The following is a 266,001-nucleotide window of genomic DNA, read 5'->3' on the forward strand; positions in this document are numbered from 1 at the left end:
CCACGAGACCATAACACCGACTGCACCATCGAGTGGCACTAGTAGGCAGCCCCAATGTATACAATATCCCCATGAAGTGCCAGCTTTATTGTGCACACAGTGGTCAGTATTGTATTGTACACAAAGTAACCAGATTGTAGACATTATTGTACACATTATAACCAGATTGTGTACATTGTTGTACACATTAGTCACCAGATTGTACATTGTAAATGATATTGTAATTGTAAATAAAGGAGGGCAGATTGTATACAATTACAATTGTACAAAATAAACTGCACCCAGCCAGGATTGAACCCTTGACCTCCTGACACATGCTTACATAAGCACATGTGACATGCACACATCTAACTGAGCCATTTGTCCTTGTTTGTGTTTTAAACTCAATTTTATATAAGGCTATTGCCTCTACTAAAAATGTTATAGTGTTTTGTAAGAACTACTACATTCTACTTATTACTGATGATATAACCATCTACAAATATGTAGTTCATTTTTATTATATCTTTATTACAACATTATCACATTTTTAGTAGAGGCAATAGCCTTATATAGAATTGAGTTTAAAAGACAGATAGAAACCCGGGGGAGAAAGAGGTGCGTTCGGCTTATGTCGTCTCAACGTTGCCGTAAATTCGAGGTGGACTACTCTTCTGAGCTTTCATTGAAGCTATTAAGAGTTCCTGGAACATGTGTATTGCTAGGAACGATGCCATAGGGCAAAGACTACCTTTTCTACTACGCTGCCAATATGATTTCGTCGTGACCAGTTCTGCGGATAATGTTGATCATCGGCTACCACTCTGTTCCTCTCCATTCAGGATGCCGGGTTCAAACAGGCACAATATCTGCTGGGTGAATATTCAATTATTGCTTAAAGTAAGAGAAGGGAATGACACAAATGTCCAGGTCAGGAAGTGTTCCCTCACACTCAGTGGGATGATCTTTGACGATCAAGACATGTCCAGTGCCAGAATGACATGCACATTCCAATGAGGAATTGTCATCATCCAACATGTCTGCAGATAATAGCAAGTAATTCTAGGGCACGAATGATAGTCATGAGTACTAACCTCAACCCTGAGGGCTTCTCTCAGGTGCCGGTGGCTCGTCCAAACTACGAAGCTCAGGCTTCAAGTGCCAACTTGAAGATGACCCTTGTGAAAAGCCTCTGTGCTGCCAGGCTCCTAAAACTATCCGTCGTTATAGTGTTCTCGCTTCTTTATCCCAACATTATGTTTAAAAAAATCATGTGACATATGTTTTGTGAGACTTACCCTTTATATCAAAAATTACCGGATTAGGATGAGCATTAAGAGGAGGTGAACACTATAAGACGGCTGGCCAAACTCGTCATCCGAGAATACGTCGAGTGCGTGCAATCAGTGTTTCCCGCAGAAAATTGCAAGTAAACCCTAGAAGGGGTGTTGTTTTGCACAATGTGGGCAACCCAAATTCGGTATTCACAGTCATGCGCTCACCGTCTCGCATCGTCACAGAGATATAGAAGCAAACAGAATGTAATGTGGTTGTAGTATTGGGTTTAAAGGGTATGCTCTGGGTATACTACACTAAACCAAGCTCCATGTAACCCCGTTCACGTGCTTACCACATTGTTTGTTCCTCCTTCCTATTCTGTCTGTACTGTTTATACAATGTTCGACTTTGTTGCCTCTTCTTTACTCTCCCCCTTATGGCAATGAAGGTATGTACTTGCTATCAGCCTTGCACTGTAGTATTGACTCTCCCCCTTACAGCAACGAAGGTATAGCTTGCACCTGTTCCGTTTCGGTCTGATCTGAGTGAAGCGCACCCACAACTGGGCCCACTTACACTTTTTTTTGAACACTGCACACTCATTCCTTTCACCAACTGCCACGCCCCATCGGCTAGCTTATTCACACCTCGCCAAGCTGTCTGCACCACACTGCTCTCCTTCCGTACCTGATCCCTTAGGTACGTGCTCGAGATCGCGCCTCTCGTGCCTCATTGTACTGCCTCCCATGGACATCGAGTACAACGACAATTGGCATACTGCCTCTGCCCTGTCGTCTCCCACACTCACTCCACTTTCTGAGCTCTCGGACCTTCTAGCCGATGCTCTCGAAGAAGATCCTTCGCTGAGCATTCTGTCCCCTCACAAGTCACTGCAGGACCCTTCTGGTTCACAGTCTCACACACAACAACTGCCGAACCCCTTCAGTTCCCAACCTGACACTGATCTCATAACACCCTCCCTTGCCCCTGCCATTTTGAGTCCAACATCATCGGCCCCATGCTCAATGATCGATCATCAGTGTACCGAGTCTAACTCCTCTGACTCATCTGCAGATCTCCTCGCATACACCCACCCCATCCAATCCAAGATGGACTCCACGAAGACGGGCCACCTGATAGCATCTGTCATGCAGCACTCTATCAAGCAAGCCCCCACCGTCTCCACAGGAAAACTCACTCCCTCTGTCTTACTCCAATGGGAGTCCGCTTGCATCCAATATTTTAAGAAGAAGTCTGTTCCTGACGATGAAAAGGTTTCGCACGTTACAGGTGGGTTCATGGATGAGCTTGTCCACGACTGGTACCTTAGTGACAGTGACACCATCGACGCCCTCAAATGGCCCAATTTCGTTTCGCTCCTGCGAAAGCGTTGGCTCGACAAGAACTGGGAGGACGCCGCCCTCCACCAGCTCATACATCTCCGCCAATGTGACGATGAGCCTTTCAAAGATTGGATCGTCTCCTTGGAGAAACAGAACACTCTCCTCTGTGACAGTCCTCTTCGCATGGACACTGCCACCCTTCGCGCGCACATCTCTGCCAATGCGTGCGAGGAGATCCATCTCGAATGCAACAAACCTGTATACTGTTCCCTCTCTGACTTCAAAGACTGGAAGGATGCCATCACTGCCTTCGACAATGATCGCCTCATGGACCATGCTCGCCGTCTTCACGAACTCGATCATTACTTATGCTCCAACTGTTCTTCCGCTCCCTCCTCCTCCTCATTGGCCAACTGTCCTGCATTTGCATCCAAGACTGCCCCGCCCGGCACTGACTCAAAGCTACGTGCTGTCCTCCCCAAGCTCACCGATTCTGACCACGCCCTCTACGACAAATACGAGGGCTGCTACAAATGCCGCTGCTTCTTCGTCAAGTGCAAGAAGAACAACTGTCTGAACGACTTCCCCGATGCAGCCACCTACCAGCCTCTTACTGCGGCTGCTGGATTTGCTGCTTAGAAGGCCCACAACTCAGGTCGTTCTCATGTCGCTGTGGTCACTGATGGTGACAACATTGACAAACATCTCGTTACCACTGTCAACATTACTCCTGACTCGCCGCTTGCCGCCGCTTCCTGCATCCTCGGCACCAGTGATAATTGGGTCTCAGATGAGTACGTGCTCACTGACCTCACCGTACCCCACCGTGTTTGGTGAGCGATCATACACTCACCTTCTTCTTCCGCCCCTTCTATGCCCATTCCTATGCTAATCGACTGCGGTTCGCCCTCAGTTCTGATTAGAGATGACCTTGTCAAACACTGTCAATGCGTGCTCCATGGTCGATAAATGCTTAGATTGCAACATACTTGAGGAACCTTCTCCTCCTTCCCCCCCCTTGCACAGCATTCCCCCGCTGCCCGACGTCATGATGAGGATGAAGCTGCACACCTTAATGCCCAGTTTCATCTCTCTCAACACCAGGATCTCATGCAAGACCTTCTTCTCAATCACACTCCTCTGCCTGAAACAGCTTCGCCACATATGCTGTCGCCCACTGTTATTGCAGCAGTGCACTCCAAGGTCGAAGACCTCGCTTACCTCGAAACTCTTTCTCGCGAGAATGTCGACATGAAGACGCACTTCGCAGATCTTTTTCCAGATGACATTCCACATATCGACGAACTCCCAACTGATGTGTACTATCACTTCCGTCTCAAGGACCCTAACCTTGTAATAGCTTGACGACAATATGAATGCCCTAAAAAGTATCGTGAATCCTGGAAGATTCTCTTACAACTGCACCTCGACACCGGACATATGTGTCCATCCTCCTCCCCATACTCCTCTCCTTGCTTCCTCATTCCAAAGGCTGACCCTACCGCTCTCTCTCACTGGGTCAACGACTACCGTATCCTCAATGCCAATACCATCCCTGACGTCCATCCCCTCCCTAGCATCCAAGAAATCCTGTCTGACTGCGGCCGCGGAAAGATTTGGGGTAAGCTTGACATGACTAACTCTTTTTTCCAGACCCGCGTCCATCCGGATGATGTCCTGTACACTGCAGTAGTGACCCCATTTGGTCTCTATAAGTGGACGGTCATGCCCCAAGGTTGTCGGAATGCACCAGCAACACACCAATGTCGTATGTTCACTGCCCTTCGCCCTTATATCGGCTTGATTTGTCATGTGTATCTCGATGATATTATTATCTGGTCGAACTCTTTGGACGAACACCACTGCAATGTTAAAACTATCCTGTCCGTGTTGTGCTCACATCATCTCTACTTCTCACGGAAGAAGACTGACCTTTTCTGCCTAGAACTATGCTTTCTCGGTCACCACATCTCTCATGCTGGTGTGGAAGCGGATGACTCTAAAGTCGACAAAATCCTATCTTGGCCTGTTCCTTCTTCTGCTTCTGATGTCCGCTCCTTTCTGGGTCTCATCAAATACATCTCTAACTTCTTGCCTGCCCTCTCACAATTCACATGTATCCTTAACACGCTCACCACAAAGGAAGCCGAACACAACTTCCATTGGTCTTCGACACACCAAGATGCGTTCACCGCGATCAAGTCACTCGTCGTCAGCCGTGAACGCCTTATGGTCATTGACCATCAGAACATGGGTGACAACAAGATTTTTGTTTGCTCTGATGCGAGTGATTGGTGCACCGGTGCCATCCCCTCATTTGGCCCCACCCTGGAATCTGCTTGTCCTGTCGCCTTTGACTCCATGCAATTGAAAGGCCCCGAACTCAACTACCCTGTCCACGAGAAGGAGCTCCTCACCATCGTGCATGCTCTCAAGAAGTGGCATGTGAATTTGATTGGTGTGCCTTTCAGTGTATACACTGACCATCACACTCTCAAGAATTTTACCTTCCAGAAGAACCTATCTTGGCACCAGGCACGATGGCAGGAGTTCCTCACTCAATACAATTTCAACATCGTTTACCTCCACAGTGAAGATAACACAGTAGCTGACTCTCACTCCCGGCTCCCACCTCCCCTTGCCCCGCTTGCCCCTGAACTCACCCCGATTCACCCTGCGACAATTGCATCCCTCCCCCTCTTTTGGTGTGCTGCTCGTGGTCTGAGTTCCATCCAGGTGCCCCCACTCATCCCTCCTTGTGACATCTTCACACATGTGGCAACAACGCATCTATGTGTGGCAACTGACCCCGACTGGCTCACACGGATCCGTACTGGATATCGCGAGGATAAGTGGTGCTCACACCTGCTCCGTGACCTCGCACACACTGTTACAAAGCTCCTCTCTGAGGAACGCGCAGACGACTTCCACCTCTACCTTTACCGATCATATGACAATGACATCACAGTGCCTAGACTGACCATGTGATAATGACATCACTGACCACATGACCATGATGTCACCATGGTCATCACCCTTATCTATCCGGCACGGATCTACCTGATCATCTGACGATGTGCGCCTTGTGCGCAAGGCTTGGATCCTCTTCCTATCACACATACGACAAAGGCATGTTTGCCTCACCTTTGCCTTACTCTTACGATACAGATACCGAACCTCATGAGCATGGCCCTAGACCCTGATACATGCGCTAGATGCACGACAACCTCGCTGCTGCCTTGTCTTTGCAGCACGACCTTATTCCCATATGGACAGATTGTCTCTCATGCAGAGTCATCACTGACTCAGCATTCTCATGACCGTGGGACAGGCGTACGAACCCTGTGCCCTTGTATTGATACCAATGGACCAATCGTAGTTCTAGTATTACAGGTAGATGGACGCCTGTACTTGTATATAAGACCAACAGGACAAGCTGGAGTCCCCATCTTGTCCTGGTTACACATCAACCAGTTTTACCATCTACATCTGTGCGACAGATCGACCTTGGTCTGCAGACAGCGGCCAAGCATTCATAAGACTGCTCCACTGGGCCGACCTCTGGTCATCGCTATGACTGGAGGTTGGACCCCTCACAATTGACTTGAGCCCTTGCGAAGGCCTAGTCACTGGACAATGAACCAGATGTACAGTGGCACGACTGGCCCCCGTGACACACACTGACTCCATAGACTCCGCTGCTGAACTTTTCAATGCTGGCAAACTTGATGGTCTACGATCTGCTGGTATCGCAGTTAACAACTGCCTTCTATACGTAGGTGATTGCCTCATCATTCCTCGTGTCACTGACATCCGCAAGGGCCTTTTCCGCCTCGCACATGACTCCCTCGGACATTTCAGTTTTGACAAATCTTACGCTCATCTCCGCACTGCCTACTACTGGCCCAACATGCGTAAGGAACTCAAACACCTTTATGTCCCCGCCTGCGGTGAGTGTCAGCGTAATAAGTCACTGATGCGGAAGCCTGTCAGTCCTCTCCACCCTCTCCCTGTTCCAGACCATCATTGTGACAGTGTCACCATTGACTTCATCGGGCCCCTCCCGGAGGATGACAGCTTTAACTGCATCGTCACCATGATGGACCGCCTAGGTAGCGATATCCGTCTTGCGCCAACTTGAACAGATATTTCCGCTGAGGATTTCGCCATTCTCTTCTTTGAGAAGTGGTACTGCGAGAACGGCCTCCCTCTCGATATCATCTCTGACTGCGACCATCTTTTCATCAGCCCCTTCTGAAAGGCTCTACACAAACTATCCGGTATCAAGCTTTGCATGTCCACATCCTACCACCCAGAAACCGACAGTTCCAGTGAATGTTCCAACAAGGCCGTCATCCAGATGTTACGGTACCACGTTGCTCGGAATCAATGTGATTAGGTACGTGCACTACCTCTTGTCCATTTTCAGCTCGTTAATTCTGAAAACACTTCGACTGGTTTCACACCTTTCCACCTTAATCATGGCTGCATGGATGGAATTATTCCCCCCATCACTGACACTGCCGTCGAGACCATCTCCACAGATTTTGGACTTGACGCTGCCCATGCTGCGGACCTCCTCAACCACATGGAGCTGGATACTCTCGAAGCACGTGACAACCTCATTCTTGCAAAGTCCAACCAGACGCTCGCCGCGAATTCCTCATGCTCTCCCGAGATCGTCTACATCAGGAAAACCCAACTTTCTCTTATGGACTTATTTAGACTTTCAGGTCCGAGAACCCTTATTTAAGGCCATAAGTGTTCAAGTAAGTCAAATTTCAGACACTCAGGGAATATGCCTTGGGCCCTTTTTGTCCTTATATCCTTAAATAAGGACCATAAGTCCATTTAAGTTATTTAAGTGTCCTTTTAAGGAAAAGTGGGGTTTTCCTGATGTACTCTGTTGGCGACCGCATCCTTCTTTCCACTTTCCATCATCGGTGCGATTACATGCAACGTGGCGACAACTGTGTTGCCAAATTTATGGTTCATTACGACGGACCTTACACCATTACTGACTCCTACCCCGAGTTCTCCGCTTACACTCTTGATTTACCACCACACATGTCTATCTTTCCAACCTTCCACTCCTCTCTCTTGCGTCCTTTCCTTACTAACGATGCCGCCCTTTTCCCATCTCGCCAGCTCGCTCAACCTGGTCCCATCATCATGCCCGACGGCCAGGAAGAGTGGCTTGTTGATCACATACTTGAACGCTGCTGCCACAGTCGCAGCTGGTGTTACCTCGTACGATGGACTGGTTATGGACCCGAATCTGATACTTGGCTACCCGGCTCTGACGTTGCGGACCTCCAAGCACTCGACACGTTCCTTCAAGAACAAGACCTAATGACATAAGTCGCCTCCAAGTCCACTGGCGCTCAATATGCTCTGCTCAAGGACCTTCCCTTCCCGCTTGTTTCTACGACCCTCACTTTCAACATTCTTCTTTCCTTTCCTTCCTCCTACCTTACTTCCACTTCCTTCCCCATGCCAATTTTTTCGGGTTGGTGAGAGTGTAACCCCGTTCACATGCTTACCACATTGTTTGTTCCTCCTTCCTATTCTGTCCGTACTGTTTATACGATGTTCAACTTCATTGCCTCTTCTTTACTCTCCTCCTTATGGCAATGAAGGTATGTACTTGCTATCAGCCTTGCACTGTAGTATTGACTCTCCCCCTTACAGCAATGAAGGTATAGCTTGCACCTGTTCCGTTCCGGCCTGATCTGAGTGAAGCGCACCCACAACCGGGCTTGCTTACACTCCACCAGAAATGTAAAGGGCTGTGGATAATTACCTGCTCCTCAGTTCCTGCAAGAATCAGAGCACTCAGTGATTTGTGATTTAAAGCAGTGCTGTTTCTGTTGCTCAATCATCCTGCAACTGTGCAACAACGGCGAGCGCATGATGAGCACTACGCAAACACCGAATTCGGGTTGCCCACATTGTGCAAAACAACACCCACCCTAGGGTTTACTCACAATTTCCTGCGGGAAACACTGATTGCGCGCGCTCAGCGTGTTCTCGGATGACGAGTTTGGCCAGCCATCTTATAGCATTCACCTCCTCTTAATGCTCGTCCTAATCCGGTAATTTTCGATATAAAGGGTAAGTCTCACAAAACATATGTCACATGATTTTTTAAACATAATGTTGGGATAAAGGAGCGAGAACGCTATAACGACGGATGGTTTTAGGAGCCTGCTGTGCTGCCCGAAAACGCAGGAAGTAGCCGGTGGGCAATATATTAGCCGCGAAGGGAGGGAGTGGGTGGGCCTGTAAAGAGTAATAGTTGTAGTCTTTTGTATGAGGACTGCCTCCACTGAGTGGCAGTATATCTCACTATCTAGATTCTTTAAAATTGTGGTGTGGGTGTGGCTAATTGCAGCTCCGTTCCATCTCTTGACGTCATCGTATGGGAAGAGCTGTTGCAATAGTGCAATTCCAACATAGTGCAATTGCAATATATTTCGTAGTCTTGTTTGAAGTCGACAGTAAGAAAATCGCGGAGCGCGCAGCGCAGAGCGATTTACTTGTTATTATGAGATATTCGGAGTCCCGACCTACCTACCATGTGTCACTTGTGTTACCGTGACAGGCTTGACGTCCACGTGATTTGGGTAAGCGTCGCGCGGTACGCGTCTTCGTCTCGACGCTGGTCGTTCCTTCGAACCGCTGAGTGCTATAAGGTTTGACCCTATATCTGCTAAAGTGGCGACAAACCACTGTTACTGGCGTATACAAACGCATCTACTTCGCTGAAAAGTTTGTCGGAAGTGAAACTTGGGCTGGACCTCACGAAGGCTGGAAATTGCAACATCCAGTGTTGCTTCGTTAAAGCTACAGACGCGCCAACTTTTCCAGGCCGGAGTAGGCGAGCTCAGTGGACTGTACGTACTCCAGATAGTCCATATTTTGACATCTAAGAACATACAGATTCGGTGTTGCACACCTCACCCTCTAGTCAATTCTGAGGAATATTGGAAGAGAATGGATGCTCAGCGGCGCTCTCCTTCGCCTCATTCGCCTGGGCCATTACCTATCCGTCGTCTCCAAGAGTCCGTCATCAATCGTATAGCTGCAGGAGAAGTACGCGAGCAGACTGATTACTCGCTTTCTGGCAAGTTGATCTATAGGCCGAGTGCAGATCATACACAGGCCCGCGTCCGCGCTCAAGGAGCTCATTGAGAACAGCCTCGACGCAGGCTCCACCTCGATAAGAATCACTGTCAAAGATGGAGGGATGAAACTCTTGCAGATCCAGGACAATGGCTGTGGTATTCGTGTCGGTGTCTCTTCGCCCCTTTTACGTGTTGTGACGCTCACTTTTCTGGGATCTGCAGAAAGATGACCTCCCGTTATTGGCGGAACGCTTCACGACCTCGAAGCTGTCGTCGTTCGCGGATCTGTCCCACCTGACGACGTACGGCTTCCGTGGGGAGGCACTGGCTTCCATCTCTTATGTCTCCCACCTTAGCGTTATCACAAAAACCAAAGCCGACCCTTGCGCGTGGAAGTGAGTAATATCGTCTCTGCGATTCTCGTGCACTTTACATCGTTTATATCAGAGCACATTATGCCGATGGATCTCTGACACCGGCAAGGGCGGGAACCACGTTAGATCCCAAACCGTGCGCCGGCAATGACGGCACAGCCATCACCGTATGTCTTCTCCGTACAATTTTCATCTAGTTACGCAATGATTCGAGCATGCCTCAGGTAGAAGACCTATTCCACAACACTCCGACCCGCCTGTCAGCGCTGCGCAGCTCCTCGGAAGAGTACGCCCGCATTCTCGACGTCGTTACCAAGTACGCCGTACATAATCCGCACGTCTCCTTCACATGTAAAAAGGTAGGTTTCCTCAACAGAGAGCTGCAGCAGTAGAGTATGTGTTACTAAAGTCCTCCAGGCAGGATCGCCTACGCCCGAGGTGTCAACTCCGTCGGGATCGACGACGAAGCAAGCCATTCGCCTGCTCTATGGCCAGACCATCGCGAAAGACCTGCTGGATGTTACTGTATCTTCATCATCCGCTGCTGACGCCGCAGAAGAAACCTCTGATGCCAACGACAAAGAAGAACCGAGTGGGGGCTCTTGGTCCGCCGAAGCGCACTTCACAAATGCCCACTACCAGGCGAAGAAGACGGTACTCCTGCTCTTTATCAACCGTAAGCGCAGATTCCCTGTATCACCCTTACTACCACCCGGAGCTGATTGCACACAGATCGCCTCGTCGAGTCCTCGCGGATCAAGAAGGCGGTAGAAGCGGTGTACAATGGCGTTCTTCCAAAGGGTTCGTCTCCTTTCGTGTACCTGAGGTACGCTCGTGCGTGACTGTTTTGGTGTGGTTCGTAGCTGACCACGAGGACAGCTTACAGATCGACCCACGGGCGGTTGACGTCAACGTCCACCCAACGAAGCGCGAGGTACACTTCCTGGACGAGGATGCCATCATTGACCGCATTTCGGATGCGCTCCAGGGCGCGCTCGTCGGACAGAGTCAATCGCGCGTGTTCGAGTACCAGGTAGATCATTTGACGTCTTCTACTGACTTCGCTGATGGTAGGTTGCTGCAGACGTTACTGACGGGAGGCGTGGCTGAGCTTCCCAGGGGTAACGGCAAGGGCAAGGGCAAAGCACGGGAGATGGACATCGACGAAGAGCAAAGGGAACAGCCAAAGAGCGCAGACGAGGACGAGTCGTACTCCGGTCCAACGCGTAAGCCATGCATATACTCCGCCGCATCGGCTGATTTTCATTCTGAAAACCAGCCACCCAATTGAAGAAAAAGACTCTGTCCCAACACAAAGTTCGCACCTCAATGCAAGACCGCACGCTCGACTCGATGTTTCCCGTCCTCAACCAATCGCAGCAAGCCAACAGCCCTGCGGCGCCTTCCCCAGTTGCACAGACACCTAAAACTCGCGAGATCAAGGAGTCGCAGTGCTTCCTCGGATCGGTCAAGAGGCTACGGCAGGATCTGTTCAAGGGACAGCACCGCGGTGCGTCGCCTCACGACCCACAGTCACTTATCCACCTCACGCTCTGTGTTTGTGGCAGGCCTCACCGAGATCATCGAGAAACACACGTTCGTCGGTATAGTCGACCTGGACCGCTGTTTGTCGCTTATTCAGCACTCCACGAAGCTCTACCTCGTCAATCACGGCGCTCTCGCGTACGTCCCTTCCTTGCCCACGCACGAATCCTGACAACAGTGCAATGTAGGGAAGAACTTTTCTACCAGCTCGGGCTCCGCCAATTTGGCAACTACAGTCGCATCAGGCTCGACCCCCCACCAGATCTGCGGACACTTGTAGCACTTGCGGTTGACGTGGAAGAGGGCGTGAAGCACAGTACCCTGAGCAAATCGGAGATCGTCGACGTATGTCTTACACTCATTCTTCGACTGGCTTGACTTCGTAATTTCTCGGCTCTGTAGTGCATTGTTAATATCTTGACTGAGAAGCGCGAGATGCTCGAGGAGTACTTCTCGTTATCGATCAGCGACGAAGGGACGGTTAAGACCTTACCGATCTTGTTGCGCGACTACACACCCAATCTTGACAAGCTGCCCCTGTTCTTGATGCGACTGGCTCCACAGGTGAGTCCTCACTTGTCTGTCATGATATTGATCCTCACGTCCGTGAGCAGGTGAACTGGACGTCCGAAATGGAGTGCTTTGAGACATTCCTCCGAGAGCTGGCGTTTTTCTACGTACCCGAGCCGCTCGTGCCTGAAGCCGACGTGGAGCAAGAGGAGGAGGAAAAGACACAAGAGAAGGCGGTCAAGTGGCAGATTCAGCACGTTCTCTTCCCTGCCATGGCGCGCTACCTTGCGCCGCCCAAATCGTTGTTAGATCGGGATGTCGTCCAGGTCGCGAATTTGCCGGACCTGTATCGCGTCTTTGAGCGATGTTAGCACAGGCTACCGATACTCTATGGGGCTCTCATCATCGCGATTCAGCGTGGGTAGTCTCATACATTTGCTGTCTGTGGTGGCAGACATCGATGAAAACCATAATCCTCCGAACGATCATAAAGGCAGACAACGACGTGTAAGTCAAGAATCACGATGCTCACTACATTCTGAAAGAACAGTTTATGACCAGGACAATGTCATTCGTGCGACCTCCTGGAACAAGCAATCAGATCTCGTCGGGGCTCATCTACAATGTGGTTTGCGTGCATCATTGCAAAGGCGCGTACGATAAAAATGCTTACAGAAAGATCAGCTGCGACAGCAGGGGCGGTAGATCGGATTTGAGCACCGTAATCAATAATTTTTACGATGCTACAGTACCCCTTTAAAGCTTCACACGTCATGTAAGGGTAGCAAATATGCTCATTAGTCTCGGACGGTGTAGTTTTCTTGAGCAAAAACATAGGCAGCCCGAGTTACTAGTATGTGCACCTTCTACTGGGTGATAGCCAAAGCTGACGATTCTGGTACGCAAAGAGAATCCATCTTTGGCGCGATAGAGTTATGATGACCAACTATGATCGTACGGGCAGTGAAATTCCCATCCTATTGCAAGGCATCGGGCGAGTAGAGGGAAGGTGTCTGAGGAGAGATCATACCCCATTCAAGAATGTTGAAGCGATGCGCAAACCTTGCGGAACCTGGGGCTCTCGGCGTCCTGCGTCCGAAACGGCGGGCTGCTACTGTTTGACGTTCTTGTCCTCAGTAAGGCGAAAGTTTACTATCCATCACAACGACGTTCTTTGGCTGCTCAGTCGTTTGTCAGTAGTGATTAACATGGAACCATAGAGAGAAAAAGAACGTACGTGCAAAGGAGTGGCAGCGACTTCCTTGAATTCAACATTGGACACAGCTCTCGTCCATTGGACACGATCCAGTTGAACTCTGAGGGTTATCTCGACCTAGTCGAGACCACGGTGACTCCTACGACATGATAACACACGATGCCAACGGTACACCCCCCCGATGATTCACAAAAGGCTATCCGTGTCATGGAAGACATCTAGTACTTGGCGGAATAATAATAGTATCTATGCCCAATGCTACAGATATCAGTACATATGGCGAAGAACAGTACTCGCACAATTGAAGGAAGGAATCGAAAGCAAAGCATGTCATCAATGCTGTGAGTGGTTGGAATTATAGCGCGACAGATTGAGGGAGTCGAACTCAAATAAATCAGATTCGATATCACTGTTGTCAGAATCCTCCGAATCGTCAAAAGGTGTGAGATTTCCCATGTCAAACACGTCCACGAATGGCGTCTGCGGGATGTCCGCCATTGTATCTGTAGACTTGGCCAGGATAGCTGCGACACGAGCCTCCAGTTGTCGGGTAGGACCGGGCAGCGAACGTTCCTCCAGAAAGAAACTGCTGAGTTCATGCAGATTCTGCACCATGTCTCCCAGATCGTCCTCCATAGGGAGATTCGAGAGTGCCACAATGTCATCGGGTTGGAAATCGATACGGGACGGTCTTGGATTGGCCTTGTTCAGACCAAACACAGCGGCCACATTGGCTCGGCAAACGTCTCGAAGGTGACTGGACTGTGGCACGCACCATCCTGATTCCTGCGGAATGCCGAAGACTTCAGCAACGGATTCGACCTCCTTTGCATCAGCTCGGAGATGTGTATACAAACTCATGCGGAGGATATGCTTCGCAGCAGGACCTCCTGAGATCTGCATTGGCTCGTCGAGAACATCCAGAGCCTGCGACGCCAGATCCGTCTCCAACAGTCGGAGTAACGGCATAAGGAGTTCAGAGCCTAGCAAGGGATTCCTGATTTCTCGCTGCTGGAACAAGACCTTGAGGATCTGCATGGTGTGAATTCGCAGCCACCGCTCCTTGTTCAGAATCATGCCCATGAGGAGAGTGACGACTTCAGGCCAGTGATCAAGGCCATAATGTTCGCGTAGACTGGCAACCGACTGTCGTAAGAAATCTTCTTTCGTTCGGAATCGATTTTTAGCGAAGGACGTCATGATCCGTTCAATGCTAGGTCGTTCTTCCAGATTCGCGAGTCGCCCAACATCCAAAGCAAACTCCAGCAAGGACTGGCTCTTGTCATCGTTATTCATGGCATGCAAGCACCATGGGAGAGACAACGTGTACAGATCCCTGACTCTACCCTCAGAGAGATCAATGAGTCGGGGGTCATCCACTTTGGCGAGATACTGCAGCAACTTGAACGTGAGCGCATAGGTAGACGACGAACGCAGGCCTGTCAGCAAGCGAGGCTGCAGAGACGCTGGTCCGTCCCAATTCAACGGTTTGTGTGCAAGAAGTAGTTCGGCCGTTTGCGCATCGTCCAGGTCCATCCTTCTAAGCACAGTATCAAGCAACTTGAGAACATGGCAAAACTCGTCTTCAACGGTCGTGGACAGGCAAGCTATTGCACACCAGAATATCTGAGGTAGCAGCGACATATTTAAGTCTCTAGCCGACGCCCCAGAGATCAAACTGAGGATCAGTTCCACGTTGAACATCTGGATACTGGAGTCTCCATCCGCCACGGTCGCTGACAATCGCCCTATTAGAGCACCCAAGTGGTCCTTGTTCATCCTTGGTGCCAGAGCTCGGTACAGTTGCAGAGACTTGAAAGCAATAGGCCGTATAGAGCAAGCAGTGCCCCAAGCGGATGCCTGCTTGCCCCACCCTTCTCGTAGGTCTGGGTACAAAGGCTCCAGGAGCTTCAAGACTTCACCTGAGAACCATCTCATTTTCAATTCCACCTGCGTGTTAGAATCACTCTCCTCCCACAACTTGGTTTCTGCTTCTTGGGAAAGCGTAAGGATCACACCTCTGAGCTCAGAACGAGAGCGATACTGTAAGCGATCCGGGATCTCGTCATAGCCAGACATGCAGGAGCGTAGAAGCTGAAAGAGCATGTGCCGAGAGCGTTCCCGAATGTACTCAGAACGATGGTCAAGGTGCATGAACAACGCATGGAGTAGCGCAGGCAGGTGAAGATGCAGCTCCCAATATCGCTCCATTGCGGCCTCTGAAAGGAAAAGAAGGGAAAACTGGGCAACGCCCAGCGACAGCCTCGGTTGCTCGGAGAAGAGAACGTCGAGATCGGACCACAGCTCGATGTCCTCTGCGTCTGGATGCGCAAGTTTATGCTCAAGGTTGGGCAACATTCGTGCGGGCTCGATCAGACTGCACAAGTCCTCAAAGATCTGTCTTCCTACAGTGCTCTGTGACAGACAAGCCACGACCTTCGCAGCACAGGTAATAAATGCCGTACTTCCAACCTTGTTGGACTGCTCGAGCAGAAATCGAATAGATGCATGGCCGTTGGTCTGATGTGGGGCGTCGACGAGCCTAGTCCAAAGCTGCAGAATCTGTTCCGCGTGACTCTCCGCATAGCGCACAGTAAGAGCCATTAAGTGGTAGATGGCGGAACGGCCTTCTCGTGTGAGACTTGATTTATCATCAGCCATGAGATCGATGTTGGGGACCCAGTACTCCAAGCTTTGAAGAAGGAGAAGAGGACTTCTACCGGAGCGGTCATCAAACATACGGGTTATCCAACTACTGAGCTGAAAGAGTACACCGAAGGCTTGGCCTGGATGTTCTCCGGCAAGCACGTCCGAAATGAGCTTGTGCGCATGCAAATAGACACTGGGAGCAGAGCTACCAACCGCAGTCTCGTATTGCACCATTGAGATCAAACCGGATGCCTGCTCATGAGTGACTTCGAGCATATTGAAAGCGTGACGTCGGATCTCTAGGTGTGGATGGCAAAGATTGGACAGTCCCAAGCAAACTACTTGCCTAAAACTGAAGCCATGAGTGGGTGCGTTGCAAATGACCTCTGCCACCACTTCAAAGAAACGCGCGTTACTTGTGTCTAGCTCCTTCGTGGTAACGTAAGCTCTTTTCAGAACTTCATCCAAGAAATCACAGTCGGCACGAGGGTCAGACAGAAGCGACCTGAGAGCATATCTTCTCTTATCATCAGTAGAATTTTTACAACATCAGGCTAGAACTCACTTGGCATAATCACGCAGATGCTCATGAAACGACGCGAGAATGGCAGTAATACGGTCCAAAACGGAGGATACTTCGAGAGCCTTGTTGTAATTCTGGGAATACTTCTCCACCGGTGAAGTCGACGAGATATCGGGGGGAAAGAGTGCCTTTTGCTAGTCATCGAATCAGCTACGATAGTCTGTCACGGAGATGATACTCACACATAGAACCGCAATGGCACCAACAGCAGCATTAGATAACGCTCTAGTCTCAGTCTGGAAGCGAGTGATGAGCTCCGCCTGATCGGCAGGATCATTGAACGCTTTCACTGCCTGCGTTTGCATGAAGACCAGTCGTTTCTTGACGCTTTCGGACTGCTTTCCTAGCTGGCACCACTCCTCGCATAGCCTATATAAGGTGAGGTGCATATTGGGAGGAATGAATCGATCCGAGTCTTTGAGTGTAGCTAAGCCCTCGAAGAGACGTTCCACTGTACCACAGAAGTAACGCCGAAGTCGCTGTATCGAATAGAAATCGCGCTGCTCAGAGAGAGAGACTTGCATGTTGCGAACATACTTCAAGACGTGCGCCAAGGCAGTCTGCTTGCCAGATGACCGCTGATCCTGCAGCGAGCGTGCCGTCAGATAGTAAATCCGCGCCACGGCGGTGTCAAAGCGTTCCTGCCGGCGAGTCCGTCCGATTACATAAGGAGTGGAAGTCTTTGCCCTAGAATCGTCATAGATTTGGCGAGCGGCGAGGATGCTGAGATCTTCTAGGAGGTGTGAATAACCAAAAGGAGGAAACGAGCTGATGGAGCACACAGCTACATCGCGGAAAATAGTATGATCAGAATCAAGAAATTGACTGAGGTATTTGAAGAGGCCGCGAGTTGTACTCATTTGGTCTCTGTCGAAGATAACTTCGGACCGAGCACGAGAATGATCTCGCATAGGATGGGTCATGGTAGGTCTGACGTCTGATGTCTGAGCTGTAGCGCTGATGATCTTGACCCACATATGCCACTGTTGAATGAGGTGCTTGTGCTCATTCACCACCTTGGCAAGATCCTTCTCGCCCGTGGAGCCGGAGCGTTGGGGTAGATTTGGGACACTCCTTCCGTTAACCCCAGAAAGCTGTAGCATGAGAGGATGGTAACGAGTTGCTGCTGAAATCAATTTGTCGCGGAGGAGGTGAAGTGCCCTAGGAGATTGCTCCGTGCAGACTTGCAAAAATGCAGGGAAAACCTGTCTCCACAACTGCCGATCGACGACATGATCACTGTCAGCTAACCTGATAACCGCATCCACGTAGGTTGATTGCTTCCACTGTTCCAACCGAATCACCTCGGGAGGCTCGAGAACGTCATCATGCCCGTCGAGGCATGGTCCGGAAGGAATTTTTCCGTGGAGAGCGTCAACGATTCGAAAAACGTTGGCGGACGCGTCAAAATCGTGTAGCTGTGGCTCTGATTGCAAATGGCTTGCTAAAATTCGTAGCAAGCGAATAGCCTTGACTCCGACGGTATAGACGTTGCGTCTAAAATGAGCAAGTAAAAATAAGGAGCCCGCCTCTATTTCGTCCATTCTGAGAGAGATATCCATCAATTCATCATGAGTTAGAGAGTCTACCGGTCTTCGGATGATGTCGTGCATCCATTGGTCCACGAAGCGGAGCCAGAGATTTAACAGGCGAGGACATTCGATGTGCAACCTCAAACCAGAGCCTTCACCAGCGATGAGAGCGGGATCGAAGAGGAACATGTAGAAGCGCGAAAGGATCGCAGAAGCGTGAGCAGGCTCCGCCATAAATCGTTGCAAGGCTTGGGCCGCCGCCTCTCCAACCCCAGGCTCGATGTGGACAACACCTCGTAGGAGCATGTCAAGGGCATCGTCTATCGGAAACGATGGGTGGAGACAACGTGGCCAAGACCGGTAAATCGTTTGCAGCACAGTGATGTGAGGAATGTATTGGGTAGGGTATGCCACCGAGCCTTCAGGATGATGCCGCATGACAAAACTTGTTGCATCGTCATATGCGAGGTTGACACGGGAGGCAGCCCATTGGTCATCAATAGCCGACCATTTCCCGACATACTGGTAGCACGATATCGCAACGGCCTTCAAAACAGTGCTGAAACGATCGATGAATTCCTTCCATCCAGGCTTTGATAACAGGGCCGCAGGGATAGACTCTGAACATGACGGATAATCATCATTAGAAGGCATCCTGGAAAAATCTGTACTTGTCGGCCATGAGGGGGCCGATTCTTCCCTCTCTGCAACATGAAGGGAGAGGAGAACAGACTGAATAGCGATGATTATCCGTTCAGGAGCCAAAGTGTTCGATGTGTTTGCCGAATGGGCTGTGATGCTCCTTTCCTGTATAAGTTCCATGCAGAAATCGCTTCCAAAATCGAGATGGCGAGATAGAACGAAATGCACTATATAGATGAATGGCTCCAGTTGATCTTCTTGCGGTGATATCGAGAGACGGTTCGCAGGGAAGAAATGTTTGAGGATGGACTCCATCTTGCTTGTCGCCGTAGATGCGGACTCGTGGCACCGATAGAGGTAAGTCCAGATGAGACGCATTAACCCATTCAGCACGGGGGTTCGGTATGGTTTTTCCTATAATGACACGTCAGTACTGAGCTGAGGTAACCACAAAACACTGCATACTTTGATTTTGCTGAGGCCAGCCTCGAAGCAAAGGTTCCAATGGCGAAGGAAGAAATCATTCGGTGCCACACACAGAGCTGTGATAGCTAGCGGATATGCAACATGCCAATAGCGAGGTTTGCTCATCATATCCTTGGCCTTCGGATATATAACTTCGATTCCCTTCGCCCAATCAGGATGATTAACTTCGGCTTGCGCAGTCTGTAAATGTACTCCGTGTTCTATTTTCCTCGACCAAGTATCAGATGAATGTTCCACCTACCTTGGCGATCGGATGCAAGAGATGAACAAGAGTTTCCCCAAAAGTAGTTTTGAGACGATTCCCATGAGCGTTCTCGAAAGACTTTGAAAGTTTCGCCAAGAACTCTGCACCTTCTTCGAAATATTCAGGTGGCCACACCTTGCAATGACAAAACGGAAGTCAAGCGCAAACGTCTCCAAAATTGCACACAGTATTGAACGAACCTTGATTTGGACATGTTTCAGGCCTTTCACTAGGTTCTCATACTTGAAATCCGCGTCCTTCGGCACTTGACCTGCAGCTACGGGACCAAGTTCAACAAGAAACCGATCTGTGACGCTCTCAAACCTACGTAGTCCCTTCAGAACCGCTGATGAATAAGTTTAGAGAAGCCTTACCGAACGGTTGCAAGATTGCCCAATAGTGCCGCATACAAGTCGGCGTTGCTGCGATGATTCACTGACTGCGTAAGCATCTTGACGTCTGGCCGCCTGAACTGCTCGAACGTCAGCTCTTCCAAACTGTGTCCCATGGCCTCGCCAAGACCATCCTTTGAGATCGACTGGGTAGCAGCGATGAGTGCTCGGCACATGATGTAGATTGATGCCAAAGATCTCCGCTCATTCAGTATGAACGATACGTCTTGGGAGCGCAATCCACGCGCATTCGAAGAAGGTTGTGACAAGTGGTGCCGGACGAGGTCTGTGCTGACGCTGTCGTTCTGAGTCTTTCTCCAACGCATGACCGAATCAATCACAGGCTTGGCATGTTTGTGCGCGATTTTCCCTAACGATGCCAACAAGTCATCCAGCTTATCATCTACGCCAGGCCCCATGAAGTCAGTCAACCGAGGTTCCCGCTCCTGTTGAACACGGTCTATACCTCGTGCAAACTGAACACTTTGACGAACAAAGACTCACCAATGGCTGCTGGAGAACTTCGTCTATATGCAGCTCTGCGGAAGCTGCAAAGCGAATGAAGATGGCATGAAGCGCATAGTCAGAGGGCGTCCGGGGGTCCATGACAATCCTGTCTTCCAAATCGGAGAGAGACCGCTCGTCTGGCTGTGCCGGGTTACCAAAGACATCTGGTACAGGCGGAACTGGTGGCGGAGAGGAAGAAGTAAGATGTGGATACCCATGCCCATGATCACTACCTCCGTCAGAACTGTGAAATATAGAACCAGAGTGTGAGTGTTGGGATCTGGCATACGCATGTTGACTTTTCGACTTGGGTGTACCTCGTGCCCTTCCATCACCAGAGGCGGGCGTAGATGGGCGGAAGTGCGGCGGGCTAGCGTGCATCGAAGGATGCCGCCGGTCATTTGTGATGGACGGCAACTGTGCAAGGGAAGACGTGGAACGATTGAATGGGTTTTTCAACGCCGGATATGCTTGGGGGTCTAGAGAAGGAACGGGTGGTGGGGTAGTATCATTTGATTTTGAGCTCTTGAACGCGTTTCTCAGGGACGCGAACGAGGTTTTTTTCGTGAAAGGCGAAGTGCTCGTCGTCGCGATTGAAGATTGAGCCGAATGCACAAATGGAGATTTCACCTTGCGGGCACTAGATGGTATTGAGTGTCCAGAGTCCTCCGAAGCCACCGAGTCACCGCGCGCGTGGAAATAACTCTTGTCTGTGCGCTCTGGAATAGCTAACGGGGTAAGGATTGTCGGGGACTCTTGACCAGAGCTCGGGATTCCCCACAAGCCACCAGCTTGCGAACGACCGAAGATGGGTGTTGGACTATACTCATCGTCGTCGAAATCTGCGGGCACGCATCTGCTGTAAGTTTGTGAGCCAAAAAACTTGCAGACTCACGCACCCGGTATTGTGATCTGCATTCCTTCAGAACCCATACTTCTAGCAGCGTTCCCTAAAAAGCTAATGAAAGCCTCCTGATACACTGAGTAGAAGAACCACTGAAGACTTTAGGTGAGGAGTCTCGTGCGCGAATACTGCAGGCACTGTGACGCGTGACCCTCAGTTTGGCCAGAGTTCAGATATCACTGTGACTGGTGACAAATGGTCATAGTGGGCGCTTATCCGCTTCAGAAGGCGCGGGAAAGCGGTGAACTGACCTGATTCGGTTGCACGAGTCCTAAGTTCGGCTGCCCGACCAAAGACGCGACCTGTTCTCCGATGTGTATGTGGACTCAGCCGTTGCTGCGACCTCGATCTCCAGACCTGCATTTGCATCGGAAGCTATGCGGGATCATAGATTCGGTATTCCTCCCCTTCCGCCAGATACTTCTGCGATGTAGCGATCATAGCACGCGCAATCCGATCACGATCCAATAGCGCATGTTCCAAACCTCGATATCGTTACCTGATCTGCTTCGACCTGCCTGTCTTTGTAGAAGTGTAGCTGTGTGTTTTGCTTGACTTTTTGTGCTGATGTTCTTGAATGGATAAATGCCTTCCCATCTTCCAGTTCATCCTACCAACACTGCGGAAGTCAGGTCCTCTGTGGACAGGGCCTTCGATCTTTGGCTCCTTTGATTCTAGCACTGCACGAATCTCAGCAGTCAAGGATGCAGTGAGAATGTGATCGTGATGTTGATTCAAGTTACAGCTCGCTGCGTGGGGCCCTAAGCGTCAATGTGATTGGTCCATGCTGCACTGTTCAGGACCACTATCTCTAACATTGTAGGAAGCCGGATATATTGGCGATGCTATCTGAAGACTCTAGATTTCGGCCCCGTCCCCGCCCTCTATCCGAAAAAATCGAAGCTCATGGTCGCGCGTAGCCTTAGCCATAACCGCCAGTCTCCGAGAAGGACAATAATGAAAGCAGTGTCTGTATGAATCTATGATCTATCATGCGTATTCGCATTCTTGCCGCATGATTGTTCCTTCACATGGTCTCCATGAGGGTGCGTAGATGTTCTCTTTCAACCGAGAAGTTCGTATTCAAGTTTGATGCCATTTTATTCTATAGTGCGCTCGACCTCTATTTGCCCCGTAGGCATGGTTAGCTCTATGTGTAGAAATCAGGTTTGTTACCTTCATTTATTAGTTCTTGGACCACATTATCTGACTCATTATAACAGGATCACCGCATATCAGTAAAAGTTGCCTGTTGCTGTTGCCTAGCACTGAACTTCACTGCCGACTCTCTCTTCCAACTTGTTTGTCATTCGAAACAGCCCATAACAACATGGTAAGTATCTCTATGCTATGTTGATAGAGAGATGTATGATTCTTAGTCATCATCTTAAGTTTCTTCAGTGTGGTCCCTATAACCGTAGCTGAACCGCCTCTGTAGCCATACCATGGCTGACTCGGGCATCCCACTTGTCTCTTCCGACCTCGCTGCACTCTGCATAGGAAGTTTCCTCTATAGGATCTTATTTGTACTCTTCTGTGCATTCACGTATCTTATGGTGGAGCGCCACCACCAGCTGAATAGCATGGGGTGTTTAGTGGCCAGGCCACTCTGCAAGAGCCCTCTGTTTCTGGCTGGAATTATTCTCTTTGCTGCTAATACAGCTGTGAGTGCATCAGGAAAAAATGCCTTGACTACTTGGCCCGACGTAGCCTAGGTAGCAGTGGTAGCCCGGTAGACAAGTCCCCGGTTATATTGTACCAGTAGCTGCTGCAGCACCTCTGTAGTGCCCTGTAGCCCAGTAGGCATCCTACGTAGCTGTAAGTAATCCATTGTAATCGGCGGTAAAGTGGTAGCCCCCGGCCAAATTTCATAGCTAGAAGCCGAATAGCCGTCAAATCACACCAATGGACACAGTGCAAGAAATATATTCAGAATATACTAGATATATTACACTAAACCGGAGTGCTGAAGCAGGGAAGCACGAGCAGATCAGAGTGGCGGGAAACAACAAACAGTGCCTGGCCGTTCGTGTGTCGGCTGCCCGCGCGAACGAGGAGGTCGGAGGAAGGGGCGAAGGGCGAGGGGAGTGCAAAGCGGCGGTGTGAGGGCGGGGCCGTCGACCTCGCGCAGCCACATGGTGTCTCCTCGTGGTCCGCGTGTCGGCTCCTCGCGCGAACGAGAAGGCCGGAGGACAGAGGGGCAAAGGGCGAGGGGAGTGCGAGGCCATGGTGAGAGGGCGGGGCCGTCGACCTCGCACAGCCACGCGGTGTTGCCTGGCTGTCCGCATGTCGGCTCCTCGCGCGAACAAGGAGGGCAGAGGAGGATGGGGGACTGAGGTGGCAGGAGAGTGTGCATCAGGAAAACCCAACTTTTACTTATGGGACTTATTCCGACTTTTTGTCCTTTTTTGCCTTATTTAAGGCCCATAAGTTCCCAAAAGTCGACTTTTAAGTCTCTAAGGAAATATGACTTATGGACTTTTTGTCCTTTTTTACCTTATTTAAGGCCCATAAGTGCATTTAAGTCACATAAGGACACCTTTAAGTAAAAGTTGGGTTTTCCTGATGTGGGAGTGTGGGGCCAGAGCGGCGTCGTCACACCGCGGTGGCCGGTGCAATGACGAGGAAAAAGTTAGCACTGTATTGTAGAGATATGAAAAATCTTTTTTAAACTGACCTGGGGGTGCCCTTCGACCTCCGAAAACAAACGTGCCGCTGAACGTTTGCATTCGACGGCGTGAGGGAGCGTGAACTGGAGGTTGGAGGTGTCGCCAAAAGTCTGCATCATGCATCGTAAGCAGTGCTGAGTGTTCATCATCAGACATCGTGATATGGAGCACTCACCGGCTTTCGTCCTCTCCTCTGGGTGCATGATGCTGGGTGTCCCGCGATCTTCATGGTGCGGGCAGGAGGTCATGAGGAGCGCACTGCATGATGCTGGCATGTACATATGCTGTCTGGAGGACAGACTAGGGCATGTATATCTCAAAGGACAGGCTTTAAACTTCAAGATTTGTGCATAGGTAGCTGCATGAGGCTAGAAAGGCAGAAATGGCATAGATAAATTGAGAGGATGAGTAGCAGCGAGATGTGACACCACAGCCAACTGAATTTGATGAGAGACACCGGTGAGAGGTCAAGAGACAAGAAGAAAGACAGTGATGCCAACAGAGGATGCGCAAGAGTTGGGACGACCCACAAATTTTACCAAGTTCACGGAGCACGTGATTGATGGTGCCATCATAGTTCGTAACAACTGGCCAATGCTTCCCGCCCTTCCCGACCTGCTCTGGCAGTGACTGAAGCATGAGGTGAAGCAGGCTGCTATCGGTTCTGTAACTATATAGCTAGCAGATAAACACAGAAAATATGCCAACACTACATTCCATAGTTCATCTACTGTCTATTCACAGTCCCAAGTCACTGAAGAGCCAGCTTAGCCAAGATATCCCTTTGCAGATGCCCACATTTAGGCTTGCATGCACCGGGAATTGGGCACGTTTGAGATCTCAATGCACGGTAGCATACGAACCAACTCAATTTTTAAGATGCTTTAAAGCTCCACTTGATAGGCGTAACCTCTCCATGGTGCTATGGAAATGTGAGTGGTGGCTACACAGCCCTACAGAGGTGTACATTGAGCAACGCGCGGCTACATGCCCTACACGTGTCTACGTAATCATGGCGGCAGCTACCTCACTTGGGGCTTTTTCCTGATGTGACCTCTAGTTTAGTCGGGATATGGATTCAATGAATGCATTGAGATAGATCTGGATATTGATTGTGTATCGTGCATTCATGGCTTTTGTCCATTTTGACCATAGAATGTCTCCGGCTTCATTCTATGCTGACTTTGCTGAGGCATCTAAGCTGGTCAAACTCACGTTCATCTATGTTTCTCTGCTCATCAGGGATGCAGTTATAGTATGTCTCGAAATATATAAAGTTAGCTTGATGCTGACTGATCACCAATTCAGATCTATCATGTATGGGTTGTGTGGAATCACAACAAATACATGATGATTTTCCCATCATGTACCTTCCTGGCCTGTATTGGTATGTTATCCTACAGGCCTACACTTCGATCTTCAGGTTTATGCCAAGTGCTCATGTTCAATGATTAGCAAGTTTTGTGCCAATTATACATTCTTTATCAGGCAGCAAACCTCTCCTCAACCTTGATCTGAGTCGTGGAGTCACCTGCTATTTTGTCTTTACCCTCTGGTGTGTATTCTCATCTCATCTCTTGCTGTGTCACTGGAAAAAGGAAGGCTGAAAAAGTGAACCTCGGCATTCCTAGCACAAATCTGTTTTCATGCAGTAAGTATGTTCATGACTTTTGCGATGTAACGCATGTACACTAGTAATACCTTACTCATCTCTAGTTGTAATGGTGTGGCGACTATGGTGTGTCAGCTCTGCTGTGCAATCTTTTGGACAGCATAAGACTTGGGTATGTGGGCTGTGCCAGTAATTGTCACTGTCGCCTGACCAATATCGTCAGTGGATCCTCGCAATATGCATAGAAGGCACAGTTCTCAACGTGTAAGGCCCCGTTCGGTAGCCCGGTGTCCGGTTCGGTTTTCCTGCCAAAACGCGACACCGGGTTTTGAGACGGGTTCCGAACAGGTTCCGCGGGATTTGGACACCAACCGACCCGGCAGATGTGCCCTGGCGACCGGTTGAGCAGCATCACGCTGTGACTGATTTCGAAAGAGATCCAGACTCATTTTTGGATTGCCTAGACTGGGCCACCTTGGATCAGCCAATCAATAGGTCACCCTTGTCCTGGAATAGGGTTGTACGCTCGAGACCCAGTGGCTTTGTGTCACGTGTACTTTTCCATCATTGTGACTTCGGAGTGACATGTAAATGATGACTACGTTAAAAGGCCGCTTCCGTCCTATTCCAATTGATCCGACCCAGCCCAAACCGGGCCCGGTTCGCCCACACCGAGCACCCGAACGGGGCCTAAGTCTTCATGCATACTCATGTCCCCCTGAGTGACATTCTGATGCACTGTAGGACTGTTATGGTCATCTTCTTTGTGGTATATGAGGCTAGCTTGAACCTGCAAGCAATGATGATAGACATTTTGGCCCTGCTCTCTGGCATCTCATTCATGCTCATCAATTGTGGGCATGGAGTATGCACTGCACTCACAGAGCACATACGACGGGATTAGGCATATGCACTCACTGCCCCAAAATCCAGCACTCAGCTTGTTAAGTTCCTACTATATAGTCCTCTGTAGGCCACATAGCCTTGTGCAGTTTCTAGATGTTTCAGACATGTAAGTTCAATGTGCCAAGTCAATCCAACTTGTTCAATGTGCTGCCATGTTTCTCAGAATCTTCACTAATCATGTTGCCCTCATTGATTGAATAGCCCATCACCCCTTAGACTGCCAGAGGTATCCTCTGATATGACAGCCAGAGACGAATAAAAACAACCTTGATAAATTCTCTTTGGAGAGGGCATGTGAATATCACCTTCCAACTTCTAAAATGTCATGACCATAGGCTTGTCCAAGTTTGCAATAGCCGGTGTACGTTTCGTAGTACCTTCAGCCACCCAGAGGTCGAACTTGAAGACCTTCCTCTTTCGTATAGCTGTACCTTTTCTATTTTTGGTGCACGCTAATTGGTGCTCATGACCTCACTGGAGAGGCCCGACGGTCATGCTGGAACTGTGGCAAGAGTTTCAATACTGCAAGCTTTCCTCTGGGTTATCATGACTGACTTCATACGATTCCTTGTTTCTGGAGACAAAGCCCGGTTCAAAGATGGAGAATTAGACGTCGACTTGGGTGAGTGAGGCCGCCGCTTGCAGCTCTCCCGACGCTGATTCGCAGTGATCTGGAGATCTGGTATACATAACCGACAGATTAATCGTGATGGGATACCCAGCAGCTGGCATCGAAGGACTCTACCGCAACAGACGGGAGGATGCGAGAAAATTCTTGGAACATCGACATGGGAAGGATTTCTGGGTATTCAACTTCTGCCCGGTCAAGGAAAACTCGTATCCTTCTAGCGTATTCAACGGCCGAGTTAGCAGATATCCGTTTCCAGACCACCAGTAAGTCTTCTTTCCACGGCGGGACCTATGTAGCACGCAATGTGTAAGAGCTTCGTAAGAGCTTCGCACGTATTACCCGCCTTATCGCATTATGAGTGTAACCGGATTCAATAATCATCTTTAGTGCACCACCTCTGGCAATGCTTGCTCTGGTAGCGCGCGAGATGCATGCATGGCTCGATAGCTCCCCGGAGCGTGTTGCTGTCCTGCATTGCAAAGGTACGTATCAACTTAATAAAATTAACGCGAGTATTGCATTGTTCCTTGCAGCCGGCCAAGGCAGATCGGGGACCATGGCCTGCTCGTATCTCCTCACTCTCACGAATACCGCACAACTTGAAGCGCCCAAAGACAGCAACTTTAGCAAGGCACTTGCGACGACACGGGCCGAGGAAGTGATGAACGCGATGCCCGCGGACGAGCATCTGAGCGAAGACTGTCCTGTAGAGAGCATTATGATCGGCGAGGATCCAATCAAGAAAGAGCTGGTGAAAAGTTCAGCAGAGAACGCTCAATGCGCGAATGAGCCCGCCGCCAACCTTACTCAGGTGCTCAAGCTACATACATCCCGGCGCATGAAGCCGGACTCGTCGAAGAAGCCCAAACAGGGAGTAAGCATCCCCAGCCAGCGCCGATGGCTGTATTACTGGTCCCTCCTCCTCGCACGCGAAGGTCCACCAGGATTCTGGTCCGCCCACGGGTCCCCACAAACGCGGTTGGTGCCAAAGGTTCGCCTCACCCAAATCAAGCTGCGCATGAGCGAGCTCTCGGGAACGAAGGCGAACCTCATACGCGTTGCGAACGCGATCCTCGACCGCACTACCGCCACCGCACGCGGCGTGGGGATATCTGGTGGGAGACCGCGCGTGTGGGCCTCCCTCGCTCGGTACGATGACGAGTTCGTAGGGCATATAGAAGACTGGGAGAAATATACGCGGGACGATAGTGGGAATATGGGCACGCGCAGGATCGACACCGACTGCCGAGCTGCCGAGACGTTCGCCGACGCATTGAAGGAGAGGAAGTGGGACAACGCAAAGATGATCAAGAGCTTCGCGCGCCTCGGCACCGTCGGAAACGGCGTTGTCCAAAATGGGGAGGCTCAGACGGTGAGCTTTGCCAGGTATGAGACGCCCTATAGAAGATTGATGACAGTTCATCTGCATCAAGGACGGGAAGACCGTGACGCAGCTGTTGGAGCCTCTGACAAATGACAGTTGGGGCGTGTTGCGTGATGAGATCGAGGAGAGTCCTGGGAGCGCGCATACCGAGGGGAGTAAATTGGAGTCTGAGGAAACCTCGCTGTATGATGTCCCCTCATCGCCCCGAAGTGGTGGCGGCATCGTGCTGGACGCCCAGCGAGAAGTACGCGTTAAGCTGTTTATGGGTCAGGTAAGCCAGATCGTCGAGCTTTCGCCGAATCTATCCTGAATAAAACGGCCTTAGGTATTCATGGCGTGGTTCTGGTTCATACCTGCTTTCCACATGCCTCAGCCGCAGTCTGGCGGACAGGATGCGCGGATGCTGTTGAGTAAGAAAGAAATTGACTTCCCTCTCGGCATTGGTTCAAGTATAGTTGACGTGGAAGTCGCTATGGAGTGGTATCCAGAGATTGCAGAAGCAGTCACTCCCTCACTACTTCAGGGCAACGTTCGTTCGGTACATGGGAGAAGCGAGCCGTCAGGTATCACGGGAACAAGTACTGCGAGCACTCGCGGCGGGAGACATTGAAGAGCTCGCAGCTGCAAATCAGGTGGCGGATACTAGGCTGTGGGAGGTTACTCTTAGGCACTGATAGATAGCATCTACTGACTGCACTGTCGGGGCCACGATGAAACGCTGCGGTAGCTATTGCAAGGATGTCACCATGTTGTATTTTTAAACAGACGTAGCCGCGCAATCACGGTGTGGTCGCGGAATTACAGCGATGCTTGCTCCGGGTGGGAGTTTGGGTGCAAGTTGCTGGCCCTGCATAGCACACGTCAGTCTGTGTGATGATCCACAATTCCCGTGTGACAACGCATAAACAGCCCGTCGTGACTGAATACTGAACTGGTGAGAAGTTATTAGTGTCACCAGCTGGAGCTTGTCAATATGGATTCTGACGAAGCCTGGCCCAACTTGAATTGAAACACAGCTGCACAGACACGAAAGTTGAAAATCCGTACCTAACAGCGCTTGAGGATGTAGGAAACCGATTTTGCATTACTCTGAGGAGAGGCGAACAAAAGCCTGAAAGCCTGTATATACAAGAAGACTTGACCCGATGCTGAGACGAACGAGACGTAAATTTATGATGCGAGAGAGCTCAGTGTAAAATCGAGATACCTCTCTTGTAGAAAGCTTGACTACTTGCGTCGTCAGTCGGAGGACAACGCGCGAAGAGAATTCTTCTAACTTAACGTACATAGATAGATCGTCTTTGTCCAGTAATATCGCAACCGTGCTCTGGTAGAGTCTTCCAGAGCGACCAGATAGATATTCACGAGGACAGCCCCGATATTGGTGGGCGCGTGGTACCGAAAATTCGGACCCCAGAGCTTGTCTGTGATTTGCCTGTACTGAGTGAGGATAAATACTATTCGATCCTTCAAGTTAGGACTTTCGCCAGCTCGAGACGGGCCACTACGTAGGAGCAAATATTAAAACCGTATCGGAGCCTGTACCGTTCTGGCAGTTCCATGACGGAGCCTGTCTTCACATAACGGTCGCGTTGGCGACCAAATTGCGTGCGGAATATTGCGCTCGACACCGGAGCTGGCGGCAGGCCCAGCGGGCCGAATCTAGCAGCCGAATCTAGTGTTTAAGTTCCCTCAGATCGGCTGAACGGAAACAAATCGACTTGGCATTTAACGCGCACAGCAGGCTAACCATGTGAGGACTAGTTGACTGTACTATATAGATAGTTCTAAACTCACTCACCGTTGCAGTTGTTGTCGCCCGAGCTGGCTGGGATTGACCGTGGCCGTTCGAATTCCACCTCACTGGCAATCGCATGGCCGAAGATGCAAATGGCAGTTTTGCAAGATTCTAGACTGTCAGCGTCATGATGGATTTGGATTCCGCTTGATCACAGCATCGGAAGCACTGAACGCGGAGTGTGGCTCGCGGATCTTTCCTACCAAATTCGTGGCAGCCGTGGGTCTGCTCTGATCGAGCGATACCACGCCGCCTGATGTATTGACTCTCAATATTATCTATGCTTCTCCCCCTCGTCCCGGGGTGCACTCGCCTCTTCCGTGGTCCCTCCTTCTTATCGTCCCCCTCGACGACCACGGTCCGCGTTCGACCTGCGCCGCTGTTCCCTGCGGTGAGGACGACGCATGCTGCCATACGCTCTCAAGATTGCATGGTTCACGCTGTCTCTGGCCGGTAAGTCTCCTCCGCATCCTCTAGCTACCGGTGGGAATAACTGTTGAATAATTCGCAGGATTGCTGGCTAGCCTTCTCAGCATTCCGGCGGTCAGGAAAGTGGTAGATTGCTGCTGGATACCCCTCACGTACACCGTGATGAACATCGTCCTGCAAGGTGTATTCTGTCTCGGTGAGTGGTACTTCTCGTATGCACCAAATCCTTCCGAGTGCCGACTATTTCGCCGAAAGGGTTGATCTGGAGAATGAACCCCTTGCTGATGCCTAGAGCGTTCTGCATAAGTGAGTCACACGTCTTCCCATTCCTCTCCTCCGCTTGAATGAAGCAATCATTCCAGCGCAAGCGACTCTTATGACCACTGCCTGGTTCATCCTGACAGCCATGTGCGCATGCGTCACACTCGCAACGTCTATAGTCATATACCGTTCATACAACGCAACTCGCATTGTGACCGTGGCGGAGATGTAAGAGTTCAAATCTGTCAATAAATCTGACGATCTAATCTGACGAAATTAATTAGTCAAGGGGTTATCAAATGGCGTCCCGTCTTTCTCTCAATAATGGTCGGATATCCAGCAGTAGCCCTGCTGGCATACATCGTCGTCGCTCTGAAGCTGAGCGCAATACAGCCGAAGGATGACATGCATTGTGATACCACCAGCCCAGTCTGGTGCGAATTCTCATTTGAATGCTGTGATAGCTGAAATTTATCCGCATATGCAGGGTCCGCGTCCTGAGCTATGCAGGAGTTCCGCTCTTGTTTGCCGTCCCTTCGTTTCTCTTTTCTTGCACGTCTGTATTTCTTCTCTCCTGGAACCGACTCGAGCATCACAGCCAGGTAACGATGCCCATACCCGACAATCTGACCTTATTGCCAACTCGCCGAGCCTCTGTCCTCAAGTACCGACAGTCCATGCAACCGACGCAGAGCAGCCTCGCACTGCAGGCTCTCCCAGAAGCTAAGCAGGATCTGCTTCCGAACGAAGAGGCAACTTCGCCAAGGACAACCCCCACACTGAGCACGATCCTCTACGCCATTCCCTCCCCCCCGGCATCCCAACGGGCATCCCGCGCCAACTATCTCTCCGGCGGGCGGGCGCCAATATCCCCGCTGCTTGCGGAGCACGCGAAGCGTTATCATCTACCCTTCTCCTGGCGGGCGACAAGCTCCTCGAGCTCATCGCCCGAGGGCGCGGGTAATCCACAGGGTCGCCCAGGGAAGTCTCCATCGCCGCTCACGTTTGCCATGCCCTCCGCCGCGTCCAGCACAAGCGCGTCGCCGGTCGCTCCGCCGGTCCTCTCCGTGCCCGCTGAGGAGGGGAAGGAGGCGCTGCAACAGAATGTGGCGCATGCATTGACCGAATACGCGGACATGGAGGAGGATGCAGACGCGGACGACGTGGTGAGCGGCTCGATACGATGGGCGACGGACTCGGCGTCGTCGTCGTCGTGGTCCAAGTCCGAGATCGAGTTCGCGCCAATGGGGGAGAGCATCGCGGACGAGACCCAGGCACCACTCAGCAGATGTGCCGTGCAGCGTGAGTGGGTTCACAGTGTCGGCGCGCCTGGCTCATGCCCTTGTCCCATGCCTACAGGCCGAGTATGTGATTACGCGCTGCCTGACCGCTCTCCTGCGCATCTCAGCCCGCTCGTGTGGCGGATTCTTGCATTTCAGCTGCTAGTGTCCGTCACGCAGATACTCGCTGTGATCTCTTCTCTCGTGGACGTCTTTGCGGGACACAGCCCGCCTGCGGCGTTCGGCACGCAGCACGTTGCGCTACTCCTCGTAGCGTGGATGCCATCTGTCGTGTTTGGTATTGCTTCCCCCAGATGTGTCATGGATACCGTGACCCAGGCTTGGTCCTCCACTATACCGAGGAATCGATGATCCTCCGCTTTCGTGCTCTTCACAGCGCTTTCGGACTGGCTTGGTAGTGACCTCCCGCTCATTCAGCAACCCCCTGTACCACTGAACTCACTGTCGTTCCCACTAGCTCCCCGCCTTTGCGTCGGCCCTTCTGCCGCGCGTGCGAGTCCTGGCCAGATATCCAAGCTTACATTCTTATTACCGTAGGACTAATGTTGGTTATACTCACATGCGCGTTATTTTCGCTCCCTACCGATTCCGCTCCTAGTTCTTGCATACCCCTGTATTCTTAGTGTACGTCTTATATCTTGCACTTGGAATTTTGGCACGCTGCGATGGTTTGCAAGTTGAGATGCATTAGACATATCGGGCCTGAAGAGAATATCACCCTAAAATACAGCTGAGAGATACTAGATACAAGCAATCAACAACCACGACGAGAGACAAAGTTCTAACGGGGAGTTATATTACTGCAGGTGCTTCGAGAGGAAGCTAGGACTCGCCTCTAAATCCTGTAATGTTGCTACGGCAAAGACAAATTTGCGGTCCCAATCTGTGACTGGTACATGTTACTGTCAAATAACTGAACAGGTGAGGAGGCTACGCCAACATACCTAGTGCGAAGATGTTGTGTTGCAGGAACTGCTCGAGATCCGCGAGTGGCGTTGACGGCGTAATGAGGGTGTACGACTTTGCCTGCGAGCGGTCGAATTTCGTCATGTACTGTGAGACCTTGTCGCTCTGGTATTCCCAAACGCGTCAACTGCCGTCAACGGATACTGTGGCTAATGCAGAACGCGTAGACGTACAGGATCCGCGTTCCCAGCCTCCCACTTCGCCTTGAGCGCTGCAACTTCGACATACCCCAACGGCTTCCGGTTGCGGCCTAGAACTCTTCAGCAGAAGCGCGAAAAGGTGAGGATCGACTCGTAGGGTCCGCAGCGGTGAACTCACGGTATATGGGAGAAGTCGCGCTCGTACGCCAGTTCTATCGCGCGAGAGATGGCTTCGGTGGATGGGAGTGCGAACGCCGGCGGCAGTTGCAGGTCCTGTTTCCCATAGAAATATGAGCGGGGTCAGTATGTAGAATCGCGGATCCGAGTCGGAGCTGGGTCTGACTGACCTCGACAACTGCTCCGCGGTACTTGTCCGGGGTGGGGAGTGGGAAATTCTGCTGGACTTCAGACATGACGAAGGCTGCAGACATTGCGATGCTAAGAAGAGATTGCGAGGAGCAAGGAGGGAAATGAAGCTTAAGGTTTCGTCGACGGTGGAATCAGGTCATGTTCTAACTTCTGAGAATGCGGTCTGCTACAGGAATTACGGCATTTTGGCTGATAAGCATGCGTGTAACAGAACTTATCATGCGTAATCGCGCATTTCCCGTTGTGGAAATGCAGACGCGACGCGTAATGCACGCAAGCTGTCCTCCCTCCTCCCACTAACTTCCCGCATTAATTATGGCAGACCTATCCAAATTCGCCATCTCAGTCAAAGCAGACGACCCGAAGAAGAAAGACAAAGAGCCAGAGAAAGTTGGCGAGGGGAAGAAGAAGGAAGATGACAAGCAGGGCGACCTGGTCAGTGCATCACCTTCGTTTCGCGACATTTGTCTGACATCTCGAAGTCGGAAGAGGATATTCAGCTCCAGAATGAGCTGGAAATGCTCTTTGAACGTTTGAAGGTGCGTGCAGGCTCGAAGGTCCACCATCAGCGTGTACTGAACCCGTAGCAGGAGTCCGACACCGAATTGTACCGGTCTGCGTTGGAGACACTCCGGACATTAATCAGGACGTCAACGTCATCAATGACATCTGTGCCGAAGCCGCTCAAATTCCTTCACCCTCACTACCCTGAGCTGCAGAAGCTGTACGAGACATGGCTGCCCTCGGAGAACAAGGTACGATTACACGCGTGGTTTTGAAGCATTTCCGACTTATGAGCTTGAAGAGTCTCTTTGCCGATATACTATCCGTACTCGCCATGACATATTCTGACACGCAACCTCGAGGGACTCTGCGCTACCGTCTACTCTCCGCGTCGCTCCGTCCACCTTCGTCACCACTCGCCGACCCCGGCTCGTGGGGACATGAGTATGTCCGTCATCTTGCAGCAGAACTCGGCGATGAGTACCGCTCACGCACACTTGAAGAAGAAGAAGAGAAGCCGGACGTTGACAAGGAGACGGCGAAGGTAGAAATTGTCGGCACCGTGAATGACCTTTATGCGTTGGCTATGGAATGCGCAACGTTCCTGCTTCACCACAATGCAGAGCCAGACGCTGTTGACTTGCTGGAAGAACTCGAGATCGCGTACCGGATATCAGAGATCGTGGACGACAATACGTACGAACGGGTATGCCAGTACATGATTGCGTGCGCAACTATTACTCTGCTAGACAGCGTATGCCTATCCCTGACTCCGCCATTAGATGTGTGAACCTCCTGCCAGCCTCGGAAGTCGTTTCATTCCTGCGCACGGCACACCAGATCTACGTTCAACACCACAAATTCCCCCAAGCACTCACGCTGTCAATTCGTCTCGGCGATCCAGACCTGATCCGGAGCGACTTCGACGCGCCTGCGAACCCGCTCATGAAACGCCAACTGGCCTTCCTCCTCGCGCGTGCGCAGGTGCCAAAAGAATGGCTCGACCCGCCATCTACCCCCGACGCGGACGAGGAAGTGCCCGAGCTTCCCGAGGATCTCCTCGAATGCCTGAGCAACACCCGGTTGAGCGCGCACTTCCGCGATTTTGGCAAGGAGCTGGGCGTGCTGGAAGCCAAGAGCCTCGAAGACGTGTACAAGTCCCACTTGGAGAACACAAGTGAGTAAATAAATATGAATGTTCGCAAGGATCGTTTACACACATATTATATAGGGTCGACTACAGCGAATGTTGATTCTGCCAGGGCGAATTTGGCAGGAACGTTCGTGAACGCCTTTGTCAACGCCGGGTTTGGCAATGACAAGCTCATGGTCGAGGCCGAGGAAGGGAACAGTTGGATCTACAAGAACAAGGATCATGGTATGTATTGTTACCGTCCAGGATTGTATTGAGGTCTGATCGTAGATGGGTAGGCATGATGAGCGCTGCCGCGAGTCTCGGTCTCAGTCTGCTATGGGACACGGATGTCGGCTTGAGTCATGTGGACAAGTACACCTACTCTGCGGAAGAGCACATCAAGGTAAGCTACGTCGCCTAATTTGTGCGGTGTCTTAAGCTGATACCATAAATAGGCAGGGGCTCTCCTTGCGACAGGTATACTGAACACTGGTGTTCGAACTGAGGCAGACGCGGCACTGGCTCTCCTCGGCGAGTACGTTGAGAACAAGTCGGTACCACTGAAGACGAGTGCCATCGTCGGCCTTGGCCTTGCCTATGCCGGATCATACCGTGAAGACCTGCTGGCCGTGCTCACACCACACGTCGCGGACGATAGCGTGTCGATGGAGGTCGCGTCGTTGTCTGCCCTTGCCTTGGGTTTCATCTTTGCCGGGAGCGCGAACGGCGAGATCGCCAGCGTGATCCTGCAGACGCTGATGGAGCGCGACGAGAAGCAGCTTGAAGAAAAGTGGGCGCGGTTCATGGCGCTCGGTCTTGCTCTGCTCTACCTCGGTACGTCTCGTAGTTGCGCGTTTCGCGTTGAGTTCGCAGGCCAACGGTTTGTCGTCGCTGGTGAACAGGCACGCAAGAGCAGTCGGACGCGACTATCCAGACTTTGCGCGCTATTGACCATCAAGTCTCCAAGCAGGCGGAGATCCTTGTCGACATGTGTTCCTACGCTGGCACCGGTGAGGTACTGAAGGTTCAGGCATTGCTCCATCATTGTGATGAGCATATCGACAAGACACCGAAGGAGAAGGAGAAGGAGAAAGAGAAGCAGCCGGAAGGTACACCGGAAGAGCCCGTCAAGGACGACACGTTCCAGGCGTTCGCAGTCTTGGGCATTGCTTTGGTCGCGATGGGTGAAGAGATCGGCTCGGAGATGTCACTACGACAGTTCAACCATCTCGTACGTGCGCCAACTCTTATTGTACATTGTCGTTTCTTACTTTCTCTCTCAGATGCATTACGGAGAACCAGTCATCCGGAAAACCGTACCACTTGCGCTGGGCCTCGTGAGCGCATCAAATCCACAACTCCCCATCCTCGATACGCTCTCCAAGTACAGCCACGATAACGACCTGCAAGTTGCGCTCAACGCCATCTTCGCAATGGGCCTTGTCGGTGCAGGCACGAACAACGCGCGACTCGCGCAGATGCTGCGGCAGCTAGCAGGCTACTATCACAAAGAACCCGATTGTCTTTTCATGGTCCGCATAGCGCAGGGCCTTGTTCATATGGGCAAGGGCACAATCACGATCAACCCCTTCTTCTCGGATCGCAACATCATGAGCAAAACGGCTGTGGCTGGTCTTCTGGCGACACTGACCGCATTCACCGATGCGAAAGCATGTAAGCTTGCGTGGTTCTGTAGTCTCTCCCGGCCCATGCTGATGCTGTTGTTCTGACAGTCGTACTCGATAAGTATCACTGGATGCTGTACTTCCTCGTCACTGCGATGTATCCGAGGTTCTTGATCACGCTCGACGAGGAGCTGAACAGCCTCCCTGTGACTGTCCGTGTCGGTCAGGTGCGATGATACTCCTTCGTGTCACTTACTACTTGCTGATTCCGTTCTGTAGGCTGTTGACGTAGTGGGACAGGCCGGGAAGCCAAGAACGATCTCCGGCTTCCAGACGCATCAGACGCCCGTGCGGTTGGGCACGACAGAACGGGCAGAGTTGGCGACGGAGGAGTACATACCATTCGCGCACATCCTGGAAGGCTTCGTCGTCCTCCAGAAAAACCCGGGGTGGGAGAAAGAGGACAAGATGGAGTTGTAGTTTTGCAGATGTTCTGCACGAATCTAGTTGTTCTGCTGCACCTTCCGCGTCGTGGCCCGTCCTCTTTAGTCTCACGAAATTGTGTCAAAAGCTTCTGTCGGTAGACGGTTTACTGCGCAACACGACAGCCAGCCCATCCAGATTCCGCAGATGTGTTTGGAGACAAGCCATAACAGCTGCTAGTTTCGATACCTGGGAGGGTTTGCGCGTGGCTACGCCTACGAAGCACCAGAGTCCGAGCTTCAAATCCAAGTCCGTGCACCAAGTGCCGAGTTCGAGCCTCCATATTAGTTACTACCAGGAATCTTCACTGAGGGCATGCATATTCGTACAGTTCCCGGGGGCCGGGACGTAGGGGAAATAGGAGTAGGGAGTTTGAATTTTGCACGTGATATGTGGCTGAGCTGTGGCTGATAGCGCCGTCACGCTCTGGCCGCTGGGATAAAGCCCCCTACCTCCCCGGGAAGGATGGGCAGGAGCCTGACTGGTGTTGTGGCTACCTCTTGAAGCCTTACCACCGTTACATCTATCTCACACGCAGGTATTTTGCCGCGATGCACATATTTCCATCACATTTCATGCCGTTCATGCACGATTAGGCCGATATAGAGATGCAAGGTTGACAGGCGGTTCCGGTGAGCGGCCACTGCGAGCGGCCGACGTTACACGAGACAATTACGGCCCCTCCTGCCACCACTAGTACTTCCATTGCCTGTGCTTGCATCCCCTATCTGAGAGTCTGCGGCCTTCAGTTTTGTTTGTTCGCAGGAGATATCTTAGCGTGTAAGTACAAGGTTTTCACCTCCAAATCTCCTCAGACGCTATGCTGATTCTACCTTGGCTACCGACCTCACCAACCTGCACAATTCTACCAAGTTCTTGACAAGAATTACCCTACCCTTTGAGTGATTTGGATGGCATATTATCAATGGTATTGAGCGGCAGCCAGAGAATCTGAAGCTACTGGTACAAGCTCGCGTTACGTGTTGTGACGACGAATACCGTATTCACCGTAACGTAACGCAAGCGCGTCCAAATCGACCTTCCTAACCTCTTCCCATCATTTTACTCGCAAGCTTCAGACACTTGCCACGGATGCATCCCTCTCAAGGCCGGTCAAGGAGACAGCATGACAGTTTGGATGAAGGCGGGGCAGCTTCACCACTGTTGGTCCCACGAGGGGAAGAGTCTCGTTCTGAAGTGTTCTCTCACCCTCATATTTATTCTCATCAGTCTGAGGGCTACCGAACGCCACCCTCGTCAAGAACGGGCTACAACATGAATCGAGAAGCTTCTTCATCTCGCAGTCGTCGTGATGCTGAGGACTGGCGAACTGCGGACCCGTTGCACGACCGCTACGGTTATTCCAGCTCCACCAAAGACAATTATGGCAGTTCTAGTAGGGATGACCATGACACCTCAGACCAACGAGAGGCAGATTCTCGGGCTACTCGTGGTAGCTCTGACGTCCATGCTCCAGGTCGATCGTGGGATGGATACAGTCAAGACTATCCCCCACCATCCCATCCGGAGTCATCGTCATGGGCACCTTCCCGTTATGACAGATCCAACGGCTATGATCAATGGCCAGAAGGTAAATCTATGTCCGGGCACCACCGGGAGAGGGGTAGAAGTCGATATTCCGACGACAGGCAAAGTGAGGGATGGGTGAGGGATGACCGTAGGGAAGGTGGTGGCTGGCGACGTGATTCAGGTTGGGAACAACAACAAGCTGAGGACCAGCCTCGTCCATGGGAGGAATCCTCCAGGCCATTGTCAGGACCACTCTCAGAGAATTCCAGGCGCGAGGATCGCTCTTGGGAGCCAGCCGCCTCATGGCAATCAAATCCTCGCACTGGCACCCAAGGACAACGCAGCTACAACTATAACCGCAATCAGCATTCAAACAAAGGTTATTCCAAGGGTGGAAAAAAGCAGAATCACAAGCAGAAGCGTGACTGGCGTACGGATGATGGGCAATTGAACAAGTGCGTTCCTTGATATCCCAGTATGTCATCTTCTTGATGTCCATGGACAGTTGGACTCGAAGAGAGTCGCAAAACACCTCCCACAAAAATGGGAGGCCTGCAGCAAAACGACAACAGCGCCGCTCACCTTCACCCTCGTTGGCTCGATCCCGGTCCCCTGCTGATTCGTACCGTTCCCGACGGTCTTCCCGCGGTCGCTCGCACTCCTCAGATTCGCCTAGACGTCAACGGAGGGATCCGAGTCGCGTGGGCCGTGCTGGTGGTCGCAGTCGTAGTCCCACTGACAGGAGTCGCGGCGGCGACTGGAATAAACGGCCAAGGAGGTATTCCAGATCACCAACATCGTCACCCCCAAGTCCTCGCAGTACGGACAGTCGAGGGCGGAGACGTCCACGAAGCCTCTCTTCGGTTACTAGCACGAGCAGAAGTAGGAGCCGGAGCCCCAGTCGAAGCCCAAAGGAGCGGCCACGCACGGTGCATCGATTGCCTGTTGCCACGTCAATAAGCGATATTGCCCTATCACTTTCTAGGACCCCTCTACCTCGATCGACGGACGTATTACCCATTGCCAGGCAGAATGGGAAAGCTGATACTAACGGGAAGCGTGCTGAGGTGAGTGGCCTGTACTGCAGCATGACGATAGCATTCGCTCACTCTATTTACAGCGTATGCTCCCCTCATCACGAAGTGGGAGAAAACGTGCCGAACCAAACGACGATGTGTCTATGCCACCACCGTCAGATCTACCCAATCTTTCGCGGACGCCTTTACCCGCATCCCCTACGAGTTCTCCCACAGACGCGCGCCGCAGATCCTCTAGTACAGCTACGCAGCGTATCATCTCATCCAAGAGTGCGGGGTTCAGGCCTATTGGCCAGGCTAGTTCTGCCGTTAAGAGGTTCTTTCCAGGAGATGATGATGAGGAGCCTGAGACGAGCGCCGATCGTCAGCCATCCCGCATTTCTCCTCCTTCTACAACTCAGTCTCGACTTTCGACGTCTGTCTCCACTTCACAGTCAGCCACTGATGTTAAGCGGACACGCGTGGAGAAAGAAATTATACCTGCTCATCGCCAGCGGGGCGCGGAAATGTTCATTTCTGACGAACATAGGTCTTCTCTCCTTCCGAAGAACGAAGTTCGACCCTCGGGAATCTCTGGTCGCCGACAGGAGACGTCTTGCCATTCATCCCTTCTTGAAGACACGGGGATGTTTGTCGACAGCCAGCATGGGGAGGTTCGCTTTCAGGTGCAGGACGCCGGACCAGAGACCGATATGACGAGACCTATGACCCCTGTCAAAGACCCAAGGGATGAGCTATATGCCATCATCAGCCAGGTTGGTGAGGGTACATTTGGCAAGGTCTACAAGGCACGGAACACCAGTAATGGGAGGTTCGTTGCACTTAAGCGGATTCGCATGGAAGCAGAACGAGACGGCTTCCCCGTCACCGCTATGCGAGAAATCAAACTTCTTCAGTCTCTACGTCATGCCAACGTTGTCAGGTTGTACGAAATGCTGGTTTCTAACGGTGAGTACGAAACTCGTATTTTGCACATCATTTATTCTGATAATTTCCAGGTTCTGTCTATATGGTCTTTGAGTACATGGATCACGACTTAACCGGAGTGCTCTCTCAGACTCAATTTACTTTCTCTCCGGCCCATCTCAAATCGTTTTGCCGTCAAATGCTTGCAGGTCTAGCTTATCTTCATCACAAGGGAGTTATACACCGGGACATCAAGGGTTCCAACATCTTGATCAATAATCGGGGAGAGCTAAAGCTTGCAGACTTTGGCCTGGCGCGGTTCTATCAAAAACGTAGGAAGAGCGACTACACCAACCGTGTCATCACTCTTTGGTATCGACCTCCAGAACTGTTGTTCGGAAGCACAGTGTATGGTCCTGAAGTCGATATGTGGAGTGCTGGGTATGATACTTTTTGTTTCGTGACATTATTGTGCTCATATTGCCCAAGATGCATCATGCTCGAGCTGTTCACAAAGAAGCCCGTCTTTCAAGGTAATGACGAGATTCATCAGCTCGATGTCATCTACAAGATACTAGGAACTCCTACCGTTGAACGATGGCGGAATGTCACGAGTTTACCTTGGTACGAACTTGTTAAACCCAAGGAAATGATACCAAATCATTTTAGAAGCCTATTTGACAAGTGAGTATCCAAAACGTACATGGTATGGATGTTGCTCACCGATACTGGACAGATGGCTATCTAGCGCTGGCCTTGACTTGGCGGAGCGGCTATTGACATACGATCCCGCACAACGCATCACAGCATTGCAGGCCCTCGATGCCCCTTACTTCTGTCAAGAACTGCCTGAGCCCACGCCACCCGTCGGGTTTGTCCATAGACATGTGTTGCTAATGCATTGAACTAACGTTAACTCGTCACAGACTTTCTACACTGGAGGGAGAGTGGCACGAATTGGAGACTAAACGCGAACGTGCCAAGAAGCGCAGGAAGATTGAGGGGTAACGATTATGCTCACGCCGTCCGCACGCAATGTAGGGCTCGTACAGACCCATGGACTGTCATATCAAGTACTACTAGCCATCGTCACTCAGTCAGATCACGCTTGAGTCAACGTCACCAATCCTTTCTCCGTCAAGTGTTGTACAATCGATTCGACCTAAAAAGAGCGTGACCTGAGCGTAGTTCCGCATAAGATAAATCCATATAACATACGTTCGCCGCGGTCATGCGGATCTGCATGTCCCAACGTTTCGTGAATGGTGCTCCTGTGTCCTCTGCGACTTGCTCCACGTCTCCTAGTCCTCCTACCTTACCCTGCGCGTCATCCTCTTCCCCGGTGACTTCAAACCAGATAAGCTTTTCAACCTGGTCTATCGATCCTTTCAGGCGACCCTGCTCAATCATCTTCCTAGCCATCGTCTCTGCTGCACCAGGTGTGAGGTCGAGAAGAGCTCCGAGACCGCGAAAGGTGATATTATTGTAGATCTTCGAACTCGCTAGGAGGTTATGCTCCATAACGGCTCGGTCAAGAACTGTGGATGGGCCCGTGCGCTTGCTGGCGTTCGGGTCATCCACATCGTCGTCATCAGCAACCGCAGATGCCAGACGGTCGTTGGATGATAGTGAGATTTTTGCAAGTTGATGCGGTTTCAGTGTTCCCTCGAACTCCTGGATCTCGGCAGAACGTAGAATACGATCGTGGAACATCTTGAGCAGGATGTTGTAATTGGGGAGGTCTGTGGTCCGTTCGTCGCGACAAAGAGAAGCTAACACGCGAGATCGGTTGGGTCCAGCGGGTGCAAGGACAGCGCACGTAACCGCAGCGGATCTGCTGGATATCAGCGAGAGAAAACAAACAAGAATGAATCATCTTACAGCATATGCCGGCGCTCATCCTCGTCTATCTCAGCAAAGTAGCTCAGTTCATGATATCTGCTCGCAGCTTCCAAGAATTTTCGTGTGTAATCACTGATGCGAGCTTGACAAAGCTTAAACTGGAGGAGAGTCACCCTGTCTGTGGTCGAGTGAACGAGTAATGCAGCACGGTTGTAGTATGTTTCGGCTTGGACGGAATCCTCATCTTCGAGTAGAAGACGGACTATTCGTACGTATAAACGCAGTTTCGCATCATCGGGCATGGCTCTGACAAAGTAGGGATTCAGTTGGATCTTACGGGAAGACGTTCACTGCTCACCGCTGGCCCGAATCCGTAGAGATACCCATCAGAACGCGTGCAGCCTCGCTCCATTCTTCCTCCTGTTCTATAAGATCTGCCAGTTGGAATCGCAAAGAATTGACCTGGCGAAGTCTCTATGTCATGCCATGATCGAGACCCTGGCTACTCACCTGCTCTTCATAGCTCACGAGGCGCGGTTGGACAGTAGCAAGCGTATCCTCCACGACACGCTTTCTCAACTCATTGTTCTTCACAGCTCCTTCTGCCAGTGCCTTGACAAGTTCAGATAGGACTTGTCGACCAATTATCAGCCCAACATTGTCTTGCACCACGGTTTCCACGATCGTATGAATGTCTTTGGCAAGCTCCGCTTGATCCGGGCGAGATAGGACTTCAGCAAGTATGGATTGGTATGCTGAAGTCTTGTCCTTCTGGTTGAGCACAGTAATTTGGGCAAGTCTGCTTTCCATTGCCGTACGAAGCAGGTCGATGCCTGTGGCGTTGAGTAAGAGGGCGGCGGACGCGCGTCCAGTGGTCGAGATAAGATTAGATCGCGACGCGCGGTCCGAAGACTCAGCGGCGCCACTACTCAGAATTTTCGACATGTCCATTCTCCAAGTAACACGATTAAAATCCACTGCAGTCAACATGACTGCTGTACGATATAAGACAGAGAACGCGCATGGCCGGAGCAAGGAAAGCAGCCCTTCGAAACGGTCGACGAATAGCTCTCCGTATTTGGCAGTTATACCGTCGTCCACTCTCAGGCTCGTGGCACGGCCTGCTATGTCACGGTAAATGTCGCTGTGCACTACATTACTCAGCCACCCTTCTGTTGTCTGAGAGAACGAGTTTCGTGGACTGCAGCTGTTCCCGAACAGGTTGAGACCTTCCCAGGTTGTCTTGGGGATTTCGACTTACATACGTCTGTGCGTGACTGATATTGTGATCCATCAGTGTCCATCCACGGGCCATATATCTCAACAGTTGGCCAATCCTGCAGCGATTCTACTCCCTCACCTGTCCACGAAGGTCTTCCCATAAAGTTGCCAGTATCGTCGGTGTTCCTCCTACAGTTCTCTAATCTGCTACTGCTGCTAGTCAGCAAATATCATTCCATTCGTTCCGTCCTCGGCCGAGGTACTACCATGTCTCATTTACTCTACAACACCGGTCATAGACCATACACCTTCGAGCTTCCCGGTGCTATCCAACCCCTCACTCCGCCAGAAACTGACAATGACTACACCGGGCAAGCGCAGACACCGCTTCCTCGGAGTGCAACGGATTATGAAACGCACACTCCCCAGCCGTTTCCTACCTCAGCAGAGACCTCTACTCCCCTTGGCCGTAGAGGACCATCTGTTACCTACGTCCACTCTGGCCCTCGAGAGTCTCGCGAGCGAGTGGTTCAGAGGGGTCCCAAATGGCTTGTCGTTGTGATACCTCCCCCATCCTTTACGAGAGAGCATGGTCAACTTGGACATACCCTATCAAATGGTTCTCCCGACCGATTATCTCACGGACTTCTGATGCCGTTGTTCTACACAGTGAGTGCGGGATTGATAGTGATTGAGGCCGTACTGAGCATGGGGTACAGATGGGAGGGCAGTTGAGTGCCATAGCCCGTGAGTACGGCTTGCCGAGCTCTGTCGGTTTATGTCTATACTTGCGCACCAACCAAAGCGGACTCTCTCTGGCCCCGCGGATTTCAGACGAATCCTGGCAGTTACTTTGGGGACACTTGTTTGAGGCGCGATCTCCAACTGTTCCTGTCCAGCAGCTGCCGATCAGTGGTCAAATTGAGTTCGAGATAGACATGTCCAAGGCACGTTGGTATGATACTTGGCTTACTTCATATCGCAAGGACGTGGCAGATGTTCCCTATTCTGTGACACATTCCCGTCGGCAGTCTGTTTCGCACTGGCGTGGCGATAGCAGGACGACGTTTATCGAGGATGACCAATTAGACCAGTCCTCCCTCACGCAGCAGGCGAGGGCAGCGGCTCGCATTGCTCCAAAAAAGTTGTCTCTACTGGACCGCTTCGATACGTCGTCTGCAGCCAGAGCCGCTCCACATCTCTTACCGCCCCCGAGTCCGAATGGTGAATTAAACATCTTCCACGCTCTATCACCAATAGTACAGGAGGTCGAATCTCCCAATCCCAAGAACAGCATAGACAACCTCGTGAACTCATGGCGAGTTGGGGCGGCTCTTTCTCGAAGCCCGTTAGCCCCAACAGGGCAGACGAGCCTTGATCCTGCAAATATGCCCAATACCCTTAATGATCTACGCGATACCAGTACCAGTTATGACGCTGAGGCTGAACTAGATCTGGATGAGTATACCTGGTCCATATCGTCTGCCGGACCTCCCGATTATGATGAAAGTGCCTCTATAATGTCGTGGGTGTATCCACCTTCCGTTCATCTGGACAGGCGACTTGAGGGCTCGGTGTGCCTTACCCCATCCATCTGCACCTCATTCGGCCCTCCCGACGACGACTACCAATGGTCGGTTCCATCTACGCGTTTACCCACGCCCGATATTGCATGGCGTGCTCTGGAAGACGCTCCCCTTAGTCCCTCCGTCTGCACATCGCCTGGTCCTCCTGATGACGACGACTACCAATGGTCTGTACCGTCAACGCGGGTGCCTTCCCCCGATATCGCATGGCGTGCCTTGGAAGATGCACCTCTTACTCCTTCGACTTGCACATCGTTTGGCCCCCCAGATAATGATGACCATCACTGGTCAACGCCCTCGACGCGGCTGCCCTCTCCCGATATCGCGCTGCGAGTCCTAGAAGACGCTCCTTTATCGCCTCTTACCACAACGATCTCAGCGTCTCTTTCTCTTATTGGACCCCCTTCCCCTCCACGGCACAGCGACCCCCTCGACACGTCTTCTCCAGGATCAGGCGAACGCGCATTACTGAATGGATCGAAGGCTGGGAGAGTCTCCCGCCCAACGCATGCAGATCACCCGTGGCCTACAGATCCAAGTTGTATCGAGGTATCCACCTGGAGTCACATCTGGCCATACTATAACACGCAATGTGCAGTCAGAACTATACAGGGTACGACAGACCATCAGGGTTCAGTTCCATCTGTATTTATGACTCTTTCCCACAGGTACGAGGCATCGGAGTCAAAACGATCTCCTGACAATGTCTCGCATTTCGGAGCCTGTCCCATGGAAGGAAGTATGGCCGTATGTAGCATCTCTAACCCAGATACAGAGTCCTGTAGGGACTTCGTCCACGTGTCCCCACTTAAGGCGGTGTATGTCTGACTTGTGCTTTCTTCGATGCTGAAGACATTGACCTGATTATGCAGATCCTGCGGTATATCCGTTCTTTGATTTGTATCCAGCGCTTCCGCCGACCGTTTACACTCTCCCAACGCGTTCCTGTCATGCAGGAGGCGAAGGAGTCCCGGCGCCCGAAGTCAGCGCACCAAGTACCGTAGGCTCTTCGGACGGGTACCCGTATTTCAATCTATGTGCGTCCGCAGTAGACTTTCGTGTCTCTCTCTGTATCAACGTATCGCACTGATTCTTTCATCTTTCACCTACATCCAGATCCTGCGGTGTTTCCCTTTTTCGACTTGTACCCGACTGTCATAGTTGCAGATACGGAACACTATGGTTCAATGACTCGTGACGATATTTCGGACACTGCTCCGTGGATGCATGTATGGCCGTACACGGAAACGGCAAAGTCACAGACAACGCCATTCAAGCAAGTTACGCCGTACATGGGCTCTTCTGCTAAATCAAACACCCCGCCGTGGAAGCACGAATGGCCGTATACAGGGTCTCGGAGGTCTCTCGAAACGGTTGACCTTAGCACATCAACATCAAGATATCCGACCATGGTGTTATGTATGTTTTCCAAAGCAGGCGTGTCCTGCCGCACGGATTGGTCTCATCATATTTTTCACTGTCGTGTGCAGATCCGGCTGTCTACCCGTTCTTCGATCTTTACCCTGCTATCACTCACCTCCTGGCTGTCGACGAAACTAGGCAGAAGGAAATATGTATCGAATTTTATGGGCAATATCCCGTGCTGCAGATCTGTATGGTTGAATCCACACGTTACACATTTTCCTTACTGATGCAGTGAACTCTAGATAAACCGGTATATCCTCATGTGGTGATATATCCCAGTGTAGACGGCGTGACAAAGCCGGCCAAATCTGAGTTACTAACGAACGGCAATCCTACCGAGGTGACAGAAGGTCATGACGTGCAATCCAATTTGTCAAGGGGGTATCCAATTGTTCAGCTGTGTATGTTCAGCTGTTGGTTCCATACATTTCGTGCTTTAACTCCAATTCTGCAGATCCAGCGGTGTATCCATCGAATCTGGATGAGATCTACCCTCGTAAAGGTGCAGCTCCATGCAACGAGTCAATTTCTCTTGCAGTTGACGCCCAATTTTCGACGCAACATCCCGGTTTGATTATTTGTGCGAGACTATGAATGGTGTCTGACGTTGCTGTCCATAGATTCCCCGGTCTATCCGTACAACCTCGACTTCATCTATCCATGGGCTCAACGGCATTCAGTTCAGCTGTTAACTTCTTCGCCGAAGGATGACTCAGGGACGGCACCGGCAACTACGTGCCACATGTCTGCTTACCCAGCACTACATCTTTGTGTGTTCCATCCCTGTTCTCGAATGATACATTACTGAAATACTGACAGATCCAGCGGCTGATTCTCATGATCTCGTAGAACTAACCGTGGAGACCGGGGTTGCATATCCGCATTTGAGGCTCTGTCTGTATATCAATGTCGCTTCGTCTTATCTGTCCTGATGAGGCGATGCCAGATCCAGCAGTGGATCCCTTCAGCTCAACGTATCCCGCAACCTCGGAGGTTAATCATGATTCTGGAGGCGACAAGGCGATTGGAGAAGGTTTGTACCTGACTTTCTGTTTCTGCACGAAGATAACGTTCTACGGGTTAACTTACGGTGTTCTTACGCAAACATTTAGATACAGATACTCGGGCACCTGGAGAGTCTCCTGCTAATCACTTCGGTAAGCAACTAACTAGGCATGCCATCCCATCTCTGGTGTCGACCGTAAATTCAGCTGGGCAGACCGCCGGCCAACTCGGCGTAGCAGACTCAGGACACAAGGGGAACCTGTTGTCACCCGCTAGCTCTCTGTCGGGCTTGCCGAAGGACTATCCTTCGGTGACACCTTGTGCGTGATGCCTCATACGGACAACGACAGCTCCCATAATATTCATTTAGATCCTGCAGTTCACCCCTGGAATCTGGACGAAATCTACCCAGCTGCTAGCCAAGTAGCGTTGATACCCATGGAAAATACCAGTAGTACTTTTGATATGCACTATCCGCGTCCCATTCTCTGTATGTCATCGGTTTTCCTTGGTGTATATGGTGTGATAAAATGACCGGTGCTTTCAGATCCTGCCGTATATCCGGCCAGCTTGAACGAGATTTATCCATCCGTCATCCCAGCTCAGCCGGGGCGGACCACGGGATCGAGGTTCGCAGACCTCTCTGTCTCTGTGAAGCTTCGTGTGACGTATCCGATCTTTGATTTGTGTGCGTCGTATCTGTACGGATTCATGGTGATGTCAGTTAATTGTGTTCGTGCAGATCCATCAATTTACCCACACAACATCTTAGACATCTACCCCTCTAATACACTGGACGTCGGGTATGCGACGAAGCATAAGTATGTTGGATTCTTGGCCTTGTGTTTTTTCGGCCTACATTGACTCACCTGCTTCTTTGTCGTACCATTCAGTGATTTTAACAGTCTAATTGGTTCTCTGATAGAGACGTCCCCCTCTAGTTCCTTGGGTCGTCCATGTAACAATCCTGCAGTTCCTATGAGACTGGAAGCTGAATGTCCTACATTCGTGATATGTTAGTACGTTTCCTTATCCTATAGCTCCTAACAGTCTTCTCAAACTTTAAAAGATCCCTCGGTATATCCCTTCCTGGATATATACCCTCCTGCCGCGATTGGTGGTGTCCATCAGATCGAGCAAAGCCTGTCTATCCCACAAATTGCTATCACGAACACTGCGACGCTTCGTCGAGTCCCAAGATTCACCCATATGGACTTGCATATGCAGGTTTTCAGTTCAGGATTCATCTCCACCACTGAAACATCTCAGAAGGATTCCATTGCACGACGGAGCACTACTTCGCCTGTCACACGCTTGCGTTCCCGATCTGGTACGATCAGTAGCAGGTTTTCCCTCTCACAAGCAGGGATGGTTCCTGCTGTAGATTCGTCACCCGTCTTTCAGAGCAGAGTGCCATCCAGCGCCATTCCAGATACCTCGTCCAATTCAACCAAGGTGTCGGTGCCTGCATTATCAGCACCCGGCGAACATCTCTCACAACCTCCAGCAAGTAGAGGCTCAATTGGACTTCCTGCGCATCCTGCAGTGAATCGAAGGCTGTCGTCTGCGTTCTCCAGACCTATTTCATCCTCCTTTTCTGCCCTACCTACCCTGATAGAACCGGAGCACCTCGATGATATGCATGACAGTGGCGAGGATATGCGGCGCTCGTCCTCGTCTGCTGCAATGGTGGGCAGTGAGGCAAGCAGAACTAATATTCCACGCCCGATCGGGTTACCCCCACGAGGCAGAGTTGTCTACGAGTCCCAATCTGCAACACTGCCACAGAGATCCCTCACATTGAGTGTGGGCGCGGATCTCAGTCGCGCGAAAACCCTTCCTTCGAGGCGTCTGCCACTCATGAATCGAGCTGGTTCGGTACTGGAGAAGGCAAGGGCGTTTGATCAGTCAGGGGGTAAGAGTGTGTTGTTCTTGTTCTCCTAAGTAACTTACAAGTTCTCCTCTTAGTCCCTTCAGGGACAGACGAGGAGCAGCCTCATTGTACGATGATGTCGGCTTTGGCGCAATTCCCTAGCCCCCCGCTACCCCCCTTGCCGACGGAGTCAAATGGTAGATTGGTCTCGAAGCTCGACCGTTCAAAATATCCCTTCTCTTAGATTTGACATCTAGGGATGTCGTCGCTCCTTTGTATATCATTCGTAAACTGTGAACCAACCCTAGACACCAGGATCTGGAAGTGCAGCTGTAGTTGAACTTGTTTTCCGCAGACTGCCAGCGTACATGTCACTGGAATGGGTACATAAGGGTTGCTCAGTGACAATCGAGAATATGGCCGCTATGTAGTATGTGTCTCCGGCCCACCGATCGACTTCCTCGCTAGACGGAGATGGATTGCGTCCAGGAACGAACTCGTCCATGAAAGTTTCGACAGGAATTCCGAAAACGCGTCCGGCCATCTTGCTGTCAGAAGCTTTCCTCAATAACCTTCTGGCTCCGCCGTGAATTGCGTTCAACTAAAAGATTTACCACTATGAGATGTTGACCTTACCACTGGGAATGCACTGAAGTGTTTGAGTTGGCGCCATTCAAATGGTCACGTGACCGCGGCCTCACGTTCTCTGGTTACGGCTGGGAGAATGCCTCCAGTTCTTTGTGAAGCAAAGGATTACAGCGATTCAAAATTCTATGTTTGTGGTGTGTGATGGGAGCGCTCTGCGACAAGAGTTAAGCAACAAGGCGGCCGAATGGTTTCTTGACCCCAACTGGGGATGACATGTGGGAGAGCATTATATAATTACGCCAAATCGGGGAGGTAAGAATGCCCCATATTTCCCTCTTTCGCCTTCAGCATTCCCCATCTCCATAATTTGCCCACCTACCCCTGGACGACGACGAACACGACGACAAACATCGCCTAGTCGGCGAGGACAGGAGTGGTTATGTCTGCGCTGAACACCAACGCCTGCAATTCCACCAGAATGCGGCAAGCAAAGGTATGTTCATCCCGGCCACTCCGTGAGCCCACTCACGGTTGTTCGTAGCGGACATCATCTCCAACAGTCTCACTCTCGCATGAAACATCACCTTCGGGAGAACCGCCATCTACCCCGTCCCCTCGCGGACGCCCCGCGTCGCGCTACCCGTCCTCACTCGCGCTCGGCGAGCCCGGACGCGTCCCGTTGCACCGGCGGGGGACGTCCAAGACGTACGAGCGACTTGAAGACCTCCTGCGGGAGGCAGGATACAAAGAGACGCGGATCTTTACTCCAGAGGCCGAGCGTGCTGAGGAAGGCCGGCGGGGGAGCGTGCGCGGCGGCGTGGACGCCGTCGTGGGTTTTCTTGCTGGGTGGATACCCGGCGCGGGCAAGGGCGAGGACTCGCCCGGCGAAGACGCAGTCGTGGCGGGTAACTCTGAGATAGGTGAGCCCGTAGCCGAAGAGAACCAGAGTTGGACTCCGCCCTCGCCGCTGGGCCACCGAAGCAGCAGGACGGACTATAGCCACAACAAGGGGAAATTGCTGATTTCATCCTCTCCATCTTCCACCACACTCGCGTCCTTGCACAGCTACCGGTCTGCTCACTCGAGTGGCCGCACGGCGAGCCACATGGGGACGGACGCGCCCCCGCGAGTTATTCAAACCACTTCACAGTCACTACGCCCCCGCGCCTCCGCGTCGGACACGCTTCGCACGTATGCGCAAGTCTCTGCAGCGCGTGGGTACCTCAGACACATGGTATCCGCGCCTAACATCCCGAGGCAGCGCCTGCCATTGACGTGTGAGAGCTCTGCCGACCGTCGGTCAGTATGTCTGGACGAACGCGCACCGCCCGCTCTTCCTGCGCGGTGGTTCGAATCCATATCGAAAGCCGTGCTCGGTTCGGACACCGGACGCGCTCACATGGGCGGGCCAGTCCCGTCCTCGTCCCGAGATGAGCGGGCGCGAAGCAGCAAGTTCACACTGTCCGACCGTACGAATCACCCGGCGGTGGGTCGCGCGTCGGGGCTTCCCCGAGGGCTCTCAGCATACCTGCAGCGCAGCGAGACCGCCCCCGGCGCGGTGAGTACCGCGCAGGTGATGTGTCGCTCTGCGCCCGCGTCACGTTCGTCGTCGCGCGTCAGGGGGCGCACATCTTTCGGATCCTTCCGCGACCCGCCACACTCAAGCAAGAGGCGCCAGGGTAAGGGTGGCGTGCCGATACTCGCAAGCACGCATATCGAGAACGAGTTGTGGGGCTTGCAGTGGGTAGACCGCGGGCGCTTGCTCGTACCGCGGGCAGGCGCGGAAAGTGTCATCGAGAATCGAGAGGACGAAGAGGAAGAAGAAGAAGATGACGACGACGACGACGACGAAGGCGAACTTGACCTCGCACGCATTCTCGTGCCCCCGAAGCGCCAGTACTCGATCCAGAGCCTCCGGAAACACCTGCACACGGGACGGCGTCCGCCTAGTCGCGGTGGCGTGCGGGATGACGAGGACGATGATATCGTCGGCGGACACTGGCGAACGCGGCGCGGGTCCATGGATGAGGGCCAGCATGCATATGCGTGGGCCGCCCTCGGTGCGCCCGGCTTCGAGAGACCGGCGAAGAGGCGCACTGGCATCCCACGTGGATGGACGGGCCTCGGGAGGCGGTCGTAGCCGCGACACATTTCACTTACAGCAACGACGCCAGCCTTCCTTTCCGCGAGACTCTTCACGCCTTGACTTGACTCAATCATGGATCATGCACTCTAGGGTTCCAACACTCGGCATTACACTCATTTTTAATACTGTATCGGTATCCTGCTTCATATCGTTCTGGATCCACTTCACGTCACTTCACTTCGTCGGCGCTGCAAAGCTTCATCGCCGACTCATCAGCACATCACACATTACACGATACACTGCACAATCACTTATAATCGGTACAGTAACACGTTCGTTCCGCGTCTGCAGGTAAAATCGAATTGGCGGAAGATGTTCGACCCCTTGTTCATGCATAGGGGCGAGGTTGTTGTGTATGGTACTACCAATATTACTTAGATCGCATCGCATTGCGTAGCTTACTGTATATCCATTTTATTTAACATTGGGACTCAAGCACTTGACATGTCTCTGCACACAGACCTGGGGTGTTATAGCCAATACACCGTGTCTCACGGTCTCATAACAACCGGAAACCATGGGTGCCTAGAGGCGCTAGGAAGCCTAGCACCTTGCTCTGTTGGACTCAAATAGCACCCAATATATATTCATTCCTGGCAACTGCACAACGTGAAGGTTCCTCGGACAAGACAGCAGGGAAGCATACGTGAGGATCAAAGCTAACAATAACAATGAGGCTAGATGAATGAGGATACCAGCTCCGAATTTCCTGAACATCCGGCGAACCTTGATACCTGGACCACTGCAAAATCCACATCCTCTACTCCACCTCCTCTGGCACGGATGGGAGAACAGAACCAAGTCCAGAGTCCACCATGCGACGCATAGAGCGGGTCTCCATACTGCGTGTATGGGTGGATGGTGTTTTCCGTGCCCGCTTAGGCCGCTCTCCGAGAAAAGAGTTGCAAGACTTGCCTTTGCTTTCTCTAGACCCAACCGAAACAGAATTTCGTACAGGAGCGAATGAGGCGAATTGATTATCGACCTTGTCTGTTACCCATTCATAAGCGCTATCCTTGAGAACGACCGTAAACGCGCCCTTAATCAGTCGGTGAGTCGACAAAGTTGCGCGGGGGACGAGTGAGTCGGCCGCCGGGGCAACAGGCGACAAGTCCTCAGGGTCCGATTCCTCTAGTTGTAGGTTCATAATTCTTCTGCGCCGTCGTAGCGGAGCCGGCTGAGGCGTTTCGGGTTGGGCTTTCCGGAGTTTGAGAGCGGCCATGTCGACAGTCTTGTAATGCTCATGGCAAAGCTCCATGAGCTTCTCGAGAAGGCTGCTGAGCCCACCCTTGACGGACAATATGAAAGGTACTCTGCCGATCTCTATCTGCTGGAGTTTTTCGTGCCCACCCAGGTCGTAGCCATCGACACGGGACCACTGATCATAGGTATCAGCGATATGTTTCTGCAGTGAATCGTCTGTACGGAGACTGTGCCGGTACCATTTCAGGGCCAGCCAGTTCACGACGTGCATAAACGATTCCAGATCGTCCGAGACTTCGTAGCGTTTTCTCGGGAATTGAAGTAGTAATGCTGACATGAATTGCCACGTTCCCTGGGAGAGCAGCGTCAGCCCATACCAGACACTACTCAGTATAGTCAAACTCACGGAACGCGTCTTCTGGGTAGGCCCGCTATCCAACTCGTCCTCATATTTGCAGAGGTCCCAGTCATTCAAAAACCCTTTGATAAGCCTTTCACCAACCCCGTGATACCCTGGATCATCGGGATCTTCATCGGCCAAGATATTGCCAATGCTCACATCTCGATGTAGTACATGAGCCTTCTCCCAAGCTTGACAGTGAGCTATAAGGCAAAGGATGAGCATATATACACATAGATTAACCTTCAACGTACCATCAAGTGCGCAATAAATTACCCCAATCATCTCCTCAGAGTCTTCGTGGTCGTCCAATGGACGACCAACTTCCTTCACCACCAGCCGGTAATGGATCCGACCAAGCAACGATCCACCGAACTCTTGCGTGCGCGTCCGCTGTAGATGGTCGCTAGTTTGGCCGACGTCACCACCACACAGAAGAGTCGCAATGTTCGAGACATCATGCTTGTACAGACGTTCGTATACCTCGCGCTCCGGATGTATCTTCGACGAGTCGGGCCGCCATGTATCCTTTAGGAATGCCAGTCTTCCCGTTTCCATGTCGTAGGCCACATATCCTCGTGTAGCACGGCCCGTAGGTGAGTGCGCCGCAAATCGTGGGCGACCGATGAGGAAATATCGTACAGGCTCCGACGTGGACGTGTTATCAGGGTGAAGAGAGGAATTGGAAGCCTCTGAGGGAAGCGCGGCGCTATCATCGAGGGATGCAGAGTCAGAAGGAGACTGGGGAGTAGAATTGGAAGTGGGCATGGATTGGCCAGCAGATCTAGCATCCTTGCGCAGGGCCTCACTATCCACGAGGTCCTTCGCATAAAATGCGACTTTGTATATAGGCCACTTTGGCGACATCGCTTCGGCCAGACATTGCTGGTGGTAATCGTTCAGCCTGCCCCTGCAACTAGCCATGAGCGAGACCTCCGCCGGTGTAGCAGCAACAACAGTCGGATCATATCCAAGCTGAGCATGCGACATGTGTCCCACTCTGTAGATGAACGTCTGCAATGTGCCATCCGTCACGTAATTGAATGGCTCCGACACAATCGCCCCGACCCGGTCCCACCGCACCAGGCGCGCAGAATATCTGTAGACATACACCATAAAGCAGAATTCCCGGTGCTGGGCAAGGAGAACCTTCGACGCGTAATCCGCAATTTGACCCATCGCATTGACACTCCGGACAGGTGATTTCTTCTCGGGTTTCAGAAACTCGAACGCTGACAATGTATGATCAATCTTGAGCTCGATTGGGATGCACAGGCGCTGCCAGCAGACCCTGGCCAGATGTTTATGTCGATCCTTCGCGCACTTGCTCCCCTCGACATCTGCAGCAGTGAGCTCGTAGTCCCTAACCGCTTCCGGAGTATTTCGATAGATTGACACATCCGGTCGCACTACAGAACTGGGGCCCATCAGTTTCGCCCCGTCTTCGGTCTTATCACCCCAGTCTGCCGTGTCCCGCGCGATGAGACGGTTGGCCCTGAACTTGTTTAACACTAAGTTCACAGCTTCGCACTGAATATATACTCAGTGGATCTGTTGAACATGAAAAGGGGAAGTGCTCACGAAACCAGGATACATTAGTGATTCCTTTGTAATCTGGTCCACGTCTTTGAATTTACTCTTCCACTTGCCCGTTTCTTTCCTAGGCAGAGTCCAATTCCGTCCGGGAACGAACTCGTCCATAAATTTCTCTACCGGGATCTCGAAGACGCGTTCCGCCATCTCGTCGCCAAGAGCCAACCTCAATGCCAACACTGTATCCTGCTTGGCGGAGAATTGTTGCCGACTGGAAGGTTTACCACTACGGGGGGTCGACTTGATCTCCGGGACGTCCTGCGCTGAGGGTTCAGGTCGGAGAGGAGGGGTAGTGGGCGGTGGTCCAGGTTCGTCGGCTGCAGCAGCCTTAGAATTCGAGGGAGTAGCCTTAGAATTCGAGGGAGTAGCCTTAGAATTCGACGCAGTAGCCTTAGAATTCGACGCAGTAGCCTTAGAATTCGATACAGTAGCCTGTCGAGATTCTCGCTGTGAACGATAACGAGGCATTGAGGAAAGGAGGAACGTACGGTTCGAAATGAGGATGCGGCCTATATATCGCCGACACCTGAGGCCACGCAGGATTCTCCATTGTTCTCAGCCTCTGAGGCCATCAGAGTCAAAAGTCCCAATATGCTCACCTCAATGTAACGGCCTAATCCGGTTTGATGAATGAACAGCCGCACAGCCACTTCCTGAAAAGTAAAATGACTGGTTCTCCCTAGGGTTCAATATTGAACTTGAGGCCGCCACTGGCGTTGAGTCGAACATGCACGTGACCGCGGCAGCAATTTGAAGTTCGCTACAAAGTCTGTTGTGCGTTTGAATCGAACTCCATGCAAATATTTACAGAGACTAGAATTACGTGGGGACCCACTCGAGCACGAACTTGGGTGTTTTGCTGCACTATGATGCCTGCAGCGCCAGTGATTTCGCACGTCTCCGCTCAAGCGAGATGACACAGTGAGTCATCTGGAGATTTTTTGGGAACATCCGTATAAATGCCTTAGAGATCGACATTTTTTTAAAAGTTTTCTCACACGATTGTTCCGACTTCCTGCAGCAAACCAGATCTAGTTTGAGTTCGGCTTGGTGGGCCTCCTCGAGTACTATTGTTACTCCGGTAATGCAATTGTGATTGCATCTCCGCTACCTACCCTCAAATCAAGGCCAATTTGCCTCAAACTTCTTCACACTGAATATACAACGTCTGAAGCACCTTCTGCGGCACTTTCGATTTCTTCTCCTCATATTGCGCGATCACAAGACCAAACGCAGACTCCTTTGCGTGCAAGTGTGCTGAATCTGTCACGTCTGAATGCAAGTCACCCCTTCCAAGCCCCGCCGGAGTTGTATATTCAAGTTGCACGGACAAGACATTTGGGGTTACGGACATCTATTCTCTGTTTTTTTTTCAGATATTCGGCGCAGCAGAACACAAAATTGCGCGACTAGGCAATCTAGGCCTGTTGCAAAACGATACTACCCCGGGCTTGGCCCCCATCGACATCTTCCAGTTCATCTGAAGGGCCCACTTGATGCACAAGGACAATGCCAGCAAACGAGAAATCGATAGGCGTTCTCGCGCTCGGCATTATCGTCCAAATGACAAGACCACCTCAGCCAAAGCGGCACTGCGGCAGCAGTCAGAAAGACAACGGGAAAATATGAGCCCGGCTACACAACCTCTTTACACTCCGGCTGCGACGACGTGTATCTACTACATATTTCACTACCCCCGAAACCCATCGAGTTTGCGTGAAATATACAGCTGCTCGGACACTATCGCAGAAGAAACACGATCGGAGACAGGCAGATCGGGCGCGGACAGCGATCACAGATCTGGGTCAAACACTGGCAGATTGGTAACACGACCCGCAATCCGCTACAGCTTAGCTCGCCGACTCAGTCATGGACCGTGCCCCTAGGGTTACTACACTCGGCATTACATTCATTTTTAATCCCGTATTGGCATCCTGCTCCATATCATTCTGGATCCACTTCATGTCACTTCACTTCGTCGGCGCTTCAATGCTCCATCACCGACTCAGCAGCACATCACACATTACACGATACACTGCGCAATCACTTATAATCGGTACAGTAACACGTTCGTTCCGCCTCTGCAGGTAAAATCGAATTGGCGGAAGATGTTCAACCCCTTCCTTGTTCATGCATAGGGCGAGGTTGTTGTGTATGGTACTACCAATATTACTTAGATCGCATCGCATTGCGTAGCTTATTGTATATCCATTTTATTTAACATTGGGACTCAAGCGCTTGACATGTCTGTGCCTAGGGTACTATAGCCAATACACAGCGTCTCACTGTCTTATCAGCGGGAAACCATGGATGCTTAGAGGCGCTTGGAAGCATAGCACGTTGTTGCTGTTGGACTGAGATAGCATCGACATATATTCACTCCTGGCAACTACAGAAGGTTCCTTAGACAAAACAGCAGGGAGGCATACATGGCAATCAAAGCTAACAATAACAATGAGGCTAAGCGAACGAGGATACCAGCTCCGAACTTCCTGAATGTCCGGCGAACCTTGACACCTGGACCACCGCAAAACCCACAGCCCCTACTCCACCTCCTCTGGCACCGATTCCAGAACAGAACCAGCTCCAGAGTCCACCGTGCGACGCATAGAGCGGGTCTCTATCCAACAGAGACAGAATTTCGTACAGGACCGAATGAGGCGAATTGATTCTCGATCTTGTCTGTCACCCATTCATAAGCACTGTCCTCGAGAACGTCTGCAAAGGCGTCCATAATCAGTCGGTGAGTCGACAAAGTTGCGCGGGGGACCTTTGAGTCACCCGCCGTGCGCTTATCAGCCACCGGTGTAACAGGGGACGAGTCCTCAAGGTCCGATTCCTCTAGTTGTAGCCTGAGGTTAAAGATTCTTTTGCGTCGTTGTCGCGGAACCGGCTGAGGCGTTTCGGGTTGGGTTTTCCGGAGTCTGAGAGCGGCCATATCGACAGTCTTGTAATGTTCATGGCAAAGCTCCATGAGCTTCTCGAGAAGGCTGCTGAGCCCACCCTTGACGGACAACATAAAAGGCACTTCGCCGATCCGTATCTGTTGGAGTTTTTGGTGCCCACCCACATCGTAGCCATCAAAAAGGGACCGCTTATTGTAAGTATCAGCGATATGTTGCTGCAGCGTTGTTGTTAGACGGAGACGGTGCCGATACCATTTCAGGGCCAGCCAGTTCACGACGTGCATAAACGACTCCAGATCATCCGAAACTTCGTGGCGCTTTTTCGGGAATTGAAGTAGTAATGCTGACATGAATTGCCACGTTCCCTAGGGGAGTGATGTTAGCCCGCACACGACACTCTGCAATAAAGTCAAACCCACTGAACGCGTCTTCTGGGGAGTCCCGCCGCTATCCAACTCGTCCTCATATTTGCAGAGGTCCAAGTCATTCAAAAACCCTTTGATAGACCCTGGACCAACCCCATACCCTGGATCATCGGGATCCTCATCGGCCAAGATATTGCCAATGCTCACATCTCGATGCAGTACACGAGCCTTCTCCCAAGCCTGACAGCGAGCTGCAAGGCAGAAGATGAGAATATATACACATAGATTGATGTTCAACGTACCATCAAGCGCACAATAAATTACCCGAATCATCTCCTCACAGTCTTTGTGGTCGTCGAATGGACGACCAACTTCCTTCACGACCAGCCGGTAATGGATCCGACCTAGAAGCGATCCGCCGGACTCTTGCGTGCGCGTCCGCTGTGGCTTGTTTCTAGTTGAGCCGACGTCGCCACCACACAGAAGAGTCGCGATGTTCGAGACATCATGCTTGTACAGACGTTCATATACCTCACGCTCCGGGTGTGTCTTCGACGAGTTGGGCCGCCACGTATCCTTCAAGAACACCAGCCTTCCCGTTTCCATGTCGTACGCCATATATCTCCGTGTAGCACGGCCTGTAGGCGAACGGGCCGCAAATTGCGGGCGTCCGATTAGGAAATGCCGTACAGGTTTCGCTATGGTCATGTCATCAGAGCTAAGAGGGGTATTGGAAGCAGGGAGGACCTCTGAAGCAGGCATAGAGTTGTCATTAACAGATGCGGAGCAGGAGAAAGAGGGTGAATCGGAATCGGACCCAGATGCTGAATCGGCAGTAGACCTAGCAGCCTTGCGCAGGGCCTCGCTGTCGACAAGGTCCTTCGCATAGACTGTGACTTTGTGTATATGGCAATTTGGTGACATCACTTCGTCGAGACATTGCTTGTGGTAGTCGTTCAGCTTGTCCCTGCAACTAGTCATGAGCTTTACCTCCGCGGGCGTAGCAGCAACTACAGTCGGGTCATATCCAAGCTCAGCATCCGACATGTGGCCCACTCTGTAGAAAAAAGTCTGCAATGCGCGACCCTTCACGTAGCTGAATGGCTCGGACACAATCGCCCCAACACGGTCCCACCGCACCAGGCGCGCAAGAGATTTGAAGATATAGACCATAAGACAGAATTCGCGGTGCTGGGCAAGGAGAATCCTCGAGACGTAATCCGCGATTTGTTCCATGGTGTCCTCGCTTCGAACGGGCGAATTTTTCTCGGGTTCCAGAAACTCGAACGCTGACAATGTATGATCGATCTTGAGTTCGATTGGTACGCACAGATGCTGCCACGAGACCCTTGCCAATTGTCTTTTCCGATGCTTTGAGCAAAGGAACCCCTCGAGCTCTGCATTACTGAGCACATAGTCTCTAGCCGCCTCGGGAGTATTTTGATAAATTGATATGCTGGGCCGTACCTTGGAGCTGTGGCCCATCAATTTGGCCATGCCCTCGGTCTTATCAGGCCAGTCTGCAGTGTCGCACGCAATGAGAGGCCTGCAATTGGCTTTGCCTAAGATGAAGTTCACAGTTTCACACTGAATATATAGTCAGCGAATCTGTAAATCAGGAACAGAGGAAACGCTCACGAAATCAGGGTAGATTTCTGCCTCCTTTTTCTTCGATTTCACTGCCTTAAATTTACCCTTCCACTTGCCAGTATCTTTCTTGGAGAAGGTCAGATGAGGCCCAGGAACGAACTCGTTCATAAACGCCTTGACCGGGATCTCGAAGACGCGTCCGACTCCAGCCATCTCCTTGCCAAGAGCGTCCCTCAGTTCCAGCGCTTTATCTTGCTTGGTGGCGAATGTTTGCGACCTGGAAGATTTAATACGGCAGGGCTAAGGGGCAAGCTTTGTTTCGGGATTTGCGCGATGCGAACTGAGGCCTGAGGGTTCAACGTTCAATATTGAACCGCCACAGGTGGCGTTGAGTCGAACACACACGTGACCGCAGCACCATCATTCCGGGGCTAACTTGAAAACTACAAGGAGATCTACTCAAACGCTAGCTCGAGTGTTCTAAACTATAGCCCGCAGCACAAGGGATTTTGCACGCATAAATGCATTACAGGTGTTTAGTTTTCTCACATGTTCAAGCTTGGACCTCCTGCCGCGGGCCGGATCTGGTTTGAGGTCTTGTCGGACATTAACCCGGCCGTCAGTTGGCAAGGAACCGAACATCACGCACTGTTTGGCCCCCACTGGCATCTTCCGGTTCGTCCGAAGTGTCCGCTTGAGGCACAAGGCTAACTGAGAGAATTGCCAGCTAAATCCAGAAATGTTATTCTACTTTCTACGGCCCTATGCACGTACGTATCCACTGCAAAGACAACGAAAAAATACGACTCCACCTACACAGCCTCTTTACACCCCGGCTGCGGCGATGCGTATCCACCACTTACTTCGCTGCCCTATCCTTTGCGTTTGCGCACGGACGCTGATCGCAGAGGGAACACGATCGGAGACGGGCAGATCGGGCGCGGACAGCGATCACCAGATCGAGGGTTGGCGCAGGATCGTTTGCACGACGGGCAAAGGCCTCGGACAATCTGTCGATGGAGGCGGATTGCAGAGACAGAATTGTATAACGAACAGCAAATGTCCATCGCGCTGCACGGGTGTGGACAAACGTTTAACGTTCAACTGTGCAGCGACTGGTAGCTGAGTCACCTGGGGGACAGGTTTGACTATCCCCGAATCACCTTTCGTGTGTGGCAAGTAGCCTGTGGCGCCGCGGAACGTATACTTTGGGGGTCCATGGATGCTTTTGAGACAATGTTAATTATCTCACACGCATCGCCCGTCATGCATCATGTCGGGCGCTCACACGACTCGCCGATTCGCACACCCCTTTTCGTAGACCCGTAAATTACACACAAACTACAACACGATCACAAACAAACAACAGTACCACGGCAGAGACAGATACAGAGACAGAGGCGGGCAGCATAACGCAGGGTCTAACGTAAAATCTAGCATATAAAAAATCAAGCAGAACAGAAGATGTAGGATGCGGATGCGGATAATCGCGGACGGGAAGACGGGGTACGCCAGAGAGTCGTCGGCGGCGGCGGTTGGCAGGATTCGGAGCGGGGGGCGGGGGTATGGTCATATAAGGTATACAATCCCGTAAAATCATCTCATATCATATCTCGTCACTCGTCGCGTTCGGTCCGGGTGAGACTATCGGCGCTCAGCCCAGCTCACATGAGCTTCGACGCGCGGAGGTGCTCGCGGACGACCATATCCCGCACTGCACGCATCCGAAACAGGTCAAAAAAAAGGTATTAGACACCCTCAGACACGCACCGCTCGCGATGATCCCGCCCGTCGTCGTCGAGTCCTACGCAGCGTGTCAGCGCGACACTCAAGCTTCAAGAGGGGGGGGAACCCGGAGAAGACGCTCACCGTCACGCTCGTGCAGAACCCATAAAACTTGCGCGGCACAGGCGAGTACTCCCGGTGGATCGCCATGAACTTGCTCCTAAAGTCTGCAACGAAACCGCACTCATCAGCAGCGCACTCGGGGGAGAAACAGAAAGGGGCCCGGCCCCGGCGATACGAGAGATGAGCAGCGCGCATGGGATGCATACGAAACTGCGATGGACACTGCCGCTTCCCGACCGCATGCGGGCTCGGTGGGCCAGAAGGGGGAACGAAGCGGGCGAACGTCGCCGGGCGATAACTTCGAGACCTCTACAGATCCGCGAGAGATGGGGCTGGCTGCACGCAAAAAACGCGATCGACAGCAACCCCGCACGGTCGTTCACCCGGCGTGCCCAAAGGGAACAGAAAAAACCCAAACAGCACACACACACACACACACACACACCAAATAAAGAAAACGAACGCAAAAACGCACACTTCTCAACCACGTCCCGCTCGTTCGCGCGCTCCCCAAAATTGCGCACATACTTGGCGAGGCGCACGCCCGCAGCGAGCTTCGCGGCGAGGATGTCGCACTTGTTCAGGAAGAGCACCAGGTCCACGCGCGCCAGCAGCTTGTTCGCGCACACCGCCTTCCACAGCAGCACCGAGTCCTCCTGCACGCCGCATCCGCAATTAGTATATCAGCAAGGGAGGGGGGGGACGCACGAGGCGGTTGACGCTCCGGTCCTCGGCGAGCACCTGGTCGAAGCACGAGATGGGCGCGAGGAAGATGATCGCTGCCCGCCGGCGGTGGATCAGCAAGCGCACACGCGCGCACACGGGGGGGGGGGGCGGCTTACCATGGACTGCAGCGCACGCGGGGGGTCAGCAACCGCGAATACAACGAGGACGTGAGAGCGGGCACGCACCGTCGTCGAAGAACGGGACCCAGGTCTCTGCGCGGGAGAAGACGCGTCAGGTTGCGGTGCGGGGAGGGAAGGAGGAGGGGGAAAACACTCACGGCGCTGCACCGAGGAAAATAGGAGCGTGATGATCAGCATTGCGCAAGTGAGAACGGCGCGCGAGCGGGGGCTCGACGCGATCGGGCCCGCGGACACTATGTGCTCACCTGCGAACGCGAGCCGCCGACGTCGATGATCCGCCACTGCGTCCCGCTCTCCGAGCCGGCCTCCATCTCGAAGCGGTACTCGGACACGCCGACGGTCTTCAGCCGCGCCTTGAGCACGTCGTCTGCACGGTCCGTCAGCGCGCAGGGCATCGCAGGCGGGCGAACACGCACCGTCCGAGGGGAGGTACCGCGGAGCGGTGATGCGCTCCAGGTCGTCCAGGAAGCTGCAGCCGTCAGCACGCAGCGTCCGCGCCAGAAGCACAGAGAGAGACTCACAACCCCGGGCCGTCCTCGACGCGGATCCGCCTCCGTCTGAGGATCTCTCTCAGGACGGGGTCTCGCCAGAGCGCGAGCAGGTCCCCGGCGCAGGCGTGCAGCGCGGCCTGGGCGGCGTCGGCCTCGCCGCCCGCGCCGCGCTCCCGCTCCTTCTGCTTCCCGTTCCCGAGGAAGGGCTCGGGGCCGCTGACGCCGCGCATGGCGCGCTTGAGTGCGCTGCCCGGGCGGACGAAGATCTCGTCGGAGAGGGCGCGGGGGCGCGGGGTGTCCGGCGGGGAGAGCGCGGCGACGAGGAGGGCCTCGACGTGGCGGAGCGGGGCGAGGCGGGCGAGGAGGGCGGCAAGGTGTGGGGGCAGCAGGGACGGGGGCGGCGATGGGGGGTCGTCGTGGGCGTGTGCGTATATCGAGGGCTCGTGCGCGGAGAAGGAGTAGGAGGGCTCGGAGGAGGCGTCGGAGAGGTCCAAGGCGATGGCGGCGGGGGAGACGGACGGCGATGCGTGGGGGTGTCGGTGGTGGTGGTGAGAGGGAAGGTCGGCGGGGCGAAGGTCGAGGAGAGCGTCCTGGATGAGGTTGACGCTGCGGACGAGGTTGAGCTGGACGACGGCGCGCCAGAGGACACGCTCGGCGCGGAAGGCGCTGGGGGTGTACAGTCGCTGGAACTGGCGCAGGGTCGTGCTCTTGCCCGACTCGGACTGGCCCAGCAGCAGCAGCCGCACCACGCGCGCCTTCCGGTGTGCGACGCGCTCCTGCCGGATCGACTCGTCGATGGCCGCGCTCACCCGCCGCGCCTCCGCCTCCTGCGCCAGGCGGAACGCTTGCTCCGCAGGGGTCTCGTCAGCCGGAGGGCGCAGCACAGCCTCGAGGGGATCGGGGGGCTCGCGCGTCGGCATCGCAGGGAACGGCAGGTAGTATCGCTGATGGGAGGAGGGAGAGTGTGAAGAGCAGAGATGGGAGCAGCACGCGGGTACTTCTGCGGAGCGCGAAATGAGGAGACTCAGAGTCTGCGTCAAAGTGCTCGACTGTTAACTGCCTCTGCCAGCCCCAGCCGCCCGGCCCGCCGCCCACCCGCGCCCCGCTCGGCTCCGTCTTCCCACTCGCCACCTCGCCCGCCGTGCAGTGCGCCCACTGCGGACGGCGAGCCCGAGTGCCCGCGCAACGCAGCACGCCAGGCACGCCAGGGGCAGCCATCATGTGCCTGATCTGCCCATCAGCTTCGCAACTTTGCCATCGCCTCGTGTCTCCGACGCCACGAGCCTCTCTGCTCCTCGCTTTCATCTCGGCCATCGTTCACCGCGTGACGCAGCAGTCACCGCGCTTCTCCACGCCGATTCTCAGGCTGAGCGCTGAAGCTGAAGACGCGCTCCCTTATGGAGCTGCGGTTATGCACAACGTGGACGTGCATGCGTCACTGTCTGACGTGTACCTATCGCCCAAGCTCCCACTCCCACCCTCCGCGTCGTCCCTAGGCGGTGTCTGCCAATCGCCCATCGCGGCCGCAATAGTGCCCATAATCCCTAACGAGAACGCGGGGTCTGCACATGTCTCGCTCGACCGCATCTCACGTATGTACATCTACCCCCGCAATCCTGCACCCTCTACAGGTTCGCGCAGCGTGGACACACCTGCATGTGCGTCCCCACCGAACTGGAAGATTGCGTTCGCTTCCATTGTCCTCCCTGCGCACCTGCCAATCCCCCCCAGCTGCGATCCGATATGCTTCGGGCCTCTGCACAGCTCCACGACCCGCGGCGGATTTGGGCCATTGTACCCTGTCTGATTGGCTACCGATATCTATCGCCGCGCTCGACGTTCCTCATGTGCGCATCCCCAGCGTCTGTGCTGCAGGCCATTTCTTCCTCTCCAGCAAACTGGAGATGCCCGGACTTGCTTGCCTGCCCTCCTCGTGCGACATGCACCCCCTCGCGGGCCCACCACGCACTTTTGCCAACCTCACAAATATTGACATGCGGCGCTCTGGTTCCCTGATGCACCCTCCGTACGGTGACTAGCACCTTTTCGTGCCCCTCCCCTCGAGTCGCCGACGCCCACAGCTCGACTCGCGTCTTCTGGCTACAGATATCCCCGCGCTCGACGTTCGTGTGTCGTCCCCAGCGTCTGCGGGCTGTTCGTTCCTCTCCCGCTGACGCCGGTAACTTGGGCCTGCCTTTCTCGAACGCCCCGGACGTGCTTGCCTGTTCCCTCGTACGACATGAAGCCCAAGTACTGTGATATGCACCTTTGCAATCTCATGTTGAGATGCGGCGCTCTGGATGACGATCCCTGGAGATATGCACCCTCCGTACGGTGACGAGTACTTATTTGCGCCTCCCGGCCCCCACCGCTCGACTCGCGTCTTCTGGCTACAGATATCGCCGCGCTCGACGCTTATGTGCGCGTCGCCAGCGTCTGCGGGCTGTCCGTTCCTCTCCAGCAGGCTGGGCCCTGCCTCGGACGCCCGGACGTGCTCGCCTTTTCTCTCGTCGTACGACATGTAATCTCGGGCCTTCGCGGGCCTTCTTGGCTTAAGTGCTATGCCTTTTTGCAACCTCACGTTGAGGTGCGGCGCTCTGGATGATGATCCCGGGAGGTATGCACCCTCCGTACGGTGACGAGAACTTTTTTCTTGCCTCCTCACCCAGTCGCCGGCGCAGCTTTCGTCTGCTGCCGTCCCCGCTTGTCCCACGAGCCCGATTTTGGGGTACCGGCGTCAGCGTGTTCGCCCACGTCCACCTGCATCCTGAGCTGAACCCCTTACAGTACTTCGTCTAGGCTCTTGAAATACATCGGCATACCGGAGTCCGACGCAGACGCTTCCGGATATACTGCCGTTTATCTCTCTCCTCTGCTATGCCTAGCGCACGGTGCGTCTGCGTCGTGGCTCCTCGGACACTGCAGCGGGGAAACCCACCCGCTATTGGTACCGCGGTCACGTGCAAGTTCGACTCAACGCCACCAGTCAGTGGCATCTCCAAGTTCGATGTTGAACGCCTCGGTTCGCATCGTGTGAGCCCCGAAACGAAGCCAGCTACCCTGTTATATTAAACCTTCCAGGTTGCAGCAATTCGCCGCCAAGCAAGCACCCGAACTGAGATGGCTGGACGCGTCTTCGAGATCCCGGTCGAGAAATTTATGGACGAGTTCATTCCTGGACCTAATCTCACCTCGTCTAAGAGAGAGAGGGGCAAGTGGAAGAGTAAATTCAGAGATCTGGAACTGATTACGAAGGAATCACAAATGTACCCTGGTTTCGTGAGCATTTTTCCCATTTTTTCGTGTGTGATCTACGGATTCACAGAGTATATGTGCAAGTGCGCAGCTGTGAACTTGGTGTTGGGCAAGGTCGAGGGCAACCGTCTCGTCGCGCGCGACACGGCAGACTGGGGTGACAAGACCGAAAATGGGGCGAAACTGATGGGCCTCGGTTCTGTGGCGCGACCAAGCGTGTCGATCTATCCAAATCCGCCCGACGCGGTTAGGGACTACGAGCTCACCGCCGTGGATGTCGAGGGGAGCAAGTGCGCGAAGGCTCGACATAGACATCTGGCCAGGGTCTGCTGGCAGCGCCTGTGCATCCCAATCGAGCTCAAGACTGATCACACGTTGTCAGCGTTCGAGTTTCTGAAACCCGAGAAGGAATCGCCTGTCCGGAGCGAGAAAGCGATGGGCCGAGTTGCGGATTGCGCATCGAAGATTCTCCTTGCCCAGCACCGGGAATTCTGCCTTGTGGTCTATGTCTTCAAATCTCTTGTGCGGTTGGTGCGGTGGGACCGGGTCGGGGCGATCGTGTCGGAGCCATTCAATTACGTGACGGGTGGCACATTGCAGACGTTCATCTACAGAGTGGGCCACATGTCGGATGCTGAACTCGGATATGATCCAACTGTTGTTGCTGCTATGCCGGCGGAGATTCAGCTCATGGAGAACTGCAGAGGAAGGTTGAACGACCACCACAAGCAGTGTCTGGACGAGGCAATGTCGCCAAAGTGGCCTATATACAAGGTCGCATTTTATGTCAAGGACCTCGTGGATAGTGAGGCCCTGCGCAAGGATGCTAGATCTGCAGGCCAATCAGTGCCCACTTCCAATTCTACTCCTCATGCATCCCTCGATGATGGCACCACGCTTCCCATAGATGCTTCCAATCCCTCTCTTCACTCGGATGACACGTCCATATCGGAGCCTGTACGATATTTCCTCATCGGTCGCCCACGATTTGCGGCGCACTCACCTACGGGCCGTGCTACACGAGGATATGTGGCCTACGACATGGAAACAGAGAGGTTGGCGTTCTTGAAGGACACGTGGCGGCCCGACTCGTCGAAGATACATCCGGAACGTGAGGTATACGAACGTCTGTACAAGCATGACGTCTCGCACATTGCGACTCTTCTGTGTGGTGGTGACGTCGGTCCAACTTCCGATGAACCCCAACGGACCTGCACCCAAGAATTCGACGAGTCGAAGTCGCTGCTGGGTCGGATCCATTATCGCGTGGTAGTGAAGGAAGTTGGCCGTCCTTTGGATGATCACGAAAACTCTCGGGAGATGCTTTATGTGATCTTCGACGCCCTCACAGGTACGTTATGGTGCTGACTTGCATGTGCATGTCCTCACTCTCACCTTCCAGCTCACCGTGAAGCCTGGGAGCGCGCGGAGGTACTACATCGTGACATCAGCATTGGCAACATTCTGATCGACGAAGACCCTGACAATCCAGGTTACCACGGTGCTGTCCCCAAGGTCATCAAGGGGTTTCTGAACGACTGGGACCTCTGCAAGTACAAGGATGAGTTGGATAGTGAGCCTACCCAGAAGTCGCGTTCGGCGAGTTTGACCATATTGGGCAGTGTCGTGCACGGGCTAACATCATTCCTCTAGGGAACGTGGCAATTCATGTCAGCATTACTACTTCAATTCCCGAGAAAACGCTACGAAGTTTCGGACGATCTGGAGTCGTTTATGCACGTTGTGAACTGGCTGGCCCTGAAATGGTACCGGCACCGTCTCCGTGCAGGAATAACGCTGCAGCAACATACGGCTGATACTTATGATCACTGGGCCCGTGTTGATGGCTACGATCTGGGTGGGCACGAAAAACTCCAACAGATACGGATCGGCGAAGTACCTTTTATATTGTCCGTCAAGGGTGGGCTCAGCAGCCTTCTCGAGAAGCTCATGGAGCTTTGCCATGAGCATTACAAGACTATCGATATGGTCGCTTTGAAGCTCGGAAGGGCCGAATCTGAAGAGCCCGAGGAAGATCTACCCGAGCTACTGGATGAAACATTTGCCATACATCCAGCGCAGTTGCGACGGATGGTCGCTGTACTTGCCGGACCAGAGACCGGCAGAGACCCGGCACGTGACTTCCATACTACCCAGGTTCCTCGACCAACTTTGTCGAGTCACAGTCTGATCATGGATGCTTTTGCCGAAGTTCTCTCTGGCGAACGTCATCAATGGCGGCAAGACAAAGTCGAGAACCGTTCACTCGGTGCTACGTGACGCTCATTGTCTGTTGGGACTAGAGAATGTGTCGGCAAGTCTCGCAGCGTCGTTCCAGGAGAGCAGCTACGGGCAAAGCCATACTCCAAAACGCAGGTGACACGTCGTTTGGTGGCTCGCTCGGTGCGTGCCATGGATTCCGGGGTTGGTTCTCAACCACATCTGGCGTCAGTCACTGCGTTTTTGCCCTTATGTCTGGGTGCAAGATACCCCCATGGATACGTGGTATAACTAGGACCTGGACTACGCTGCATAGTTCTGCATATCAACCCCCAAGCTGGGTTACCAAGCTTCAAGTGTATCTTTCACTGTGCGATCCCCTGTAGTGAACAAGGTGATACGTTGGCTATGCCGCGCAGCACGTAGTCACTAGCAGTCTAGAAGCTACAGCATACACTTCCTAGGCTACAAGAAATATCAAACTTCAGCTATATTGGTGATGCTCCATGGCTACCATCAACAACACCCGTCTATTACATTATATACTAATAGTAGATACTCCTGATGCGCTCACATCCCCTACTGCATACCTAATCACACCTGCAACAGAATAGACTTTGCATGTCGATCTTCCGATGGGGTTTGCGACGCAGTCTGTTTCTCACATACCTGTCACGAGAGGTGTCAATGGAGCATCCCAACTTTGGACAAACACAAGAATTGTAGAGCACATCGCATGTTTAGCCATGACCCGAGAGACCAAGAGCATGCAGAGACTATGTCATGCAGATAGAAGGCAACGCAGCACTCCTCGCTCTTAAGGTGACGGCGACGGCACGCCAGAAATATGTTTAGACAGCGGTCAACGGGCCAGTGAATCTGTGGATGGAAGGGCGCGGAACCAGCACGTAGTGTACGCCAGGTGAACTTGACCTTGGACACGATGATGCGCTTGGGCCGATGGAGGCCTGAACTTAGCACTAGTTATATGTACGTCAAGCTTGAAATCGCTACGTGGAATAGCCAATGTAGCTGGTGCAAGGTACACCAGAAAGCCTGTATAGAAAGGAGCACAGTGATGTAGTATAGCTCACGTAGCAGATGGTCGTAGATAAGTGAGATCGTGCACCAAATGCGATGCATAAGCTATGTGGGCTAGCACACATCTTTCACATCAAGATTTATGACATAGCAGTGGGGGTCACAGCTATGTTCGCTATCTGCCCTACTCCGCCTATCTTCACATTGCGATTTCGGCTACCCATCAAACTATGTATTCTATCTGGCGTAGCCTATTCGTAGCAGACCCCCTACTAGAACGGCGAAAACACAGTGAGTGCTAGAGGAGTAAAGGTGGTGGGCTTCTCGACGGTCTAGTTCGCAGGACGTTCAGGCTTCGGAGATGCTACATATATCCTCGTATGTGTAATCCACTAACGATCTAAGCTCATGCCGGTACCAAACGTTGTACTTTTGCCTCTTGGTTGTGATCGTGACTGCGCACTGCGCGGGTGCCAGACGTGATCATATATAGGATTGAAGGTCTGACATGGATTTCTCGTTTCGGGCGGGTACGGGGTCTGTTCGTGTCCTAGTGAAGGCCCCGTTAGCCCCAATCGCTGCGTCGCGGCCGGGTGGTATATGCCATGGCCATTCGGTCACTTCCGCGGAACTACATATCTCAGGCCCCAGCAGTCAAGCTTGTTCGACGTTATGCGGGTCCGATGTTCTGTACGGTGGCCGATTGCGGACCCTGTGATAGTGGCCAGTGTGGCTGGGCCGGATTTATGTGGCCAAGACTTCAGCCTGAGAACGGCCAGCACGGCGAATATCCTGTGTTCGCGTCCTAATTGTGTGTGAGTTTGATACACGGGTTTGTCTGACAAACTTTCGACCATTGCCAGCGCGATCAGGATGACTGATACGACTCGGACAGCTTGGAATTCGGCGATGCAGACGTAACTTCGAAGGAAGCGGATGCGTGTCTTCGGTTTGTGGGCACTCTCATCTACAAATTCTACAGATTCACTGACCGTGCAGCGATGAATTCAGTGTTTAAAAGGTCAAAGACAAGCGTGCCCGAGTCGTCACACACTACGCCGCAGATTGGTTTGGTGCTCCAAGGCCTTCGCATGCGCAGTTATCACTTGAGGTAATCAGGCCCAGGTCTTCTCAACGACTCTTGCTACTGCTACGTTTGCACTCATCACTCTGGCCGGCAGCGGGAGAAACTCGGTCGGGTAGCTGTGATGGGACGGTGAAATCTGCTAGGCTTTTACTCGAGGGCAGGAATTCGCAAAGATACATCGAAGCAAACTCGCTACTGCAGTTCCACAAGCCCGATTCGCAGAACCCCAGTCGCTGCGTCTCATATTCTTACTCAGGTGGGGAAGGTGAGAGCTAGCTTCGCGACTAGTACGCATAACGAATACATTTTTCACCACGTGTGGAATCAGGTGCTACACGTACCGCTCATGTCTTATATCTCTGGAAGTCTCGCGCCCGCTCTCCATTCCACTGGCACTCGGAGCCATCCTCGTCAAACCCAGTGCCCTTTTCGCACGCTCAATTCGCTGCGATCTCTGCCGCTCGATTAATATCACCGCCACTGCGAGTTCCGAGTCCTCTCGGATGATTTAGTGGTTCACCAGCTGTGTTGGAGGGACAGCGTCGCCCTGCGCATGCGATCCAACCACATCCTTTGCGCGCAGCGGGCGCCAGGCTAGGCAGTGCGCAGTTTGAGATGCCGCAGCCGTGCGCCTCCCCTCGAAAGACTCTGCAATGTACAAGGTGCCTTTACTCCGCGCCCGTGGAGTTTCAGTCGGTGGGGGTTGCGCTGCGCGTCTGCTCGCTTCAGATCTCCGCCATAAGTGGAGTTTGGTCCGCCCCGTGTAACGTGGACCTCCGACCGGAGTCCACAGGATTCTTCGCGCGCAAGCTCCAACGTGCAGCTGCGCCGCGCCGCGTCGCAAGTACTCCATAGTCACCAGCCATGTCAATGATCCTGGTATCCCTCAGGTGAATCTGTTCGGTATTCGCTTCGTGTTCGCGCTCTTGCAGATCTGCGCTGGTGAGGCTGCGACAGGGTTCGTGGCATGCTGCGCTCCGCACTGAGAAGACGCGACCGACCGAGCGTCTACAGAACTAGGAGGCGCGTCGCGAGAGCTGTGCTCCGGTCGTGATGATCAACGGAGGTAGCCCACCCGACTCTCGGTGCCTCGGGTTATCTCCGAGTCTGCCTCTGCATTCCTCAAATATGCAGCCCGGTGCTCGCATATCAGACACCTCCCCTTCTCCACCTCAACCCCTCACGCCAACCACTAAAAAAGCCCTGAGCCATGACCGCGAGGATGCCCCAGGAACCGCCGCCTGTCCTAACATATGACGCACACCGCGGCACGTACGATGCACCCCCGACCTGGACACCTCCGCAGGGCCCGTCCCGCTCCTCATCCGCATATGGCGCGCGCTCGCCGTCCGAGAAGTCCAGCCCAAACTCTGCACCATCCCCTTCTCCCTCAGCGGTGGACGCGCCATCGTCATTCTCGCGTCCCGCCCCGAGCACGATCGCGTACGCGCCCTTCCGCATCACCGCACACGAGGGCTTCAGCGTGAACCTTGGCCACGGATTTCCCGTGCTGCCCCCGCCCGACTCGCCGTTTGCGGACCACGATGTTGTGCAGAACGACTGGGCGCGCTTCCTCACTGACATCAAGCGCGCGGGCTCGCTCGACGGCGTCCCAGTTCACATGAGGAACGGCCCCGTCGGCGAACTGCTGGATCAATGGAACCGCGTACGTCCCAGCCTTATCTCTCGTGAATGCTCGCGCTCACCGCCTTTGGGGAATAGTATTTCTTCCACCCGCGTCGCATGCACGTCGTACTCGCGCTGGGGAACACCGCGTACACCGGGCGGGACCCAGTTCCAGCGGACACTGTCGAACGACAACATCTACAACAACGCCAATCGCAATCAAGCTTCGGCGGACGGGGACAGCAGTCAGCGTACGACGACGACTCGAGCGACTCCGACGGCGGCGGGCGGTTTGGCGGAGGGCGCCCGCGCCTGCTTGGCGGGATCGTCGGCGGGATCTTGGGCGGCGGCCGTGACCGCCGGGACGCGCGCAGGCGACGCAGGAGGGAGCGCGGCGGGCTTATCTCCGGCCTAGTGGGTTTAGGTGCGAGTGCGATCACGGGAGCCGTGCAGAATGCTACCGCGAGCAGGGGTGGGGGTGTGAGCGCGAGCGCGAGCGGTCAGGCAATTCCTGGGACGGAGGATAAGTGGAGGATCGTTATTTCGTACCGGCCGTGATACTTGCTGGAGAGGGGTTCGGATATGCATATATGGTGCTATATAGGATCGGTGCCAAGTGCGTTCATGCTTGTTTTATATATTCTAGCTGTGACTTTGTGGTCCCTCTCGGAAGATATCTGCTCGTGCAAGCCTCACGAAGCATTCGATCATTGCCAGGATATCAGCAGAGAGTGCGGTTCCACGCAGCAGAAAGACGAACTCACCAAAGTTATCCATAAACCGAGTACTCGAGTGGGACATAGGGTCACAAGTCCACGGTTCAGCGGACATGTTCGAATCGAGTTTGAAACTTAGCGTTTTATATGTTGTCTGTGTCATTCCAGTCGACAAGCCGTATAACGACTCTGGTATGAATTCAAGAAACATCTACTCTAGCCTGCTCTAAAACAACCACGGGCCTACTATCAAAGTACGTATCAGCGACACGCCTAACAAGACACAAGGAGGGACGCGGTATAGCGACAAAGAGAAGACGCACCTCGCCCCTTGACAACCTCGGGTCCGATCTGTAGGCAGCTCTGGTGGATGAGGTTGAGCGCCTTGACGGCGTCGCGGCCGTCGATGACACATGAGATGTTGATCTCGTTCGCGCCCTGGGAGATCATCTCGATGTTCACACTGCCCTGTCCGAGCGTTGTGAACATGCGCCCCGCAATCCCCACCATGTGCCGCATCTTTTTCCCCACAAGCGAAAGAATCGCCATGTCGCGGCTGACCGTGACCTGCAGCACAAATCAGCATTTCCCGCAGAAACAGACAACGAAGGTGCTAGGATGGTAGGAAGGGAGTAAACAAAAGGGAGCGCGACACGCACCGACCCGCTCTTCCGGAGCTCGCGCACGACGCGGTCGAGGACCTTCTTGTCCCACGCGTCCTCGATCGCCATGCTGACGTGCACCTCGCTCGTGCTGATCAGGTCCACGACGACGCCGTGCCGGTCGAGCGTGCCGAAGATCCCCGCGAGGAACCCGTGCGACACGCTCTTCCGGTTCGAGCTGACGTTCAGCACCACGATCCGCTCCTTGATCGTTACCGCCGTCGGGAGCTTGCGCTCGTACGAGCTACCCAGAGCCCGCACGAGCGCCTCGGGGGCCGTGTCGGGGAAGGAAGGCCCGTCGAGGTCTGCGTCCGGGTGGATCACGGTGCCTCCGCCGTGAGGGTTCTCGACATTTTTTATGCGTATTGGGATCTTCCGCCGGATGACCTGCGCGTCACGTCAGCTGCAGTTCGACTTCCAGTTCCCGAAACGCACCTGCTCCATCGTGAACGGGTGCACGACCTCGCTGCCGTAGTACGTCAGCTCCGCAGCTTCCTCCGGGGAAATGATCGGGATAAGACGCGCCGTTGGCACCTTGCGTGGGTCTGCGGTGAAGATCCCGTCCACCTCCTTCCAGATCTGCAGCTCGGACGCGCCGAGGCCCACCGCGAGCAGCGCGGAGAGTAAATCTGTGTATCCCCGGCCGACCTGCCGCAGTAGGGAACCCGGGACAGGGCCGAAGAAACCTTCAGAAAAAGGTTACACTACGCCCTTGTCCCGAAATAAAATAAAGACGTGCCGGTGACTACGGGTATACGGTTGCCGCACTGTCTAATGCGCTCGCCGACTGCCTCCGCAACGCGGTCATAGAAGTCCTGGCCGAGCGTCTCGGTTTGAGAGGACGCCTCGCCCTCTTCTGGGAGGGGAACGATGTGCTCGAGGCTCACGTACTCGGCGTCGATGCCCTGAAAGGAAATAGTGAGAATGCACAATGGTGACGTGATTATGGCACTCACTCGATCCCGCAAAATGGCGGTCATCATCTTGCACGCTAACCGCTCGCCGAAACCGACTATATTGTCCTTGGATCTCGGGGAGACTTCATCGATGACCTGAGTGTGTGAGTTGACGAACCGCACCAGTGTGATGCAATGAAATAACGTACCTGCGTCGCAAACAAGAATGACGCCAGCCCATCGCAGTCCCGCTCGATCTCTGCCTCCAGCTCGTGCAAGATCTCCTGGTCGCGGATGGACGATCGTGCGGCGACGAGATGCTCCGTGCGGATGATGTCCACCGTGTGGCTGAATACGGGACGGAACGATGGGATGGACAACGAGCCAAACGCAGACGTCGAGCCCGAACGCGGGGACGACGCGCTGCGCTGCCTTGGACTGTCCGGGGGCGACTGCACACGCGCGAGCTGCGTGAAGAGCATACCGGGTGTGACGCTCCCTGGCGTCTCCGTTGAGTGATTCGGGCGCTGCAGTGCCTCGCTCGAGGCACGCAAGAGGAGGTTCGTCGTTCCGAGGGCCTTAGTGGACCCCGAGCGGGCGGAACAGACGATGGCGACCTTGTGCTGGTCCACGTACTCCCTGCACACGCGTAAAAAAACAGAGAATCGCGAGTTATGCCAGTTGTGTGCGAACGCAGGCGCGGCGATGTACGAACGAGACTATGTCTTCAGCGATTTTGACGGCGAATTTGCCAACGCTCGTCCCGCCGAACTTTTGCACGAGCCATTTGGCCGCTGGATCGATCGTATTTTGGTGCATGTTGGGGGGCGTAGAAGGCGAACTTTCTGAGGACAGCGAGTTGGGCGACGATGAGGGGGAGGAGGACGAAGGAGAAGAGTCGGACATGATGAAAGTCTTGGTCAAAATGATGTGAGAAGGCTCGGTCAAAGTCCATATAACTAAGCCAGGAAATGACTCACTCTAGGCCAGATGAGACCACCTGGAATATTTTTTGCTTGACGGTAAATCTGACGTTCTTGCGTGGATTCTGCAGCGGCACGCAGTGGGAACTCCGATGAGTCCGTCACTAAGAAGTCTGTCGTCGAAGTCTAAAAATCGCAGAACGTGGCTATTGGGAATCGCTGCCGCCTAGCTGCACAGAATGCAATGATACTTTATCGGAAAGTTCTAATGATACAGGGGGCACATGCAGTGGAGGAATAGGAATTTTTGTCGCCGTTTTACACGTTCGTAGCGAAGACCGGCAGTGAGATCAGATCTTGTGTCTTGGAGGTTACATATGCCGACCTTGTTAGCTTATTATAAGTGAGTAAGGGGATCCAAGGACGGTTTACCAGGGTTAGAACTAGGGCAATCGGAGTTTAAACAATTTAGTTTGACGATATCGCCTATGTCACGACCTCACCACAGCACCCAACTTTCTGTGTTCGCAGTTCAGAGAATGGCGGATGCGTCATTCAAGGACGTTCCGGAGATATTTGAGGTCAGTCTAATTCAACGGTGCGTGCGTTGTACTCAGGTTGTTGTCAGGTGGAATTGGGAGAATCATTAGCTGCGCGAACGGAAAGCCTATGTTAGTTGTACCCGTGCAGCCTTGTTCCCAGACGCTGAAAGATTAGCATAGCAACCTTCCGCGAGCTCGGACCACCGGACTTGTGTCATGTTGTAAAAAGCACGGGGCGCAGCGGACAGCGCGATGTAAGTGGCTCACAATATCGAGCGCGTTCCATTGACCACACGTTCGCAGATCGGGTCGTACCATTACGTGTCTGGAGTAGACGCTTCATCATCCGCTTCCCTCGCTGCATACATCAACTCGCTCACGTACGCCATAGAAGATGACTCGGGCTGGTTCTCGAAAGGTTCAGCGTGGAAGGTGCGCAATGGATGTTACTGGTGAGTGCCTTGCTGTATTTGTTCACGCATTAGGACTGACGTTGAGTGTCAGCTGCTTCAACGCGTTCTCTCGGGTAGACGTGCGCGTAGACGTGAAGATTCCAGGAGGGGTGCACGCTTATATCGTCGATCTTCGCGGAGAGAGGCGCGTGTATTTCATCGCAAGCTTCCAGTTATGGCTTACCTGTTGATTGGCAGACACGAAACGACTCCAGACGAAGGCCAGGAGATGTGGCAGGAGACATATCTCTCAGCCATCCTGCGCGCAATCCTGTACTCTGACGATCCCGCATATTGGCTCGAGGCCTACCGTAAACTTGATCCCATCACCACTCCCGAAAGCGAGCTGCGATTCTTACAAGCAGCAGAAGTGCTGTTCATGAAAGGTACGGTCTCACAGTCCTTTGCAGGATACTCTTTCACGCGAAATGCAGGCTGGCAGGTGGGCTCGGAGCCTGAGATCCAGGTTGCGACGGTAGTGTCGAACCATCTGACGACTGCGGTGATGAAGTACTTCGGCGACAGCGGACGATACCAGTACGCGGCGAACCTGTTCGAGAAAATCAGCGCGAAAGAGCCTGAGGTGTCGTCGCTGCTCGCGAAGAGCTACATCGGGATGAGTGCGTATGTTCCGCTTTGTGTTGGTCGGCGTTGTCGCTGAGCAATTTCAGACGAGGAAGTCAAGGCTGTACAGATCATGGCGGCCGCAATCAAGCAGACGTCGCAATCATATACCCTCCTGCACGTGCAGTGCGATTTCCTCCGCTCGAAAGGCAATCACGAATGGGCATTGAAGCTTGCGAAGCAGGCTGTTAATTGCGCGCCAAGCGAGTTCGTGACATGGGAGAAACTAACCGAGATCTACATCGACCTGGGACAGTATGAAGCGGTATGTGTCGCGGCGTTCCGTGAAGACTATTGTGATGCTAAGCCAAGCCTCCGCCTCAGGCGCTGCTGACTCTGAACTCATGCCCCATGTTCACGTATAATGGGCGAGATGCTCACCGCAACTTGCCAGCTGCTCGGGTGCATCTTCCACCAAAGGGCCCAATCGTTGAAATCCTTCCCGAGCGAACAAAGACAGAGGACGATGACGTATGTGTCTTCGGGTTCTGTGCCGTGTCTAAATCTCACGGTGTTCGAACGACAGGCTGACCCTGCCTTGCTCCGACTGCCTGCACCAGGATTACGCGGAACTTGGGCACGCGCGTATTCCCTCCTCACGCGCCTTGTCTCAAAGGTTGGCTGGGACGAGCTCCTCAAGACGCGGAGCTCTGTCTTCGTCATGGAAGAGGAATATCGGATGCAGAAGGCCCAGAGCGATCTACGCGCACATTCGTCTCCCTCTGCGACTCCGGTCTCTCCAACATCAAGTGCTAATGGTGCGGATGCAGAATCCAGTGCGGCGACACCGTCGTCCCAGCCGCTACCGCAACGGAACGATTCGCTGAAGAGAGACTCGACCTTGTCCGATTGCGATACCCTCATTTCAGGAGTGGAATTGCAAGCCGATGACGATGCCTCGACACGTGGAGTCGTATCGCCTGCACATTCACAGAAGGGCTCCACTAGCAATGCCACCGACGTCGAAGGGGAGACTTTAGCCGTCTCGAACGGCATCCCTACGATCCGCATATCTACTGAGAGCGATATCGAGAGAGAGAAGGTTGGCGAGGACGCCGCAGAGCTGCCTGCCAATGAAAGTGCAGAAGCGAAGGAGAACGGAGTTAAAGTGGTGAGACGGTCACTTGAGAAGCCTGTGCAGGCTGCCGCCCACTCAGGAGATGGGTCTGAAGAGAGCGAAGCGTCAAAACCCGCTCAGGAGGCATTCTCGTTCACCAATAAGCGTCTGTGCGAGCGATGGCTCGATAATTTGTTCATGGTTCTGTACGAGGTGCGTCATGCAAGAGCTGTGTACGTCAAACACGACTCATAAGACTTCTTCCAGGATCTGCGCGTGTGGACGATCTTCCGCGCAGAAGTCGCTCACTTCAAGACTCAGCACGTCGCGTATAGAAAGACTGCGCTTGAATGGGAGATCCTTGGTGACCTCGGTGTACGCTTGCACCACAAAGAAGACTCCAAGGAAGCGTACCAGCGCTGTCTCGACACGCAGCGGTACTCGTACAAACCGTGGTCCAAGCTCCTTGACACATACGCGGAAGAAGGTGACATCCAACGAACGCTGCAAGTGGCGATTCGTGTTGCGGCGTATCAGTACGGAGAGTACACCGAGATGACGGTGAGTTCATACATAACTCCGCCTCCTCCGTGGTGTTTATTGGGTTGTACAGTATCCAACTCAGATTGCCCGATGCCTGTTCAAGCTCGGACAAATTCACGGCCATGCCAAAATCTCGTATACCTTGTTGAGCATGAATCTTCCGGATCCTGTGATGAAGATCATGGAGAGCTATATTCACTACGGGGAGATATTCAAAGTTGAAGGTTATGACTTTTAATTATTTTGGTTTCGAGTTAGAACTTGTGAATATTTCGTGCTGATACTATATTTGGATTCCCGTTCTCTCGTGTGTGCCGTTCGAAGCGAATATCTGAATACTGAAAGGTCGACCTTGCAGACATCATCGTCAGTTCGTTCGACGCCCGATGGACATAGTATTCGCGGAGTTCGCAAGATGCCGTTCGCGGCTCCTGAGGCCGCCACCTGAGGCCTGAGGCCTGAGTACTCTCAATTTCTGTCGAACTACATACCACCGCGTCTACGACAGATGCGACACGACTGTTGCTTCTTGCGTCTATGGTATTCGTTGTATGCATCATCTAGACCTTTCCTTCTCTGATTTCTATGGCTACCTTTCTTGAACGTAGCCTGTATAGCTTTGTCCAACACTGAGAGCGGTACTTGGCAGTAAACTTATGACACAGGAACAGTTCAAGCTCAAGTTGTCTCAATGTTTAACATTGTGGGCGTCTGGAATCCGTCACAGATGCGCGGGTATGTTGGAGAAGTGTGGCAGCATGTTGTAGTTGAGGGCGGAGCTCGTCTTATCTTAGCATGCCTTTGCCATGACCATAGGCATTCTGGGAACAAGAAGGGCTGTCGCCTTCTATGATATCGTTTCTTTGATGTATCGCTGGACGAGTTTCCAGTTATAGCGCCGTCTCGTTTGTGTTTGATGTGGTCTGCCTCGTGCATTTATTTGAGTCGTGCACATGTTAACCGTAGAGGTGAGACGCGTGTATCTTTCCTTCGTCCTTCCTCCCATCCCCACCCCCAATACTACCCAAGCTGAGATGTCTTCATCATCGGGAGTCCTCCGCCAAACTCTTATACCCAACTTACCGGCAAGCATTCCCGTACGGTACTCTAGATCTTCTGCAGCTCGAGAGGAGATTCGTTTGTTGCTCTCCACTGGATCTGCAGTGATGGGGATAGCAGCCCCGTTGACGGCCACTGGAGGACTTCAAGCCATAGCATTTGCCACGTCAACACAAATCGTCTATCTCTCTGTGGACAGGCGGAATATTACGGGCATCATCTCTTCCGCACAAGAGGCTTTCGAGCGCCTCTTGTCAGGGAGAACGAAGACTCTTCTAGCCGGATTCCAGATGGCATACATTACTCTTCTTATTTCGCGTGTCCTAGGTTGCTCTGTAAGAGGAGTAGACTTGGGTACTCTTTTCTCAAAGAACACCTGGGAACAAAAGTCCCCCTCGGCCCTGGTCCGACTGAAGGTTTGCCCCAATGACCGGATCGACCAGTTTAAGGTCGATGGTCTGTGGGACGTAATGGAAGAATATGATAGAGACACTGCTTGCTTGCGGGCATGGGTATCGGCTTGGTTTGTCCTGTACTTGCCTTCAGATGGCACCGCACTAAGGTCATTCCTTTGCAGTATCGCACACGACAGTCTCTCGGAGATTAAAGGCGCGATTAAAGTGGACACCTCATATTTGTCTACTGAAGTACCACCTGTCTTTTGACTCTACTTTCATTGACTGAACTAGCGTCATCAGCAACTCGCGTGCCTGGCTAGGCTTTGCGTGGAAGTGCATCACCTGCGCTCTCTGAGGCCTAGCGTAACCCAAAACGACAACGTGGAAGTCAAACAGGTGCAAGACGGCTACGAAGTGCAAAATGCTAGATATAAGAACCGACTGCGGAAAAGCTACAGAGTCAGTCCGCTACTATTTCTCTCTTTGTCGCAAACAGTGGATAACAGATGGTTTTTGATCGAAGACGTATGTTGAGATGGAGACGTCAACCGGCCGCATTGTTACCGGCCGCGCTGTGCGTGCAGAAGGGCGACTGACACAGATCAAAACAAGAGGGACGTACAGCGGTCCTGTGCAGAACATTCGCGTAATAGGAAGACAAGAACTGAACGCGGCGGAAAAGGCCTTGGATCAGTTCCTACTTCATGTCTTACAAGGGCAATGGCTCTTGGAAGACTCGTACTTCATCGACAAGATCTGGTTTTCCAGGCAGTATGATAGTGGAACCGCTGAGCCTCTACTGCTTTGTACAAATTCCGGAATACAACTCAATGCATCTCAGCGTGAGGTTGTTTCTGCGATGGTTGACGATGAGAGCCCGATTGTAGTGGCTCACGGTGAGACTGATATTTCCATCTAATATCCACTCATAAATCATATCTCACCAGGACCTCCGGGAACTGGGAAAACTACCACCATCTCGGTAGCAGTTAGCCATTGGGACAACCTCAAAAATTCTGTATGGATCGCCGCCCAGTCAAATGTCGCTGTAAAGAATATTGCTGAGTCTCTGGCGAAGCTCGACGTCGACTTCCGGCTGATTGTCTCAAAAGAATTTTACGTCGAATGGTATATTTTTCCAGGGTCTTCCATGCCCGCGTCTAATGTAATTCAAATGTCAGGCATGAACACCTCTATGGTAAGGTAGAGGAACGTCTCATCCGATCGGACGAGATGCCGGAAGATCTTTGGGACGTGGAGAGGATCTTTGGAGACACTTGTGTAGTATTGTGCACTCTAAGTATGCTCTCCAATCCTGTGATAGAGGATCGTGGCATCTTCTCTCTGGTACCACCTGAGAGGCTTGTCATCGACGAAGCCTCTCAGATAAATATCTCTGACTTCATGGTCTGTACTATAACCGCTACGTGTAGGAATGGTGCTTATATGGTCTTTTCAGCCGCTTTTCTACAAGTTTAATTCACACCTCATCAAGGTCTGCTTTTTTGGTGACCCAAATCAACGTACGAAGTTCGCTATTCGGATAGCCCAACTCTGACCTCTCCCTTAGTTCCACCGTATGGGCAAGATCAGGTGCCATTGAAAAGTGTCTTCGAGGTAGATCATCTTCGCCGGTCAGCACATTTTCTTGCTATTCAATGTAAGTCCATCACAGGATGGTTTAATCACCACTCTATACTGATGTACTAACTTCTTCCAGATCGCATGCCAGAACCAGTGGGACGTTTTATCTCAATGCACGTCTACAATTCCATGCTTCAGTCCGTGCATGATATCCGAGACATGTCCTGCGTGCGGTTCGTTCATGTTGCACATGGATTCGAACGGAAAGCTGGGAAAAGTTGGCGTGTAAGTCCTCGTGATCCTCCGCGTGACAAGTACACTGAATCATGTTGCGCAGAATATACGGGAAGCCCAAACGGTGGTTCATTTGATTTCCCACTACTACAAGGAGAAGAAGTTCGTTGTAGTGTCCCCCTACGACGCGCAGCGGACGGAAATCGAAAACCAGTTGAAAGCTGCCAAGCTGCCGTGGGAGCGCGTGTTTAACGTGGATAGCTTTCAAGGTATGGTCTTATCAGCCGTTCAATTCCTCTTTCTTGAGCCCCTGTATATAGGAAACGAAGATGACTACGTCATCATATCTACTGTCCGCACAGACAGCCCAGGATTCTTGACATCAAATAACAGAACGAATGTGATGTTTTCGCGGTGCAAGAAGGGCATGGTGATTGTCACCAACCGCACTTTCCTGAAAACGTCAGGTAGGGGCACCCTGATTGCGAAGCTTGCCTCCCATTGGGAAAGAAATTATGGTGAACAGCAAACGTGGGCAGATTGGACGCTCGTGGCGGAGGGCAGGACGCACATGCCCGGCATTCTGGCTCGCGCCCCGAGGAGTCTGCCAGTAGGCATATCTATTCCTGCTGCGGGAGTCCCATTCTCCCAGTCCTTTTCTGTGGACCGGGACGAGGAAAGCGAGCTGTTGGGTACGCGGTCAATTCTTTTCGGGTCGATCTATCATTCCGGGCGAAGCTACTACAGTTCTTCGCCGGAACACCCTCTCAGCGCTCCGTCACGACCGCGCCCGGCGCTTGATCTGGAAAATGACTTCCCTCCTCTGCCCCGATCTGCTCCTTCGAATTCTGTCTATCCCACGACAATTCCCACTTTACGAGACTCGGTATGGCGAGCTCGTTCAGGTTGGTCCGAGCAACGACAGACTCAGACTACTGCGCAATCCTCAGTTGGTCGTCGCTCGGACTATCCTGCAGTTCAGCAGCCAAGAGTGGAGGCAAGGCAACCAGATCCGGGACCGTGGATCAAGAGGATGGGGAATCGTGCTTCAGGTACGAACCGAGTTTCCAGTTCCAACACACCTTCGAAGCAGGCAAAGAAGATGCAGCCCTCTATGGGTTCTCAGCGTGTCCCGCACCCTCCGAGCTCTGGCCTAGGGGTCGAACGAGTATCTGGCAGGGTGCTACGCATTATTAATGGAACTGTGTACGTACCTCCTGCCGCGAAGGCGGTAACGATAAAAATCAGCGGTGGAGATGGAGATCGTGGTGCGCAAGATACCCGCAGCCGTAAGAAGCGTCGTGCCAGGAGAAAGGGGACCACCGTGTTGTAGTAATATCGAAATTTATATAACCGTATGATACCCATGTCTTAGATAGTCTTCTCGGTATAAAAGATTATGTTCTCTAGAATTTATAGCTTCTGTCTAGTATCTCCAAAAGACGTGCTCAATAAGCTACCTGAAAATGACAGCAGTCTACAATTTCAAGTTCCCTACTGTCAAATTGAAGTAGCTGTATTCAAATATTACATCACAACTATGCACTACAGACGAGAGTAAACGCAATCATGATGCAGATGTCAGTTCATGAACATCCACGCTCAGACGGACGAACATACGGATCTAGAGCAGGAAAGCATACCGCGAGATGGTCCAAATCAATTCTTCCTTCTCTCTAGAGAGCTTCACTGTCTCCTATGAAAAGGGAGACTGCAGGTGGCATAAACGGAAGTCGATCGCGGTCTTGATAGAATTCGGATGGAAGCACTCCAGGAACGGTGTACCTGTCGTTGTGTCTGGACGGCACGAGCACAGTTAGTACACCAAAACTCGAAAGAACGGCAGAGATCACACGCAACTGAACGCGCACATGGCCTGACACTGTGGTCTCGTCAGTGGCTGGGTTTAAGCCACACCTGATATGTAATCCACACGCGCAGAAACCAGAAACCCAGCGTGTGAAGTGCTCATATAATCGAAGAAATTTTTCCTCACGGAGCTTCTCGAGCTTCCTTACCTCCTGCGCTTGAGCGGTACTCACTTGTTGCCATTCAGGCTCGCAATACAGATGTTGCGTCATGCAATGGTACATCTGCAAGAAACAAATCACGGCTTGAGTCACGATATGGAAGAACGTATGTAGATGTTACGCACCGCTGCACGCCACCCCATGACCACCAAACTCTTTCCGGGCTCACTACACGTGCCGCACGCGAACCTTGCATCGAGCTTATCCATGTTGGCACAAGTTACGGTGTCCGGATCCATTCCGTATGCCTTGAGCATTGTGGACGCACGATCATCACACAGCTGGAGTGACTTCGTGCTCCACGCCTTGCGCGGAAAGAAGTAGCTGCACATAGCAGTCTCGTATGAAGAGCCTACCACAGAGTGAAGTGTCCCGGACGGATGTCGCGGCAGATGATAGAGGTATTTCTCAGCTTTAGGGCAATGATGCATATGCGCTGCAACTTCAGGCCAGAATCGGATACGGTCACACTCGGTGCACTTGAACATCGTCTTCGCAAGTTTCAGCCAGTTTTGTGGGGGTACTGAGTCTGAATCGCTTAGCGGGTGAAGCGTCGAGAGCTGTTCTTCTATGGTGAGCCGCCATCGGTCGAGTGCACCTGGCAGCATTTGGTAAAAGGAACGGTAAGCAACATCCTCATTAGCAGAGTCAGCAGTTGAATCCAAGAGATCACGAATCTCTAGGACATTGAGCAGATCTATCGCATGCGGAACAGTTTCCACGGCGACACTGTTGCGACGAACTTCCTTTAGCGCCCTGTCAAACACAGCCGTACTTCCTTCAGCCATTCCACTCGCTTCCAATCGAGGTAGATCTGATGCAAGTTGGCCATGAGATCCAAGACAGGGCTGCGAATCGTCTCCCAATCTATGACAGAACGAAGATAAATCGCATTTACATAATTCGTTAATGGTGGGTGCGGATTGCGTACCTGCTTCAGTGAGTGGCTCCACTTTATCGACTCCGGGAAGTTGTAACAGTAGTCGTCGTGGCTGACCGGGATAAAGCACGTCCTCCTCGTACCCCACATCATTCATCTAGCAATAATGCTATGCAGGCGATTGTTAGTCGATGACCGACGAAAATGGAGGGCAACATACTTTGCCATCCGTTTAGACTTGATCTCTTGCGATAGTTCCCTGCGAGCAATTTCAGTGGCTACGGCTCAGGGCTGAACCAGTTCGATATGCTAAAAGAACAATAGTTCAGAATTTGAATAATCGGCTTACCACGGCACACTCACTGCCATTATCTGGGTATGAAGGGTCTTATACCCTTCCAAAATATTTTTGAGGATTCCGGTGTCTCCGCTTCTTCTAGCAGGGCTTTGAGACGTTCGGCATCGGCACGGTGGAATGCCCAGAAAGTAATGGTCTTCCAACGTTTCGCCTGTGAGGATAACTCTGTGTGACATATCGGTCACTTTCATCAATGGTCTCTGCAACAATGACACTCACCTAGACGTCTCACGAAAACACTCCGACAAGCTCGAGTGGTCGCTTTATCTATGGTTCCCTTGAAGAAAGCGTCGTCCACAATCCTGTACAGTCGTAAAAGGCAATGAGTTCGCATTGAAGATTACAGCGGATGTCATCTACTCGTCGACTTACATCTTGGGCTTACAAGGTGGACAATATCGTGCATTAAATTCCCAGAGGGTCTCTCCGATATCGCTCTTGCCTCAACCATGGCAATGACGTCCGAACAAAAGGTCAACATAACGGGGCTCGCTCAGAAAAGGAGGACAAGGAGGAACAGGTGGACAGCGTGGAAGTTTCTCAATATAAGTGAAGGCAGCCCTCCACAGTTCGATATGTCTTTTGTCCATCAAGGTGTTTCTGAAGGCCCTACTAGTCCTAGCCAAGTTGAGCAAGTCAAAGGGCAGAGCACATCGGAAAATCTGTACGACGCGTCAGTTTCATGCCAGTATATACTTATGACGCACCTCAAACATGAGTTCAAGAGGAAGATTCACTAAATTTACCGCGACGACCAACTGTGGCGCTGACGACGATGGCGAAAACCCGTCGTCTGCATCCACCATAATACGGCGGCGTTTCGACTGCTCCTCGGCTTCAGAAGATGTGCCTAACTCTAGAGTGCGTTTCATGTTCATAGTGTCGCCAGCTCGAGGAAGTGGCTGTGGGTAGAAGCGGGGAGTGGGCCACTTATAAGCCCATGACAAGGTTCAAAAGCGTGTCAAACACGCGTTGCATTCATTTAGCGCAATCTACCCATTGTTCTCCTAAAATTGAAAGTCTCCGCAAGCGTGACTTACCGTTTCTAAATAAGAACATATTTGCCACAATACAGTCCCAGGTCCGCACAAGAAAACACATCTGTCTGCCAGAAGCTTTGCCCACGGTGCTTCTCATGAAAATAAACGTCGCAGAACACTGAACACGGTGAAGCAATGATAAAACCAGTAACGAGAGGAGAAGGTGAGATTCAGACTTCAAGTGAGTGCGAGTCAGTGTGCAGGTCTTGCAAGCGCCCATGCGCGACTTCCCGCCGGGCGCCGATAGGACCCCCGCGAATCCACTGAGAGCTCCGATGCACCCATCCCCGAAAAATGGGCCGCCGGAGGCAAAATGTTCGATCTTCGACCCCCGAAAATGGCCAAAAAGTCGTCGAAAGTTAGGTGCGAAACACCCCCGAAATGTAACCCTCCAACCTGAGGTTAGGTCCAGAACCCCCGGAAACTGAGGTTGGCTGGCGGATCTCTCAGGTTGCGGAGGATCGGCCTCGAATTCAGACATATGTGGTGGTTTAGGAGGAAAATTTTAGTAATTTGGTTGACAAAAGCTTGGGTTTCGCGCAGGAAGCGAAAAATTTGTTCCGCCGGCCGTCGAACGTAATTCTAGGCGGCCGAATGTTCGATCCCACATACCCCCGAAAATGGCCGACCTGCCGCCAGGTTGTGTGCAAACCCCCGAAAATGGGTAGTTGGCCACCCCCGAGAAATGTCGTCGCCGGGATCGGAGCTCTTAGTTGATTCGCGGGGGTCCTGCGCCGATCGTTTGTAGTCCTAGCATCACCAAAACCCAACTTTTTCTTGCAGAGCTATTTTGACTTTTTGGTCTTACAACCCTTATTTAAGGCGATAAGTCTTCAAATAAGTATCAATAAGTCTGATTTCAGACACTCATGTAATATGCATTAGGCCCTTTTTGACCTTATATCCTTAAATAAGGATCATAAGTCCATTTAAGTCATTTAAGTACCCTTTTAAGTAAAAGTTGGGTTTTGCTGATTAGTATGGCATCACTTGCAATTCTTGCAATTCTGTATCCACAACTGACACTTCGGCGCATATACATATAGTGAATGGCGGCGGACCTGCGTTGGGATGATCATGAGATATCTTGAACAAGATCAGCAATCGAGCCACGAGACTTCAGTGTTTCCTCAGAAGTCGAACTTCGAAGCTACAAGCCGATACCTGGCAAGACCGATTAATGGACCTCTGCGTGTTCATGACATCCACGTTCGGATATGATCTGAACAATATGCGTATACGCACTTGAGCAACGCCGGTGGAATATTATCGGTACGTGCTCTTCTCTTCTCGCACGGGACACTTCACATGATTCTACGTAGTATTTATGTAGCACGTTCATCATACACGTGGGGGCAGGCAGTGCAGAAGGCCCATAATATTAATGGAAGGATGAATGTGCAGTCAGCTTTGCGAAGTAAACATTGATCCCGTCCTCTCGACTCAACCTGTCTGGTATCGTGACGAGCCAGATATGTCAGACTCTGCGTCACCTACAGCTCGCATTGCGATTGTCACAGGGGCTGCTCAAGGACTGGGTTTGGCTATCGCATTGCGTCTAGCGGATGACGGCCTCGACGTCGCCGTGAACGATATAGAGTCAAAGAGCCAACAGCTCGCGAAGGTTGCTTCCGATGTTCAGGCAAAGGGCAGGCGAGCTCTTGCGGTTCCTGCCGACGTTTCTCGTGAAGAGCAAGTGGTGGGCATGATTGCGACAGTCGTCAAGACATTGGGCGGTGTCGACGTAGTAGGTCATTGATTCATTCTGCAGACATCTTCCCACAGTTCCATCTTATACAGATGGTGGCCAATGCAGGAATCGCGATTTACAAGCCATTCCTGGAGAGTCAGTGACTTTGTTCCTGATTGACATCGTGTTGGGGGTCAATATTGACTCTTCAATAGCTTCTCTGGAAGACTGGCAGCGCATCACGTCGATCAACCTTCAAGGCGTAGTACTTTGCTACAAGTACGCCGCCCTGCAGATGGTGAAGCAAGGTCGAGGCGGCAGGATTATCGGTACTCCATGTTTCAAATTATCATCGAAGTAGACTCATAGACCTTGTTCCTTCTAGGTGCATGTTCCAGTGCCGGTAAGAAAGGTGAAAGACATTGTTTCCGTCTTCCGAAGTCAAATTATTCACTTGCAAATTGTTAGGTTCCGCGAACCTGTCGGCGTACAGCGCCACCAAGTTTGCCATTCGTGGCGTTACCCAGTCCGCAGGTGAGCATCAAGCCGTGCATACTCTCTCTTGATTGCGTATGACTCATGGGCCCAGCTCTCGAGCTCGGACCACATAAGATCACTGTCAATGCTTACGCACCAGGCTTTATCCTGACAGATCTAGGTGAGATTAAACGTGTTCCTTCCATTGCATACATTTCTTCTATGCTAAGCGAGTCGTTCATAGCTTATCATCCGGATGATAAGACGAATGGCTTACGACCAGGAACAACTATGAAGAAGGTTAGGCCTACCTTAACAAGAAGCCTCCTTTTGTACTGAAGGATACAATTCACGCCAGCTACTCGGATACCGCCCAGATGCACCCGAAGGCGAGCCAGAAGTCGTGGCGAGTGTCGTATCCTACCTTGCAAAGCCCGAAGCACACTTTGTTACCGGTAAGTTACTGCACTCGTTGCCCATCCCTCGGCTACATTGTCTGGCTAATGCCTTGCATTTCAAAGGCCAATCTATCAATATTGATGGCGGTATCGTGTTCGATTGAACAGCAGCTGTACAGAGGGACTACTAATCGTGTGATGCACCCGTCAAAACCACGAGTGACGACTGATTGTAACAGTTGCGCCAGCTTCCGTAAAGAATCCGTTACGACCAAGAATCCGTAGATAAGATACCTCCGTGTAAAGTACAGATATGCAAGAACGAATGGGCGCACAAGCACGCGGCGCTAATATGTTACAAACGAAGGAGCAATGCGGGGTAAACTGAAGGCAACGCTCGCGGAACGTCACTCTTCGGCAGGTAAGTATGGCGGGTATGGACACATTTGCGACGAGTTACAACAGCAACGATAGCAACGAACCGGGCCAGATCATGACTTCGTCTCCACGTCGTACGGACCTGGTGTGGGGGACACGGGAGTCATGGCGCCCTTCGGACCGAGAGGCCAAATGAAACTGCCGGAGAGGTTCGGCGTGGAAGGAGCAGGGGTGAGTGGCCGGGACACAGCCGGAGTGTTGAGCTGTGAGCGGTTGTGTGCGAGGTGGGCACGCACGAGGTGGCCAGCGGCGAGTGCACTGATGAGGGACAGCTCACCAGCCATCACCGCTGCTGCGATGATGCGAGCGAGCTGCTGGGCGTTCTGACCTGGGTTTGTTGGGTGTGCGCCCTTCACGCCGAGCATCTCGAGGATGGCTTGCTGAGGAGCAAGGACAGTGCCGCCACCAATAGTACCAACCTCGATGCAAGGCATAGTAACCGTCATGAGCAGGTCCTCGCCGCTGTTTGTCCTGAAAGCCAATGAGCAACTCGGTTATAACAAAGTCACAAATGAACTATCAACTCACGGCTCCATGAGAGTCATGCAGTTCGAGCTCTCAACATTCTGCGCGGGATCCTGACCGGTTGCCAGGAAGATCGCGGTCAATATATTCGCCGCGTGCGCATTGAAGCCGCCAACGGAGCCAGCCATCGCACTACCGACCAAGTTCTTCTTCGTGTTCAAGTTGCACAGCGCCTCGACTGTCGTCTTCAACACCGACTTCACGATCTTGCCCGGAATGACAGCCTCAGCAACGATACTCTTGCCACGACCTTCGATCCAGTTAATCGCAGCGGGCTTCTTGTCCGTGCAGTAGTTGCCGGACAATGCTAGCACGACCATGGACGGGAACTCCTTCGCCATCGTCTCGAGTGCTTGTTCTGTCGCCTTCGAGATCATATTCATGCCCATCGCGTCGCCGGTGCGCGTTGCGAAGCGCACGAACAACGTCCGGCCAGCCATAGCGCATTTGATGTTCTGCAGCTTGGCGAAGCGTGATGTGGACTCGAAGGACTCCTTGAGGAGCGCATAACCCTCGGGGGACTCGATCCATGCGCGGGCCTCCGCTGCGACGGTGATGGACGGGAAGTCGATGGCGGGGCCGCGGGTCATACCGTCATATGTCAGAACAGTTGTTACGCCGCCGCCGGAGTTCAGTGCCTTGCAGCCACGGGATGTGGAAGCGACTAATGTGCCCTCCGCAGTGGCCATGGGGATAGGGAAGAACTCCCCGTCGACCTTAAGAGGTCCCGCGATACCGATAGGAAGAGGCATGTACCCGATGACGTTCTCACAGCAAGCACCCAGGACGCGTGAATAGTCATAGTTGGTCATCGGAAGGTCGGAATACTCGAGTGTCTTTGTCCTGGACGCACGAGCTATACAGCCCAGGCTGTCAGTAATGTCTCCGCAACCGAATCACTACAAATTGAAAACTCACAAATCAGTGCACGGCGGATCAAGACAGCTCTCTCCAAGTCGCCGAGCATCTTTTCAAGCGCGTACGGTGCGATCTTTCCGTTCTGCGCGAGCAAGATTATCTCTTCGTCGTGGAGCATGGACAACGACACAGAAACCGGTCTGGGACCACTCTCAAAGATATCTATGCACTGCTCGAGCGAACGCAGGTTGTCCATACGCGACTCTTTCCTCGAGAGACCACCTTCCAGGACGGAAAGCGGCGACAACGGCTCCTCAGGTGGGGTGAGCGGCGCACGAAGAATCCGCTCCTGGAGCTTCTGGTCAAGAGTCTCCAGATTGATAGGAGAACTCAAGATGGCTGAAGACTCCCTGGCAGGTAAGAGCGCGTTGGTGATGGACGCGGTCGACGGGACAGCAGAAGCTACGACAACAGGCGCAGCGGGTGGGCACACCGGCGCCTTCTCTAACTGAGGATCGCACCGCGCCCTCGAGCGGAAACGTACGCCGCGGCTGCGCATTGCCCTCACAGCAGCAAGACCTGAGCCGGCGGCGATGCCCTTGAGGAGGAACGCGTTGAGTCCGACACTGATGAAGAGGAAGACCACGGAGAGCTTGGACATCACGGGGTCACCCGCGAGACGGGACCAGCTGGACATGAAGTCCTCGATCGCTTCACTGCTAGACATTGGGGACGACGACGGAGACGCCGGAATGACTCGGACGTAAACGGGCGGGGCGACCTTGACGAGAAGCTCGGAATCGACGGACTCGTTGTTCTGCACAACTTCTTGCTCCGATGCAGCCAGACTCGCCAGGACACTGGCGATGGCAGGGCTCGTGATGTCGACAAGCGGGGCAAGCGGTACAACATCTGTAGATGTCCGGAGGGATTGCCTGTTCTGGCGGGCATGAGCGCCTGCAGGAGCAAGGGTGGTGCAGAAGTTGAGAATGTGCAGTGTCAAGAAAGAGGCAATCTGAAGAAGTACACAAGATTCAGAAAGTCTCTGCGGATCGTCATAGCCACAGAGACTCACCAGAAGCAGCTTCAGTCGTGCTACAGGATTTTCCACTTTCACGGACACCTTGCTGGCCTGCACGTCCTTCAGGACAGAACCCTTGACACCCAGAACAGCAGCCGAGACACGCTCTTTAAGACTCTTCTGCGTCGGGACTTCGGCTTTCGATACAGTATGGGTCAGCGCGGGACGCATAGCACTGCCGTCGGTAGGCGCAGAAATAGAGGTGGAACGGGAGCGGCACATCGCACGAACCATCTTGATACGACGAACCTGTTGAATTAGAACATATACAGGTCATTAGGTTACGACGTCAAGGACAATTAGAGTGGGCAAAAAGAGGATCCGTGGAAGACAATTCGAATAGGAGGGTGCTTAGTCACGTGTGACCGCTCAAAACGCGTGGAAGTGGCAGGTCGTGACGTGACAGGACGCGAATCTAGATCTCGACGCGACGCAGAGGGCAGACTCACCTCGACCATGACGGTCAGCGCCCCAGCGTAGAACGTAGAGAGCATGAGACAGTCCATCACCAGTGCCACGATTGCGACAGAGCAAAACTCTTTCAGACCCCCAACGCCGCTGTTCACGCCGACAAGTAGCATGACAATCTCCAGGGCGTAGTCTCGCAGGTTGACGTTTCCGGTCATGTCGAGAGCTTCGAGGACGACATCGCCAGCAGGCTTCATGTGACCGTCGTCTTGGGTATGGAAAGTGTGTGGGTGTGCCATCACGGCGCGAGCAAAGCGCAGCTGCTTGTCAAAGCCGACAGTGCCGACCAGGAATGGAAGCGCCTCGGTGAGAGACACCGGGTCCAACGGGATATTGAGATATCGGCAGACCGGGAGCGTCATGAGGCCGGCCATGAAAGACGAGGAGAATGTAGCGTTGGAGAGCCAGAAGTTAGAACCAAGAGCCCGCGAGGAGAAGAAGAGACGCAGGAAGGTAGCATGCATCAAGATATAGCCCATGAGCACCACAAAAATATCCAAAGAATCTGCTTTCTGGATACACGTCGTCAGTGAATATTCCAATTCACGGAGACAAAGTATGAGCGCTTGCCTTCGCCAACTCCCAGAAGCGTAGAACGAGGGCGCGCAAGGCATATGCGACCCACTTGCCGCTCTTCATCTCGCGAATAGTCTCCTCACGCTTCACGCTCTCAACAACATACTTAGCACCATCCACAATAATGGCGTTTTCATGTTGGAGAGCTGCCACCCAGTCCTCTCTTGACTCAGGTAGAAATGCGAGGGTCAACATAGACGAGGAATCAGAAGTCGATGTGAAGCAGGGTACGGCGGACATGTTAGACGATGGACGGTAACATAACGACGGATACGTCTGGCCGGACGCTGATGGGAATTCCGTGGCCAGGTGCTTGCCAATGTCAGAAAGCACTGAGCGGTCGAGTGTCGCTTCAGGAGAACCCTGTTATCAGATATGTTAATTACATGTACCTGATGAGCACCTCAACGGAGGGTAGAAGGATTCTACGCGTACCTTCTTGTCGCTCAATGAAAACACTAATGGCTGCAGTTCCACGGTCTTGACGCCATCCTGAGGGTGTTTCCACGCGCCATACCAGTCTCGTTGAGAAACACCCAACCACTCGTTATCACTAAGGCGTGCATGCGCAGGCCGGAGGGTCGCAGGGTACGCCGGAGCCAAAAACCTGGAATGCTTGACGCCGTCCAGCGTGTTGAAATACGCAAGTATAGCCAGCACGAAGATGAAGACTATAGACTCCATCGGGAAGTTGACATTATGAGTCGCGAGCGGACGGAGTAGGGCGCGCATTTTAGAGATAGAGCACTGGCGGCTGGGATAATAGGTCTATGTGATAGTAGGGTCCAATGACGGCCTTCGGAGCAGCAAGGTTATATAGCGGACGTCTGTGAACCTTCGTGAGCATTACAGGCAGGTGGTACGAGGAGGATGTTAATGTTACTGAGACGCTGAAGAAATACCTGTGAGACCACCTGTCAGTAGAGTACTATGGTATGAGTCTATAGGCACAAATAGATAGAAAATAGCCCAGTATCGAGCGGACCGACGATGGCTGAGACAGAACCGGGTCGCCGTTGTCGTCGACAGCAACGGAGAGATATCCAAGCTCAACGGTAAGGCCAGTAGGGCAGGGATAAAAACCGTTAGCTTACGGGAGGTCGAACCACTCCAGAATTTTATGGCGGGCTGCTATTTAGCCACCATCCCAGTTCCCTTTTCTGGCGGTGTCACCCTTACGTAAGCATGCTTCGCGCTATCTCTCCTCGGACAACAGGCACCGGCGTCGTACGACGCATACTACGCGTGTTGTCCTCTTCCCTCCATCGTCGAGTCGCTCTTACGGCGCAGGTCGACTTTATGGTTAGCGTAAAGTCTTGTCGCAGCATCCTGCCGGAGACGGACACACGGGCTATTGTTTCCTGTTCATTTCACACTAGCCCCCTCATCCTGTATATGTCAGTTCGTGCCTTCACAAAGCGCAGGATCTGTCGCATCTCAAACCTTGCCAGAATGAATAGTGCCTCTGAGAACAACGGGTAGGGTCCATGGGTTTCAACTGGCCATGGAAGCCCAAGTCCATGGGTCAGTCTGCGTTGCTAGCGCTCCGCGTCGCCGCTGCGGTTTTAACTCGCAGCGCAGCTCTTTGCCAAGGCATGGCGCTATCGCCTTCGTATTCGTTGACAGGTAGAATTATTCCTACGCCCTCACCGGGACGCTGTGTGGCTATATTTCATAACGAATTTCTGACGAATGACGCCACTGATTGGCATTTAGCTCGAATGCTGGTAGCCTGGTACGGTCAGTGCGCCAAAGACGATTATATCCATGGACCTGGGTCAATGATCATTGGTAATAACAGGTTATAACGACTCCCCCACAATACTCTATTGAAAACAGCTCAGAGAAGAAGGATGCGTCCGCGAGGCATCTCTGGATCATGCAGTCGCAGACTTGTTCCTGATCAACTCGCTCGCTGTGGGACTCCCGTATCGATACTCCCGCCTGACATCACTCTGCCGATGCAGATTGATACTCTCCCGCGCAATGCTATTGAGGGCTCAATCTGGCGCTCCTTGGCTTCTAACGTTGGGCCAACGGCTCGCACGGCCATGGAAGTGTGGGTGCACTCGTCGCCATTGGTACCTCTTCGAGGCGCCAATTTCACTGGTTATCGCGTTTTCTGATGAACACGATCACACCACAAATTCGAGCACTTGTAACCAAATGTTTTGCCCTCGACGCGTGTCTGTATCTATGTGTCCTGGATGCAACGTACCGCATACGTGTGTGAGACATGTTCGCCTTCATTGCGACGAGGCGTCGCTCACCTCGTCAACAGCCTCATTTCCTAGTGGTTGGGACAGTTAACGTTGTCTCCGAACCTCTCGAGCTCATTACGGTGGTTCGACCGTCGATGTCGGCAACTACGCTGTGCATCAACTACTTAGTTCAGGCTAGGCACTAGTGGCCGAGTCGGTGGACGTAAATTGGAGCCTGCAGGGGTCCTCGTTCCCTGTCTGCTAAAAGATAAGTACCCATTGGACCCACAAAGAACGGCTCGATATATTCGGGCAGGCGGGGTTCGGGCCTCTTTCGGACCCTGTTTTGCTCATCTAGCTTGCCTCGCGCACTTACCTAGAGTTACCTCTGGCGACTAGCATAGCACGTGTACACCATGACCCCGTCTTGCTTTAGCTTCTCGAGCTCCAAGACTCTTCGAGGACTTGGATGCGCCGTAATTGACATCTGATCTAAATCCTGAACGTGCATTGTTTGGCTCAGTGGGTGTCGCTGATTCGCGGCTTATCGTTCAAAGAACATCACTTCGAATTCTGTTGTGCGATCGCACTAGTCCGCAGCTGACCGTCCGGGCAACCACGGAAATGTGGTGCTTTCTCTCCTCGAGGTGAAGCTGACGATCCCCATCCTAGTTGTCACACTGTGCCTACGCATCCTCTTTGACGAGAGGCCCGGGTCTCGTCACCAGTAACTCTTCAGAAGTAAATTGAAGTGCTCACCAAACCATGAGAGATCGAACGCGTTTTTGTCTCAGAAGGGACGTGGCTACGGACGTTACTTGTCTCCTCAAATCCCAGACCTTCATGACACTGTCGACACAGAATATAGTTTGTGGGTGCCTGGGAATTCGCAGCATCGCACCAGAGCCGCTTCGGTCGAGCCGTAGGCCAGAAGTCGCCATATCTTGCCTTAATAATTCCCTATCACGTTGCTGCGTCTGCCGGCCGTCCAAGAGTAGCGGACGATTGAAGGCATGCATTGGTCGCGGTCAGATCGTCAAAGCAACGGACTATTAGGCTAGTTCACCGGCAAGTTCTCCATTTCAACTGCCACGGTGCACCGACAATCTGTCGAGGACGTTACTCACGACACGTCAGGTGGTTACATTGGGCTCATTCACGAGTATCTCACCACTCTGAGCAACGATCAAACTCGTGTGCATGTCTTTATCGACACAAAAAAAGACATATTTGCTTCCGTCTGCTGTGGTGCGTTTCCGAGCCAATGAAAGATGGTAACCTGTCTATTGTTTTGGCCTCCCAGAATCTAGTGGAGAGCTGCTGACAGAAATATAACCACTTTGACAATAAGCGGAGGCAGGCGACCCTATTGTCTGCCTCTGGGTTGAGTGCAATGTTTCCACATCCTTTGCGCGGGCTCCCGAGCGAGTAGGGTGTCATCAGAGATGTTCCGACTTCGACATACTGTGTCCGAAAGGGTTGTAACATACGACTGACTGACGACAATGGACATTGAAATCGCGCGTCATGCCAGGAGTCCAGGATATTGCGTTGCGTTCTCAACCGAGACGCGACATGATCCCGTGATTCATTGCTGAAGGCAGCGCTAATTGTCAGAGTAGGATTTTTCGAAGCGGCACTGACCCTCAAGGATTTATCGTGGTTATCAAAGCTCTTTGTGGTTGCGGTCATGCCAGGAACAATTTGCACCAGCCTAGCTACCACGTCACTTGGATGTGAGCTCGCGGGTGAGATGGGGTGAGAAGACCCACCAATTTGAGGCATTTATCCCGTACACTGTTCGATCTTATCGAGCAGATGCGTGGACCCATCATCAGGTGATTTCTCATGAAATAGTCAGCCTGTGGAGAGTACGCCTGCGCACCGGAGTGCGGATGCAGAGTCCGAACACTCTGGCCAGGGACGGCGCAAACGTTGAGGTGGAGAATGGCATGCGTTTTTACTCAACATCCTCCACGCTAACCTTCTCGAGCTTCCCACAACGAGCGACGATCTCGTGAATCTAGTCGTGTATGAAGGGGAGTAAGAAACCGCCTTGCAGTGAATGGCTATGAGAGTCACCGCACGGAGATCAGACTCGCAGCACCTCCGCCCCATGGAAGCTTCGGAGTGCAGGTGGCCCTCTGCAGTCGTGTGTTGAATAGTTCCAAGCCTTCCGTCCGCGCGTAATGAGCGTATGAAGCTCCAGCTTCCTTCCCCGACCCAGTAAGGCTTCACCCGCATTGATTCGAAGCCTTCATCCATCTGCAACTCCCATACCACGACCAACTAGCCGTAACACCAAGCACGCGCTGCGGCTCCTCGGAGTCTGCACCGCTCAGAATGCTCGCAATTTACCGATATAGCCCTTAAATGAAGGCGTGCGACGGTCGCATGCGCAACGCCGCGCATATCACGCTGCAGCGGCGGGCCGCAAAGGAGATCATGCTGTAATGTCTAACGCGGATAGCAAAGTCGTCACCGAAGATCTCGGAGTGGTACAGGGTTTCGGAAGCTTTGAAGCTCGGAGGTAGCGGGATTAGTGTCGGAGTGGTAGCTCCTTCACAGGAAGCATTACCACTTTTATCCATTGGAAATAACCTGGCAAAAAGCATGGAAATCAATAATATATTTTCAGAGGAAAAACCTGGAGAAAAAAGTGAGAAAAGAACAAAACATTCTCACGGTTTTTCCCTTGGAAATAAGTTGCCTACCATATCAGGCAACTGGACATGCCAGGACATGCCAAAACCCGGACAAAATTACCATATTTGGCGACGAACTTATTTCCAGTGGGAAAACTGCGGAAATGCTTTGTTCTTTTACACATTTTTTCCTCATGTTTTTCCCGCAGTATAACTTTATTGATTTCCACACTTTTTCCAAGTTATTTCCTTGGGAAAAAAGGGGTTATGCGTCCTGTGCTTGCGAGTGCCGGCACAGTGCACCCGCCCCACCGGATATGGGTTTATTTGCCTTGGCCAAACAAGCCAGAGTCTCTGGCGAGAAATCCGAGTTTCACGCAACGAAAAATAATGGGCGGACCAGCGGTGTGCAGTCCACCATGGCAATGTACATGTCACGCTTCTTGACTGAGAACTTGAATGAGAAATGTGTGTGCTTGCACGAGTGACATAACATCCGGGTGCGTGTGATAAAGCAGACATGTACAGATAGACGGCTTGTGAAGCAAACTTTGAGCGGAACTTCTCAGGACGTACTACATCATACAACACGAGACGGACCTACGGATCGATAACAGAACAACAGGAACATATACTCGCGATTCCAAAGTCGACCTGGTGCGCCCTCTGATTAAGACTCAAGTGACTGTCTGTAATACAACATGATCTATAACGTCCCTGGCCGCGGCGTAGATGGAATCAAGGACATTTGGGAGCCGCCCGGCTCCGCTTGTTCTGTCGCTTCAACAAGCCACGTATTCGTAGTCACAGGCCTATTTGCGGCTCGTCCTTCTGCCACGACGTCCGGTCGATGGGCGGATGCTGCAGGCACACGTGCAGAACCACCGACTTCGTGTGCGTCAGGAGGTGCTGCACACCAGTCTTTTCTCCGAGAGTGGTTGAGAAGTTCACGGGTCACTTTTTCCCCTTTGGCTTTCGTATCGGGACCTACAGGTGAGTCTGGCTCTCAGAAGGTCCAGCTTGGGCTTCTTGCGAAACCCTTTCCGAATTGGCGGTGCCCTGAATATCCCTGTCAGTGTCTTACATCACGGACATCGTGTGGATTTGCACACCTCTACAGATTGCAAATTTGTGGCTGACGTTTTCCTTCGCCTTGGAGGCTGCTTAGCCACATTCACGTCCACATCCGCAGGCGCCTTCCTCTTCTTCAAGGCTTTCAGCGATCTAGGTTTCAGTTGAGAATTATCTGTAGCATCGTGCGTACCGCTACCAGTATAAATATATCAGTCGAAGAATGGTGGCATCAGCAATGGAATGCAAGCATCAAGAGTAAAAGTAAACATACCCAATCAGAAACATGTCTTCAGGAGTCAATCCCATCACATATTGGTCCACTTTTCCCTCCCACTTTTCTCGGGACAAGGTCGGCTCGAATAGTTGGTGTTCAAAGCCGGCTCCAACTTCTTCAGGAACAAAAAAATTAACATCAACCTGCTGCCCCGCCATGAGATAGGAAGGATGTCAATGCTTTCGAGTCGCTTGACTTTGACTAGGTGGCCCCGAGTGGTAGTGAACTGGAACAGGACTAGTATCCCATCAATGAACGCAAAAGAATCGATGCCTGGAAAGGTTCCCCGCAGCGGTAGTACGTGCGCTGCTGCAGATTACCAGAGATCTGGGTGATATTCTCGAGGGTCACATGGGAATTCATCGTGAGGTCCCTTAGTTTGCTGGTGGAACGACCACGACCGTACGGGAGAGTTCTAAGGGAGCGACTGCGCGATGCAGTACCGCCGAGGAGGTAATGGGCCATATCTTCGAAGATGGTCCCCACCGGCCCTCTTGAGATATTATCCGACAAGAGGTATCGGTAGCTTTGGAGCACGGTTGATGCCAACAGATGCTGTGCCTTCCTGTGAACCAAATTCATGATGTATGGAGTGGCGATCGTTCCGGTGAGGAATTCTCTGTTGATAACCCCATCTACAGTTACAGGCCCCACGACCACCAATACATTGCTGATGGAGTCATCTTAATCACTGTCTTATCGTAGGAAGAGAAAGTTGGGATTTTTGACACTTTCCCAATGCATTACGAATTCAAATTGACGGTAGGCGTCCCAAAGATTCTCGATAGAGCATGATGTGAAGATCTGCAGTGGCCTAAAATAGAATCTGGTCAGATTCTTGTGACAGCTGCATATATAACCTTCAGATGTACACTGCAACACATATATCAGTCCAGGACCAGGGTTTCATGACATACTTTGCTAGCAATATTTTGTTTGACTCATTCCCTGTGTCTGGAAGGTTTCAGTGATGTGGAAAAGACAACCTTCCATAGCCCGAAGTCAGAGCTGTTCCACGTTAGCAGCCCTTGAATGGTATTCGAGTCCAACAGAATCCATCCTCCATCCCTCGTACTGAAATTCCCTCCGGCAACATCTCCTTTGTGTATCTCGAAGATCGCACGACGTAATGCTCCGGCATTCAAGTCGGCTACTGTGATTTTGTAGGAGCCGGACTCTCGAAACACATAGCATGCATCAGGAGTGACTGCGTAGATTGTCGGTAGACATGACCAGCCGTGTGATCAGAGCGTACACCAGGAACAGAGGCTTAATTGGAACGATAAGTACCCAGCGCAGAGAGGATTCACTGCATCGAAATTCCGGACGAACGTTTGTAACAGGTGACATGGCTTTGGCTAAAGCTTGAGTTGAACAACGGGTATAGCGTGCATCCGACGGAACGGGTTCGTTTCGATGATCACTATACGCGCGAATCGGCTGGGCGGGCAGAGGGGTGTCTTGGTACACGAACGCACAAGAGGGTGGGTGGCAGCGAAGGCAGGCTGGTAGACTTCAGTATTAATATTACCACAAAACAACAACAATAAATTGTTTTTACTCAGCGCCCTGTCAACGGAGCAGTTCAACAGCGGTCACAGGACTACTCAGGCTGGCGCGATAGCGCGAGTTGTCGACAAACAGGGGTGAGAGCTAAGTCTAAGCCTTCGCGCTCCACTAGAGAGGGAACGACATGCAGTTGGGGTACATGTCAACTGCAGACAAGCAGCTGCAGCTGATTGGGAGCGGGCTAAGAACTGAGAAAATCTTTGGTCGTGCAACGGCCGGCCTCCGCCAGGGAAAGCCTTGGTATGACCAAGTTTCCTGGTTACAAGACTCCTCGTAAGTACTATCATTGACACGGATATGCCAAATGAGTGCCATATTCTTTTTATACGGTTCTATTCTCTTACCCGATTGCTTCAAAATGTAGAGGTCTCTGTGCCTACTCTTGATGCTGCAAAGTTTTGGAAGGTCGGTGTGGCCTGCTTGCATCACAGAAAATGTGCGATCGCAGGACTTGACTGGTACCACACAGCGGCATGTCTCTACGCCGAGTGCGCATACACAGTCCGGATACTTTGACCACGGACCGCGCAAAAGGTTGAAGCCAAGGTTGGTATGTGTTATCTATCATCCACACCAGCCTTCTCGAACTTCTCATAATGAGCGACGATCTGGTAGTTTGGTGAACCAAGTCGGGGACGCAGAGGAGTAAGAACCCAGGGGAGTCACCGCACGGCCATCGGACTCGGAGCACCTCCTCCGCCCCATGCAAGCTTCGGAGCGCGGATGTCCCTCTGTAGCCATGTGTTGAATGGTTCCAAGCCTCCCGTCCTGCGCATCATGGGCGTATGAAGCTCCAGCTTTGCCGACCTCATTCTCGAGCTACTTCCTAGTTTGCGTGAGAATCGCCAGCTTCATTTCGTGTCTACGTTGCGCCGTCCTCGCGACGGATCACGTCACGGACACTCAGCGCAGGGGTCCGGCGAGAACATCTGTATTTCTGAGTCGTCAGAGCTATGCAGAGCGCTTTATGGACGGATGGACGGCTGTCAACTACCACCGCACATGATGCGGCCTGCAGACATCCTGGCTTGCAGACAATGATGCGGAGATATGTACACTCACTTGCCAGGCTGGTATTATCGCCGGCTGTAGTGGATAAACTTCCCAAAACAGTGCGCAGACGCATGAAGTGTATCCAGCCTGCGGTGCGTGTCGTTCATCTTGTGCAAGATCGAATACGCACGAAGCAACGGGATTCGTCCTGAGGGAAGTATGGACATCGTTCTGTGGGTTGCTGGTTTCCGGCAGGATGATGGAAGCGTACGTGTGGCAGTCAGCGTTGTCTCGGCTTTGCAATGAGCCCATGTCCTTGATGCCATGGTTCTGAAGGATGTCAGGCACTCGTCTCCGGCAAAGCATGTCTGGAGTAGCACCTCCACGTAAACGCACGCTGCCGCTCAGAACCTGCAGGCCGAGCGCTTCTTCCACGAAACACGATAGCTATTCTTGCTAGCCTGCCCCGCCATAGGTGCAATAGCGTCGTGAATCGTGCAGCCTCATATTATCCCCGGCGGAGGATGCTGATCTTCCACCAGCTGACCTGCCAAACACCTGACGAAGCACACCACACCAAACCTCTGACTAGATTCCAATCAGCCACTACGCAAGTGTAGGTCACTCACTGAAGAGGCTGCCCCTCATTATGATCATCCCGTCGTGTCGGTAGCAACTTTCCAGTCTAGGCAACACACTTCTTCGCAGGAGCTTGGATTTTGAACTCGTCCCAACGTTCTCCGATCGAAGCACGGTTCGAAGCATCCGGCTTCCGCTCAGGCAGAGCGTTACCGAGTCCCCGACGGTACCTCCCTAGAATTTGCATCCTTGGCGGTCGATGGCCCCCTCTCAGCGAGGCCTCACCCACATTGACTAAGCTCACGTCGATCTGCAACTCGCATACCACGACCACCCACCCATAACACCATGCACGCGCAGTGGCTCCTCCATGAAGCCCAGAATGCTCGCAGTTCACCGATATAACGTGTAAATGAAGGCGCACGCGACCGCCGCGCGCGCCACGCCGCGCATATCACGCTGCAGCGGCGGGTCGCAGAGGAGATCATGTCGTAATGTCTACTGCGGATAGCGAAGTCGTCACCGCGGATCTCGGAGCGGCTCAGGGTTTCTGAAGGTTTGAAGTTCGGAGGCAGCTGGGTTGGTGTCGTATAGTGGTAGCTCCCAGTGAGTAGTGCTAAACCTCGGAGCGAAGTCGCCTCTTCCGTGCCAGCAGACGTTGGGAAGTTGCAATCCACGGGTTGCGTCAGATTGGCAGAGTGAAGATATTGTAAACGGAGAGACGTACGGATTCCCCGCGGCAAGGTTTGCAGACTACGAAATCCCGTGCAAAACGTGCAGAATCCAAGCTTTATGACCTGCTGCCATAATTCGTCGACTCGAAGACTGGGTAAGTACACTCGATCAGAGAGCAAGAGGGCATATACGTGAAGTAGCTGCCTTCCACTTGCAAATGATCTTCAATTTGAGGATGGTGGTAAGACGCGTTTTCCCAGAGTGATATGAACAAGTACATCGGCCACTTCTCATAAAATAAAGGGTGGTATTGGCAGCGACAGCGCTAGAGCTGCATCATCAGCACGAAAACCTGTCATGGTGCAGTACGCATGGTCAATAGGCGGCCTTCGTAGCACAATTGAAGCGACACCTCCATCTGCATCGTCCCTTTCTGTGAAGAGAATGCGAACAGTTCACTTTATATGTCACACGACCAGGCTTGCAAGCAGTGAACAGCAATACAAACTGTGCATTTGTCAGATCGGGGCAGTCACGACGACGACGATACTCACCTACAGCTACAGCCAATCACTTCTACTAAGTCAATAACGTCCGATACGATATCCTCTAGCGGTCGCCCGAAAAAAAGACACAGAAACGGGGAACTACTCAGCGTTCTTCGCACCATACCTTTCCCAGTACTCCCTCATGCTCTCCAGCTCCGGCGTGCGGCCATTCCTATCCAGCCACGCCATCAGGTCCTTCATTTTGAGGATAGTCGGCACGCTTCCCCGCCCGCCGAGGATGCCCTCGACTTCCTCGATCATGCTCTTTCCCCCGCGTCCGACCTCCTGGCGATCCAGAAGGAGCACGGCGCCCACGACCTCGCCACCCTCCTTTTTTACCGTCGCGATCGCGCCGCGGATAGCCGTGCCGGCAGTAGCGACATCGTCGAGGACAAGCACGCGCTTGCCCTTGACGGGCGCGCCGATCATCACGCCGCCCTCGCCGTGGTCCTTCGCCTCCTTGCGGTCGTACGCGAAACCGACGTCGATTCTGTGGTCGCGGTGCAGGACGAGGGCGGTACCGGCAGCGAAGGGAATGCCCTTGTATGCGGGCCCGAAAATGACGTCGAACGGTGGCAGCCCTGGTTGCGCGGTGAGCGCGTCAGCGATGGTTACGGCGTAGGCGGAGCAGAGCGTGTCCAGAACGGAGCCGTCAGCGAGTAGGCCGGCGTTGAAAAAATACGGAGAAGTCCTGCGATATTTTGTATGTCGGCATTCAGGATAAATCAAAGAAAATGAGTGCGAACCTGCCGGATTTGAGTACAAACGACCCGAATTTGAGAGCACCGACAGACATGGCATGCTCGATGAGCTCGTCCTGGTACTTGTTCAGCGTCGCCATCGTCGCTGGTCCTCCTCTCGCCGTCGAGCTCGACGCAGAGGAAAACTCCCGATTTTAGGGCTAGGACACGGATATTCACGTAAATTCATACCTCGGAACTCCAATCGGAGGATGAACTAGTCTCGTTCACCCCACGGAGGCTGCCGAAAACTAATATGTCGGAGATTAAAAAAACCACTGCACCTCCTTGCTAGAACTTTGAGGGAGCGGTACGTCTGGCTTGCGATGAACTTGGCGGCCGCTAAGATAGTTGTCGCTTACAGTGACAACTACAACATTCAAGCCTGTTCCTTCACCTTTCCTGAAATCTCACCGGGTTGGCGCGTTCGTCCTCACGAGATACAGGTGTATTTAAACAATAATTATTCAGACGCTGCTAATCCTATTCGTTCTGACGAGCTACCGCGATTACTTACCTCGCATTCGACTGCTCACACAGAATCCTCGTGACATGGGGATGACCAGAACTATTTGGAAGATAAGACGTATTCTTGCCAAATTCTGGGCGCCAAAAAGAGCTGCCCAAGGCTTCTCGAGGCTGGTGCCGGTGAGGATTGACAGGCTCTGCTGCCGTTCCTTGTAAGTACTCAACTTTTGTATGCGTCAGCACTGGATGCCAGATTGGGCGAAAGTCACCAGGAAAATCACTCCTTGTTTAGTTGACACTCTCACGTTCAGCGTGTGATCTAGCGGAGCAGAATCACCCGTTCCCCTAGTACTACATTCCGGGCAACCGCCGGGTGATGTTTCCTCTGAATATGAAGCAATTCGCCCGTACCCGAACGTCACTCGGATTCCGGGTGATTGGCTTTTTTTCAGCCGGTAAATGGATGACTCTCACCTCCTTGAACCTTCACAGTGATGCATGCAGGTCGATAGCTTACACAGATACCGGAGTCGCTTCCGATGCTGACTTACATATTTTGCGTCGTGCTGATAGCCCCGGTCAGGATCCAGATCACATTTACTCTTCGAGATACTCAGGCATCGAGGGTCCTGGTATACAAAATCCATTCGGTGACAGGAATAAAGGCAGCCGCTTGTATGCCGATTAAGTACTCGTACATTTGGCGGAGTAAGTCGATATTACTTGGGTCAAATTTGACTTCAACTTACTACTGCATGCACACATTCTCTCAAGTTCCCAGCGCGTTCGCGAAAATTTGGCGGTGAGTCCGGAAGATCTCGGTGTCAATGTGGTTACGACATTGAAAGAGTACTCGGATGTGTGAGCGTGTCCCCGTGCTGAAAACTCTCGTTTGGCTGCTTGCAAAAGAATGATACACAGATTTCGAACCCAACTCACGCCATCCGCATGTGTGCGGCTTCCGAGCAGTGAGCAAGTGGCAAATTTGACGGAAGGACTTCCGGAACCACATCTAGGGAAAGATTGCTCTTGGTACGACCCAGAGGAGCCAGACTGACGGTCCGGACAGACCGGACGAGGCCCGGCAGCGTGTTCAATCTCCGACTGAATATGCCAAGATTTCCGAATCGAGTGGTTTACAAACTGCACCGTAACGGAGCTTCGCGAATACATTTGCCTCCTGCCGTTGCTGCAGCATTCTCCAGTTCTGTGATGGACAGACGGAAGTTTCCTTCACGCCTATATCTCTCCCCACTTTGACGTTCTGTGCCAATCGACGCCACGATTGCGCGGTATGCGCTGCTCTGTCCTAACGCTCCAACTGCTGATCCTGTCGCCCACCATCTCTGTTCACACTACCTGTCGCAACAGATCGTCGCCTGACCTCCGAGTCTCTGCAGAACTCGCCGTGTGCACTACACGAGGCCGTTTGTGACTCTTTTTAACTCTGGTCCTGTTCGTCGCTGCCCTATTCGAATTCACTTAGAGCCTCGCAATCGTAGCTCGACCACTACACCTCCTGCATTTAGCAATATGGGTCTCATGGTCCTGACCGCCCTCGCACAGCTGTTTTCTTTCCACAGTCGCCCCGACTCTAGGCAGCGCGATCCCGAGAAGGCCGAGAGTTCCACAGCACCGAAGGTCAATATCAGCAGCCCGGTTCCCAATGTCACCCAGCCGGTGATCGACGTACATCGGCCTGTGCAGATCCAGGAGCCCCCCGAGATCATCAATCCCGACGCGTATCGCGCCGATGGGCGTACGAACTATTTTTCTGACGACGACAATGACGAGGAGGATGAGCCCACCCGCGACATCCACCGTGACCGGCGCTTCCACCGCTTCGCCACCTGGACGACCACTACGAGTGCACGTTCCTTTACTTTCGCGAGCGTGCCCTTTAGGCGAACCTTCACGGGCGCGACCACCGCGACCGTTCTTCCATGGTATCTCAAGTTGAAGTCGTACATATTGCCCAGCGGGGTTACATCCTCAGAGCTCGAGCATTTCGTGCCTAATTACCGCTGGTCGCCCATCATCTCCGGCGTACTCATCCCGTTTGCCATTCTCCTCGAGATTCCTGGCTTGACGGAGCGGTGGTACATCCAGACGCTGAACAACAAGACCGTCCAGACGAGGCCGAACCCCGTCCTTCTTGACGTTGGTATGGCGCTTTCGATTGCGTGCGCTCTCATCGCAAATATTTGTCTGATCCTTCGGTTTCTTGAGCATCGCATCAAGCTCGTCACCGTACTCTGTATCTTATTTCTAACCCTGCACGGTGTGTGACTGGCATGACTTCGTGTTGTCGAGTCCCCCTTCATATGCCTTGTCGTAGATATTATTAACATTTGTGCCGTCACTATCTTCGGCGTCGAGCATAGAAACAACGATGGGTTTACTTACGGGCAGGCGTTCTGGATGACGCTATGCTCTACGATCGCGTCCACTATCACCAACGTGGGGCTGATATACGACCTAGCTCGCACTCCCGACTTCACGAACAGCGGTGAGTGTCTGCATCTGGTTCTTGCATTTGTCCTGAGTGCTGTCCACAGGCAGCGGACTCACACGGAAACAACGGGCTCTGGTGATCATCGAGATTATACTGCTACTATACGTTGCATTCGGTGCGGCGATCAACTCCATCCTGCTGCACCTGTCATATATCGACGGCCTTTACTTCACCGTCGTGTCCATCGAGACAATCGGGTTCGGGGACATCAAGCCAAACGGCACCGGCTCGCGCGTCTTCATCTGCTTCTACATTGCGTTCGGCATCCTCAATATCGGGTTGTTCGTCGCTATGTGTCGCGAGACAATCTTCGAGGGGCTCGAACTGGGTTACCGGAAGAGAGTGCTGAACATGAGGCAGCGCCGCCACGAGGTACGGCGCTATCGTCGGTGGGAGAAGCGCTGGCGGCGGGCGGTAGAATGGCGGCTGAAGAAGAACGGCCAGCCGGTGTGGGTACCCAACAGCCTCATCCAGCACGACAGCCCGCGCTTCGTCGGTCTTCGCGGGCTGGACGGCTCGAGCCAGCGGAGCTGGGCGTCCCGCATGTGGTTGGCCCTTGGGTGCGGAGGAAGAGCGGAGGCCGATTTCATCCCGTTTTCCGTCATTGGGCACCCGCGGGGGAAGCATCTCAACATCCACGCACTCTCGGACGCGCAGCTTGAGTCCGCCGCGCTCGAGGCGGGCGTGCCGCTGAGCAAGTTCATCGTGCGTCATTGCGGGCCAGCGCAGTCGCCGCCCTCCACGGATGCTGTGCCCACTCCCGCGATCCCGAATGGCATCCATTCGAACGCGATCGCTGCACACATGGGCGCGCCCCATACCCTTGGCGGTTCGTCGGCGTGGCCGTCGCACCCGCAGACGCCCACACACGCGCAGGTTGGCCGGATGGCGGCAATGGTCACCAAGGTCGCGGTGTCGTTTGTCGAGAAATATGGTACGTCCGCGGAGGCTGAGCCTGATGGGGGTGAGGGGCCTGAGGAGATTGATCTACAAACCGACTCCCAGCAGACACCGGCACAGATGCAGGCATCTGTGCAAAGCGCCAGCGAGAAGCGCGAAGACGTCGGAGGCGAGACGGACTCTGGCTACGAGCAAAGTCCTCTGCGGGATAAGGCACCGGAAGACAACGAAGGCGCGGTACATATCGAGATGGGAGACGAGGAAGCTGAGCCCGAGCAGGAACAGGAGGCAGAGGAGCAGGAAGATCTGGATGCAGAGCATCGCAAGGTGCTCTCGCTCTTGGACATCCGGCGGTTCGCGCGCGTGCCCAAATGGGTGCGAGACCTGGCACATGGCACGGGCAGGCAACCTACGCCGTTTTCGTATGACAGATTCAGCGAGAATCTGAAGAAGGAGGAAAGGAGGGCGAACTATGCGAAGGTGTGTGTGAAGTTTCCGTAAAATTTATAATCTTTCTGACGAGCGAACCATTCATTTGCTCACATCAGCTCACCGTCGCATGGTTGTTTTTCTTGATTTTCTGGTTTGTGAGTGTTGGGTTTTAATTTCATCGTTTCCACTGTTGTGCTCGGTTATTTTACTCATCATCGCCTCCCTAGGTTGGCTCAGGCATTTTTTGTGCTACGGAAGGCTGGTCCTATGGTATTGCAATGTACTTTTGTAAGCATTGCATCCCTCGAGTGTCATGTCTTCGGCTCATTCATCGACATAAAGGTTTTGTCGCATTCACGACGACAGGTTACGGCGATTACTCGCCCCAAACCCCTGCCGGGCGCTCGATCTTTGTCGTCTGGGCATTATTCGGTGTTGCGACTCTTACTATTCTCGTATCAGGTACGTACGATCCTCGAGCGACTCTGCCTAATAGTCGCTGATGTAATGGACTTCCGTTCTTGCAGTGATCCAAGAGGCTGGCTCCTCACGATACAAGGATGTTCTGCACTCCCGCGTCTTCGAGAAAGCCGTCAAGAAGTACCGCAAGAAGGAGGCGAAGGAGGCCGCTGAGATGCCGCACACTCCTGCGGGCCTCCAGACCGCCTACCTCAACGCAAGCATGAATGTGCTTTACGGCGGCGCTAACGGAGTTCCGAACGGTAGAGGTGTCACGAATGGGAACGGGAATGGAAACATCAACGGGAATGGCGACAGCAACACATACCCGTCGACCCCTGTCGGCGGTGCGATACCCTCGCCCTTCGAGGCCATTGCCGCACGTCTGGGAAAGTCCCAGGAGGTTGCGCAGCAAGAGCTGGAGGCGCTGCCCGAACAGATCATCATGCATGCGCGCGCGTTCCATGATTACATGGAGTACTTTGTCGGAAACAAGTATGGTTCGATACATCTGCAAGGGGATACTGTCCCTTCGCTCGTACCTGATGAGCTGAAGATGCTGCTGGATGACATTACTCAAGAGGAAGGCACCTCGGAGAGGGTAAAGCGAGAAATCTTGCAAGATAACGAAGCCAGGAATGTAAGCTAGTTAATACTTCGTCCCTGGCATGATACTGATTGTTGCGTTGCAAGGTCTTGTTCGCGCTTAGTGTTGAGCGTGAGTATTGTTATCTGAGATCGCTGTTGAGCGACGTCTCACCTTGACTATCTGCAGGTGCACTGAAACGCATGATCCAAGCTGCGGAACACGCACTCACAAAGATATCTGAGCGCGATACACTCATGGCTCTGCATGAAGAACGACAAAAAGAACGCGCAAAGCGAGCCTCTCGGCGAAGCCTGTCACGGTCACGAAGTCTTTCCGTCTCGCGCTCCGTACGCTCCATACGCTCTGACCACTCTGTGCGCTCTGTGCGGTCGGACATCAGCGACGATGAACCGCGCAGCGGATACTCCACCGCCGAGGAAGGACTAAGTCCCATAAGCCCCGTGCGGGCAACGGAGTTTGCCCCACCAAAACATCCAACTACAATGCATTCTTTTGACCGCTCCGTCCGCCATGATTCTATGTCTCGTTCTCACGCTCGTGCTCGTTCCGTCAGCCTTGTCCCTGTGCGCCTCGGCTCGAGACAGGACACCCATATGTCTGTTCATGTCGCTGCGGAGCAGATGGCCTCTGAGCACAGAACGTCCAGACAGGACACTCCCGTCCCCGAAACAGCTGAAATCATTACACCGGAGTAACATCGTATGGTTCATTATAATTCACTCATAACAGCCGCCAATACGGACGATAATGTCTGTATTACAATACCCCACGGACTCGTTGTATTATATACTCGCTCCACACGTTTGTGCATCATATGTATGAAATACTTCATGTCTTTCATCTCTCAGTGACGGGGTAGAAGTTTCCGTAGCACTAGCTGCGTGTGATGAGTTAGAAATGCCGTTTATCCAATCACTGCAGCGAAGCTGATGAGGCCTGAGTAGATTGGGAAAAGAGGGCAACGACTTTGTCTATACCTAACAGAGTACTGTCAAGTAACGGCTGCATCCAATGCCACGAACTTAAAGAGGTACTCAACACTCAAAGCCGTACACACAGCACTCACACCCTAATATTTCCAGCAGCCCCAAATTACTGCAAATACAATGGCATTACTTACAACATGATCTATTGTCTCCAAGAGCAGAAGTCACGACTACTACGATAAGCCCAGAAGCTCCAATCGGTCACTGGGGAGGTGGTGCGCAACGATCTGCGGACAGGTTGAAATCTAATGGAGGAAAATATGAGCACCGCATTGCTGAGAATCCGGCCGGAAACGACCCACCATTGCCCCACCATTGGGGGAAAGGATGTGCGGTGCCCGCAGCACCGAAGATCGCCTGTAAGTGGGGTCAGTAACAACATAGGGTAGGTGGAACGTAAGCAACGCACGAAGTTCAGGATAAACATAACAACCTGGGTACCGCCATCCATAGCCGCAGCGACAATGTAGCTGAAGACGCATCCAAATCAGCAAGACGCTCATATCATACCGCAATGGGGCACCTCACTTGTACTTTGCGAACCAGCGCGGATAGCGCCTGCGCACCCACCACTGCGAGAAGATGCCGAGCGCCATGCTCGTATTCACCGAGGTGTTGATGCCGACTGAGAGATAGCAGGAGTACTGCATGATGATGGACGTGTTGAGGTGTTGGAAGCCGGCCTTTGGCCAAATGCGGTAGGCGATGTAGAACGGGAGCGGGAGCACCACGCCTATGGCGAGCGATATGGGCACCATGTGGTATATCGAATGCGCGCCGAACATCTGCGGGCCGAGCGCGCCCCACGAGATGGCGTTGGCTAGCGACGCAGCGTCAATACACGAAGGGTGAATGTCACGAGCAGTATGCTTACAGTTGTAGGACTGAGCGTTCTGACCGGACCAGAGACTGGAACGATGATGAGCGGTGATTAGTGAACGGGAAGAAAAACTTCAGCATACCGAGTACCGGAGATTGAGAGTAGAGCTATGTATCACGAAATCAGATGCTGCACTTCTCAAGAATCTGGCGGGAAGACATACCAGGTCGTTGAGCGTTAATAATGGAAATCATCATGGCATCTGCACGAGTTCGTCACTTCATATATCGAGAACGAGAACGAAAGGCGACGCACAGTTCAGCAGAGCTCCGACGACAGTACCCATCAGCTGCATGCAGAACGTGACGCGAGGAGCGAGCTTGCAGTACTGGCCCAACTTCAGGTCCTGCAGGAACGCGATACCCTGTTGCATAGGGTGTGCTCCATACATGGCACCGTACATGTTCGCTACGGGGAGGCCGGGTTCGATGTAGGCTGCACACATCATCAGTGAATGACAAGCGACATGGATGAAAGTTGTTAACCAACCGGTAATCATTTGGAAGAAACCGTTTCCGGATGTGTTGAACTCGGTGAAACCGATAGTGGCAGCGAGCGTCGCGTACATGACGCAGAAGAAGAAGCCGATGATCAAAAGTACGGTGAGCGCCCACCACGAGAGACCAGACTTGCCAGTGTAGTTCGCTGTGAAGATAATCAAGTCAGTCTGACATAGCAACAGCTGCGGGGACTTACTGGCTTGGGCGATAGCGTAGGCACCGAGAAGGACGGCGACGTACCACCACCGAGGGATCTGCTTGTATACCTTCATCTTCTCGTAGTGCTAAGCATAATCACGCGTACATCAGGACACTGATGTGATGCTACAGGGATATGAAGACTTACGGCATCATGGACAAAATACTTGTTTTTGTTCCACGGGTTGAGAGACAGGACAAAGGGCTTGAGGTCATTCCAGTGGTACAGAAAGACATGGCTGACGACAGCGCCAAGCGACAGGTTGGACGTGATCAAGTATAGAGCGTTGGTGGCGGAGAAGTATGCAGGCTACGACCCAGAAGAGTCAGTCCTCTCAAACAACATACGTTCTTTTACGACAACATACACCAAGCTCCTGGTACTTGGCAGGATCGAACTTGCCGTTGGTCAAAAGAGCGGTCTGATCGTATTGAGTTCCGTTCTGGGCCTAGACAAGATATCAAATATTCCGGACATTTGTTCAATAAGAGTTAATCAAGGACTTACAAAAATTGCCTGACTCATGAAGGGGAATTCCTTTGCCTGCCACAAGTTGCCGTAGTACACAGCCGCCATGAGAATGTATGTCAGGCAGATACCGATGTCCTGGTTGAGCTGCAGCCAGAGTGGCGCCCACAAGCAGGAGCTGGTGATCAAATTCCAGTCGAAGCACACTGCGAGAAGACCCATGCCCTCGTTGTTGCTGGCGCCACCGAAGACATTTCTAAACACGGAGCTGGTGTTGTCTGCAAGACAGAAAATGGAGAAGCCGGTAAGAATGGGGAAAATCCCTGTCAACAACCTATCGTCAGTAATGGTACTGTGCACAGTAAATTTGAACATTACACACATTCCGGGACGATCTCCCAAACAAACAGGATCCCAAACACCGACCAAAAGAGGCGCACCCGCTTCGAAGTCATCTGCTGATCATAATGCAGCGCTTGAAACAAGTTAGCGGTGTAGACTGCGCCGCAGTAAATTGTGTCATCAGTGGCTTGCCGGAGACGTGCCGCAAGGTTGACTCACTGTTCGCAGGCCAGAAACATTTGGTTGGCTTCACGAGGACGTCCTGGAGAAGACCGGCATAGCCATAGCCGATCAACTGCGATCCGATGAGAGTAAAGATCGCAATGCCAGCATTCTGTCAACATCGAACGTGGTCCTGCATTAGACGTTTAATCGATCGGGCACATCTCAGCGGCGTACCATGTTGTTGTTGTAATACACTGTCCAGGCAATTTGATCAACTAGGGCGGCACATGACAAAGGAATATGCACTGACACTCCTGCACCGAGATGACCTGGATGGCAACGGCTGAAGTGGCCGCGGTCGACGACATGATAATGATGGCAACATGTTCCTTGACTGTACCGTATTCAGCAAACGTCCCGGAGAAAAATTAAGATAGACTCGCTGTTGAAGGGGCATGGGTTGAGCCACCTAAAGAGGCCTCTCGATGGGATGAACACATGCATGGCATTTCCGATCCAGTACGAGAGGATGAGCAGGAGCAACACGGAGACCGTGAGCGTCTGCGGCTTGAAATAATATATCTGTGCGAGAACACTGCGATAATAGCGGTCAGAGATCTATTCCAGCAATTCAGAAATTGATTTCTGCTTACGCTCCAAAGGCAGAGAAACCAAGACCGAGGAAGACGGTGCGGAAGGTGACGGCCTGCAACTCTGGGTCGTCGCGCGTCGACAACACCTAAAAGGCAATTGGGGAGAATTACCAAAATGAGCACTTGAGTCGATCGAGTTGTTACCCACCTTGATCGCGACTTCGTATGCCTCCTCAACTCGGTACTCCGCCTCGCTCAGCTCGTCGTTGGCCGCGCGCTCCTCGAACTCCTCGACCTCCTTCAGCTGCTCGGCGTCGAGCTGGGGGTCGTCGACTTCCGTGGCGTCGATTACGGCATCGATAGCAACACCCTTGTCGAGAGAGTCGTCGGAGACGTGCTTCTCGTCGTACACAGGCAGTGCTGTGTCGGCCATGGCGGACTCGAAGGTGACAGGGAAGGAAGGGACCTTACCCTGCTGAAGCGAAATTGCTCTTCATATATTGATGGGCTCTCAAAGGCACAACCACATGATAAGACCTCCATCACCCGTTTCGCAGGCGGCAGATGGTTCTATGCGGTGCCACGATAAGTGAATATCCTTATCGTATGCACTCTCATGAGCAGTCTCTGAGGTGTGGATTGTTCCGTGCCTCCATCTGGCAACCTCGTGTGCCTGTCCATGTGGGCCGCCGTCATGCAAGCTACCTTCCACCGGATGCCGTGTACGATAGATACGATACAGAAAGTTCCAGGCAAGTGCTTACCGATGTTTGCTTGCCGGGGTCAACAGCGCCGAACGTCAACTCGCAGATGCTGTTGTCAACAATTGTCACATCCTGAGGATTCTCCAAAAGGCCCTCCTTCTCATGCTGGACAACAGGCCGCTTATCACATGATTAGGTTTCAAACTTTGATCCCCTTCAAAATGCTCAGCCTTAGCATTGCTGCTCATTTTGTGTGTCTACACACATAAATTGCGCGATGATAGATCTGCCTCCGAGATCGGTATACACTCAGCAGGTCCAAAGTCTCATGGACCGAAATAGATCCTTTATCTCCAGCCAACTTGGTGTCGTGTGCTCTCCCCAGGTTTACCCCTGGCGGTGGCGTACAAGCATACGGTGCGCATGCCTTGCGTTCAGGGTGTTGGCACACTAAGTTTGCCTCCCAGCACTGCTCACTCCAGAAGATCATCGTGCCCGATGGTCCCTGGAAAGGCGACTCATTCCAGAACACTCTTCCGAGATGGATATCCACCGCAAATCCACCGTGGTGCTTTTAATCAAGTCCTGTGTCCACAGGCTAAATATCCGCTCTTCCCGCAGGTACGGTTCTACGTATATCCACTACGACTCCGCACCGGCAGGCACAGAAGACTACAGGAGGGGACTTGCGGTCAGCAAAAATGATACCCGCCTCGGCGCCTGCATTCGAGTAATTGCGCTCGCGATTGTGAACCCGCTGTTATCAGGGGTGAACTCCGAGTCCGTCCTTTGGATTCCAGTTCCAGCTACTTACGGACGGGTCTCGTCGATGCCATGTGCTTGACATTCACCTGCCTGGTCGACACGGGTCTATACCACCAAGTAAGCGATAACTGAGTTGCCGTCGAAAAATTGCAGCTCGTGTCTAGAAAAGACTCTGACCCGAACTGTGTAAATTCTCACAAGGACTGCAGGAAATGCTGGCCAACACGTCAAACTGTGCGTATTTGAGTGCGCTATCCTGGACACAGGATCACGCGGTCACTTCCTCGCCTTGCTGACAGGCCCATGAGGGCAGACAAATTTTACAGCATGAGAGGCGCCGCTGGGGGTGTACCGGTGAGTGGGATCACCGCAATTCAGTCGTTGCGGGACCCATCATTACTTACGTCACCGGCAAGAATAACGGGCTGCGAGGTCTTTCAGGACGCGGAAGTGCTGCTGTCCTCCAGGATACGAATGCGAAGAACTCACCATATCTTCGTGCACATCCTTCGGAGGAGAGGCACTTTACCGGCTCGCCGCCGGCGAAGGATCTGCCGCGATCCTAGAACACTCTACAGAACGTGGTAGAACTGCGAAAGTCGATGCGTACGGCCTGCTTGCGAGCTATCTTCGCGGTGCCTTGCAATTGGCTGACCCAGTCCCATGATACTATATCTTCAAGAGATAACGACAAGGCTCCAGTGACGACGATCCTCTTCGCGTCGTTGCTAGTCACTAAGCTAGTTCGCTCGCCGATAATGCTAAGGTCTAATTCATACAGCGTGCCCGCTGACATATATCTACCGAACATTGGTAAACCGTCTAGAAAATATATTGAGTACCGCGATGTATGAGCTTTTGTCCCGTGACAGTGTGGATCGCGACGCTGTGTCTGAAACCGACTGAGTAAGAACATCACTAACCTCTGCCGTTATGTTGCAGATTTTACGGGGATGATGGTCGCATCGGCATTGTCTCTGAATACGCTACGTCACGCCATTGCGCACGAAACATCCGTGCTCTCCACAAAGTCGGAGAGTATGAGCGTCATTCAGGTTTTTTTTGAGTAACCCAGGAGTTTTGGAATGTTCCTTGCATCCTCGAGATAGCACGGTGACAAACACAGAATCGTTTACAGTAGGACCTTGGGACCGCCGTGGGGAGCGCGAGTGTATTATGGGGCGTAAGGGTCTTGTGATCGCACGAGCTTCGTGGTTACAGAACTGGAAGCGAGGAGCCAACTGCTCCTAACAACACGTATAAAAACTCACAATAACGGATGGTATTCTGGACTATATGCCCGAACGATGGCAAATACCCGGCTTCGGCGGGTAACAGACTCTAACTATTCTGGTCGAGTAATGTCGGAATACTCTTAGCGCCCATATAGTGTCACGATTTTGTCACGATTTCATTAAATATCCTTGAGTTACAAATTTCGTTGCCTTTTAAGTCTCCGTTGCTTGACCATATATGGATATGGATGACAATCAATCCATATCTAGTATATGGTCAGGCTCCTAAAACCATCCGTCGCTATAGCGTTCTCGCTCCTATATCCCAACATATGTTTTAGATGATCATGTGACATATGTTTTATGCGACTTACTGTGAGCCGGTCCACTACCGGCGAGCACTCGGAACAAAACAGGAACAGGTTGTCTTCGTTGCAACGTACAGAACGGGTCTGATAAGTACATGGAGATCTCGTAAGTGAATATCGAACGTACCTTCGTTGCAACGTACAGAATGGGTCTGAGTTGCAACGAAGGGGCGACATGCATATGAACCGTCCTCGGGAATAGCCGCGGTGTAACCCTACGTCGGGGTTACACTCCTCCCCGCCGTAAAAAATTTAGACCGTAAGAGGGAGAAAAAAAATTAAGAGAGAGAGAGAGAATTAGTGAGGGGAGTGCAGTAAGTAGGAATCGAGCGCCGCGAGATCTTTGACCTCACGGCCAGGTAGCCAGACATCGTGCTCAGGGCCGTATCCACGGAAGCGGACGAGGTATTGGAATCCGCGACCGCGTGGTCTGTGGTTGACGATTGATTCGACTTCCCATTCCTCCGCACCATCGTCGGTGATGATAGGGCCGGGTTGGTTGTGCTGGCGAGAAGGGAAGAGCGAAGCATCATTCTCGCGCCAGGGTTTGAGGAGCGAGGCATGGAACGTCGGAAAGATATTGGTGGAAGCAGGAAGGTCGAGGGTATATGCAGAGAATTCGGGGTATGCATGGAGGACGTTGTACGGCCCATCGTAGCGTACCATGAATTTAGCAACGCGGTTATCGCCACGCTGCATATAGTCCCATCGACAGTGGAAGGTGGAGAGGAGGACTTTGTCTCCTACTGCATAGGATACCTCTTCGCTGCACGAGCGATTAGCCAGTGCCGCTTGGTTAACCTTCACGAGGAAGAGATTATCCTGAGCTTCCATGACGTCTGTTTCCAGGCATATGAAGAGCTCGGCGGCGCGTGCGGTTTCATCTCAGGTGTCGTTCACCAACGACACATCAGAGAAAGGTGGCACAAGGCGCGGGGAGCGACCGGTCTTTAACTGGAATGGGGAGAACCCAGTCGAGCTATTCACTGTGTTCATGATGCTGAAATGAACGTGGGGTAGGGTGTGCACCCAGCCGCGTTAATTGCGAGCAACATGATATCGCAGAGCTTGGATGACCGTTTTGTTCGAACGTTCGGATGCACCGTCAGTCTGGGGGTGGTACGCGGAAGACATCTTCAGTCGTACGCCAGTAAGGCGGTGAAGGGCCTTCCAGAATTTGCTGATGAACAGTTTGTCGCAGTCGGAGATGATATCGAGGGGCAGGCCATTTTTGCAGTACCAGCGATTAAAGAATTGGGCTGCGAAGGCCTCCGCGGAGATGTCGGTGCACGTGGGGATCAATTGGATGTCCGAATTAAGACGGTCAGTGATGGTGGCGAGGCAGTTGAATCCCTCATCCTCTGGGAGTGGGCTGATGAAGTCGATTGCTATGCTATTGCAGTGGCGATCCGGTACTGGAAGAGGGTGGAGAGGTCCATGAGGCTTGTGAGTCAGGGATTTGTTGTGTTGGCAGTCCTCGCAAGCCGGGATGTACATGTGCTCGAGCTCGGTACGCATGTTGGGCCAGTAGTAGCCGTCATGAATGGCGGCATACGATTTGTCAAAACCGAAGTGGCCAAGTGAGTCATGGGCTAGCCGGAAAATAGCTTCTCGTAGCTCTAGTACGTGCGGAATGACAAGTCGGTCGCCGACGTAGAGGAGGCCGTTTTGATCACGAATGCCGAGTGAACCGGCAGTGGAGCGCAGTTTCTGGCACCACTTGTCTTGTTCGTAGCCCGAACGTATCGCCAAGAGCCATGCAGGGTCTGCGGCGATTGAGAGACAAGTAGCGGCAGCACAGGACATGGCGATCATCTCTGGGATGTCGCAGAGGGAGTGTGTTGCGGTGCGTAGAAGCAACATTGCAGCACATGCGGAGGGGTCGACGATTTCTACATCGGGTGGCAGGCGGGAAAGGATGTCAGCGGCAACATTGTCCTCGCCTTTGATATATTTGATATCAAAGTCGTACTGCACGAGAAATTCCTGCCAATGTGCCTGCCGTCTGGAGAGTTCCTTTTGGCGGAAGAAATTCTCCAAGGTGCGATGGTCCATGTAGACGGTGAAGGGCACGCCTAGTAAGTCAACTCACCACTTTTTAAGTGCATGCACAATCACAAGAAGCTCTTTCTCATGGACAGGGTAGTTGAGTTCTGCACCTTTCAAGGTGCAGCTCTCAAAAGCAACCGGACGCGCTGTCTCCAGTGATTCACCATATGAGAGGAGCGCACCTGTGCGGAAGTCACTGGCATCGCATGACACGAAGATTTTGTTATCACCCATGTTGTCGTGGTCGATGGACGTCAGAACTTCACGACTACAGATGAGGGCTTTGATGTTATCGAAAGCAGCCTGGTGCTCTTCAGACCAAGGTGGGAACAAGAGTTCAGTGTCTTTAGTGGTGAGGGGATTGAGGATGTGTGTGAAGTTGGCAAAATTCGGTAGGAAAGGTGCGATGTAGCGGACGAGACCGAGGAAGGCACGAACCTGGGGCGCGCTGCGCGGCACGGTCCAGTTCAGTATCTTCTCGATCTTCTGCGGGTCTGCTTGGATTCCAACCTGTGAGATGACGTGTCCTAAGAAGGAGAGTTCTGTGAGGAATAGGGAGGTCTTTTTGTCCGAACAGTAGAGATGGTGAGTGCGGAGGGCGTTCAGGACAGTGTGGACATTACAGATGTGTTCCTCGAGGCTCTGCGACCAAATGATGATGTCATCTAGGTAGACGTGGCATATCTTACCGATTAACGGGCAGAGGGCAGAAAACATGTGATGCTGGTGTGTGGAGGGAGCATTGCAGCATCCCTGTGGCATGACGAGCCATTCGTACAGTCCGAATGGGGTGGTAATGGCAGTGTATTTCACATCATCAGGGTGTACGCGGGTCTGAAAGAACGAGTTCATCATGTCAATTTTGCCCCAGATTTTACCTTTCGCGCAATCAGCCAGAATGTCACTGATAAGCGGGAGAGGGTGCATATCAGGGACCGTGTTGGCATTGAGTGCACGATAGTCATTGACCCAGCACGGGAGAGCTGTGGGGTCAGACTTCGGTATGAGGAAAGCAGGCGAAGCATACGGGCTGTCGGAAGGATGCATATGACCAGCGCGGAGATGTCCATCGAGGAGTTGCTTCCAAGCTTCGCGGTACTTTTTGGGGCAGTCATACTGTCGACGTTGAATGAACATGTTGGGGTCTTTGAGTAGAAATTGGTGGTAGACGTTAGTGGGGAGTTCATCGAGGTGGGGTATATCATCAGGGAAGAGGTCGCGGAATTCCTCTTTCACCTTACAATTTTCAGCCTTTAACGTGTCTTGGTATGCAAGTTCCTCAGTGCGTTTCCGGATCGTGTGCACTGCACTCGCTGCAGCATTCGCTGTGTGCTCATCACAGTGGACGTGGCGGTTGGCTGTGTGCTCTTCCAGTTCACGGAAGAGTGGTGTGGTCGCGACAGCGGGAGTAGGTGTAGGTGTTTGCATTACGGAGACAAGGGGATGTTTGCAGATGTCACGCCCGGTGGACTTGTCGGTAACAGAATCGCACTCATGGTCGACAATGAGACGATTCGCTTTCAAGAACGGGCGGCCAACAATGAGACGATTCGCTTTCAAGAACGGGCGGCCAACAATTACAGGGTAACAACAGGATGACACAACGATGGCGCGGCAGGTGACAGAGGACCAGGAAGAATCTGGAGATGAAATATGAAGCTTGACCCACTCGACCGAGTCCTTAGATCCCGTGCCCCACACATCGCCCAACGGAAATGGTTGTGGTAGTTTACGATGACGCAAACCGAGGCAAGACATGAGTTCGGATCTAATCAGAACTGTGGGCGAACCTGAATCAATTAGCATAGGAAGTGGGGCAGAGTCCTGAAGTGGACCATGTACGACCCCGGACCAGGGAATGTGTGCGACGGTAAAGGGAGTGAGGAGAGGTTGCACGTACTCAAGGTCCGAGTCAGAACCAGTGCCGAGGATGCCTGTGGTGGCAGCGAGCGGCACAGATTCGAAGTTGATGGTGCCGACAGAGTATGTAGCATCGTCAACAGAGTCGGTGACAGCAGTGACGTTGGTTCGGGGCTTGGTGTTCTCTTTGCCCTTGGAGCGGCGAGCAGTGTCAACATCTGCCTGGGTGAGCGTATGGTAGGTCGAAGCATCAGGGAAGGAGTCGGTGCAGCGGTCTCATCCATGCTCCTTCTCAGAGATGAAGAACTTCCGGCATTTGAAGCAGCCGTCATTGTTGCGGAGGAGCTTCAGCTCTTCATCGGTGAGAGGGGGGAGCTTGGGACCCTTGCGGCGAGAGATGCCTCCTTTGGTCGTGGTCGAGAGAGGGGGGGGTTTGCCGCGGTTGGACGCACCTGTGATGCGGAGGATATGCGTGCATTCGCACATGCGGACGGTGTCAAGCTGGGAAAGTTTGTCTTTCCAGTCTTTGAATGAGATGATGTTCTTGACGTCGTTGTCATCGCAGGCGAAGCGGAGGTCTTCGCAAATGTTAGCAGAGATTTGGGCTCGGAGTCGAGCATCATCGAGGCGAGAGGTGGTACCACGGAGGGTGGTGTTGAGCTTCTCGATGCTGAGGATCCAGTCTTCGAAGTTCTCATCTTCCTTCTGGTGAGTGCAAAGCAGCTGTGTCAGAACTGCCGAATCCCATCCCTTGGGCAGGAAGTGAGCATGGAAGGTGGAGAGGAAGTCTTTCCACATCATCACGTCGAAGGTGTTGCTGTTGTTATAGTACCAATCGCTGATGATAGCGTCTTGGAATCGCCCGTCACTTTGGCCACCTTCTTGTCATTGGCGACATCACTGTGCTTAAAATACTGCAGGCAGGCATTCTCCCACACATGGGCGATGGCGGGAGTGATCTTGCCCGGAGTGAGGATGGGTGGATGTTTAGTGGAGGACTGAGTGACGGTGGTGAACCCAGATGCGGGAGCAGACATGATTAGGATCGCAGAGGTATCTGAATCTGAGCTCGTTGACAGAGATCTCGAACGTCATAATGCCGCCGGCAATGCAGGTTGGGTAGATAGTGGCGATAGTTCTGAGAGATCAGCCGTTGAGAGGCATGAGAGGGGCGAAGACGGTGGCGATTCAGGGTTCAAGATTTCCTCGATGTTCTCGATGTTATGGAACGGTAGGAGGTGGAGTAGATCTCGAACTCAGGAGCGGGTGTTAGGCGGCAGGGTGGGCAATGCTGAGGTGGTGCGGGATGAACAGTGGTCGATGTCACGGGCATCTACGGTACAATGGTTCCATTGGGGTAACGGCAGTTATGCGGTGGGGCAATGCTTCCGCGGCCTTCTTGGCACGCAGATTGATCCGGCAGATGGGTAGCCTAATGGCTCGGAGATGCACCTTGAGTGAGGTGCACGGTATGAAGTGACAGTCCGTTCGATGTTTTAAAAAAAGTGTGAGCCAGTCCACTACCGGCGAGCACTCGGAACAAAACAGGAACAGGTTGTCTTCGTTGCAACGTACAGAACGGGTCTGATAAGTACATGGAGATCTCGTAAGTGAATATCGAACGTACCTTCATTGCAATGTACAGAACGGGTCTGAGTTGCAATGAAGGGGTGACGTGCATATGAACCGTCCTTGGGAATAGCCGCAGTGTAACCCTACGTCGGGGTTACACTTACCTGTTTGAGAGAGTATTGCCAGAAAAGGATAGCCGAACGAAAGGAGGAGAACGCTATAGGACGGCTGGCCAAACTGGTCATCTGAGGATATGCCGAGTGGGCACTACCTGCATTTCTCCCAGGTTAAACCCTAGCTTAGGTCCTGATTATCCACATTTTCGAAACACTGTCTCCCAAACTTTTGCGTCGCCTCATCGACAATTCCCGCCACACCCTCACGGCTTCTTTACATCATAATGTCTAATTCAAAATGGTCAATCAAGAGGATAAGAGATCTCATCAAATTGAAGTTCAAGAAACGAGCTTGTCTGTGGCAAATCAAAGTTGCCTTGGCGCTGCGAGAGCATCAGAATGACGTAGTTGCAGTTGCCCCGACTGGCGCTGGCAAGACGCTATCATTTTGGATCGGCCTTCTCATGGCGTTAGAAGATAAGGAAGACAAGCTGGTTATTGTTGTCACTCCTTTGAATCTTCTGGGAAAGCAGAATGTGGATACTCTCACAAGTGCAGGCATCAGTGCCATTGCCATTGATGCAAAAACTGCCACGGATGAAGTCTTTCAGGTATGAGTGTTTATTCTTACTTAAAGAAAAAAAGGTTGACAGCAAATGATATGGCAGGATGTAGAAGCACACCGTTATCAGGTGGTAGTAATAAATCCAGAGATTATCATGCAGGAGAATGGTCACTGTGAAAAGCTGTGGAAGAAAACTGCATTCACGAGTAAAATTCTCTATATGGTCTTTGATGAGGGCCACTGCGTGAAAGAGTGGAGTACTTTCCGAGAGAAATACAAGCACGTAGGCAGCCTCCGGTATCTGATCCCAGAGACGGTGCCATTCTATGTTGCATCTGCCACATTGCCCTCACCAGTGCTTGCCGATGTCTCAGACAGTCTCCAGCTCCATCCTAATCATACCGAATACTTCATCCGCTCCAATGACCGTCCCGACATGGCCCTGTCTGCTCACAAGATGCAGCACTCTGCGAGCTCATTTAAAGACCTCGATTTTTTAATCCCAGATGGCTTCAAGGATGGTGATCCACCACCTCCAAAATTCCTCATCTTCTTCGACAATATCAAAGAAGCTGAAGCTGCCATCCAACACCTCCGCAGTCGGCTTCCTGACCAGCTCCGAAATAAAATCAAGCACTTCCATTCCGTTATGACATCAGAATATCGAAGCGATGAATACGAGGCATTGAAGGACAGCGAAAATTACGGGTTATGTGTGACAGATTCATTCGGAATGGTCAGTGCTGATTTTCATGCAAAATCCTACCCCATCTGATCATGCGTCATTTCTAGGGCCTCAATCTCACCAACATAAAGGTGATTATACAGTGGAAGGTACCCAAAAACATGAATACACTATGGCAACGCTTCAGCTGAGCTGCGAGAGGTGCCGGAATTTGGGGGTTTGCAATACTTCTTGCTGAAAAGAGCTACTTTGATGATGAAATCGCAAAGAAGGAACAGTGGAATGCCAAGCGGCGAGAAACAGCAAGCAAGAAACGAAAAAAGCGAGCTTCGCAGGCCACCTTACCTGCAAAATGACCGGCCCTGACTGTCAACCCCTTAGATACACATCCCACGCCAACCCATACTCGCAATATTCAGCCGATCGAGGAGGACAATGGTAGCAAGGGGGAAAGTGATCGTGATAAAGATGAGGCCCACCAGGAGATGCAGATGACAACGACGATTGCAGGACCATCGCGTCTTGTCACAGCAGTGCCAGTCACACTAGGGAGAGCCACTACAGAACCCACAGAGGTGGAGAACAGGTCGACCAGAGAGGAGCTTGAGGAAGAGCGACAACAGCTATACAACAGGCGTGAGAAGTCGAGTGGTCTGCCTACTTGGCCAAAGGAAGCCCACTGCATTGAGCCAGCCATGCTTGATCTGATCAATGCGGAGACAAGAGGTATTGGTTGTCGAAGAAAGGTGATCACCTTGGTATACTCGAATGATAAGCGCAGTATGTCTTGATAACGATCCCGCGCAAATCCCGCATCTCTTTCTCACGCCTAGCCTGCAGTCTCCGACCATCTCGGGTGCGACCGCAACAGCGTGCAAGGTTGCTCTCACTGTGCTCTGAAGCTTCCTGCAGTGTGCTGTGATCTATGCTGTCCAGCGGCATTCGAACATCTGGCCTCAGTTCCTACTATGCAGGCAAGCAAAACAACAAAAAAGTCAAATATTAAGCCGTATGATGCTACCTCATCTGAGCATGACTTGTGCACTCTTCTCCTTGAATGGCGAGATAAGACAGTCCGCAAGACTTTTGGAGCTGCCATTTTCACCAACTATGGCGGCAATATTCTTCTGCCAACACTTCTTCTCCAACGCATCGTGGATTGTGCTCATGCAGGAAAACTCACGTCACTTGAGCAGTTGAAAAAGGAGACTTCATGGAGGAGTGATTGGGTAGAGAAATATGGAGGAACCATTCTCGCTATGGTTCAATCAACACATCCCCTTGCGGTTGATCCTGTACCCCTCTCATCTTTGTCATGTTCTCTGGAGACTGGCAGTGGCGGCGCGAAGAACTCAGAGTCCAGTGTTCCAGATAGCAATGTAATTTAACCCCCTGGACCTGCACGGAAGAAACCAAATCCTCCGACTTGCAGCAGTTGCAGACAGAAGGGCCATACTAGTACGTGTTGCTATTGGTGACCTTCTGTCCCTCGCTCATCACATGGTCATGCGCAGTGCGCAGTACAAAGTGCCCAAATTACTCAAGGAAAGGTCAGCAAGATGAGAATCGTGATCCTAATGCCCATGCCAGTATTCGGGTTGATTTTCGCTGGCTGGATTTGCAACCTTGTCCCCGCCAAATGGTGCAAGATGGTTTGATCTGGATGAGTATGTCTTTCATACCTAGTTCTTGGGCATTATTCATCGTGATTCCTGCCAGATGAAACATTCACTGGACTCCCTGCTGCCCCTTTCACTGGTGGATCATGAAGGTGAGTTGCATTACACGTCAAGGTCTCCATCCGTGCCATCTACTTCAAGCTCAACTTCCAATTCGTCCTTCTCTAGGCCCTCTGTATCTGTCGTGACCAACTTGTACATTCCAGCCTCGAGCGCATCTGTAATTGTATGTCTACTCTTGCGACCTGCCACAAAAACGTGAGTGTTCTTCTTCTGCATATAGGTCGCGAGCTTTTTGAATGTCTGTAGCAATTTAAGCGGGGAGTGCTTGAATGTGCGGTGATCAAGCGTGAACATTTTCTCGAGGTTGATGCGAGCATTCTTGTATACGCCGATAAGAGCTGACTCCTTCAAGATCCATTTCTTTGTACGGTTTGAGAATTTCCCTCCATAAATTCTCTGTGTTGTACTCAGTGAAGTGTAACAATGTTTACTAATGAAGACTTGTACCTTGATGTATAAGTTGTTGTGTTCAACCCACCAGTCTATTGCTCGGAAATGATCCTTCCGCATCTTTGTCAGTTATAAAGGATAATCTTTAGTGCTAATAAGCACAAAAAAAGGATTAACTTCCCGCTAATTAGGCAGGCCCTTCTGGGGAGGGTTTATCTACGGATAATCCCTCTCACTGAGAAGAGTGTATCAACCATAGATCATGCAGGATTATCCTCAGATCATCCACTTCTTATCCCAAGATAATCCCCTGAGTGATCGTGTAATCTCTTGAGATCATCCAGGATTATCTTCACTTATCTCTCAGAGTTATCACACAATAGAGATCATCCATATATAAAGTATGGATTATCCTTCATATAAAGGAGGGTGAATCTAAAGGATCAACTGAGGATTAACTAGGGATAATCCTAGCATGAAGATCAAAACAGAGACAAAATGTGAATGAAGGTACAAAGGATTAGACAAGGATATCACAGTAATAAGGATTCATGAAGGATCAAGGAGAGATTAATAAAGGATAATAGTGACAGACATAGGGATTAAGGAACAGTTGGGATCAGCATAGGGATTAAGGAAACATAGGGATCAGCATAGGGATCAAGGAAACATAGGGATTAACATAGGGATCAATGCATAGGTATCAGAAACAGATCAAGAGAAAAATCAAGTATAACAGAAACATAGCCACAAAAAGGAAGGTGGTTTGCGATAGAAGACTGATTATATCAGCCAAGCGAACATGTAAACAAAATTTAATTGCGGGTGCGAAGAGACTTCCGTGGTTGAGCAGTAGCGCAGCCCATTCAGTCATGTTTGTGAACTGGACTCCCATTTACCCTGACATTGTCATGAACTGGACAGCCAGCGGACGTCGGCCCATCGGTCTGTGTAAGGAGCTGTCAGCGATCGGCTCATGGCGATGAAGGGAATGCTGGAGCGATGGGCCCACCGCCATAGGAGTATTTCTGAGCGATCGGCCCACCACCATGATGCAACTATTATACAGGCATGGGCCCACCGCCGCGGTGATAGTTCTGAGCGATGGGCCCACCGCCATAGGTGTATTTTTGAGCGATCGGCCCACTGCCACGGGGCTATTATACAGCCATCGGCCCACCGCCATAGGTAGTGTTCTGAGCGATCGGCCCACCGCCACGGGGCTATTACACAGCCATTGGCCCACCGCCATAGGTAGTGTTCTGAGCGATCGGCCCACCGCCACTAGGGCTATTACACAGCCATTGGCCCACCGCCATAGGTAGTGTTCTGAGCGGTGGGCCGACCGCCATAGGTAGTGTTCTAAGCGATCGGCCCACCGCCATAGGGATATTTCTGAGCGATCAGCCCACCGCCACGGGGCTATTGTACAGCCATCGGCCCACCGCCATTGGAGCTGTTCTGAGCCATCGGCCGACTGCCATAGGTAGTGTTCTGAGCGATCGGCCCATCGCCACGGTGCTATTATACAGCCATCGGCCCACCGCCACCGTGGTAGTACTGAGCGATGGGCCGACCACCATAGGTAGTGTTCTGAGTGATCGGCCCACCGCCACTGGGGCTATTATAGAGCCGTCGGCCCACTGCCATATGTAGTGTTCTGAGCGATCGGCCTACTGCCATAGGTATATGTCTGAGCGATCGGCCCACCGCCACGGGGCTATTATACAGCCATCGGCCCACCGCCACCGTGGTAGTACTGAGCGATGGGCCGACCACCATAGGTAGTGTTCTGAGTTATCGGCCCACCACCACTGGGGCTATTATAGAGCCGTCGGCCCACCGCCATATGTAGTGTTCTGAGCGATCAGCCTACCGCCATAGGTATATTTCTGAGCGATCGGCCCACCGCCACGGTGCTATTATACAGCCATCGGCCCACCGCCATAGGTAGTGTTCTGAGCGGTGGGCCGACCGCCATAGGTAGTGTTCTGAGCGATGGGCCCACCACCATAGGTAGTGTTCTGAGCGATCGGCCCACCACCACGGTGCTATTATACAGCCATCGGCCCACCGCCATAGGTAGTGTTCTGAGCGGTGGGCCGACCGCCATAGGCAGTGTTCTGAGCGATCGGCCTACCGCCATAGGTATATTTCTGAGCGATCGGCCCACTGCCACCGTGCTATTATACAGCCATCGGCCCACCGCCATTGGAGCTGTTCTGAGCCATTGGCCGACTGCCATAGGTAGTGTTCTGAGCGATCGGCCCACCACCATAGGTAGTGTTCTGAGCGATCGGCCGACCTCCATAGGTAGTGTTCTGAGCGATCGGCCACGGTGCTATTATACAGCCATCGGCCCACCGCCATAGGTAGTGTTCTGAGCGGTGGGCCGACCGCCATAGGTAGTGTTCTGAGCGATGGGCCCACCGCCATAGGTAGTGTTCTGAGCGATGGGCCCACCGCCATAGGTAGTGTTCTGAGCGATCGGCCCACCGCCATAGGTAGTGTTCTGAGCGATCGGCCCACCACCACGGGGCTATTATACAGCCATCGGCCCACCGCCATAGGTAGTGTTCTGAGCGATGGGCCGACCTCCATAGGTAGTGTTCTGAGCGATGGGCCCACCGCTATAGGTAGTGTTCTGAGCGATCGGCCGACCTCCATAGGTAGTGTTCTGAGCGATCGGCCACGGTGCTATTATACAGCCATCGGCCCACCGCCATAGGTAGTGTTCTGAGCGGTGGGCCGACCGCCATAGGTAGTGTTCTGAGCGATGGGCCCACCGCTATAGGTAGTGTTCTGAGCGATCGGCCCACCGCCATAGGTAGTGTTCTGAGCGATCGGCCCACCACCACGGTGCTATTATACAGCCATCGGCCCACCGCCATAGGTAGTGTTCTGAGCGATGGGCCGACCTCCATAGGTAGCGTTCTGAGCGATGGGCCCACCGCCACGGTGCTATTATACAGCCATCGGCACAACCCCATAGGCAGGGTTCTGAGCGATGGGCCGACCTCCATAGGTAGTGTTCTGAGCGATCGGCCCACCACCACGGGGCTATTATACAGCCATCGGCCCACCGCCATAGGTATATTTCTGAGCCCATAAGCATGGGTCGCCTGAAATATCTGACTAGCCTGGGCATAGCTGAGTTATTTGCCTTGCCCTAGGTTGTCAACTGGGCTCGTATCATGTCCGTGTCGTCTTGGTGAAGCATGGGTGGGTGAAGGAACATACCAGATGATTCATCAGGGAGTAGCATAGGTGGATGTATGAAACATGGAGATTGGTCGGGGGGAAGCATGGGCGGATGTATGAAACGTGGAGATTGGTCTGGGGGAAGCATGGGCGGATGCCACACCTGGTTGCCCGAGCCAAGAAGTAGACCATACGAAGTGAACGGATTGTACCCGAAGTCAACCGAAGAGCACGAAGTAGACGAGGATGTGGACGTGTGCAAATCAGCGTACGAGCCGAAGGACACCACAGAAGAAGGGGGCTCCGACGCCGAGTCGTTGCTCATGCGGCACCTCTTGCTCAGACCTATCGGCCCACCGCCATAGGTGTAGTTCTCAGCGATCAGTCAACCGCCATGGGCATATTTTTCAGTGATTGATCCACCGCCTAACAGGGCAATGATGGAGCTACCGCCGGCCAATAATTTCCACGTAATCCACCCATCATTCCCTCCAATTCTGGTTAGCTCACTATCAGCTCTCCTTGCAGTATCACACTCTCTCCCACTGTGGGAAGGGTTGGCGAACTGTGGCGAATATCCTTCGCCATCTGAACATGGAGTTCAGAATGACTTCGCCAAACTCTCCCAATTGGCATCGGCGTTTCGAGACATGCATCAGATACAATTTGGGATGTGCCCTTCTGGGTAGAGTATGTGGAGACGAATGGCGGTCCTTTCCACCGTGAGTAGGGTTGGCGAACTGTGGTGGATATCACTCGCCATCTGAACATGCAGTCCAGAATGACTTCGCCAAACTCTCCCATGTGGCATTGGCTTTCGAGCCATGCATCAGATACCATTGGGGATGTGCCCTCCTGAGGAGAGTATGTGGCTACTATGTTTCGCCTTACCACACCAGGTACATTGCCCAGGTTCAAAGACATGACAACCTTATATTCGACACACTACAGCACGAACGGACGCCTGGCATTGGGCGATTACATTCCTAACTCACGCAGCTGCCGCGTCGCCTCCTGCAGCTCTTCCAGCACCACATCCAGGTTCTGATCTGTCCTCTGGTGCAACCAACTAGTGAGGTTCGCGACGCGAACATGCAGCTGTTCAAGCTGCACCAGTGTAGACTCGGAGACGGTGTACACCTTCTCCTACGTTCTCGAGGTTCAGCAAGACTGTAAGGTGCTGGAACGTACCACTCACCCAGGGATCACCAAGTTTGTACCACCAGGCCTCCATAGGGCTCCCCGCCGGCCCAACCTGACGATCCCATTTCCACCAGTAGTCGGGTGAATCCTCGAGTAGGTTCTTAGGACGAGGAACGAGGGTGGTGGGGCGTGGAATCGCCTTGACGTCAATGCTGATGGGGCGCAGAACTTCGCGATTGAAAGTGCAGACAGTGAGGACACTGGCGATAACTCCGCCATGGTCAATATGGTCAGCATGACCCGCCAACGCGAGGTCGCCACAGATACCCCTGACGGCGAACTGCACAGGACTCAGCAGGGTCAGGCGATATCAGCAAGAAAGGCGTACCATCTCCCGGCGCAAGCCTTCCTCCCAACGGACCTTGGTGAAGTGATCTGGGTCAGGCTCCAGTGCCAGAACAGCTTCTTGGATCCTCCAAGTGTAGACTTCCAACTGCAACCTCCCTCTGGAGAACAGGCAGGGGCGCGCATCTGATGTTGAAAACTGGGCAGACATGACGGTGAGTGGATGAGCCGAGGTTGATATCTGATCGACCTTATCTGATGTCTGATGTCATGCGATTGGAGAGCACATGCCGAGATGAAGCCCTCAGGCGAGGATGGAGGTCACTTCGCCAAATGTGATATTGGTGAGTAGGAATTACACACATGACGATCACTACATCGATATAGCAAACATGAATATGCGTACACCCCAGTGAACCCTGACTCAAAGCACATTTTCATCGCCCGCCCTTTCGTCCTCAATGTCCAGGGCGAGGATGTGGCTGAAGGCGTCAGTGGCGTGGCTGGCGAAGGTCCGCCACATACTCACTTGCCTGGCGGCATAGCAAACATGACCCCGCCAGGAAGGATCCGTCATCTCGAGCCAGTGAGCCCATTGTTCCGCATTCCGCTTGAAGGTGGCTATGGTCCAGGCCATTTCCGAGTGGACCAAGACACGCTCCTCCCTCCATCTCTCATATCGAGCTCTGGCACGCAGCCAATTCACTCTATAGACTGGAGGGTAAATTAGCAGGAGGCCTAGAGATCGATCGGACAATTACGAACACTCGTCCATCCATTCTGATGAACCTCGATCTCCAGCGACATCCATGGTCCAGAACCAAGCCAGGTTGACGTTCCTGAGCCCGGAGGTGCTAGCCTCGATGACGGCAGTCTTCACGTGCAGGTCCTTCTTATCCAAAGGGCGATAGAGGGCCAAGTCTTCATCGGTGGCGCCCAAGCGCATAATGGCGCGTCGGTTGGCGGAATAGAGCCTGGCGCAGGCCAAGACGGTCTGATCGGCAGCATGAACCTCTGCCTGTGCACGGGTCATGGTTCCGACGCTGTTGGCGGGACGAACCCTCTTGCGGTAGAGGTAAGACTTCAGTCCAAGCGCCATGCGAAGCTCGTGGAGGATGTCATTCATCAGGCCTTTGCGCAACTCCAACTCTTGGGCCGCCAGGGTCTGGAGCCCGTTGGCGACGGCGGCCACGAATCCGATCTGCGAAGGTAAATTCAAGGAAGCTTGCTCGGGTGGAATCGCATCCTCGTCATACTCAGCGTCCTCCGGGTGTATTTGAAAAGGATTCTCATCCAAGGAATCCCAGAGCGCACCATCGTCACGATCTTCCATGGCGGGAACGTCCTCCAACCTTCCCATGAACTTCTCAGAGCGACGTTGGAATGTGAGAATGCTGACTTCAAGGCGCTGACGGCGCTCGAGAGTCTTGAGGTCCTCCGCCACGCTCGGATTTTGACCCGCCTTGCGGATATCATTCGCAAGCTTAAGCCTGAAGGCCGTCAGAGCTCTATTTTTGTAAAGACGAGGCAAACTCACTGTGCTTCTTGAATTTTGAGGCCAGTCGACAACCATCCGGCGGTGCCCTTCTCCAAGCCCTTGGCGGACTCCTCGCCCGCCAGTCTGAGTTGGGTGAGGTCTTTACCCGGGGCTTGCATTCACGTCAACTACATGCCACACGACGATGGAAGGATACTCACCCTTCCTGAGCTGGACATCGAAGGTGTCCATAATCTTCGGATCATTTTGGCGAGCCTCCATAGCGTCGTCGTACTCCTTCTGCCATGCCTCAAGGACCTCCTCATCTGTGGATGCAGATAAAGCTTCAAAGGACTCCTTGCTTCTTGGGAAGCCCAGGAGCACGCGTTTCCACTTTGTCATCAAGGTTGGCACTGTAGGCAGCATAAGGCAGGTGGCAAATAGGGAAGGAGGAACCAGGCTCACCCATGCGAGTCGTCTTCTTCCAGTTGGAGTCATTCATGTGATCGTCAAGGACTTCTTGGCGGTGAGCTCGGGTCATGCCCCTGGTACTGCCTGAGACCTCATTTGTGGGTGCCCACAGGGTCTCGATGACCTCGCCATCGACCATACCAGCGCCAACTATAAAGTTGGGCGAGAACCGTTGGAAGCAGCAATCTTGGTGTCCGTGCACATGAAACAAGCCAATGCCTTGGTCTATCTTGAGCTCGAAGGGCATCCTCAGATAGGCGCTGTGGCGGAAACGTTTGCGGACATGGACGCCATACTGGCACATGATGTCGTACATGACGAGGACGAGGGTGATACCGGTGAGGGTCAGGAGCGCATTGCTGAGAGAGTAATCCATATTCATTTGTCTGCAGAGGGTGCGTCGGTGAGAATGAATCATGACAAGAGACATATGCGAACCTTTCTCCCTTCTGGAAATCGACGACAGTATGAGGGACGAAGAAACCATGTCTGGCGCAAGCAGTGGCCCCGATTCCTGTGGCGTCGAGGTTGGCGCGATCCACATTGGCCTGATTGACAGCGCGGTGCTCATGACAAGTGGAGCGCTGGTGGGCTTAGGAGTCAAGGGCGGAAGAACGTGCAGCCAGACACGCACCTGATGGGACTTCATGGCCACCGCCAGATGAGCCTTGTAATTCTCTTGGCCGACCATGAATGCCTGGCCGTCACTGAGGGCGACGTCCTCCTCGGGGTGCTTCATCTTCATGTGCTCTGCACTGAAATTGCCATCCATGACAAAGCCGCGTTTGAACTTCCACTGCACTGGATCCGCTTGCCAATCAAAAGGCAGGTTGAGCCCAGGCTGGGGACAGGCGGGACAAAAGATGGCGAGGCCACCCTTCTCCACAGGACGGAGGGCATCGTGTGAGAAGCCGTGCCACTTGCGATATTTGAGTTGGCGCCATTGGCGGGACACCCGCATCAGCTCACAATAACGGTCCTGGCGAGGAACTGGCATGAACGGTTGGGCCATGGGAATGCATGTGAACACTTACGGGAACGGTGCCAGGGAAGGCATTGCTCGTGACCCGTTTGAGCTTGCTGTAGTAGTTCAATGCCGCCGTCTTGCACTCTTTGTTCTCCAGAAGGAAATCGTCGAGGACGGCGAATGTGAAGGCGGTATGGGGATCCTTGACGGTACCAGGGTAAAGTCCCATTTGAAGAAGCTGCATGTCACACTCCACTGCCATCTCACACTGGCACCAGTCAACACCGATATGGTGAACGCCAGAGATGTCGACAATGACTATGATCCGATTCCCGTAACTGTCACGGCGAGGTGGCCGGGAGAGCACCAGTGGCACATCTTCCTCCCAAGTGGGATCGGGAGCATCGTCAGTTTGCCTTGCTTCACCATCAAGGGTACCTGCCAGAGGTGCAAAGTTGAATGGGACCTCGCCATCATCTGAGACCTCGCCATCATGTGCATTTAGGTTTTCATTGGAGGCATTCCAGAAATCGGACCCCGGGGCCACCACCGGCGCAGGGTTGTTATGTGCTGTGAAGGCGCCCAGAGGGCAGGGATCTCCGCCATGCCCCAAATGGATGCAGACGCCAACCCGATACAGTGATGCCGGCTCAAAATACTGACCCTGCCAATGCTCTATCCGATGGAAAGGAGCACGCTGATGGCCGTTACGACAGCAGTCAGTACAGGTGAGCGGTCTGCCCATACAGTCCAGGCATCGCCACCGTCCCTCGCCAACCTTGCATTCCGCACAGTTTCTGGGCTCAGGCGGGGCTTCCATCTCGACAATGGCATGAAGATAGTCATCACGGTGGGGTATCCAGTCCCTCATGAAGTCATTCTGGGTCTATCGCGCATGGTCAGACCGTCAGATGGTCATGGTGGGAGTGCCCACCTTTGTCTTCCGAGCCGCCGGATCCAGCTGAATCGGCACACCTATGTTGCCCAGGACGTCGCCATCATCCAAGTTAAACAAGGAGCCTGAAGCTGGAGCCTTCGATGGACTTTTGGAAGGCGATGGCACGTTTGAACCCGTGGGCATGGGCAAAGGTACGTCCACATAGCGTACTCCCCTAGTGGTCTGCTTAGCTACCTTGGTCACAAACTCAACCTCGTCATCCAGGTCTACAACGAGCCTGCTTTTGTTGCGTCTGCTCATGGTTCAGGTCAGTGGGGAGTCGTATTGCAAACTCATCGATGAGCATTGTGTCCCTATCGCACAACACAACACGTGCAAATCACACACGGTCTTGCTGCCCACCAGACTACTCATCAAGGTGGTTAAGAATGGCTGCAATGCCTGGGCCTTATCACCTCGTGGTCTCTTTAGGCACCAAATCAGCGTTATGCAGATAAGGATGCCATGTTGGTGAGAGGTCCGCCAATTGTATGTCGCTCTCAGTGCTAACTTTGCCTTGACTCGGAGTAGCATAATGCTCAAAAGGGAAACGTGCACTTGCACCGCGCGCTCGCCAACGCTGCCGCCATCTGCCCCACTAGCACTCACAACTTCTCAACCGAACACATTTCGCCACCATCTCCGCCAACTTCGAGGTCCGCCAACCATATGCTGCCATCAGTGATAACTACACCTTGAGCTGAACACTGTCGAGATGTGAAATGCGCACTCGTACCGCGCGCTCGCCAACCTTCAGCTAGGATTCGGAAATTCGAGACTCCATACATTTCGCCATCACCTCCGCCAACTTTATCCCGCCAATGAAGCTGCCATCGACAGTCTCCATCCCCTGCATAGTGTTCTCGTCTCCATCAGTCTTTGGCATGATGTCCCTCTAATAAGCGAGCCAGTTAGGACCTGTTCTGAGTTAGGAATGCAGACTCGGTGATGAACTGTGCACATGCCAATGTGTGAGGCGTAATATGAAGCTTGCATCCAGTGGGGCGCCGGAATGCCTAGCCTGTTCTGGACACCCTCTCGCATGAAGTATGCATAGACGAGCCTTTCGCCATCTGCTCGAGTGACGCCATGACGAATCGCCTTTCCACAGAAGGCTATGACAGTTCCAGGACTATAATCGATGGCGACACGCATGGCGGGGAACTTCAACCACGCGCAAGTGTAGTTGCCCAATGTCGCCAACAGGTCGTAGAAGGTGTATCTTGTCTTGCTATCTCGGTGGAAAGGAGTTTCCCGGTTGGCGATCACCTGGAGCGCATTGAATGGCGACGACCAGTTCAGCGCCATCTCTCGCAATTCTGGGTCTTGCTGGATCAAACCCAAGCACTGGCGTCCTGCGGCATATAGTGTTGGGTGAACGACGGCCAGGATGGCGCCCAGCAATGCGGAGGAGTCATGAATATCATGCAGCCAACTTCTTCCGCCCTCAAGCTTCAGGCTGGCGGAGGTCTCCAGCCTCCCAGACTCCATATGCTGCAAAGGCTGTCCAGACGCAAGGCAAATGGCGTGGCGAGGAGACCCACCTCTCTTACTTGTTGGAACCAACCTGGCGAGAGACACAAGGAGCCCGCTGGGAATTGGGCACACTCCTCAGGAGGCAAGAAGTACAACGGGTTGTGTCGCCAACTGGCGGTGGTGCTGGAAGGCTTACTGGCTGCTATTGCTGGGTGTAGGGCCCTGGTGGCTTGGAGCATCTTCGTCTGACAAATTTGTCAGATCACAGCGCAAGGCTGGGCAAGCCACTCACCTGGCGGTCTGGTATCAACACTCTTGGAAGTATCCAAGCCAAGATGCGTCCGTGCATGTCCACGAGGGTGGCGGGCTGGTCTATGCGTATTTCGCTCTCACCAAATGGAGGAGGCCACTTCCGTTCCAGTTCTGCCTCGAGGACTTCATTCTGCCCCGTGGGCTGAATCGAAAGGCTGTCGCAATATCTATCAATGTCCCACTGCAGCCTTACTATTACAATGGCGTGATCAGTGTGATCAGACCTGCGGCAAGACTAATGACTACCAGGATTACGGATGGCCTTCACAAGAGCATCTGCAATGCCATTGCACTCCAATAGGAGGGCGGATGGCATGGACGGAGGCACTTCTATAGATGGCGCAGAATGGGCTGCATGAGTGGCCAGATGGAGCTTTCGGTGGAACATGAGCTCCAAGACTCCTGCTATCTGATCGGTCAGTGGCATGGGTGACAGATTGCTCATCTTGATACTGTCTGCCAATCAATGGGACGATTACAGCATGCATCGGTTGAAGGAACGCACAGGTGTATGGCGGGCTCAGGCAGTTGGCTTGCAGATGCAGGGGAGAATGTAGGAGGGGCCAGAATGGCAAAGAACAGTATGCATTCATCTGCCTGCATATTGCTTGCAAGCACGTCCCTTGCACATCTCACATGTTCATCATGCCGCCGAGCCGGACATGATGCCGCCATGCCGGATCACGGGCCGGGTGGTCCGCCATGTCTGGGCCCTTCGTCACTGCCATCTAATTGGCCGAGCCTAACTCCGAGGAAGCCCTTTATCCCACAGATTGGCATGCAGATGATCGCCAGATTGCCTCCGCCCAGCATTCGTGAGATGAAGTTGGCGTGGTGTGCTCTGCCATAGAAGCGGCATTCAACATTGCCTTTCACCAGGCATGAATGCTAGTGCATACCTACTACCACCTCCCGCCACTGCGAAAAATACACATACAATGCTTCAGCAGTCACCACACACCATGGCGAGGAGGGTAATTGGTGTAAGCCCAAATGGGCCATCAGCACGTGCATGTTGAGTTGTGGGCGGCCGATGAGGAAATGGACAGAGCGCTGCCCGTTGAACTATCGACCCCCTTCACTGCCCCAACACAAAAATCTCATCCTCGACATCAAGAAAGCATGCCAGCGAGATTTGTAATTTTGACGGAGCATCAGCCCATACTCTCTGAGAAGCTGCGGTCTTATGACACGGCAGATGCCAAGGGACGCAAGACTCTGGTTCAGAGCTTGCGCCAGAAGCTGAAGACACAGTTTGTCGACACGTCAAATTATGACGACATCATTGTGGAAACTGTGAGCAGTGTTTCATGTCTGTGAGGTCCCCACTAACTCTCACCGCAGAAAATCCGAGAGTGGCTCAATAACCACGCCCGCCATGCGCAGGAGAAAGCGACGAAAAAGCGTATGCATGTTTCTGGCAAGCCCAATGCCTTCAAGGTGTGGGATGCGCTGGAGAGGGACAAGGTGACTGAGGCCGCGCGAGCACTCGCGGCAGATAAGGGTTGCAATGTCTCCAAGGTGTGGAGAGTCGCACGGAGTGCCGAATGGGCAAAACTGTCCGAGGAGGAGCAGAAGGTGTATGAGGAAAAGGCGGAAAGTTGGCGCAATGGCACTCTGGATGATAAGACGAAAATGAAGTGCGTACCTCCTGTCACGTAGCATAAGGCAAATCCTGACCTAAGACAGGCTGAGGGAGCAGCGAATGATGCAATATCTGAAGAAGTTTGCCAAGACTATGTGGGACACCATGGGCATTCGCATGGCATTCATGCTAGCATATCCGAAGGAAGCGGGGAGTCTGAAGGTAGAGATGTGAGTGTAGACCGTCCGACTGTCGCCATCTGCTAACCCCCGAGTGAAGGGTGGAGGTCAACCACGCCATCACCAATGGAACTCCATTCGGGGCCTATCCTGGGTGGCTGCGTGCTTACCAGCCTCTAGCAAAGGTGTTCTCTGAGTGGGCCAAAGGCGAATACGGTAAGAAGACCTCAGTTGCATTGTCGCTGGCACACTGACCTGATTCCTTAGGTGTGACTGAGACTACGGTGACGGTGAAGAAGACACCTGCCGATTGCATGCGGGCCATGGACAAGATTCAGTTGACGGCCAACGGTTTTCCTCTGCTCCCGTCGGTGCCCGAAGGTACGGCAGAAGCGCCTCTCAAGGTGATGAAGGTACAAGTTCGAGACTTCATGAATCATCACTACGGTATAACACTCCCACTCGGTGTTGAGAGATGCTGACCAGTTTACAGCATTGGCGAAGGGTGTTCGGAACTGCAAGTCGCCATGGACGAAGCTGAACAGCATAGACGACATCAATGAGGTTATTCCAGCGGAGATGCTACCTGAGAACTTCCAGTGGATCGATCCCTCAAAGATGACAAGTGTTCCCGTTCGTGCCCTCCTCGACCACTGGCGGGCACGCCAAGAGGAACATGGACCTGAGCAGACCATGCGATTCACCCAGTACTTCGACAAGGATGGCGAAGCTGCTCCCGCCAAGTATGATCCTCTTCCACCACTTGACGGATCAGCACAGGCATTAGAAGAAGGATCTGAACATGAGGTCCAAGAAGCACTCACACCGAAGAAGGCGGGGAAGGCGAAGAAGAAGGGTAAACCTGTGCGCAAGGTCACGGGAAAGGCGGCATCGAAGGCGACAAAGGGCAAAGCGGCCCCTGGCGGAGCCAAAGGCGGTGGGCGTAAACGCAAGACGAAAGATGCATACGACTCGGAAGATGATGCCAGAAGCAGCCAAGACTCTGATCGGAGTTCGCCAGATATACCCAGCATGGCTTCCGAAGAAGATACGGCCAGCGATGAAGATTCAGGGGATGGCGAGAGCGTGATTGCGAATAAAGCGAAGGGCAAGGCAGTCGCCACCACCAATGGACGTAAGGCTAACAATGGCGGTGCACCTCAAGCGAGTGGTAGCGGCGGTGCCAAGACGAAGGCAAAGCGAGGTCTCCAAGACCTTCCTCTGGGCGAACTGCACAGATTTGACACAGAGGAGACCGATGAAGCATGGAGTGAACTGGAGCCCAGTACAAAGGAGCTCAGGCTTGAGCTTCAAGGCCGAGCCCCGCGTCTCACTGGCGGGAGTACTGTGGGGAGTACTGTGCCCCACCTCGTCAAAAGGAGAGACGTGTTTCTCGCCACCCTTTCCGTCGAACCGCGATACCAGGATATGCTGAAGCAAGTCAAGATTGCGACTGTGGTGAGCTCCTTTCGTGGGGATTCATATACACTATTGATCATCCGTCATATAGCCCCAGGTGTATCGTTTCGCCAGGTATGATCCGATTCCCTGGAGCGAATGGTCGTATGGCCAGCGCTACCTCCCGCCGTCATTTCATGCGGTGGACAACTTTGACATCGTCGAGAACTGGTTGGGCGACAAACCATGGCTGACAAAATATCGGTTCTTACATCCACAGGGCGTACAACAATCTGCACTCGTGATTGGTATGGCGCTGAGGGACCTCACACGATCTCAGTTCATTGAGGAGGGCGAACCGACCAACCTTCCCGACTATGTGGTGAACTCGGCGATCTCATTTGACACAGTAGAGCAGCTGCTTCACTGTTGCGAGGTCATTACCTTGGACATGGTGGAAGGGAACGTCACCCATGCCATGGTGAAGCCAGTGAGCAAGCCTGCCATACCCGGTGCCCCACAAGGTGGCGATGGCCTTGGGGGCCAGGAGGAGCAGGAAGGTGATGCCTCTGCAAGAACTCACGATGGCGCTGCTACCGCTGCCAAAGTTCACAAGGCTCACCAGCCTGCCCCCATGGCTGACAAACCAATCATTCCAAGTGGAGGAGACGAAGGGCCGAGCCAGGAGACCAGTGGTGGGGCCTCTGACGATGGCGAAGAGGACGATGCACACTTGTCCGTACCTAGCAGTGGTGCTGAACGACCGCCACCGCCTCCGTTTATACCTAAGACGAGGAAGGCCGCAGCCACGGAAGACCGTCCGTCAGGTCAAGCCAAAGCGCTCCAGGGAAGGTCGATCACCGATGCCCTTCAGAGTAATATCCCCGGCAGGATCACTCGCAGTCAGCGTCAAGCAATGGATGAGTCGCCCGCCAAGAATACCCGCAGTCAGCATCCACTAGGAGCTGTGAAAGATTTGAAGAAGCTTCCTGATCCAAAGCGGAAACGTCAACCAGCACGTCCCGAGCCCGATGGCGAAGACAGCTCTGGCGAAGACAATCCGCCACCTCGGAAGCGTGGACGTGGTACTCGGGACGAGTTGGTAGTGGCCTCGCCGAGGAAGAAGAATGCGAGGGCCGAGGACTCAGATGATGGTGACAAGCCTCCCGCAAAGCAAAGACGAGCTCTGCCTCAGACCCCGGAGGTCAAGGACAAGGGAGAAACCAAGCTGAAGCCGGTCCGTCTGGGGAAAGCAGCCACCAAAGTGAAAGAGAGTGGCCAAGTTGGCGCAGGTCGCAAGACCCGCAGTGGCGGCACCAGACCTTGACAATATAACTCCAGTTCAAAGTAGACTCGTAGGCTTCCACATTGTTTAATGTGACCCATAGATCTACTTAGGTAAAGCCATGGAGATGGTGGCAATGGTGAGGGGAGTTGGCGAGAACTTCAGCAGGCATTCAGTTGACTTGGAGTGGCGGTGGCGAATCGAGTGCATGGAGATTCCATGCTAGGTTAAAAAGCATGTATATCAATACTCTAATGACTACACATTGTGGCTATCTGGGCGAAAGGCGGTGAAGACCATGGCGGAGTCGACCTTCTCTCGGAATGCGTCCAGAGACTTCGCCACCAGCGAGGTTTCCTCTCTCGCCGTCGCCACCTCCTTCCCCACCTTCTTCGCTTCATCCAAAGCGGACGTCGCCACCGCCATCGAATCCTCTTTGGCGAGCGCCAATTCCATCTCCAGCTTGCTCGCTTGAGCGATCGCCTCTGCCGCCGAAGACCTGAGCTCCTTCTCCATGCTGTCTGACCGCGCTGCCTGGAGCTCCATCGAATGACGGAGGTCGGCCAATTCGCCCTGCAGCTTGTCGACGTCCACTTGGCTCACCGTCTGGTTCGCGCCTTGCTCCAACCTGTTGACCTTCTCCTTGAGCTCTGGCAGGCAATGTCGCTTGGCGACGAGATCCGCCACCGCCAACTTCACGCTCTCCTGAAGCTCGATGGTGACCGGCCTGCGAAACTCCTCCATGGCCAACTTGACCTCTTTGCGAATGCTCCGGGCATTTTCTTGAAATGCGGATGGCGGGTTGATTCGCTGGAGTGCTGCTGTGATCTCTGCCTTGACGGTGTTGAGGTCCGCCATCCTCTCCTGGAATTGGACTTCCATCCCGTCCTTGTGCGCCAGGAACTCCTGTCGCAACTCGGCACAATTCGCGCAGTCATCGTTGGATGACTGCGAGGTTTCTTCGCCACTGGGGGTGTCGTTCACCGGAGCGGGACTTCCTGTAGACACTCGCTGGACGTCGCGCAAGTGGGGTGCTGTATCCCTGGTCAGCGCTGCATGGATTCGAAGCTGTGGCGGGCGCACTTACCCTTGCTGGTCGGAGGCACTGCTCTGAGGCGGTTCGCCTTCGCATCCCTTTTCGCCTCCGCCTCCTTCTTCGCTGCATTGCGGTCCAGTGGGGCGCCCCTCTTAGCTGGCCTTCGCCCTTCATCGAGATGTCCTGCCTTCGCCAATGTGGAGGACTTCGCTCCCTTCGACGCCTTGGATATCTCCAGGGAGGGCGTCACCTCCTGTGCCACCTCGGCAGCTCCTGCACTCGTCTCATGGGGCATCAGCAGCGAACACCGCCGATCGTCGTGTGGCCACTCCAAGGACGCGCGCTGTTTCATGGTTACATCGACTCCAGCTGCGACAAGATGTCCTGCTTACCTCATCCTCCGCCACCTCTGCCTGAAACTCTGGCACATCCTCTGGTTCGTCGGCGACTGGTGTCAGCATGCACTTGCTGCTGCTAGCTTGCGGCGGAGCAGCTGGCCCTGTTTGGAAGGCCATAGCCCGCACCGCCTCCATTGCCAGCCTGGCGGCTTCCTCCATGCCATCGCCTTCCGCCAGAGGCATCTTGGCTGCTGCCTTCGGAGCACTCGCCTTCGCCTTCCTGGTGATCACGGGCACCATTGGGCCCGAGCGACCTCCCATCGCCACCCTTGTCGTCTGCCCGCCCTCCTTCGCAACAGACTTGGCAGGCAGGACCTCATCCGCCTCACGTACTGAGGTCCTGGTGACCTCGCCACCATCTTGCGCACCTGAGTTTTGGCTCCTCACCGGCTTTGGCTTGGGTCCTGATTTCTTACCTTCGCCAGGTTTGGCGACTGCACCAGACTTGGCAGGCGCGCCAGACTTGGAGACCTCGCCAGAGTTGGTGACCTCGCCAGAGTTGGACAGAGCCACAGCTCCAGTGGCGGTGGCGGACTTGGTGGCGCGCTTGGACTTCGACGATTTCTCCACCGAGGCCTCGCCTTCAGCGTTGGCTTCATAGCGCGTGACGGTCGCCTTCTGCTTCGTCGCCTCGACCTCCTCGCCACCCTTGACCATGGAGCTGGATGCTGCAGCATTGCGTGTCTTGGTCTTCTTCGGCGGCTTGCGCTTCGACGCTCCCATGACCATGGGTTCTGCACCGTCGGGCTCATCGGAGTCGACCTTGACGTCGTATGGAGGTGGCGACGTGGGCAGTGGCTTGCCCTCTACCACCAGCGCTGCGCACATCTCTTGGAACTCACGCTGTGCGGTGTGTGAGTTTCCTCGCAGGGGCACGCCATCCGTGTTCCTCGGCGCGATGCTGCAACTGACGCCTCGTGCTGCACATTCGAGGCAGCGACCGAAGTTGGCGGTGTTGAGCTTGCATGGCCACTCTTTCTCCTGGCAGCCAACGCAAGGGACGAGCTGCAGGAACATTAGCACAGGTCAATGTCTCACAAGATCGTTACTCACCGAATCTGTTGCATGTGCCCACATGAAGTCAGACACGCGGGTGGACGTCTTTTTCCACATGTCCTTCTGCGACACCGTCACCTTCGCCTTCCCCTTCGCCGTCGCCTTCCCCTTCGCCGTCGCCTTTGCCTTCCCCTTCGCCTTCGCCTTCGGTGCGACATGAGGCGTCGCCGTCATCCTCGTTGTCTGTTTGACAGGTTTGGCAGGGGCGTTCGTCTTTGCAACACCGTCGTTACAGTCCCCTGCGGTCTTGGCGGGTAGATTGGAAGGCGGTGCCGGAGTCTCGTCTTCGCTTTCGATGAACTCCTTGCTCTTGTATTCCTTCGTCGCACGCTTCTTCTTTGGCGGCTTGACGGTCGGTACTTCCTCTTCATCGCTTGACTCCTTCGCCTTCCTCTTCCCGCTCTTCTTCGTGCTCACCTTCGAGCCCTCCACCTCGGTCTGCGCCATCCTCTTCTGCGCACGCTGCGCTCGGCCAGAGGTGGTCGGGGCCTCGCCTTTCTCCTTTGCGACCTCGATCGGCTTCATCCGCTTCGCCTTCGGAGCCGCCTCCTCATTCTCACTCTCCTCACTCGACTCTGTGATGACCGCCTTGCGCTTTCGGAGTGATGGGGCAGCTGGCGAGATCGATATTGGTCTGGCAGTTGGCGGAGGGGGCGACGCCGCATCGACCTCGATGGATTCGGGCTGGCCTGCACCCGGCACGTCTTCCGCCATCTCATCGTCATCATCTTTGTCGGCATCGTCGTCCTCGTCACTGTCAGCATCGTCGTCGTCCTCGCCCTCCTGCTCCTCTCCCTCTCCCTCTCCCTCTCCCTCTCCCCCATCCTCTTCTTCACTCATCGCATGCGCCGCCTTCCCCTGCGCCTTCTCCTTGCTCTTGCCCTTTCCCTTGTCCTCCCCCGCCTCCACGTGGACGATACGCTCACCCACCATGCCTGTCCCGACATCGTTGTCAGCTCTCTCCTTGCCTTTCCCCTTGGTGACGAGGTCCCCGGTAGCCAGGTCCTCCTCGCCACGTCCCTGGGTGTCGTCATCGGCTGGCACATTGCCCCAGCCCTCCGCTGGTGTACTCTTCACCGGTGGCAGCTTGCAATATGGATCTGGTGCAGTCAGTGTGTCGCTCGACGCCTCACAACGCTTGTGACTCACCTTCAGTCCACCACTGCCTTCCCAGGTCCTCACACTCCCCATACTCGCGCACAGCCAGAGGGTACCTCTTGTATATCCTCTCGTCGTCGTTCGATATGTGGTCCAGCTGCGCCAGGGCCTTCTGCTGGTACGCCCGGGTGAATTCCAGCAACGCACTGATGACGATGCCAGGCATCCTCAACGACTTCAAGGGCTGCGGGAAACTCTTTTCAAGCCGACTCTGTGTGGCATATTCGGTGAGGGTATGCCAGACCTGCGACTGATGACTTACCACTTCGAGGTAAATCCTCGCCTCCCAGTCCGAATAGCGAGGGTCGTCCTGGCGAGGCGCCGCTGCAACAATGGCCGTCAGTCGCGCGGCCTGCAGAACATAGTTGGGGTCGATATCCAGAGTCATGGCGAGCTTGGCAGAAGAAAGCGTGAGGGTGTTTCAAAAGCAGAGGTTGCAGTACAGCGGAGGCGGAGCAGACGACGCTATGAGCTGGCAGACGCGATCTGCACCAAGTTCAACTTCACACGCCACGCGACCACGTGCAAAACACGTGATCGCTGGACTTGCGCGATTTCTCAAGTCTCTCAAGGTCAGTGTGACCTGCTGCAAGTTCTCATGGCTCCCAACAGTAAGTTCTATTGCTCTCCTTGTGGAATCTGACTCCTTTGTGATGTTATCTGACCTTTCTATGTCATATCAATCCCCTTTCTACAACTGATCTCCCGCGATCCAGGACTGATCGAAGACTTGTCTGCTCACCACAATCTACCTGCCATGGCCAGTGACGCGGAACCTCCTGACACGCTGGACATTACGATGGGCGAGTCGGATGAGGAGGATAGTATCGCTGAGCCCCGTCGTCCACTCATTTCGGATCTCCTTGACTCTCCTGGATCTGCCCAGATCTCCTTGCCTCTCCACTCTGCTTCTCAGACACCCCTCACGCCCCGCCACACTACCCCGTTTCTGGCAGCTCCATTTGCGCCATCCAACTCGCCACATGAGCATCTTTACCGCCACGCCTCGCCAAAGGTACAGGCGTCATCTGGATCTGTGGCGCCTGTGGAGGGAAGTCGCGCACTTATTCCTGACCCTCTGGCGCCAGCTTGGGATGAAAGTCGTGGCAGTTCGCCAATCCATAGGCGTGCACTCATCTCAGATTCCACCCCCACTGCGCCCGGTGGAATGTTCGATTTCGACACTCCTGGCATCTCGCCAATCCCTCGACGCGCCCTGTTGGAAGCTACTCCCCTTCCTCCACCAGCTCACACTTTCGACTTTCGCACTCCTGACACCTCCCAACTCCCTCGACGATCGCTCATCGCTGAGCCCCTTGACGCTACACCACGTACATCCATCCACTTCAATAGTCAAGCAAGTACGCCGATGGCGAGGGGCATGCTGGTGGACGAGACACTTGACGCGGAATCAGTGCCGAAACTGCTGGACTTTGACAATAGTCCTCCTGCCACGCCAGGACGACGGCGAGCTCTGGTGATAGACAGCCCTGGCGCGACGCCTGTGCGTAGCCAGGTCCGGTGGCTAAATAGTCCCAGCACTTCGCCTCCAAAGAGGCGGCCTTTGTTGGATGATGTTTTAAGTCCACCGCCTCCGCCATCGGCGCCCTCTCACTCGCCAGCTCGCACTTTCGATGACAGCAATTTCCGCCACGATGCACCTGTCATTCACTATATGAAAGGCAGCATCGAGCCAGTCACTGTTACTTCCAGGATGCCAAGTCTGGCAGCACTTCCAGATGAGCTGCCGATCCATCGTCCCACCCATTGGGAACAGGTTCCAGGCTTATTCCCAGATACCACACAGCTGCTGCCAATGGCAGTCCCTGGAGAGACGAATGCCGCTTCTGGCTCACAAGTGGCCCGCCTCGGTAGATCGTTTGCGCAGATCGCAGCAGAGGCAGACAGTTCCAGTGAGTGCATCCCTGGCAACCTTCAGTCTGATGTTGACCTTATTCATAGTGGACGATGACGAAGGTGATAGCTTTGCGGTTAGTCGTCGTCGCGCCATGTTGCGGGAGCGCATTGTACGTCTTCAGCGTGAGCTCAACCTCACTGAGGATATGCACGTTGCGAACCTCAATGCCAGCTCGACCGTGTTCCAAATGGGGTACATTCTGAGGGACATTCGTGGCGAGGCGTATCGCAGCAACTGAACTAGTGTCTTTGAGCGTTTTGGTGTTAGCAATATATGACCACTATGTAACAGCTTGTATACCAGTACAAAATGGATACATTCACTTCTGCATCACTAAGCTCTAAAGCCCATCGCTCCTCCAGTGTACTCTTGAGATGGGCGGACTGCGCTCGCCATCACCAAGGCATGTTGTTGCCAGCAATTGGCCCATCGCCAAAGGACCTGAGTGAAAGCTTCACTGCATGGGAATATCGCTCCGCCAGCAAAGGGCCCACTGCCAAGGGTCAGAGGGTTGGCCATCGCCAAGCCGTGTTTTTGCCACCAATTGGCCCTCCGCCATGAGTGCTGGTGAGTGATGGGCCCACCGGCAAAGGTCAGAGGATTGGCGATCACCAGAGCACGTCATCACCACCAATGCGCCCGGAAACTGCAGGGCTGTATGTGACAATGGGCCCATTGGTGGCGATGACATATCCTGGTGATCGTCAACCCACTGGCCTTTGGCGGTGGGCCGATTGCTGGCGATAACATGCTCTGGTGTTGGCCAACCCACTGGCTTTTGGCGGTGGGCCGATTGCTGGCGGAAACATGTCCTGGCGATGACCTATCCCATGGGTGCTTGCAGTAAGGCCCTCACTGAGGGTGCTTTGGCGATGGGCCGACTGCTGGCGATAACATGCTCTGGCAATCGTCAACCCTCTAACCTTTGGCGGTGGGCCCATCCTTCAGGTTACACTCTGGGCGATCGGCCCACTGCTCATTCGTCATACTTTGGCGGTGGGCCGATTGCTCAGACAAACATGCTCTGGCCATGGCCAACACTCTGACCTTTGGCGGTGGGCCCATCCGTCATCTCATTCGTCATACTCTGGCGGTGGGCCGATTGCTCAGACAAACATGCTCTGGCCATGGCCAACACTCTGACCTTTGGCGGTGGGCCGATTGCTGGCGGAAACATGTCCTGGCAATGACCTATCCCATGGGTGCTTGCAGTAAGGCCCTCACTGAGGGTGCTTTGGCGATGGGCCGATTGCTGACGATAACATGCTCTGGCAATCGTCAACCCTCTAACCTTTGGCGGTGGGCCCATCCTTCAGGTTACACTCTGGGCGATCGGCCCACTGCTCATTCGTCATACTTTGGCGGTGGGCCGATTGCTCAGACAAACATGCTCTGGCCATGGCCAACACTCTGACCTTTGGCGGTGGGCCCATCCGTCATCTCATTCGTCATACTCTGGCGGTGGGCCGATTGCTCAGACAAACATGCTCTGGCCATGGCCAACACTCTGACCTTTGGCGGTGGGCCGATTGCTGGCGGAAACATGTCCTGGCGATGACCTATCCCATGGGTGCTTGCAGTAAGGCCCTCACTGAGGGTGCTTTGGCGATGGGCCGATTGCTGGCGATAACATGCTCTGGCAATCGTCAACCCTCTAACCTTTGGCAGTGGGCCCATCCTTCAGGTTACACTCTGGGCGATCGGCCCACTGCTCATTCGTCATACTTTGGCGGTGGGCCGATTGCTCAGACAAACATGCTCTGGCCATGGCCAACACTCTGACCTTTGGCGGTGGGCCCATCCGTCATCTTACACTCGTGGCGATGGGCCCACTGCTCATTGATCATACTTTGGCAGTGGGCCCATCGATGGCGATAACATGCTCTGGCGTCAGCCCACCCTCTGACCTGTGGCGGTGGGCCCATTGCTTAACGGTTACAACACTGTAATATGCCCTGCTAGTGGGCCGAGCACTGGGATAAGAACACTAGTGGTGGGCCCACTGCTAGTATCCCACACATGAAAGGTATGGGCCCACTGCTGGTAGAGGTCAACATGGTGACAATGGGCCGACGTCCGCTGGCTGTCCAGTTCATGACAATGTCAGGGTAAATGGGAGTTCAGTTCAGGTAACATGACTGAAAGGTGTGAGTAGCGCAGGTGCACCGCTTCTCCACGACACTGACCGCGACACTGTAGAATAGTGAGCTCACTTGCAAGAGAAGTAATGATAAAATACAACATACCAGCACTTTTTGTTAACCGCCCGTCCCGCGGCCTTGGTGTTTGACGTAGATGTAGATGCACTGTGAAATATATGTTGCTATCAATCAAGAGGTGTTCAGCTAAAGAGACAACATACCGCGGGCCTTGTTTCCGTTTTCTACCCCTCATCACCTTCACCACCTCTTTAATGCTTCCACCATCCTCCTCGTCATCGTCCTCTCCTTCCGCATCCGCATCGCTCTCATCATCGCGTTTGCACACACCATCTGCACGCTGCCCGTCAACCGCGTCCTCACGGCCTGCAACGACCTTGTCACCCTCATGCCTGACCTCCACACCGACAGCGTCACCCGCAGCGGCAACCCCTTTCCCCTTGTTGACTGTGTGCTCACCATGAGTGACCACAGTCTCCGTGGCACTATGCTTGAGAGCGCGCATCGAAATATTGTCTGGGTCCAATGGCTCGCCATCGTCATCGACATAAGTCTACACCGCGACGTCGCCATCAGCGCCACTATCACACTTATTGGCAGGACATGGGAGCTCACTGATGTGCTCACAACCACCCGCTTCCGTGAAGGTGTCTGGGCAATGTCATCATCATCGTCATCCTCCTCCTTCTCCTCCTCCTCCTCCTTCTCCTTGTCGGTGGCATCACCATCATGAGCGATGGCATCACCGTCAGGAGCGATGGCGTCACCATCAGCAATGATGGCATCACCGTCAGGAGCGATGGCCATCTCGTTGACACTTGGCCCTTCGAGGATGTTGCCATTATCGAGTATCGTGCATCTTCGAATAGCGGCCAGGTCGACCACAAAGCTGAATGACCCGTCAGTGTCTTGCGCGTCATACATTCGGAGGTATAGTGCCATGACCTGCGCAGGCTTCATCTTTACCGGTGATGAGATTGTTGTTCCGTCGCAAGCCGGAAAGGAGGAGTATGAGCGGAATCAAGTCCGCGTGGGGTCTGAGATGCAATGAGGGAGAAGAGTCTATTCCGGAGGTATGAGGTGGGTGGCCCGAAAGTGTAGCTAGGAAAATCTCTGTAGTTGCAATGATCGCTGGACAACGTGTTGGACTAAAATTGCACTGCCCTAAGGAGAACGCTAAAATGCAGAAATGCAAGACTGCCCAGAAAATGCACAAAACACAAGACTGCCCAAAGACGCACTAACTGGATGGGATGGGAATGTGAAACGAGTCTTTTCGCAAGCGTACCTTTTGGGACGGTGGGTTCTCCTCCTCCCCTTTTTCCCTGCCATCATACTTAACTAGTCCTGACCTTTCCTGCCCTCCCGATACTGCCCGCATCTGCTTAACAATCGCTCCGCTGAATCACTGCCCATCACGCCATATCTCGCAATCCCGTCCCCTCACGCTCCTACTCATTCTGAGGGACCTTCCGTCACTGAACCCGCCCGAGCGCCTAATAAGGACCCGTCCATCTTGGAGGCATCTCTCATCCTAAACTCAATCTCCCATCCATGGATGCCAGCGTCATCCTTCGCAAATACACCCTCGCAGAAGCTCTTCTTCACATTGAGATCTTTACCGAGCCCTTCGATCCGATCCTGTGGAAAGCATGGGCAGTCCGGATGCACGTCCTGCTGGTGAGGCCCCCACGAGCATATGATCCTTCGCTGTCTGACCCTCACATGTCCCTGAGGTCCTTATGGTCCAAGCCCAGTCTGAAGCGGCCAGCGTGAGGATCATCCTACCCCTTCTGCGCAATATCCCTGTCCTGGCCCAGGTGGAAATACACCTGGCAACAGCTCGCACTGTAGAAGGTGGTCGTCGGATGATACCCCAAATTGCGGATCATCTTCCTGCGGTCATTCCTCATAGTTTGACTGCCCGCGTTCTGTATGACGACCCTGCAGTCCGCGAGAACTTTGGTTTAGGCCACCCACTGGATGGTCTCCCTGACATTGGTGCGCGGTCATCCTGTCCCTATTTTCCTGGAGTCATGTTCCTCAGCTTTTTATCGCCATCAGGAACCTTGCGCCTTCAGGTTGAGACATTGCGCAATGCGGCCCGTGAACTGTACGATGTCATGCGTGGAGTCACTGGTAGATGCGAGCTGGCGGATGGTACTTTGAGACGGTTGCAGATCATAGTCGAGGAATTGGAAGTAGCGTTCAGGCTCGTAGCATGCCCTCCTCCGATAACCAGCTTCCAACTGATGTCGGACTAGGGGTCAGTTGTGTAGCACCCTGTAGTATCTCCAAAATGTGAGACCGCTTCCCGGATGTGATTCCCACCTCAGTGTGCTCTGCGTCCCTTCACCGGGTCGCCTACAGATCCTTGCCAATCCGCAGCAACCAATTCGCATGCGATATCGCCGAGTGTGTCCCACGGGAGTTCAGGGAGATCCTCAACATCGGTGTGTGTGTATACTGATGAAAGTAATTAGTATGAGAATGAATTTATAAACAAAATACGTACACCATAACTCTTCCATGTATTCCTTCAAGGTCTTCCCTACGTGCATTGGAGTCCAGTCTTTCTCTATCTGTGGGAGGACGGGCTTGCCAATGTCATCGGGTGCCCTGGGAGGATCACGGTTCACCACTGTTGATCGTATTGTAAGTATGAGAGTCCTGCACGAAGCAACAAAACTTACCGAACACTCGGGCCATGAAGCGTTCCCAGCACGCGTCTTCAGCTTCATTTCTGCCTTCAAAGGTGGAGAACGATTCGGTTTCCCCGGTGGGCATGATATCGACACTGCAAACATACTGTAAGTGAATTTCCGTGGACAGATATGGAGAATGAGAACTCACCGAGTGGAACGGGGAACTCCCTCTCGTGGCTTGTACACCATGCGCAAATGGAAGCCAACATCCTCTCCTGCTTGCCAACCCTTGCTTCCGATCAACCCCTGGAGGGCCGATGCAACCTTGACAAAAAGTCCTTCTTGGTTGCTAACGTCACTGGTGAGCCTCAAGTCATCACGCAGAGCTACGACTTGGACTCACTCGGCGATGAGGTCATCAACACTCAAATTCTCCCTCTCCTTGCGCAGCTCCTCCGCCTTCTCCTCCCAGGTGTGCTTCTCCTCGTCTGATAGTGCCTTGAAGCACTTGGACTTGACTGAGGAGATGACGGCTGTGCAGTTTGATTTGTTCACCTTCCCCTCTGCAACCTGAGATGTGAGCGCCGCCTCCCAAATTTTGCGACCTTCATCATCCTTGGCCCATAATGCACTGCCGCCACTGCTACACTTGCGCGCAATGAACATGTTCTTGCCCCCGGCATGGAACTCGCATTGGACTCCTTTACTGATGCACATGCGGGTGTTCTTGAAGAACACCTGCACTTTCTGTATGTACATAGAATGGATGAGAATCGTACCCTGAGAATGAATGCGAAGACTCACCTCATGTGCCATGGGGAGAGCTGCCCTGGTGAAGCGAGGGGACACATTCTGCAATGCTGCAACTGCAGCCTTCAAGATTGCTGTTCGCTCTTCACTACCCAGCTTGTGACTCAAGTATTCGGCATGTTTCTCGTCCAGCACAGTGAGCTCCACGAGGCGCCAGCTTATGTGCTTCTGCAAGATGACTTCAATGGAGGAATCTGCCATAGTGAAAGCTACTGCGGGTGCACATAACATAGGGAGACTCACCAAATTTTCACCCTTATCATCCGTCTCCTGAGATGCATAAGCCAATCGGTATTGTATGTTTAGCCTCGCGTAGTCTCGCAGAAAAAATATTTTGTGGCGCTGTCACTCCGACGGTAAAAGTACAATCTTCAGATCATATACAGATATGTGAGATCTCACCAGGATCGGATTTAGCGTTGTGGAAGCATCCCGATCTGAATGACGAAAGACAGTGTCAGCGGGTAATATTTGTTGACTGTGGCAGAGCGCACTATTCCGAACCAGTCTACATAACGTAGTAATATTCCTTGCCATCCACAATCTCGATGATCTCACCCGGGACATCATCGTTAGGTATGATCTCTGCTTCCACCTCATCATCTGTAAGCTCAATGTCACACTCTATCACCTCACGTGCCTTCCCCTTATCCATCCGTCTGAATTTTCTACCCTCTGTCCCCACATTGGGTGACAGTGAACGCTTGGCCACGTGTCTGCTCGAGCTTGAACTGCTAGCAGCGTCGCAAACCCGGCTGGATGAGGACGTTGAAGGCGTCGAAAGCATGCTCTGAGATCCACCGGAAGATGAGGATGGGGTGGTGAGAACGTTCTTCGCAAACGTGTTGATAGCGGCCATGAGCGCAGGCAGACGCACAGTTGCCGAAACCTGTATGTTAACAATCTGAGCAGCGCTCGGATTCCAAGTGCTGCTCTTTTCACGGTAAACAGGAGTGTCGCCCGGAAGCAAATACTGCTTATCCATGTGCTTTGGATAGTCGACAAACTTCTTCAAATGAGGGAAGTACCGCTGGTATGGCGATAAGCCTTGGGAGTCATCGATAAGCACCGTCTCGATGAAGGACTGCTTGAACTTGAATTCAAGATAGTCCTCGCGCTGTATTCCCCGTGTGGGAATAATGAGAGGAATATCTGAACCCTGCACACCGCATTAGCAAGCTCACTGGTGGTCACACGTGAATGTTACTTATCTTGCACACCACGAGCACTGACACAGTGGCAGAATTCAAGGGAGGGCAACCGCGGCGGTGGAAAACTGGTGAGGTGCTAGAAGAACTCAAGAGCAGGCTGCTCCGGGGGGGGGGGGGCTGCTTGGAGGCAAGCTGGTGTCGATCATAGGACTGGTGGGCGGTGGCGTGGCCTTGGATTGAGGTTTGTCAGAGCGCAAACAGCCCGCACCGCCTAGTACAGGGGGTGGACAGAGAGCAGCAACGTCCTCATGGCACTGGGCCATATTACCCCACGTCATTTGCGCTCGAAGCCTTTTGAGATGGCGCCCACACGTTGGAGTAGTGCGACACTGAATGAGATCAGAAAGAATGTAGGTGCATGAGTACAAAGTGGACTTACAATCTCGAAGAGCACCCCAAGATTCTCAGCATTGGTCACACCGTAGCTGGCCACAACGAGGTGATGCTGCTCCAGTTGCACCAAGCATGTTATCAACAAAGACAGCAAGACGTCACGTCGAGGGAGAAGGCCGTCGACAATGGCCTTGACGCGGGGGTCGGTGCGAGCCATGTTCAAGTGTGAACGCTGCAGTTCAATGTGTTCGCAGCACAGCTTTTATACCAGAAACAGTGCAAATAAATGCATACAAAATCCAGGCATATATGACACGTCGTACTGTTCGAGATCCATCGGGAAATTACCAGTGTGAATCAGCCTGCAAACAGAAGTCATCAGTTATTGAATTAACTATACATGGTGACCACTTAGCTGAATTTGAGTGTAGCTGCTCTGAACCGATGTTGGCGATCTTCGAGACAAGGCAGCACTGTCACCCGCATAGATAGTGCATTCCAATCAAGTCGGGCATGTCATTTCTGTACAACAATACATAAATTGCAGAATGAACGGCCAAGCACTACGCGAATCGGATGGGCGCAACGGGGAGACGGTGAAACTGGTGCACGAACATCTGCACATACAAGCAGACGATGCTATCCTGCAAGCGATTGTACTCATCTGCCTCGCAGATGAGCAGAGTGTCCGCATCTATTCGCAAGTCTTCCGGGACATCTGGCCACCGTTGCACGACTGCGAGAAATGCACTGAGGCGGGGACGGCTCCGCTCCCATCCCGGCGCAGGCGCACGAACCCAATGGAAAGCAACATCATCTTCACTCCAGCACGGTGCGACCATCAGACATGACCTGGTGGCGCGTCTATCCCACACCTTGGCCACTTGTGCCTCGCGTTCCCACTGATGTAAAGAGCCCCATTTGCTCGTGTCCAAGAGACAAGCATCCAATGCACACAACTCGCAGTGCCAGTTGGTCTCATGCAGCTCCCACAAGATCTGCTTACAGACGTCGACCACATTATCCAGCGAGATCGGGTCCTCGCCCCAGGAGGGTTCCATTGTCTCATTGTACGAGCTCATCTGGCCAGTGGCAGCAAAGAGCCGACGAATATTTTGTTGCCGCTCATGTTTATCCTTGGCTTTCTTCGCCACGCTCGATTTGCTGGCGACAAGACTTGCAGTGTTCGCATCTGATAGCCCATCACCACTTGATGTTGATGCACCCTCACACGCCGCTGCCTCACCCTCGCCCGACGTCAAGGTGGCTGACATAGCGCTCTGACCTTCCGCAGTCTTGTCCAGACTGTAGTCTCCCCACAACGCATCCCTCCATTCCGCTATCTTCAGTGGAAGCCCGCTGATCATCGGATTTAAAATTCGTTGATGACAAAACCCGCGGATCTGCACGAAATTGTGCAGGTACTGGGAAAGCTTGTCACTGGTGCAGTCAAGCACAAAAGGCGGTGGGAAAAAGTATGTTGCCGCCCATGGCGGTGCCATCAAAGGAGGCACACCCAAAAGGGCGGTGTTCCACGCATCGCCGAGTAACATGCTGGGCTTGTGCAACAAAGACGGATGGGCAGGCTGCGATGCCCCCACGCTAGAACTTTCGGCGTTGCGATTTTTTTTTCCTTGCATGCCATGGTGCGTACGCTTGGACTTTTTGGCGGACTCTGCACTGCCCGAGGGCTGCAAATCGGCTCAGCTGTCACTCTGCTGCGCAGTTGGGAGTTGCGCGGATGAGAGTTTGTCGTCCTTTTGCTTCTTCTGTGGGGTTGTTCAGCAGTTGAGACTTCGGATGCGCCTTCGAGCGGAGGCAGGCCGGTAGTGCAGACAGCAGCTGTAGCCTCATGCAACATCCTAGCGGGTCATTCACCCATGCGGTGCAAGATTCCCGCAAGGTCCATCTCATGCCTGAGCAGGCATGGCCACGACATTTCCAGGCTTAGCTCATAGCTCACCAACACAGGACTAGCCCATTTCTCGATCTTTGTCTTCTCTGTCTTAGTCTGGATGAACCAAAACGGTATGCCGATGCGGAACAACGAATGCGCGATGTTGGCGTCATTCGTGAAAGCACCTCATACAGGCAAAATATCCCAATCGGGTTTCCTGCGGAGGGTTGGCGTCTCCAGCTGACCGACGACGACAGTGTAATAGTTGACAAACCCCCACAGCTCGAGTGTGAGGCATTGCACGTGTGCCCCGAGCGCGATCACATGGGTGCAAGTCGTCGGGAGGAGGTGAAGATGGTCCAGACACTGACCCAGCATCAGTATGAGTTGCTGGCCGGGTTTCGTCTTCTCCGAAGTTGCTCTGCCAAGCTGGCGAGCAAAATTGTCCATCACCCGCAGTGCTGCCTCAGCCAGCATGTTGAACTTCTCCTCCATCAGAAAGCCCAGATCGGGTACACCGCAGGTCGAATCCACCTCCCACTCCCATAACCTGATCTTGTCCCACAGAACCATTGCATCTGCCTCCAACACAGCAGCCATACCCGGTATACACATGTGATGTATGACCTTTCGGTCGAACATCTGCGGCCACCTCGAATACTTCTGGGGACCCCAATGTCCATCCTGCTGCGTCACAATCTGCCCATCGAGTACTGCCGGGAATTCAGGTATGTAGCTCGCATTCGGCATGGTTATGACACTGTCATTACGCAATGGAAACTCCGTGGCCAAAAGACCATCGAAAGGTGAAACTTCGTCCGCCCCTGTTTCACTTGATCAGAGAGAGCTTGAACATTGTAAAAGTATTTGCCTACCCATTAAAAGTGTCGATCCACCAGCAATCGCCTGGTGAGATGACAACGCACTTGGCAATGCCATAGCCCGAGAGGTTAGATCATTGTAGCCTTGGGAGGATGACGGCCGGGCATCTCTTCCATCGCGTACTGTTCGATGAGCTTAGGAAAGAGTTTCAGATCACTTAGCACTAGGCAGAAAGACCGGGTGAAAACATACCGGAATCGTTCTGATTGGGCTACCCCAGCGCTGATCCTGAGCCACGTCCCCGTCCTCATCCACGTCCTCATCCTTGTCCTCGGCCTTGGCCTTGGCCTCGTCTGGTAGACATCGTCTGATTCGGTAAGAATAATCAGCCTCACACAAGGCTTAGATGTACGATTCGCGTACCTTCGCAGAAAAAAAAGGTGCCGCAATCCAGCGCCGATGAGCCTGCAGACGAAATGAGTGTACACTAACGTAACTACGAAATGTATGGACACTACACAACGAAGGGAAAATGAATGAGTAATGCATGCTAAGGCTGCACCACCTGTGAATAAGGGACTTACCACCGAGAGTACCTACTTCCAATCTCCAACAGAGAAGCCAAAGACTCACGAAAATCTACAGGCCTCCGATCTTAATACAGGGGGCACACAGCGTGCTCGAACGTGCACTGGTCTTGAGTTCTTGGGAATCCCAGCCAGGCAAAGAGAGAAGTCTCTCTTTGCACGTAGCTGTCATCCTCAGTGGCATTCAAGAGATGTATGCCTCTTGTTTGCACTCTGGCTTTGAGGGAAAGAAGATCTTCAAGAAATTAGAATGTGAGATGAAACTCACAGAAGGGAGGAGGGTAGGGACGATGAATGATAATTGATGAAGGTAGGATGATCCTTGTTGATCCCTCTGAGTTCGGAGTCCGCCGGTCCGAGGCCTTTCGGGCTCTGAATGTGGATGGAAGAGGACCGCCCACTCACCATCCAATTTGAATCTCTGCCCAGATTTGATTGTCAGTGCTGGCGACTTCCTCATTCTAAGTCCAACAGCCTCAAGTCCCAGCCACCTCAGACTCAAGTTCAAGCTCTTTCCTCAAGCCTCTCTTCCTCCCTCCGCCTCTTCAAGCACTCTGGTGCTTCGATGGCCATACGGCCATCGTGAGACCTCGGTTGGTGTCCGCTCCCACTGGTATCACCAGTGGTTGAGTGGACACAGCAAATTCGAGGGCTTGCATGCCGACGATGTGGCTGTAGCCATGGTATGTATATTTTCGTAGTGTATCCTCTTCCGCTCGCTCTTCACATTTAGCTCACCGCTATCCTTCATGGCCTTCCGTTGCTTTGGCCCTCAAGATGTCCTTCATTTCCTGGTAAGTCTTTTGCTATTCATCATCGATCTCCCTCACTTACTCCGGCACTGAGGTGGCTTGCTCGCGGGCTCACGGGCTCTAGGTATATTCTTCCACACGTGTGAGGTCCCTACGCGATAATGTAGCAATTGCGGCAAAACACGCATCCGGTTTTTCATTAGCTTCTCGATCAGTAGAGTTCGCACCCATGCGGAGGCGATCTGTCAAGATCAGGACAGTGTGGGTTAGTGTATGTAAGGTATCATAGAAGTACACCAGCATTTTGTGGGCCAGGGTACCGCTGTCCTCAGCGCACGCATTGTAAGTTCCTCTTGCTCTGCGAAATTCTCATCCTGTTATCACATTGGCAGCCCACTACCTCCATAACTCGATGAGTGGGCACGGTGAAGGGAATTACATTCCACGCATCTCGTCGTAAAGTGGCCATCATGTCGAAGAAGATGGAGATGGATGGTAAGGGCTGACATTTTCTCGCTGATACCCAAGTTCGATACACCCCCGAGTCCCCTGCCAAAAAGAGGAAGGTTTCATGTGACAGTGAAGAGGGCATAGCAGACGCAGGGCCATCAGAGGTACAAACCGCTGAGCCCGACATCGCGATGCATGAAGGATCTCCAAAACAGCCTGCAGCTACGACGGGACAGGTCAAGGTAAGCCGTATCTTCCATATTCCCACTCCGAGTTCTTAGTCTTTGCAGAATGGGGTTTCCAGGGTACTAGCGGAGTGGATGCCATGCCTCCGTGACCTTCTCGCTGACCTTCTGTTCGCGGAAGCTCATCCGAACATTCCCGGTCTGTGTGCATGCAGCGGCCCTTCAGTTGCACGATGCCGCGACTGCTTTCAAGGCACTGCATTCTGTGGGGCATGTATCTCGAAGGCCCATCGTCACGATCCTTTCCATTGGATCGATCTATGGAATGGCGAGTTCTTCGAGAAAGTCGACATGGGGATGCTTGGATATATTCTTTACCTTGGGCATCACGGGCAGCCCTGTCCGGACTTGGTTGACTGTCTGAAACCATCAAAATTTGTAGTCACGCACACTAATGGGATTCACGAGCTTGCGGTGCATTGGTGCCATTGCGCTGGAGCACCAGAGCGCATCTCGCAAATGTTGCATGCCGGATTATTCCCCGCCACTTTAGATCACCCGGAAAGTGCATTCACTGTGGTGCTGCTGAAGGAGTGGCACATGCATGCTCTAACGTCGAAGAAGGGGGTGTACGACTACATGTACACCATCAGACGCCTCACCAACAATTCCGCGCCGCACACTGTCAAGGTACACATGTGTATTGATGAATGTTGATAGTCGCTGACTGAACGTTGCAGAATCGATACAGAGAATTTAACATTGTTAGTCGAATTTGGCATTATATCACCATGATGAAGCATAGTGGCAACTTCCACGGGATGGCCCTTCTGAATTGCGACCCTCAATCTCTCACCGTGCCGTGCTTTACATGTCCATGGCCAGGCATGAATATGCGTCAAGATTGGAGGCAGACCCCAGCAGCGCTCGCCTGAGTCTAAATTTATTATTTATCGTGTGTCAAGTTCTCAAGTTCGTGCTAGATATATTCATACCTGTGAGCTCAGTGGCAATGGCAATCACGGCTTACAGAAGAAACGAAAACACGATGACCCGAACAACATTAGTTTGGGTTTGAGACAAGGGTATTTCGTGCATCCAGACAAGATGAGCGAGTACATGGACTCTATTGAGGCCGAACCGGCTGTGAGTACTCAGCCACTATGAGCAGGAGTGCTCTAATGGAAGATGTAGCCCGAGACTTGTAGTGGTTTTAAAGTTGCGCGAGCGCAATGCCCAGGCAAATTCTGCAACCTCGACGTGAGCGGCATCATTGCTGTCATATGCATACGCCATGGGTGTTTCCGACCGGTGGCCATGGTGGATTTACAAAAGGGAGAACAGTGCGTTTCAATGCAACATCTCATGCTCAGCGATTGACACAGCAGTAGGTTTGGCCACATGGACTTTGCCCTTGCAGGGGCTCTGGCAGGCCTCGAGGAACTGCAACATATTATATTCACCTACGACGTCGCCTGCATCTACAAGATCAACATCCTCAAACGCTTTGGTGCGCAGTTTCCTCAACTCATGCCCCTACTTGACCGGATACAGATGCTGCTACCGAAAATGCACATGCTTGCCCACAAAGAAGCGTGTCAGGTGCTGTATGCGCTCTGCTACATGTGGGGCACTGGACTTACGCACGGAGAGAGTGTCGAGCATCCATGGGCCGAGCACAACCAGGCTGGCCTCAGTACACGTGAGATGGGAGCGGGACATCGTCATGATGCTCTGAACGACATCCACAATTATTGGAATTGGCAAAAGGTGGAGAATGTCGGTGAGTTTCTCACCGTTGTAGTTTATATAATCATGCCGACTTAGTGACCCTAACGAACTGTAATAGGAGCATTTCTCGCACGCAAAGTCAACGAAGCATTCAAAGGCCAAGAAGAGAAGACTCAACTGTACGATGCATTGACCGAAGTTGCTGGTGCGGAGAAAGTGTCAACGTGGCAGCAGATGGATGTTGACCCGAAGCAGAAGGGGAAGCGGGTGGAGAGTGTGTACTTACTAAACGATGCTAAAGGTGAGTTATTTTCCCAGTGCTGTTGGGTGTGCTTAACATGTCTTAGTGCCTACCGCTGGGCGTGCTTATCAAGAGCTCGCGAAGATGGAGATCCAGCCGCGAGATGGACAAATGGATCTTGCAGTGGGCAAGGCACCATCAGGTGCTGCGCAGTTCCTGAAGACCGAGGCAGTACATCAGCCCTCTGTCTTACGATGTTATATGTCTCACGTTCACACAGGTTGGCACTGGAATCTCACCTAGCAAAGCACAAGGATGGCGACAACATTTCCGTTAGTGAATCGGCAAGTCTGGAAGCAGAACGGTGGGTGGGGCTTGCAACGTGATATAGATAAGTGGCATCACCAGCAAGCGGTGTTCATGCCAAAGGTTGAGTTGCCAGATGCAGAGGATGTGGAGGATGACGAAGATGATGAAATGCACAGAAGACCGGAATCTGAGGTGCTGGCACTCCCCTCCGACTTCAGCAGCAGCGAGCGTCAGACATTTGGATTAGAAATTCTTGCCACCTTCGAGAGACGCATCCGGATGGGGCAGGCATATGACCTACTCAGTGCCATCAAGGAATCACTATGGCATCAAGGCGCATTTCTCAGCGACAAGACTAAGCACGTGCAGGGACAGAAGGACAACACTCGAGCCCAGAGGATGATCCAGAGTGTGGCCAAGCACACACGAAGTCTCGCGCGGCGATACAACCACAATCGACAAAGGTTGATCGACCTCAGGATGGATGACGATGACTCGCCCTTACGCACGATCGACCTCAAGAAGGACCTAACTATCAAAAATATACGTGTTGCACACTCGCTCGGGGATAGCAAGGAAGTGCGTGTGTGGTTCTGGAATGTAGCTCCCCCTGGAGCGACAGCTCAAGATGTTGCAGCTTGGGCTGTCGAAGGTACGCTGATCTCTCTCAGATGATACAGTGCGAAATTCATTAACCGTTTGTGGCACCAACAGTGGAACGAGTTGAATGGTTCCGAGCTAGCGCTGAGAAAGCGTGTCACGACGAAGAGGTCAACAAACTGCACGAAGAGTTTCGATGAATGATACGTGCTTGGTGGTGTATGAACGAAGCATGGCGGACTGTGGGGGAGAAGGAGAACATCGAGAGAGGTGCTCAAGCCTATGCAAGGAAGAAGGCAAAGATGTTTGGAAGGATGGCTGCAGGGTGCGAGGGGACTTTTAGGAAATTGAGAAGGGATCCAGATGGGGAGAAACTTGACTATAGTCAGGTGCATTGTCGGCTGATGTCAGGATGTGCAAAGAGTGCTTACCTGTCCAACAAACCTCAAGGGGGATGCTACTGCCATGGGTAGTAAGAGCAAGTGCAGATGAAGCAGCGCAGCTGTGTGGACTTATACTAACACCGACATTCTTCTTCATGCGAGCATTGAACTATAATTTTACATATTTGTTTTCTTTCCTGTAGCTTTGAGATAATCCACCTTCTCTCAACTTTTGTGAGGGAAAGGTGGATCATCTATGTTGCTAAGACATGATCCAATGTACATAGAGTTGACTCAACAAGTGGATCATCCAGAGATGATCTTAGCTGAGATAATCCAAGTCAAGATAATCTTAATTGGACTTCGGATAATCTTGCACAGGATAATCCCACCTGAGGTACTCACACTGAAGATAATCTAGTCCACACTGGCGAGAGATAATCATTGGATGATCCTGCTTAAGATAATCTCAGACAAGATCATCATAAGATCATCCATATGGGACTGCTTAGTTAGGGGGAAGTTAATCCTTTTTCTGTGCTTATTAGCACTAAAGATTATCCTTGATAACTGACATCACTGCCTTCCGGCCCGTTGGATTACACAAGATATTCATATGGATAGCTCGTCTGTTCTATTGGTGAGTCTTGGTTATATGGATCAATCTAGTACTCACTTCAATCTCGCAGGATAGACAAAGTGAAGGTTGTGCAGAAAACGAAGCATCTGTGTCGCGTATTTGTGCTTACCGCAGCCTTTGAAGATGAAGATCCACGGCATGAAGCAGTCCTCAACATGCCCAATGTCCCTGGCGTTCAAGGCATACGACATTTCCTCATAGAGAAGAAAGTATTGTTCCTTGAGGAGGGTATTCTCGAGTTTCTGGTCCCGAGATTCAGGCGGCTGGATATGGACCTCCGAGAATTGATTACCAGCAACGTACTTCGAGATTAATATTGTTGCAACGGCTTCAATATCCTCCCATGAGGGTTTCGTACCTGCCCAGGCTTTGAGACTGGGAAACTTTGTGCGTCATTGGCTGATCTCTTGTCTCCAGCAGTCTAGCCATGAGATGATGCCAACATGCTGGATAACCTCGTACATTCGTCGAAAACCTGGTTTGCTTCCAATTTTGCTAGTCTCTTTCGGTCTGATCTCTGTCACCTGCTTCATTAGGCTCATCTCATCCTCCCAGGTCACTTTCAGCTGGATGAAGATTTTCCACAGTGCATCTGCGCACACCATCTTAAGGTGGAAGAGGCCCATCACAAAGATGACAAATTAGAACCGACGCCAAGGTTTGACTTCTTCTGCGCATGATTGCTGAAGACTTTGAACTCTCTCACAAGTTGACAGGTCACTGTGAACAAGTATGACATGGTTGCCAATGTCAACGTGCCCGGGTTTTTCTTGCGGATCACCAACTCCCCCTTGTCCAAAGAGATTCTCCAGTGTGTCGCAGTTTCCTTGAACAGTGGACTGATTTATATCCATTCCTTCTGCTGGCACTTGTTTTGATTTTAGAAGTGGAATCTGGTCGATTGTTTCGGGACGCGCTAAACAATCGACAAAGCCCCGAAAGTATTCTGGTCCATGGTGAACAAGGTCATAGAGAAATTTCCAATGATTGAATCGCTGACAGCGAGAAAGGCCTGATGCATGAGGAGTCTCGGGGTGGACGGTAAGAAGTTTAGTGAAGTCGACACCCCGCGGCAGCGTGAAATTAACGGGATTGATTTTTGATTTTTTCCAAAGCTCTTTCGCACACCGCAAGTCCTCTGTTGCTACTTCGTGGTCAAGATGCAGAAGAGTTCCCGATGTTAGGTGAAGTAAGGTGTCCTGTGGCTTCTCGACAGTCGGTACGAGGTGCTTCACATCGACGTCAAAATTGTCATATGCATACCTGGCAAGGAGTGTTTGGCCCAATCTTTGATCTCTAATGCTGATTCACGCGACAGACTTGACACTGCATCATCAATTGCAGACCTTGAGATAGATATTCCGATATGAGAGATGAGCTCGACAATGGTCTCCAGAGTATTGCAAGCATGCAGGAACATCTCAACCATACTCTGTAGTGCATTACAGCATTGGTGAGTGCTCTGCATCATAATGCTTATGCAGATAACCTTTTTCTATGGTCCCTGTTAGAACAATTTTGAAGGGCTGAACATATTCAATGCGCCATGGATAAGATCCCCTCTCGCCTTTCCTCTTCGACATGTGGATCGTGCGCGCTCTCTGGATTGTCCAGATCCTCGGGAATGTAAGGAATTGCATCATCGCGCCAATACTCGTCCTCACTGTCGCCATCATTGTCAGCAGGCAGCATGCTGTCATCGTGCATGGGCAGAATTTCGTCCTCATCATTGCTCCAGTGAATCTGTTCGATCTCGTCTTCATGGCCCCTCTGTTGCAACACTGTGGTAAGTCACTTATCTATGATACATGTTGCTGCTAACCTCGTTAACTTCAAGCTGTATCATCTCTTCCCATTCCATCTCATCTTCCCAATACTGATCTTCAGGATCTCCTGCAGAAATCTCGGGCACTCCATGTGGCGGAGACCCCAGTTCAGGTTCAGGTTCACACTCCCCAAATTCATTGTTCTCGCCTCCATGCTCCGCTCGACCTCTCTCTCTCGGGTTTCATCACCTTTCACGTCGCTTTGCGAGCGCAGGATTCGCATTCAAGAGTGCGCCGAAGAGGTTCCAAGTCAGTGGCGCCATTGTGAGCATCATCTTGGCCATCTCCTCGATGTCAAACCCTTCTAACTGAACTGGTGTAGCGTGTCGTGCGTTAAAGTGCAGGCCTACCTTTTTCTGCGTGAGCGCCACAATCTCGAGCATGTGCATCTTCATAGCAGCATTGTGTGTCCAATGCGTCATGGCAGTGCGGAGCCTTGGATTTGCACTGAAACCATCGAGGATGCTATCAGCATGACGGGTAAGTTCTTCCATTGCTACATGATTCACGAGTCCATCGCTCTGCAACAGACTCAGGATCAATTCTGTCACAGATGTTCCGCGATCATTGAGTTCTCGGAGAATGCGGACTTGGACGTCCTCCGACAGTGGCATGTGAAGGCTCGGTAGAGGTAAGGTTTACTACTCTAGCTTCAAACTAGCTATACCCTCGAACTCATGGCCACTGCGTGTTTGCCTACATGGCGTACATGCGGCAAGCACGACTTTGCTCGATAGTAGACTTGACGGGCATGAATTTATTGAAGTGGTCCTTTGACAACTTATGTACATGAATACAAGTTCTCTCGTGCCCGCTGCATTATGTGTCATTCCGGGGACAGACATTATGACTTCCGACTGCTTGGAGAGGCGACGCAAAAGTTTGGGAGACAGTGTTTCGAAAATGCGGATAATCAGGACCTAAGCTAGGGTTTAACCTGGGAGAAATGCGGGTAGCGCCCACTCGGAGTATCCTCGGATGACCAGTTTGGCCAGCTGTCCTATAGCATTCTCCTCCTTTCGTTCGGCTATCCTTTTCCGGCAATACTCTTTCAAACAGGTAAGTCGCATAAAACATATGTCACATGATCATCTAAAACATATGTTGGGATATAGGAGCGAGAATGCTATAGCGACGGATGATTTTAGGAGCATGGTATATGGTCTGCATCAAGGCATGCCCCCTGCATAGGGCCTGCAGCTCTTCACCCGATTTGGAAGCACACCTCAAGCCTTGCTTGAGAAATTCACTCTGTATCAATATTCTTCCCTCATGGTGACATATTTTTTGAATGAAACATTATTTAGAGATCTCTAGATGCAACTGGGAGCCAATTCGTGAGGTCAAACAGGTGGAACTCATCTGCAAGCCAACCCTCTCATCATGCTCGGAAAGTGCTGAATTTACTCAGCCTTTGCTTGAAACTCTTGCCCCCAGCCACATTCTTCCACTATAATGGGGGGCGAGGCCTTATCACACCGAACCTCAGATACAGTGCACCAAGCTCTATTCTAGAGCGTCGTGCGTGTATCAAGGTCGTGGTGTGTTAAGTCTCTGACTTCAACACACCGACGCGCGCTCGATACACGCAGAGCACATACAAATAGTATACAACAATTATGTAATACATGATGAGATTAGATAAGATTAGGGCACAAGTACCGCTTGGTACTTGTGCCCTGCAATACAACAGCAGCACGTTACACCCTCCCCCACCGGACACGTTCCACGGGACCATAGCACTGACTGCACCATCGAATGGATGATGCAGGCGGCAATGCAAGGCGGTACGGTAGGACGAGGCAAGGTGACAGGTGAAGGCGACAACAGACACGGCCAGAACACACAGGCGGGTTGTGGGCACATGGAGGGTACGCATCACGTCCCCAGCCGTGGCCCACAGTGGCACATCAATGGGGGGCATGCCAGCGTGAGCTAGTGGCTGCCCATGTCGTGGTCAGGGTCATCAGCCTCGGGGGTCGCTCCGGGGTTGGGGCCCAGCTGACTGCTGCCAGCAGGGGCGTTGCCAGCACCGGGTGTGGGTGGTTCGGGGTCTGGCGGCTGCATCGCCATGTCCTCGTCGACGAGTGATAACAACTCATGGGTCGGGGGTACCGGCCGAGTGCGTCCGTCACGAAGGTCTGCCGGGAAGTGTCCCTTGAATGGGGTCATGTCTTCGAGAACCCGTCCAAGGATGTAGTTGCGGTGTCGATGGTGGAACTCCTCGAGGAATCCAATCCGCATGGGATGGAACCCGCGGGCAGCGTACCATCGCGCAACATCGTATATGGACGAGTTTTGGGCGGATGAGTGGGGAAATGGGGCCAGCTCGTTGTTGTTTGCCACGGGGTAATGTCCGACCTGTAGATCCACACGTACAGCCCGGGGATGGAGAACAGCTCTGCAGTGTGCTCAATGAACACATTGTGGGCTGTCGCTGGTACACCGGGTGGGATGATGGGGGCCATGTGATGTGCAAGCCACATCGCCTCCAGGTCCTGGTGTAGTGGGGCCTCCGAGCGGTCATTGTTCAAGTGCCTGATGGCCCAGTGAATCTGTCTCAGGTTCTGTGCATACCACGCCACCCACTCGTCGAACGTTGACGAGCTGGTGGGGTTGGTCATCCGACGGGGAGGGGGAACCGTCGGCGGATGTATCACTCCGGAGCTGCCATGATGTCACCACGACATGAGTAGGTTCATCATGCCGTGGGACGCAGTCAAGCGTCCATCTTGCTGCATCTGCCGGATGAGGTCGGTCGCCCAGGTGCGCGCGCCATCGTCGCCACTGTGTGCCACATCAATGATGCGCTGCAAGTCGCGGACGTACCGAGGTACAAAGTTGTACCACTTGGTCGCCTTCCACGGTTGCGTGTTGACCAGGAGGGGGAACGAATCGAGCCAGTTGTGCGGGGCCGGCGAGACATCGTTATCGGTGTCTGACGGCCGCGGCACTGTCTTCCCTTTGCCATCGCTCCTCGATGCTCCTTGCCTGGGCAGGTTCATCGGGCCATGGTTCCTCTGACGCTGTTTGTTGAGCCGCTGGACCTCGACGTCATTGGGCTCATTGTCGCTGTCTGTGGACGGCTCCGACTCTGACTCGTCATTGTCGATGTGCTCGTAGGCCCGCTGCACGCGCGACTTTACAGGGGCAGGAGCGGGACCAACTGGAGGTCGCAGAACGTAGCCAGCCGGCAGTCCTGATGTAGGACCGGTCAGTGGTCCAGGGGCACCACTCCTTGGTGGTGGCCCTGGGGGCATGTGTCTCGGTGGCGGGGGCATTCCCGGAGTGTGGTGTGTGGCCGAGCTCGGCCTACTCGCTGCAGCGTAGGGCACGTATCGCTGTGCTCCCCCGGTCGAGTATCGCACCGAGGATCGACGTCGCGATCCGCTCGCATTCGATGGCGGTGAGTACCGGCGCGAGCTGCTGTTCGTTGATGGGGGGGAATACCTTTGCTCCCTCAGGGGAGGTAGGTATTCCAGTGGAGATGGTTGTCTCCGTGGAGCCCCACTCGGTTGCCCGCGATAGTCCAGGGGCAATCGAGGTCGGGAACTTGACGCGATCAGCCTGAGGAGGCGTTCATGCTTCCTTAGTAGGTCGTCGACCTGTCGTCGCTGTGTGGTTGCTTCTGTTTCTGCCACACCGAGTTGCGCTTGCAGCTCCATGTTGCGTTGCTGCATGGGAACATCATCACGTCCTCCCCCTTCTGAGGCTGTGTAGGTCTGGAAGTGCTCCCAGAACAGGTGCTGCTCAGCATTGAGTGCATCTGTGTGGGCTTCCTGACAGGGGGCCGTGTTGCGTGCCATCGCGATGTGTTGGAGGTAGCTGTAGCACACGGCACACGCCTCCGTGTGGTATAGCGTGAACTGGTGGGTCCCAAAAGAGACCCACCATTCCATCACTGCTGTGTTCCCAGCACCCGTGGGTGCTGTGGTTGTTGATGTAGTTGCGATCGCTGGGGCCGCCATCGATCGTATCGCGATCGGTGGCAATGGTGGTTGCTGTAGGGCCTGTGGCATCACCGCGGTTCTGAATTGGAGCTGTGGGGATGTCGACCTTGGTCGGCCTTGCTGTTGTGTGGCGGGGCGGCTTGTTGTCGCCTCATCGTCGTCGGTTTCCATAGGCAGGGTTGGTTGGGACATGGTGGTAGGAGTGTGAGAGTGGTGGCCTTGCCACACGTGTAGTTACATGGGCAAGTGCCGGTGTCTCACGTGGTCTGTCACGTGGACATGACGCATACATCCTTTGATGTTATACGCGTCCGGTCCTCCACTTATGGTTATTTTTTCTTTCATTTCACAGGTGGCGCGGTCTTGCACGGCAGCGCTCTCCAGTCCTTCACACCCATTAGTGTGAAGTACTCGTCGAGCGCGGCCAATTCCTTGCAGTGGGCGTATGGCTCCCATGTATGGTCACCTAGCATCCATCGCACATGGAATTCGATCTTATTGCCATCCCAGCGATGGCCTACAATTTCATCCACTAGTCATTCCGTTTCCGCATCGTCGCCAAAGTCGTAGTACGACTTTGCCTCACGGTGCGGAAACAACACGTCGTCATTGGACTCATGTCGTCGGAGTAGCGAAACATGGAATATAGGTAGGATATGCCGGTCCTTCAGTTCTTGCGGCAATTCTAATGTGTAGTTAGAGGTTGCCGCATGAACGTCGGTGATCTCGTATGGTCCAATAAATTTGGGCATCAGCTTCCTCGCACGACCCTTAGGTAGTGCGAGGTTCTGCGTGGATAGATACACCTTTGATCCAGTAGTAAACTCCAGCTCCTCCTGCCGTAGTTTATTGGCTTAGAACATTTGGTGTGTACAGCTCTTGATGATGGCGTCGTGCGCCATCTCGAGGTTGGCCAATGCTCATTGGGCAAATTCCTGCACACCCACGAATTTCGTGGTTCCATGCAGGCCTCCAATCATTCGCGGCAAGTATCCATAATTAAGTTCAAATGGGGCAAATCCTGTGGTTGCGCTCATGGCTGAGTTCAATGCGAACTCAACCATCGGGATCTGGTCTATCCAATCTAATTGATTGGGAGACACGATGGACCGTAGGATTTGGGATACCAATCGGATGGTCCACTCAGACAGCCCGTCAGTTTGCGGATGGAATGACGTCGACATGAGTAGCTTCACACCCAGGAGTCGATGTAGTTCACGCCAAAATTTCGACGTGAACTTCGAGTCCCGGTCCGAGACGATGGACTCGGGCATCCCATGTAGTCGCACAATTTCTCGGACATAGAGCTCAGCTATGTCCAAGGCCGTGCTCGTCATATTCACGAGGACCAGATGTACCATTGATGTAAGGCGGCATATGACTACCCATAGGTAGTCATATCCCTTTGATCGCGGAAATGGACCGACGAAGTCCATTGCTATCGAATTCCACAGAAACCATGGAATCGGCAAGGAATGAAGTAATCCTGCTTGCAGGTGATTGCGAGGCTTTGCCGTTTGGCAGGCCCCGCACATCACGCAGAATTTTTCGATATCGCGTCCGATCCTAGGCCACCAGAACCACCGTCGGATGTATTCCGACATCTTCTGTGGGCCGTAGTGTCCTATGGTCGTGTGCCCTCTATCGATGATGATCTCAGTCATCATTCGATGATGGTACAGAACCCTCGGGATGCAGATAACTTCTTCATCCTGGCAGTTTTTAGTATATATTGTCTTGTCCCGGATTACGAAGGCGCTGAATTCCGTTAGGGATTCAACGACCTTCCTAAATAATGGGTCCTTGCCGTAGCCCTTTTGGACGGCGGCCACGAATGGGGTATCCTGTTCCAAGTGGGCCTTCAGTGGAGGTCCGTTGGTGCGTGATTTGGCAATCGTCGGATCCTCGTCCTTTGCACCTGTGGTTGGTGTTACTAGGGGCAGGTGGGAGGCCATTTCGCTGGCCTCCTGATCCCTTGACTCCTGCACCTCCTTGGGCAGCTGTGCTGAGTGCTGGATTGTTCCGGTGCGCAGCTCAGCAATACGGTTGGATAGTAGGTCATCCCACTCAGGGTCTAGACGAGCGTCTGCATTCGCATAGTCCTGGATGGGTGCGAATTCATCCGCATTGTTGTTCTCGTAGTACCTAGATAGACAGTCCGCGACCTTATTGGTCGCGCCTTCTATGTACTGGATTTTGTATTGGAATCGAGACATGTACTCATTCCAATGAATCTGTCGATTCATTGGATTGGTTACGCCTTCGAAATACTTCAATGTCTGATGGTCGGTCGCGATCATTATTGGTCGGCCAAGTAGTTTGTCCTCCCATTTGAGGAGAGCTTCCAGTATCGTGAGTGCCTCGTGCTCATAGGTCTTATAAGCATGTTGCGCACTCGTGAATTTCTTCGACAGGAAGCCAGCCAGGCGACAGGTTCGCCAGTCTGGTCCCTGTCCATACATCGCTCCAACACTGTATAGTGACACATCAGATATCACCCAGATGGGTTCTGGTTGACGTGGGTCAATTGGCTTCAGGATGGGTGCCTTGCACGCCAAAGCTTTGATCATTTCAAAGCATTTGGTGTGCATTGGGCACCACACGAATGCTCGGTCATTGTGAGCCATGTCCGACAATGGCGAGGTGTACGCCGTTACATCGGGCATGAAGTGTCCTAGGTAGTTCACGAGCCCTAGGAAGCGTTGTACTTCTTTGTAAGATCGGGGTATTCGCCATTCGCGAATACGGCTCATCTTGTCTGAGTCTGCGTGGAGTCCTTGGTCATCGATTAGATGACCTAGGCAGTCCATGCTCCATGAATATAGGTCGCACTTCGTCTCGCTAAGGTAGAGCTTTGCCTCCCTCAGCTTACAGAATACGATTTCCAGGTGGCGTTCGTGCTCTTCGATTGTATCGGAGAACACGAATATGTCGTCAAGGTATATGTGAATGTATCGTCCGATGCAGTCACGGAATATCAACGTCATGAGGCTTTGGAATGTCGCTGGGGCATTGCAATCACCTTGTTGCATGACGTGACTTACGAATGTACCGTATGGGGTGGAGAATGCTGTTTTCCGGACGTCCTCTGCTGCCACCCGTATTTGTTCATACCGTCGGACAAGTCAATCTTCGACCGGTATTTGGCACGAGACACGTCCATGCGTATCTGGTCCTGGTCTGGGAATGGAGTTACGTCCTTTACGGTGTTGTCGTTGTGTTTATGCGCATCAACAACTGTCTGTAATTTTCCACTCTTCTTCATAATGCATATCATGGGTGCTGCCTGGGGAGCCTGCTTGGACTCCCACCAGCCAGTGTCCTGGTATCGTTGGATTTTCGTTAGGAGCAATGGCTTCATTGCATCGGCACATCTTGGTAATCACAGTCGATACTGCTCATCGTCATTGATGAGCAGTATTCGATGGTTGATCTCACGGAACGGTGGAAGGATTGGGGGCGGGGGACACATTATGTCCTTCATCTTCTCAATCCAGGCTTTTCAGCGTTCTTGTAGTTTCTCCTCAGATGCTGTTGCATCTGATGGTTCTACAAGCGTGGCGCGAATTTCTTCATCTTTACGATGTTCATTCAGTTCGAACACCATTAAGTCATTTAGACCTAATGGGTTTGGCTGACCGAACTGGTCCCATCTTGGTTCATCCATCGAGTGTCTAGTCGGTGCGAACTTCTCCGAGATGTCAGGGAAACAGTCCTTTTTGGGCTGTTTCCTGTTTCTCGTGGTTGATTTTTCTTTCACCTTGACATTTCCATCATTCCCCTCCCCTCTTAGGACTGTCCCCGGTTTCGCACCATGAGACTGGGGCGGCTTTGCGGCCATTGGTCTCATTGCGGGGTCCTATTGCGGGTTGTCTGAGGTGATGGCGGTAACGGTACTGACGTTGTTGTGCACGCGGTAGTGTGAGTGCGACATATCCTTGCGATTCGCAATGATTGTGGCCTTGTCCACTTCCACGTAGGTCGGTATTTTTTGCCATTGGATCGATATGGTGCGGTTCTCGAAGTCGAGGACCACGCCATATTTATGCATGAACACTGTGCCTAGTACAGCATCGTATCTATCGATATCGACGACGTCTAGGTAGTGTTGTGCCTTTACTGGGCCTATGGAGATTGTGGGTCGTGCACCATAATTGATGCGCGTCCTGCTTCCCTTGGTGCCCAGTTGGAGACCTATTTGGTCGTCCAGGTCAATTCGGTCCGCCTTCGAGATGTACGCCATTTCCGGAGAAATGGAGTCCGTTGTGCACCCCGAGTCGAATAGTGTATAGGTCTTGATCCCATTGATCAGGACCTCTGCACATAGTGTTCATTGTGTCTGCGGGTTTCTCTGAGGCTGCATGGCTGGATCGGTCAGGCATCGTACGCGTGAGTTGTACAGCCATGCATTCCTCGAGGATCGTGCGTCTGTTGCGTGTTCACTAGCGTGGAGGTGTACGGTCTGCGTACACTTTCCAGGCTTGTGTTGATGCATGGCGCCGAATCTCATTGATCCCAGGCGAATGTCGTAGTCATCGTTCCAGCCATCGTCTCCAGATGGGGGTTCACGCTCATCTGCCGATGAGTACTGTGATCCCTCTGGGGCCCAGTCCGACTCAGGATATGTCTGGTATCCTGTGTCGTTCTGGTAGGGCCCTTCGTTTCTGTCAGTTTCAGGAGTCGTCTCCTGTGGAGCCGGCTCCTGAACTGTAGTCTCCGGTTCCGCTGGTTCTTAGTTTGCTTGTTCCTCATCCTCGGAGTGGTCATCGACTACACATTGTGCGTGTAGTCGCGCTGGCCAAGGTTTACCGTAGTTCGGGCACGTCGGGTCTGTCGAGAAGTGGCCCTTGCCACTGCAAGAATAACAAGTGACGTTTGCGTTCGTCGCCTTGTTATTCGCTGGTGGTCTCAATCCCGAGACTGCCAGGTTTGTAGTAGGACGACCGCCCCCATGACGTTGTCCGTCGCATGGGTTTGTCATTCTACGGCCAGCATTACCGGCCTGCCGTGCATGTCCTGGGTGTGCCCCTCCTTGTCCTTGTCCTTGCGGGCGGTAGCTAGGTCGTGTATCTCCCATCGATGATATCATCGGCGCGAGGAATGACACAGCCTTACTTGAACTCCGGGTCCCCGTATGGTCCCCGGTCTTCTGAGGCTGTCGGCGGTCCTTGTATGTACGGTATTGGTCCAGCCATCCGTTGCCCTGTTCGATCGCCAAAGCCGATCGATACAGTGCATCGATGGTGTGTTTCTCAGGCGATAGTAGGTGGGCTAGACGCATTACTTCTACCATTGGTAGCGGTAATGCGTCCATAAACCTCTTCCGGAATGCATATTCCATTGGGTATTGCACCATGCGATCTGCGTGGTGTAATAGCCTGTTGTATAGCTCGCTCACACCTCCGCGTGATAAGCTGTACGTCGCCTTGTCGTACTTCTCGGATGCTATCAGCTCCGAGTCCTTGTGTAGGAATCGTCGGTGGAGGTGCGTCACTGCATCCTCGAAGTACCACTGTCGTACTTCACGGTTCGGTGACTGCACGTTCAGAAAGAACCAGTTAGCGGCGTCGTCTTTAAGACTTTGCCCCAATATCCATAGGCGATCCGCATCCATGGCATTGCCAGTGATGCGGAGAGTCTTGAAGTATTCCAGCAATTTCTGTAGCCAGACCTCGAATGCATTAAGATCGTCCTTCCCGTCGTATTGCGGTGGTGGAGGCATCTTGGTGACTCTAAGGTATGCTGGTGGTTCGTCGATGGGATCTCTTGATACCATCTCGTCCACCATTGTATGGATCCTCTCGATTGCGGGAGACGTATCCGGAGGTATCGCTCCTGGGCCATGAGATCATTGTATGGTCGCGTGGCCTGCGTGCGTACCTGGTGCGGCTGTTGTACTCATTCCCGGGAATCGAGGGGGTCGGTTCACTGCGGTAGGGACTGCCAGGTTTGGCTGTGTCACTCCCGATTGGAATGTTACGTTCTGAGTAACGTTGGGCTGTTGCGTAGTCGTCGTTGCATTCACTGCAGGACCGTATGTCGGTCCTGCAGATCACGTGTTCGTTCTCATTATGGGCTGCCCTTGCGGCCCACGGGGGTATTCAGGTCCTGCAGGTCGCGTTGGTCGAGGAGGCAGTGGTGGTGGAGTCGATCCATTGGATCGCGGTAGCCATTGTCCTCCAGGTCGGTGTCCCCGGGGTGGCATTGTGGGCCTTCGACCATTTCTTCTGAAATGGTCGGAGTTATTCCCATCATCTCCGGGGTATGGACTGGAGTCGTTTGAATCATCACTTCCAGGGTCTTCTTCAGGAGCTGCTACTGGAGCTGTTCCGGATTGGAGTGATCCCCACGTCGGGCGAGGTGTCGATGATACTGGTGGTTGTACTCTGAATGCCCTTAACGCCCTTTCGGACTCTGAGGCCATCCGGTCCAAGTATCTGGTGTATATTAACACCCTTCGATTGTATTCCTCGTCTGGCTCTCCCTCTTGCTGTGGTCAGGCCAACCGACGGTACGCGCTCTCGATAACTATATCGGGAGCACCAGCCATCGGGTCCTCGACCTCTGAGGGGTATAATCCTTGCTCTACCGCTATCTCCTCGATGGAGTTCCTCGTTCCTGAGGGGACGGGTTGATCCACTGGGTCAACTTCGTCTCCTGAGGAATTTTCGAGTTCGTCCATTATTTTTTCAAACTGCTCGTTCTGCGCGTAGTGGGTCCATTCGTATGCCTCACGAATGGCCTGCATCTCACGTTCTTGTTTTTCTTGTAGTTCGTCGAGCTCGCGGTTCGCTTCTTCTCGAGCCCGCTGGAGTGCCTCTCAGGCTCTCTCTCTGCACACGCATTCAGACGAACTCGTGCTTGCAGTGCTTCCTGGGGCTCTATCCTTAGCGCGACGTAATTCGTCCGCTAAGGAAGAGGTCGGTTGCGCTGGCAGGGTCGGGGACGGAAATCTCTGCGAGTAATGCGAAGGATGTCGTGGTGTCCTTCCCATTCTCGTTGTTTCTGTTTCTTCACTGGCCTGATGAGATCCAGTGGATCTCACCGGCGTTCTGACGTTACGGCCAGAGGCGGGTTCCCGCCACTGCTCGTCCGTTCGGCCTCCTCGTGTTGAGTGGGGGGGTTCGACGTACGACAGTGTAGGGGATCGTGGGGCTGGTGATGCCAGTTCTTGCCCACGGTCCGTTATTTCTGGGGCTGGTGTGCCAGTGTCCGCGTGCATGCCATCATTGGGTGCGCTCTCGGCCATGTCTGCCAGAGCCGCGTGCTCTGCCTGTCTTGACTGGGAGCATGTTATTCGTGTGTTTTTGGGGCCTTGACTTGCCATTGGGTGGCAAGTTAAGGTTCTTGATTTCTTGATGGGGGTCTTCACTGTCGAATAGAATTTTTCGCAGGGCGAAATGGACTGTAAAAAAGTATAATGGGGGGCGAGGCCTTATCACACCGAACCTCAGATACAGTGCACCAAGCTCTATTCTGGAGCGTCGTGCGTGTATCAAGGTCGTGGTGTGTTAAGTCTCTGACTTCAACACACCGACGTGCGCTCGATACACGCAGAGCGCATACAAATAGTACACAACAATTATGTAATACATGATGAGATTAGATAAGATTAGGGCACAAGTACCGCTTGGTACTTGTGCCCTGCAATACAACAGCAGCACGTTACATCCACAAAAACTTCTAGGGAACTTTAGGACTGGTATTCTTCTTGTCTCCTGCATCTTTTATTACCCTTTCGGTGCATGTTAATGTGGTGTTTTAGTATTTTCGAGGGCGCGTTTACTCAAGTCACATGCACCGGTGACTTCCGAAAGCCGCAGGCCCTATGATTGGGGTCTCCCTTGCACTAGACTACCTTTTAAGGCCATTATATGGTTTTGTCCCGAAGAAAAATGCCCAAAAATGGTTTAAATGGTACTTGATGGCAATGTGACCAAAAAGTGACAGTCACAATGCATCACATTTTCATTGAGTACCATTTAAACCATTTTTGGGCATTTTTCTTCGGGACAAAACCATATAATGGCCTTAAAAGGCAACAAAATTTGTAACTCAAGGATATTCAATGAAATTGTGACTAAATCGTGACACTATATGGGCGCTCAGAGTATTCCGACATTTAAGGCAGATTTTGCATCATTCATAGATACCTGAAGTGTGGTACTCGGAAAATGGGTGACTCTTAGACTGCTTGAAATCACCCGCTGAACGGGGGAATGTTAACCGAATATTGAGTGATCTTACTGGTGATTACCCAAGTTCAACTGGCATCCACAGAGAGTGTAGGGTCGATTGTTCGGATTCGATTGGCGCCCTGCGGGCGCTCATGTCACATCACCTCGATTTTTAGTTGTACTTACGCCGGAGTAGTCGGCCCCATTTGCAATAAGTCAGTAAAGTCTTGTAAGTAGATTGTAGTGTCTTGGGCCGTTGCCTGGATGTTGGTCGGGGGTGTTCCGGTAGCCCTAGCCCATACTCCAATGACAATCTCAACACATACGGTGATGTCGTGCAGGCTGCAAGTACTAGTATTAACATGTTCAATGCGCTGAACGTTCCACGCAATCATCAGTGTCGAAAGAGGACGGCGCCGCGGTGCCAGTCGGATGTCGGGCGTCGGGCACTGGGCGCCAATTGCCTTATCCCACTGCCGAATTACGGGAGGGTTTCTAATGTCAACAAATGTCTCTAATGAAACCTAAGTATGTTTACTAATTGGATTTCAAAGATCCGGAAGTTGGGGCCCTTCGGCTGGACGTGACGTGACCAGGCGCCCGCTGGGCGCCAATCGAATCCGAACAATCGACCGCTCTCTCATCCACAGAGGAATTCGAAGTCGTCCGTAGTTAGTAGCTCCCCGGATCGTCACGGCCCGCCCCCGGGCGCAGAACGACCGCTGTATAGACCACAGCGGGCTGCCGTGGTACTACTGTACTATCCCAGCCAGCAAGGAACCCCGGGACTCTTGACTCCGAGGCGCAGGCAGGCTACATAGCCCAGTAACGGCATGGCTTTCCCGTCCGTCTCGCGCCGTCTGACGTCCTTGCTTGCGCATCTCAGCACCAGCGCGAGCACGATGAGCCGTCCAAAAGTCGTGATTGCGCGCCATTTGGGGGCGGAGGTGATGGCCATGCTTGACCGGCCGGATATTGACGTGAGTGTTAGCGATCGTGCGTTTGTTTTAGAGCCTGTGATGTAACCCGGTTGAATACGCAGGTCGTCGCGTGGCCATCGGAGACGAAAGCTTGTCATAGGAAGTGGCTACTGAGTAACGTTGTTGGTGCGACCGGGCTGTTGATTATGCTTTCGGACAAGGTGGGTATCAGTGCTATTGGAGTATTCAGGGAGTGTCTGGTGCCCGACTGACCCTTCTGAGCTTAGGTTGACGCTGAGCTACTGGATGCAGGTATGTCAGCAGGTTTTCATGGTCTTGATGCTGTTGCTGACCATCGTCGGCAGCTGGAGCTGGCCTCCGTGTCGTTTCGACCATGTCCGTCGGCTATGGTGCGCGTTCAATATGATGCTGCATTGCACCATCGTCTTAGACGCTAGACGTCATCCAGAGCATGTGGACGTTTCTCAGCTGGGAAAGCGAGGAATCAGGTTGGGATACACGCCCGATATCTTAACAGAAGCAGGTACCCGTCATGTTCCATTTTCCTGGGCAATTTCAGATAAACCTTTGCAATAGTCGCCGATGTGTCTGTCATGCTTGCGCTCATGGTGGGCCGGGACGTCGGAATTGCCACTGCGGTTGTGAGGAACGGAGAGGTGCAGTGCATCTACGTATCAATCATTTCTTTGCTTAGCCTCTCTTACAGTGGCCGAATAACCCTTGGGCGCCGTTTGCATTCTGCGGTCCACAGCTGAGCGCAAACTCCGTTAACCCGATCCGCACCGCAGGCTTCATCGGCTTCGGGCGCATCGCGCAGGCAACGCTCACTCGACTTGTCCCATTCGGTTTCACCCACTGCGTGTACACAGGAAACCCGTCTTCAGCTGCGGATCCCACCCTTGATGCAGCGCTCGCAGAGAAGTTTGGCCTGCGCAGCGTGCGGCGGGTCGCGTTGGACGAGCTCGCGCGCGAGAGCGACGTGGTGTTCGTGCTGGCGCCTGGCGGACAAAGCACATTCCACGTGGTGAACGAGGCGTTCCTCAAGCAGATGAAGAACTCCGCCGTGTTGGTGAACACGAGCAGGGGCCCGCTGGTTGACTCGGACGCCCTGGCGAAGGCGTGCCGCGAGCGCTGGATATGGGGCGCGGGGGTGGATGTCGTGGAAGGGGAACCGAACATTACTGTGGACCATCCGCTCATCAAGGAGCCGAGGTATGTAGCACCTGGCCTGCTGTTTTGATGGAATTCACTGTAATTTCATACAGGTGCATCGTGCTCCCTCACATAGGCAGTGCGACGACGGAGACGCGGTTAGGCATGGCGACACTGGCTGTGAAGAACCTTCTTGGCGGGGTTCTGAACGAGGAGATGCCCACAGAATATAAATTCACGTGAATGTAAACTACGTGGATATTGGATAACGCTTGTCACACTTCACGTGGATGGTCACGTCGCGTTGCGACCTCAGAAGGTAATTAGCCCAGAGATAAAGAACTTCCTCTTACACTTCGTCCTTCCCTTCCACCACCTCCTTCACTGAACTTCTGCAGCTGTCTGATTATTTTCTGGGCACATAACACGAAGATTTGACAACATGACACGAGATATTGCAACCAGCCAAATCTTCGCCACCGGGCGTGCGACCAACATCCAACCGATCGCACACTGCTAGAACCCGCCTGCCATCACACGCAGCTGCTCCAATTTCTTGAGCACCTCGCCCACCGTTCTATCCAACTCCGCGGCAACAGCGCGCTGCTTAGCTGCCGGCAGTCGCACAAACATCTCGCACAGATCACCGTCGACTACTGCCTTCACAGGGACGTAGTACCCTCTCCAGGCAAGGTGGTCCCTGCCCACCAGACTAAGCTGCTCCGACCGCATATGCTGCTCAAGTGTCGAGACGAAGTCAACGTCTTCCTTGGACACGAGTGCCACGAGGATGCCGATGGTCCCATGCAGACCTGTATACAGCACGACCTGATGTCCACCCACAACCAACGCAACGTTTTGAATTGACGTGACTATGTCTCCGACATGGAAATGACACAGCATCTGGGTTTTGAGAGGTGCGCCCATCAGGTTGGCCTTTCGTTGCAGGATACCAGCGCCGGTGGAATCGGCATCGACCTTGTCCGATAGCATCATGTCCAACCGATTGATAAGGATGTTACCAAATTTGTCACCGATAGCGACTGTGGTATAATCCAGCATAGCTTGCGCGGTAACCCATCGTGCTTGTGTGTCGTCAGCAAATACCAGCAATCGATTCTCAGGAGGCTTGTAGACGGCGAATGAGACAGATTCCTGCATGTCTCCTACCAGGATTCTGTGACCTTGTGTGCTGAGCGTCACGATGGCTGAGGTGAAGTTCTACGGACGGGACATCAGAATAGAGAGCGTATAAGCGACATTGCGACTCACGCGGTTCTCAGCCTTCCGGAGTAGCTGCTTCTTTCCAGTATCATAAATTCCAAGAGCACTGCCAACTCCAGCAACAAGCATTCCGTTGAATGGCATAATAGCATGGGGTATATCTCGGGTTTCAGTCTGCCAACCAATATAAGTTAGAACATTATGTGAGACTCCGCATCGCACTCACCTTGTGCAGGAGTTCTAATCCTGCTCCGTCCATGGTAAAGCAATACGTGTGAAAGAAGCCGCGTGTACACGAGCGCGGCGCGAGAACAGTGTCCTGACCTGTGCCGACAACCAGGCGCAACTCACCACCGAGGACGGTGAACGGCACGACGGCAAGCGAGAACGCGGCTTCATTGTTGTCCAACGGAATGACGGCGACAGTGTTGTTCTGAAACAGGTGATCAAACTATCCGCTGTTGATGGGCCACTCACTCACCTGAACTGGATCGACAATTCGTATGCACGAAGCCCAGATACCTGCAGGCGCCTTTACGTTCAATAGATTTCCTAAGCCCTTGCCTATCTCTCCGGATAGTAACAACCCCTCTTGCTGCCGGTATTCAATGAGAAATGTCTCTGACGCAGTATCATAGAGATGCTAACCTGCTTTGTCAGTTGACTTCTGGCGGCGCTTTCGCTCCAAGTGCGATGGTCGCTTTCAATGAGATACAGGTAGTGGTTCTCCGGATGCGACACGATTTTGCGCGGCGTGTACGACAGCGGGGCACTGTTCTGCTTCAGCTCGCTCCCATGCTTGGGTACTTGGAGTATACTAATATGATGTCGACGACGTCAGTAACACCTGCAGATCTCAGCGCCAGATTGAACCTACTCACCGAAGTGTGTTCCCTGCTATTCCAATAAATCCTTCTGGGCAAGACGAGAAAGAAAACGTTGACGCAAATTCGAACGGCTCCGATAGGAGTGGCGTGAAGTGCATGGAGTCTCGATATGTGTAGTTCAACCACATCCGGGAGGAAAGTGCCAGAATAGCTGGCGTACGCTGGACCTCAACTCGTACAAGGCGCACAGACCGGGTGCCAAGAAAACTGGGGAACAAACACGCATAATTCTAGTCTGTCTGTCCATCACAATGGGGTCACGACGCACCGCGTCCTGGTATCAGTCAGCCGGCCATCGGCAACATCGAGGACTGTGCGAAGTAGCACGCCGTTTTGCAAACCGATGTACACGAATGTCGTGGGGAGAGACTTGTTGATACTCTTGTCCAGTAAATTGATCATACTGATAGATGACGGCGGAGCAGTCAGTGCCTGCAGGCTGATAGTTTCAAGCGTAGTCTCCGGTCCGAGTGAGATGATTCTAACAGTCTGGTCTTCGCAACCTACAGCCTGCTGGACATCAGATGCGAGGCATTAAAGAATATCAATCGACGTACCACATAAGGCATTCTCTGTCTACTCTCTGGCACTTCTCCGACGCTCATAGCCAGAACAGTACTGCCCATAGCCTTCCTTTCTTGGTACTCGTTGAGTTGTCCATCGGAGTTAAGCTCAAAGTAAACTAGCTCTGCAGAACTCAGAGCCACAACTATTTGTCGCCTATTCGTGGTCGCAGCAACAATAGCTTTGCCCTCAGGTACGCTCCACTCTGAGACATGCCGACTAGCCAAGATATGTCGTATCCCACGGGAATGGACTTGGAGGAGAGTGTCTTCGCTGATCTGTTGCACGGCGAGTGTAGGTACGGAAGAAAGAAAACCTGTGTCTTGTATTTCTTCTATGTTTTCACCGATGGCGAGAACTAGTGTACCATTAGTGAACGATAGGATGATGTAGGAATCATAAGTATCTTGGCACTTGAGTGAGCTTCCAGCAGAATAACGCAAAAGAAATAAGGGCACGCACCGTCGCGCTTTTTCTTCGCCGTCCACACACCATTCGGGACATAAGGAAGGACAGAATCGACTATTTCTTCTACGTCGAGACCATGCCGAAGCGTTCGGAGGGAACTTCTAGCTCCTCTACCACACGCAGTAATTATCTGAGGAGTAGAATGGGGCAGCACATTCATCACTTTGGCATCAAGTATGGGATTCAGTGAGTCCACCTCATCCACCAAGACGAGATTATCGACGTCGCAAGCCTTGAAGTAAGCACGGGGCAGTGGCTCAGCAGGAGCTTGCATGCCAAAGGACGGGTATGATGTCGACGAAAACTCCGGCTCGCCATCCTCATCTCCGAGCTTTTGGAACTGATAAAGAAGACTGCTTCCAATAAGCAGAGACTGCACTTGAATATAAATCCACTCAACTGATTACCAAATTCCGAAGCCACAAAGAGGAAACCGGACTTCAGGATACAAAGACTAGAAGATACAGGCACTGTACTGAAATATTTGATTTTGAGAGCCTTCACGTTCTCATGTTCATGTTCAATGGTCACTTTGTACAAGTCTCCCTTCTCGCTCTGCAGAAGGAAGAAGAAACTGCCCTGAACTCAGAAAGTCAGGGACATACTACGCTTCTGTCAATGAACAGAGCACGCACCTTCAACTTGTGCATCACTACGGACACTATCAAAAGCCCGTGGCATGAATCCTCAAGTGGATGCTCCCTTCGAGGGATCGGTACCCGATGCTGAGGTGCATTCATGTGTTGGTAGATGATATGGTCTTCGCAGCACACTAATACACCCGACGGACCGTCAAATCGCTCAGAAGTAGTCAATTGTCCACCAGGAACCTGAGCGAGGAGATTTGCGCGAGAATCTGTTCGTTCGCTCCATTTACGAACAATGTGATTGAGACCGAGATCGAGCTCGTAGTAGGTCAACATCTGCAGGAATGTGTGGTAACTCATATATGAGTTAGATGGTATGCACCACTTACCTTCTCTACATTCTGAAAGGCTTCGCCAGTTGGATCCTGATCGGACTTTGCGTAATCGACCTCTAAAACTGCGAATGCGGGGTTCTCAAAACCGACGTCTAGACCAACAATGTGGTGTACTATGGCCATGTTCTTATGGGCTTCCAACGGTGACGATATCGTCAAGTTGGATGTAGTATCTCGGTTGAGGACGTAAACGAGTTTGCTTTTCTCTAAAGCAGATATCATGACGCAGCGGCCCTTGGGATCCGTAGCCAAATACTGGCCAGGCACTACACGGCGTGCACCAGACTTCCCGAAGGTTTCTTGATGCAGCTTCACGAAGGTGCCAGTCTTCGGATCGTAGTCGAGAATCACTATGCGCCCAGAGTCAGATCCGACAACGACATAATCTGCAACGACATCAGCATCGGAAGGACAGACGTGAGGTAACACGCAGACACATACCTTTCGTTCCGCCGGTCAAGCGGAAGGACGCAAGGGAGCGGATCGATGCAAAGACGTCACTTTCACTCACCGTGACAAGCTTTCCGGTGTCAGGATCTGGGCATATGAAGCCAACCCTTGTACCATATGAGACGACAATCTCTTGCTGACGCCCTCCCGAGAAGTTGCCAACCACAGCTTGGTTAATAGCTGTTGGCGGCTGTAGTGTCAAATTATACAAATGCATGATTCCAGCGCGGCTTGAGACGGGTACAAATGGTTGCAGTAATCGATGTGGCGTTATATACAGTATGCGCAGTAGTAGTCGTTGATCACAAGGCTGATTCGCACACAAGGATACAAACGTTCGCAAACACCGCTGATGGTCCGTGCCAAATACTATGTCACCAATCGTCTAAGTGCTTGTCAAAAATCCATGCAATCCGCATTTTAAAGAACGACACTCACAATCTCAGTCAACAGAAGTCTCGGGTTCTTAGACTGAATATCAAGCCAATCGCAGGGAGGATAAACAGTGCGACGATCTTATACATGCCCCAACGTAATAATCAGCAACAGGTCAACAAATCATGTAAGGGATAGATACCCAACATCAAGCTGAAGTTAATGATCAACTTTCTCCCAAACGATGTCCGCTTCCCCACCGATGCGCGCTCTCTCGCTGCTCCCTAACCTGTCTTGGTGGAACGACGTGGACGCCTCCACCGGCACCTCCACCTCTACCTCCACCTCCACCGGCGGCACCCCCGCCAGGTGCGCTTCCACTGCCAACCAACGCCTGCATCCACCCTGGTGCGCTTCCAAGCCCCCTCAACGCGCCGGTATCCCACACACCCCACCACCATAGGTGTCCCGCCACAACTCCGGTTAAGCTCTGTGCGGCAGCTCCAGGGCCTCCCATTATGAGGTCAAGGCCGATCAGAACGTAAGGAAGGTAGAGCAGAGGGAAATTGATGAGCCCCAAAAGGGATGTCTGACTGCCTGCGGGTGCAAGACGCGATGACAGGTAGGTCAGGGCAAGTAGTAGTGGGCGCGTGTGTACTACGGAACGCAGCGGTAGATTGAGAGCCTGTAGATTGTGTGGCATGAGCGCCACGAATTCTCGACCACGAAACTGAAGAACGCACAATAATGGAGACACCAACGAGCAGGAGTTGCCAACCGTAGTCTGCGGAACGCCCGGCATATTGCGACGATTCGAGTTCATTTGAGTTGCGGCTTCACCGGCCCTCGTCAACAAGACTTCATGGAGGAGGGATACGGTAGATTCACGCACTACAACATTACGATGTCGAAAATGTAGTTTATCCCCGAACCTGTAGAATGTGAAATAAGTATCAATCGACTACAACCCTAGATACGCGACACTTACTCCCGAGGAAGAAACTGGTGAACACGCGCCATAGCTGTGTCCACGATCAGCACGATCCAAAGTATAACTATACAGGTGCGAGTACACAGTGGCGCAAGCGATCAGGCTGCACAGAAGTCACGAGTAAACGTGAGGTCTGCCTCAGCATATACAGTGCGCCATTGTGATGTTCACTCGAACCATCAGAATCTGGTAGAACGGGGAGTGCACGTACCTCGTATCTCCTCGTCACCAGCTCCTGCACGAACACGACATGATAAGGCGAGAGCACCTGCAACATGACAGGCAACGTGACCGCCAGAGAAGACCCACATAAAAAGCGAGTCACTGGAGGAACTTTGCGAATCTCATCCCAGAATGACATCTTTGGTCAACACGAGATTGGGCTCAATAGCACGTATTTGACGGAGATTTGGAAAACTGAGAAGCACACTCTTGAAGTCAATTTTAAATCATACAATGAAATAATTGACCGCCAGAGAAAAGGAAGCTGAAAGCAGAGATACGTGGTCAGTCAGACGTCGAAGTCGACGACTCGGAGGTGCTCACCCACGTGGAACGCACTGGTGACCGCATTTGGAAGGTGTGGTGTTCGGTGCAGATCGGACATATACACGGTATACATGCAAGTTCTGTCGGTGTCTCAACGACTCGTATACTCTCGATCATGCCAAAATGTGTTTTCTTTTTCATCACTTCAGGGCCTCGCAAAGGCGGCTTTTGACTCGATTTTGATATTTCTGCATTAAAAAAGAATACCTGAACTATGCTAACATATATGAGTGGCAGGCCAGCCGAGCCTGCGGGGCTGGACCTAACGTCACAGCTGAGTGGTAAGTGCGCAAAGCTGCAGTTTTCGACCTTCGCTTTCTCCACCACGAGGCACCACTTCGGGACTCCCACCATGCCCTGATCGCTCCCCGATGCTTGTCTTATTTCTGTTGCACCCACACTGGCACCATCCTCCCTTGTTTCTTCACCATGTGCACATGAGTCATATGCACATACAGTGGCTACATTAGTTGAACTAGTACTACTCAGTCATGTATACAGTACACTATCCAAATCTGGTCGCCGCTCCTCGCCCACCCGGCGGCTCAACCTGCTCCGGTTCTCCCAGCTACCGCTGGGACCATCCATCATAGCTGTGTACATGACTGAAGCACGCGAGACGAAGCTGGACATCGAGTAATACACAATCCCTGTCTATAAGTAAGTGGGTAATTATGCTGTTATTGGGTAATAAGAAACAACTAGAACCATTGTAGATGATGCACTCACTTCGACTACTGGAAAAAACCGTGTATCCTCCCTGCGGCAGCCACTGTCACTCTCAACTCCTTGGTATAGGCATTCGACTTGGTGCCAGTTGCCCATTGTTGCGCATTCAATGACTTAAAACACTCCGAAAAGAGAATCAAGTCAGGGACCGTGTGACGCTGTGCACTAAACTCTGGTGCATTAGGAAAACCCAACTTTTTCTTAGGGACTTATTTAGACTTTTGGGTCTGGCAACCCTTATTTAAGTCCATAAGTGTTGAAATAAGTCTCAATAAGTCGAATTTCAGACACTCAGGGAATATGCCTTAGGCCCTTTTTGTCCTTATGTCCTTAAATAAGGATCATAAGTCCATTTAAGTTATATAAGTGTCCTCTTGAGGAAAAGTGGGGTTTTCCTGATGTGTTAGGTCCAGTCCTACTTCCGGACCTTGAATGCCATGTCTACAGATGTAAACAATCAGAATCAAACAAGAAGGGGAAGCAGGCAAGGGCTCAACTCGTTCGGGATGTGTTCATGGATTGCACCCTTTGCTCCCCTCTCAGGGCAATAAATGCAGGTCAAGAACCGCATATCGTCCTGCGCGTTAATGCAGACTTTCATGTTCTTCTGTTCTATCTTCTGTAGTTTTCGGGTGAGAAGCGGTCCGACTCAGGCACATCTTGCTCCCGTGTCTCCGTTATGTTCACCAGCGATGTGCTCTGCCTGAAGCGTGATAGGCAATCGGAGCGACAAGAGGATAAAAACCTTGAACACTCGCCATTTCCCTCCAAGGTTTTGCGCTGACATACTCATGAGGCCAGAAGCACATCTCGCACGTAAATTGCCCATCCATCTCGTCCATCTCAGCAGCTGTTGTGGTGTTAGGGTCCTTGCCACTCACCCTGATGACAATCTCAGTTGCACGTGTATCGAGCACAACTTTGAGACTGTCAGGACTCCACGGGGTGCGCAGGTTGTATTGTCGTATGACTGCAACATCGTAGGCAGAGTAAGGTGGGGGCACCATGGGATCCTGATAGGAATACTGATATGCCCTTTCATCCACATTCATTGTTAAGCACGCTGCTCTGCGACTGAAGGAGTTGGTCAAATGAGAAGCCAACTCAGGCCAGAAAAAGTGTCGTGTTGAGCTTCCGCATCGGAATGCCATCTTAGCAAGGTAGAGACTTAGTACGTAGTCCTCACATCAGGAAAACCCCACTTTTTCTTAAAAAGACACTTAAATAACTTAAATGGACTTATGGTCCTTATTTAAGGACATAAGGACAAAAAGGGCCTAAGGCATATTCCCTGAGTGTCTGAAATTCGACTTATTTGAACACTTATGGCCTTAAATAAGGGTTCTCAGACCCAAAAGTCTAAATAAGTGCATAAGAGAAAGTTGGGTTTTCCTGATGCACCGAGGCCGTCTTCACTAGTATCTTCTTCAGTGCTCCCCGGGCTATCTTCTTGCTCGAAGTAGTTGGCCATCTGCTCTGTGACCGCACTTTTCCAATTAATGATCACATCTGGCAAGACTTCCTCCAGTTCATTCCAGCCATCTCTGTTACCAGGCATTGTGATCACCTCTCTGATGTCATCGCTGGAGTATAATATGTCAATTGGGTGAGCAATCGGGTATTTGCCTATGGCACTGGTTTGCCCTCTATACAAGGCTGTCATAAGCTCTTGCAGACACTGCTGGTATACGTGAACGCGCTCCCAGTCCAGACAGATCTTCTTTCGTTGTGCAAACAATTTAGTTATTTCCGGACCAATTTCCAGCCAGACTGTCAAGAACATACACTGATAAGCACACCAGCTTAGAATCATGCCAACAGGATTACGAACTGGCTTGTGTAAGAAACTCCACCTTTCCGATGACGGGGTGTTGCCACATCACTACGTCATTCCCACCCAGATAGTTGAGGTCCTCAGCATATCTCAGTTCCTCCAGCTTGCTAGAGATGCTAGAAATCACAGCATAAGAAATTTCCACCGGTAACAATGGCCATGCATTTACTTACAGGCGAATCCATTGAGCGATCAAGTGTGGCTGCTCTACTTCATTTTCTACTTGCTGCCACTCGATCAGCCAGTTGCGGCATATGACAGAGTACTGGATCGTCGAGTGAGACTGCCGTCGTGCGTGCTTTGTGGCAAACACACATACCCCCAAAAAAGAGTCCCACCGATCTGATAATTCATCGACAACAGCGGCACGTTCTGTCCTGCTCTTGGCACCTTTTAACCTAGTTTCAACCAGCTTGACATGGTCTCAATGTAGGATGCAACCGGTGTGGTGACTGCTGGTCCAGATGTTCCTGTCACCTGTAAGTCGCTGAAAGTAAGCTGGTGCAAACAAGGAAGAATATAGATGCACTGACCCCAGCGTGGACATAAGTTGGCGACATTTTGAGAGATACAGCCTGGTCCATTGTGTTAGGGCTGGTGGTTTCCCAATCAGGAAACATATATTAGTCAGCACATAGGTATGTCGGAGAACATACTGGAATCTCCTAGAATTACTGCATAGTATAAATATATGGCCCCAACTGCATAAGCCCCTCATGTGCTTGTGACCCATGGCCTAACAGCCGAGTGAGTAGCAGTGATCAACCTCACAATATAAGCGCATACCTACTATTCACATCACGGAGGATAGTTTGTATATGGCCCGGTCTGGCAACAGACTGTACTGCAAAAAGTCGCTGAGGCCGTAGGCGCATAGGAGACTGGACTGCGATATGGGTAGGACCCCACGAGCAGGTCAAGTTGAAAGTCTTCGCAACTAGGCAGGGTCGCCACTGCCGGAGTTGGTGAAGCATGGCGGCAGGGTATACTGGCACTGTGCAGAGAACCCTTGGAGCTAGGTGCAACTGAAAACAGTGTGCAAATGGCGAGCTGAATGTTATGCATGTGTCGCGGATGAGGGACAGAGTTCCTAAATTGGAAGGATCTGTGGGAATACTGGAGCATTGGCTCTGTTGTCGTGGTCGAAGAATCTGGCAAGATGGTAGCATTGGCTCTCTTGTCACAAGCATAGGGCTCCCACAACATTTGGGGTATTTAGGGTCAAAAGGAAAAAATATATTGGATGGCATAGAAGATGCCAGGATTGAGGGGGAGCATAGTAAGGTGTTTCCAGATTGAGGGGGAGTGTTAGGGCTGGTGGTTTCCCAATCAGGAAACATATATTAGTCAGCACATAGGTATGTCAGAGAACATACTGGAATCTCCTAAAATTACTGCATAGTATAAATATATGGCCCCAACCGCATGAGCCCCTCATGTGCTTGTGACCCATGGCCTAACAGCCGAGTGAGTAGTAGTGATCAACCTCACAATACATCACCGTATCTCTGGATAACAATACTGTGGTGTGAAGTTAGTTGTCTCTGAAGGCCACCAATATGTACTCCAATTCCATGCACTATTTGTGAGAACACGTTGAGCAATAGTGACATATGAATTCCTCGTGTAACATGCAGTTACGGCCGCTGTTACCATAGTCGGTGCAGTCGACTCCGAACATGAATTTGGCATACTGGGCCAGATTCATCCAGGGTGGACAAAGCAGTGGGCTTGCCATACCGCATCAGAGAAAAGTTCAGAAATCAACAAAAATACTGGTTTACATGAAGTATGAGTTCTTGAGGAATATCTGAAAGTGCTACCGATTGGCGTTTGGCATGTTTCTGTGGCCTGGGTGGCTCATCAGACTTGGGTTGCTCCAAGTCAGTGACATTTCAAGTGATTAGAGGTTAATGTAATGCGAGCAGCGAATGCTGAAAATGGAGTGTGTTGAACGCGAGTTCATCCGGGTGTGGCACATCGCCCCAAAAGCGTTCACACAATAACACGATGTGACCAACCACGTGCTATGTGATACGCTTCGAATGCCCATTGTAATGTCATCGTGGAGTGGACAAGAAGAATGGGGAACAGCAGGCAACCACCTGTCCCTGGCATAATGATATATCAAACAAGGTCATAACAATTCGGGACTGATACATTGACTGTGATAGCTACTACAGGTCTGATATATTATTCAGTGGTTCCTACAACTCTCCTTTATGCTGTGCTCTCCCCCCTCTCCCTCGGCTGCTCTCGGTCCTTCGTTGTGGATTTCTGGGTGCCGCCAACCTCATCGCCAGCCTGATAGGTCCGAGATTTGCTCGAGATCTATTCTCGATTGCATGGCAAAATTATGCCCTGTCGCGCCACTTCGCCTGTGTCCCACGGGTAGAGCTGTTCCACATAGAATACAGCATGTAATCTTCCGCATTATATGTTCCAGATAACAGATTTCCTTTTAGAGAACCTCACTTCAGTGTAATGCCAAATATTTTATTTTCATTCGGACGACACTAGTACCTGTGGACCCATATAGTTACTGACCACCTAACATGCAGGAAGGAAAGTCGAAGGACTTGTCGACATAGTAGCAGAACTGCTTGCCAGAAGGGGTTCTGCAATGGTGGCTTCGACTGAATCTACATCTATGCTGACATCACCTCCTGCCTGCAACCAGGCAGGTATATGATGCCATACCAACCTACAGTGTTCCCTCATAGACACTCGGATACTCGCCTGACAGTATGCATATGCGGTGGCGCCTTCCAGGTGTTCTCGCGATTGTGCAGGGATCGTGTCTATATGCTCCAGCCACCACTGCGTGAGCCAATTGTGAAAAGAAATGACCCTGCGCATCTCCTCCGGCAACACGGGCCTTGCACCACTCAGTACGAAGCTCTAAAAGATTTCGTGAGCATTGAGAAGTCTTAGAAACAGATAAGTAAAAAACGCCAACCTTTGCTGATGCTGCTATCAGTCACACTGCTACTCCCCATGCCATGTCTCCGCCATATCCAAGACAAAGTCTTGTGGCTCTGAGTTTCTCCCTGCATCCCCTCCGTCATTCCTCGGACATCTTCATCTTGCAGCGAGCACAAGTCATGGAGCATTGAAGGCTCATTAAGTAGGGTAGACAACGAGATGATGGCTTTGTATGCACAGCGATAGCGTGCTGCATCAGTGTTGACCTTATTCTGCGTGCACCCGATGACTGTCTTCGCTCGGGTGAGATATCGTTGCCCATGGACGAAGCGGTCCTTGAACTTGTACAGATGGGCATGCACATGGAGATGTCACCAGAGATCCTTTAGCGCATCGTGTGCTTGCGCAACCCTCAGACGCAACTCATATCTCTGGATATGAGAGTTGCAAGGGGTATCAGAGGATAACTCCGATGGTAAATAGAGTACCATTTCTTGCACAGGGACCTCCTTGACAGCTGCGGCTGCAGTTTGTGCGCACAATGCCACGGTGCTAGGCATGAACAACTGCTGCATGTCTGCCCATGCATCTATCTTGCAATGAAGAGCATTGCACTGCTCGATGATCTTGGCTTATTGGAGATCCATGGAATGTGCTCCAAGGCCCTCTGTGTCCTGTCGAAGGCGATACCTGGTGACAGGCTATGAGAACATAACTAATGTAATGACTGCTCGCACTTACTGCTGTTCCTGCAGCTCAATCCCGACCATGATTATGACACTCGGGGAAATGAGGTCACGCAGCACGCCACATTGTTCACCATTCTCCAACTCCACAGCCTCCTCATTCACCAGCTGCAGGTGCACAGATGCTTGGGTCATGGCTGTATTGGTGCAGAATATCAGGCCAACATTCCATAATATGCCGCAAATACATACCAGGACGGGTAACAACGAACGGGTTAGGTTTCGAAGGGTCCTTCTCCCATGTCTCTACAACCAGCTGTGGTTCCCACCATTGTATTGCAATTGCCCACAACACTGGTCAGGCCATTGTGCACAACTCACCAGCCATTGTAATTGTAATAACACTGGGCACATTGTAATACAATGGCAATTACAATGCCGGCCACATTGTAATTGGAAAAAGAAGTGTTCAAAGTGAGAGTTGAACCCCTGACCTCATGGCCGGAGTTTTGCTTATATAAGCTACACAAGACACATGCTTTAACCACTAGACTATTGATGCTTGCTGTTACCTCAACCTCAGTACATAATGAGTCTGTCCACTACAATATAATATACAAGCTTCTATTACAAATACTAACACTTGTTACTGTTCCTTTCTTAACTCTTTGTTAAATACTATTATAGTGTCTATTTATGTTCTCTTACTTGTTTATCTCTTTTTCTAATTCTTTAAAGTAATAGTATTAGATATAATATTAAAATGTGCATTAGAAGCTTGTATATTATATTGTAGTGGACAGACTCATTATATACAATTGAGGCTAAAGTAACAGCAAGCACTGATAGTCTAGTGGTTAAAGCACGTGTCTTGTGTAGCTTATATAAGCAAAACTCCGGCCATGAGGTCAGGGGTTCAACTCTCACTTTGAACACTTCTTTTTCCAATTACAATGTGGCCGGCATTGTAATTGCCATTGTATTACAATGTGCCCAGTGTTATTACAATTACAATGGCTGGTGAGTTGTGCACAATGGCCTGACCAGTGTTGTGGGCAATTGTAATACAATGGTGGCCACCACTAGTGCTACAACAGTCCTCCATGCGTCATGATCCTCTTGCGTCACCACATCGTTAAGTTCCGCAAATGCAAAGACTTGATTGTTGCGCTCCGGCAAAGCACCTTTGATGCTGGCCAGAAACAAGGCGGCTTTAATATTATTAGTTTAGAGATGAGCAGAATACTCATTGCAATTACTCACGCATTCCACATATTTTCCTCCAGTTGTAGTCTGCGAACGCATCGTCAAGAAAGTCATGCAGTGAACCAGGGTCCATCTTCTTCGTGCTTAAAGAGTACTGGTTTGAGTCTGACCATGGCCGCTCAATGCCCTTGCCATCTGTCTCAGCCACATGGGGGGTGTTGTGGAATGAGTAATTGTCCTGGCACAACTGTTGATGGGCATAGATATGGAATTTTGGGACAAGGAACACGAAATTGTGGTCATCCATCTGAAATGGACAAAATTCGTATATTCAGTGCCAGTTCTGTATATTTTTGGACCACTGACATGCAATGTCATAGGAGACCACGACATCACATGGTGCATCGTTCCCCAGAGTGGAGAAGAACATATAATCCATATTGACGTAGCTAAGCAGTACTGATCAGTACAAGGACATGAACAATTGTGAACATGAACTTACTGCTCTCCTTTTTGAAGGTCGCCAACACTGCATGGCAGTCTCATGTCATGGCGTGTGCATGTGATGGCACCAACGCCACTTGCCGCTGTACCTGTGACTGAGCCCCTCATGTTGGCCAACTTGACTGCATCATGGTTGTTGCAAGTACTTTGCTCTTCCATCACAAGGGAGTCGCATGTGCTGAGGTACTCCTTGTATGCTTTTTCCTCCACAAAGTATGCATAGCCATGGTTGAGTCCAGGATTGACGCTGTCGGAAGACACCTTCTTACGTTTGAGGTGAAAGTTTGCGTCTAGCCTGACAAACAGCCAGTATATCCACCTGTCACTGCATGTTAGTATTTGGCGTAAATCGACCGAAATTACTGATCACTAACTCACCTTTGGTCTTCTGGGGTTTCCTCCCAGTCTGGGGGCAGATTTTTGCCAGGGTGTGAACACGCCGGGCAAAGCACTGCACATGACCCAGGTTTGGTCGCCTGCACCCCTCCAGGTTTATGGCACCGGCCTGCTCATTTCAGCATTTTGAGATGCCTCCACATGTGCATAATACGCATGTAGGCAGGATAACGATCCTACACTTTGTCAGCAATGATTAAGCTTGGAGCTTGAGACACGACATAGCACACCAGTGTTATCAGTCAATCGGACAAGACTCTGATAAAACTCGTAACCGGACATCTTCGACTGAGTGGACAGCAGGTGGGCAAATCGACAGAGTGCAAATGTCGCCACAGTTTTGGGATTTGTAGAGGTTGCAGGAAACAATCGTGCTCAGAGAAGTTGAGCAGTGTGAATCTCAGCCATCTCACAGCCACAAAAATCCAGCCCTTAGTTTCATTGATGACTCAGTCTACAGTATTGAGAATATGCACGTCGACCGCGCGGACGGCCCCCCTTCATTCATCGACACGCGCCCAACAGCATTCATTTTTCTGTCGCACTTTGACCCCGCGGATATCCCGGCGACCCCACCCCTATCATGTTCCCCATCCCCCGAGTACATGCCATCATCACCCGTCTACGTTCCATCATCACCGATCCTCTCATCGTCCTCATCGCCTCCGTTATCCGCGTGCGCGTGCATGCATGAGGCCGACTGCCATGCGATGTGAGCATGCAATCGCCCACTTCCGCTTCCTTGTTCCACTCTCTCTGTCACCCATGACCCTGACACTCGTCTGTGCAGGCCAATGCACCCGCCCGGCTCCCATGCGCGCCGCTCATCTCCAGACTCGTACAATGGCGACGACAACTTATCGGGTTTGATAAGTGTCTCGCACGGTAATGACAGTAGCGACAGTGAATCGGACATGGACCTCGAGGATGACACGGACGACAACGATAACCATTTACAGTCGGAATACGAGCGCGAGGATTTGATGCACGAGCGTGTCGAGGAAATTCTCGTTGAGGTCATGCGCGACATCACCGAAGAAGTCGTTGAATATGTAAGTCCGACTTTTTCAGTGCATTCCTTTCGCGGCTAATTCTAGCAGATTCAGAACACCACATTTTAGGGAGCAGGACCCCCCATCAAGCGCTATGCACCATTTTCCTTTACCTGTAGCTACCCGCGGCCCTTTGTCGCTAAGTATACCCAGCCCTATGTCTGATCTGTTATCAACCCCCACTCATTCTCTGCGTATGTCACCTCTAAATTCCTTCAACAGGAATTCTATACCTATGGTCTCTTATGTAATCATGTCATGTACCACTACCTTGGAAACTCCCAATATACCTTCTGCTGGTCAGCCCTATTTAAATAGTGTCCCATTGGAATTCGGAGCATACAAACCAGTCGATAGAAAGGTAAAGCCAGTACAAGGAGTACTTCCAGAGGATGCGCGTGTACTACGGCGCTTCCCTGAGAATCTGTTGGACTCACTTACAGAGTTATCAAAAGTTCCACCCGAATTCATTCCTACCACAAAACTTACTGTGGAGAGAGTCGAACTAATGAACATTAATAAAGATGGATTTCTTTGGCCAGAGGAAGAAAAGCTCTTTTTACATATTCTCAAGCTTAACGAAAAGACACTCGCTTTTGGCGAAGAAGACAGAGGTACATTTCGGGAAGATTATTTTACTCCCTATATTATTCCAGTCACACTGCATGTACCGTGGGCCTATCCTAACATCTCTATCCCCCCTGGAATTAAGGAAAAAGTAGTTGCACTTCTTCGAGATAAGATTACAGCTGGCGTCTACGAGCCTAGTCAATCATCTTATCAATCACGATGGTTCTGCGTAATTAAGAAGAGCGGTAAACTGCGGATCGTCCAAGATCTACAACCACTCAATCGGGTAACTATTCGAGATGCAGGTGTCCCGCCCATCCTGGATGACTTTGTAGAACCCTTTGCAGGACACACCTGCTACACAGTCTTTGATTTATTTTCTGGATTCGATGCGCACAAGGTTGATCCTAAAAGTCGTGACCTTACATCATTCCTAACTCCACTCGGTTTATTACGACTCACTTGTATGCCTCAAGGCTTCACCAACTCTCCTTCAGAATTCCAGAATTGTATGGTCTTTATTTTACAAGACGAGATCCCCCATGTCGCGAATGTTTTTATTGATGATTTACCCATCCATGGACCAAAAACTATGTATATACAAGAAAATGGAGAGCCAGAGACATTACCAGAAAACCCAGGAATTAGGCGATTTATATGGGAACATGCAGTTGACGTACATAGGATTATGCATCGTATTGAACATGTAGGTGCTACCTTCTCCGCTTTTAAGACTCAATTATGTAAACCCCATGCAGTTATAGTTGGACAGACATGCACCCCAGAAGGATGACTTCCAGAAAATTCAAAAGTAAATAAAATTCTTACCTGGCCAGTTTTGAAGACTGCAAAGGATGTGCGGAGATTTTTAGGATTATGTGGTACAGTGCACATTTGGATAAAGGACTACTCCAAAATTGCACGACCGCTAACTGAACTAACACAGAAGGATGCTGAATTTGTATGGGATGATAGGCGACAAGAAGCATTTGATTGCTTGAAGGATCTTATTGCATCCGCACCTGCCTTACACCCTATTGATTATTCATCAGACCGACCTGTCTACATATCCATAGACTCTAGTGTCATCGCAGTCAGTTTTATCTTGTCGCAGGATGATGAACAAGGCAGACGGAGACCAGCTCGCTATGGTTCTCTACCTTTTAATGAGCGTGAGTCCAGATATAGTCAGCCCAAGTTGGAGCTATATGGATGCTATAGAGCCATGCGACACTGGAGACTTTATTTAGCAGGCATCAAGAACTTGATTCTGGAAGTTGATGCCAAGTACATCAAAGACATGCTGAATAATCCGGATCTTCAGCTGAATGCCGCGATCAATCAGTGGATCCAGGGCATTTTGCTATTTACCTTTGAATTGCGACATGTTCCTGCTGATAAGCATCGTGGACCTGATGCTCTCTCACGGTGTGAACCAACAGAAGAAGAATTGGCAGAAGTTCCTGAGTCAAATGATTGGTTGGATGAGATAGCACTTCTATCACTGTATCTTAATCACGTGCCCAAGCCGGATCAAACCCTGGTTCACCAGTTACCCTCATCACTAGCAGTGAATTCCAAGCAAGAGGAGACATTGTGAAATATCAGACATTTCCTTCAGACTCTACAGACACCAGACTTCTCTAACGCTCAAGCCAAGCGAAGATTTATTAGACGTGCAGGACAGTTCTTTATGAAAGGTGGATCTATGTTCAAGTGAAGACGTGATCACACTCCTTTATTGGTTATATTAGACAAGGATCATAGGATCTCTATATTAACACATGCACATGAAGAACTAGGTCATAGGGGAGTTTATGGAGTATTCTATCATATTCGCGACCACTTCTTCTGGCCCCATTTATTTCAAAATATAAAACACCATATCAGTACATGCCACCAATGCCAATTATGGAGTACAAAAAGGGTAGAGGAATCTCCCACTATACGCACACCAGCAACTATATTTTCCAAGATTTATCTTGACATTATGTTTATGCCACCAGCTCGAGGATATCATTGTTGCTGCGAGAGATGATTTGACACCTGCAGCAGAAGGATGGGCCTTAAAGAAAGCCAATTCCAAGGAGTTAGCGAGGTTCTTCTGGGAGGAAATCATATGCCACTATGGACATATCACAGAGGTTGTAACGGATAATGGTTCAGAAGTGGCTGGAGCCTTTGAGAAGCTTTTGCAAAGATATGGCATTCCACAAATCAGAATTTCTCCCTATAACAAGCATGCAAATGTACTAGTCAAGCAAGGTCATTTTGTAATACGCGAGGGAATACTCAAAGATGCAAGGAAGGATCTCAAGTCCTGGCCAAACAAAGTACACCATGCATTCTTTGCAGACAGAGTTACCACTAGGCGGTCAACAGGATTTAGCCCCTTTTATTTGCTGCATGGCGTAGACCCGGTGTTGCCATTCGATCTCACAGAGGTGACCTTTATGATAAGCGGATACACATCTGGACTTTCATCATCTGCTCCCCAATGTTCCCAATCAGGAAGAAATCATTGATTTGTCACATATGTCAGTCTGATGTATCAGTATTGGTGAGTTGTGGCTACTTCTCCTGATGTATCAAGCTTGAGCTGAGCTGTTCATGGTTTGATGTATCAATATGACATATAGGCCTGAGGCAACTACTTATAGCTATCCGTACGCATCTTTCATTATTGTCGCGAGGGTGGGAAACAGTGAAACTTGAACCGCTCTCTGTCTGTAGGTAAAACAAAAGAAACTGACTGTATGCAGTAAGTGTCCTTCTTGTTTGAGCATCAGGGTCTGCATCTCGTGATGCCTCTACAAGAGCACACATTCATCCTCACGTAAATAATGTGCACTAGAAAAATATCATCCATCATCTACTCTCAGCACCTTGAGGCAATATTAATCGTGTTTTGTCAGTGCGGCTAAGTTATGGATCGCCGCTGAACTCAGTGGTTGGGGAACAACAGGACTTCATAGGGCAATCACGACTTCAGAAAGCAGAATCGCCAATAAGCAATAGATAAACTACAACAATGGTGCTTTGGCTTATAGCCATACATGAGTTCTAGGAGTGTATTCATGGGATAGGAACACCAGTACATCAGGAAAACCAAACTTTTCCTTAAGAGGACACTTAAATAACTTTAATAGACTTATAGTCCTTATTTAAGGACATAAGGACAAAAAGGGCCTAAGCCATATTCCCTGAGTGTCTGAAATTTGACTTATTGAGACTTATTTGACCTGAAATAAGGGTTGTCAGACCCAAAAGTCTAAATAAGTCCCTAAGGAAAAGTTGGGTTTTCCTGATGTAATTCAGTCTCGCATCCCATAAATATCAATGGTTCCACCACACGTGTACATCATGGTACACAAACATATGTTTACAAACTCTATCTAGACTCTCGAATTTCGTGCCAAAACACCATGTCTCTTTTACGGGATATAGCAACGAAGATCATCGATGAACATATCCCTTTTGATAACCTTCTCCCATTGTCCTGGGGTCAGCGAGGCGACTGACATCTTTGCCAAGAAAAAAAGTAATTCTGGACTGATAAAAGAAATGTGATCCACCTCCAGGACACCAGCTTCTTCTCCATGTTTCGTGATGCTATGGATAAGATGATGGTGGGGAGAAATGATCCTTGCTGCATTCAGCACATTAAGGGCCCATCGCACCAGGTCGACACAGTGGTGCATAATCAACTGAGACTCGGTCCCATCCATATGAGGAAGATACTTGGCCTTCAGCAATCCCCCTGTTGCACCAATGATCAATGCTTCCAGCTGTTTTGCGTTCATGGTGAGCACAGGGCCGACTTGGGTATACCTCGGGTGAACCGCTCCAATTGTGCTATGACGTGCCTCATAATGGTGCACCTAGAGCACAATGAGCAATCACATAGCATAGGGAAAACGTCCATCAATGGCACTCACCGCTTGCCTCCACCTCATTACTTGGAAAGGACGCAAAGGGTCAATACATGTCATGCAGATGAACTGTGCATCCAGAGCATCCATCTCAGCACATGTCATCAAGGTAACATTCTTTCCACACATTTTCAAGACGGGTGCGACAATATCGCTGTCAAGTACGGGCTAGATATCTACAAGGTCCCACGGCGTGCGCTCTGGGAACTGGCATTTTATGGCAGTCTCGAGAAAGGATTCTTGCAAGGGAGGTAAGAACCCTTCGATATCACCGGAGTCCAGATGTTCCTTCAGGGTCAGCACATTTTGGCCTTTGAGATCAGGGCGGCAGTGACTGTGCGACATTATTTCTGGCCAAAACTGGATATGACCGAGGGGGCATCGGAATGCTGTTCTGGCAAGATTGAAGGCCGGACTAGTCCTTAGCCCATTAGGCAGAAGGATTGAAGGAATTCCTTGCGTCCTTTCGAGATACTCTGCCATCCATCAGGAAAACCCCACTTTTCCTTAAGAGGACACTTAAATAACTTAAATGGACTTATGGTCCCTATTTAAGGACATAAGGACATAAAGGGCCTAAGGCATATTCCCTGAGTGTCTGAGATTCAACTTATTGAGACTTATCTGAACACTTATGGCCTTAAATAAGGGTTGCCAGACCCAAAAGTCTAAATAAGTCCCTAAGGAAAAGTTGGGTTTTCCTGATGTCTGTTCTTCAATCTTCCACTGCCAAACAGGCAGCTCTCTGTGCAGCAGTGTCTCAAAAGTTTTCTTGGCAATTGCCCTAGCACCTGGTGAGTTGACCATCTCTCGGATGCCACTGAAGCTCAAGATGTCGATGACGTGAGCTACCGGTCAATGCCCAAAATCGTTCCATTGAATCCGGTGCAGTACTCTGTTGAGGGTCTGCAGTCGATCCTCGAGCACCTCTACATGCTCCCAATCCCGACGAATGGACTTCCGGTCTCGCATAAATTCAGTCAATGCTGGACGAATTTCCTGCCAGACTATCAAATTAAATACAATAATAAGTGCAAGGGCTGCAAATGAGATGAAAAGATAAACATACGGTCCTCAGTCAAAGCCTTTGCCTTGCTGAAAATGGGGTGCTGTAGTAACACTCTGCAATCTGGACCCAAGTAGGGAATATTGTCATCAAAGCCCATTTTTCTTAGGCGATCAGAGAAGCTAAAGAAAAGAAGAATCTCAGAGGATGTGGTGTTTGATGTTCGCATGAGGTTCTTACGTGAGGCCCCTTATATGAATGATACGCTGTCATGCTGCATGCTCTGCATCGCATCTCTTATGTATCTAAGAATGACATAGAGCACCGTGCTAATCAAGAACTGAGCGCGGTCGTCACACCTATATCGTGATGTCCACGCACCTCCACCATCTCCCTCCGAAGTAGCTTGTATTCGTTGAAGATCGCTGTGTATTCCAATTGGTTGCTAGCATTTCCCAGTTTTTCTCTGAGAACATTGTAATACTCTCAATGAAGAGTATACTCCGTGCAATGAACATTGGTTTCAACATGCTCAACTGGGTTCAGTGGTTGGTTAACAGATTAAGAGGCAATGCAGCAGATCGTACTCAACATCAGACACAAAGCAATCACGAGGAGAGAGTGAAAACTGCTGTTGCCTGTGACGGCCTGGCAGATGGTACTATTACATGCTGTCAATCAGTTGAGATAATCCATAAGGTAGTGTGACGTACAATTTGACTATGCACGCAGCACAATAGCGATATCCAAATTCCCAAAAAGTCCGCTGTTCACAGTTGCTTACACCACAGCCATTGCACTGACTGCCCAACATAAAGTCGATATAGCAGGGTTTATTCATGTATGACGGACAGGGAGGAATTTCTGGGCAGTCAGGAAGACATGATATATTTGCCAGAGCATTCTTCCAAAATTTCAAGGCATCACGAGTCATCAGACTGTTTCTGAACGCTTTACTGGTGCGCGCGAGGTTCAACAGATCCATGGGCAACAAATTGAGGAATATCTGCTGGGGCCACATTATAGCAAAGCTCAAACGTGACAATAAGAATAATTTACCTTGAATATAATCTCGATAGGAAGATCCAGGAACTTTGCTTGCAGTAATATGGCAGTGTCATTCGCTTCGACTGCCTTCTGTTCCTCTTGGATAGCTCCTGGGTCTGCACTTGTGCGAGCCTGTTTTGATGGCCTGAAGTCTGCAGCCTCGAGGACATCTTTGGCAGACCTTTTGAGCAAGTTTGATGCCATTTATATTATAATATAAGTTGGTCTGAGTGAGGTGTGAGTGAGGTGTGAAGAGAAAGTCGATGCCGCCACAAACTGCAGCGCCACACGCGTTGGTCACAATGTGACAGACCCCGTAATGTGTGACATGTGATTCTGTCCGCTGAATTGCTTGGCACTCTAACTATAGGTGTAGTGCATATGGCAAATTAATTAAATTAATTCGAGAGGAAGAAGAGAATACGCAATAGGCGAAGGCTTGTCTTCCTCAATTGCTTTGCCAGAAGTAATAGGCATAAAGATTGTTTACTACATAGCCATTATTTCTTCTTCTACACTCCTGACAATATCTACCACTCTTATAATGCATTGCATAAGAGAGAGTCACCGTGAAGCCATAACCCGTACTCCATGAAGATACATTCAGTATTGTTCCAGAAGTGTTTCAAAAATCCTGGGCCGAGCGTTGCTTTGCTATTGAAGAGGTTGTGTGAGAAATCACCTATCGTTTTATGCAGTCTTCCCCAAAATATAACCATACCAGAAGGATTGCTCTTGGCAACTTACCAGTAACCTGCAGAACCATCACTGAGCTAGCGCTGAATACTTTATGGGGAAAACATGTATACATTGGCATCTCTGTTCAGATTGCTTCTAGTTCCGAAGGGGAACTCAACTATTCACTTTCGCTATGTGAGTGGCTCATTTGAATTTTTTTTTGGCAGAACCCGATCTTAATCGCAGGTGTTGACTGATTCGTAGGATCGCATCTTCCAATACAGTAAATTGCTACTTAGGCCAAAGAAAGAAAGGCGAAGCTATTCCCATCTCCACGCTACTAGAGCTGATTAGTTCTTCCGACTTATACACAAAACGGCTTTCTCAGTATGCTTTGCAGATCAGACGTCAGGAGTGGGATACCAATAAAGATATCGCTGCTTCTGCTACATCAGGAAAACCCCACTTTTTCTTAAAAAGACACTTAAATAACTTAAATGGACTTATGGTCCTTATTTAAGGACATAAGGACAAAATGGACCTAAGGCATATTCCCTGAGTGTCTGAAATTCAACTTAGATGAACACTTATGGCCTTAAATAAGGGTTCTCAGACCCAAAAGTCTAAATAAGTCCATAAGAGAAAGTTGGGTTTTCCTGATGTACACCGCCAACTCTGTTTAGGCTGATTGTTCCATGGCTGAGTCTGCGAGATACCAGCAGTCAAAAGGTCTGGCAGCCAGGCTGCATCCCATCCGAAGGACACCTGATTGATGTTCAGCCTCTTGAGATGTCCCGCGGTCTGCTCCGAAACAGGAAGCTGGCCATGTCACCACCAGGTCCCTGCTTCGGGGGAGGTCATCTATGTCTCCCTCTGCCCCAAATAAAAAAACTAAGTAGCCTAATGATCTGTGTGATGTCCATAGTGGTAGTTCATGTCCTCAGAAAAGCTTGATTTGAGATGCTCAATGATCCACCCAAAGGGAGGCTTCACTTGAGCTCTGTTTCCTGAAGTCCTAAGCCAGTCACGCCGTGTTCGCTAAGCAAAGATGCCGAGGCGGAGTGGGAAAGTTGACGATACAGTGATGAAATTTTCATAATGCCTCCCACGTCTCTTCCTCCTTCACTTTCGACGTCCCCTCGCTTTCCTGTATCTGGGGTGGTTCTGTGTGCGTGTGTACCTTAAGGTGAGCCATCTGAACTAATCTGTTTCTTGCAGCCTGAAACCGGAGAGCTGTCTTACATCACGCGCAGGTCGTTCGAGTCCGAGCCTTCGCTGAGTGACGCGCTTGGAGGTGCGTTTGATTCTCACTCACAATATCAGTTTGCAGCGCGTTTCAACCTGAGCATCCTCGAGCTGTCGTGCTGAACGGAGGAGATGAGACTCTTGGCTATGTAAGACAGTCATCCACTTGTCTTCTGGGTATTGTGTTGACTTACAAATATGACCCTTAGATGTAACAGCTGCTCCAACTTGCATATCGAAGGATACCGACGAGTCCTTCGACGGACATGCAGTTCTGTACTATAAATAGAAATATATTTTATGAAAATTTGAATTTTGCATATGTTTTGATCACTGCCCGGAAATATCAATTACTGTAGCGGCAGATCTCCAAAGTCGATCGCCTGAACGAAGTGACCATCTCTCGGTTGTCTGCAATTCGGGATCCGCAGACAGCCTGGGGCCCCTCCGAGTGGTCAGCTCGGGGAGAGGTGGTGGTGTAAGCTCCCGGCCAGCTGGGACCTTGGGTAAGTCTTGTCTAATATGCGTATTCGGTCTGACGATCAGCTGGTGGGGATGTCCTCGTAGCATCCACCGGCCCTCCCCGGGATCCGGCTGATTTCATCTGATATTTGCCTTGTGCACGAATGGCCGTGTATGCTGTGGGTCTTCGAACAGTGTGCACCACCCGATGGCTTTCTCCCGAATTTTTGCATAGTTGTCTGGAAAGAGCACCGTCTAGAAATCTACCCCTTGGTTGTCAAACTCCCTGGAACCAAATTAGAGGAATTACAGCTGTACATCGCACTACAGTATTCGAAAATGTGGCCAATAAAACGTTTGCTGCGGATCTCTCTGCACCCTGTGCCAAGCTGAAGGCACTGTCTGGAAGTTCACCGCCTGAATGTCAATCTCGACATAACCTTCCTATCCCGTTTAGCCCACACGCTTCCCAAGATTGAAAAGCGTCACATCTGGCATAAGGCGAGAAACATCTCGCCCGGGTCGACGCACCTCTCCACCATTACGAATAACCTTTGCTGCCTGGATTATATTGCGTGCAGCGCCAGATGCTCATCAACCACACTCTAATTCTCCTCCAAATCCCACGGCATCTCCCTACCGAGCCATTCAGAAACATGGAACTGCCAGGTTACCGCGATCGGTGGGTCCGCGAAATCCATTGAAGGAATGGGGAGGGACTGGGTCAGACTCTATGACAGCTGTTGGATGCTTTGCAAGCGCTCGCCTTTGATTTTCTACTGATTTCTGTATCTCGTCGATCCGGACGTGCAGGCCAGCACCTCATCAGCCTTTCTTCTTGAATTCATCGGCGATATTTCGAAAAATTTCTAGGACATTGCAACGAAAGGGCTCTTCGAAGTGCCCGAGTGTACCACCAGCTGTGCTTGGAAGAGATCTAGAGGAGCTGGCGGTGCTTGTAACGTGAGCTATGATATTTACATCGTCGGGCTCATCTCGAGCAAGAATGATATTTCTCATTAGAACACCTAAAAACTCTGCTTGTATGCGTCCAGTGATACCCTAAATACAGGCCAGGATCAAGACGAGTTGGAGAATCCAACTCCATCCGGAAGCTAACACGTGGAAGCCCTTTCACGCAGGGAGCGCTCTACCACGGTCGCATCGCTTAGGATGGTGCTGCAGATGTACCGATCAAATGGACCAGTTAGTATAATCCCAATGCAGGGCGAAACGGGGTCATCTTCCCCCTGTGCACTGCATCCCGCGCAATAGGCAGTGCTGCATATATGCAGAGTCTATCGGGCCCCGATCCTGGCTCTCTTGGTCGGCCTGTCCATGTCGACGGTTCCCCGCGGTGCCGGCGCTTTCCGTTTGGCTGGAAGTTTTGCAGCCCGATGTGCAAATACTTTCGTCGCAGTGTACACCTTGATTTTATCGGAATTGACGCCGCTCACCCTGTCTTCCTCAGGCAATTCCTGCGTCTTCAGGAACTCTGTCCAGAACTCGTTCAGCGGCTGCGGGCTCTCCCATTTACCCTCAAACCGATGCTTCTCTGCTGTCGTTATAAACTTGTCCCACGGGAAATTGTAGTTCATGACTGTGTTGAGCCACACCGACAACGGCGCCCTGAACTGCGAGGGATCCACATATTGCCGTGTTGTCTTGTTCGTTTCCTTCCCCGATCCCGGATCCATCGAGACATACTCCTTCAATTTGCCCTGCTCTTGTTGGTTCTCCGCCTTTTCGTCCTCGAACATCTCGTGGATTACGCGCTCGATGTCGGGAATGTCGTGCGACAGCCAGTTCACGGCACAGAATACGACAACATACATCATTGATTCCATGTCGTCCTGGATTAATTGTGGCTTCATCACCTGAAGAAGACGCTGGGAGAGGAAGGGATCCGTGCCCTGTGTGCAGCACCGCAGTCAGCATTCAGGAATTGGACGGAAGCTCAAGGTGACTCCGAGCGATGCTCACCGCTGAAGGCATGAGGGTTGACTCTCCACGTTCGTTTACTGGGGCGGACAGCTCCCAATCGATGAGATACCCTCGACGGACAGCACTTCCAGGTTCCTTGACGAGGATGACATTGTCGATGCTAATGTCACGGTGCAAGGTTTTCGCCTTCTCATACGCGTCAATCATAGCTATGGGATACAGATAAGCTGTAAGTGATGCTGTACTGGTGGAAACATGCTGCTCACCTTGAAATACATCGTGTGTCGTGTGCAACAGTTCTTTCGTGCCTTTGAAACGACGGAGTGTATACCCGACCGTGCCCAGGATCATACGATAGTGGACGACTGTGCGCTCCTCAATATCTCGGCCGCCACGGCAGACCCACTCGGCGTTGAGGTATTTGTCCGTGAGACTCTCCTGTAATACTGGCGGGAAACTGTTCAATAACAGTGCAGAGCTTAAACGGAGGACACATACCTTTCATTGCCACCCTTTGGCTCCGTGTCATCTTCCCGGTGGGCAGCCGCGCGGGGACATAGCCATGGTACAATAACTTCGGAACATTGCGCACCCCCGCCTTGTGCAGCCGCTCGAGGATAGCGCCCTCGGGTTCTTCCACAAGCTTCGTCTCTATCCATGTGTCCTTCAGGAAGATGACCTTGCCATCGAGGACGCCCCAGAACCCACGCATCCCGCCGTTTTGCCAGGAGAAGCCCACAGAGGCAGGGCACGATACAATGCAGCGCGCGACCTGCCCGTCCTCTAGCACGATGCCGATCGCTGCTGTGCGCCCCGTCCCAGACAAATGGTGCTGTCCCATCGCTTTCCAGATGTCCTCCTCGTCATCGAGCTCCAGCTGGTCCCTGACGTGTTGTTCAATAGTATCGTAAAAGAGGTCCTCCTCGCTCTCTGTTGCCGGCTTCACCGTCGGATCGTACCCGCGCTCGGTGCTCGACGCGTGCGCGAACCGCCACAAAAACTCACAAAACACCTCCGGGCGCTCGCGCAAGTCGAACGCCTCGGACGCGATCGCTCCACCAATGTCGACTCGGAACAGGCGCGCAGATGATCCGTGGAGGGCGACAGTGAAGCAGAACTGCCGATACTGGCGCGAACATACGTTCGTCGCCCACAGCACGTGTCGCCCGAGTGCCAAGCGGGCTCGTTCACGCCCTGTATCCTCCGCCTGCTCACGCGTCAGCAAGAAGTTGTGGGTTGCGCGATCTGTGCCAGGAGGCGGGTCGCACAGGAAGTCGCCCCGTGCAGCATCATGGATATCGATGAACAGCTCCGCGTTGGAGTGGTAGTCCAGTTGTGATTCCTGTTCCGCTGCATCTCTAGTCCCGTCTGCGAGGAACACGATGGCGGGTGTAAAGGCGGGATAGTTCGCTCTGCGCGGCAAAGGGTCGACGTCGAAACCAGGGCACCGGCTGAAGTCCTTGATGGCCGCTCTCTGGGACAAGCGGCGTAACCTGGCGTCTCAGTATTGTGTGGCGACAAGAACAGGCGCTGTAGTACGCACCAGATTGGAGGCGACGTCCCCACTAAATACGTTGTCAAACGCTCCGCGGTGTGTCGGCATTCGTGCCGTGTGTTTCTGGGGCAGAAAATCGAGGAATTGCGCGAGTGGCATCGGCCCTAGCATGTACTTATCCGCCGCCGTTGCTATGGTCTCGTAGATATCCTTCTGGGCTTTTGACTCGGACTCGGACTCTGACTCTGACTCTGATTCGGGCGTGAACGCGGTGAGGGACGAGGAACGTGCACTGGCAGGCTCCGTATCGTGGGCCCAGTCGGAGTGCTGGGTCTGCGCGGAGAGGGTAGGGCTGGGAGGTTGGTTAATGAGAGTAGCCATGATGTGTTCAGGATTAGAAGTTATTAGTGTGCCCAGCTTTTCTATTTATGTGGGTGAAGTCGATGTGGTTCAAGTGTGGCGCGCCACTCGCAGCATTGTTCAATGTTCTATTTGTGTGGACGCGATCACGTGATGGTGTTTCTAGACTGAACAAAAGTCTGTCCTGGAGACATTGTTCAGTCTGTGTCGTCCTTGACACGGGGCAAGAATATTTCACAATTAAAAAGCCTGAGCGTGTCGCAAAGGCTAGGAGGACATACGATTTATGCGACAAGCATAACCGAATTCTGGTTCGAAACGACTCGGAGAAACCCATCGCCGCAGTTCAAGAGAACCCACAGACGTATACAGAACCGGGGAAGCACGAAATAAATCACATAGGTTGATGCTAGGTTATCCGCAACCGCGAGCGTCGCCAAGCAGATCACAAGCTGAGCAATACTGGCGAAATTATGTCTAGGTCTCGCGCACCAATCTTGGAAGAGGGGAAAACGCCGGTATGGGAAATGCAAGACGAGAAGACGAATGATGAGGCCAGAAAAGGTGCAAAAATCAGCAAAGAGACAGAAGACGACGGTAGGTTGGGCGGAGTGGCGCAAGAAGCGAAGACCGAGGAAGGTAACAGGATACAGAGTAGAGTTGTAAAGACATAGCTTATGAGACAAACGATAGATGGACGAAACACATCAACAGAGAGAACAGAGCTTGAGACATGGCAGACAGTACACGGAATACCGACCGCGTCGACCAAGTGCAAATGCTCTTGTAATAGCTTCAGAGATCGTGATGAATATGCGCACCGCAAAAAACGTGGGGGCAAGTGCATCGTCGAGAAGGCACATTGCCAGTGGCCATTCGCGCAGTAATGCTCTTGCCTGGTCGATGTGGGATTCGACATCAACGCAGTAGAACAGCATCCTCCGTTATCATCATAGAAGTCATCCTCCCAGGTCAAAGACGTGCGCCGATTCGGATGCCGTCCTGGAATACGTTTTGCGCTTGTTTCCCAGCTTGGCAAGGTTAAGATTGGGATGGGACTTTCAATGGTACTGGGAGGAGCGTGACAACCGGCTCTGCTGGGTAGTAAAGGTTCAAGTTGTAGGTAAGGAAGCTGTTACATCTCTCCGTGCAAGGCTGGCCCAGTGACAAGATTGGTATTTGCAGTGTTTGAAGATCTTGTAATTCTTTACATTCCCCAGGTCTCATGGTGAGCGGGCTCATGAAGTTCGCGATCGTTGTCTGCGGAAAATTCGCTGTCGCCCTCAGCGCGCTACATGCTTAGGGCTCAGCACTCATTCACGCCCAGGAAGAAGAGTACTCGATGTATTTCTGAAACCGCATTGTAGATGTAGAAGAAAGTGACATGCAACGTCACCTGCACAGTCTGTACTTCCTAATTGTACAACTACGAACGAGAGTGACTCGTGCTCGTGAAGCCAAGGCAGGCACATTCCATGCATCCTTTTGAATACAACCAAGACAATGAGTGACGTACTTACAGTTTGAACGCCAGCGCACCCCTACCGTTTCAACACAGATCTCTCGACTGCCCTGAATATAGCATACACCACGCACGCAAGCGTGAATCCCACTATGACACCAATGTCTCCGGTACCCGCGGCAGCAATCGGCCCCACATACCACGCCTGCGACATGCACGGGACAATCATCCCGAACGCGCACAAGAACGCCAGCAGAGCCGCAATACCGAGCGGAAGTTCACCGGGACGGTCCCACTTTTCGGTGTCGTACAGGGAAAAGTTATTCTTGCGAAACACGAAGTGTTCGACCAGGATGATGGCAGCGTAAACTGTACTCCAGTAGCCGATGACGTCTGAGGTGTGATTATTATTTTGCCTCCACGCTGAGGTGCATCTGAATCATACATACCAAGGATATCCGCGAATGTCTCGTAGAAATGGACTGCCCCCACGATTGCTACTGGAATCAGACTGGAGAAACAACCACATAATGAGTATTCCCCATAGCAAATCATGTCCACCACTCACATGGCTTCCGAAATGACAATGAAGACATATCTCGGCACCTTCGCAAAGTAGTGACTGATGGCCATGAAACTCGAAGCAAACGTGTACATCGTCGGGGCACATGCGCTCGGAATAGAGAGCGCGACGACCACGGTGAGGAACTTGCCGAAGCCTCCAGAGGGTGCCAGGATAGCGGCAACGAGGCCGCCGACGTTGTTGCCGTTGTCGAATCCAGATGTCCAAGGGGAGTACAAGGTGGCCGACGCTGCGAACGCTGCACCAAGGATGTGGCCAATGATCTGTACGAGAAGTGCATAAGAACAGAAGTGTCGTTGAACACACCTAGACGTACGCTTGCAAGGAAAAACCCGGTGTAGGTGTAGAAGAATATTCTAACACTGTAGCGGTTCTGCATAAACCAGCAACGTGAGATGGATGTGAATGAATGGTTACCTGGAAGCCTTCGCTGAATGATACACGCCATAATCGGGCGTCATCGTGCACCAGCTAATAACACTCGATGCGATTGTGCCAGCAAAAGAGAGTAGCATGGACGCAGACACCGGCCCAGGCGCAGGGGCGTTCACCAGGTGTTTACCCCCTACACTGAGCATCACAATGAACACGATGGCGTTCGGGATCCACGCCAGCATCTCGTAGTAGTGGATCACCCGGTATCCGCAGAACGTAACCCTTCGAACAGTAATAACTTAGACTTTCAAAATAAATGTAATGACGTCATAGATCCAAACTCACTGCAAGAGATATAAGGCCTACGATCACGATCCCGAGGGTATCGTCGAGGTGATGCGAGACAGCAGCTAGGGTCTGGCCCCCAATGATACAGTTTAAGATGAGGAAACCTTGCATGGAGAACACGTTCAAGGCACTCGGGAGTATCGCAGGATAATACCTAAGACAGTCGGCATTTGCACAGGCATACGCAAGCTGAACTGGCAATCCACGCACCCCCAAGAGAACCGTGCCTGCACCATCGAGCGCAGGCCGAGCTTGGGGCCAAATACCGCACTACAAGTCAAAGTTCACTGGCGCTGACATGGAATAGTGGGGCACTTACAAATATGCGGGGATAGCACATGTGCTGGAGTACAAAACTCTCAGGAAGAGCAGCCTCGAAGAGTTCTTGTGACATACATTATATCAACAATGAGCAGGACCACGATCGACTCCCGAAGCCCAAGGCCGTAGAAAGCAGGTCCTGCCGACCCCGTGCCGAAGCTAATGATGCATGCTCAGAGGGGTGACATCGATTCGCAAAGTAAGAAGTAGACATGTACGAGAGGATGTTGATGTTCGCTGAGAACCAGACGAAGAACATCTGGTACAGTCTGGTATCCGATCGTTCCGCAGAAGGTATGGGATCGATTCTCGAGAAGGAGAAGAGCTCAGACGCACTGTGCAGGCTTGCGTGGCGAGGACATACCCATTGGTCTCGATTCCCCAACGCGTCAAGACATAAGATACCTTTTTCAGGAATTTCTGCGCCGTAGAGTCCGCAGAGACATCGTCGCCAAAATCAGGGTCGCAAACGGGACGCTTCTCGTCGTCCAACAGAGACACCATCAGAGGACAAGACGCGAAGAAGATTGAAAGGCCAGGATAGAAGGTATATATACCGACTTTGATGCTTAGTCACGTGGAGCTGAGAGAATGTATGCACTGCGGCACGAAGGTCCCAGCGATACGTAAAACGATAGTACAGTGCGCTTGCCATATATCTTCCGTTGATAAAGGAGAAAGAAATTCGAGAGAGCTAGACTGAAGAGACGTGCGTGGGTGAATGAAAACAGAGTTCTGATTGGACCGGATCTTCGCCAGGTCTCCAGACCCCAAATCTCGCTTGTGCATAAGTAGAGAGAGTGGGATGCGGGTCGGGTAGACGAGAACCTAGGATCTCGTGGTCGGTAAACGGAAGACCCGAGGAATTCATCAGATTCTGTCAACTCACTGGTGGGACGAGACGCTAGCAATGAACGGAGAGCGAAGTGTGAGTGCATGAGGGAGCACGATCCGATACGAAAAGGCTTGTTGCATGCTTCTTTTAAATGATGAGCTAATTGCCAGGTGCCTGAGAACTCCCGGCGTTAGCACCTAGTTCCTGACTTCTCTAGCTGTCTGGTTCTTGGGCGATTTGCCTTTCGTAGTCTCGCGCCAGCTGCAATGTATAAGTTGTTACAAAACAATTGAGTAAAATACAGAGACCATACCTTTGTGAATCTGCTCTGATTCCAGTGCATCTGCACCTTGTCGATATCCTTCTCAGGCAGCAACCACTCGAGTATCATGAAGAATAGGCAGTCAACCACCAGGATGATCGCGAAAATGGGACCCGCGAACCGCCCAAGGTCCAACGTCCTACGATATTGACGTTATGAATGACAAGAAACTTGCAATTTACAGTCAAGATGTGGGACACACCGCCGCATCCGAGTCCAAAAGTCTCGAGGAGGTGATCTTAACACCGTATCGTAAACCCTCTCCGTACGTTCAGCAATTTGAGCCCAGTCGTAGAACCCCTTGATGCGCTCGTGTGCTCGCTGGGGGTCGTGCTCTCCCGCCGATACCAGCTTGATCGCCTCCGACATCGCGCGTACGACATCTGCATATAATAAATGAACAATTGGAAATCTGGTTGAAGGGATGGGTTTCAGAGTGCTAACCATCTTCGTCGGGATTGGCGAACGATATCATGTCTTCTGGTAGGATTTCCGGGACTCCCCCGACACGGGTCGAGACCACGTACAGTCCAGCACAGGCCGCCTCGAGAATGGCGATTCCAAATGACTCGGTGAGTGATGTGTTCATGAATATGGATCCACGCACAAGCACCTAGTAACAAATCCAAACCAATTTCTTGACGTTCTGAAACGGGTTGGGCAGATCAAAACTTACATCGCGGACGTCACTGTGTCGAACAGGTCCGAGCATCTCGATTCTATCTTGTAGCATGTGTTTTTCTCTCATCTGCAGGAGATCAATCAGTTTGGGACCATCTCCGCCTGTACAATCTCATATCAGCTTTAGTTCAGAGCCGATTTGCATTAATAACCTACCGATAATAAACTTGACGTTCGGGAATAACTCGCAAATACGAGGAGCGGTTGCTACTAGCAAATCAATGCCCTTCCGATAAGCTAGACGGGAGACCACTACTATAGTAACTGAAAGGGCGCATTGTAACAAGTCAGTTTCGAAACCAGCGCGTACAGAATCAAGGCATTCATACCCGCATCTGAGGGCTTTACATAGGAGGAGGGCCTGAACTGGTTGGCCACTATGGCGTTCGGTATAACATATACATCATGCGGACGAAGCCTCGCTCGCAGCACCGTGTTCTCGCGCCTGTTCGATACTTAGATACGCATGTGAAAAACTGACTGAGGATAGAGGGCCATACCCTGTGTGCGACACGCAAATGGCCGCGTCGACATTCCGAAGTGCAGCCTCCAGCAGCTTATTGGTCAGTATGCTAGCTGCGTCGTCGAAGCCAAAAAGACTGTGGTCGGTGAACACGGTGCGCACTCCCATCAAGTGTGCATGCAAGATTCCCTCATGGGCGAAGGAGGATAGACTAGCGTGGGCATGAATCAGCCTGACGTCCTCGCGCAACACGATAGTCCGTAAGTAAGGAAGAAAGGTAAAAAAATTTGGCAGAGTGGCAGATGAGGCGATTGTCGGGAAGGGCACGTAGTACACCTTCAGAGATGGCAGGAGCCATCTAACGCCAACACGGTCTGGAGGATGGCTGTGAGTTATAACGACTACCTGTAGAAATATGGCTCAAATTGTCACGGTGTAAAGAGCACGCGCGCACCTTGTGTCCTCGGTGTATGAGGTTGGCACTAAGCATGTAGATGTGGTTCTCCACTCCGCCAACATTCGGGTGGAAAAAATCGCAGACCATTCTGGTCAGGCCCATCAGAACAAAATTGAAAGGAAGTGCCAACGGTGAGTTACGCTATATTCGTTACGTCCATCACTTAGACAGTACAGTGACTTTGGCCAGCAAAGCACAGACATAAGATAGACCCATTCCGACAATTACGACCACACCTGTCACGCGTGACAAATCACGTGCTTCCCGCTGAAATGCAAGAGCGTGACAGGCAGGCGCCGGTCAACTGCCTCCAAAATGGGTGAGACTCACTGGATGCAATTTCCAATAAGTTGGGTGGATTATGCAGAAGTTATTTGAAAGATAGAGTGAATAAGTTTAGTGTAAGTTGTACTGCTTAGAAGAGACTTATCTGAAAGTTATCCTAAAAATGGAAAACTTATTATGAAGTTATTTCTACTTTGAGATAGGTTTCAAATAACTTTGAGATAAGTCTCTTGTGAGCAGTGCCACTTACACTAAATTTATTCACTCTATCTTTCAAATAACATTTGCATACTCCCGCCAACTTATTGGAAATTGTATCCAGTGGACTGCGCTGAAGATCGTCAATAATCAGTTTGACCAGCCTCAACTTAAAAAATCTGTTTCCCGGGGATTGTTTGGAACTAAGTTTACATGGAATCTCAGGAAACATATTTTTTCTAAGTGGCCTCCTTTCCGAGGAATATAACATTTGGTACTGTTCTCCAGCCAGGCGTGACAAAATGAATCACGTGACATAGTCATAACTGGAGTCTATCTTAGATAAACCAGTATTTACATGCTTCGAAACCCATAAAAGGTTCCTCAAAGGATCAATCCTTTGAGGGTTCAATGGTGTAGTTGGTTATCACGTCTGTCTCACATTTGTCCACGGTTGGGTGGTCCACAGGAGGTCTCCGGTTCGAACCCGGGTTGAACCAAATTTTTGCTCCTTTCTGAGGACCAGCTAAGGTGGCTATGTTGCTGCTGCGGCGTCGGATTGAACGTTGAACGTTGAACGTTGATGCTTGCTTCATTCCTTCCGTTTCGACGCGAGTGCTTCGTGCTTGTATTGTTTGTTGGCAGTGTTGTTAACGATAGTGGCGAATAGTATCGTGAGTATAACGCACGAGGCCTTGGTGTGCGCTTTTCGACTTCACCAGCTGGTTTACGCTGAACTCATTCCTCTTGCAAGCCTGCCCTCTACATTCAGTTATTTTCTTTACCCCCATTACAATTCCTTCAAGGTTGCCATGGCCGACCACGACGACAATGTAATTCCTCAGGACGAAGATGTGTCCACCCAACCCATCGCAGTTCCGGATTCCGCTGATGGGGAGAGCGGCAAGCTCAAGATGATCCTGCAGCTCTTGAAGAAATGCTTAGGCGTCAAGGATATTGCTGCCATGTACGTGATCCATCTCTGTTTTGTGGTGTGGATGCTAATTGAAGACTGTCAGGCGGTTGTCGCTTCCAGCATCACTGCTGGAGCCCATCCCGAATCTGGAGTACTGGCACTACTTGGACAGGCCGGATCTGTTCGCTGCGTAGGTCTATCCGACTCGCCTGTCATCATCGATTTGACCGTAGCGCAGTATTAACGACTCAGATGATCCCTTCGAGCGTATGCTCGCCGTGCTACGCTTCGCGTTCTCTAAAGATATCAAGTTCATCGTGAGTGCCCTCGTTGGCCCCGCATAGCTGTGCTCATCCCCTTCGAAGCGCGGAAGGGTCGTCAAGCCATACAACTCGGTGCTCGGCGAGCACTTCCGCTCGCACTGGGACGTTATACCTGTAGCCTATTCCTCGGATCCCTTGCAGCCGCCCATCCAGCACCTATATCTTACCCCCGCGGCGGCGGAATCCAGCTACTCCACCATAGCGCCGACGCCCAAGTCAGAGACGGCGAGCATCCGGAGCGGGAAGAGCGGGAAAAGCGGGATGAGCACATTGAGCGGGCTGAGCGCGCTCACGTCGACGTCGCGGGGATATTCGACGCCGGGAAAGAGCACGCCGGGGACGTCGCCGTCGATTGGGGAGACGGATATTGACGCGGCGATGTCCAACCTCGACCTCGTCGACAGCAGCGCGTCGAGCCGCACAGACCTGATCGAGGCGGGGGAGGCGCCCGCAGAGGCGGAGCACGAGCGCGTGCGCGTCGTGTTCCTCACGGAGCAGGTGTCGCACCATCCGCCCGTGTCTGCGTTTGTCGCACGGTGTCCGAGCCGCCACATCGAGCTGCGCGGGGTCGACCAGATCTCAGCCAAGGTCTCGGGCACGGCGCTGCGGATCATACCGGGCTCGCTCAACAAGGGCCTCTTCGTCAAGCTCACCGGCGGCGCGGACGCGGGGGAGACGTACCACATCACGCATCCCGTGGGGGCTGTGAACGGCATGCTGCGGGGCAGCTTCTACGTCACGATGGGCGAGGCTACGATCATTACCTGCAGCGGCGGCGCGGAGGGCAAGAAGCTGCGCGCGATCATAGAGTACAAGGAGGAGTCGTGGCTCGGCCGCGCGCACTTTCTCGTCGAGGGTGTCGTGCACGAGTACTCCCCCGGCGAGACGCAGCATCTCGAGTGGACGCGCGTCAAGCATGTCCCGCAATCATGCGTGGTCGCGACGTTCGACGGCTCGTGGAAGCACCTCATCCGCTGGAGACGCGTCGACTCCACAGAGAACGCGACACTAATTGACCTATCGACACTCCATGCTATTCCCATGTCGGTTCGCCCACTGGAGAAGCAACATCCAAGAGAGAGCCGGAAGCTCTGGGAGAACGTCACCAGCGGTTTGCTCAAGAAGGAGTACTCGGAGGCGACGAAGCACAAACTCTTCATCGAGCAGAGGCAGAGGGACGAGGCTGCCGAGCGCAAGCGAAGGGGTGCCAAGTGAGTGCTGCATTCTTCGTTGCGACTGACGAGACTGACGAGACTGTAGGTTCATCCCTCAGTACTTTGAGAGCGACATAGATTCTGGATACCCGACCCTCACCGCCGAAGGACAGAAGGCGGTTGAAGAGGAATTGGAGGAAGAAGAAGGGGCCTGACGTCTCTTCTTTGTTAGAGGATACCCTTCAAGTCACTGCTCACGGTGGACTATGTCTGAAGCTTCACGATCTAATGGCCCTGCCTTGTATCATCATTATTTAGTCCCCTTTTCTAATCTTCTGCTGTACATCTCCATTTCGCCCATGGACGATAGAGGGACCGGGGCCGTTATTGATCTTGAGGAGGCCACTGCTTTCTAGTTCATAGACGTAGTGTACACACGTTGCGCACCCTGAACGTCACGATGGAAGAAGCTCGATACACTGATGTTCCTAGCAATCTTGACGACTCGAGTGACAACACATCCGAAGCCGAAGTAGCAAGAATGTCGAAGCTCGAGGCCTTGAGGCTTAAGGCACAGTCGACCCACCAGAGGCCGTTTGAGAGACCGCGACGGCCACATCTAACATTTGGCCGGAATCGTTGTTATTATTGTACAAAGCAATGGAACAGAGAATTAAACAGTCTGGGGAAAACCTTGGATTGATGATAGAAGGTGAGGGATGAAGACGACGATGGTATCGCGTGCAGTGGACTCGGGAGCGGTGGGCGAATGCTCGGGAACGAGGGCAAGGCGGGAGAGTAGGTGGGGTGTCGCGGCAGAGTAAAACAGGTGGTAGACGGTGATAACACAAGGGAAAAGAGAGGATAGAGAACAATAAACATCGATGCGAGGGTATGCAAGAGATGCGTTTTCGGGCACAATGGCATCCGCGGAATTCTATGCTATAGACTGTCCATTAGCGGGGTGAAGAGAATGCGAGGATTGAACGTTGAATGAGATGGTGTTCCAGATTCGTGAATATGAGACTCGGCGTGCATCCAGCTTACACCGGTGCACCCTTAGTACTTCACGGCGACTGCGTCGGCCGCTGCCGCTTGAGCCGCCGCCTCTTCCTCCCTTTCTCGGATTTCCCGAGCAAGGGCCTTCACTTCGTGGAGCACATCAGGTAAAGACACCGTCGTGCCCTCCCTCCAGCGTGCTAACGCCCAATCTCTCACAAATACGCTTGCCTGGAAGTTCAATAAGTAAGGGCCATAAAAAAGACGGGATATTAGACACTCTACAGACCTTGAAAAACTTCTTGGCTGCGTATTTCTTGTAAAATGACTGGTGTCGAACGGGTTTGAGCACGTAATTGAGCATCAGGTTGGCTGTAGGGACGAGCGCACTCTCGGGATACGTCGAGTAGTGCGCCAAGTTTGGCGTCTGGGTAGACGGTGAGTACACTAACGCGCGATAATCGCATGAACGTACCCAATCAACGTAGTTGAGTACAATGCGCGCTAACCAGATAGCTGCAGCTGCAAGAAGCGAAGGTGGCGCGGCGATGAGTCGCCACTCCAGACACTGGATCTCGAGGAAGTACTTTGCGATGGTGCGTACTTGGACGTTATAGTCATCCGCTTTGCTTATACGACGCAGGAAGTGAATGGGGTTCGGGTAGCTCAGATTCCATTCGATGGTCTTGAGCACGTAACGCTCGGCCTGCAGAATCTCGTGTTCGCTGTATGACGAGTCTGCACAGTAGAGAAAGTTGGTCGCGCTAGGCGCAACAATCTCCTCCACCTTGGCTGCGACGAACATGCACGTGATGCCGACCAACTGTAACTTAGCCAACGAGACGACGCGAGCAGAAAGGAAACGGTCGATGATGTTTACACAGAGGAAGAGCGTCTCAGGCAGCAACTTGAACCGTGCATGCACCTGGATCAACCAATCAGTTAGAATCCCGCGCATCTTCCACGCGAGATCTTTCTGGTTCTCCATGTAATTTGGATTCGGCATCGTAGTTTGCTGTAGCATGTTATACCCATGTTCCGCGCACGCTAGTGGACGGACTCACCTCGACCTGCTTGAGGTACTCGAAGATCTCCGCCACGTACTCACTCACCATCAGAGGGTCGTCCTCGTCTTCCGCATCCAAGTCCTTCCATTCCTTCCCGTTCGGGTCAGCCTCGGGCTCGCTCACGAATCGCACCGCCTCTTCCACCTCCAACGCGTGCAGCGCAGCCTCCTCAGGTGCGTCAGACGACGTGCGCCGCTTCTTGAATACACGCCCAGCTTCCTCATCCTCGTCCTCCTCTGCCTGCCGCCGCCACAGCGGCCGCCTCTGTTGAGCACGGGCAGAGGGTGGAGGAGGCCTCGCCGCTGCTGACGCACGCGCCGCGACGAACCTGCGAGGCGAAGGCACAGGCATAACCGGATCCACGGCCATCGCCTCATTCTCCTGCTCAGGCATGGGTTCGACGTTCTCCTGCACTCGCTCCAGCTGGCGGTAGCGGCGATGGGGCGGAGGTGGCAGCTGCGACCGCCGCTGTTGCTGCCGCTGCATCAGCTCGTGCTGTCGCTGCAATTCCTCGTTCTCCCGTTGCAACCGCAGCCGCTCGCGCCGCAACCGCTCGAGCTCCTCCTGCTCGCGCTGCTCTTGTTCGCGCAGTTCCTGTTCGCGTTGCTCCCGTTCGCGTAGCGCTTGTGCGCGGTGCTGCCGCTCGCGCTGTAGTTTCTCGCGATGCAGCTGCAGCTGATGTTCTTGCTCTTGTTCGTGCTGCTGCTGCTGCTCCGCTGTGGTCGCGCTCCTCGTCCTGCGAGTCGTGTTCGTCGTCGTCGTCGTCGTCGTTTTGCCCACCACCGTTCGTAAAGGCTGCCGCACCGTAGCCGTCGTCGTCGTCTTCTTGAGCACGACGCCCTCGAACTTCTCCTTCAGCTCCTTCACCCTCTCCTTGCCCTTGACGCCTGCTGGCCCCGGCCCCGCATTGACCGGCTTCACTTTGTTTTCTGACGGCTTGGCAACTTCCCCGAGAGCTTCCCGTTTCCGCTTGGCCTGCACAGCGGGATCTGCCTTGACCGCGGTCACCGCCTTCGCTCTCGTGGCTGCGGTCGACGCGGTGGCCCGAGCGATTCCTGTCGGCTTCACATCCGCACTTGCACCTGCTGCCGCGGAGCTCGATGGTTTTGTGCGAGCGGTAGTAGCCCTTAGATTACGAGCTGTGGCATTCTCCTTATCCTTGAGTACGGCAACAGCCCGGGTCGCTCGGGTCACCCGCCGTGTCTGTAGCGGTTTTTTGTCAGAAAAAGATACAAGGATTACGGCTCTGCACATACAGGTATATTTGAAGACATGCGGGGAGGTGTACGGAGAAAGATATGTTGTGGATATGACGCGGAGAAGGAGGAGATGCACTACCTCGTTTTGTTGAACAGAGACAACAAATAGATGTAAATAATACGCGGTAGGCCGCGTTTATCACGTGATGGGGATCACGTTACATACTGCACTCGGTCCATTATTTTCTGCATCAAAGGACGTCTTTTGGCCTTCCTGGCTTTATGAAGCCTTGGTTATACCATGCATGGCGCGTCTATTATTCGAAGGACATAGCAGCACATGGCTCTCCTCGAAACATTTTATCCACTCGGATTCGCCGTGCGGGGCACGTAGCGGCGAAGTCTGGAAACGACAAAGCATTCTCAGACACCCTTCTACTCCCAAAAACCAGCTTCACTCTCTGGAATGATCCTACACAAAACGAGGCTCTGCGTGCCCGTACGTGCGACGAATTATACCGATGGCAGGTCAGAATCAAGTACCCAAGTTTACTTAAAGTTTGACTTGTGTTCATTCAAGTAGTGGGAACATGCTGATGGTCCACTGTTCGTCCTACACGACGGCCCACCATACGCCAATGGCCGGCTGCATATCGGTATGCTCGACTGCGATGATGATTTCCTTGCGGCGTTCACACCGAGGTGCAGGGCATGCCTTGAACAAGGTAGTCAAAGATATTATCAACAGGTATCATGTGTCAGTGGGGGATCGTGTGCAGTACGCCATCGTTTATCATGCTGCAGTGGTTTCTGTTAATGAAGGTACTTCTCAAGCTACTTGCCGGGGTGGGATTGTCATGGTCTTCCTATCGAGAACAAAGTCCTGAAGAAGCTGGGAGTGAGTTTGGTAGTTGTTTCGCGAAATACTATATTGAAGAATATCACAGAAGCATTCCCGCGAACTGTCATCCAATATAATTCGCGCAGAAGCTGAAGCCTACGCCCGACAAGAGGTGCAGTTGCAGACGAGCGAGTTCCGGCAATTCGGTATTATGGCGGATTGGAGTCCAGAAACGACCTATCGCACACTAGGTAGCCTCGTTTCGAAATTCAGTTGTTGCCTGACTGACTGGTCGTAGACCCGGATTATGAGATCAGGCAGCTCCGCATTTTCCAGAAAATGGTTGAGAAAGGTGGCTTCGCTAACACTGCTGTTTACATCTGCATCTGTTCACTCTCTGTGTCTCTAGGCTTGATTTACCGGCGTTACCGTCCTGTGTATTATTCGCCCTCTTCGCTTTCTGCTCTCGCTGAGGCAGAGCTAACTTACAACGAGAACCATGTCTCACACACGGTTTATGTGGCCTTTGAGCTCGATTCTGAGAGTCCACATATGAGTGCGACGCTGCGCTCCCTCATTGCTGGCCGCAGCAGTGCTCGCGTGCTCGTCTGGACAACTACGCCGTGGACCCTCACTGCTAATATGGTCCATGCGTCACTTCTTAGTTCTGCTGTCAATTTGGCTAATTCTGTAGTCTTCAGGCTATTGCGGTTAATCCTGATATGATGTATAGAGCAGTTGCGCCAGATAACTGCCCCTCATCATCGCTGACAATATTCGCCGTGGATCGAGAAAGCGCTCTTCTAGACCTGCCAGAGGTGGTAACGCCATCCAATATATCCGTTGCAGAGGTCAACGGTGAGTTACTCGCTCTCTTATCAGTGGGGAGGCCTTCATTCACATTCTTACCTGCTAGGTTCCGAACTTGTTGGTGCTACATATCGCCCTCTTTTCGCTTCCCTGCAGCATACAGATGTTCCCTCACTGCCCATCATACCGTCTTCACATGTGACCCCGGATGCTGGTACTGGTCTTGTACACTGCGCTCCTGCGCACGGTGCAGAGGATTACTCAGTCTTCCAATCTCTTGGGCTCCTCTCATCTGACGCCGCGAAGATTGTATGCCACGTTGACGGCCTTGGTCGATTTACACCAGATGTTGCTGAAGTCGTGGGCGCGCAGGCAGCACGGGCTCTCATCGGCAAGGAGGTGCTTGGCGACGGAGGAAAAGCAATAGTCTCGCTCCTTCAAGACACGAAGTTCTTGTACGGGAAGCAGAGGATTCGACATCGTTATCCTTATGATTGGAAGACGGATCAACCTGTGATCACTATGTTAGCTGTCTTATTCCGACATACGCCATGGATTGAATTAACACATGCTACGTATTTAGCGCAACGTCTCAATGGTTTGCAAACCTTGACAAGGTCAAGGATGACGCGATCACTGCCTTGCAGGATGTTTCGTTCGTCCCTGCTGCCTGTGCGCCTGCAGCTCTTTTCTTTGTCCGCTAGTTACTCATATCCTCCTCCTTCTAGCACGTCACCGCTTGGAATCATTTATTCGCAACCGCTCGGAATGGTGTATCTCGCGACAACGTGTCTGGGGTGTGCCCATCCCTGCATTGCATCACCTACCCACTGAACGCGCAGTGCTCGATACGGCTAGCCTTGATCACATCATCAGTATCTTACAGAAGAAGGGAACTGGCTACTGGTGGGATGGTCCTGTTGAGGAGTTCATTCCGCCTGCGCTCCGCGAGGGCATGGACGAGAAACAGCTCGCGGAAATGTGGCGTAAGGGGACAGACACTCTAGACGTGTGGTTCGATAGTGGGTCGTCCTGGACGATGCTTGAGGGTCTGCATGCAAAGTACGGCTCAGGTGAGGGAGCGAAGGGCAGAACGTTTGGCGCCGACGTGTGCGTGGAAGGTTCCGACCAGCACCGCGGGTGGTTCCAAAGCCAGTTGCTAACCGCGATCGGTTCGGCGAAGAGCGAAGAACGGAAAGGTTTGAGCCCTTATGGTACACTAATCACGCATGGCATGGTCCTCGACGAGGCTGGGAAGAAGATGAGCAAATCGTTGGGCAACATCGTCAGCCCAATGACAGTTATTCTTGGCGGTGAGGTGCGTTCTCCTCTTATGCATATCGCTTGATCTTTGTGTAAATCGATTGGCTGACACTGCAGCAACAGGACAAGCGCAAGGAGCCTGCGTATGGCGCGGAAGTGCTCCGCTTATGGTCGGCTACTATGGACTTAACGAAGGACATGTCCATTGGACCCGAGGTGCTCTCTCAGTGCTCAAGAGCTCTCCGCAAAATACGTGGTACTGCAAGGTTCATCCTTGGTGCCCTAGAGGACAAATATCCTGATTACAAACTGGATCGCAAGGATCTCGGATTGGTATGCGTTTTGCCCCATTGGTTGTGGATTCCCTGGTCTTGATTGTGCCTGCAGGCTGGGCGTTATGTTATGCACGAATTACTGAAACTTGACAATGTTGCGCGGGAGGGGTATGCAGCCTATGACTTCCCTAAAGGTGCGTTCCATCATCTCACGTTCGTGCCCAAAATCGATACGTCTTGCGTCAGTTGTCAATGCTCTATCAAACTTCGTGAACATCACACTCTCCTCGCAGTATCTGGACATCACCAAGGATTGTCTCTACGCTGACAGCAAAGACAGTGTAGAGCGCCGCGTCGTTGTCGGTGTTCTCCATCATGTTCTAACCACAATGACGTCTATTATGGCTCCTATCCTACCTTTCCTAGCGGAGGAAATTCATGAGACGCTGGGCAATGCAAAGGGAGCGTCTGTCTTCTCCCGAAAATGGACGCCCTTGGCGAGTTGCACCATGCCTGATTGACAAGGTTATTTTCTAATCTATTCCATCTCATTCTGTAGAACACCGAATGGCAGGATGACAATGCTGAACAAGATATGAATCAGCTATTCTGTGTTCGCGGTGGAGTGATGGCTGCGATGGAAGAGGCTCGCCAAGCAAAGTACGTTTCTTCTACGATGACAATCTGTGCGCGTTCTTTGAATTGCTTCCAGGTTGCTCAAGAGTTCGTTGGAAGCCGAAGTATTGTTGCTTGTACCTGACGATATACCAGAGGAGAGCACTTTAATCAGCTTACTCGGTCGGGAAGGTATGTCGGCCTTAGCGGTCAACGTGAAAGCTTACGCAGTCTCCACCAGAGAACTTCCTAAAAACTCTATTTATTGTTTCCGACGCCTACCTGGCTACTGAAGGATCGCTGGGCACGCAATCTCCAGATTGGCTGTATACAAGATCCCTTCCGATCCAGCGGGGTAAGCATATTGGCGCACTGTCATATTCTTTCACTGAGCGCACATACTTCTCAGATTCTGACCTGGAAATTCGTGTACTTGTTCGTCCTGCCGCGCTGAGCAAGTGCCCGCGTTGTTGGACGTATACACGCCCAAAAGACGATTTGCTGTGCAAGAGATGTTCCGACGTCCTCACTCACTAGACTTACTATATTGCCCTGTAATACCTACATACTAATGCACCCCAATGTATCACCACCTCTCCTCCGTTCCTCTGGACGTGGATGTTTCTCCGACGAGAGAATAAGCGATCGCTGCCATCCCGGTCGCCAACGACTGGGTAGATAGCGCTCGTCACAACTCAAAATCTCTTACCCTTTCCCTCCCGCCTTCGCATGTTTGCACCGCGCAATGGTGCAAGATATTTGACTCCTCTGGGCAGAATTGTTTCACGGAAAAATCCCCATCCGATAACCTTCCCTCACCGCGCCGAGTCAGGTTCAAAAAGCGCTGGAGGCTTGAGACTCTGCTGCATTAGATCTCTTACAGCTTCCGCCATGTCCTCCGTTATTAGAGGCGCGCAATTTTTCAATGAAACCTCTATTGTCCCTGCTGCTTTCGTGGAACACAGTGCCACAAACTCTCCGGCGACATGGCGTGAAGCACTGGAAGCAAGCGGGTCTGCCCCGAAATCCTTTGAGTTGATCAAGACCTTGGTCTACAAACCCAAGACTGCAAAAAATGCTACCCCGGTCCCTGTGGTTGTGATCGCCCGCGAAGGAACGGATGTGATATCAGGTCTGTTGGGCAAAAAGCTGAATTTGAAGGATTTGCGGCTAGGATCAGAAGAGCTTTTGACTGAGTTCTTTGCGCTTGACAAAAATTCGCGTATGTATTCGTTTCGCATCCACGACGTATGGACTAACATATGCTGGTAAGTTTCTCCCCTCGCATTGAGCGAGCAGACATACCCCAAAGTCATTACAGTCGTGGATGCCTCGATCTTCACGTCTTCCTCGGTTTTCGCTGTCCATGCCCTGTCTTCCAGCTCGACCTTTTTTCTTACGGGAAAAGATATCCACACGCATCTGAAGGGTTTGGAGACTCACGGTCCCGCTCTACACGAAGTCGACTTTGAAGCGCTCAAGGCCGATACAGAGCCCTCCGCTCCTGCAGGGCAGTCAAAAGCTGCGCCGGTAAAGAAGGAGAGAGAGGGCGCGAGGATTGAGGGCGCTGTGCAGATCGCTATCGGAATCAAGAAAGAGGTCGACTTTGCTGCGTGGTATACTAACGTATGTTCCAAAAACTTTGGACGTGATAACGATTGAATGATTTGCCGTGCTACAGGTCCTCATCAAAGCTGAAATGCTGGACTACTACAACGTCAGTGGATGCTACATCCTACGTCCATGGGCGTATAGCATCTGGGAGGTGATTCAAGGTGCGCCACAGCCGTACCACGTACACGAAGACGTCTTACGCGTTATCAGACTGGTTCAACGCGAGAATCCGCCCTATGGGCGTGCAAAATTCTTACTTCCCCATGTTTGTCTCGTCAAAGGTGCTGGAGCGCGAGAAGGATCACGTCGAAGGTTTCTCTCCGGAGGTGGCATGGGTTACACGAGCGTAAGTGATGTTGTACTCTTGTAACACCAAGAGAATCTTATGACGCTCTTCGTGTACAGCGGAAGCTCTGATCTGGAAGAGCCTATTGCCATCCGTCCGACATCTGAGACCGTCATGTATCCTTGTGAGTGCCTTTACCCTGAAAATCATCCTCCTCCTAATTGCGGCTTCTAGACTACGCGAAATGGATCAAGAGCCATAGAGACCTTCCGTTGAAGCTCAACCAGTGGAATAGCGTAGTACGATGGGAGTTCAAGAACCCCCGTAAGTGACGGCATTTCCGGCGCTCATCGTATCTCATGCGTGCTTCAGAGCCGTTCATTCGTACCCGCGAGTTCCTTTGGCAAGAAGGTCATACCGCGCATCTGACCAAGGCCGAAGCCGACATTGAAGTGCGAGATATCCTCGAGCTCTACCGACAAGTATTCGAAGATCTACTTGCGGTCCCCGTCATCCCTGGCGTCAAATCCGAAAAGGAGAAGTTCGCGGGCGGGCTGTACACGACGACGGTTGAGGGCTTTGTGCCGACTACCGGGCGTGGCATCCAGGGCGCGACGTCGCACTGTCTTGGGCAGAACTTCTCGCGCCCGGAAATGTTCAACATTTTCGTCGAGGACCCCAATGATCCCACCGGCCAGGGTAAGGTGTACGTGTGGCAGAACTCGTGGGGCCTGTCGACCCGCGTTATTGGCGTGATGGTCATGACGCATGGTGACAACCAGGGTCTCGTTCTTCCTCCTCGTGTCGCGTCGATTCAAGTCGTGATCGTTCCATGCGGTCTTACCGCGAAGATTTCAGATGAGGGGCGCAAGGCTGTCAACGACAAGTGCGACGAGCTTGCGGCAGCGCTGAACAAGGTCGGCGTGAGGACAAGGGCTGACCTGCGTGAAGGATACACTCCCGGCTTCAAGTTCAACGATTGGGAGCAAAAGGCGCGTTCACGTAATTCATATGCAAGTCTTCCAGGTGACTGAGAGCAATGCCAGGGCGTGCCGCTCCGTCTCGAGGTTGGCCCTGCCGACTTGGCAAAAGACCAGACGCTGACAGTGCGGCGCGACAATGGCGTAAAGTCCCCGTTGCCATTGGCGGGCATCACGGCATCTGTGCCGAAACTGTTGGAGACAATTCAGGCAGATATGTTCAAGCGTGCGCAGGACCTCTACTTTTCTAGAGTGAAGCCAGTTACACGCTGGGAGGACGTCGTCCCGACGCTCGACAACAAGTGCGTCGTTGTGATACCATGGTGCGAAGAGGAGGCGTGCGAGGACGACATCAAGGAGCGCAGTGGACGGGCGTAAGTCTTGATGCATCCTAATCGTGACTCTACGTTGACTAACGGCAAATCACAGTGCTGAGCCCCAGGATGAGCGTGCCCCCTCGGCTGGCGCCAAGTCTCTTTGTATTCCCTTCGACCAGTCGAAATGGCCTCCAATTGAACCGGGCAAGACCAAGTGCCCGGCGTGCGGGAAAGACGCGAAGCAGTGGACCATGTTCGGGCGGTCATACTAGACGTGGCGTAGGGATAGAAGTAGTAGATCACAATTCGTTGCGCTTGTAATATCGTCTCTTCGAGCTTCGCCGGGTCCAAATTAAGAATTTATCCATGAAGTCAGTATCCAACGACTGCCCTGCCAGCCGGGCTGATCACGTCCACGTTATTAGCGGTCTGTTAAAGAGGTGGGTACCCTACGCTACAAACCCATAATTGCTGAGTTCAATGGAAGATTTCATGGGGCACTACTTTGAATAGCATCAATTGAACAGCATTATGGTGTTTCACCCTAAGTCCGCTGAATTCTTGAAACATCTGAGAATACACTGGGCAATAAGATCAAAGTAATAATACATGGCGTTCGGTCAGAGTAAGGTTACAAGTGTTGAGTTACTTGCGCTAAATCTTCTGGTGATTTGCCGGAGTTCCAACCCACTTTTAGGACACAATGGCGGCGTCCAGACTAAGCGAACGTGCCACGCGGGAACATCATCGGAGCGGCAACGTGTTCGCGTTTCTCCTTACCGCAAAGAAGCTCCACGAGCGTGAGCGCGAAGGGGAAGGCAGTACCTAGATTCAAGACGCATCAAGCATCCAATGCGAGGGTTTAGCCTGCTGGTGGACCTACCTGGACCACGACTGTCGTCACATTAGCAATGAGCTAAGACAAAAAAAAGAGCAAGATATGCACCTTGTGACAAGATTGCCCGAAACTACTACTGGCTCCTCCGAATACTCAAAGTCTGAAAATGAGGTCAGGGCATTATTAGCAGCAACTTGGCCAAGAATCACGACGTACCCTTCTCCAATTGCTTCTTCACGCTGGGGTGCGAAGTCAGAGGTTGCTTCGGCAGCCCAGCAGTGAGAGCGGTCAGGCTACCTGATGGATGAGAATGATGAGCCACAAGCATTAGTGGATATATCGGACATGCACACCTGCACATATCATGCCGACAAACTTGCCCCTTTCAAGGTACTCCCGGACGAGATGCTGCACGGGTGAGCTCTCCGATAGAGTCTTCGCACCCCTCGCCCCGCCAGGAATTATGAGAAGGTCATACTTGTCCTGCACATGATTTCCAGGTCAGAATGCACCGGATTCTACATTAAGCCGATACGTGCAGGCGTAGCTGCCTGGGGAGAGAAGAATGTGTCCGGCAGAATATTAATTCCATGCGACCCGCTAGCAAACGAAGGGGTGGTGTAGGGTGGGTTCAAAGTCTTCGCAGACGCACCCTCTGCCAGCACATATGCAGAGGTACACGATACACCAGCGCGGACGAGCGTATCGTACGGGATCGTGCTGCCCCACGAAATTAGATCTTCTTGAAAGTCGCAGCAAATTTACTCACAATTCCATCTCCTCAGTTCCATCTGCGATCAGTATGATAGCTGAGGGCATCGTGTATAGTCAATGGAAAATAACAAGATGACGGTAAGAGTGAAAGCTGTATGCGGCTCCTCTGCGCACATAGGGGATGGCTGTTTATGGGAATATTACACAATCAAAGAGGTGCGTTCACGTGGGCGCGCATTTCGAACGACCACCATCACCCCTTCTCGCTTCAGTATCAATATTATGGCACCTCAGCGATGCGAGAGAAGCTATTTTGACGTCCTTCCGAACGAATTGCTTAACGTGATCAAAGGAAACATCCACAAAAAGGACCTTAGGATGCACGTCTGTTTCTACAAGAGTTCTTCTCGCGCGTTGTATGGCCGCGACGATTTCCGGAAGAAGCTGTGTTGGTTGAATGGCCTGGGGCTGATGCCTGGGGAGATATATTATTGCGTCTCTTGGAGGTTGATTGCATTTGAATGTATAGAAGAGGACGGGTTTTGCGATCATCCCAAATGTGGAGGCAGACGGCTGGAACAGAACGGTGCATGCATGGATCAGTGATTGACATGTTTTGCTCGCCGAACAGTGAGAAGCATGGTTGATGTGAACTACAACCTCGACAAACCTATGAAGGCACCATGAAGCAAATGGCCCGGACCTCCAGATCAGCACTCTCATCAAATTCATGAAAGAAATTCCAGAAATGCAAGATGCTGAGTGCTATCCGTGAGTACATTTTCGACCTCCTCGCGATTTGTTGCAACACTCAGATTCAGTGCTTATCAGGCTATCTACAACAACGACAGGATCACCTATGGCGAGCCCGACTATCTCACATATCCACTCACGGCGGCCAGTGCCTTGCCTGTGTTCATCGGACCTCAACATCGCTTCAGAGAGCCGAGTGCAGGATTGGTAGATATGGGGTTCGTCGGGCGTGCACCTGCATGTATTATGTACTATAAATGCAATTTATTTTATTGGCTGCACAATCCTGTACCAAGAGCTGGTGGAATCTGATGTAGGTGCCGAGAATGCATTACCTATTGCCCTCAGGTATATGATCTAATGCATGTTACCAGGCACCTCAAGTGAAGGTCGACCACACATTCCCTCAGTGCAGTGCATGTCATTACTGAAATCCTTGAGTGTGCTGCCACGACTATTGAAGACAATGTCATAACCATGACTTCTCAACTGTTCTCCAATCTTGCCTGGAATCTCAACTCGAGCTTGGTGGCTGAGCTTCGCCCGAGATTCGGTACGACCTCAGACAAAGGTCACGCGTCGACGAGCTTCAATTGATGGTTGCTCATTCGGAAACTCGAAGGTCGACAGGACCTTTCTTATTCAATTTTCGGTCCTGGCTCCTTGATCACTCAGACAGATAGGGTCCAATGTCAAACTATCATTGCTGAGTTTCCGCGGTGTATGATTACTGAAGGTCTGCAGTTTGGCTTTCAGTGCAAATTTGGTAGCTACCTAGATTCCAAGGCACGTGGTCTGCTTCAGTGTTTACCACCTTGAGTTACTCGACCTACTGCAGTGCCACGGGCCAACAAACGTTCCAGGACACAAAATGACACGTCGGCGGCGAGAGAAGGACTTTCTGGATGTTTTTCCTAATGAGCTGCTGCTCATGATCAAGGCGAGAATCGCTGAGACCGACCTCCGTACGCACGTCTGCTTCTACAACAGCTCCACGCGAATCGCTGGAATGTACGGCAACGTTTGGGAGCAGGAAGAGTACTGGAAGAAGCTGTGCTGGCTGAACGGGCTCGGTTTGCTACCGGGGGAGTCATGCAAGTCCGTTTCGTGGAAGCAGATTGCGTTCGAGTGCGTCGAGGACGACGGGTTCTGCGATCTCCCCGACTGTGGAGGAAACGCGTTGGTGAAGAATGGTGCGTGTGCACTGTAATACACCCGCGAGCGTGTTGTTTATAGTGGTGTTTTATAGTGGCGTTAATGGCGGCTGCCGACTACAACCTCGAAAGACCTACGCAGGCGCTGGCGCACAAAGAGGGAGGGCCGGACCTGGACTGCAGTCCCCTTCTGAGCCACATCAAGTTCCGGAGCAATCAGGAATGGTCGTGGCGGATGAAGCCCGACTATGATGCGCAGCTGTATGTGCGCCCGTCCGAGGCGCAGAGCAGCTGGGGCCGCCGCCTGCACGCGCATCCCATCGCGTGCCGCAGCTTCGCGACGTTTCCGCCCATACAGCGGCTGAACTTCTCGGAGTTGTATGGACTGGAGTTCCACCCGACCAAGAGAACGACCGGCGTGACCGTGTGGGACGTGCAGTCCACGCTGCAGAAGAAGTGTGTCCCTTGGCGGTCATGATTTTTGGGCACGCTCATACTCTTTGCAGACTGGACACGGGAATCCTCGCCAGTGGTGTTGCGGAATTCCTGGAGTGGCACGAAACCAATGTACCTAAGCATTGGGACGTTCGGACCATGCTCAACGAACTGTGCACGCTGCGGGGTATGCTCTCCGTTGTGTACGTCTGCAGTTATCTCGATTCGTCTCTCCCTAATCATTTGGCCTCACATGCAGGCGTTGGGATGGGATGGAGATAAGTATCGACGACGACGACGACGGTCCATACTTCGTTATTGAGCTTGTCAGGATTGAGAGAGACGATGACGACGACGAGAGCGATGACGAATACTCAGATATATCGTGTTAGCGACTGTGTCCAATACCAGTAGGTTCCGCATCTGTGGGGATGCATACACTAACGCTAGCGCCTTGTGCAGATTACATGGAGGGCACCAGGCAGCGTTTACTGGACGGATACCTCGTGAACTCTACGCCCATTCTTTTATGCTCTACACTATCGAATTTATAATGATTTATAGATGGTGGCCATATACTGGATTTGACCTTATTAATCACCCAGCCTTCACAAATTGTTGCACGAAGCTTCGCCTCCGACAAGAGGCAAACTTTTCAGTAAGCACTTGAAACAACCCCCCCCCCCCCCCAACGCGAGGTGATTGTTCACCGTTTCCCTTCATGTTTTATCTGAGGATCCTCTTACAGCCAGTGTAAGCCTCAACATTCTCGATCTAAAATTATGACCACTTCCCAAATGCGTATTGAATTTTAGATCGTACAGCACAGATGTATGCAAGTCGTGTAACATCGAGCAACGCAGCATTCAACAATTAACCAGAACATACGACGACATAGCGGAGGGTCCAGGAAGATCATGAGGTGCCAGAGCGTCGTGCCAAAGCTCTACTGCACAGTTGGCACGGATTTTGCGACACCGCTGTCGGCAACCCGAGCAGCGGTCTCTGTCGCCGCTTGTGCCGCAGCAGAGCGCGGAGAAAAGGGGATGCTGCTGGGATTTAGCTCAGACTTCCCACCGGGACCGGTAGACACTGAGCTAAAGGACTGCTGGTGCGGGCGCCCGATGCCCGCCGGTTCGAACGGCGGAGCGCGACTGGACAAATTCGAGCTTGACGCGGCCGACACAGGATGTGGGGAGATCCCCAGCGGGATGGCGGGGGTGGATGAGGTCGATGCAGACGATGAAGATGCAGGTGAGTGCCCGGCGAAGCGGGTAGTGAGTGTCTTGCTGTGGCCATGAGGACTGAGGTTGATCACGCCCGGGATGGCGTGCATGTGTCCGGGGAGGGACTGGCGAGGTGCATGGTTCTGCGGCCGCTGGATAGGATCTGGTAACCCAATCGGTTTTGGAGGTGTAAATTGGGAGTGCGGGCCGTGATGGATGTGAGGATGGCTGTGGCGCTTTCGTTGGTGGACGAGGTGTAAATGATGATTATGGTGATGAGCTTGGCTATGTCGTTCTGGCGAAGTAGACTCTGTGGGCCCCCTGCCATCTGGATCCAGTATGGAGCCTTCGTCCCGACTGCCCTCATCTCTATCCTTCCTCACCGCGTCTGCGCTCGCCCCGATATCGCCCTCATACCCAAACGGATCGCTCTCAATTCGCTCCCTCTCCTCCTCCAGCTTCTTCAGCTTTTCCTCCAGCTCCCTGACGACCCCTCCCTCGCCCTCCAGCTTCTCCCGCTTCCCGTTCAACTTGTCCAACTTGTTAACCATCACCGCAAGCTCCGCCTGCAGGGCCTCCACTCGTCTCTTCTCCCTACCCTCCGTCTCCTCGCGGCTCTCCCTCACCTTAGCCGCACCCTCCTTCACCCGCATCCACTCTTTCTCGACCGTGTCATTCCGCTTTTCCAGCCCAGGCAGCGCAGCCTCCCTGTCGCGGATCAGTTCCTCGATCTCCCTCGCTGCGGCGAGCGTCTGTTTGACCGCTTCCTGCAGTGCGAGCACCTTCTGGCGTCCACGGTGCTCGCCCGCAGCGTGGCGGTCGGACGCGCGCTTCAGTGTATCGATCTCGGAGCGGAGCGCAGCGTCGGCCTTCTGCGACTCCCGCCGGGCGGTCTTGAGTGAGGTCGTTAGGGCGGAGTGCTCGGAGGTGAGCATGTTGAGTGTGTGCAATAGTTGCTGGCGTCGATCTTCGAGTGTCAGTGCTGGTACAGGGGAGGGTGGGTGACCATTAGGGTGCGGAGGTGAAGGAGAGCCGGCATCCCCGTTGGAGGGAGTTGAGGCCACCGGGGGAGCGGGTAATGTCTCCAAGGGTGGCGATGTACCGAGACCAGTCGGCTCCTCAGGTTGGTACTCTGGCTCTGCAGAGTTTGTAGTCACCTCGGCATCTACGCAGAGGCATGGTCAACAACATTGGAGTAAACGATGGATTACTGTACACACCCGTAGTTATTTGCCCGTGAATGCTTCTCTCACCAGGAAGCAAGCCCAATTCGACATCATACTGCCTTCCGGGCATCAGACCAAAGAGTATGATGACTGCTTCATCCTCGTCGTCTATCTTCATTAGCACCCTCTGCCACGGTATCCCGTTCACCTTTACGGACAAGCCCTTCGCGAGGACGTTCGATACAATCTGGTTCTGAGCGGCGTCGGCACTGGAGCTGTCTGTGTCTGCATCGTCGTCAGACGACTGGAGACCAAGCGAGGCAAGAGACGGCTCCGAGTTCGCGGACTCAGCACCAGTATAGGGCGAGGAGAGGACAAACGTTACGGAAACAGATGTGATTTCACGCACAGAGAGGGTAAGCGTCGGTCGCCACGGTCGGATAGAACGCCACTCTGTGAGATCCTCTACACCATTCGGGTGCTGTACTTCCCCAGGCATGGTGGTGAGGTTGTAACAATTAAGTATGGCCCAGTCGAGATGAATGCACTGGAGCTCAGAAGAAGCGTATCTGTGCGCCTCGCACAGTCGTCCTCGCGGCGTTCCGAGCACAAGGTTGGATAATAGCTTCTAGTCCTGTTCTCCGTGCAGGCAAACAACCAAGAAGGCGTAGGTGAACCTCTATGGCGACCTGAAGAATGTTGTAGAGAATAATGTTCGGTACTGGAGGTTCATGGTCGCGGAGATCAATGCAATGTCTGCATGATCGAGTTTCCACCTGTCGTGGATGATGGCTTTCGGAGATTGAATTGTCACAGTGATGATTACTACCGACCACTCATGCATGCTGCGAGAAATATACACTGAGCTCGTAAGTACTCGGATAATTGGTGTGTACGACAGGGAATTTACGCGTAGAGATAGGAAACGACGTGGCAATACTCACATCCTTCTGAAAGTATTTTTGCTCCCACTCCGCATACCTTTCCGCCTGTGCGTCCTGCCCTTGCGCTCGCTCTCACTCATCTCCTGCTCCTCTCTACCTCCCCTCTCCATCCCTGCACCGAACGTCTCAACGCCCTTCCTCCGCGCAGTACCTTTCACCCGCTGCTTCATCCCGTTGTCATGATCATCGTCGAGGATATCATCGTCGGCGTGGTGTGAGGAAGCCTTGGGGATAAAGGACATCTCCATGCCACCGTCGGCGCTGTGCCGAAGCTGAGTATCGCGAGGTGGTGCGCGTCCCTTCCTCTTCGCGTCAACTCCGCCGGTGAACCGCCGCTGGCCAAAGGTGGCGTCTTTGTCCGCACGAGCGCTGGCGACATCAGACTTCGCGCGCAGAGGGACCATGCGGACGTTTGGCTGCCGCTGCTGAGGTTGTCGGGAACGCGCCTGCGCCCTGGAACTTGTCCGCGCTGCCATTCGAGCACGGATGTCATCATGCCAGAGTTCTGCAAATCAAATCAGGATCTACATACCGATCAACATACGACAGTGCTCACCGTCTGCCGCGTCACTGTCTTCGCTTTCTTCTTTCTTGTCCTCCTCACTTTCACTCTGGCTGCTGCTTTCACCCAGGCCGTCAGACGACATTTTGTCACTCTCCTCTTCCTCCTCCTCCACCGCTGTCTTCGTCCTGCCTCTGTTCGTGCTCGCGTCTCCGTTCTTCCGCTGCGCGACTGCAGACGGGTTCATCAGCGCGTACTCGCGACTACTCTCATCCACCTGGAACTCGGCGTCCTCGAACAAAGCCTTGAACCGGGGGTCGCTCAGTAACGTTGGCTTCTCATTGACGTCCACGCCGTTGCCCTCCTCCACGCCCTCGTCGATGACCATCGCGTCGACATCGACATGTTCGGCATCCTCCGCCGCCCGTGCCCTCTTGGCCACACGCCGCTCTTCTCGTCGGCGTTCCCGCTCCCCCTCCTTCCTGATTTTCTCCGCCAGCGCCTTGTTGACACGCACGCCCGGGTCCGCACGGGCGCGGATACGGCTCTCCGCCATCTTCTCCATCTTCTCGCGCACAACGCGTTCGCGGTGCTCTGCGTACACATACGGGTTCGCGATGACGCGCGCTGCGTCATAGAGCGCGAGCGAGAGGAAGTAACCGTGCATGTACGGCTTGAGCGCAGGGGTGCCCACCAGGTGGTCGAGGCCCAGGCTGAAATAGTTAATCTGGGTGTGAGAATGTGAAGATGAACAGAGAAGCGGCACACGTACGTTGCAAGCTCGCTACGCTCCACGAACTTGTAGTCCTGGTATGCCGTGCGCGTCGTCTGGTCTTCCAGCTCCTCTGTGATGTTCTCGAGGAAGCTGCACCACTGCGGCGCGGGCCCGAGCTGCGGGATGTAGTACGTCGTCATCTGGATGGCTTCGTTGGCGATCATGAGCAGGCCGCTCCCGGGGACATGGTGCACGTCGTTTAGGTCGTACGCAGGTGTAATCGACGCGAAATTAGTATCAGGCTACGTGCCGCACGTCATTTGAGTTACAGTAAGCGCAACCAGCGAGTGCAGCCACCCACCGAATTCCGATCCCAGATTTTTATCACCTTCTTGTCGGCGCTAAGCACGAGCCCGTCGCCCGCCATCCTGCTTCCTCCCTCAATCCAGATAACTTTTTTGATAGGGAGGCCGTATCCCTGGTCCTTCAGCGCTAGATGACGCGCAGCACGGATATCATACAGGAGAGTATGCCCGGACGACGTGCCTATGGCGTACGAGAGCCCATCCAGACGGGACGATATAGCCGTAACCGACGGTGATGGTTCGCCCCCGACGCCCGGCATTGTCTGCGTAGAGCTACTGACAGGTAAAAGGCGTTCACGCGGTAGCCTCAACACGCCAACCCTCGCGCGCGAGCGGGGATCCCAAAATTGCACGGTCCCATTGCCCTCCACGCCGAACGCAAAGAGCTGGTGCGCGGGATTGATGTCAATCGCGTTCACGCCCGGCACGTCATCCTCGCCGGGACTCTGTAGGACCAGTGGGTTGAGGAAGCGGCCTTGATCAAGATTGAGCCGGTAGACCTCGGCGCCGGACGCTCCAAAGAGCGCGTCGCAGGTGGGGAAATGGTACGCGAGCGCGCGCCCGAAGTGCGGGATGCGTGTGCGGTAGTGCAGCCCGCCCTGCGTGTGCAACTCGATCGTGCGGTCGTTCTGCAGGTGTATCGACTTCGTCCAATCATCCGAGAGCATCTGCGCGCCGAGTATGCATCGTAAGGAACGAAAGAGGGTAGACGGGAGGGGCGCGGACTTACTCACAATGAAGTCGACGTTCTCCGCCTCCGAGTGCCGCTCGAACTTGAGGGAGAGCTGGTCGAGGTCCCACACTTTCATCTGTGGCTTGTAAGTCCCCGTCGCTACCGCATGGTGTCCATCGCGTGTGGTCTTGATGCGGTTGCTCGCCTCCGGGAACTCGAAGTGCTGGATGAGCTCGATGGTGCCCTCGACATGTTCTCGTATCGCACGCTTTCCTTTCGCATTTGCAGCACGTTTACGTGTGAGCCAGTCTGGGAGAGACGACGAGGAACCCGATGCGGCCCCATTTACCGTGTAGATTTTGACCGAGGAGGGATCAGGGAGTGTGCTCATCCTGGGCGTCCAATGAAGCGGCAATTACTGAAGTACGACGACTTCTAGCTTAATTACGGGCAAACTCTCGACCGAATTTTATTGCATACCTGGCACCCGTTGTCTGATTATTATTCCGCCACTGATATTCGATGTGCCGCCGAGTGCAGTGTGACACTGTTAGCACTGTGACCTGCCCCACGGTAAAAGTAAGAGTGATCAATGGACCCAAAATCTAATGTTCCCGCTATAGTTGGAAAGGAAGCACGTTCAGGAAGAGTAAGTTAAGACACGGTAGGAGGAGTGGTGGTGCCGCGTCTGCAAGAATTCAGAAATTTCTTGCCCATGGCACGTGACGTCGCCTCCCCGATCTAGTAATTTCGCCTCGTGTCTACCATCCTCCATATCGAGCGCTCCATTTTATTCCTCTGATATTTCAAGGTCAGTCCTAGGCAAGATTTTTACAAAACGTGAATCCCAGATTACAGTGCTTTTCATATGACAGCTAGTTGCTAAATCAATAGGCACGCACGAAAAATATTCCCTTAGGTCGGACATCCAAAGAGGATATACTGATTGGCCAGTTCTCACTTCCCAAGCAGACGGAGCTGCCTTGGACGTGATCCAAGACGGCTTCGGAATCTTCCTGTTTGATGTCCGACCTATGGTCTGATTTTTTACTTGGGCGTTAGCGAATAGCTGGAAACCGGATAGTCTTGACACAAGACCGTGAATGAGGTCTTGTGCCGAGACCAGGAAACCAGAATCGCGTTGTGATTATCGAGCCAGCTTGTTTCTCCCAGACAAATATGCAAAGCACTGTAACCGAGGCCAGCTGGCTAGGGCCTCAGGTGTCCGTACATACAAGTTATGCGCATCGGACTGCCGTCACTTTCAAAAACACATCGCACTTGAGATTTCTGCGGTTAACGAACAGGTGCCATTCCAGGTGCAACGTTATTATTGAATGTCTCATGGCGTTTGTCGTAAATAAGTTAATCCCCGAGTCCATCCCCGCCTCACATTATCCGCAACATGACAAGAACACACCCACGTCAATACACGAGACCGCGCCAAGTTTTGGAACACACGTAGGGTACACACAGCGATTCTGGCTCGAACACGATTACGGAGGAGCCAGATCTTATACGCATGCGCCACTCGCTGCCGTTTACAGAAGGATGTCGCCCTACGTTTCGTCTAGTATGTCTTCTTCTTCTCGTCCACGGATAGACCCCCTGTTTGAAAGTTAGGAATGTTAGATTTGAATAACTGTGCATAGATGCAAACATACCAGGGCCCATGTTCACGAGAAGGATCAGACCACCGACGATTGCTATTAAAAGATGATGTGTAAGTTCTGTATCCAGAAAGAATATATGTGAAAACTACAAACATAGTGTCTGGAAGAAATCATATCTGTAAAGATACAGACTCAGACCGGTACGCGTCGTTCAAATGGAACCACACTCACTTCAGGAAATCCCGCTGCGGGTGTTTCGAACTCACGCTCCACCAGTTGTTGATGAAGACGTTGAATATGCTGAGAGTGATGACCAGGAACGCGGCGGACCACTTCGCCTTGAACCCAACAGCGACCATGACGCATGCTGCGAGGCCGAAACACGAGACAAACAGTCGGATGATTGTCCATTCTCCACGGAGCATGAACCCAATGAAGAGGAAGATGAGCAGGACGCGGCCCGCGAGAAGAAAACTGTGCGCCATAGTCGTCAGCAATTGGCATAGCGCACACCAGGGCGAACACTTACTATTTCTTGCGGTCCGTCTCACTAATGGACGGCAACCCGGCGAAGATCTTCTTGCGGGTGTACATTGAGTCCGTCAGGACCATGAGCAGCCCGCCGATGACGCTGAGGTTGCGAAGGAAGAAGTTGAGATCAAAGATAAGCCCATAGCCAAATGCCTGCATGATGACTACGCCGAGCAGCCCACCGACCGCGAATTCTGAGTGCTTTTTCAGGATGACCGAGGCTGAGCCAGCAAGCATCGTCTGTAACATAATGTCTCAGCGGTAGCGTAGACCCAAGGTGCACTGCAACTCACAATGACGTTGATCATCAAGAACAGGTGCGACAGACCCCAGTAGAAATGGCGATGCCTGCATATGTGTGCTTAGAGCAAAGGTGCGACTAATGTCACACCACGTACCTCTGCAGGTACCATAGCTGGTCGTTCCATTGCGTGATAATCCGCAACGAGTCCTCCAGAAATGTGACGACTATGAGAAACCTGCCGATCGCTGGCAGATGCGGCTTCAGCGGTTGTGTGTATATCTCAACATTGTCCTCGAATGTGCGGGCAAATGTGCGGAGCTTCTCGAGGGGTTCGTCTGGATTTGCTGCTCTGTATCCAGACGACGCTCGTGAGTTCCCAAAGCCATGTGGGTCGGAGGAGTACCCTCCTGAGGGTGCGGCGGGGCGTGCAATGCTGATGCGTGCGGACATGGCGGAACGTTGGAGAGAGCGAAGGATGTGACGAACGAGAGGGCGACGTGGCGGAAGGTGCGCGTGGGAAATTACAGCGCTCCTACTTACCACTTTCGGCGCACAGCCTCGGTGATCCTCCAATCATCAGAATAAAAAGTTTCAGATTTTCCGCACAGGTCGCGTAAGATTCTGAAATGATGCACCGTGAATATGTTCTATGTTTTCGAACATATGAAAAACGTACGGTACAAACATTCAGCACGACGTGATCACGTGATGTACCGCGCTTCGTGACGCGTTGGACAGGATCGTTCAACTCTGGCCTCCCTCAACTTCGTAGTTTTGTCACTCGCCCGAGTTTACAACAGCAAAGGTGAGACAAAAATGGGCCGCAAACGAGCACAGGAATCAGACGACGAGTCCGAAGCCGACAGCGAACCATATGAACCCAAGCGGAGAAAGTACGCAGCGAAGAAGTCGGGCAATACAAAGCGCAGCGCAGCCAAGAGGCAAAAGTGCATCCAATCCGAGGAGGACAGCTTTACAGTACCCACAGAAGATCTTTTGGATGATATGGGCGCAGTCCAGGAGCGTCCACACGGAACTTCCATGCACCGGATTGCGCAGCCAGAGCCACTGCAAGAATCCTTGTTGGAATGGTACGCGGGCGTACACACTTCACGCGGTATGCCTTGGCGAAAGCCATATGACCCCACGCTAGGTCCTGACGAGCAGGCGCAAAGAGCCTATGAGGTCAGTGTCGTTCGTTTGTCTCACGGCGCCCGAATAATTGGAGACAGGTCTCTCCCCACAGGTCTGGATATCGGAAATCATGCTGCAGCAAACCCAGGTTGCCACGGTAATACCATATTACAATAGATGGATGGGAAAGTATGTTATTAGAATTTGTTGGAACTTGACACAATATCCAGCTGACCATGTTTGCACAGATTTCCCACTATCAGAGATCTTGTACGTCTCTCACTATGTCCTGAAGGGTCTGATTTCCCTCATTAATACAGTCTTCAGGCTGAATCTGACATAGAGATGGTGAATGGTATCTGGAAGGGTCTAGGATATTACTCCCGCGCCGCCCGCCTCCTCAGCGGGGCCAAGAAAGCGGTAGAACAATTCCATGGACGCCTTCCAGACAACGCAAAAGACATGCAATCGCAAATCCCAGGCATCGGACGCTACAGCGCCGGCGCTATCTGCTCTATCGCGTACAACCAGTGTGTGCCTGTGGTGCGGTTAATCTGGCTCATATAACCATTCCCGTCGTCTGACTTTAAATCGCATGCTTTCCTTATGGGTTCGCCCCGCGTGTCCTGCTTCTAGCTAGATGGAAATGTGCACCGGCTTCTGAGTCGCGTTTTGGCTCTGCACGCGCCGCCAAAGGCGAAGCAGACGCTCGACGTGCTGTGGGCCGGCGCTACTGCACTGGTCGAGGGTTCCACTCGTCCAGGAGATCTCAACCAGGCGCTGATCGAGCTGGGATCGACGGTGTGCAAGGTGCGAGACCCTCATTGCAGCGCGTGTCCGCTGCGGGCATGGTGTCGGGCGTATCAATATCAGACATCTAAAGAAAAGGTAAATCCCGGATAGATGGAGAAATGCGGCTGACGTACGATATGCTGCTGATACATCTCTACGACAGCCTGACAGGATGGCTCCGAGGCGCGACGAGGGGGTGCCTGACATCGAAGAGCTATGCAGCCTCTGCGAAGCTCTACCTGCGCCTGGCCTGGTGACCGCTTTCCCGATGAAGACAGGAAAAAAGAAGGCGCGGGAAGAGCTCGACATCGTGAGCGTCATTGAATGGCGAAGCAGGACCGATGACCAGCGCTGGTTTCTGCTCGTCCGACGTCCCGAGGGTGGTGAGTCATCTAGTACAATTTGCCTTCCTGCGCTGTCCTTAGACGTTCGGATGAGGAGGCGCCCTCGCATACCTTTCTGATGCGCCCCCGCCCGACCAGGTCTTCTTGCAGGCCTACACGAATTCCCCACCTCGCCGAATGTCCCCGTGCCAACTTCGCCGTCCGCGATGATCGAGATCGCATCCACAATACTATCTGATCTGCTCGCGGCACCCCCAAAATCAAGACCACCGCCAAAAGGCAAAACCGACAGGGCACCGTGCCGACACGTACCCGCGGCTGGACCATCGGAGGATGCCTCCCGACGGTACTCGCCTGGGGACGAGTCTGATGGACAGCACCCAGCCACGGATGGATCGATAGCTCTGCGGATCGCGAATATCACCCCGGTAGGCGATGTACTACACATCTTCTCGCACATCAGAAAGACGTATCGTGTGCAGTGGGTACTCCTGGAGGGAGAAGCTAAGGAACCCCCTTCGTTAAGGAGTAGGCCGTCTGCGGACGCCGACCGTCCGCCTAGCTTAAAGAAAGGCAAACGCAAATCTAGCCCCGCCAACCGCTGTCGCACGACTACGCTTAGGATGGCGGATGACGGTGCAAAGGTAGCCCGGGCGAGTGCGTCCACACCTCCCCAGGCGCTCTGGACGCCGATAGAGCAAGTGCCCAATGCCAAGTACGTGAATCCCCACCAGGTAGCTTCTGGCCAGGTGATACTCACGAGATGCTCTCAATTAATTCGTGGCAGTGTTGGCACGGGCGTGCTCAAGGTGTGGAAGCAGGTAAGCACACTCTGGGAGAACGCATGACGTCAAGGACCTAGCATTAGCCGCGATTGGGTGATGGTCAGCGGACTATTCGCTTGTGCGGTGGGCCATGATGGCCCATGGCGACGAGGTGCAGATTGGCCAGAAGACTTAGTGTGCAATTAACGGGGCTTGTATATATAGGCTCTGCACAAGCTGCTGGAAGCGTGGAAGTGAATACAAGTGCCCAATATATCCATACTCGGTATGTTCTTCGTAGAGCCCATGGTCCGCGCATCAGGAGTGCGTAGATTTCAGGGTGAACGTACTGTACTGGGCGGTGATGAAACGGTAGTTTATTTCTACCAGCCTGTGCCTGCTCGCGTCGCAGCAGCTCGGTTGGATCCGGCTGCGTGACTTTATCGCCGTCTATGTCTCCATATGTCCAAATGTCTCCTTACCGGCGGCACTCAGCATACTCTGATGAGCGTGCGGGGAAGATACCACTAGGGCCCATGAGGCTTGAACGTTCCCGCCCACACACGCGCGCCCAGCCTTGGGACAACAGGATGGGAAGTGGTAGAATTAGCCAAACCATATTGAGCACATCATACAGCTCTACAATACAGATAGAGAGGGTACAGATCGAGATCAATATCATGGCCGAAGCAACGCGGGAGGACGCGAGGGGGCAAGGTCCGACAAGCAGGCGAGGACTGAGAGTACAACGTACATAATGAGTAGCGAGGTGTCAAGCGAATTAGAGTTAATAAAGCATGCTGCAAGAAGTGCGGACGCGAGTCTGGCCCTTAACCATGACGGATCGCAAGAAATAGGTCTGCAGGCTCCAATAGTGTGCGCGTCAATGTGACAGGGTGGGGGAAAGAGGGAGGACGAGTAGATGTCGGGAAGCCGCCTGCGGTAAGGGAATCACCATTTAGTGTCGAGAGACAGGTTGGGCTTCCTGTCTTCGGTGTCGTACCCCGCGTAAACGGAGGGTGTCTGCCTGCCCGACCACGATTGGTGGGGAGTAGACGGTGGTGGCTTCATCGCGTTCGAAGAAGAGAAGCGACGCAAGAACGCCTCGTCCAAGGGATCCCTGACAGGCCCGGAGATTCCTTGGAGATAGTTGAGCGGTACGAGCTCTCGGGGACCGAGATCGGAATTCATCAGCTTTTGTGGAGGAGGTAGATGCAACGATGATGTGCTCGGGGGTGTGACGGGGGTGGAATAGGGACGGGGCGAAAAGACAATATCCGATGATGACGACGACGACGATTGCGTACACGGCGAAGGGTCCCTATACGATTGCAGGCCAGTATCATACAGCGTTGGCAGGCGTGGGCGCGTGGAAGGGTCACCGGCTGTTTGAGGTTTGCGGATGGGGGTGGGTATGTCTGGCGGGAGGCGATGATCTGACGGTGAGGTGTGATATGTCTGGTGCACAGGGTACACGTCGGGCGGAGGACGAGACATGTGCCGCAACGAGCTCGCGTCGGTCAAACTCGCAGCCTGGGTTCTGCTAGTTGATGGCTGCCGCCCAAGCCTCCAGGGTTCAAGTGCCGGAGTGAGCTCATCACTCGAATGCGACTCGGGACGCTTGGCCTTACTCGCTCGCGCGCTCTTAAACCAGCCTTCAGGAACGCGCACATCGCCGACTCCTTTCACGGTGTCGATGGTGCCCAGATTTTCTAGTGTGAGTTGGCTGAAGTACGCGGCTAAATATTGGGTCAATCGGCACCAGTCCTGTCGAGGTGCCAGAAAAAAACTCACTGAGGTGCCATTTTCTCGTGATGGCGCGAAGACGGTCATCAGGCAGGGATACGTGGACGCTATAGGTCTGTTTTATCAGCCGCTCGGTGTCTAGACGCGAATACGGTAACCCGCCCAGGCGGGAATCTCGTCGCCTGTGAACAAGTAACCGTGTAAGTGACAGGCAAGTATCTGCGTGTGTCGCAAGACACACCTCATCATACTAGCCCATCGAGCAGATGGGTGGCTAGGGTCATCGTTGATTTCGTTTTCGCGCTGGTGGTAATAGAGAAAATCCTGAAGAAAAAAGTAAGTGGCGTCGGCGAAAAAAAGGTGGGAAAGCTCACATCTCGCACTCGACTGGGTCCCCAGCCCATGCCGTCCGTCCTGCAAGGATGTGAATGAGCTGCTACGCCACACTCACAAAAACGGGAACAAACCATCTCTCCATGCCCATTCCAGTAGCTTCGGAATTAGCACAACGTTCTTCCCATACGTAGACATTCCCGGAAGTTATTCTATGGGTATTGAGTGAGCAAAAAGGATTGACAATTGTCGGAAAATTCCGCATTTACGCTCTGCGCTCCTCTGCGTCTAGGCGACGAGTAGTCATGGGCAGGACGTTCCGCGCCACAGAATAGAATATCTGCAAGGCATCACGCGTGGAGCGGATGTGGACATTTTGAAGAGTAGGCTGTTGCATGGTGAAGACGGGGGAAAGATGGGGAGGGGAGATGCTTAATTTGCGAATTGTTTATAAGTGATGTCTAAGGCGCCGATAGCCAAGATACTTAAAGGAGGCAGGGTCAAAACGAGCAGGGGATCCCCGAATCTAAAGAAGTTACGATTGAGTTTGCATTAAGTTTGCCGCATGGGCAGAGACAAAATGGGCCGCGCCGGGAGATCGGGGAATAAATCGCGCTAGTCTCAGACTAGCACCCTTTCATATATCAGCAGTACATAACCTCTGACTAACTTCAATCGTGGCTGTCTGTCCAACATGCGCTGGTATTCGACCTTCGATCCCTCATACACACTCTTTTCACTCCGACGAGCTAGCGCAGGAGTGGCGGTAACGCAGCAAGTCATGCGGCGCCCATTGCAATCGCCCTGGCTAGGCCGCGAAAGTCAAATCCGTACCACCGCAAATTTTGAGTTCCGGCACGACACCTCTGCTAAGTCTGCCTCCGCCGCTCGGTTCCAGACGCTGTCTGACCACATCCTCAACAAAAGTTTATATGACAAAAGAAGCCCTTAGAAACCAATGAAGAGCGCGAGACCATGATTGACGCTCACCAAGTGCATCGGCCTCCTCAGGAGCCTGTCTCGCAATTGTGCTGCCGTTGCTGGGCGCGAAATAGCCATCAGAGCCTCTGTGGAACGGCGGAGTAGCGATGTGGCCTATGATAGCCGCTGGCTCGAGCCGTAAAAAAACTCGCAGCATGCCTGGAACGCCCAAGCAGGAAGAATGCGCTTACCGAATTATCCTGATTACAATTCATCAGGTCCTCGCTTTTCAGATCTCGTGGGCATTCGTGGGCATTCGCAAATTCCCGGATAGGGAAGATCTTTTCTCAACGCTCCCGCGAATGTCGGTCAAATACGTACAAGACAGCGCACCCAATCTAATCGAAGGACAACCTTGATTAGCTCGAGCGTGAGAAACTTTGACGGCTCACTTGTAATGCCCCTGTCGGCTCATGAGTACATCGGGTAAAATAGAACGCACCACTTTTATAGGGTGATCAGCCTTGCGCAGAGCACATGCAAAACGGTTGAACTGCCAGCAGTCTGCAGATCAGTCGTATCATGGAGAGCGGAGGTGGATCGGAGAAACAGACCAGATTAGGGTATCTCGAAATTTGCGCTAGAACGCATGAGAACAACTATGAAACCGACGGTCGTAACCCAGCAAAGGAAATAGAACGAATCATTCCCTGCAGCTCACTCGATTTAGTCAGATGAAGGAACTTGATACACATGGATGACAGATCACGTAGGATAACTTTGTGCACGCTTATTCCACGTTCGTCTCCAGAACGGAATGCCTTCCGACGTGCCAGAAAAGCATCGCGGGAGAAGACGCCTGTCAGAATGATGAAAGCATGCGCAAGGCTCCCAGCGACGAGCATAACGTTGATGAAAAACGGAGCTCCTGCGTACCGCCGCATCACCATGTACGAGAGTCCAGACCTTTCTCAATGGGTGCTTCAGTAGGCGTCATCACCGCATGATCAGGAAGAAGCACGGTAGGTGTCAGATGAAGCGGAGCTGTAAGGAATTTGACACACATTCACGACATCTTCCACAGCGACTCGTCGGTGATTATATTGTATCATCTGGCCGAGTATCCTGCGTATCCTCCCTGATGGGAAAAGAAACTCGCCAAGTCAAGCGTTGTGCAAGGTCAGCAACGAAGTAAAGTAAAACGTACCGTGGGCAACGAACGGCGCTCAAACTCTGGCGACGATACTGACATACGTTTAGTAACGTAAACGCTCCCATTTGTTCATCCAGAAGTCGGTCGACTTGGGATGAAAAGCACGTCTGCACACCCTATAACAAAGTGAAGGTGAGAAACGTTCTCATGAGACGGGCTTTTCAGTGCCACATACCGCATATGTAGCGCTGGGGGAAGTGCGTCGTGTCGAGGCCGTCGAGTAGGCAGGGAAGGCGTATGAAGCACTATCATGCTTGACTATCTGCGTCGATCTCCGCTCCCAGTCTCGACCTCTTGAAATCATTGGTGATCGCGTCAAACTCTCCAATGGACAGTCCGATTTCGGACGATCTGAGTAGCTGCATAGTCAGTAGGGGTCAGCATGAAATCGAGGGTCACCACGTTCTCGGGTAGGCGTTCACATATGCAATAAGAGTAGGACGATCGCGAGCGACTCGTCGGGGGTAAGTTTATGACTTGACATGAGAATATGAAAGTAGCCAAATTGATTCATATGGTCCTCGAAAGCATGCTACCACGGTCGAGAACTTCGCACTATTCACGGCATCTCTTCAAGTCAAGTGAATGCTGTCGAGACGCAGATATTGTACAGTGCTGCGCTCAATTGCGAGAACATGAGACTGAATGGGGATGTGGTTATTAAGCATTCCTGAAGTAAAGACATATTCCAATTAGTAGTTATGCCAGGCATGTACTGGGCACAAGAAGACTTTATTTGGTGTGCGCCGATGAACCGATGGTAACTGGGACCCTATGAGGGCTTCTCGATGACAGCACAAGGAGCTTCGAACAATTTGCTCAGTCCACAAGATGCTCTGTCATGGAGCAACGCGTACGATCAGAGCCGAGAAAAGGTCCGACGTGCGCGAAGGCGTTAGTTCGCTACATGAGAGAATGATCAGGCGAAGTGCCGTACCTTCCAGAGGGAGCACCACGGGCATATGGTCTGTAAATTCTGCGTAGTGCAGGCGGCCACGGAACGTATAACGTATTCGGAGCGTTTTGGCGACCATGGCGGCAGGGTCGTAGAAGCCTTGCAGTCCAGCCTGCGATTCACAGGATAAGTAATCAATTCCGGAAGGCCGTCAGATAAGACCAGGGATCATGATGGCAATCAAACAGATTTAGCACGGTGCAGGGATGGTGGCGAAGAACAAGAGCAAGGTAACCCCGTTCCTGGGTCCTGGCCAGCGTGCTCATATGAGCACAGTACTAAACCCACGGAAGCCTTATTCTACAACTGGTGAACTTGGCCCAGCCGTGCTCACCACTCCACTGCCCACAGCTCAGTCACTCGTGCCATTGCATCACAGATCATCGTCCAGCCCTGCACCCATCAGACGCAAGGAATTAACATCCAAATTGCCCACAAATAACATCTTCTGCGGTCAAGATAACAATAGCTTTTACGACACCTTCGGCCATGTACTCCCAAAAGGGAATCGATAATAAGTAATGCTTGTATGGGCGCAGTACCTCGAAGGCCAGCAGCGCAAAATGCCATAATAGGGATTGTATCACAGACAATATGAATATGACTGACCTTACTTCTCCTCCCGGGGATGTATAACTGACTCTTGTTCACCAAGGCCTGGACAGGGACTGTGACATCGACGTCTAATCCCTTCGTACTCTCGTCCCGCTCCGAAGGGCCATAGAGTGCTTCGACAATGATCAAACCTTGGGAATTTCACAACATGTCAAACTTAAGTATAATGCATGAACGGTGACCCAAGCTCATACCGCCACAGGAAGCTTCTGCTTGCATGTGCTTCTTTGCCGTGTCCTGCAATAGATGACTCGTCTCCTTTATCTCACGCAACACATCAGATTTTTCGTCTCGCAAGTCCCGCCGAGCCCGTCGGAAAAACCTACAATGACGGGCGAGCTGAGTGTATTAGTAGAACATCAGACAGGCGGAGACGTACTCCATCCGTTGTCTGCGACGGCGAGGCCGCAGGATAAAGTAATACGCGGCGACAAGAGCTGTAGAAGGCACTACAGTAGTCCATAGCGCCAAACCAAGTTCACGGTCATGGGAGAGTGTGATTGGCACTGTTAGCTGTTGACCTAGGTAGAACACACTGGGAGATCGATATCATTTCTCATGAGTAGGGTCGTTGAAATAAGGAAAGATGCTTACTCCAGCTTCAACACTATGCCTTCCAGTCCCATACCCACACTTGCGCCAGCGGCACTATCGTTCTTCCTCCACTCGCACCCAACCAACCAGGACCAACCGTTCAAAGCAAATTGCGCAATCACTTTCGCCTGCAACCCCAACTCCACAAAGTTTAGTCCCCACTGGGCACTGACGCCGGTCATGAGACCTGCCATCGTCACACCGACGTTCCAGAAAGTCGTCCCAAGAGCCAAACCATGCACGGAAGGCGGACGTACACCATGTTCTGACCCCAAGTTCGGCATTGGGATAGACGCTTCAGGAGTATGGTCAAAGAAGTGCGCAGAAGACAAGTTGACAGACACCACGGGCATGGGGGACCTGGTGGTAACTACAATGGTGCCCTGTGTGGGGGATTCGGGGAAGAGGCGGCGTGAGAGGGCGACAGTGAATGGAGGTAATCTTCGATCTTCAGGTAAACTAGAGAAGAAACGTCGAAACAGGGCGGGAAGATGTGTCTGCACCATGACAGTACTATCGTCGTCGCGGTAAGTAGTCTTGAGACCAAGAGAAGCCATGTTAAGAAGAGACGTTGTGGCCTAATGGCGAGTGATGAATAGAATGCGGGAACCAGGTGACTGTTTCGCTGCTGACCTCGAAATTCCAACGAGGAGAGTACTGGTGTCTGATAGTCCCCATTATTTTTCCGCGCGACGTTCCACCCCCACTACTGGATAATACTAGTACAGTCTTATCATTGATTTCTTTCTGTATAGCTCTTGACTCAGCACTACATCAATGCCAAGGACGAAGGGCGCATACCTGGACTGTGTGGCGGAAGGTGAGGTTGCTTCTTTGAACCTCCTTCAACCTGCGCGTCAAACGTCCATGCAGCGGTTCGTCCTTAGCATTGAAGTAATCGTCGTCTTCAAAAAGAGAGCTAGCGTCGACGTTGAGAGAAATGTGGGCTCTCGGACGAACGATGGGCTCTAAACGCGCCCGCTCCACTTCTATGTTGTTGTGTATTAAGGCAGCATCGAGCTATACACGTTGGAAGTAAGCGGTAAAGGTCACTGGAGAGGACTTGCACACCGAGACTTGCCTCTTCTTTGGAAAGGCCGCTCAAGTCGGCCAATTGAACGTCTTTGAGTCCATCAGGACCTACGCTGACACATGTTCAACCACGCGGAAGTAGGAAAACCTTCACAGACTAACCTAGAAGATCGTATGCTCGCCTAGAGTGGCTTCAGCAAGAGCGCGAGACCAAAATCGGTTGACATACCGCGTTATAGGGTCCGACAACACTGTTACAAATGCATCAGTTGGTTCCAAAGCTGGCATTAATCAAGGTTGATGCAACTGGCCTTCGTATGCCTTCTGCACCTCCAGGAAGCGTTTGGTAGCTGTATCCTTCGCTTGCCCGTCATGTTGCTTGTCCGGATGAAAAACAACAGAAAGTTGTTTGTAGCGTTCCCTTATTTCATTATCGGAGGCAGTAGTGGGAAGGTTGAGTACAGCGCTGGAAAATAATGAGTAGTATAAGAACACTGAGCGTAAACAACATACTAGAGAAATTCTCGGTCGTTGGGCGACCCGGGAATATTTAGGAGGTCAGGAGACGTGTCGGGCATACACAAGATTAATTCGTCTCAAAATTCGTGACGGATGTAGACCGCAGACTGAACGGCGGATTTGCCTGCAATCCCAGGTGGTGGATGGGTTGAGGTCGGCGGGTAAAGTTAACCGAGATTAGTGTCGCCTACTCAGAGTTCTTACTTGGCTTTCAAGGTTTCTTACCTCACTACAACCTCCGATTAGAACGTTATAACGCACTTTCAGTGCACATCTAGTATTGATCGACCGGCATTTATATTTGCCCAAACGCGGTTAGGCTCAGGCAAGCTCGAGGCCGGTTTGAGGTTTGTCGTCTTACCTCGAACTACTTGGCCCTCATTCCTGGCTTTGGTCGCGATGGCTTCAAATCAACCTCACCGGGGGAGCCCTGCGCTCGCTGCGGAAACTAAGCCCCGTGGTGCTAACCGGTCAACCAAGGTTGCAGGCAAACTGAAGGTATTGCCCGACCAGGTCGAACCGGCGTTACAGGACAAGCAAGCTGAAGCACAGGCCCCGCCGAAAGACAAGGAAGAGGGTGAAGCCCCCGGTAGTCCTGAGAGTGACGAAGATGAAGGAGACGACGAGGATGAACCGGAAGAGGATGTGGAGGTAAGTTATACCACATATAACAGGGTGGCAGACTGACCGCATGCTACGGATCGTCAGGTATACAATCAGATAGATCTAATACCTGCAGGGTCAGCAAGGAGAGATGCTTTACGCTTGACCAAGAAGAAAGCCAAGTCATTGCCTAGGGTCACCGCATATGCAACCGCCGGGTGCGTTCGAATTGTTTGCTTGACCTTTGACCTGTTTTACATTTAGTCTCTGACTGCAGCTCATACCGCTTTCCTGAGCTTATGAAATTTTTTAATGCACGACGCGCTGCCTATCATACCAATGCACGTATAATACACGACGTCATATATACGCCGTATGCATATGAACAACCTGTGGAAGATCCCACTGCATCCGAACGTCATGTACACTTCCAAGGACAAGCACGACCCAGCCAAACTGGCGACCTGCTCGGGGTGCCAGAATTGGTTCCAGAAGACAACCGGGTTGCGTCCGATGCAGAACCTCCACAAGTCGGGAAGACGAAGAGGAAGGGCAAGTTCTCTGAGACACCTACTGAAGCGGAGATCTTCATCTTTCCGTATGGAACTGTGGTTATTTGGGGAATGACTGAACCGCAGGAAAGGCGATTCTTGTCTTCAATGTGCGTTTCATAGCATCCATTTGTACTGTTCTGTTCAATCGTACCGTAAAGAAAGCGCTTTGAAGAGGAAAAACTAGGTACGAAGTTTCTACGGACCACCAGACTGTAACGTAACGTCGTTGCAGCACCGGACGAGGTCGAGATGGAAGATCTCAATTACTACTACGCCAACTACAGCCGGTATCTAGCTCATTTTGTCTCGTGTTAATACTCGCTCCTCATCTTGTGAATCAGGATATATAATGACGTGATCACGCTTCGCAGAGGCTCCAGCTATATGTGAGCGGACCTGCACCCAAATACACTCTAGGCTCTAACGAAAGGCAAAAGGACAAAGCTATCCCTCTCTCATGCGTTGTCGCAATCAGTCAAGATTTCTTTGGTGCGCAAGTTTAACTCGCGTGGAAGTCTACGCTGACATTCGTCCATGCTCACTAGTTTGAAGAACTCATCTCGACGACGATTGAAGAAACAAAAGACATACCAGAGATAATCAGTGCCACAGGAAAAATTGGCATGCCTCACAAGGGTATTTCCACGTCACCCGCCCAAGAACTTCATCTCTTACATCTTCTTCCAGACATTATGAAGAAGATCGGGGAGCTATTCCTGTTACGGTCAGATATTAACTCCGTGGGGTCCGTACTTGATTCGCCTGTACGTTGCCTCTAGTGCATCAGTCATATGATGCAGTATGTTCACGCCTCTCATCCCCGCAGGAGGTTTTCTGGGTGCGCGCTATTGACACCGCGCCTTGTCTTCGTGTCCTCATATTCGATCTAGACATATCCGGATCTTCAACCATTATATGATGCCGCGCGTGGTTACCTGGAGATTCCCCAGCGGATTAACTTGCTGAATACGCGTGTGGAGGTTAGTCTGGGTGCGCCCCGGATACCGGTTATCTGATAACGGAGCTTTTGTAGGTCCTGCAAGACATGTTGCAACTTCTCAAGGAAACCGTCTCAAGTCGTCACGCAGAGCGCCTGGAACAGATTGTGATTGCGCTGATTGTCGTCGAGATTGGTAGGTATCTGCCTCGATTTCAATATTCCACTTTCACTTACCTCCCGTCTAGTTCTTGGTATCATCACTATCTTAGTTGATCTCTTCTCATAGTCGCTCTCGGACTCTTTCCTCTTTCCTCGGACTCTTTGCTCACTCGCAGATGCCCCAGTCTCATGCCTACACATTGTATAATAATTTACATCTGTCGCCATTCGTCCAGATCCATCCCTATGCTACATGACGCCGGGGTCGGCAGAGTCTTACTGTATGGGCGCCTTAGCAGCTCCCAAGTTATCTTCTTTGCGGGGTGTCTTTGCCTTGGTCTTGGAGGCTGAGGAGCTCTTGTCCCTAGACTTTTCCTTGGTCTGCCTGAAGCACAGGAACTCAATGCCAGTTGCACGACGCGTGTCTGCCAAAGTTTTCTTGACTACATCAAGGTTCGCTTGAAGGTTCTCATCCCCAGGTCGACGGGCGTATGCTTGCGATATGGTCGTGTACAGATCGGATAGTGTTTGTTCCGCGGACGAGGTCACGTAGCGCGAGAGTGTCTGATGCAAAAATTCAATTTCTAGTGTTGCCTAAGGATGGCCAACGTGTGTCAGCGTGGACTTGCGACATAAGTGAGGAACGTACGCGCAGCATGCCTCCCATGCCAAAGCGTTTAACTTGGCGGAAGCAGCGCAGCGCTTCTTCTGCGACGGTCACGACAAGGGCGCTCAGTGTCCGTTCCAAAAGCGGAGCGGCAACGGCGCTGACTTGGGCGTGCACGCCCACCAGATACATGAGGACCTCGTACACGTACGAGCGAATCTCTGGAAACGACGCGATCAGGAATGGACAGTGTGGAGATCCGACGATGAGACACACCCTTTGGCTGTGGCGTCTCATACCAGTCCATCTGCGGATCCAAGACACCGTTTCGCACCATGTCAATGAGAGTCGCCGCTTTCGGATTGACATAACTCCCGAAGAGGGTCTCGTCGAGTTCCTGCACGACCTTTGCCAAGGTCTAGCGGCAAAGCATATTCTCAGAGGGACAGCCGGGGAAGGGTCGGAACATTAAGGTCGGCACGCACCCGTTTGTCATCTTCTGTCGTGATCCCGAACGTATCCTCCAATTCGTTCGTCATGCTCGGGATGAGCGAATTCATCAGATACCCGAAGTTCGAGACAACGAGCAGAAGCCGATTGTCCTGCAACAGACGCAGGAAATTGGCATCGGGGGTAGGAATGTAACGGACCAATTACATACCGCATCCTGTATGTCGACAAGTTCCAGCGGGTTCGTCCCTGTTAATACAGTCATATCCGCTAATTTGAGATGTGTCCCTGCCACCGTCGGTGACTCGTCGGAGGCAAGATGCACAAGCCCATCTAAGAATGCGTAGAGAGTATCTAGAAAAGCCTTGACGATTTTGGCAGTGAATTCTGGTGCGACAGGCCTTCGTTTGCCCACACGCGATGACGACATGCTGGAGGAAGACGAGAGATCCACTCCACCAGCTATCTTGAACGCGCATGTGGTGACATGCTTCTGGAAGACCCGCATCTGTGATAGGTAGATAGTCGTGTATGGGACAACGGCCGAGCCGATCCAGTTCTCCAGATTGTAGAAGACGTTTGCATCTACGATGAAGTGGAGTGAGCGATGCCGGGGCTCCGAAGGAATTCTCTTTCTCACCTCTCAGCCAGGCCTGAGTGAATATGTCCTCGAATTTCCACCGAGCACTTTCCAACAACTCCTTTAGGATCGAAGAGGCCTCGTTGGAAATTTCCATACCCTGGATATCATTGATGCTGTCCTGCAGCTCCCCCAGAACTTTCATCAGATGATGAGCAGTCGTGAGCGAATTTGAATCCTTGGGGAGTAAGGGAGGTGCTGTGTCGGAAGCACTACCCGGAGGGGTCATTACGGCCATGTCGGAAAACATGAAAAATTCCGATAGGAGAGAGATATAGAGCTTCACGATGTCAAGTGCCATTGTGCGACATTGCAAAGGACTCCGACGTGATGGAGGCCCCTGATCGTGGCCATGAAACTCAGTGCTCCGCGTTCCAGAGGAGAGACGATGGAATACCTTTTTGAACTTGCCGTCCATGAACGATCTGGCGATTCGCCAAAAATTCGGGAGTGAGGACAGCATGGCCTCAGAGACACCTTTGACCATCGCCAAAATGGCCTGCCAAATATCATGTCCACCCGATTGAGCTGTAAGCATGCACAAGACAGATTAGAATGAGATCACTTGGAACAGGCAACAACGAACGAATAATGGTATCGTTCTGTTTGGACTCCAACGCGATGATACAACTCTGCAGTTGCTCAGACAAAGCTGGAGTCAGTGCTCTTAAACTTGTATCCTGGGGAGTAGCTCTCTCGAACACCGCTGGCAGGCATGTAAGTTATTCGTTGCGAAAAATAATCGGAATATCACACCTACATTGAACGTATGCGACGGAAGCGGTGTATGTTTCTTGCATGTGCTGTAGGATGTATTTGTGCTGAGCGTCGAAGTAAGTCCATACTGGGTCGTCGGTTGGATGCAATTCGACCAATATCCTATATCCAGTGTTGATCAAACTCAAGGCTCAACAACAGGTAGGGTAAAGGGCGTACTCAATCGTCTTCTCCTGCTCTTCGACACTTCGAGAGGGGTCTTCCAGTTTCGCAACAAGCTGATTCTTCATCTCTCCCATTACTTTCTCTACAGTGCTCCACACCTTGTCCAATATTCGCCTCTGACGCTCCTCTGCATTCGTAGAAGCCGGACCATCCTTCTTAGATCCCACTGGGAGTAGTTGGCCCGGTCGAGACTCGAGCAAGAATTTGCCCTTCTTGTAGTCTCTCATGGCAGCTTCATAGCGGCCCTGTACACGACCACGACATCAGCTGAGATGCTGACTTCAGTGCGAAACATACCGAATCGATTGACTCAATCAGTGAACCTGGTAAGTTGAAAAAGAATTTCGACCGCTCGAAAACGCTGAGCGTAGTACGCAGTTTTTGTGCCTTGAGGGCGTTCTCTAGAACCGGGAGAAATACTTGATCTGCTTTCTGTGCGGAATCTCCACACGATAGTGGGATTTCAGTAAAATGTGTTCACATCCTGTAATTAGAACTTACTCTTGAGGTGTTCACGTAGGGGTTTCGTTCCGAAGTCGTTCTGCCCTGCCAAGAGTCCCTCCCGCATCTCTGCATGCAGCGCTGCAAATAGAAATGGTTTCACCTCTCATGAGCACGAAACAGTGGACATTATGGCGTACCATCAGTCGACGCCTTGACGGCCACAAATCTGTCGAAATTCTCCTCCACAAGAATCCTCACTGCTTCCGATCTCGACTCTATCGAAGCCCTGAGGTGAGCGATACCTGCCGCGAGATCCTGATAAGTCGCATTAGGGTGTACCGCAGACAGGAAGGCTTTCGGGTTGAATGACTTGGAGGAAATGAGGACAGCAGCCTCTGCAGCATTAAATGAACGTCTGGTTTCACGCAAAAGGAAGTATCGACTAGACTGACTGGTATCTAGGTCCATATTCCGTACACTAGCAATATGATTAACGACTGATGATTCGACTAAGGCGTACCCTACATACTCGATGACGGTTCCGAGAGCCAGTGGGTCGACTTCCCCTTCGTTGCTCGAGCTTGTCAGTGAACCCGCGAGCGAGTTGTCTGCGTCATGATCTATCTCTTCCCACTTTCTGATAACAGAATAACAGTTAGGAAAGTACGATTCTCAGTCAGAATGGACTGGCACAATACACCGGCGACAGAGTTGATATATTGTAAGTCTTGAGCAGGTCGGCATCGTCGATGTCAAAGTTTAGCTTCCCCATGATATTGAACACAGCGTAATGCGAATCCACATAAGCTAAACCCGCAGACCCTACAGAAAAAGTGCCAGAGAGAACAAGGCACAGCAGTTGCAGACATCAGACGTTATCAGATAAATTATTATGGTCCAGGTAAGTCCAGATTTGGAAAGACCATGTGAGGCAGTTGCACGTTACCGTGTGAATGATCCCAATAAATGTTCCATGGCGAGATTTCCGCGCTCAAATATTCGGAGGAGCTCTCATCTTCAACTCCATCCGCCCTCTTCCTTCCACCATGTCGAAAAGAGTCCGCATCTATACTCTGGAGGATGTTGCTGCTCACAGCTCTCCGTCGAGCTGCTGGGTCACTCGTGATGGCAAGGTTTACGACGTGACCAATTTCCTGCCCGACCACCCGGGAGGTGACGACCTCCTCTTGAGCTACGCCGGAAGGGACGTTGGCGCAATCATGAAGGACTCAAGCCAGCACGACCACTCGGATTCAGCGTATGACATGCTGGACGAATGCATCATTGGGAGGATTGGCTCTGAAGCGGATATCGTGCGCGAGGGTGCGTATTCCATGCAACCACTGTGACCGTTTGGAGGCAACTGCGACATGGCTTTAGAGTGCTCTCAGTCACTCTAGGCCGCCTTAATACATGTCTTAGATGCCTCCAGACACGTGCCGCGTTGCTGTGGGAAAGGTATGCAAAGACACTGAGCGAATATGCAGATTGGGAAGCTACCGATGATTTCGTGCCCGAAAACACGGACACTACTGCCGACTTTGAGAAGACGCATTTCCTCGACCTTCGCCAGCCGCTTTTGCGCCAGGTGTGGGAGGCCAACTTTAGCAAGTCGTACTATCTGCAACAGGTTCACCAACCTCGCCACACTCCTGAATCTCCGCGTCTCTTTGGACCGGATTACCTCGAGGCAAGTCATCTCAAAAGTACTCCACTCTAGTATTTTCATCATATGCCATCGAGTAGATTTTTTCACGTACGGCGTGGTACGTTGTGCCGATCGTATGGTCGCCCATTGCAAGCTACATCTTTATCCGCTCGTTGGTCCAATTCACACTGGGCAATGACTCCCTACCCCTGTTCAGAGAAGATCCTCTTGCGCCGCTCATTGCTATTACCACGACCACCATCCCACTCTTGTCAGTTGTGAAGACACTACTCTGTTTCTTCTTAGGAAACTTCGTGTGGACGATCCTGGAGTACATCTTCCACCGGTGCCTATTCCACATGGACTATTACCTCCCGGATCACCCGGCGGCATTAACAGTGCACTTTTTGCTACATGGCGTTCATCATTATCTTCCTATGGACAGGTAATACTCTCTGAACATTGCCAAGACCGTGGTAATAATGAACATTGTAGGCTGCGATTGGTGATGCCTCCTGCTATGTTCGCTGCTCTGGAAGCGCCTATGACTGCGCTGGCCCACGCCTTGTTCCCAGCAGCAGTTGCGAATGGCATCATCGCCGGCGCCTTCACTTTTTGTAAGTTTTCCAGCCCTACCGCCATGCTCTTATTTAGTGTCTGTTCTCTATCAGACATCGTATATGATTGCATGCATTACGCGTAAGTGCCAATCTGTAATTGACTGCCGCTACAATCCTCACTCTAACTTCACCGGTGACAGGCTTCACCATAGCAAACTGCCTATCTATGTGAAAGAGATGAAGAAGTACCACCTCGCGCACCACTACAAGAACTTCGACCTCGGGTTCGGCGTGACGAGCAAGATATGGGACTACGTCTTCAACACCGTGCTACCTATTTGAGCCACACATTCGTTCATTATTGCGGCCCGGTAGACACTATGGATTCACTATGAAGGTACTACAGTCGGCCTTGTAATTTTTGGTTATACACCCGCTCCTTGCAGTGGACTCCGTCTTCGTTAAAGATACCTTACAATTTGTCTTCTGTGCGCTTCGTTCGTGCGAAGTGAATGGCATACCTCCCTCGCTCTTCACGCAATCAGTTGCATAGTGACGTGACCGCGTCGCCTCGTGCATACAACGTGGGCAACACCCACAACAACGCACACAGGGTTAATCATGTGGCACGTTGTTCACGCAGACACGCCGTTCAAACATGGATGGATCATCTCATTGGGGTTTTCGCCTTGCAGGTTCGGTGAAACAAAGTAAGTATAACTTTGGAGTACCGGTTCCGGCCATGGATGTGTATCGTCGTTCCGACTGCAGGAAGCTCGATTGTCCCGCGGAGGATCTGCAACAACATAACTCGGCCAAGCGAACGCATTCATGATGTGGTCACGAATCCAACTGCTACTTTCGCAGGAGATGAAGAAATAACAAGAATATGGAGGTCGTTTGGTTACGGTTCGTTTATGGACAGATGCCGTGATGCCGATGCGTGGCTCTCGCGTGGTTCATCCAGGAGACCTCAGTCACCCCTTACGTGCGCTAGTATTTTTCCTTAGCACCTGCCATTTGTGCCGTACGTCATGCTCGCCGTGCGTCGGCTCGAGCTCATCGTCACTGACGATGAGCTCCACTACATGCTCAGAAAATTCCCTTAAATATTTTCATTCCACTAATTACCATGTACATAAGTACATTAGCAAGAAGTATTCATCATGAATATGTAAGGTGCTCTCGCCGTCATCAGGTAGATATTGTTCGAGATGGTGAGTGCAGCATGGGCTAGGAACAGTCCAGCACTGTGTTGCGTGGATTTCAATGTAGATATAGCACTGCCGCGAATCACATCAGGAGACCATCAGCCGCATGAGTAGTGCGCAAGATGCTTGCGGCCATCGTAGCCCAAAAATCTGAATTCACATTTGCTGGAGAGCTACCATGTATATATCTATTCAGCAAGTTGGTACTAGTCCGAATCCGTGTCACTACTCGTCCATTCATTGTGCTCATGCCCGGAAGGGGCATCTGACGAGAAACCATCATTGACTTGAGACCCAGAATGCCTGACGACTGAGCGACCTTCGCGTGGATGATGAAGATCCAGCACGGGCATCCACTCCTCGCCACCTGCATCTTCTCCAACAGGAGGCACTGCAGCATGGGCAGAAACCGCAAGTTGAATGTCTTCATCATCATTGAATGCGTAGAAGCCTTGATAGTAATTTCATTGTACTCAGGGTTTCTTGGAATCTGTATTTATCTGGCCTACGAGTCGGAATTGGCGAAAGTTGAAAGTGGTCCAAAGATTGGCACCATCTCAACAGCAAGATATAGCCCAATTCTCTCAGATGCCGCTGAACAAACCCACAGCACAATATATTCCGACATCTGTCACGAAACATGGACTTGGCGAACTTCGAGAGGATGACAGAGGAGTTCGCCATCTACATGAACTACGTCCGGAAACTCGGCTTCGAGGAGACGCCAGACTACGACTTCCGACTCCGTGAGCTCTTCATCAACACAGACTGACGCAGACTGCTTCGAGCCTCGGTGGTGCGACACCGTACTTTGCTTCTATTCCCTCGCGAACCTCGTCTCACTTGTAACAGCTCCTCAGGACCTCTACCTTGGAGACGTCATCTTGAGATAGCTCGACTTCTCCACACCGTGCACGCTGGTCTCTACGGCAGAGCGGGGCACGAAGGTCCACATGTATCCCGCTGGACGTGTCACCCACACGATCACACAAATGTCCTACCGCAAAAACCGCAAGCAGCGTCGCTCTCAAGCGTTTCCAGAAGATGAGGAGAACGTGATAGAGCAACTTCCAGTGGTCGAGGTTACGCCAGAACAAGAACAGGAGCCACGTGGCCCCGAAGATGCTGTGGATGCTGCGGACGCGACATCCGACAAGGAACGCGAGGTATGAGACGCGTTCAAGGAGGAGAACTACGAAGGTGAGCCTCACCATGCATATACGGATGAAACTCACGCATTTATAGTGCTCGAGCAACTTCCCCTATCTCTACAGCGTTCGTTTACGTTGATGCTTGAACTGGACCAGCAAGTGCATGGTACGCAGTGACTTTCCCTATGTCGTGAACAAGACTGACTTATGATAGATTACGAGGCGCATATATTGCCCAGTCTGAGAAAATATATCGAGCTCCGAAAGGGTCTGGAGGGTAAATTCGATGTGGTGCAGGAGCAGCAGCAACATCGACTTCTCCACACCGTGCACGCTGGTCTCTATGGCAGAGCGGGGCACGAAGGTCCACGTGTATCCCGCTGGATGTGGACATGTATCTCGCGCGCGAGGGCGACCTGATCCTCGCGGAGGTGTGGCCGCTCAGCGAGAAGTCGCCCACTGCGCAGTGCCTCAGCGTGGGCACGCCCCTCAAGGGTAAGGGCCGCCCAAAGGTCATGAGCTTCAGCACAGGCCCGGTGTCGGTGTCGACGCCATGGTTAGGTACTCGCAACTGTGCAACTTCTTGAACCAGGTCATCTACCGTGAGAGCATCTTGTATATTCATGATGAATACTTCTTGCTATGTACATAGTAATTAGTGGAATGAAAATATTTAGGAGAAGTTTTTGAGCATGTAGTGGAGCTCGTCGTCAGCAACGATGAGCTCGAGCCGACGCACGGCGAGCACGACATGCGGGACGAATGGCAGGTGCTAAGGAAAAATACTAGCGCACGTAAGGGGTGACTGAGGTCTCCTGGATGAACCACGCGAGAGCCACGCATCGGCATCACGGCATCTGTCCATAAACGAACCGTAACCAAACGACCTCCATACAAGAAGACTAAGACCAAGCCCAGTATATTTATGTCGACAATATTCTTCACGAATTTCAGTGCATATTCACAACCAAAAGCTATTGCAGTAGAAGACTACCGGGCCCCAAGTAGAGGTTTCCGCATAATCGGAAGCGACTACAAACGACTCGGAGCGTACGGGGCCTATCAGTATCTGAGCAGGCTTTGCTGCAAGAGTTTGACCTTACTCAATCTCGTACGCAATTTGTATGATAGGAAGCACTACCTTTTTAATACTACTCCGTGCTACGTTATCAGGCGGAGATTTAGTGGATGGTAGCGTTATACTTCTCCAAGTCTATCCGCCGTCGAGTTTCTCCGTCCTGAACACAATGTACATATATGGCTAACGGTGTTGCGCGATCGCGGCGATCTGCGATAACACGGACTTGCAACTCTCTAACGACTCTTCACTACACGGCCAGAATAGGCAGACCCCAAAATCATTACACGAAAAGGGTAGTAATCGTGCCGGGCACGGGCTGTTGCGGCGACTCCGCTCTCAGGCCCCATTCCGGTGCCGCAGATGTCTGGCCGTGTAGGATCCGCGTCGTCTCCATACGGGCGATGGACTCATCGACCTCCTGGCTACTAGAAGCTTAAGGTGGAAGACCAGCGAGAACGATGCTGAAATCACGTTGAAATACACTCCTTGACAATCTTTACGTACAAGAATTACTACTGCACATCCGAGTTTCGGACTCGGAGAAAATGTGGCGTGCGGTGCGTAGGTGCGTAAATTCCACGTTGAATCATCGCCTATTGAATATCGTTGCAGGTTACCTACGGTCCATCCGGCGGATACTGGAGGCCGCTGTGCCTGCCTACTTCTCTGATACCGCTGAATTTTCGGAGTTTGTTACCGTCCTCTGCAAGGTGTCTCCCCCGGCGCCCCATTCAATTTACCATCGGAAGAAAGTAGACATAGCTCTAACAGCGAGTGGTTGGATGTTGCGATCGAGCTCCGCGACAACACTACATCAAACATCCGTCCGCGGAATGATATGGATTGACCTGTATCTATCACGACAGGTGACCTTCCACAGAAGAAGCTATGTTAACGGCAGTGGTGGTACGGTGGGTGAAAGTGAGTTGGTTCTCTGCTCAGTGTGGTGCTCAAGCGCTCACTCCTTGTACGCAGAAATCGAAGACTCGGACATAACGTAGGTTCCGTGAGGTCCTTCGGTGCGACCGAGAGATGTAAACATCGTTCCGAGGGGCACATGCACGAGCACATTGAAGAGTCCAATGGTACGGGACGGCTTGGACGACCGTCTGAAACGGACGACCGCCATCGGTTCGATCAATGAACTCTATCCGTGTGATACTCAGCCAAAGGTCAACCTTGCCATTTGGAATCGGACACGAGTAGCCTGCGTGATTGCCGACTTGGAGCTCCCCGTTCTTAACGCATCGGCTTCTGCTGAGGTTTAGTTTGTTCGTTTGTTGTATCCGGCGACGGGTGTGGTTGATAACGTCTTCCGAGGGTAAGGCAGACGCGGAGATTTGACAATTGTTGAGTGACGAATATCGGAGGAGTTCAACGCCGTATGCGGCCCTAGCCTGCAAGGGTTCTTGGACACTTTGGATGGATTGGCGGCGTACGGTGTGGGAACATGCTGAGTGCTAGTCTAAAGAGCGGGGAGACGCAACACGTTCAGGGTGCGACAGATCTACCACTAACTACGCTCAGCGCTTGAGTATCGGCGTGATGACTCGAGAATGTAGTGGCCGTAAGTAAATTAGCTTATAGAAACTTTGGAAATAACCCTTGTACTCCCCACGACACTCTCGCCGCGGTCTTAATCTTGAAGCTTGAAGACTTGAGAGAGAGCCAACATCGTTATACATATACATGGAGCCTGGTTGTGAAGTAGATGACAGTGGAAAAGAGGAATAATGGCAATATTTGGTGCAATGCCTAAGTGGGTGTCCAAATGGAGAAGGGGAGATGCTAAAGCAAGGAAATAACAGTGACTCCGGCCCGGGGTCGGAGCGGGCCCTCTGACTCTCTCATCCACGACGGTCGTCTCGGTGGTATGTCTCTAGATCTATTCTCCTTCCTGGCCCGTCTACGTAAGGTCGGTATACTCACATTCTCAGACTTATCCTTCCGTAAACTCAAATGTGACTAGGGCAGACGAACAACCCGCCAGTGGTCGAGAAGGGCGCAAATCCGCTAAGATTCGGGTTGCTGGGTGCTGCCAAAATTGCGCCAGATGCCATTGTGAAGCCCATACAATGCCACGAAGATGCAGTGCTGGTTGCGGTCGCTGCGCGAGATCAGCGACGAGTTGAGGCGTTCGGGAGAAAGTGGGGCATTCCGAAGACATACGATGGTTCTAACGCATACCAAGGTGGGTGACTCAAAGAGCCAGCATAATACAACAAGATTCGATGCTTTGAAGTTAGACCTGCTTGACAATACGGAGATTGACGCGGTCTACGTTGCTGTAATGTCCATGCCATTCTGCTCTTCGGGTGGGCTTAGATACTTTGTTTCGTTTGCAGCTGCCCAATGCTCTTCACTATGAATGGACAATGAAGGCTCTTACGGCGGGCAAACATGTTCTTTGCGAGAAGCCAATCGCCAACAATGAAGAAGAGGCACACAAGATGTTCGCTCTCGCTCAGGAGAAGAACTTGCTCCTCATTGAGACATGGCAGCCTCAGTGCGTTCCCCTCTCCTTTCAATTCTATGGCTGTAGGCGCCGTATTGAGACGTCATCCCTGCAGTTTCCATCCTGCCGTCTATCGAACGAAGGAAATTATCGAAGAGGGCGCCCTTGGCAAGATTGTGAAAATGGAGGGACATCTGTGTGTTTGGAGCTCTACCTTTGGCAAGGATGACATCAGATTCAAATACGGACTCGGCGGCGGCGCGCTGATGGATCTCGGGCGTAAGTCGTGTTCTACCCATGCACTGACAGCGCCTTACCAGTTACCACCGTGCATTAGCATACCCAATCAACCTCTTGCGCTATCTCTCTTCGTCCGAACCAACAGTGGAGTCGGCTACGACCATCTGCCGCTCCAAGAACATTGACAAGCGCGTTAAAGCGCACCTGACCTTCGCGGAATCCATACCCGCGGTTGTTATCGTTGACTCCGGAATGGATGGCTGGGGCCCGCTGCAGCTGCTCCCACCGTGGCCGAAGGTGCACGGACGCGTGGAGTGCGAGAATGGTACAGTGGAGATATTCAACTATCCGCTACCGAGCTTGTATCACTCCATCACGGTCACATTGACAGGAGGGAAGGCGGGGACTGAGCGTGTTTGGAAGCCACAGGATGGAAGGGGAGAGGGTTGGTGGTCTGCGTAGGTGTTTCTCGGAATCTTCGTGTCGTTTTCGCTCATTGAACTTGGTACAGGTACCGCTATCAACTGGAGGCCTTCATCGACAAGGTGCGCGGTCGCGAACCGCAGGCCTGGCGGACGGCAGAAGACTCTATCAATTCGATGCGTATTATTGACGCGATATATACTAAGGTACGTTTCATGCACAATATTTCTGACCATGTAAAGTGTATGTGTCTGGTGTATAGAGCGGTCTTCCTCTCCGTCAGACGTCGCAGTTTGAGCTTTGAAACCTTCGCCTGCGATTTGGCCTTGGCAGGCAAATTGCGGGGTTTTCACAGGCAATGTTTATAATCACATCGGTAGGCTTCATCGTTTGTTGCAACGGACTTACTCTCTTGACGATCCATGTATTGTACGTTCACCTACATAATACCCATCTGTCTCATCTCAAGCGGGCTCGCTCTATCCCTTCTAGTCGGAATTAAAGAGATTCCGATTTTGCGCGCTCTTCTGCAGATTATCCAGTAGTTTGAGATGGCAAAGTTATGTGGTGAGACACTCCAGCGCGAGATTGGACGCTGAAACATTTTACGGAAGATCTGGAACACGACGACCAGCTGACGGTGTAAACTCTGGATCATCCTCGACTAATCCTCGACTTCTGTGTTCGCAACAGTACGTATGGCTATGCTCACAAATTTAGAGCTGCCCTAGCCTCGATCGCGACGGTTGTGATAGTAAGTCGCCGAGGTGGACGAGGTCAACACGATCCGAGGCGCTCTCCCCAGCATCGTGTGCTCTGTCTCCTCAATGCCAGACTCATACCTCATCACTGGCGGTAACGGTCTGCTCGGTCGCCAGATCGTGCGGCTACTGCTCGAGCGCGGCGAGACCTCCGTCGCAGTGTTCGACGTGCGCGTCGCGCCGGGTGACCTCGACGAACGCGTGCGCGTCTTCACAGGCGACATCACGAAGGACCACGAAATCGACCAGGCCATACAGGACGTGCGTCGCATATCGTGCATCGCTCTCTCCTCTGACATTGTCCACAGTGCCAGGCGACTTGCATCATTCACACAGCAGCACTGATTGGGTTTACTGGCCACGGGCGCGACCTGCTCTACCGCGTCAACGTCGGCGGCACAAAACTGGTTGTCGATGCGGCTGTTGCGCACGGGGTGTCGAAGCTGGTGTACACCAGCAGTGCAAGTGCCGTGTTCGCTGGAAAGGACCAAGCGGGCGTCGACGAGACCGTGCCATACCCGGAAAAGCCGCTAGACGAATATAGCGACTCAAAGGCGCAGGGCGAACGGATCGTGCTCGAGGCCAACGGGCGGGGAAGCCTGCGCACCTGCGCGCTGCGCGTCGCGGGCCTTTTCGGGTGCGCAATTATGCATCCCCTTCTACACCGATGACGCGCTGACGACGACTGTAGGCCGGGCGACCGCGTGGCGGTACCCGGGTACATGGGGGCGCTCCAGCGCGGGCGCACGAACACGCAAATTGGGAACAACACGAACGTGTTCGACAACACCTACATCGACAATGCCGCGTACGCGCACCTCCTCGCGGCGGACCGGCTCGATCCCGCACACCCGAAGCACGCGCGTGTCGCAGGCGAGCCGTTCTTCATCACAAATGGCGAGCCGCGGCGGTTCTGGGACGTGCCCCGCGCCTTCTGGCGCGCCGCGGGTTGGCAGGAGCCCAAGAAATTCACGGTCATCCCCCGCCCCGTCGCGTTCTTCCTCGCGTCGGTCCTCGAGTTCATCGGGTGGCTGATCGGCTGGAAACCTCCGCTCACGCGGTACCTCGTCATCATCTGCACCACTACCAGGTGGTGTAACATTAGCAAGGCCAAGGATGCGCTGGATTATGAGCCCCTCGTCTCTCTTGACGAAGGGATCAAGCGTTCCGTGGAGGTGAGTCAAGTCGCACTCGCTGTCAGTGACAATACTGGAATTGATGTATTGACCACTGGTTAGTGGTACTTCGAGAGCCGTAAGAGTACCAAAAAGCAACTATGAAAACTGACATGCATGACCCCTCAAGGGTCCGAGCCTGACACGCATCCTACTGCTCTTAACGTACATATCATTTTACGGATCGGACATTCGAACAGGATAATGCGCATTCATTATTTTTGGTCTTACTGGTGCATTTTGTCCGTTGAACTCCCGGGTATAATCTCAATATATCCAGTCTCTAGTGGAATTCATTCTGTGAACCTGTTCGAAGTACTGTGCAATTAATATCTAGGCAAGAAACCGTAGGTCCAGTACAATAACGATAGAAGGACTCCAATCCATAGCGATGTGCTTGAGATGCTCCTACCCTCGCGTCTATCCACATGTAGCAGCAGAGCGGCCCACCCCAGACATGAGAAAATCTCGGCGGAGCCTGACGTACGAGAACGTGGAAATATGTCTAGGATGACCGGGCAGAAGGCACGGCGCATTCTGACTCCCAGTTTGTTGGCGTCAGCTCCCGCACGCGCTCGCGGAACGCAGCGAAGGTGCAAAACTCGGGTGAGCCAGGGAGGTGCTTGCCGTCTTGCGCGCACAGCGGTAGCGCGAGGTCTTTGTTCTGGTACCGCACGCGGACGTCTGCGGGTCACATCAATTAAGCCTAAGTTTGGTTCGCTCTGGAGAATAGAAGTATAGGAATGCAACGCACAATGCTCGTTCTCGGGCTGAGGACGGTGGAAGAGCCCGAGGACGTTCTGCCAGGTTGATGTTGGTGGCTGCGGTTGCGACTGCTTCGTAACGCTCTCTCGCCTTCGGAAGAGCTCGAACGTAAGTG

The 266,001-nt window shown here is 52.2% G+C and overlaps 91 protein-coding genes and 1 non-coding gene across 92 annotated transcripts in view; 40 read left to right on the plus strand and 52 right to left on the minus strand.

The window, feature by feature from the left end:
- Positions 1-2,003: 2,003 nt before the first annotated feature.
- SCP_1100010 (hypothetical protein) lies at positions 2,004-3,239 on the plus strand (the record flags this gene model as incomplete). The annotated part of the gene is made up of 1 exon (XM_027762438.1): positions 2,004-3,239. One exon carries the CDS (start codon positions 2,004-2,006, stop codon positions 3,237-3,239), a length of 1,236 nt encoding a protein of 411 aa, XP_027618239.1.
- Positions 3,240-3,710: 471 nt separating this feature from the next.
- Positions 3,711-3,965, plus strand: SCP_1100020 (hypothetical protein; the record flags this gene model as incomplete). Its single annotated transcript, XM_027762439.1, has 1 exon — positions 3,711-3,965. The coding sequence occupies one exon, from the start codon at positions 3,711-3,713 to the stop codon at positions 3,963-3,965; it is 255 nt and encodes an 84-aa protein (XP_027618240.1).
- A 75-nt stretch (positions 3,966-4,040) lies between these two features.
- On the plus strand, positions 4,041-5,588 carry SCP_1100030 (Transposon Tf2-12 polyprotein; the record flags this gene model as incomplete). The annotated part of the gene is made up of 1 exon (XM_027762440.1): positions 4,041-5,588. The coding sequence occupies one exon, from the start codon at positions 4,041-4,043 to the stop codon at positions 5,586-5,588; it is 1,548 nt and encodes a 515-aa protein (XP_027618241.1).
- A 2,134-nt stretch (positions 5,589-7,722) lies between these two features.
- On the plus strand, positions 7,723-7,953 carry SCP_1100040 (hypothetical protein; the record flags this gene model as incomplete). Its single annotated transcript, XM_027762441.1, has 1 exon — positions 7,723-7,953. One exon carries the CDS (start codon positions 7,723-7,725, stop codon positions 7,951-7,953), a length of 231 nt encoding a protein of 76 aa, XP_027618242.1.
- Positions 7,954-9,596: 1,643 nt separating this feature from the next.
- SCP_1100050 (Putative MutL protein homolog) lies at positions 9,597-12,527 on the plus strand (the record flags this gene model as incomplete). The annotated part of the gene is made up of 14 exons (XM_027762442.1): positions 9,597-9,695; positions 9,754-9,891; positions 9,950-10,122; positions 10,175-10,268; positions 10,326-10,460; positions 10,519-10,777; positions 10,834-10,927; positions 10,981-11,134; positions 11,186-11,327; positions 11,381-11,611; positions 11,670-11,784; positions 11,835-11,991; positions 12,049-12,210; positions 12,261-12,527. The coding sequence occupies 14 exons, from the start codon at positions 9,597-9,599 to the stop codon at positions 12,525-12,527; spliced, it is 2,220 nt and encodes a 739-aa protein (XP_027618243.1).
- Positions 12,528-13,705: 1,178 nt separating this feature from the next.
- Positions 13,706-21,340, minus strand: SCP_1100060 (hypothetical protein; the record flags this gene model as incomplete). Its single annotated transcript, XM_027762443.1, has 9 exons — positions 13,706-16,538; positions 16,587-16,738; positions 16,787-19,192; positions 19,244-19,444; positions 19,506-19,643; positions 19,709-19,832; positions 19,883-20,346; positions 20,405-21,249; positions 21,307-21,340. The coding sequence occupies 9 exons, from the start codon at positions 21,338-21,340 to the stop codon at positions 13,706-13,708; spliced, it is 7,197 nt and encodes a 2,398-aa protein (XP_027618244.1).
- A 1,961-nt stretch (positions 21,341-23,301) lies between these two features.
- Positions 23,302-23,667, minus strand: SCP_1100070 (hypothetical protein; the record flags this gene model as incomplete). The annotated part of the gene is made up of 1 exon (XM_027762444.1): positions 23,302-23,667. One exon carries the CDS (start codon positions 23,665-23,667, stop codon positions 23,302-23,304), a length of 366 nt encoding a protein of 121 aa, XP_027618245.1.
- Positions 23,668-27,044: 3,377 nt separating this feature from the next.
- SCP_1100080 (hypothetical protein) lies at positions 27,045-29,123 on the plus strand (the record flags this gene model as incomplete). Its single annotated transcript, XM_027762445.1, has 6 exons — positions 27,045-27,120; positions 27,176-27,392; positions 27,517-27,611; positions 27,663-28,501; positions 28,563-28,784; positions 28,839-29,123. The coding sequence occupies 6 exons, from the start codon at positions 27,045-27,047 to the stop codon at positions 29,121-29,123; spliced, it is 1,734 nt and encodes a 577-aa protein (XP_027618246.1).
- A 1,592-nt stretch (positions 29,124-30,715) lies between these two features.
- Positions 30,716-32,653, plus strand: SCP_1100090 (predicted protein; the record flags this gene model as incomplete). Its single annotated transcript, XM_027762446.1, has 7 exons — positions 30,716-30,764; positions 30,823-30,936; positions 30,996-31,046; positions 31,103-31,229; positions 31,286-31,435; positions 31,489-32,303; positions 32,361-32,653. The coding sequence occupies 7 exons, from the start codon at positions 30,716-30,718 to the stop codon at positions 32,651-32,653; spliced, it is 1,599 nt and encodes a 532-aa protein (XP_027618247.1).
- A 403-nt stretch (positions 32,654-33,056) lies between these two features.
- Positions 33,057-33,839, minus strand: SCP_1100100 (hypothetical protein; the record flags this gene model as incomplete). The annotated part of the gene is made up of 6 exons (XM_027762447.1): positions 33,057-33,083; positions 33,136-33,191; positions 33,247-33,373; positions 33,442-33,526; positions 33,587-33,681; positions 33,756-33,839. The coding sequence occupies 6 exons, from the start codon at positions 33,837-33,839 to the stop codon at positions 33,057-33,059; spliced, it is 474 nt and encodes a 157-aa protein (XP_027618248.1).
- A 253-nt stretch (positions 33,840-34,092) lies between these two features.
- Positions 34,093-37,521, plus strand: SCP_1100110 (26S proteasome regulatory subunit rpn-1; the record flags this gene model as incomplete). The annotated part of the gene is made up of 12 exons (XM_027762448.1): positions 34,093-34,212; positions 34,260-34,316; positions 34,368-34,532; positions 34,583-35,007; positions 35,064-35,458; positions 35,513-35,659; positions 35,713-35,819; positions 35,872-36,250; positions 36,319-36,647; positions 36,700-37,090; positions 37,150-37,268; positions 37,321-37,521. 12 exons carry the CDS (start codon positions 34,093-34,095, stop codon positions 37,519-37,521), a joined length of 2,835 nt encoding a protein of 944 aa, XP_027618249.1.
- Positions 37,522-38,799: 1,278 nt separating this feature from the next.
- On the plus strand, positions 38,800-42,005 carry SCP_1100120 (Pkinase-domain-containing protein; the record flags this gene model as incomplete). The annotated part of the gene is made up of 7 exons (XM_027762449.1): positions 38,800-39,509; positions 39,560-40,121; positions 40,175-41,039; positions 41,090-41,438; positions 41,487-41,681; positions 41,734-41,868; positions 41,924-42,005. 7 exons carry the CDS (start codon positions 38,800-38,802, stop codon positions 42,003-42,005), a joined length of 2,898 nt encoding a protein of 965 aa, XP_027618250.1.
- Positions 42,006-42,099: 94 nt separating this feature from the next.
- On the minus strand, positions 42,100-43,829 carry SCP_1100130 (COP9 signalosome complex subunit 4; the record flags this gene model as incomplete). Its single annotated transcript, XM_027762450.1, has 5 exons — positions 42,100-42,159; positions 42,216-42,831; positions 42,879-43,145; positions 43,198-43,301; positions 43,350-43,829. The coding sequence occupies 5 exons, from the start codon at positions 43,827-43,829 to the stop codon at positions 42,100-42,102; spliced, it is 1,527 nt and encodes a 508-aa protein (XP_027618251.1).
- A 498-nt stretch (positions 43,830-44,327) lies between these two features.
- On the plus strand, positions 44,328-50,193 carry SCP_1100140 (hypothetical protein; the record flags this gene model as incomplete). Its single annotated transcript, XM_027762451.1, has 19 exons — positions 44,328-44,729; positions 44,780-46,259; positions 46,315-46,464; positions 46,519-46,683; positions 46,763-47,065; positions 47,137-47,259; positions 47,314-47,472; positions 47,526-47,639; positions 47,692-47,841; positions 47,891-47,965; positions 48,018-48,104; positions 48,184-48,228; positions 48,283-48,396; positions 48,447-48,566; positions 48,624-48,764; positions 48,819-48,897; positions 48,970-49,091; positions 49,146-49,991; positions 50,045-50,193. 19 exons carry the CDS (start codon positions 44,328-44,330, stop codon positions 50,191-50,193), a joined length of 4,824 nt encoding a protein of 1,607 aa, XP_027618252.1.
- An 822-nt stretch (positions 50,194-51,015) lies between these two features.
- Positions 51,016-52,677, plus strand: SCP_1100150 (predicted protein; the record flags this gene model as incomplete). Its single annotated transcript, XM_027762452.1, has 2 exons — positions 51,016-51,030; positions 51,079-52,677. 2 exons carry the CDS (start codon positions 51,016-51,018, stop codon positions 52,675-52,677), a joined length of 1,614 nt encoding a protein of 537 aa, XP_027618253.1.
- Positions 52,678-53,443: 766 nt separating this feature from the next.
- SCP_1100160 (hypothetical protein) lies at positions 53,444-60,953 on the minus strand (the record flags this gene model as incomplete). Its single annotated transcript, XM_027762453.1, has 9 exons — positions 53,444-54,238; positions 54,293-54,489; positions 54,541-55,816; positions 55,868-56,311; positions 56,368-56,388; positions 58,527-59,150; positions 59,205-59,401; positions 59,453-60,737; positions 60,789-60,953. 9 exons carry the CDS (start codon positions 60,951-60,953, stop codon positions 53,444-53,446), a joined length of 5,004 nt encoding a protein of 1,667 aa, XP_027618254.1.
- Positions 60,954-62,404: 1,451 nt separating this feature from the next.
- On the minus strand, positions 62,405-63,631 carry SCP_1100170 (hypothetical protein; the record flags this gene model as incomplete). Its single annotated transcript, XM_027762454.1, has 8 exons — positions 62,405-62,454; positions 62,511-62,544; positions 62,610-62,692; positions 63,064-63,244; positions 63,297-63,367; positions 63,431-63,436; positions 63,500-63,526; positions 63,592-63,631. The coding sequence occupies 8 exons, from the start codon at positions 63,629-63,631 to the stop codon at positions 62,405-62,407; spliced, it is 492 nt and encodes a 163-aa protein (XP_027618255.1).
- A 56-nt stretch (positions 63,632-63,687) lies between these two features.
- SCP_1100180 (predicted protein) lies at positions 63,688-64,865 on the minus strand (the record flags this gene model as incomplete). Its single annotated transcript, XM_027762455.1, has 3 exons — positions 63,688-63,821; positions 63,871-63,923; positions 63,976-64,865. 3 exons carry the CDS (start codon positions 64,863-64,865, stop codon positions 63,688-63,690), a joined length of 1,077 nt encoding a protein of 358 aa, XP_027618256.1.
- Positions 64,866-65,164: 299 nt separating this feature from the next.
- SCP_1100190 (hypothetical protein) lies at positions 65,165-65,752 on the plus strand (the record flags this gene model as incomplete). Its single annotated transcript, XM_027762456.1, has 1 exon — positions 65,165-65,752. The coding sequence occupies one exon, from the start codon at positions 65,165-65,167 to the stop codon at positions 65,750-65,752; it is 588 nt and encodes a 195-aa protein (XP_027618257.1).
- Positions 65,753-67,065: 1,313 nt separating this feature from the next.
- Positions 67,066-69,480, plus strand: SCP_1100200 (predicted protein; the record flags this gene model as incomplete). The annotated part of the gene is made up of 4 exons (XM_027762457.1): positions 67,066-67,224; positions 67,285-68,551; positions 68,603-68,799; positions 68,854-69,480. The coding sequence occupies 4 exons, from the start codon at positions 67,066-67,068 to the stop codon at positions 69,478-69,480; spliced, it is 2,250 nt and encodes a 749-aa protein (XP_027618258.1).
- A 3,278-nt stretch (positions 69,481-72,758) lies between these two features.
- On the plus strand, positions 72,759-73,732 carry SCP_1100210 (hypothetical protein; the record flags this gene model as incomplete). Its single annotated transcript, XM_027762458.1, has 2 exons — positions 72,759-73,214; positions 73,271-73,732. 2 exons carry the CDS (start codon positions 72,759-72,761, stop codon positions 73,730-73,732), a joined length of 918 nt encoding a protein of 305 aa, XP_027618259.1.
- Positions 73,733-74,116: 384 nt separating this feature from the next.
- Positions 74,117-76,354, minus strand: SCP_1100220 (Probable aspartokinase; the record flags this gene model as incomplete). Its single annotated transcript, XM_027762459.1, has 8 exons — positions 74,117-74,136; positions 74,214-74,457; positions 74,550-74,939; positions 74,988-75,238; positions 75,292-75,457; positions 75,509-75,604; positions 75,658-76,087; positions 76,164-76,354. The coding sequence occupies 8 exons, from the start codon at positions 76,352-76,354 to the stop codon at positions 74,117-74,119; spliced, it is 1,788 nt and encodes a 595-aa protein (XP_027618260.1).
- Positions 76,355-76,910: 556 nt separating this feature from the next.
- On the plus strand, positions 76,911-79,827 carry SCP_1100230 (Uncharacterized protein; the record flags this gene model as incomplete). The annotated part of the gene is made up of 12 exons (XM_027762460.1): positions 76,911-76,952; positions 77,000-77,042; positions 77,094-77,167; positions 77,217-77,365; positions 77,418-77,510; positions 77,564-77,751; positions 77,800-77,985; positions 78,037-78,254; positions 78,314-78,460; positions 78,516-79,259; positions 79,314-79,607; positions 79,660-79,827. 12 exons carry the CDS (start codon positions 76,911-76,913, stop codon positions 79,825-79,827), a joined length of 2,346 nt encoding a protein of 781 aa, XP_027618261.1.
- Positions 79,828-80,755: 928 nt separating this feature from the next.
- On the plus strand, positions 80,756-84,197 carry SCP_1100240 (putative ATP-dependent helicase; the record flags this gene model as incomplete). The annotated part of the gene is made up of 11 exons (XM_027762461.1): positions 80,756-81,171; positions 81,226-81,295; positions 81,347-81,505; positions 81,570-81,942; positions 81,994-82,174; positions 82,228-82,453; positions 82,506-82,569; positions 82,617-82,706; positions 82,767-82,915; positions 82,968-83,133; positions 83,185-84,197. The coding sequence occupies 11 exons, from the start codon at positions 80,756-80,758 to the stop codon at positions 84,195-84,197; spliced, it is 2,907 nt and encodes a 968-aa protein (XP_027618262.1).
- Positions 84,198-84,540: 343 nt separating this feature from the next.
- Positions 84,541-85,682, minus strand: SCP_1100250 (hypothetical protein; the record flags this gene model as incomplete). The annotated part of the gene is made up of 3 exons (XM_027762462.1): positions 84,541-84,661; positions 84,725-84,957; positions 85,020-85,682. 3 exons carry the CDS (start codon positions 85,680-85,682, stop codon positions 84,541-84,543), a joined length of 1,017 nt encoding a protein of 338 aa, XP_027618263.1.
- Positions 85,683-88,646: 2,964 nt separating this feature from the next.
- On the plus strand, positions 88,647-89,901 carry SCP_1100260 (Versicolorin reductase 1; the record flags this gene model as incomplete). Its single annotated transcript, XM_027762463.1, has 9 exons — positions 88,647-88,919; positions 88,973-89,018; positions 89,078-89,191; positions 89,248-89,274; positions 89,331-89,396; positions 89,452-89,520; positions 89,584-89,639; positions 89,698-89,794; positions 89,861-89,901. The coding sequence occupies 9 exons, from the start codon at positions 88,647-88,649 to the stop codon at positions 89,899-89,901; spliced, it is 789 nt and encodes a 262-aa protein (XP_027618264.1).
- A 327-nt stretch (positions 89,902-90,228) lies between these two features.
- Positions 90,229-94,415, minus strand: SCP_1100270 (3-hydroxy-3-methylglutaryl-coenzyme A reductase; the record flags this gene model as incomplete). Its single annotated transcript, XM_027762464.1, has 7 exons — positions 90,229-90,646; positions 90,704-91,556; positions 91,619-92,573; positions 92,634-92,888; positions 93,089-93,619; positions 93,678-94,046; positions 94,119-94,415. 7 exons carry the CDS (start codon positions 94,413-94,415, stop codon positions 90,229-90,231), a joined length of 3,678 nt encoding a protein of 1,225 aa, XP_027618265.1.
- Positions 94,416-95,170: 755 nt separating this feature from the next.
- On the plus strand, positions 95,171-95,516 carry SCP_1100280 (hypothetical protein; the record flags this gene model as incomplete). The annotated part of the gene is made up of 3 exons (XM_027762465.1): positions 95,171-95,207; positions 95,265-95,423; positions 95,485-95,516. 3 exons carry the CDS (start codon positions 95,171-95,173, stop codon positions 95,514-95,516), a joined length of 228 nt encoding a protein of 75 aa, XP_027618266.1.
- Positions 95,517-97,844: 2,328 nt separating this feature from the next.
- On the minus strand, positions 97,845-98,149 carry SCP_1100290 (hypothetical protein; the record flags this gene model as incomplete). The annotated part of the gene is made up of 2 exons (XM_027762466.1): positions 97,845-97,907; positions 97,967-98,149. 2 exons carry the CDS (start codon positions 98,147-98,149, stop codon positions 97,845-97,847), a joined length of 246 nt encoding a protein of 81 aa, XP_027618267.1.
- Positions 98,150-99,516: 1,367 nt separating this feature from the next.
- SCP_1100300 (hypothetical protein) lies at positions 99,517-100,035 on the minus strand (the record flags this gene model as incomplete). Its single annotated transcript, XM_027762467.1, has 3 exons — positions 99,517-99,588; positions 99,642-99,795; positions 99,875-100,035. The coding sequence occupies 3 exons, from the start codon at positions 100,033-100,035 to the stop codon at positions 99,517-99,519; spliced, it is 387 nt and encodes a 128-aa protein (XP_027618268.1).
- Positions 100,036-104,340: 4,305 nt separating this feature from the next.
- Positions 104,341-105,082, minus strand: SCP_1100310 (Orotate phosphoribosyltransferase; the record flags this gene model as incomplete). The annotated part of the gene is made up of 2 exons (XM_027762468.1): positions 104,341-104,932; positions 104,988-105,082. 2 exons carry the CDS (start codon positions 105,080-105,082, stop codon positions 104,341-104,343), a joined length of 687 nt encoding a protein of 228 aa, XP_027618269.1.
- A 1,900-nt stretch (positions 105,083-106,982) lies between these two features.
- Positions 106,983-111,060, plus strand: SCP_1100320 (hypothetical protein; the record flags this gene model as incomplete). The annotated part of the gene is made up of 9 exons (XM_027762469.1): positions 106,983-107,730; positions 107,788-107,958; positions 108,008-109,344; positions 109,413-109,451; positions 109,524-109,584; positions 109,639-109,758; positions 109,824-110,395; positions 110,449-110,473; positions 110,531-111,060. 9 exons carry the CDS (start codon positions 106,983-106,985, stop codon positions 111,058-111,060), a joined length of 3,603 nt encoding a protein of 1,200 aa, XP_027618270.1.
- Positions 111,061-111,552: 492 nt separating this feature from the next.
- On the minus strand, positions 111,553-114,931 carry SCP_1100330 (OPT oligopeptide transporter; the record flags this gene model as incomplete). Its single annotated transcript, XM_027762470.1, has 20 exons — positions 111,553-111,596; positions 111,654-111,708; positions 111,761-111,821; positions 111,880-112,171; positions 112,226-112,260; positions 112,314-112,338; positions 112,395-112,433; positions 112,487-112,666; positions 112,721-112,876; positions 112,928-113,015; positions 113,078-113,239; positions 113,298-113,378; positions 113,438-113,721; positions 113,781-113,897; positions 113,960-114,074; positions 114,140-114,159; positions 114,216-114,299; positions 114,349-114,500; positions 114,559-114,644; positions 114,707-114,931. The coding sequence occupies 20 exons, from the start codon at positions 114,929-114,931 to the stop codon at positions 111,553-111,555; spliced, it is 2,301 nt and encodes a 766-aa protein (XP_027618271.1).
- Positions 114,932-117,867: 2,936 nt separating this feature from the next.
- SCP_1100340 (Transposon Ty3-G Gag-Pol polyprotein) lies at positions 117,868-118,404 on the minus strand (the record flags this gene model as incomplete). Its single annotated transcript, XM_027762471.1, has 1 exon — positions 117,868-118,404. The coding sequence occupies one exon, from the start codon at positions 118,402-118,404 to the stop codon at positions 117,868-117,870; it is 537 nt and encodes a 178-aa protein (XP_027618272.1).
- Positions 118,405-118,608: 204 nt separating this feature from the next.
- SCP_1100350 (Transposon Tf2-11 polyprotein) lies at positions 118,609-119,625 on the minus strand (the record flags this gene model as incomplete). The annotated part of the gene is made up of 1 exon (XM_027762472.1): positions 118,609-119,625. The coding sequence occupies one exon, from the start codon at positions 119,623-119,625 to the stop codon at positions 118,609-118,611; it is 1,017 nt and encodes a 338-aa protein (XP_027618273.1).
- A 33-nt stretch (positions 119,626-119,658) lies between these two features.
- SCP_1100360 (hypothetical protein) lies at positions 119,659-121,377 on the minus strand (the record flags this gene model as incomplete). The annotated part of the gene is made up of 1 exon (XM_027762473.1): positions 119,659-121,377. The coding sequence occupies one exon, from the start codon at positions 121,375-121,377 to the stop codon at positions 119,659-119,661; it is 1,719 nt and encodes a 572-aa protein (XP_027618274.1).
- A 378-nt stretch (positions 121,378-121,755) lies between these two features.
- On the minus strand, positions 121,756-122,516 carry SCP_1100370 (hypothetical protein; the record flags this gene model as incomplete). Its single annotated transcript, XM_027762474.1, has 2 exons — positions 121,756-122,330; positions 122,381-122,516. 2 exons carry the CDS (start codon positions 122,514-122,516, stop codon positions 121,756-121,758), a joined length of 711 nt encoding a protein of 236 aa, XP_027618275.1.
- Positions 122,517-123,451: 935 nt separating this feature from the next.
- On the plus strand, positions 123,452-125,317 carry SCP_1100380 (hypothetical protein; the record flags this gene model as incomplete). Its single annotated transcript, XM_027762475.1, has 5 exons — positions 123,452-123,778; positions 123,836-124,468; positions 124,525-124,548; positions 124,837-125,143; positions 125,199-125,317. The coding sequence occupies 5 exons, from the start codon at positions 123,452-123,454 to the stop codon at positions 125,315-125,317; spliced, it is 1,410 nt and encodes a 469-aa protein (XP_027618276.1).
- An 881-nt stretch (positions 125,318-126,198) lies between these two features.
- Positions 126,199-126,669, minus strand: SCP_1100390 (hypothetical protein; the record flags this gene model as incomplete). The annotated part of the gene is made up of 2 exons (XM_027762476.1): positions 126,199-126,555; positions 126,607-126,669. The coding sequence occupies 2 exons, from the start codon at positions 126,667-126,669 to the stop codon at positions 126,199-126,201; spliced, it is 420 nt and encodes a 139-aa protein (XP_027618277.1).
- Positions 126,670-129,718: 3,049 nt separating this feature from the next.
- Positions 129,719-130,075, minus strand: SCP_1100400 (hypothetical protein; the record flags this gene model as incomplete). The annotated part of the gene is made up of 1 exon (XM_027762477.1): positions 129,719-130,075. The coding sequence occupies one exon, from the start codon at positions 130,073-130,075 to the stop codon at positions 129,719-129,721; it is 357 nt and encodes a 118-aa protein (XP_027618278.1).
- A 653-nt stretch (positions 130,076-130,728) lies between these two features.
- On the minus strand, positions 130,729-137,481 carry SCP_1100410 (hypothetical protein; the record flags this gene model as incomplete). The annotated part of the gene is made up of 19 exons (XM_027762478.1): positions 130,729-130,896; positions 130,949-131,233; positions 131,282-131,437; positions 131,768-131,952; positions 132,004-132,728; positions 132,776-132,887; positions 132,937-133,128; positions 133,181-133,572; positions 133,625-133,770; positions 133,821-134,165; positions 134,221-135,039; positions 135,088-135,343; positions 135,700-135,790; positions 135,877-135,985; positions 136,045-136,593; positions 136,644-136,811; positions 136,859-137,070; positions 137,125-137,330; positions 137,384-137,481. 19 exons carry the CDS (start codon positions 137,479-137,481, stop codon positions 130,729-130,731), a joined length of 5,214 nt encoding a protein of 1,737 aa, XP_027618279.1.
- Positions 137,482-138,000: 519 nt separating this feature from the next.
- SCP_1100420 (hypothetical protein) lies at positions 138,001-141,367 on the plus strand (the record flags this gene model as incomplete). Its single annotated transcript, XM_027762479.1, has 7 exons — positions 138,001-138,174; positions 138,223-138,518; positions 138,568-138,693; positions 138,743-138,858; positions 138,910-139,089; positions 139,136-140,100; positions 140,153-141,367. The coding sequence occupies 7 exons, from the start codon at positions 138,001-138,003 to the stop codon at positions 141,365-141,367; spliced, it is 3,072 nt and encodes a 1,023-aa protein (XP_027618280.1).
- Positions 141,368-141,583: 216 nt separating this feature from the next.
- SCP_1100430 (hypothetical protein) lies at positions 141,584-145,361 on the minus strand (the record flags this gene model as incomplete). The annotated part of the gene is made up of 6 exons (XM_027762480.1): positions 141,584-142,359; positions 142,413-142,704; positions 142,754-143,764; positions 143,813-144,915; positions 144,965-145,184; positions 145,236-145,361. The coding sequence occupies 6 exons, from the start codon at positions 145,359-145,361 to the stop codon at positions 141,584-141,586; spliced, it is 3,528 nt and encodes a 1,175-aa protein (XP_027618281.1).
- A 369-nt stretch (positions 145,362-145,730) lies between these two features.
- Positions 145,731-147,129, plus strand: SCP_1100440 (hypothetical protein; the record flags this gene model as incomplete). The annotated part of the gene is made up of 2 exons (XM_027762481.1): positions 145,731-146,886; positions 146,936-147,129. 2 exons carry the CDS (start codon positions 145,731-145,733, stop codon positions 147,127-147,129), a joined length of 1,350 nt encoding a protein of 449 aa, XP_027618282.1.
- A 1,882-nt stretch (positions 147,130-149,011) lies between these two features.
- Positions 149,012-152,706, minus strand: SCP_1100450 (hypothetical protein; the record flags this gene model as incomplete). Its single annotated transcript, XM_027762482.1, has 10 exons — positions 149,012-149,084; positions 149,138-149,197; positions 149,254-149,603; positions 149,666-150,010; positions 151,407-151,516; positions 151,566-151,691; positions 151,744-151,847; positions 151,904-152,044; positions 152,099-152,442; positions 152,500-152,706. The coding sequence occupies 10 exons, from the start codon at positions 152,704-152,706 to the stop codon at positions 149,012-149,014; spliced, it is 1,860 nt and encodes a 619-aa protein (XP_027618283.1).
- Positions 152,707-153,013: 307 nt separating this feature from the next.
- On the minus strand, positions 153,014-157,763 carry SCP_1100460 (hypothetical protein; the record flags this gene model as incomplete). Its single annotated transcript, XM_027762483.1, has 11 exons — positions 153,014-153,664; positions 153,726-153,886; positions 154,344-154,411; positions 154,677-155,740; positions 156,013-156,131; positions 156,192-156,770; positions 156,822-156,871; positions 156,952-156,962; positions 157,021-157,135; positions 157,192-157,233; positions 157,624-157,763. The coding sequence occupies 11 exons, from the start codon at positions 157,761-157,763 to the stop codon at positions 153,014-153,016; spliced, it is 3,000 nt and encodes a 999-aa protein (XP_027618284.1).
- Positions 157,764-160,059: 2,296 nt separating this feature from the next.
- SCP_1100470 (hypothetical protein) lies at positions 160,060-161,051 on the plus strand (the record flags this gene model as incomplete). Its single annotated transcript, XM_027762484.1, has 5 exons — positions 160,060-160,085; positions 160,134-160,525; positions 160,592-160,774; positions 160,821-160,945; positions 160,995-161,051. The coding sequence occupies 5 exons, from the start codon at positions 160,060-160,062 to the stop codon at positions 161,049-161,051; spliced, it is 783 nt and encodes a 260-aa protein (XP_027618285.1).
- Positions 161,052-161,134: 83 nt separating this feature from the next.
- SCP_1100480 (hypothetical protein) lies at positions 161,135-161,823 on the plus strand (the record flags this gene model as incomplete). Its single annotated transcript, XM_027762485.1, has 2 exons — positions 161,135-161,675; positions 161,738-161,823. 2 exons carry the CDS (start codon positions 161,135-161,137, stop codon positions 161,821-161,823), a joined length of 627 nt encoding a protein of 208 aa, XP_027618286.1.
- Positions 161,824-164,182: 2,359 nt separating this feature from the next.
- SCP_1100490 (hypothetical protein) lies at positions 164,183-164,507 on the minus strand (the record flags this gene model as incomplete). Its single annotated transcript, XM_027762486.1, has 2 exons — positions 164,183-164,416; positions 164,469-164,507. 2 exons carry the CDS (start codon positions 164,505-164,507, stop codon positions 164,183-164,185), a joined length of 273 nt encoding a protein of 90 aa, XP_027618287.1.
- Positions 164,508-164,657: 150 nt separating this feature from the next.
- SCP_1100500 (hypothetical protein) lies at positions 164,658-164,894 on the minus strand (the record flags this gene model as incomplete). Its single annotated transcript, XM_027762487.1, has 1 exon — positions 164,658-164,894. One exon carries the CDS (start codon positions 164,892-164,894, stop codon positions 164,658-164,660), a length of 237 nt encoding a protein of 78 aa, XP_027618288.1.
- A 1,513-nt stretch (positions 164,895-166,407) lies between these two features.
- SCP_1100510 (hypothetical protein) lies at positions 166,408-166,716 on the minus strand (the record flags this gene model as incomplete). Its single annotated transcript, XM_027762488.1, has 1 exon — positions 166,408-166,716. One exon carries the CDS (start codon positions 166,714-166,716, stop codon positions 166,408-166,410), a length of 309 nt encoding a protein of 102 aa, XP_027618289.1.
- A 434-nt stretch (positions 166,717-167,150) lies between these two features.
- Positions 167,151-168,614, minus strand: SCP_1100520 (hypothetical protein; the record flags this gene model as incomplete). Its single annotated transcript, XM_027762489.1, has 1 exon — positions 167,151-168,614. The coding sequence occupies one exon, from the start codon at positions 168,612-168,614 to the stop codon at positions 167,151-167,153; it is 1,464 nt and encodes a 487-aa protein (XP_027618290.1).
- A 728-nt stretch (positions 168,615-169,342) lies between these two features.
- Positions 169,343-171,409, minus strand: SCP_1100530 (hypothetical protein; the record flags this gene model as incomplete). Its single annotated transcript, XM_027762490.1, has 1 exon — positions 169,343-171,409. The coding sequence occupies one exon, from the start codon at positions 171,407-171,409 to the stop codon at positions 169,343-169,345; it is 2,067 nt and encodes a 688-aa protein (XP_027618291.1).
- Positions 171,410-171,462: 53 nt separating this feature from the next.
- SCP_1100540 (hypothetical protein) lies at positions 171,463-171,783 on the minus strand (the record flags this gene model as incomplete). Its single annotated transcript, XM_027762491.1, has 1 exon — positions 171,463-171,783. The coding sequence occupies one exon, from the start codon at positions 171,781-171,783 to the stop codon at positions 171,463-171,465; it is 321 nt and encodes a 106-aa protein (XP_027618292.1).
- Positions 171,784-172,281: 498 nt separating this feature from the next.
- SCP_1100550 (hypothetical protein) lies at positions 172,282-172,665 on the minus strand (the record flags this gene model as incomplete). The annotated part of the gene is made up of 1 exon (XM_027762492.1): positions 172,282-172,665. The coding sequence occupies one exon, from the start codon at positions 172,663-172,665 to the stop codon at positions 172,282-172,284; it is 384 nt and encodes a 127-aa protein (XP_027618293.1).
- A 489-nt stretch (positions 172,666-173,154) lies between these two features.
- On the minus strand, positions 173,155-174,210 carry SCP_1100560 (hypothetical protein; the record flags this gene model as incomplete). Its single annotated transcript, XM_027762493.1, has 1 exon — positions 173,155-174,210. One exon carries the CDS (start codon positions 174,208-174,210, stop codon positions 173,155-173,157), a length of 1,056 nt encoding a protein of 351 aa, XP_027618294.1.
- A 281-nt stretch (positions 174,211-174,491) lies between these two features.
- SCP_1100570 (hypothetical protein) lies at positions 174,492-174,644 on the minus strand (the record flags this gene model as incomplete). Its single annotated transcript, XM_027762494.1, has 1 exon — positions 174,492-174,644. One exon carries the CDS (start codon positions 174,642-174,644, stop codon positions 174,492-174,494), a length of 153 nt encoding a protein of 50 aa, XP_027618295.1.
- A 274-nt stretch (positions 174,645-174,918) lies between these two features.
- Positions 174,919-175,170, minus strand: SCP_1100580 (hypothetical protein; the record flags this gene model as incomplete). The annotated part of the gene is made up of 1 exon (XM_027762495.1): positions 174,919-175,170. One exon carries the CDS (start codon positions 175,168-175,170, stop codon positions 174,919-174,921), a length of 252 nt encoding a protein of 83 aa, XP_027618296.1.
- A 2,331-nt stretch (positions 175,171-177,501) lies between these two features.
- On the plus strand, positions 177,502-178,935 carry SCP_1100590 (Glyoxylate reductase 1; the record flags this gene model as incomplete). The annotated part of the gene is made up of 8 exons (XM_027762496.1): positions 177,502-177,579; positions 177,642-177,740; positions 177,807-177,831; positions 177,885-177,929; positions 177,989-178,063; positions 178,117-178,196; positions 178,247-178,752; positions 178,806-178,935. 8 exons carry the CDS (start codon positions 177,502-177,504, stop codon positions 178,933-178,935), a joined length of 1,038 nt encoding a protein of 345 aa, XP_027618297.1.
- Positions 178,936-179,208: 273 nt separating this feature from the next.
- SCP_1100600 (Pre-mRNA-splicing factor RSE1) lies at positions 179,209-183,484 on the minus strand (the record flags this gene model as incomplete). Its single annotated transcript, XM_027762497.1, has 13 exons — positions 179,209-179,913; positions 179,965-180,090; positions 180,143-180,349; positions 180,398-180,511; positions 180,565-180,733; positions 180,798-181,010; positions 181,072-181,313; positions 181,361-181,773; positions 181,830-182,188; positions 182,236-182,414; positions 182,471-182,758; positions 182,812-183,203; positions 183,259-183,484. The coding sequence occupies 13 exons, from the start codon at positions 183,482-183,484 to the stop codon at positions 179,209-179,211; spliced, it is 3,633 nt and encodes a 1,210-aa protein (XP_027618298.1).
- Positions 183,485-183,868: 384 nt separating this feature from the next.
- On the minus strand, positions 183,869-184,994 carry SCP_1100610 (Uncharacterized derlin-like protein; the record flags this gene model as incomplete). The annotated part of the gene is made up of 5 exons (XM_027762498.1): positions 183,869-184,327; positions 184,386-184,476; positions 184,535-184,574; positions 184,631-184,664; positions 184,845-184,994. The coding sequence occupies 5 exons, from the start codon at positions 184,992-184,994 to the stop codon at positions 183,869-183,871; spliced, it is 774 nt and encodes a 257-aa protein (XP_027618299.1).
- A 6,308-nt stretch (positions 184,995-191,302) lies between these two features.
- SCP_1100620 (hypothetical protein) lies at positions 191,303-191,770 on the minus strand (the record flags this gene model as incomplete). The annotated part of the gene is made up of 4 exons (XM_027762499.1): positions 191,303-191,360; positions 191,412-191,553; positions 191,609-191,672; positions 191,738-191,770. The coding sequence occupies 4 exons, from the start codon at positions 191,768-191,770 to the stop codon at positions 191,303-191,305; spliced, it is 297 nt and encodes a 98-aa protein (XP_027618300.1).
- Positions 191,771-193,932: 2,162 nt separating this feature from the next.
- On the plus strand, positions 193,933-194,583 carry SCP_1100630 (hypothetical protein; the record flags this gene model as incomplete). Its single annotated transcript, XM_027762500.1, has 3 exons — positions 193,933-194,174; positions 194,253-194,514; positions 194,569-194,583. 3 exons carry the CDS (start codon positions 193,933-193,935, stop codon positions 194,581-194,583), a joined length of 519 nt encoding a protein of 172 aa, XP_027618301.1.
- Positions 194,584-202,845: 8,262 nt separating this feature from the next.
- Positions 202,846-203,115, plus strand: SCP_1100640 (hypothetical protein; the record flags this gene model as incomplete). The annotated part of the gene is made up of 2 exons (XM_027762501.1): positions 202,846-202,905; positions 202,966-203,115. 2 exons carry the CDS (start codon positions 202,846-202,848, stop codon positions 203,113-203,115), a joined length of 210 nt encoding a protein of 69 aa, XP_027618302.1.
- A 1,637-nt stretch (positions 203,116-204,752) lies between these two features.
- On the minus strand, positions 204,753-207,274 carry SCP_1100650 (predicted protein; the record flags this gene model as incomplete). The annotated part of the gene is made up of 5 exons (XM_027762502.1): positions 204,753-205,367; positions 205,438-205,607; positions 205,665-205,844; positions 205,897-206,872; positions 206,942-207,274. The coding sequence occupies 5 exons, from the start codon at positions 207,272-207,274 to the stop codon at positions 204,753-204,755; spliced, it is 2,274 nt and encodes a 757-aa protein (XP_027618303.1).
- Positions 207,275-208,794: 1,520 nt separating this feature from the next.
- Positions 208,795-209,759, minus strand: SCP_1100660 (hypothetical protein; the record flags this gene model as incomplete). Its single annotated transcript, XM_027762503.1, has 5 exons — positions 208,795-209,108; positions 209,165-209,226; positions 209,284-209,561; positions 209,615-209,660; positions 209,716-209,759. The coding sequence occupies 5 exons, from the start codon at positions 209,757-209,759 to the stop codon at positions 208,795-208,797; spliced, it is 744 nt and encodes a 247-aa protein (XP_027618304.1).
- A 97-nt stretch (positions 209,760-209,856) lies between these two features.
- Positions 209,857-210,846, minus strand: SCP_1100670 (hypothetical protein; the record flags this gene model as incomplete). The annotated part of the gene is made up of 7 exons (XM_027762504.1): positions 209,857-209,955; positions 210,019-210,175; positions 210,232-210,291; positions 210,341-210,364; positions 210,418-210,501; positions 210,561-210,650; positions 210,707-210,846. The coding sequence occupies 7 exons, from the start codon at positions 210,844-210,846 to the stop codon at positions 209,857-209,859; spliced, it is 654 nt and encodes a 217-aa protein (XP_027618305.1).
- A 544-nt stretch (positions 210,847-211,390) lies between these two features.
- SCP_1100680 (Phosphatidylinositol N-acetylglucosaminyltransferase gpi3 subunit) lies at positions 211,391-213,260 on the minus strand (the record flags this gene model as incomplete). Its single annotated transcript, XM_027762505.1, has 10 exons — positions 211,391-211,438; positions 211,491-211,638; positions 211,702-211,882; positions 211,944-212,112; positions 212,176-212,282; positions 212,337-212,444; positions 212,510-212,625; positions 212,681-213,048; positions 213,098-213,188; positions 213,241-213,260. 10 exons carry the CDS (start codon positions 213,258-213,260, stop codon positions 211,391-211,393), a joined length of 1,356 nt encoding a protein of 451 aa, XP_027618306.1.
- A 728-nt stretch (positions 213,261-213,988) lies between these two features.
- SCP_t1100690 lies at positions 213,989-214,083 on the plus strand. The gene is made up of 2 exons: positions 213,989-214,026; positions 214,048-214,083. It is a non-coding gene; the product is annotated as a tRNA-Val (tRNA).
- Positions 214,084-214,395: 312 nt separating this feature from the next.
- SCP_1100700 (Oxysterol-binding protein-like protein) lies at positions 214,396-216,191 on the plus strand (the record flags this gene model as incomplete). Its single annotated transcript, XM_027762506.1, has 5 exons — positions 214,396-214,550; positions 214,603-214,689; positions 214,738-214,816; positions 214,865-216,033; positions 216,083-216,191. 5 exons carry the CDS (start codon positions 214,396-214,398, stop codon positions 216,189-216,191), a joined length of 1,599 nt encoding a protein of 532 aa, XP_027618307.1.
- An 844-nt stretch (positions 216,192-217,035) lies between these two features.
- Positions 217,036-219,316, minus strand: SCP_1100710 (hypothetical protein; the record flags this gene model as incomplete). Its single annotated transcript, XM_027762507.1, has 5 exons — positions 217,036-217,206; positions 217,265-217,402; positions 217,451-217,990; positions 218,040-219,245; positions 219,299-219,316. 5 exons carry the CDS (start codon positions 219,314-219,316, stop codon positions 217,036-217,038), a joined length of 2,073 nt encoding a protein of 690 aa, XP_027618308.1.
- A 207-nt stretch (positions 219,317-219,523) lies between these two features.
- SCP_1100720 (Isoleucine--tRNA ligase, mitochondrial) lies at positions 219,524-223,582 on the plus strand (the record flags this gene model as incomplete). Its single annotated transcript, XM_027762508.1, has 18 exons — positions 219,524-219,769; positions 219,825-219,897; positions 219,950-220,019; positions 220,076-220,139; positions 220,189-220,333; positions 220,381-220,434; positions 220,492-220,727; positions 220,784-220,940; positions 220,999-221,416; positions 221,476-221,564; positions 221,621-222,210; positions 222,279-222,488; positions 222,543-222,624; positions 222,677-222,927; positions 222,990-223,090; positions 223,143-223,237; positions 223,287-223,400; positions 223,455-223,582. 18 exons carry the CDS (start codon positions 219,524-219,526, stop codon positions 223,580-223,582), a joined length of 3,123 nt encoding a protein of 1,040 aa, XP_027618309.1.
- A 354-nt stretch (positions 223,583-223,936) lies between these two features.
- On the plus strand, positions 223,937-226,514 carry SCP_1100730 (Putative proline--tRNA ligase; the record flags this gene model as incomplete). The annotated part of the gene is made up of 9 exons (XM_027762509.1): positions 223,937-224,267; positions 224,319-224,671; positions 224,727-224,820; positions 224,870-225,005; positions 225,065-225,129; positions 225,180-225,269; positions 225,318-225,937; positions 225,992-226,299; positions 226,355-226,514. 9 exons carry the CDS (start codon positions 223,937-223,939, stop codon positions 226,512-226,514), a joined length of 2,157 nt encoding a protein of 718 aa, XP_027618310.1.
- Positions 226,515-226,960: 446 nt separating this feature from the next.
- On the minus strand, positions 226,961-227,899 carry SCP_1100740 (Glutathione-independent glyoxalase DJ-1; the record flags this gene model as incomplete). The annotated part of the gene is made up of 7 exons (XM_027762510.1): positions 226,961-227,067; positions 227,126-227,136; positions 227,189-227,240; positions 227,297-227,377; positions 227,434-227,563; positions 227,620-227,800; positions 227,850-227,899. The coding sequence occupies 7 exons, from the start codon at positions 227,897-227,899 to the stop codon at positions 226,961-226,963; spliced, it is 612 nt and encodes a 203-aa protein (XP_027618311.1).
- Positions 227,900-228,076: 177 nt separating this feature from the next.
- SCP_1100750 (hypothetical protein) lies at positions 228,077-228,400 on the plus strand (the record flags this gene model as incomplete). The annotated part of the gene is made up of 1 exon (XM_027762511.1): positions 228,077-228,400. One exon carries the CDS (start codon positions 228,077-228,079, stop codon positions 228,398-228,400), a length of 324 nt encoding a protein of 107 aa, XP_027618312.1.
- A 1,018-nt stretch (positions 228,401-229,418) lies between these two features.
- SCP_1100760 (hypothetical protein) lies at positions 229,419-230,528 on the plus strand (the record flags this gene model as incomplete). Its single annotated transcript, XM_027762512.1, has 4 exons — positions 229,419-229,740; positions 229,797-230,157; positions 230,208-230,339; positions 230,396-230,528. 4 exons carry the CDS (start codon positions 229,419-229,421, stop codon positions 230,526-230,528), a joined length of 948 nt encoding a protein of 315 aa, XP_027618313.1.
- A 554-nt stretch (positions 230,529-231,082) lies between these two features.
- SCP_1100770 (hypothetical protein) lies at positions 231,083-233,027 on the minus strand (the record flags this gene model as incomplete). The annotated part of the gene is made up of 2 exons (XM_027762513.1): positions 231,083-232,527; positions 232,583-233,027. 2 exons carry the CDS (start codon positions 233,025-233,027, stop codon positions 231,083-231,085), a joined length of 1,890 nt encoding a protein of 629 aa, XP_027618314.1.
- A 441-nt stretch (positions 233,028-233,468) lies between these two features.
- Positions 233,469-236,118, minus strand: SCP_1100780 (Ribosome biogenesis protein enp2 homolog; the record flags this gene model as incomplete). Its single annotated transcript, XM_027762514.1, has 5 exons — positions 233,469-233,977; positions 234,029-234,687; positions 234,747-234,991; positions 235,051-235,722; positions 235,789-236,118. 5 exons carry the CDS (start codon positions 236,116-236,118, stop codon positions 233,469-233,471), a joined length of 2,415 nt encoding a protein of 804 aa, XP_027618315.1.
- Positions 236,119-237,297: 1,179 nt separating this feature from the next.
- SCP_1100790 (Surfeit locus protein 4 homolog) lies at positions 237,298-238,565 on the minus strand (the record flags this gene model as incomplete). Its single annotated transcript, XM_027762515.1, has 7 exons — positions 237,298-237,335; positions 237,392-237,433; positions 237,494-237,516; positions 237,572-237,814; positions 237,870-238,111; positions 238,165-238,219; positions 238,270-238,565. The coding sequence occupies 7 exons, from the start codon at positions 238,563-238,565 to the stop codon at positions 237,298-237,300; spliced, it is 939 nt and encodes a 312-aa protein (XP_027618316.1).
- A 366-nt stretch (positions 238,566-238,931) lies between these two features.
- SCP_1100800 (Adenine DNA glycosylase) lies at positions 238,932-241,233 on the plus strand (the record flags this gene model as incomplete). The annotated part of the gene is made up of 8 exons (XM_027762516.1): positions 238,932-239,300; positions 239,362-239,438; positions 239,498-239,519; positions 239,577-239,792; positions 239,886-240,137; positions 240,205-240,424; positions 240,524-241,100; positions 241,173-241,233. 8 exons carry the CDS (start codon positions 238,932-238,934, stop codon positions 241,231-241,233), a joined length of 1,794 nt encoding a protein of 597 aa, XP_027618317.1.
- Positions 241,234-242,100: 867 nt separating this feature from the next.
- On the minus strand, positions 242,101-243,625 carry SCP_1100810 (hypothetical protein; the record flags this gene model as incomplete). Its single annotated transcript, XM_027762517.1, has 6 exons — positions 242,101-242,888; positions 242,944-243,077; positions 243,137-243,219; positions 243,270-243,309; positions 243,363-243,440; positions 243,498-243,625. 6 exons carry the CDS (start codon positions 243,623-243,625, stop codon positions 242,101-242,103), a joined length of 1,251 nt encoding a protein of 416 aa, XP_027618318.1.
- A 472-nt stretch (positions 243,626-244,097) lies between these two features.
- On the minus strand, positions 244,098-244,366 carry SCP_1100820 (hypothetical protein; the record flags this gene model as incomplete). The annotated part of the gene is made up of 2 exons (XM_027762518.1): positions 244,098-244,144; positions 244,219-244,366. The coding sequence occupies 2 exons, from the start codon at positions 244,364-244,366 to the stop codon at positions 244,098-244,100; spliced, it is 195 nt and encodes a 64-aa protein (XP_027618319.1).
- An 881-nt stretch (positions 244,367-245,247) lies between these two features.
- On the minus strand, positions 245,248-245,666 carry SCP_1100830 (hypothetical protein; the record flags this gene model as incomplete). The annotated part of the gene is made up of 3 exons (XM_027762519.1): positions 245,248-245,287; positions 245,357-245,478; positions 245,538-245,666. 3 exons carry the CDS (start codon positions 245,664-245,666, stop codon positions 245,248-245,250), a joined length of 291 nt encoding a protein of 96 aa, XP_027618320.1.
- Positions 245,667-246,181: 515 nt separating this feature from the next.
- On the minus strand, positions 246,182-249,136 carry SCP_1100840 (DnaJ-domain-containing protein; the record flags this gene model as incomplete). The annotated part of the gene is made up of 13 exons (XM_027762520.1): positions 246,182-246,198; positions 246,300-246,429; positions 246,927-247,063; positions 247,127-247,254; positions 247,312-247,467; positions 247,527-248,104; positions 248,160-248,273; positions 248,328-248,546; positions 248,608-248,666; positions 248,721-248,740; positions 248,788-248,809; positions 248,870-249,024; positions 249,072-249,136. 13 exons carry the CDS (start codon positions 249,134-249,136, stop codon positions 246,182-246,184), a joined length of 1,800 nt encoding a protein of 599 aa, XP_027618321.1.
- A 340-nt stretch (positions 249,137-249,476) lies between these two features.
- On the plus strand, positions 249,477-251,460 carry SCP_1100850 (Sporulation protein; the record flags this gene model as incomplete). The annotated part of the gene is made up of 13 exons (XM_027762521.1): positions 249,477-249,728; positions 249,786-249,898; positions 249,958-250,341; positions 250,393-250,418; positions 250,467-250,521; positions 250,576-250,620; positions 250,672-250,723; positions 250,780-250,870; positions 250,922-250,998; positions 251,061-251,072; positions 251,125-251,214; positions 251,268-251,367; positions 251,420-251,460. The coding sequence occupies 13 exons, from the start codon at positions 249,477-249,479 to the stop codon at positions 251,458-251,460; spliced, it is 1,338 nt and encodes a 445-aa protein (XP_027618322.1).
- A 149-nt stretch (positions 251,461-251,609) lies between these two features.
- On the minus strand, positions 251,610-255,188 carry SCP_1100860 (hypothetical protein; the record flags this gene model as incomplete). The annotated part of the gene is made up of 16 exons (XM_027762522.1): positions 251,610-251,927; positions 251,983-252,161; positions 252,217-252,358; positions 252,426-252,542; positions 252,602-252,975; positions 253,031-253,370; positions 253,428-253,558; positions 253,617-253,736; positions 253,791-253,909; positions 253,967-254,217; positions 254,270-254,415; positions 254,474-254,554; positions 254,614-254,811; positions 254,869-254,894; positions 254,946-255,053; positions 255,115-255,188. 16 exons carry the CDS (start codon positions 255,186-255,188, stop codon positions 251,610-251,612), a joined length of 2,724 nt encoding a protein of 907 aa, XP_027618323.1.
- Positions 255,189-255,462: 274 nt separating this feature from the next.
- SCP_1100870 (Ceramide very long chain fatty acid hydroxylase SCS7) lies at positions 255,463-256,966 on the plus strand (the record flags this gene model as incomplete). Its single annotated transcript, XM_027762523.1, has 6 exons — positions 255,463-255,739; positions 255,904-256,106; positions 256,163-256,509; positions 256,560-256,681; positions 256,736-256,763; positions 256,825-256,966. 6 exons carry the CDS (start codon positions 255,463-255,465, stop codon positions 256,964-256,966), a joined length of 1,119 nt encoding a protein of 372 aa, XP_027618324.1.
- Positions 256,967-258,827: 1,861 nt separating this feature from the next.
- SCP_1100880 (hypothetical protein) lies at positions 258,828-259,007 on the plus strand (the record flags this gene model as incomplete). Its single annotated transcript, XM_027762524.1, has 1 exon — positions 258,828-259,007. One exon carries the CDS (start codon positions 258,828-258,830, stop codon positions 259,005-259,007), a length of 180 nt encoding a protein of 59 aa, XP_027618325.1.
- Positions 259,008-259,378: 371 nt separating this feature from the next.
- Positions 259,379-259,573, plus strand: SCP_1100890 (hypothetical protein; the record flags this gene model as incomplete). The annotated part of the gene is made up of 1 exon (XM_027762525.1): positions 259,379-259,573. The coding sequence occupies one exon, from the start codon at positions 259,379-259,381 to the stop codon at positions 259,571-259,573; it is 195 nt and encodes a 64-aa protein (XP_027618326.1).
- Positions 259,574-261,940: 2,367 nt separating this feature from the next.
- SCP_1100900 (Probable D-xylose 1-dehydrogenase (NADP(+))) lies at positions 261,941-263,489 on the plus strand (the record flags this gene model as incomplete). The annotated part of the gene is made up of 8 exons (XM_027762526.1): positions 261,941-261,982; positions 262,042-262,258; positions 262,314-262,354; positions 262,413-262,573; positions 262,638-262,801; positions 262,860-263,220; positions 263,274-263,391; positions 263,448-263,489. The coding sequence occupies 8 exons, from the start codon at positions 261,941-261,943 to the stop codon at positions 263,487-263,489; spliced, it is 1,146 nt and encodes a 381-aa protein (XP_027618327.1).
- Positions 263,490-264,012: 523 nt separating this feature from the next.
- SCP_1100910 (Sterol-4-alpha-carboxylate 3-dehydrogenase, decarboxylating) lies at positions 264,013-265,226 on the plus strand (the record flags this gene model as incomplete). Its single annotated transcript, XM_027762527.1, has 4 exons — positions 264,013-264,207; positions 264,255-264,583; positions 264,638-265,121; positions 265,185-265,226. The coding sequence occupies 4 exons, from the start codon at positions 264,013-264,015 to the stop codon at positions 265,224-265,226; spliced, it is 1,050 nt and encodes a 349-aa protein (XP_027618328.1).
- A 400-nt stretch (positions 265,227-265,626) lies between these two features.
- Positions 265,627-266,001, minus strand: part of SCP_1100920 (Probable acid phosphatase) — a gene marked incomplete at both ends in the record, with an annotated part of 2,407 nt that continues 2,032 nt past the window's right edge. The window contains 2 exons of the mRNA XM_027762528.1: positions 265,627-265,805; positions 265,876-266,001. The exon at positions 265,876-266,001 is cut by the window's right edge and continues 20 nt beyond it. Of these exons, the coding sequence (XP_027618329.1) occupies positions 265,627-265,805; positions 265,876-266,001 (305 nt within the window). The remainder of the gene's footprint in view (positions 265,806-265,875) is intronic.

Source organism: Sparassis crispa, assembly GCF_003851025.1.
Source record: "Sparassis crispa DNA, contig_000011F, whole genome shotgun sequence".
In the NCBI taxonomy this organism is placed as follows: Eukaryota; Fungi; Basidiomycota; class Agaricomycetes; order Polyporales; family Sparassidaceae; genus Sparassis; species Sparassis crispa.